General features: G+C 44.1%; 1 protein-coding gene and 1 pseudogene across 1 annotated transcript; both read left to right on the forward strand.

Annotated features, from left to right (window-relative positions):
* Window positions 1-9934: 9934 nt before the first annotated feature.
* On the forward strand, window positions 9935-155453 carry LOC135460386 (E3 ubiquitin-protein ligase KCMF1-like). The gene is made up of 7 exons (XM_064737200.1): window positions 9935-10101; window positions 111872-112039; window positions 137728-137867; window positions 143856-143957; window positions 146447-146621; window positions 153212-153491; window positions 154827-155453. Exons 1-7 carry the CDS (start codon window positions 10086-10088, stop codon window positions 155077-155079), a joined length of 1134 nt encoding a protein of 377 aa, XP_064593270.1. The 5' UTR covers window positions 9935-10085; the 3' UTR covers window positions 155080-155453.
* LOC135460387 (ras-related protein Rab-7a-like) lies at window positions 147312-151830 on the forward strand (annotated as a pseudogene).
* Window positions 155454-288358: the final 132905 nt, after the last annotated feature.

A 288358-nucleotide genomic window follows, 5' to 3' on the forward strand; every position in this document is an offset into this window, starting at 1 on the left:
AGTCAATAGGATAGCTTTTGCAATTAGTGTCTCAACATCTCCCATATACAAGCATTCAGAAGTTTGTGATAGCCTAAGTGAATCAGACTGTTGGAGTAATTTCACCTTGATACAGCCTGTAGAAGTGACCTGCCTTTAAGCTCAAGATGCTATCAAGCTCTCATTTAAATTTAAATTAGACACTGCACCTTTTAAAACAGCAAGACCTTATACAACCCACACTAGTAATCAAATAGTTCAGACCCAACCCAAAATGGAACCTGAAGTGTATGAAGTAAGCCCCTACATAGTGAGGAATGTGGGTGAACAACTGTTGGGAGTTTGGCTGGCTAAAGGCTGGAAAAGTACAAAACCGTGGCTAATTCCAAGTCCTGCACCTGCTAGATAGCGTGTCCTTGGGCCTAGCTGTAGCATAATAACAAACAGTGAAAGAGACATGAGAAAAGAGAGATGTAACCCCTAAGGAATGAGGAAGAGTTCACGGTATAGTTTAACCAATAGATTGCTTGGCTTACAGAATATTCGTAAGCTTATTATTTGCTGTATAAGTGTTTGATGTTTTCTTCAATAAACTGGACCGGACCTGTCAGACCTGTGATGAACCAGCTGGTGTCCTGGTCCCCTTCCTACGACAAACAACAACTGTTGTTCAATCCAAAATAGTCTCTCAAACGTGTTGAGGTACTAATGCAAATTAACATCTCAAAAATCCAACCAGCCTGCTCCTCTTTCCTAAGAACATCCGTTGAGAGCTAGACAATGTACTTACAAAGATATCTCAAGAGCAGAATAAGAAAATATCTAACTGAGATATTAAAGACAGAATTGAGAGTTTTGAATAGAATTGATTCAGAAATACTGATTAATAAGCTGGCCACTGCAGCAGGTAGCCTAGCAAAATTAAAGCAGCCTTTACAGTCATCTCTATTAGCATTAAGAACTAGCCAGTAACAGATTTCAAAAGTACTGCCAAAGTAAGAAAACGCCAGAGACCAAGACCACAAGTTAATAGAAGTGCTTAGTACAGTTCAAGATAATGTGTCTTTACCTTTCAGTTGTATACAAGCACAGTTATAAATGCAAGCAACAGCAGCTCTGATCATATGAGAAAAGAGTCAAAGTAATTTTCCAGTTAAAATTCAAAAAGTTGTCTAAGATAATGCAATTGATTTTGAAAAGAAGTTTCAATCCTAGTAGACTATAGTAAATTTCACCTATGATTCTGCTTCTAATGTAGCCACTGCCTTTGTGCTTACCATACATAATGCCACTGTTTATGTTATCTATCCCATTGTTGCACTATGATTAAACCATGAAAAAACAATACTGTACCCTTCAAAACATAGAGTGTAGGCACAAAAAGTAAATGAAAAGTGGCAGACAGTAAACTTAGAATCCTGCATTACTAGAGAACAGCTGAGATTCATTTGTGAAAGCAATACTATTTATGCCCAAGATGTGTGTCTAGATGCTAAACAGAGTATTTGCCACTTTGAAGTTCATCCAGTCACTGATCAGAAAACTGTGTTCATATATACTGATAAAAGTTGTGTGTGCCTGAGAACTGCCTGTGCTGCTGTAAAAATTGATAACAACAATGTTATTTTGTATAGCAGAAATAATTCTATTTTTTTATTTGCAATTTTGTTAAGATTATCAAATGTAATTTTTTGTACTTAGCCCCAGTGACATCCTACCAGTTAATTAAAACCAATTACACAATGTATCAGAAACTATCACCTACTCCTATTAGAATAGACCTTACTTTAGTAAAACAATTAATTAAGCACCAAAAGTTACTAAAGATCTTGAAGAAAAACCCAAGAAAGCAGACAGAAAACCCTAATTACTGTTCAACATGATACAAAAGATATAACCAGAATTCTGCAAAGAATAAAACAAAATCCAGATCATAACTAGTAAGATGTGATCTTCAAGTAGTCACCAACTGCAAATGAAATCTTTTACAAGTTGTGTCATCCCATTGTAGTTTTGTTAATATTAGTTAGAGTAAGTTTAAGATTATTCATTTTATTGCTAATTTAGAATTAGAGAATATTACAGCGAGTAGCTGTGTTAACCTCCTTATCAAACATACATAGTAAAGCACTAAAGTACACTTATTGTCATAAGAATTTGCATGAAGTAAAAGAATTTACTTTTTCTTTCAAGAAAAGAGGGAATGAAGCAGAGTGGAAATTTTCCAGGGTAGAAGTCTATTTTGATTTAGGTGAAAAGTACATTTTTGAGTTGAGTCTGTGGTCAGAAAACACAGCTGTTTAGCCTGACTGCAAAAGCCTAGGCTCAGAGAAACTGCTTCAGTGAAGGACAGAGATGAGGAAGAGACAGAGGGTGATAGAGACAGAGACTGCTCTGAGAGCAGGTCAACCTGACCTAGGAATTCTTTCTGATAAAGAAGAACTAGTGGCAAATGTCTTGCGAAATTTGTAAAAATGAATATGTATGAGCCTATTGTGAAATTGTATGCATATGTATTTCAGAAGAGGATAAAAAGGGACCTGAAGTTCCCGGAAGTACGCATGTCAATTTAGGAGAACGATTCCCACATGCGTCCAGCACTGTAATAAACATACCAGCTTTACAAATTCCACAAAAGTTGTAGAGTTTTGATTATCTCCGCAAAACACTGGGGAGGAGATCATAAGAAAATAACATCTTTAAAATATCAAAAAACTCCCGAGACAAAGGAATAATAGAAAAAAGGGTAAAAGAAAAAGGGCTGGGAATAAGAGATTACCTCCTCCATTCCTGCTTGCTCCCCCACCTGTTCGCAGCTGCACTCCCCCCCCCCCCAGCCCCTGTCCCCAGTCTCGCTGCTCGCGGCTACACCACTCAATCCAGCCCCTGTGCCGGCCCCGCTGGTGGGTTCCTCTGTCCCAGTCCCAGCCACCAGGCCCGTTGCCTCTGCAGCTGTTAGCACAGCTGGATAGAAGAAGAGGCTGCTGTGGAGAAAGCTTTTAGCTAAACCCAGAAAGTTTTGAAGAAAGCTAATGGTAAAAGTTAATGCTGTATTGTCTTTCTTTTATCACTGTGCTATTAAGAAGTCCTTTCCAGGTGCTACTGAAACAGCAATATGAACCACGGAAAGAGGGTGGATTCATGCCAGCAGAATCAAAGGACTTGTGAAGAAACCTGAAGAATGGACTACCACATTTAAACCGGGTGATACCAAATTACCTATCAAATGGGGACTGGGTGGTAATGGTTTGGGAAAACCCAAATGATCCAAGAAATGTACAAAGAATAACACCTAATTAAGAAATAAGGCAAAGCTTACATCACTGGCTTCAACCACTGCCTGAATAAAACATCTCCTTGGGGAGGTGTAAGAGCCGAAATGAGGGATGCGGGACTCAAGGTGGCTATTCAAAATGCAGTTTATTACATCCAAGATGTTACAGCAGTCCAGTGTCATGGGTGACAGAGCCTGTGGCTACAGCTGCCAGCTCCAGCTGTAGACAAGGATGAAGACCCTTTAATTTTGGTTACAATGTATTATATACTTTTCTTTGCTGAGCATCCTAATACAGTAGAACCAATCTATACCTTAACTTTTATCTATAGCCTATCATAACTACTATAATTACCATATTCATGTAAGTATTCTTCAATCACTAAAAGTTAGTACATTACAGTTTAAGCTAGAAGATGTTTTTCACTTTTCTTGCAGTGGAAAATCCTGAGACCTTTTTTCTACTTGCAACATCTGCTGACTTATCTGTGCTATCTTTCTTCTTGGTAAAAACATCTTGTTTGAGGTGGGTTTATCCTTTGCTCTAAGTCATAAAAACCCCCTTCTAACTAACATACCCTTTGCCTCCTTGGTTATCCAGTAAGACTGGCTCAGCAATTCTTTTCTTCTATATCAAAACTTGTTTCCATCTCTATTCCTTCTTCAGATTCTACATTCAAAAATCTTTCTGCCAAGCATACATATCTGTGAGACTTTCTTGTCAAACTTGCATCATTCCCAACAGGGAGGAATTCTTCAGACAGAAGGATCAGAACTGTTTTGGTCCAAGAGTTCTTATATTCGGACCTTAGCCTGTGAATTGTACAGGGGAGAGGGAGAATTACCATCTCCATCAGTACCATACTTTAAACTTTATTTGATTCACCCCGATACTGGACATGCTAGCTGGATGCCCTGGGTTGACTATATGATGCTTTTATCCCCAATCGTCTCATTCGGTTTATGTTGAATAATAAGTTTTGCATCTTTAAGAGTGTTCCAGAGAGTGAAGGGGGCGAGAGAAGAAGTGTGCAGTTTGTTTTCAGACACTGTACTCCACTCCTCCACATTCCTGCTCCTGACTGTGTTGTTTGTGGACAGACAGCAGGACAGAGAAGTTCCCTGGACTGTGTTTTTTTTTTCTTTTTCTTTGGACCTCTTGAAACCTGCTCTGTACTGAACACCCAGGAGAGCACCGTCAGCTCACATCTCTGGCCCACCGGGCCGGGCTTGGCCTGCGACAATTCCAGCATCAGAGAGACTGATCAGAGACAGAGTGAGCTGCAACCCGGGGACGAGGTTTTCTCAGTTTGTCATCTCTTTTGGAGTGGCAAGGGGTTTTATTGTTTAATATTGTTTTGGTTTTATTGTTTAATAAACAGGTTTTTTCCACCTTTCTCCAACGAGGTATTTTTTCCTCCCAGACCACTTGGGGGGATGGGCCAATTGGATGTGCTTTTCCCACCGGAGCTCCTTTGGGGGATTCTTCCCCAAATTTGCGCTAAACCTGGACAAATACATGAATAAGTAAATGCCTGAATTGTAGGAATAATTACTATCGTAGTTCACAAAATTTATACTCTTCTTGCAAGAAGTGTTAAAGTAATAACTTTGTTCTGCGGATGGGGATTATTAGTGCCTGTTAAATGGGAGATACCTGAGGGACGGTGGGAAACCACAGTTAAGGGCTGTAAAAAAAAAAAACCAAAAAAACCCCAAATCTGTCTAGAAATTAGCTAAGAGAAAGTGACAAGGAAATAGAGGGCAAGACCAGATTGGCCTCTGTATTTCGCCACCGAGAAGATCAAATACCCCTGCTGTGGGTTGCAACCTCACAGGCATGGGAGGTGGGAGTATAAGCCATACTGGTCCTCTGTTATTCCTGTTTCTGGCACTCATTTGATGTCTTTTCCCTTTCGGGATACCAGCAAGATCGTGTCACAAATGCTACAGAAAGTATTACATGGAAAGAAACCACAGTTCCTCTTTTATTACACACAGCCATGTCAACAGCCACTGTTATAACCGATCCAAATTAAGTACCTGTAGGCAAAACAGAAAAAATTATTGGATTGCAAGAAACTTAGGAAGAAGTGGTAATAGATTTGGAATTGAATGTCCAAAAGGAGAGAGATGGATTTGTTTTACATTTAATCTTAAAGATACAGTTCAGGATTCGGTAAGAAAACAACTAGTAAACAAAAAGGTAAAACCAGCACAGTAATCTAACTCTGTATTGACCCCAAATTATATGCTGAATTGTAGTATAAGACTTCAACCAGTTATAGAAATGATAACAAATAAAGCTGCTCATGCATTGGAATAATATCGAGTCAGCAAAGCCAAACAAAAACTGTAGTGTATCAGAATAGGTTGGCTTTGGACTATTTAATGGCTAAAGAAGGGGGTGTTTGTGTAAAGTTTAATATATCAGATTGTTGAAAATCGATGACCATGGAAAAGACATTATAGAAACAGTAAAAGATATCAGAAAAAAAATATATAATTATTTTAATATGAATCCCAATATTACCAGTTAGATTGTGCCTGGGCCAGTCTGACCCTAGCTGCTAGGCCAAAGGCGGCAACTGTGGTGTATCACCCCAGAGACACCTTTAGCTTGCTGGTGGTTGCAGCTGGGCACTAAACAAGTCCAGGCTCATTAGGAACTCCGTTTACCTCAGGAAGAAGACTTCAGGCGAAGGTGAAGAGAAAAAAAGGAGAGGATTCTGCTGGAGGGTTATATCCAGTGGTTTATTCCATGGTGACAGAGGTCTGAATCTTGGGAAGAGCTCCAATAGAAATGCCCGACCACATGGCCGGACTCACCTTTTAAGCTCAGGGGGAGGGGAGGGGACAGGTAAGCCACCAACCAGGTGGGAGGGGCGGGGTCTCAAGGGACGAGGGACACCTAGACAGGCCAATGACCTCTGGGCTTGAGGGGCATCCTTTGAACTTGACCAATCACACGACATCTTTGCTGGAATGTTAAGCCTGATTGACAGGACTCACTCAGCAAGGGATGAGGGGGGGGAGGGGAAGAGGGTATTGCCACACCTGGGTAAGGGACCCGGAAGTTTAAAACACACTGCATCATATAATAACCCGGGTACCAGTCCAAAAATTAGAAAACAGTGATAAAACCTAGCTGGTGGAGTAATGTATTATAGATAAGATGATAGAAGAAATTAAGATATTTCCTTTTATGTGTTACAACTGTTTTGATATTTCTTCCTTGTGTAATCCCATCTTATTTTGCCAGCATAGTCCAAAAAATGCAAGTAGACAAAAAGTATTCCTCAAGCCAAATGATTTACAAAGAATAAGAGGGGGGATTGTGAAAAATGCATATTTTATGATTGGCTTTTTGCAAATATTAAAATGAATATTATATATGTTAGAAGGTTATGCTGTATTAATTTTCTTAAGTAGTGTGTTAAATATAGTTTTAGGTTATAACATAGTGCTAAAATAGAAACTATGCTATGTAAGATACTTCTTTTTTAAGAGAGGACTCGCACGGAGATAGCAGCCACAGGACACCTGCATCTTTCAGAGAAAAAGAATTTATTGCTCTCTTATCAAGTTCTTCCTGCCTCGCTCAGCCCTGAAGACGCCGTTAGGATTCAGAGGAAGAAGTTAACACTGACCAGACAGAATCCTTTGCTTGAATGGAATTTATGCATCATGTATGAGGTGTATGAATATGCAATGGGCTATTGTTTTTAAGGGTTAATCCTCTGTTAACGTGTGTCCTTTTTCGGACTTATTTTGCCCAGAAAGAGGTACCCAGACTGTCCATAACTCTTTGTTTTTATTTTCTCGTATTGTCCTAAATCCTAATTGTCCAAATTTTTATTACTCTCATTTTTTTACTCTCATTATAACCATTTTTTTACTATTAAACTTTTAAAATTCTAAAAACAAGTGATTGGTGTTTTTCACAATAGAATAATTTAGGTTGGAAAAGACCTTTAAGAACATCAGGTCCAACTCTCAATCCAGCACCACCACCATGTTCACCACTAAATCCATGTCCTCCAATGACATATCCACATGTTTTCTAAACAGTTCCAGGGATGATAACTCCACCAGTTCCCTGGGCAGCCTGTTCCAATGCTTTATAAACCTCTCTGTGACTTTTTTTGCTTAATCTAAACCTCCCCTGGTGCAACTTGAGGCCATTTTCTCTCATTTTGTCACTTGTTACCTGGGAGAAGAGACCAACCCCCACCTGGCTACAACCTCCTTTCAGGTAGTTGAAGAGAGTGATTTCTATTGAGCCTCTTTTTCTCCAGGCTGAACAACTCCAGCTCCCTCAGCCAGTCCTCATAAGACTTGGGGTCCAGACCCTTCACCAGCTTCATTGCCCTTCTCTGGACACACTCCAATGATATAGGGAACTTCTAACTAAACTTATGCCACTATAAGTTGCTGTGTAATCAAGTGTGTTAAGAACAGATAATCCTTTGCTATGCAATGACATGATTTTGCCTATAGTTTAAGACTGATAGAGTAGGAACTAGTGCTCTAAAAACTGCTAAAAGCTGGATCTTTAGTTTGGACTGTGGCCAGAAGCCTTGACGGACGAACAGACACCAAGAGAGCCTGCGCAAGGACTAGGTTCATCCAGAGGGCATTGTGAGATGACTATTCACTTCATCCAGCAACCTCCCTGCCCGAAACCACCAGAAGACAGCAGAAGATAGTGTGCAAGCCCAGAATGATGAAAGGCTGTTTAAGATACAAAGCAAGAGTAGGCAGGATAGGTAATGAATACGTATAGGGGATGTTGAAACTTACATGAATATGTATGATCCTAAGTGTATATATACAGAGCATCTGCTCTGTTCTGGTGCACACGTTTTTGGTGGAACTATTCCCCCGTGTGCCCAGCACTGAATAAACATACCTACTTCACAAACCCGCTGGTTCTGGAGTCTCGATTTCCATGTGTCACCAAAACCTCAATGTCTTTTTGGTAGTGAGAGTCCCAATACAGAACACAATACTTGAGGTGTGGCCTCACCAGTGTGGAGTACAAATGCACAATCACATCCCTAGTCCTGCTGGCCACACTATTTCTGATACAAGCCAGCATGCCATTGGCCTTCTTGGCCACCTGGGCACATCCTGACTCATGTTCAGCTGGCTGTCAACCAGCACCCCTAGGTCCTTTGCAGCCAGAGAGTTTTCCAGCCACTCATCCCATTTTACCTTTACAATTTCTTTTTTAGACTAATGTCTTTTTGCAAAAGATAAAAAGATGTGGGGAAAGCCAATAGAATTCTGCAAGTCACATCTTTCTTCTTTTTCATCATTCTTTGTAAGGTTCTGCTTCTTCCCTTCCCAACTATCAGGCTCTCTCTTCACTGTCTCAGTAATCAGGCATGCTGCTGTTACCTTAAATCTCTTATGGGAAAGTTCCTGCAGCAGTCAGGAGCTGTGCAAGGTTTGGAGCTCCCCCTCCCCATTCTGAAATACATATCCCTCTCCTTTGTAGCCTAACACTCCTAAGAGGCAGAATGGGGAAAAATGCACAGAGAAGTATGGGAATATCCCACTAAAATGGCTTAGTTTGCCTATGACAAATCAGTATGTTACTGTGGCCACAAGGTCTCCCACTCTTCACCTCTCAGCACTTTGCACACTAAGCAGAAACACTGAAAATTATCAAGACTAGGTAAAACCCACACACGTGCAATACGGTAGCTGTTGCAGGCAGGCTGGCATTTACCTTTCTCAGCTGATTAAGAAGTTACCCAAGCACTCTGATTGTTTCAGGAGTCAGGCAGCCAGGACGGGGCAGGAAGCATCAGAATATGTGTCACTGCTCCCTACACCTCCCTAAATGACAGAGGGCTTTGCAAGCCACACTGGAAAGGAGAGGGAATGGGAAGTACCATGAACCACTTAGCTGAGCTTATCCTCTTCCTCAAGGCTGCTGTTGGGTTGCTGTCATTCCTTGCTCTCTGACGTCTTTACTAGGGGACGAGAGAGACCCGTGCACCCGCAGAGGCGCAGCCCCACCACTACAGCGGTGTGTTCGATAACAGGGACAAGCAGGGGGGCTCTTCTCTCTGCCTCCCGCGGCACATGGGCAATTGTCAGAGTCCAAAATGGTGAAGGAGGCCGTGTCTCTGGTGAATGCCAGGAGAAAGCACTCTCTCCTAATTTAGAGGAAGAAGGGGAGAAACCCATCCAGTTACACGTAATTTTGCGCGGGGTGGTGCCGATCCTCCTTTCTATTGGCTGCGTACTTACTCTTCCTTCCCGTTTGCAGTAGCAGTGGCTATCGGACAGAGAAGGAATGAAGAAAAAGGAGAGAAAGAACTAAAAAACCCAAACAAACAGGTAGAGAAGGAAAGAAACTGAGAGACCTTGATCTTAGGGCAGGAAAGAGCTGAGGTATGCGAGTAGTCAGTGTTTTTACAGTAACAACAGAAGAGGGAATAGAGGTGGGAACTCAGGAAACGGAGTGTGAATTAAAGCAGCGGAAGAGGAAGAGGGGCCTACGGATTCACTGTATCGTGGCGCCTGGGAAGTCACTGCTGGTGGATCCGCCCCCCCCCGGAAGGAGGGAGGAAGAGAGAGGGGGAGGTGGAGAGACACAGGCCGGCCGGCCGGCTGGCTGGCTGAGGCCCTTGAAACAAATACCTCTTTGCTTCACGCCCCCCCCCCCCCCCCCATCCATTTCTTTCCCTTTTTTGTTGCTTGTTCGTTTCGCGTTTGGGGGTCAGTGCGTAAGGCGGGAGGGACCTGGCCTAAAGCGACGCCTGAGCAGCTCAGCGGGAGCCTAGGGACAGGCCTGGGCAGCAGCCTCTACATTAGGATGTCCCGACATGAAGGTGAGAGACCCACGACCGCGGTGGGGGGTGGGGGTGGGGGGACGCCCTTGAGCTCTGTACGGCCTCGCTTGCCGCTGTGTGAGGCGAGTCAACATGGCGGCACCGTCGCTGAGAGCGGGGCCTGTGGAATTGGTCGCGAAAAGTGGCCATGGTGGGAGGAGGAAGGCGGCGGCCAAGCCTTGCTTTGTAGTGTTGCGGGAGGGGAGGCCATGGTTGTGTAGTTTATGTGTAGCCTCTGAGTCCTTTTTCTGTCGCCACTAAGCACGCACGCCAGGCCTGCGCTTGCTGAGGTTGAAGGGCCTACTGCAACTTGAAGTGAGCCTGGTCTCTGCCACTCCTCACTAGCCCTCGACTCGGGCCTTGCCTGGCCCCGGACAAGGAGTGTGTCCGAGGCAGATAATAGAGGGTAGGAGACAGAAGAGCTGTTTATTTTCACTTCTCTTACTTAAGTGTTTGAAAGATGAGCCTGAGAGGTGGGCCTGAAGGAATCTGTTTTGGGGGAAAGGAGGAAGGTGTGTGTGGGGGTGGGTATCAGAGTGGCTTGCTGATGTGCCCTGGGAGTTCTGAATAGCATGATGTGAAGGGAGGAGTGCAGAAGAAGAGGAGGTGGGCTTGGTATGATATGCTCCCTATGAGGGGAAGTACCCCCAGGTTTCTTAGGGTATGGAGGAGGAGAAAAAGGGATTGTAGGGTTTAAGGCTCGGGAGAGCAGTGCTTGGAGGGAGGTGATGCAAGAAGGGTGGCCTGGCATCCAGAAGTGGATTGGGGTGTGGTCTACTTGGGTATAATGAAGATGGGGGAGGGGATTACACGGTAGGTGTAGAAGGAATTTATGCAGCTAATTGGCTGTTGTGTTGGGAGAAAGTTTGCCTTGTTCAAGTGTAGTTTGTATTTTGGTAGCTTTGTCAGGTTGAGAAGTAATATATTCTTTTCAAGTTTTTTATTTAAAAAGAGGAAGCATGCCAATCTAGTAGCAGCTTTTGTAGAGGTCATCATCTAAGTGTTTTGTATGTTTGTTCTTGTTTTGGTGGATTTTTCATTGTTTTGTTTTGGTATTTTTGTTTGGGGTTTTTTTGGGGTTTTCTTTTGCTATGGGTATATAAAAGGGGATAGTTAAGGATTGATAAAAAAAGTGAGGTGAATGGAGAGAAAAATGAAAGAAAGGAATTTATGTAGAGCAGTTATGTATAAATAAATTTGCTTGGTTTTCTACCCCTTTTTACTGGTAATTGCACTAATAAAAATATTATGTAGAAGTTCTGCTTTATATTTTGAAAGGATAATTTTCCCCTCTGTTAGGAACTAAATTTAGCACCTGTCTCCATACATAATTTTGATTCTCCTAGAGCTGTAAGAATAATTTTTTAAAAGGAATTGAGCTATCTTTATTTAATCTTGATGTTTTAAAACCAATGTGCTGGAAGACTTCAATTTTTGGGAGTAATACTGGCTTCTAGATAGAGGATTGGTATGATGGCTATTTGGCGTATAGCTAGAGCATTTTGTTAGTGTGCGTGCTTGCCTAAGACCAGACTTGCCTAAATCTACTAACCCTTTTTTCTAGTAAAGGTACTAAATCCTCTTGTTTCTTTTCTGATGATGATGTGGTGTATTGTGTGTGTTCTTTGTTTTTGGTGGTGTGAGTGTGGTGTTGGTGGTTTTGTTTGGTTTTTTTTTTTTATGCTGTTGGTTTTTTTTTGTTTTTTTTTTTCCAAAGAGTGTATAATAATGCAGATAATGAGGCAAATGTGAACAACAAGAAGCAAAATAAGGTTTAATAAAAAGGTTTTGTGGCTTTGTTGGAACAAGTACTCTGTAAACTGCTGCTGTGATAGATATCCATGGTATGCGATTTAAAGCAGGGTAGTAGGATGCGGGCTTGTTAGATTACACTGGTTAAAGCCACAAAGACAGTATGATGTGTTGCGATGTTTTATTAAAAGACAATTTTTAAAAATGTGTTCATGATTGGTAGAGGTTATGTTTTGATTCTGTTTTTTCTGGTGTATGTTTTGTTTTCAGGTCAGAGAATAATTTTTTTCTTAGTCTTATCAGCAGAAATTTAAATATGGAAATAATGTTAAGCATGGTTTTGTAGAAAACTGAAAATGGATAAATTGGTGTCCTTTGAAGTTGCAGATTTTTAAAAATGAAAATAGTTATCTTCTAATAAACCGTTGATGGCAATGTTATATTGTTGACATAAATATCCTATATTAGGAAGGAAAAACCTCATCAAAGCTGAAAAGATAAAGCTGCAGCAACAGTTGTACTTTTGTGATAGATTTTATAGGAACCTGGTTGTCTTGAGTTTTCTTAATGTTTTTCTTTTATTCCTCATTTAACACATTCTTAATTCTATATTAGTTATAAGGTTAGGATAAGTTGCCTTGATATAGAGTCTATGGTTGGCTCAAAGTTCTCAATCTGCAAGGATAAGGTATAAGAGAAAAGTGAGCTTCAGATGTGTTAATAAATTTTATCACCGCTCTGTGTTTTTTTGTCAAAATGGCTTGGTTTTGCCAGAATCAGTTTTGTGATGGGGAAGGGTGTGTTTGAGAAAATAAATGCTGGAGAACTTGTAATTCCAATGTCTCAGGCCTCTTAAATAAGTATCTGATGGAGGTATAAGCTTACTTTTAATCAGGGTCTCTTGGTGCTTTCTTTACTTTGTGGAGAGAAATTAAGTCCTGTTGTGATAAGAAGTTGGTTGGGAGACAGGAAAAGAGAGAATAAATTTAACTGGTGACCTTTTGCCATTGACTGCTGCATACCTTCAAAAGTGGAATGGGTATAGAACTGGAGAAATTATCCAGAGAGTGGAGGATGTGAGGAAGTGAGATAGAAATGTTTGCAAATAGGAGTTATTTGAGCTGGAGTGATTAGAAGGTCTTCCAAGAAACCTTAGAAAGAGCTAATTCTCAATTATGAGTGACACAAGGTGAGCGAAATTAACTTGTGTTGAGAGGAAAAGCAATATGGAAAAACTAAGTTTTTGTGTACTTTAGTGTTCACTGGTATCAACTCGGGAAAGGTTGTGGGGTATCAGTCTAGAGAATCATGCTTGTTTTTACTGCTACTGTGTTTATTGGTGAGATAGGAAAAATGTTACTGCATTCAAGAAGCTGTTCAGAACAGCATGGTTGTCAAGTTGAGTACTTAGGATTTGGGATGTGCCAGAACTAGATTGTGCAGAGAAACCTTCTTCAGCCCTTTTTGAGCACATGCACTGTGAAATTAAATAGCCACATATTATCTTTGTTGTGCTCTGCCTTGTTAAGGGTGTAAAGGGAAGGAGAATCTTGTATGTAGGGGAGGACCAGATGAGACATTACAGAAAAAAAGTATTTCTGAGAGTTCAGAAGTGAGTACAAGCACTTGCTTGACTCGTACCTTTTACAGTCTTTGGCTCAAGGTTGGAGCCCTTTTTGAAGATGTCAAAGTACCTTGAGGGTTTTATTCAAGTGATTAGATTTGTTCTTTCTTTGTGGCTTGCTTGATTGCAGCACATTTCATATTCATGAATAATCTGTGTGATGGCCTCCATGGTCAGGTCCACCCCTTGATCACAAGCCCATCTGTATGTTGCATCCCTTCCTAGATGCCCTGATCTTTCATGGGTCCATTGGGCTATAAATAGCTCATACTTCCATTCCCAGTCCAAGTCTACCCGAGCTATTTCAATCTTGGCAGCCTAATCTACCTGTTCATTGTTTTGATGTTCTTCAGTGGCATGACTTTTGAGCATGTGAGCATCTACATGACATACCTTCAGAGTCATATTTTCTACCTGTGCAGTGATGTCCTGCTGCAATGCAGCAGCCCAGATGGGTTTGCCTCTCTGTTGCTAATTGCTGTTCTTCCATTTCTGTAGCGACCCCCATAGGGCATTAGCCACCATCCAGGAGTCAGTATAGAGTGCAGGCCACTTTTTCTCTCTCAGCAATCTCTAGGGCTAGTTGGATAGCTTTCACTTCTGCAAACTGACTTGACTTTATCATAGGTGCCTTATAAGTAAAGGCTGTTCTTAAAGTAGTTCTGTGACCCTCATGGGCCAAACTAGTATTGGTAGGTGTTGCTATAGATATTTCAGATAGCTGCCTGAAGGAATGGGATCTGCAGAGCACGAATTATTAGACTTAGTGCATGGCATCATATTGAAGAGATTGTATTTAAATGGTGTTTTCACATATATGGGTGGGTTTTTTACTATGTAATGGTGTGAGAGTTACTCTTTTTGTTTCTTGTATTCTGGAAGCAGGAATGATTTAAGCAGTGTGACAAGAAAGCTGAATAAGGAGCTAATCTCTGAGAAGATTGTTGAGAATCATATGTAAAAATATGACAGTCTATTCAGGAATTACAAATCCCCAACACAGCAGTTTGAAATAATAATTGGTTGGAGATACAGAACCCAGTACTTCATTGGGGGGTGCTATGATGGATGTTTTCTGAATAACTGTATCAGATCAGCAGCTAATGGCTTCTGCTTGTGATGCTTGTATTGAATTTCATGTTAACCTTGCTCCCAACACATTGTTCCCTTTCCTCAAATGCTCTTTGTTAGTAATGCTTTTGAAAAAATTGATTTTTTTTTTAACTGTGTAAAATAATGTGTTAAACCTCTATAAACTGCAAGAAGCTGCCTGCATTCTTTTTTTCTTGTGACAGTAAGGACCTGAGTCTTAGCTGTATCATGCAGTTATAGCAGTCTATGCTGCTTTAGTTTCTTTTGGCTCAAATGAGGCTTAATACCTTTGAATCATTAGATTTATATAGTTCAAAAAAAAAAGTTCAGGAGTTTAGAGAAGTTGTATATAGCAGTAGGGTTGGGAATCCTTTTGTTTTCTACCTGTGGTTGTTCTAACGCCTCTGCAAATGGTGCAGAAGAAAAGCAGATCTGTTTGTTAGCTCTAACTTGAAAAGATTTGAGCTATTTTTGTAAAATACCTTCTGTGGTCAATATTCCAACTGCTACACTAGGACCTTTGCTATACCATACTTTGCATCACTTCTGTGAATGCCTCCCATGCAAAATCAGGACATCATACCCCTCTTTAATAGGCTAATGCAGGATTTAAAAAGTTTTGAGCATTTGTTTGTGTTGTCAGGAGGCTGGTATGAGGTGCTGAGTGAAATAAACAGGGCCAGGAGACTTCTTCTCCTTCTTAATGCCTTTATTAAAAGTGATCAGCTCAGGATTGGGCGGCTCGGCAGGGCTGCAGTCCCCGTCATCTCTCCCAGGGCGACTCAGAGGAGGAGGATATGCGCAGCTCTGTCCATCAGGGGCAGAGCCGGGGGATCCGGTCCTCGTGGGAGCCTTTAGGGCGTGGTGTCCCCGTCAGATGTTGGTTTCCGTGGCTCTGTCCTGCCCGGTCCCGGCGTCGGGACGACTCTCTGCTCAGGGTGAGAGGGGCTCCGAAGGTGTTCAGCATCTCTGCAGGCTCAGCACTCGGCTCCTCATGTCCAGACATCACTTTAGTCTCTCAATTCTTATTTGGCTCGTTGTTTTTTGGGGTTTTCTCTGTGCCTTTGGAGTCGGGGTCCCAAAAAGCATGCTGGTCTTGGAGTCACTTTGCATAACCCCCCCCACCCTCTCAGGTGTCTTCCCTATGCTGGGAAGAGAACACCTTAGCCTCGGGGAAGGGCCATTACCTCACCCTAGCCAGGGCTTTTACTAATACAAAAGTGGCGATAAGCTACAATGACCCGTGATTACAATAACAAAGCACGCAGAACCCTGGCAGGGACAGAGATCTGCCTGCCTCCCTGTAACTCTTTCTCACAAAAAAATATTAACCGAATTTTTGTTCATAACACTGAGCTATTTCTGAATGAGTGTTCTGCAAAGCAACATTACTGATGCTGTAAGGTGGTTACTGCTATGGTGTGTGTGGCAGTACATAGGAGGAAAACAATTAATGCTTAGGATCTCCTGCAGGAGCCAGCATGGGCTAAGATGCTGAAAAGTTTCTTTAAAGTAGTACTAGGTATATGCAAGTTCTGTGTTACAGGTAGACTTACTCTATAGGCTAGAGTGCCTCCCCAAATGCTACCTTCTTAAAAATTGCTCTGAAATTAATTGATGGAATATCGAGCTTGTGTCTGTGTATGCATAATTTCTTAGGCTAGAGAACTGTGCTGTCTTGATGTGTTAAAACAGTAGGGTAATAGAGTTGTATGTTTCTGTTATGTATTCTTGAAACGTGAGAATACAGCGCATGGGTGAGACCATCTTATGTGCAGCATCAAACCACAGAATACTTTGGGTTGGAAAGGGTCTTTAAACTTAAAGATCACATAGTCCAACCCCCCTGCCATAGGCAGAGACATCTTTCACTAGATCAGGCTGCTCGAAGCTTCATCCAGTCTGACCCTGAACACTTCCAAGGATGGAGCAACCTTCCAACTTCACTGGGCAACCTGTTCCAGTGTCTCACCACCTGTTTCAGTTCAAACTTGCTCCTTTTTTGGTCACTACAGGCCTTGGTGAAAGTGTCTCTTACAAGTCCCCTTTAACTGTTGAAAGACCATGGTAAAGTCTCTCAACCTTTCTTCATAGGAGAGGTGTTTCAGCCCTCTGAACACTTTTGTGGCCCTCTTGGACCTCATCTAATAGGTGCATGTCTGTCGTTTACTGGGAACCCCAGAGCTGGACAAAGTACTCCAGGTGGGGTCTCACAGGAGAAGAGGGGGAGAATCATTTCCTTTAACCCACTGGCCAGGCTTCTTTTGATGCAGCCCAGGATACAGTTGGCTTTTTGAGCTGCAAGCACATGCTACTAGTTCATGTCCAATTTTTTATCCACTAGTACCCTCAACTCCTCTGCAGTACTGCTCTTGATCCATTTATTTCCCAGCCTGTATTGATCCTGGGAGTTGCCCTGACCCAGGTGCAGGACCTTGCATTTGGCCTTTTTGGACTTCATGAGGATTCCATAGGCGAACTCATCAAGCCTCTCAAGGTCCCTCTGGATGGCATCCCTTCCTGCTAGGGAATCAACTGCACCACAGCTTAGTGTCATCTGTAAACTTGCTGAGGGTGCACTCAGTCCCAGTGTCAATGTTATCAATGAAGATATTAAACAATATTGGTCCCAATAAAGATCCCCGAGGGACACCACTTGTTACTGGTTTCCATTTGGACTGTGAGTCACATTTTATGTGCATCTCATGTTTTTAAAGAAGGTGCTAACTACTGGAGGTCCATTTCTTGTGAGGGTGAGCATTTCCTCACAGGCATTTGACGATTTCAGATTGCTCATAAATCTACTGAGCAAAAAACGAGTCTTTTGAATGGCTGTCATGGTTTAGGAATGGTACTCCCACTAAAACCACTGCTTGATACTTCCTCCATTTTCCCCCTAACCCCTGAAGGTGGCTGGAGGGGAGAATTGGAAGTACAAAAGGTGAAGATCATGGGTTGAGATAAGAACAATTTACTGGGAACAGCAGAGATTAGAAAGGAACAGTAACAATCCTAATAACAAAAGTATGCAAAAGACAGAGTGATTCACATAAAAAAAAAAAAAGAGAGAGAGCTTACCAGGTGCTCAAAACAATAAACAATGCCTGACAGCTTTCCACCCCACCACAGTTTTTTTGACTGGAAGGAAGGAACCCTTTCTCCTTGGAAGCCTCAGAGTCCTGGCCACACCCCCTCCCGGCTACTGCAAAAAAAAAAAAATAACCCTGTCTTGGCCAAAACCTGGACAATGGCATTTGAATTAAGCTCAACAGAAAACAATATAAGAGCTTATAGACTAACTTTTCTAAATTTAAAGTTGGAACTGTTTGCTCTTCAGTGTTTCAGCCGTCATATCTCTTTTCTTGAGATACTTCTATACTGTTACCTCGTGGGTTTTTTCTATATTTTTAGCGTGTTACCCTCCTTTTATTATCTAGGTTTTCTTCCCAAGCCTCTGATTTCCTTTCTACTTCCTAGTGGTCAATACATGTACAAACATACTATGCTTGCAGCAAGAGAACACTGGACCTTTCTTTTGAACTAACTTAGAGCATTGTTTTTCTTCTTAGCTTTTATATGCAGATCAGAGACACATGCTTTTCCTGTTTTATGACATTATTGTGATCTCTGGAATGTTGTTTTCATATCCTAGCTTCTATAGGCAATTTTTACCATATTGCTCAGTTGCGAACCTCAATCATATCTATATTCTCTCCTGTTACTTATCAGAACTACTTGGTCTTATTTTGCTACCTAGCAGATTTTTAAGTCCAAACTGCTAACTTGTATCTCAGTTGTTAGCTAAATATTGGATTTTAAAAATCTTGCTTCTATGATAAGTGAATGAGACTAAAATATACTGACTTAAAGATCAAGGGGAATCTTAGATAATTGTGATTTTTAAAAATGTGACTGCATTATATAAAAAGCATAATTGACAGAGTAGCTGTTTCTTGATTTCTAGCTATATTTTAAATTTCCTAATTATCAATAATTTTGTAAGCTTTTCTAATAGACAGGTCACTGAAATCATAATTGTCTTGGTCTAGATTTGTCAAACTTGTATTACTATTGTTGACCCCTCAATCTGTTAAAATAATAATAAATAATATTATACTATTTTGTGCCTTTTCTTTTTGTAGTTGTACCTTGGAGTCTGAGTATACAATTAGGAATAATGAGACCTGGATTTTGATGTCCTCTTTGCTTGTGTCTCAATTTATGGAGTGGGATACATGTGTTTTGATGCAATTATTTATTAACTAAAATGTTCCATTGTATATTTCAATATAATGGTATAATAAAGTTTGTATTTTCAGAAAGCTAGTTCAGCAAATAAAGGAATATCTCTGTAGCATAGAATCACTTAAATTTAAGAAAAACGCCTTTTTTATTTCGAGTTTCATGTTTTAATTTTTAAAACTTGGTGTATATTTTTTGTTCAGTTAGTCAGTTACTAAATTTGGGATCCCATACTAAACCTTTTGAAAGGGATTTATGTTGAGAATAAAACCACAGTGACTATTTTAAGGAAACTACTTTGGAGTCATTATCCCCCAAATAAAAATGCTCTAAGTAGTGGTCTTAATGTGTTTTCAGTTTCTAGACATGCAGAAATAGATGTTTTTTGGTTTTTTATGTGATTGCTCTGTTTTTTAGAAATGAAAGTGAATCCTCTCTTCTTGTAATGAAACTTCCTAATATGATTTGGAGGTTAATGAAATTGTATTTCTATTTGTTCTTTGCAGTATGTTGATCTGCTGCTATCTGGTGTTGACAGGATTAGGAATTTGCTTTTTCCCAGCTGTAGGCAGTGATGTATCTTCTAGCTGCATTAGACTAAAAATGAAGCTGCATAATGTTTTTGTTGTGGATCAGATTTTTATTTTCAGAGGATGGGTTTTCACACGTACTCGAATTTTAAAAAGCATAATAGTTTCACTTAAATGTTAATTTTTAGTGAAAAAATGAATTATGAAAGATTCCTCATCAGAGTAAGTGGAGGATGATGGTGGTTGGAAACCTCTTGTGGGGGAGTGATGCACTTATCTGCTAGCCTGACTTGCAGTCTTGGGAGGCTTGTTGCCTATCAGGGACCTGGATTTTGACAGTGGCAGAAAGAGCAAAGAGTCATCTATCCCTTTTTGCTCATACCTGTGGATGCCAATGGTAATGCTAGGGTGATCTTGAGTATATCAAAAGTCTTTATAGAGATGTGGGGAGCCCAGAACACTCACTGAACATGCAGGGATGGATTTAGGAAAGCCTGAGATCAGCTGGAGTTGCAACTAGAGAGGGATGTGGAGGACAGCAGGAAGTGTTACATGGGCAGCAAAAGGCCCGGTTTTCTTCTCAATGAACATGTAAAAGGCTGAGGTAATTGGATACTAGATGCCACTTTGCTTTAGTGTCATGGTTTAATTATGGGCCATTCACTTGAGAGTTGGACTTGATAATCCTTATGGGTTCCTTCCAACTTAGAATATTGTGTGATTCTGTGAAGAATCATCAGTGTTCTATAAGATTAGCCTTAAATTAAGAGAAAGGGGAAACTCCAGCTGGCAACTCAGTACCACACAGCAGCTTGCTCATTCCCCCTGAAGTGGGATGGGGAGGAGAACTGGGGGTAAAAAAAGTTAAAACTTGTGGGTTGAGATTAGAACAGGTTAATAATTGAAATAAAATTTAATAATTAACTGTAATGAAAAGGAGAGGGGGGGAATAAACCCCAAGAAACTCAAGTGATGCACAATACCTTTGCTCACCCACCTGCTGACGGATGCCCAGCCAGTCCTCAAGCAGTGATTAGCCACTCCCAGCTCTATGTTATGGAATATCCCTTTGGCCAGTTCAGGTCATCTCTCTTGGCTGTGCTCCCTCCCAGCTTTTTGTGCACCTGCTCACTGGCAGAGCATGAGACACTGCAAAGTCCTTGACTCAGGGTGAGCACTGCTGGGCAACAGCCAAAATATCTGTGTGTTATCAACATTATTCTCATACTGAAACCAAAACCCAACACTGTACTACCTACTATGAAGAAAATGGACTCTTTTCCAGCTGAAACCAGGACTCTTAGTTTTCACTGGTAAGATCTGCCTTCTGGCCTCTCAGTTACCAGAGCCTAGTGACAGTCTGCAGGAGTGAAATATTGCCCACAGTAGACAAGGATTAAGTTAGGGACCACTTAAGCCAATTGCAGAGTTACAAGTCTGTGGGACCAGATGAGATGCCCCTCAGGATGCTGAGGAAATTGATTCATGTTATTGTGAGCCCACTCAGTCTTCTCTGAAAGGCCATGGTGATTGGTGGATGACTTGGGGAGGAAAAAACCAAACATTATTTCAATTTTCAAGAAGTAGGATCTGGGAAACTACAGGCTGGTTAGTGTTTTGCGGAGAAAAGAAGAAACCTCACAACTTGTAAAAGTTGTAAAGCCCGGTATGCTTTTATTACGACGCGCGCCGGACGCAAGACTCCCCAAAAGGGCATGCGTACCCCTGAAGATTTCAGACCTCCTTTTATCCCCCTTCCAAATGCATATGCATACAGTTTCACAATAAGTTCATACATATTCATCTTGCATGACACTTAGCACTAATTCTTCTTTATCGGAGGAATTCCTAGGTCGGAGGAATTCCTAGGTCGGGGGCAGATTGACCTCATGGTTTTTCTGTTTTTCTTTCTCTGTCTCCTCGCTGTCTCTGGAACGCGGTCTCTCCTTCAGCTTTAGCTCCACAGACCCTTCACCTCTCCCAGACACTTCACCTAGTTCAGGATGGATCCTTACTCTGTCTCAGTTAGCCTTGCTTCAGTCCTTGGAAAAGTTAAGGAACAAATCCTCCTGGAAGTCATGTCTAAGAATATAAAGTGCACGAAGATGATTGTGAGCAGCCAGCACAGGTTTATCAAGGATAAGTTGTGCCTGATCACCCTCCCTGCATGACTGGCTGTGTGAACAAGGGGAAAAATGGTATATGTTGACTTTAGAAACACTTGACATGGTCTGCATACCTCACAAATTTGGTGAGGTGGAAAACTAGCTGGACTGTGTAATGATATAAACAAAACCCCCAAAACCCAACAAACTGCTTGTCACCCTCCTTCCCTCCCCCATGACAGTGGAGGAAAAACAAAAGAAAACAAGACTGTGAGAAGTTTAAAACAGAAGTCACAATTTTACTTAGATGAAACTTGCAAACAACACATCAATACAGAAGAAAAAGGTTTACCTACAGAACCAGCAAAAGCAAAATGACACCTGCTGCCCCCTCCACCCCCCTCCCCCCGGGCAAAACCAAAAGTGCCATGTGGCTCTCTGGAGAACAAAGTACTGTGCCAAACAAATTTTCACAGTTAAACACCCTCTGCAGACAGACAAAACATTGGGGAATGGGGCAAAAAACCCCATGGAAGGTATCAAAGGATTTACTCCGCAAAGATGCTGATGTGGGTTCCTGTTGTATTGCACTAGTTCTTTAGTTGTTTTGCACTGGGTTCTGTATTATTGCACAGAATAGTATGTTTGTATCCTCATGGGATTCCCCTCTTATATCACGTGGTCTTTCCCTCCCCCAAAACCCCCCGTGGTGCTGGTTTGTCCCAGGTTTACTCCTCCCCTCGCCCCCTCACTTGTATCCCATTGGCTGTGGTCCTCTTCCTCTGCCCCCCATTCCCCTGGGTTTTAAAGTCTCAGCCATGAAGCATAGCTCTTTTTTTCCACCTGGGAGGTCCCCTGGATGATCTGGTGTCTCTTCTCAAGGAAATAAAATAGGTTCCCACATGGCAGGGACTGGCAAAAGCTGCAAGCAGCCCCCAATGGGAGCTGTGGCGGCCCTGGTAGTGGTGGTGTACAATGGGCTATTCCTCTCCTGGTGCCTATCAGCCATGTGGTCCTAACCCCCAGTCCCACATGCCCTCTCCTGCCTGTGCAGCAGCAAAAATGGCCAACCTTCTGTTTCTGTCTGTGGGTCTTAGAGATAGTCAATTAAGGTGATGTAAAGGGGTATAGAGTACACAATTTGGATTCTGCCTCCTGTCCCTGTAACTACAACATATTCCACCCCTTAGTCTATACCATCTATGTCATGCTCAAATTAATACCTTTTAAACTATATGCATATATATAAAATATACACAAGAACAGGTATTATTTCAGTAGTCACTGACTATCCCTCACGATTTGGGTAGAATTCATTTTGTCCTTGACTGGTGTTTATGGTATTTGGAGGAATTGTCCTGAAATTAACATCTCCTCTAAAGAAGGCAGGTTTCAGCACTCCCTCCCCCACTACTGATACAAAAAGAATTTCTTGGAGGAAAGTGAAAAAAACAGTTTATTTAACACACACACACACAGAGTGCATGCAGGCATGGGAAAAAAATAATGTTAAATATTAAAACCTTCTTGCTGCAGAGAAAACTGGTGGGTTCAGAGGTCTTTCTGTAGGTGTGTCTCGGCTCCTCCCGAGGTCCAGAGTCAGAATGCAGCGTCCCTGGGCCTCCCTGTCGGCTCCCCGCAATGGTCTGTTCTCAGATCAGAGCAAAGCTGAACAGTTCTAGAAGAAGCCAGAAGTCAATGGAGAAGCTGTATGCAGTCCTGGGAAAACTTCTTGCCTTAGCTAACAAAAAAGAAGCTAGCTAAAAGCAAAACAATTAACTCTCCCTCTCTCTGCTGAGAAAGAATGGGGGAGGATGTGTGTTTGAATACAAACCACAGAAAGAATTCCCCCAGCTTCTCCTCCTCTCCCAAACCTAGCTTGAAGTTACAGGACCCATGTCTGTGCATAAAGCAGACGATAGGGGATACAGTATCATAAAGTCACCCCAAGACACAGTATCGTTCAACAACCAGTATTATATAGGCAATTCAATATTACAGAGGGTTCTCACACAAAATCAAATCCCTTTGAGGCACACATTGTGTTTTCCCCTCCTCCTTTATTACCCACCAAGTGCAGCCTGGTCTTTAAGCAAAAAGAATCCCACAGACGGGTTTGCCTCTGCTTGAGGCAGGACTAATACAAACTCTTTCCTAACATATTTCTTATACCATGGGGACTTTATCTGCATTTGCTGTATGCAGGGGTTCTGATTGGGCAGAGCCAGCTCAACTGGTAGAGCCTCTAGTGTTAATTAACCTGGTGGCATTCACTAAATGCAGTTGGGGTGTAACAGGCCTTGGATCCTTTGTATCCCTGACTCCAGAACCCCAAGGGTTGTCCTTGATTCTCCTCTGATACTTTGTGCTAGAGGCTCCAGGAAGGACCATTCTCCCCAGCTGCAGTGCAGATCATGTTCTTCGTGTCCTGTCCTGACTGGTCCAAGGGCTATTGCATGAGCAATCTCCTGTTTAATTTGTTCAAAAGGCTATTGTTGTTCAGGGCCCCATTTGAAATAATTTTTCTTCAGTGTCACAAGATAGAGAGGGCTTACAGTCATACTTTTCTCCAAAACTTCCTCTACTGTGTTTCCCCATATGATGTCATCATCAATGTACTGCAAGTGTTCTGGAGCCTCACCCTTTTCCAGTGCAGCCTGGATTAGTTCATGGCAAATAGTGGGACTGTGTTTCTATACCTGGGTCAGTAGATTCCAGGTGTACTGCATGCCCTTCCAGATGAAAGCAAACTGTGGCCTGTACTCTGCTGCTAAAGGAATGGAGAAAAATGCATTAGCAATATCAATGGTTGTGGGAGAATGGATTGTAAAAGAATAGAGATAATGCTGAAGGCAATCTTGCCCCTGATGACTTGCAGCTGTACTAATTACCAAAGAGTGGGAGCACTCTTGCCCTTAAGAGGTCACAGCTATGTCCAATAAGGATGGGTGTTGTAAAAGAGTGGGTTAGCTAGTTGAGAGTGGAGTTGGAGTTTGCTGGTTGTGCTGTGAGGAGGAAGGGTCATGCTGAGGGACAGAAGGGGTTAGGTGGTTGTGCAGAAGGAAGAGAGAAGGAGTCAGTGTTGTGAGGTGCTGCCCGTGGGAACTCACAGAGAAAAGGTGTGGAAGTTTTATAGTAGGATAATAAACTGGCTGTAACAGTCAGTTTCCATCCACCGTCGATTAGTGCCAAGCACTGATGCCAACAATTGGTGTCCCATGTGAGGATGAGCGCTGATAGATGGTGGCACTACTTTGCTGCCTTGGACTCGAGCTCATACTGAAGTTTGAGCATGTCCAGCACAGCAGCACTTAGTGGTGGTGTGACTTTGTTCAGGCCACAGTAGTCTACTGTCAGTCTCCATTGGACTTAGGCACTGGACATATAGGACTATTAAAGGTCAAGTGAGTCTTGCTGACCACTTCCTGGCTCTCCAGTTCACAAATCATCTTATGGATAGGAATCACGGAATTTCAGTTGGTGCAGTATTGCTGATGATGCACTGTTGCAGTAGCAATTGGAACCTGTTGTTCTTCAATCCTCAGCAGTTCCACAGCAGAAAGGTCTTCTTAGAGACCAGGCAAGGTCTAGTTTCTTCTGTCTGCACAGCAGTTGTCCCAAAAGCCCAACAGTATCTTTTTGGGTCTTTGAAATACTTGATTGTGAAGTAATCTATGCTAAGGATGAATGGGGTCTCTGAACCAGTCACAATGGGGTGGTTTTGCCACTCCTTCCCAGTCAAGCTCACTTCAGCTTCCAGTACAGTCAGCTGTTGGAATCCCCTGTCACCCCAGAGATGGAGATAAATTCTGTCCCTACATATCTTGATGGCATCAGGGTACATTGTGTGCTGGTGTTAACTAGAGCCTTATACACTTGTGGGTCTGATGTGCCAGGCCATGGGATCCACACGGTCCAATATATCCAATTGTCACTTTCCTCTACCTGGCGAGAGGCAAGGCCTCTCTAGTTCTAGTTATGGTACTCATTGCTCCTTTCCTGTAAATACAACCTAGAGGTCCCTTCCAGAGGATCAGACATGACATCATCCCTTCTCTTCTGCCTAGGAGCATGTTCATGGGAGACTGGAGCACCATTTATCCTTGATGAGTTTCCTGTGGTAGTTGTTCCTCCTTTCAACTCATGTACCCTTGCTGCTAGGGCAGAGGTGGGTTTTCCATCCCATCTCCTTGTGTCTTCTCCATGTTTATGCAGATAAAACCACAGATTACCTCTCTCCCTGGCCTGAGGGTGCCTGCTCCTAATACCAGAGACTCTGGTCTGTATTGGTGAGACATGGAAAGTTTAAGAAATAAACTCCTCTCTGAGTTTTTGGTAGCCCTCTTAAATTTTCTATTCCCTGTTCTGGACATGCTTGGCCAGTTCTGTATCCACAGCTGAGACATGGGCCTGTGATGGGGTGGCAATAGTGTCTTCATATGTCCAGAGTTTGATAGCCAAAGCACTTAGTCTGTCTTCTCCCTCCTTCCATTGCAGCGATGCTAAGTAGTGGGATTATATCTTTGGCCTGAGCCGTACAAATTTCCACCACATTTGTGATGTACACTGGATGCAGTCCAGACTTTAGGGAATTGTGCATCATCTGAAAAAACTATCTCCATCACAGCTATTTCTCTTGGGCACCGGATACCTTGCCTCATAGTGCTTCACTGGCCTTGCTGCACATAGAGGTCTTCTCTGCAAAGGTATATTTCCCTCATTTGACAGGAGTTGTCTCCAGGGGCTATTTTCTTGCTTTTTTCCAATCCTCTAGTCAATAACCACATCCCAGGACAGGAATCCCAGTTGCCTGGCTTCACCACCATCTAAGTTTGTATCGTTGGCTGTGGAATCCCAGATTCGGAGCAGCCAGGCAATATGGATTCATCTGTCTGACGGGTGAACTCTTTATACAGCTCACGAAGGGACATGGATTGAATGATTGTCTCTTCCACTGGTTGTGAAGGTTCTTCCTCCCCTTTGTCACTCACTATGTGAACTGACTTGGTCTTGGATTTCCTCTTTGAATGGGGGCAACTGCTAGTGGCTTGGGCTGTCCTTCTGGTTCAGCTGCAGGTCTTAAAGAGACAGTCTACTAAAGATGATGTAGAGGCATAGAATACACAATTTGGACTCTGCCTCCTAGCCCTGTAACTAGGACAGACTGCTAGACTTGGAGAGTTGTGATCAGCAATGCAAAGCCCAACTGGTGGCCAATTACTAGTGGTATTTGTTAGAGATGGATACTGGGGCCAATTCTGTTTAATGTGTATGAACAACTGGATAACTCAACTTCGTCCCCTCTCTACAAGTTTGCAGGTAAGACCAAATAGTGGGAAGTAGTCAATATTTTGTAAAGCTGGGCTGTTATTCAGAAGGACCTCAGTAGGCTGGAGAAATGGTCTGGTAGGCACCTCATGCAGTTCAACAAGGACAAATGCCAAATCCTGCACTGTCACTCATACACCGAGGTCGGGGCGAGAACAGGAGAGAGGCAGGATCGTAGAAAAGGCAAAGAAGACTTTATTCAAAAGAACTGCGCGGTTTTTATAGAGTGGTACGATAGATTCTATTCTATTGGCTAACAAACAGAAACATTTTTCTCACGCACTGTCTTTGAGAGGAACAGAAAAATAAAGTAGAAAAACACCACGTGCAAATTGTTTATAGTCAACAAGTTATCACATCTTTCCAGCTCCCTAAAATTTCTCACAAGCCACTGTGAGAAACGCTTGCCGTTTCTCTCTCTTTGTCCCATGGCATCCACACTGCACCTGGGGAGGTGTCCTGGTTGTCCTGGTTTAGGGCAAATTTGTTAAAAGAATCTGCAAAGGAGGGCCTCTCCAGAAAGCGAAACCCACATGGCCCCTCCCCCCCAACCGGTTCGGGAAAAAATTCCTTGGAGAGAGGTGGAAAGAACCTGTTTATTTGACAGACACAGCACCCCCCAGCACACAAAATGAACAATACCAGATGACACCGCTTTGGGAAAGATGACAAAATCAGAAAGTCTCTTTCGGGGGTGGTTGCTGTGTTCTCAGTCCCTCCAGCGCTAGGGGCAACTGCTGCAGCCAAACCTTCGGTGTTCCCAGGTCCCAGTCCGGAGCAGGTTCGAGATGGTCACAGAAACAGGAGAGGAGAAACAGTCCAGGAAGGAATGTGGACTGTTTAACTAAACTAGCTAATAAGCAGAGGCAAAAGCAGAGCAGAAGCAGAAGCAAGAGCAGAAAAGCAAGCCAGCAAAGCAGCAAGCTAAGCAAGAAGAAAAAAACCAGCCCGATGTACGCTCTCTCTGTGTCCCTGAAAAGAGAAACCCAAACAAAACTTACACTCTTCAGAGCCGGTCTTAAAGGCACAGAAGAGAGGAATGGGGATACAAGTATCATAATGTCACCCCAGGACATTCCACCCTTTATCCCCATATCATTCTTACCCCACAATCAGATCTCCCTGAGGTACACATTGTGTTGTTCCATCTCTTTGCATTATCCACCACGTGCAACCTGGTCCCTGAGCAAAGACAATCCCACGAATGGGTTTGTCTGTGCTCGAGGCAGAATTGATCCACACAGTCTTCCCTAACAAACCTCTGATATGTACCACTGGCACTGTGTCTCCTTCTATTACATTCAGGGACTCAGACTGGTCAGGACCTGCTCGGTTGGTGGAACCTCGGGTGTTAACTAACCAGGTGGCTTTTGCCAGATGCTGCTCCCAATTCTTGAAAGATCCCCCACCCAAAGCTTTCAACTGGGTTTTTAGTAGTCCATTGTACCTCTCCACTTTTCCTGCAGCTGGTGCATGGTAGGGGATATGGTACACCCACTCAATGCCATGTTCCCTAGCCCAGGTGTTGATAAGGCTGTTCTTGAAATGAGTCCCATTGTCTGACTCAATCCTCTCAGGGGTGCCATGTCTCCACAGAACTTGCTTTTCCAGGCCCAGGATGGTGTTCTGGGCTGTAGCATGAGACACAGGGTAGGTTTCCAGCCATCCAGTGGTGGCCTCCACCATGGTCAGCACGTAGCGCTTGCCCTGGCGTGTCTGGGGTAGTGTGATGTAGTCAATCTGCCAGGCCTCCCCATACTTGTACTTGGACCACCGCCCACCGTACCAGAGGGGCTTCACTCGCTTGGCCTGCTTGATGGCAGCACACGTCTCACAGTCATGGATAACCTGAGAAATACTGTCCATGGTTAGATCCACCCCTCGGTCTCGTGCCCACTTGTAGGTGGCATCTCTGCCCTGGTGGCCTGAGGCATCATGGGCCCATCGAGCTAGGAATAACTCTCCCTTATGTTCCCAATCTAGGTCTATTTTGGACACCCCTATCTTTGCAGCTTGGTCTACCTGCTCATTGTTTTGGTGCTCCTCATTGGCCCTACTCTTGGGTACATGGGCATCTACATGGCGGACTTTCACAGGTAGCCTCCCTACCCTGGTAGCAATGTCTTTCCACTCATCAGCAGCCCAAATTGGTTTCCCTCTACATTGCCAGTTAGCCTTTTTCCACCTCTCCAGCCATCCCCACAGAGCATTGGCTACCATCCATGAATCAGTGTAGAGGTAGAGCTTTGGCCACTTCTCTCTCTCAGCAAAGTCCAGTTGAACAGCTTTGAGTTCAGCAAGTTGGCTTGATCCACCTTCTCCTTCGGTAGCTTGTGCAACCTGTCGTGTGGGGCTCCATACGGCTGCTTTCCACTTCCAGTTCATCCCTACGATGCGACAGGAACCGTCAGTGAAAAGAGCGTAGCGTGTTTCCTCTGGGGGCAGTTGGTTATAGGGAGGAGCCTCTTCAGCACGTGTCACTGGTTCTTGTTCCTCTTCATCCGTGACACCAAAATTCTCACCTTCAGGCCAATTCGTAATGACCTCCAAAATCCCAGGGCGATTCAGTTTACCTATACGGGTGCACTGAGTGATGAGAGCAATTGACTTGCTCCATGTAGCACTGGTGGCATGGTGAGTGGAAGGAACCTTGCCTTTGAACATCCACCCCAGCACTGGTAGTCGAGGTGCCAGGAGGAGTTTTGCTTCAGTGCCTATTACCTCCGAAGCAGCCTGGACTCCTTCATAGGCAGCCAGGATTTCCTTCTCTGTTGGAGTATAGTTGGCTTCAGACCCTCTGGAGCTTCGACTCCAAAATCCCAGTGGTCGACCCCGAGTCTCCTCAGGCACCTTCTGCCAAAGGCTCCAGGACAAGCCATGGTTCCTGGCTGCAGAGTAGAGCACATTCTTCACCTCTGGTCCTGTCCTGACTGGGCCGAGGGCTACTGCATGAGCAATCTCCTGCTTGATCTGGACAAAGGCTTGTTGCTGCTCAGGGCCCCACTGGAAATTGTTCTTCTTGCGGGTGACCAGGTAGAGAGGGCTCACGATCTGACTGTACTCAGGAATATGCATCCTCCAAAAACCTATTGCACCCAAGAAAGCTTGTGTCTCTTTCTTATTGGTGGGTGGAGACATTGCTGTGATCTTGTTGATGACATCTGTAGGAATCTGACACCGTCCATCTTGCCACTTCACTCCCAGGAATTGAATCTCACGAGCTGGTCCCTTTACTTTGCTCTTTTTAATGGCGAAACCGGCTCCCAGGAGGATCTGGATGATTTCCTTCCCTTTCTCGAACACTTCCGCAGCTGTGTTCCCCCACACAATGATGTCATCAATATACTGCAGATGTTCTGGAGCCTCACCCTTTTCCAGTGCAGCCTGGATCAGTCCATGGCAGATGGTAGGGCTGTGCTTCCACCCCTGGGGCAATCGGTTCCAGGTGTACTGCACTCCCCTCCATGTGAAGGCAAACTGAGGCCTGCATTCTGCTGCCAGAGGAATGGAGAAAAATGCATTGGCAATGTCTATAGTGGCGTACCACCTTGCTGCCTTGGACTCAAGCTCATACTGGAGCTCTAATATGTCCATCACGGCAGCACTCAGTGGTGGAGTCACTTCATTCAATGCACAATAGTCCACAGTCAATCTCCATTCTCCTTCAGATTTTCGCACAGGCCAGATGGGGCTGTTGAAGGGTGAGTGGGTCTTGCTGACCACCCCTTGGCTCTCCAGCTCTCGGATCATCTTATGGATGGGGATCACAGCACCTCGAGTGGTCCTATACTGCCGTCGATGCACTATGGAATTGGCAATTGGCACTCATTGCTCTTCTCCCGTCAGGCATCCTACTGCAGATGGATTCTAAGACAACCCAGGCAAGGTGTTCAATTGCTGCATGCCCTCTGTCTCTACAGCAGCTATTCCAAATGCCCATCTGAGTCCTTTTGGGTCTTTGAAGTACCCACTTCGAAGGTAGTCTATGCCCAAAATACATGGGGCCTCTGGGCCAGTCACAATAGGATGCTTCTTCCACTCATTTCCCGTTAGGCTCACATCAGCTTCCACCAAAGTGAAATCCTGTCATCCCCCTGTCACACCAGCAATAGAAACAGACTCTGTCCCCACATGTCTTGATGGGATTAATGTGCATTGCGCACCAGTATCGACCAAAGCTTTATACTCTTGTGGTTCCGATGTGCCAGGCCAACGAATCCACACAGACCAGAAGACACGATTTTCCCTGGCCTCTACCTAGCTAGAGGCAGGGCCCCTCTAAGCCTGGTTATCATTCTTTCCCTGGGTGTATGTTTTGGATGTTCCTTCGTGGGGATCAGACATGTCATCATCATCATACCTGGCCGTTCGGCTACGGGCAACTGGAGCTGCTTTCCTCCTGGTGGCTTCCTTCAGTTCACGCACCCGTCGTGCCAGAACAGCGGTAGGTTTCCTATCCCACCTTCTCATGTTTTCCCCACAATCACGCAGGTAAAACCACAGCTCAGCTCATGGGGTGTACCTTCTCTCACCATCTGGGAAACGTCTGCCTTGGATACCGGAACCTCAGATCTGTACTGCTGAAATTTGGAGAAGGTCTTCTTTAATCTCCTCTCTAAGCTTCTTATGGTTCTCCTCTATCTTATCCTCTAAATTCTGCAGACGTGTTTCTACCGCTGCGATTCTGGCATGTGTTGGGCTATGTACAGCATCTGCATATGCTCGGAGCTTCCTTGCCATGTCAAGGACAGTCTCACCCCTCTCATCCCTCTTCATGATGGCTAAGGCAGAAGCATATTCATGTGGCCCGAGTCGTACGAGTTTTCGCCACATCACAGACGTGCATGGTACTAAGTCTGGGTTCCTAGTTGTTACATCATCTGAGAAGATAATCTCGGCCACGGCCATTTCTCTCAGGCGTTGGATCCCTTGCTCTATTGTCTTCCACTGAGTTTGCTGCATATAGAGATCATCTGCACACAGGTATCTTTCTGCTACACTTCTTAGGACCCGTTCCCAGAGGCTGTGAGAGTTAGCCCCCCTCATCATTCCTTGGTCTATGACAGGATCCTGTGACAGGGATCCCAAATGCCTGGCTTCAGTGCCATCCAAAATTGTAGCCTCGCCTGCAGCATCCTAGAGACGGACCAGCCAACTAATTATGGATTAATCAGACCTTCGAGTGTAATCCTTCCGTAGGCCACGAAGGTCCTTCAGGGGTAAGGACTCAATATTGGCTTCTGATCTTGCACCTGCTGCTTTGACTCCTGACTTTACGTCTGGAGGCACTGAGGTTCCTTCTCCTTCATCATCATCATCATCGTCCACTGGTCGATTGGTCTTGTCTGTGCATTTCCCACTTCTAGTGCTGGTAGCAACAGCCATGGGTTTAGCTGCTGGCTTCGAGCCTGGAGTGTTAGCTGCAGCCTGAGTCACCGGGACAGTTGCTGATTTATCTCCCTGCCCCCCTGCCTCTGTCTGCTGCCCAACACTATCTAGCAGTGTGCGATAAGCATATGCCAGGGCCCAGCTCACTGCAATGACCTTCCTCTCCTTAGGCTCATCCTGGTACTTCTCTTTCCGATATTTGCCCACCTCAGCTGGGTTCTGAATTTGTTCATGGGGAAAATCCCAGACTATGGGGTCAGAGAATTCCTTCAGGATTTGGCCCATATCCTCCCATTTCCCACACCACTTAGGATTTTCCACACCGGGGTTTACTCCTGAGTCAGGGGTCTCATCAGCCCATCTAGAAATCTCAGCCCTCATTCTAGAGAAGCAGCAGACTCTATAGAGGAAGGTTACCAGATTGAATACCAGGAAGATGGTTTCTTTAACATTGAGGGGAAACTGAACATCTTTCACTAGTGATGCAACTGATTCATAGCAGAAAAAGGAAAGCAGAGGCTGAAAACCCTCATTCCCTCCTGCTCCTCCTGCAACAAACTGGATGCATAACCATAGCCATGAACCATTCATACCTGGAGCAGACCCTAGCGTGTCTATAACTTTCTTGCACACCATTGCCACCAAGCCCAGCAGGATAGCTACTCTGGTCACTGCCCCTCTGATGTGAAAACTACGTATTAGGGGCAGTACTAAAGCTATTTCTGGATAAGAAAATAAACCTAGGGACCAGAGAGGTATTAAAATCTCAAAAAACCCTAGGGACCAGAAATGCATGCAAACCTTCACCCCAATAGACATTATGAATCCAAAAAGCATGGCTATTAGCTGATTTAAACGAACACAGAGTAATAGCAGCCAAAATGCAGTCAAAACAGGGTTTTTCCACTCTCTCTCTCGCCTCACATTTGGGCGCCAAGGATTTGTCCTGGTTTAGGGCAAATTTGTTAAAGAATCTGCAAAGGAGGGCCCCTCCAGAAAGCAAAACCCACACGGCCCCTCCCCCCCAAGCGGTTCGGGAAAAAATTCCTTGGAGAGAGGTGGAAAGAACCTGTTTATTTGACAGACACAGTACCCCCCAGCACACAAAATGAACAATACCCGATGACACCGCTTTGAGAAAGATGACAAAATCAGAAAGTCTCTTTCGGGGGTGGTTGCTCTGTTCTCAGTCCCTCCGGCGCTGGGGTAACTGCTGCAGCCAAACCTTTGGTGTTCCCGGGTCCCAGTCCGGAGCAGGTTCGAGATGGTCACAGAAACAGGAGAGGAGAAACAGTCCAGGAAGGAATGTGGACTGTTTAACTAAACTAGCTAATAAGCAGAGGCAAAAGCAGAGCAGAAGCAGAAGCAAGAGCAGAAAAGCAAGCCAGCAAAGCAGCAAGCTAAGCAAGAAGAAAAAAACCAGCCCGATGTACGCTCTCTCTGTGTCCCTGAAAAGAGAAACCCAAACAAAACTTCCACTCTTCAGAGCCGGTCTTAAAGGCACAGAACAGAGGAATGGGGATACAAGCATCATAATGTCACCCCAGGACACTGGTTTAGGGCAAATTTGGAACGAAACCTCCAAATGGGGCCCCTCTAGAAAGCAAATTCAAATGGCCCCTCCCCCAACTGGTTCGGGAAAATATTTCCTTGGTTCCAAGTCTGGATTCCTAGTTGTTAGGTCATCCAAGGAGACAGTCTCTGCCACTGCCATTTCCTTCAAGCATTGAATCCCTTGTTCTATGGTCTTCCACTGAGTTTGCTGCATATAGAGATCGTCTGCACACAAATATCTTTGTGCTACACTTCTCAATATCCGTGCCCAGAGGCTGTGAGGGTTAGCCCCCCATATCGTTCCTTGGTGGATAATCGGATCATGTGACAAGGATCCCAAATGCCTCGCTTCAGTAACATCCAGAATTGTAGCCTCACCTGCAGCATCCCAAAGATGGAGTAATCAACTAATTATAGATTCATCAGGTCATCGAGTGTAATCTCTTGTACTGTGTTTTTATACTCTGTAATACTATGTAATAGTTTTGGTTTTGTATCCCAGTATTTTTCCCAAATGGTTTACCCCAGATTGTACCCCCTCTCTTTACCTGTGTAATCCCTTTCCTTTGCTGAGATCATCCCCAAATCCCCACCCTGTCTCTCTGTCAATCACTCAGCATCCCATCCCCTCCATCTAGAAGTTTCGGTCTCTCATCCTGGTCAGAAGGGGTGATGGTAACTTTCTTCGCACACACTTCTAGCATTGCTTGTAGTGTTGGTGTTGGATCGAGGGGCAGGCTCAGGATGGCAGCTTTACACTTTTCATTGGCATTTTGTTTAGCAATCTCGGTGAGGACTTCAATCCTGGCTCCTTCATTCTGAATTTGCAAGTCCACAGCTTTTCTCAACCTTTCCACAGAACTCAAAAAGGACTCAGAGGAAGATTGTGTTATTTTCAACTACTTCTCAAATGGAACGTAAGGACGCAACCTGAAGAAAGCTTTCTCAGCTGCTCTAGCACTTTCTTTGAGAGCCTTTCTAGGAATGCCCTCTGCCTGACTTGCTCAGTCCTCCCACTCCCCTTGTCCACAGAGATGGTCTAGTGATATCATGTTACCACAAACATCAGTGGCGGTGACCTCATCAGCCCACAGGGCTGGTAAAACTGTCATTGCTTTTTTCCATGCTGCTTCCCCCAAGAGGTATTCAGTTGGGGATAACAGGCAGGAAAAAAGCTGTTTGATGTCAGCGGGGGTTAAAACATTAGCAGAAAGCGTAGCTTTAAGAAGTCCCCTGAAATATTCACTGCCCCTATCAAATTCTTTCTGGGCTTTTATTAGTTCTTTGGTAGATTGAAAGGAAAAAGGAGTCCAACGCGGCTGAATCCCGCCACTTAGATCCGATAGGTATGATACAGGAGCTGCAGAGAGGACTGGTGTTGTTTCCGAGTTCCGGCTCCCAGGCTCAGCATCTCTGGTTTCTCTGACGTGAGATCTGGAGGGCGGGGTGTGGGAAGGGCGAAAGGAGGGGACACCTGATGGGCATGCCCCTGAGGGGGTGGAGCCAGAGAAAGGGGAAGGGTGCTGGGAGGGAGGGTTTCAGGGGAGGGGTTTTCCAACCAGAATGGGTTATTCGAAGAGCAAAAAGGATTGTGGGAAGAAGAAGGAGCAGGGATGACCATGTGGTGTCCACCATCATGGCATGGGGGAATCACCTGAGGTGATTCGTGGGTATCAAAACGAATGCAAGGTTTTCGGGACGGGGTTTTGCAAACTAGGGAAGTATGGGGAAGGGTAGAATCCCGGAAAGTTTGGTCAGAACTCTCCGGTATTGGGGGTAGCATTTGGGAGGAGTTAGGAAGGGTAACTTCCTCCAGAATGCTCCATCTGGGGAAAGAGGGTTAGGAGAAAGAGAAGATAACTTGAGGGAGGGGGAGTCAGTTTTCAGGGAAGTATTGGGGTTCAATTTGCTTCCAGGTGGTTGTTCCTGCACACCTGAATTGGATTTTACAACATTTCTTATCTGCATAGCTAGAAAAGCAAACTTTGACGGAGATTTATCACCTGACTTCCCTGCTCTCAATAACTTATTGCCAATTTTGTCCCAGAATGATAAAACATGAATCTTTTCAGCTGACACATCAGGGAAGTGAAGAAACAGCCTTCTAACAAATTTTTCACATCTCTTTTAGAAAATTGGATTTCTCTACTCTTAAGAAGATCTATAATTTGGTAAAAGACCCCTTTCTGGGATACAGAAAGATTGCCACCCATTGTGGTAGTGATCTAAAGCTTTATATCCCAAAATAAACTTTCACTGACCCAGGCAGAAGCGAGAAAAGAGAGAAGAAGAAACCAGACGCCTGCAGCTGGCAGCCTGCCAAAAGAAGCTACCTGCTAGCCTGCTAAAAGAAGCTCTCTTATCACAGTAAAAAATCGCTGGCTCTCGCTGCGGACAGCAGTAAAACAAAGGCAGGGAAACCCTCCCCTTCCCAAAGAGGGAAGAAAAACAAGAAAAGGTATACTTTCCAAAATCCAGCTGTAGGAAAGGGAAGGAAAAGTCCTGGGCCGTGTCTTCCACCTGGGAACTGACCCCTGGAATAAATCAGGGGCTGCCAGTCCTGTCCCCAGCAGGGCCACTCACTAAAACGGAGTCTGCTCCAACTGAGATAGCATGCCGGTCAAGAGACAGATCACTGAACAGTCCAAAGGAAGGTCCAAGCTGTCTCCTCCGTGAGTTCTGGAGGTGGTCTCAGCTTCTCATGATGAGCGCCAAACTGTTCTGGTCTCTCTGAGTGCCACTGAGGGAACCCTGGCCAGCCCCGAGATGGTGAACAGTGGGGGAGGGCACTCTTGTGCCCCCGAGGGTACAGAAGGCAGCTAGGCTGATCGCCTGCAGCAGAAGAGACCCTGGAACAACGGCGGAAAATGAACGGGTCGGCTCTCAGCAAGAGGCCCCTGAGGTGGTAGGGGCTCCCTGGAGCTCCTGAAATAAACCTTGGATTAACCTCTGCTAAGAGTCGACCCCTTCATCTTCTGCTGTTGTTCCAGTGTCTCTTCTGCTGCAGGCGATCAGCCTAGCTGCCTTCTTTACCCTCTGGGGCATGAGAGAGTGCCTTCGCCCCCCTCCCCCCCGCTGTTCACCGTCTCGGGGCTGGCCGGGGTTCGCTCAGTAGCACTCAGAGAGACCAGAACAGTAATCTTTTTTTTGGCCACAAAGGTCCTACAGGGAAAAAGACTCAATAGTGACTTCTGATTTTGTGTCAGGAGCTGGCTTTGAGGGTCCTTCCCCCGGATCATCATCATCATCCACTGGTCAGTCGGTTTTTGGTTGTGTGCTTCTTTCCTGCGGTAGCGACTGCCAGTGGCTTGGGCACGCTGTCTGGCTTAGCTGCTGGCTTAGGTTCGCTGTCTGGTGTGGAATCTTCTGGATCTTTCCCCCTCATGGAATTCCCCAGAGCCCTCCCCTGGAGAGACTTTAAACACAGAGTCTTTCCCCACCTAGCTGGATAGAAAAGACTTCCCCATGGAGTCTTGCACAATACTGATCCATTCCAATTCCTTTCCCCATATGTCCTAACTTCCCCTGGTTTCTCCTTTCCCTGTTTCCTCATTGATTGTGGTACCCCTGGCGGCCAGCCCCTTCTTCCCCGAAAGCCCTTTGCTCTGTCCCTTGGTACCGCCCCCGTACCTGCTCCTATTTAAACCTCGTGGAGAGCACACGTTTTGCCTTTTGTCCCTGGTTTCCCTTTGGCAGGGTGGATGCAATAAACCTTCACTGGAACTGATCATACAAAAGGCCCTTCTTACCTCTCTTCGCTGAGCTTGCCGGGGTGAGTGTGGTGTGTGTGGACTTGACAGCCTTGCCTGAATGTTTACCCAAGCAGCTTTTCCACAGGAGATGCTTATTGGGAAATAGGTAGCAGCAACCACTATCTAACCCCCATGCTGCTACAGTCTGGTGTAGCTACAACCTGAGTAACTGCAGTGTTGGCTGCAAGCCTGAGTGACTGGGGTAGCTGCTGATTTATTTCCCTGCCTCTGTCTGCTGCCCTACAGTATCTAGCAGCACGTGATAGATAAGCATATGCTAGGGCTCAGCTTATTTCAATGATTTTTTTCTCCTTAAGAGTCATCATGGCAGTTCTCTTCCAGGTATTTCCCCAACTCATGTGGGTTCTGAATTTGTTCACATAAAAATTCCCAAGCTGGAGGATCAGAAAATTCCTTCAGGGTTCAGCCCATTTGATGCTGTTGAGTCAGGGATGGAAAGACTCCAGTCTTCAGTTGGATCAGAAGGCTCAAGAATAATCTTTATTAGCAAGAAGTTGAAAGCTTTATAGTCTCACTCGCTAAGTGGGACCGGATTGGTCTCAAAGTAGAAACATCTCACATTATTGGTGACTATGAATAGCACGCTGTGGAGAACCATAACTATAAACAACGGTTACAGAAAGAGAGATAATAATTGTTTGAATTCTTTAGTCTAAGATTCCCAGGCTCAGCCCAGGAGAAATTGTCTCTCTTCTTTCTTTGACTGAACCGAGAATATCCACACCCATTCTCCATACTACTCAGGATTTTCCACACCTGGATCTATTCTTGGGTCAAGGATCTCATCAGCCCCTCTGGAAATCTCAACCCTCACTGCAAACCATGTAGAGGAAGCCTACCAGATTAAATACAATGAAGGTGGTCTCTAACGTTCAGGGGAAATGGAACATTCTCAAAAAGTGACATAACATTCAAAGAAGAAGGAAAGGAAAGACTGAAAAGCCTCATCCCCTGCTCCTACTCTTAACAAACTGGGTGCAGTTACTAATAAACCCCCAAAACATGCTACTAGAACTGGGACACAGGGTAGGACAAAGAAGCCATAAACCATACATATCTGAATGTCCTGGGTTGACTATATGATGCTTTTATCCCCAATTGTTTTGTTCTGTTTATGCTGAATAATAAGTTTTGCACCTTTAAGACTTGTTCCAGAGAGTAAAGGGGGGAGAGAAGAAGCGCGCAGTTTGTTTTCAGACGCTGCACTCACTCCTCCACATTCCTTCTCCTGGACTGTTGTTGTCTGCGGATGGACAGACAGCGGGACAGAGCTCTCCTTTGTTTTAGTTAGTTTTCGCTAGCTGAGGCAAAGAAGTTCCCTGGACTGTGGGTTTTTTTCCCTTTTCTTTGGACTTGTTTAAACCTGCTCTGGACTGAACACCCAGAAGAGCACTGGCAGCTTGCACCTGTGGCCCGCCGGGCCTGGGCCGCAACATTTCCAGTGCTGGAGGGACTGATAAGAGACTGAGTGAGGCAAGCTGCAACCTGGGGAGGGGACTTTTCTGAGTTTGTCATGTCTTTTGGAGCAGCAAGAGGTTTTATTGTTTAATATTGTTTTGATTTTATTGTTTAATAAACAGTTTTTTCCACTTTTCTCCAAGGAGGTATTTTCTCCCGAACCGGTTGGGGGCAGGGGCCAATTGAATCTGCTTTTCTAGAGGAACCCCTTTGAGGGTTCTCTCCCAAATTTGCCCTGAACCAGGACTCTGGAACAAACCCCAGTACCTTTTTAAACTCCCTGTAAATCATTATCACCAAGCCCAGCAAAATAGCTATTCTAATCCGTGCTTCTCTACTGTAAATGCAACGTGTTAGGGACAATACTGGAGCTAGCTCCGGATAAGAAAATAAGAACGGTACCAGAAAAGTATTAAAACCTCAAAAAGTCTAGCGACCAGAGACACATGAAAGCGTCCAGCCAGAGAGAGATGAGGAATTCAAGCAACATGGCTACTGACTGCTTTATCCCAATACAGAGTAAGTACAACCAAAATAAAATCAGTAGAGGTTTTTTCCACTTTCTCAAGCCACGTATTGGGCGCCAATAAATGTATTTGTCCTGGTTTAGGGCAAATTTGGAAGGAAATCTCCAAATGGGGTCCCTCTATAAAGCAAATTCAAGTGGCCCCTCCCCCAACTGGTTTGGGAAAAGAGTTCATTGGAGAAAAGTGGAAAAACCTGCTTATTTATCAAGCAAAGTATTCCCAAGCATAAAAAAATTAATAATATTAAACAATAAAACCTCTCGCTGTTCTGAAGAGATGGCAAATTCAGAAAGTCCTTTTCGTGAGGGGTTGCTTGGCTCGCTTAGTCTCTTATCAGTCCCTCCAGCTCTGCAATGCAGTGTCCCGGGCCTGGGTGGGCCACAGGTGTGAGCTCCCAGTGTTTTTCCGGGTTTTCAGTCCAGAGCAGGATTGAACAGTTCCAAGAAAAAGAAAAGCCACAGTTCGGGGAACTTCTCTGCCTCAGCTAGCTAAAAACTTAACTAAAAGCAAATGAGAGCTCTCTCCCGCTGTCTGTCTGTGCTGCAGACAACACAGTCCAGGAGAAGGAATGTGGAGGAGTGAGTGCAGTTTCTGAAAACAAACTCTGCACTTCTTTTCCTTCCTTTTGGTCTTGGAAACAGACTTAAAGGTGCAGAACTTAATATCCAGCATAAACAGAACAAAAAATTGGGGATATAAGCATCATAAAGTCACCCTAGGACAGGAGGTAAACACCCCACACCAGTTCAGGCTGAGCACCAACTAGCTAGAAAGCAGCTTTGCAGAAAAGGACATGAGGGTCCTGGAGGATAAACTGAATATGAGACAACAGTATGCCCTTCTAGTAAAGGTCTAGCAAATACTGGGCTTTTTCAGCAAAAGTGTAGTAGCTGCTTGAGGGAAGAGATGGTTTACTTCTATTAAGCTGTGATTGTTTGACCCTGGCTGAATGTCAGGCATCCACCAAAGCCACTCTATCACTCCCCTCAGTTGGGCAGGAGAAAGAAAATATAACAAAATGTTCATGAGTTGAGATAAGGACAGGGAGAGATCACTCACCAACTACCATCATGGGCAAAACAAACTTGACTTGGGGAAATGACTGAATTTATTATCAGTCAAAATCAGAGCAGGATAATGAGAAGTAAAACAAATCTTAAAAACACCTTCCCTCCACCTCTCTCTCCTTCTCAGGCTCTACCTCCTTCCTCCCCTACCCCAGTGGCACAGGGAGGCAGGGACTGAGGTTTACAGTCAGTTCATCACAGGTGGTTTCTGCTGCTGCTTCCTCTTCAGGGAAAGGAGCCCTTCCCCTTCTCCACCTTAGGGTCTTTTCCATGGGAGACAGTCTTCCACAAGCTTCTCCAACGTGAGTCTTTCCCATGGGCTACAGTTCTTCATGAACTACTCCAGCATGGGTTCCTTTTCATGGGAGGCAGTCCCTCAGGCACAGCCTGCTCCAATGCCCCGTGTGGTCCCAAGTCCTACCAGAAAACCTGCTCTAGTGTGGGCTCCTCTCTCCATGGGTCTGCAGGTCCCTGCCAGGACCCTGCTCCAGCACAGGCCTACCACAGGTTCATAGCCTCTTCTCAGGCATTCACCTGCTCCAGCATGGGTCTCCTCCAGGGGCAGCAGATGTAACTCTGCATCCCCATGGATCTCCATGGGCTGCAGGGGAAACAGGTCCGGTGCCTGGAGCACCTCCTCCCCCTCCTTTTCCACTGAGTTTGGGTGTTCCTCTCAAATATTCTCAATCCACTCTTCTCTGGCCGCAATCTTGTGCAATAACTTTTTTTCTTCTTAAATATGTTATCACAGAGGCATTACTACCATCTCCGATTGGCTTGGCCTTGGCCAGGTCCATCTTGGAGCTGGCTGGCATTGGCTCTGTTTAAAATAATGGAAGCTTCTGGCATCTTCACACAAGCCACCCCTGTAGCCCCCTGCTACCAAAACCTGGCCATGTAAACCCAATGCACCAGCATTTGGGACTCCAGGTGTGATCTCATGTCCAGTTCTGGGCTCCCTAATACAAGACGGACATGGACATGTGGTGTGGTTGACATGCCTGAGGGATTGGATTCCATCCAGAGGGACCTGGACAAGCTTGAGAAATGGTCGTATATGAGCCTCATGAGGTTCAACAAGGCCAAGTGCAAGGCCAAGGCCAGGCAACCCCTGGTATCAATCCAGGCTGGAGGATGAACAGATTGAGAGCAGCCCTGCTGAGAAGAACTTGGGGGTGCTGGTGGATGAGAGGTTGGACATGAGCTGACAGTGTGAACTTGCAGCCCAGAAACTAGCCATGTCCTGGGCTGCATCCAAAGCAGCGTGGCCAGCAGGTCAAGGGAGGTGATTCTGCCTCTCTACTCTGCTCTGCTCTGGTGAGGCCCCACTTGCAGTGCTGCATCCAGTTCTGGAGTCCTCAGTACAAGACATGGACCTCAGAGTGGGTCTGGAGGAGGGCCACAAAAGTGAACAGAGGGCTGGAGCACCTCTCCTATTAGGAAAGGCTGAAACAGTTGGGTTTGTTTAGGCTGGGCTCTGGGGAGACCTTATTGTGGTCTTTCAATGGGGGGGGGGCTTATAAGAAAGACTGAGAAAGCCTTTTTAGCTGGGCCTTTTTCAATAGGACAAGGGGTAATGGTTTTAAACTAAAAGAGGGTAGATTAAAATGTTTCCCCATCCCTGGAAACATTCAAGGTTTGATTGGCTGAGGCTCTGAGCAACCTGATCTAGTTAAGGATGTCCCTGTTCATTTCAGAGGGGGTTGGACTAGATGATCTTTAAAGGTCCCTTCCAATCCAAATGAGCAGTATCTCTGTATTCTTCCCATGTCACCTGACTTTGCTTCCACTGGCCATACATGTTCCTCTTTTGTCTTATTTCCAAGAGAAGATTCCTGTTCAACCAAGCTGGCCTTCTGCATCGCCTGCTTGACTTCCAGCATTTGGGAATCACCTGCTCCTTTGCCCTTAGGATATGATGTTTAAAAAGTGACCAGCACTGATGGACCCCAGCACCTGTAAAAACGTTTTCCCAGGGAACCATACTAGTTTTCTGAGCAGCCTGAGGTCTGCTCTCCTTGTGTCCTGGGCTGAGGTTTTGCAAGCACTTTTCCTCCTGTCACTAGAGATTTTAAACTCAATTGCTTTGTGATTACTGTGGCCAAGGTGACTGCCAATCACCACCACTTCACTCACAAGATCCACTCTGTTGACAAGGAGTAGGTCAAGGAGGGCATCTTTCCAAGGTAGCTTCCTTAGGACCTGTTCCATGAAGTTGTCATCCAGGTTTTTAAGAAATCTTCTGGCTTGGGTTGTGTGATATCCCAGTTAATTTCTGTCAAGTTGAGGTCCCCATAAGGACAAAGGCAGTTGACTTGGAAGTGTCCCTTAGTTGCTCAAAGAATAATTCATCTGCGTCATTGTCCTGGCTAGGAGGTCTAAAGTAGACTCCCACAATGACATCTGCTTTACTTTTTCATCCCTTGATTCTTACCCAAAGGCTCTCAACTGTGTCATTACCAACTGTGAGCTCCATACATTCTAATCCTCCTATTACATAGAGTGCCACCCCCTGCCTCACCTTCCCTACCTATTCCTCCTGAAGAACCTGGAACTGTCCAACAGGGCACACCAGTCACAGGACTCATCCCACCAGGTTTCACTTATGCCAATTATGTCAAATCTCTGGGACTGGGCCAAAGCTTTGAGCTCCTCTTGTTTGTTCCTCATGCTGTGTGCATTGGTATAGAAACATTTCAGGTGTGGTATATTGTAGCCAACACTTCGTGAAGTAGATTGAGGGATCCCATTAATGCTTTTTTCCTCAAGTTTTGGCACACCGTCCCATCACTCAGCACTGGCAAGCCTGGTTTTGTCCCTTTTCCCCTTCCAATCTAGTTTAAAGCTTTATCAATGAGCCCCGCTAGCTCCTGTGCTAGAGCTCTTTTTCCTCTCTGAGAAAGGTGTATCCCACCAGGTGTCAGTAGACCAGGTGTTGAGTAGATCATCCTGAGGAAGTAAAGGGAGTCGACCCATCCTAATTGATCAGCATCGAACTCCGATTTATTGATTCAACTTACACACTTTTATAGTAGTGGTAATTAAGCTTATACATATTACAAAACCCGAGCTCATAATTGGTTGCAGATTACACACCAACCCCTCTTTGTTGTCGATACCTATGGTTTTCTTGTTGAGACTAACACTTGTTTTTCTCATCCTGTTATTGACTTGTTATTAACTGTTCTCAAGGCCTCCATGTTTTCCACCATGTTTTTTCTCATCACTTCCTCAAGGACATGGTGTTTACTGTTGTTAAGGAAAAAGCCCGAGAACTTGCTGCTTACAGCTGCCTTTTACTTTTTAACCAGCTGTATATGTTCATGGCCTTTTTTTCTTCAAGCCATGTCTGAGCAAAATTCTCCAACATCATCCCATGGTCAAAAACCAAAAAATTTTTCTTCTGACACCAACCTCGGAGCTACACAGTGACCTGATGGATCTGCATATTCCTATCAATATTATTCCTTGTTACCAGAAGATTTGAGGAAATCATTGTCTGTGCTCCTGATCCTTCTACCAATAGCCACAGAGCCCTGAAGTCTCTTTTGGTTACCTTTAGACTTTCCTTTGTTATTTTGTCACTACTGGCTTGAACAACCAATATGAGATAGTAATCAGAGGGCTTACTAGACTGGAAAGTTTTCCCGTAATATCCCTTATCCAAGCCCCTAGGAGATTGCAGACTTCCCTGTGAGTTGGGTCCAGTTTGCATATCAGACCCTCCATTCCCCTTAGAAGGGAGTCTCTTATTACAACTACTCTTAACAGAGGAGGTTGTGATGTGCATACAGGTGGGGTTGCTTTAGGAGGCCCCTCTATCCCAGAAGGACCTTTGCCTATCTCATCAGTTGTTTGGCCTTCTAGTTCCAGGGCCTCATATACCTGTTGTAGAAACTGCCAGTCCTACTTGTCAAATTCTGAGAAGGAGGAGGAACCTTCCTCCTGGTACATGCAACCTGCTTCCAGCCTTCGTCTTTAACAGACCCTTGACTACCCTGCAGGGTTCTGAGTCCACCTGCTTCTCCACTACAATGGAGGCTTGAAACTCCTGAGTGTCTTGAGACTGTAGGATCTCTGAAAATAACCGTTCATCCTCTTGCTTGTTCACTTGAATACTATGTAGCCTGTTCACTTCCTCCTGTAGCTCCTTCACCTGGCAACACAGCTCCTCAACCACAGCACATCTTCTGCAAAAGAGCTGCTTGTCTGCCCCAGCCTCCCATAGAGGCATCAAGCACTCTCAGCAACCTGTGACCCGGAGAGCTGCATCTACCATCAGTAGGTCTGTCTGTCTGGAGGCCTCTTGGCATGGCTGGGTCAGTGATATCCACAGCTACAGGGGATTGAGCTCTATGGCATGTCAACACCATAACTGAGGAAGCTTATAGTACGCTAATGTTGGGGTTTAAGATTCTTTCGTTTCTTTCTCTCAAAGAATTTTCTCCCATATGTGTTGCTAGGAGACAATAACGACCGGGTACTTAAGAGAGACAAAAGAAGTGGCCTCAGCTCAAGGGGAGGGGTCCAGCTGGCTTACTCTCTTTTTACCTAGGAGTTAGTCTGGGAAGGGCAGAGATACCATGAGAATTGGGCTGGAAAAAGAAGGGGCTGGAGCAGCTGCTAGCTCTCTTGTGCTCGACTTGGGAGGAGGACGGTTGGAACTGCTGCTTGAGGGAGGGAATTCACTGCCGCCGTTGGAGCCCAGCCCGGTCCTGCTTCTTCTGACGTGGGGTGAGCCTCTGCTCGTGAGAGCAGCCACTCAACTGGGACCTTATTAACACCCTACCTCACTAAAAAGGACTTTCACCATCTGCTCTCGTGCCTCGGGGGAAAACCCCAGGATCCCAAGCCCTTTCCCCTCCCAGGGAACCTTTTCCCTGCCCTGCTCGGGAGCCAGGCTGCCGCTGCCCCACCCCTGCCTTTTTTTTTTTTGTTTTTTTTTGGTGGTTTTTTTTTTTTTTCTACTGCTCCAAGTTTTCGCTACGTTGTAGCTCTGCAGCCCCTGCCCTACCAGGATGCCCGGCAGTTCCAGCTACAGCTGCCAGGTTTCTGATGCATCTCATCTTCTCATCTACCACTCCAAGACTTTGCTCGACCCTGCCTTTCCACCTTGCAACTCCGAGGTCCCTGCTACAGCTCCTTTTGCTATCCAGTCAGGGCACCGGGATTGGCTGCCCCTGGGGATTTGTAAAGGAAGCCCCATTTCCATACCTTCTGCCGAGCCTGTCTGCCATGGTCCATGTGGAAAGAGACGGCTGGACTCGTGCCACAGCGCCCCCTGCAGCAGAGAGGGAGTCATCGCACCTGCCCTGCCTGGATGGGAGCCTGCCAGCACCCCTGCCTGCTGCGACCATTACACCAAAGGGGAAAGTGCTTAAACATCAGGAAGATACTGTTTATTGAGCTTTCTTCTCTTGTTTGTTGTTGTTGTTTGTTTGCCTTGTTATACATACACACACTAGTAAAGAACTGTTATTCCTTTTCTCATATCTTTGCCTGAAAGCCCCTTAATTTCAAAATTATAATAATTCAGAGGGAAGAGGGTAATATTTTCCATTCTAAGGGAGGCTCCTGCCTTCCTTAGCAGACACCTGTCTTTCAAACCAAGACAGCTAATAAGGCTGGGAATGAAAGGATCTCTTTGTTCTTGTCCAGGTTTAGAGCAAATTTGGGGAAGAATCCCCCAAAGGAGCTCCAGTGGGAAAAGCAGATCCAATCGGCCCCTCCCCCCAACTGGTCCGGGCGGAAAAAATACCTCCTTGGAGAAAGGTGGAAAAAACCCTGTTTATTAAACAATAAGACCAAAACAGTATCAAAACAATGAGACCCCTTGCCACTCTAAAAGAGATGACAAAGTGAGAAAACCCCGGGTTCAAGCAGCAGCTCACTCAGTCTCTGATCAGTCCCTCAGTGCTGGAATTGTTGCAGGCCAGGCCTGGCCTGGTGGGCCACAGCTGCAGCTGCCGGTGCTCTCCTGGGTGTTCAGTCCAGAGCAGTTCCAAGAGGTCCAAAGAAAAGGAAAAAAAAACAGTCCAGGGAACTTCTTTGCCTCAGCTAGCTAACACTAACTAAAACCAAAAGAAGAGCTCTCTGCCCTGCTGTCTGTCCACAGACAACACAGTCAGGAGCAGGAATGTAGAGGAGTGAGTGCAGTGTCTGAAAACAAACTGCGCGCTTCTTCTCTCTCCCCCTTCACCCTCTGTAACACTCTTAAAGGTACAAAACTTATTAATATTCAACATAAACAGAATGAGACGATTGGGGATAAAAGCATCATATAGTCAACCCACCAAATACCAAGACTGTTTGCTGCCTCTATTAGCTGCTCCCAGATGATCAGAGAGGAACCCTTCCTGTTCATCCTTCCTGTTAGAAGTGCCGTGCAAACTGCCATGCCTTCACTGCATGCCATGCCCCTGTTTGCCCACTCCTGTTCGCTGTGCTCTGGATTGCTCGCACTCCCTAGAGCCATTTAAATCTCCCATGGATGCTGTGTTGGTTCTGCATGGCCTAGTTTTTGGTAGTGGGGGGGCCACAGAGGTGTTTTCCGTGAGAAGCTGCTAGAAGTTTCCACCATGTCTGGCACAGCCAATCCCTCACGGATCTGAAGATGGATGCACCACTGGCCAAGCCTGGGCCAATTAGAGATGGTGCTAACGCCTATGTGATAACATATTTAAGAAGAAAATCAAAACAAAATTGGGCATGCAGTTGTAATTTTCCAGCCAGGGAAGAAGAGGAGGTGAAAACGTGTGAGGGAAACAACTATGTAGACACCAAGATCAGTGAAGGAGGAGGGGGAGGAGGTGTTCCAGGTGCCGGAGCTGAGATTCCTCTGCAGGCCATGGTGATGACCATGGTGAAGCAGGTTGTTCCCCTGCAGTCCATGGGGGTCCACGGGGGATGCAGAGATCCACCTGCAGCCTGTGGGGGAGGTGCCCACACGGGAGCAGGTGCATGCCTAGAGGAGGCTGTGATCCAGTGGGAGACCTGGTGGAGAGAGGGGGCCCTTGCTTCCAGGTTGGAGCAGCCTGTCCTTGGAGGACTGCACCCAGTGGAAGAGTGACCCATGCCACAGCAGTTTTGGGAGAACTGCTGCTCATGAGAGTGAATCCACATCATAGAGGTTTGCAGAGAGCTATCACCCATGGGAAGGGACCCCATGGTGCAGCAGGGGAAGGACTTCTCTCCCTGAACTGCAGAAGAAAACCTCAGGTGACAAACCGACCAAAATCCCCACTCCCTGTCTCCCTGCACTGTCAGTGGGAAGGAGGGAGGGGTTGGGGGAAGAAAAGGTGGTTTTAAGAGCTAATTTCTCATTACCCTCCTCTGGCTTTGTTAGTAATAAATTCACTTTGTACCTCTAAATTGAGCCTGTTTTGCCCTTGGAGTGTTTTCTCCTGTCACTGTTTAATAGGAAATGATCCAGAGTCAGTCAGAAGGCTAAGTGGCATAAGTGCACTATCCTTATTGCATCTGCTTCTTTTTATACATTGGTCGAATACTGGTGGACCTGATTGGTCATTTAATCAATACATTTCACCTGATTGGCTAATTAACAAGACACCCATTTGTAAACAATCTTATGAGAAAAACAGAAAAACAGATATTAGAAACCACCACCTTCAGGTTGTTTATAATAATTGGCTATCATTGTTTCTCTCCAGCTCACTAAAGTCTCCCAGGCTGATTCTGGGAAAACTTATCTAGCTTTCTTTCCCTCTGACCAGGCTGTTACATCCACATTCTCCTGGTCCTTAACTCATGAAGCCTTAATTCAATTTTTCTCTCCTCTGCCCAGCTGTGGTAGGGGAGGGTGAGCGAGCAGCTTTCATGGGTGCCTGGCATTTGGCCAGTGTCAAACTAAGACAGATGCTTCTGGCAGCACCTCCTCTTCATCTGACTGGCTGCCAGGGGCTTCCAGGTCCACATGAGGCTCAAGGTTGCTGCTCATTTGTTCCTGAGCTGGTGACCCTCTCTGTACAGCCTGATCTAACCCTCACCCCATACTTGCCTCAGTTGCTGCTGCTGCTGTTGTCACCTCACCAACTGTGGCATGTAAAAATTGTGCAAAACTGGAACAGGATAAGGATCATATATTTTGGATACTTTCTGTGTATGCCAACAGGAAAGAAATTAGAAACTTTCAATCATGAAACCATTGAGATGACCCTTGCTTATGAGACCAAGAGAAAGCAAGGTGGATGTGTGGTATGACAGGCAGATGTTTGGGTGGTGTATTTGGAGAAAGTACAAGCCGATAGCTAGGAAGCACGTGCACTAGTCAGTTAAAGAAAGAAATTGGGGAGAGGAGCGGAACAAGTTTAAAGTTTGACTGAAGTAGGCATTAAAGTTTTGAAGCTTTTTATTTTAAAGACTGCAATTCCCATATTAAAGACAGTAGTTCCTAGTATTGCTTTTCCTTGTAAACAATTGTAGTTTCTGTGGGTTTGATAACTGACTGAAAAGAGATTCTCTGTGATGATAAGTAGGAGTGGTTGTGAAGCCATTCTCTTTGTTATTTTTCCATTATAAGGAAATGTTTGAGAATTCCTCAAGGCAGAACATGGGTAATATTTTAATGATCTGGCATAAGGGTTTACATGTTCTACTATAAATTTTTACTTTTTTTCAATATACTTGTATTATTTTGGGTTCAGACAAACCCTTAATTTTGCAAGTCAGACTGTTGTCTGGGCATGAGACCTGCTGAGAGGAATCAACAGAAGAGGGTCCCCTTATATTAATGTGCAGACTAGGGAATGGGTGTGTGTGGGTGTGTGTGTGTGTGTGTTCTGCCTTCAGGGATATAGGACTTATAGGTTGCAGGGGAAGAGCATTTTGGGATTGTACAAGACTTAGTATATGGTACTTAAGGTAAGGTCCTAAGGCAATGGAAGGCTGGTATCAATATGGATTGGAGAGGAATAAGCATGGGAAAATAGAGGGATAAGGGGATAAAATGCCCAGTCATATTGTTGGTCAGTACACTTGTTTGGCCATGCCCCATGCCTGATCAACACAATGTCTTCTCTTATCAAATTCCTCAACTAGTCTTCTTAGATGAGGAGGTTTTTTATTTTGCATGTGTTCATGGTGGTCTAAATGCCAGCAGAAGGGATCATGGAATTATAGGGGCTCCTGAGCCTGAGGTCTCAGCAACTGGAGTGTCTTCCAGTTGTGTGGGTCTGTGTAATAGCTAGTAAAATTCAAGCTGGACTAGCCAGAAAGTAGAATGAGAGGCTTGGGAGCCAGATATTGGAGAGGTGGTAAGTGGGGCAGTTACTGGACAGACCAGAGGATCGCAGAGAGAGTTATTGGAAAGGCCATAAGTCCAGATGAGCCACTGGAGTGACTTATTTGTGTGTGCATGTGTCTGTGTGAGGCAACTGGAAGACCAAGGGATTCAGGTGCCAGCTACTGGATAGACTGAGTGTCTAAGGCCAGTTACTGGAGGAACCCAGTGTGTGTGTTTGCATGTGTGCATGCATGAGGTCTGAGTACCAACAGCTGGAGTGGGGTGGGGCTGCAGGCTTTGAGAGTTCTCATGCCCAGTTGCCAGAAATGGGGCTGTCTTGGTTTAGGACAAAATTTGGGAGGAAACCTTTGAAGGGGCCCTTCTAGAAAGTAAATTCAAGTGACCCTTTCCCTCACCTGTTTGGGAGACATAAATTTTTATTTTAGTAAAGTGGAAAAAACTGTTTATTTAGCAAGAAAAATATTCACAAATATGAGAAAATTAATAATATTAAACAATGGAACTTTTCCTTGTTCTGAAGAGATGATAGATTTAGAGAGAGTCCTTTTTGTGGGGTGTAGCTCTGCTTGCTCAGTCTCTTATCAGTTCTTCTTGTACTGGAAAATGCCATGTCCTGGGCCCCAGTGGGTCACAGGTGTAAGCTCTCAGTGTTTTTCTGGGTTTTCGGTCTAGAGCAAGGCTGATCAGTTCCAAGAAAAAGAAAAGCCACAGTCTGGGGAACTTCTTTGCTTCAGCTAGCTAAAAAAAAAATAACTAAAAGCAAAGGAGAGCTCTCTCCCGCTGTCCGTGCTGCAGACAACATGCACTGAGAGAGAGAGAGCGAGGGCTGAAGCATGTATTTCTATGATTTTGAATACAGCCAGGAAAAAATTCCATCACTTTACCTTCTCCCCGTCTTTGCTCTCGGTATTGTATTTGCTAGGAATGTCCCGACAAAGGCAGGAATGATGAATCTGACTCCATGTTCTCAGAAGGCTAATTTATTACTTTATGATACTATATTATATTAAAGAATACTATACTATACTATACTATACTATGCTATGCTATGCTATGCTAAAGAATACAGAAAGGATGCTTACTCAATGCTAAAAAGATAATAATGAAAAATCATGACTCTTTCCAGAGTCCTGACACAGCTTGGCATGAATTGGCCAATGAGACAAAACAACTCACACCAGAATCCAATGAAACAATCACCTGTGGGTAAACAATCTCCAAACACATTCCACATGTGAGCACAACACAGGAGAAGCAAATGAGATAAGAATTTTTTTCTTTTTCTCTGAGACTTCTCAGCTTCCCAGGAGAAAAATCATGGGCAAAGGGATTTTTTCACAGAATGTGAATGCTACACTCTCTAATCTAATTTTAAAGGCACAAAACTCATTTCTGGGCTTTACATTTGGTCCTGTCTTGATTGGACTAAGGGCTACCGCATGAGTGTTTTTTTGCTTAATTTGGGCCAAGGCTTGCTGTTGAGGGCCCCACTGGAAAGTGGTTTATTTGCAGGTAACTAGGTAAAGAGGACTCACAATTTGGCTGTACTCAGGAATATGCATTTTCTAAAAGCCTATGGCACTTAGGAAAGCTTGTGTTTCTTTTTTGTTGGTGGAGACGTGATTTTGTCGATGACATTAGTGGGAATTTGACATCATCTATCTTGCCACTTCACTCTTGGGAACTGGATCTTTTGAGCAAGTCCTTTAATCTTTTTGATGGCGAAACCAGCTTTTAGGAGAATTTAGTTGATTTTCTCTTTTTTTCCAAATATTTTTTGCTGCCGTGTTCCCTCACACAGTGAGGTTATCAATGTACTGCAAATGTTGTGGAGCTACAGTCCAAGGAACTTCTCTGCCTATTTCAGCTAGCTAAAAAAACTAGCTAAAAGCAATGGAGAGCTCTCTCCTGCTGTCCGTGCTGCAGACAACATGCACCGAGAGAGAGAGCTGAAGTTCTTATCTCCTTGTTTTTGAATACAGCCAGGAAAAATATTCCACCACTTTACCTTATCCCCCCCCCTTCACTCTCAGATCTGATATTAAAGGCACAAACCTTATTTCTGGGCTAAACATACAAATGGGGATACAATTCAGCATCATAAAGTCACCCCAGGACATTGGCTAGCTACTGGAGGGATTCTTATTGTTCATATGTATGTATTTTCCATCAATGAGCTTTCATCCTGATCAGCTAGAGAGAGGAACAGGCCATTAGTGCTGTTTGTGAGAGTGCTGCTGTATTTTTCTGTATTGTTCTGTGTGGCTGGCTTTGTATGCACACATTATGTGCAAGTGTGCTTATTTGAAATACACTCTCACTTAGTCTTGCTACTTTTTTGACCTGGCACTGTGGTAGCTTTGCCTGTACTGAGCTACCAGCTTCAGCCTCACCTAATAGAGTGTACCTTTTAAATAAAATAGCCTGTTTCCACCTAGCCTAGTGTAAAGGTAAGAATTTACGAAGAAAAATGAGTTATACTATTTGTTAACAAAGTGTTCAGACCCTGGGTTCTGAGGCAGAGTCAGTTTATTGTAGCTTGAGCTGGGTGCCTCCAGAGAGGGACTCCGAACAAAGAAATCCTTGGGCCTTTATACTCTTACAGTCTGTGCATCTGATCTTCACATGCACTGCATGCAACCCTTGGTCCAATGATGATTTATGGTCTGGGATCTTCTAGCACCTCATTGGATTCTTTCTCTATGTCCATGTGGGCAGGCCATTATCTTCTCTTATCTTCCAGTTTGGGCCAGCCTTTGCGCTCTCTTCTCAGTACTAGGGTCTCAACCCCTTAAATGAAGGTATCCAGTCTTTCTCTATTTCCTCCCCTGCTTAGCCATTCATGCTAAGGAATAGAGTTCATTTCAAGTTTACCTATGACAAGTTTTGAGCAGAGCCCACTCATGGTAAGCTGTGAGCAAGTTACAGTTAAACTTAAACCTACACAATAATTTCTAGTATTCTATAAGTAAACTTATTTTAATCCCCAACAATCCCCCCTTGGTTTTATTCAGCATGCCTGCTAGTATTTTAGACAAAGCTCCTAGAATTTCTCAAAGTACCTATTAATTTTCAGTATTTTCATATATAATACTAATGTACACGATAGACATAAAATCAAACCCAACAAGACTATCATGGGATGCAACATGAAGTTAGCAATTTCTGTGGCTGTCAGTGACCAGCCTTCTTACAAGTGAATGATGAATCCAGGAATCTTTTCATGCAACTTTATTGCATAATAAGTACACAGGAATACAGTCTAAGGACCTTCCCATTTCAGTTCAAATTTATTCTTTTTCTGATAATTTTTTGCCCATACTTGATCTCCAGGTTGAATACAATAAGCTTGTCACCTGTAAGTTTCAAAAATTTTTTCCACATACAATATCTATCACGTCACTCATTCATCTCCATCTAATAGGCTGATCCTTGCCAGGATATAAGTCCCAGGCACTGCCAAATGTCTTCCAAACAATATTTCTGACAGACATAGTCCTATGGGTTGCTCGAGTGCATTTCTTATGTTCCATAAAACTAGATTTAGAGCCTCTGGCCCTTTTAATCCTGTGTGCATGCATACTTTGGCTAAGTTTTCTTTGATTGTCCTATTCATCCTCTCTATTTTCCCTGATGATTTGGATTGTTATGGAGTATATAATTGTTGTAAAATTCCTAATGCTTTAAGTATTTGAATGTGTATAGCTGCTCCAAAATGTTAGACTCTATCTGAATCTGTTATTTCTGGTACTCCATATCTAGGAATTATTTCCTTCAGTAAAATTTTTACTATGGTTCCTGAATCTTCTTTTTGGGTAGGAAAAGCTTCCACCCACCCCAATAATTGCTCCACTATCACCAACAAATGCCTATATGCTAATGATGATGGCATGTCTGCATAATCATGTACTGTAAAGGAAAATATGCTGGGGATTGTACACCCTTATGTATGCTCAGGGATCTAGGTAACAATTGAATGCAGACAAGTTTTGCATCCTCCCACAATCCTTTTTGCAGTAGCATAAATTCCCAGTGCTGCCCACATTCATGGCACTTCGTTTGTGATGTTTTCAGCACTGCTGTGAGATTCATTGTGGAACCATCTAACAATGACCAATAAATACTTTTTTCAGTAAAACAGACTTTCCTCCTATTGTCCACAATCCATCTGTCTTGGACAGCTTCTCACTTTTCCCAGTTTCTTTTCTCCTCCAGTCATACCTCTTTAGATAATTTAGTTATACCTGGTTAGTTCAGTCCTTCCAGATTTGGAGTCACAAGCATAAAAAGCAGTACCTGCTGTCTGGCTGCTGCTTTTGCTGTGGCATTGACCAAGGCATTTCTTTGGGGTATGGGCTGCACAGTGTATCACTGATATTTGCTCTGGCAAATGTATAGCCTCTAGCAGTTTCCTTATCTCTTTTCCATTTGCTACTTCTTTTCCTGCTGTAGTTAGAAATTCTCTCTCCTGCCATAGCATCCCTACAGTATGACACACTCCAAAAGCATATAGTGCATCAGTATAAATATTCACTCACCAGTTTTTACCTTGTTTCGCTGTTTGTATAAGTGCTATCAGTTCTGCATCTTGTGCACTTATTTCTGCTAGCATGGCTTTGGAGACTCTTACACCTTCGTCATCCACAACTACATATCCCATCACGTGCTTTCCATCCTGGTAATATGAGGATCCATCCACATACAGGGTTAAATCAAGGTTTAACATAGGTTCATCTTTTAAATCCTTCCATGGTTTGCTAGGTGTCATAATGACTCTTCTACAATCATAGTGTGGAGTACCATCTTCTGGCAATGCCAAGAGCGTAGCAGGATTCAAGGGATTACAACACCTTAAAATTATATTGCCTGCCATCAGCAAAATAAGCTCACACATGTGAGTTCTTTGTGGTGATAGGGCCCGAGTTACATATTAATTCAACAATATTTCCACCTCATATGGCACGAGTATGTACAGCTGATGTCCTAAAATCCAAGAACGGCTCTTTTCTACCATCTCAGCTGCTGTGACTATAGCCCTAGTACACTGAGGAGTACCAGATACAACAGGATCTAACTTAGCTGAATAATATGCTACAGTCCTCTGATCTGGTCCGAGTTGCTGTGTATTTATTCCACTAGCTACTCCCTTTCTCTCATGCCTATGCAAATAAAAAGGCTTAATATAGTCTGGCAAATTTAATGCCAGTGCAGTTTAAAGCTTTCCTTACAGTTTCAAATGCTTGCTTTCTTTCTGGGCTCCATGTCAAAGGTTCCAATTCTTTCTAATTTGTGGCTTCAGTTAAGTGTTTAATTAACTCTCCCTGCCCCAGAAACCATGGTCTGCAGAATCCTACTTGTCCTAAATAAAATCCTTAACCGCTTTTTTGTCACTGGCTGGGGTAAATTTATGATCACTTTAATTCTTTCTGGATCTATTAACTTTTGCCCTTCTCTTAGGATGAATCCCAAATACTTCTGTTTGACACAGCTGTAATTTAGATAGAAATGCAGTGTCCTTTCTCAGACAATTCTGTACATAACTGGCATATAATGTACACTTATCTTTTGAATTACTATCAATAAATCATCCACATACTGTACTAACACTGAATCTCTGGGTAGTTTTACATCTTCCAAATCTGTTTTTGATATTTGTGAAAACATAGTTGGTGCTCCCTCAAAGCCTTGAGGCAACCTTGTCCAAGTTACCTGTTTCCCTTCCAAGTGAAAGCAACCAGTAGCTGGCTTTCTTCTTCCAATGGAATACTAAAAAATGCAGCAGTTAAATATATGACCACAAATACCCTTTCCCAGTGTGGAATTTGTAATAAAAGGGTTGATGGATCTGGTACCACTGGAAGTGGCACTAGCACATGCTCATGAATTTTTCTTAGGTCCTGTATAAGTCTATATCCTGGATGACCCTCTTTATCGATTCTGGTTGTGGTAACTGATAATGGGGTATTATAAGGGGATTCACATTCACTTAGAATACTGTTTCTTAAAACCACATCAATTAGGTTTTGAATACTTGGACATGCTTCCCTGGGGATAGGATACTGCTTTACTGCAGGTGGAACACCCCCCTTGGTTTTTATCTGCACTAGTTATGCTGACTACAATAGACCCAAATCTCTGCTTGTCTGTTGTAGTGTGTTGTTAAGTTTTTTGTATTACTCCCCCATTTTATGTATTGTTCCCCCCTGTTCTATGTAAAATGGTTCTGCCCTCCCCAGTTTTCCCGCCAGTAGCTCTATTGTCCATTACGTTGCTATGGTTACCCCTGCCCTTGGTTGTATCAGTCACTTAAGTTATATAATTTCCCCTCCTCCTTTTCCCCTTATAAGTAAACTTTTTCTCCTCCCTGGGCCCAGTCAATCACCCCCCACTCCTCCTAGCTTGCTAGAATCTTCTTCCCTCTGGGGGTTGTGGTTGGCTGTGGTCCCGGGGCCCCTCCTTTACTCTGTATCTATTGGTTTCCCCTTTAATGTCAGTTATGCTAAGTTCATCCCCTTACCCTTCCCCATTGGCTCTCTGTAATCCCCTCCTCTGCACACCCTCCCCCTTTATAACCCCTTTCCACCCTCTGTTCGAGGCCATTTTGCTGGTTGGTGCCATCCTCTGGTTGGTGCTCCAGTGCCATCAATAAACCGACCTTCACCCCCAGCAAGTGTGCCACTCCTTCTTCTCGTCCCTTACGCCGTGAGACCAGTCCGCAAGCGAGCTCGGCCCGAGGCCCATAGACGCCAAGGGGGGCTGGCTGTTTATGCAGCTGGGTGTCGGCCGCTGACCCTCTGCTAGCCGGACTTTGCCCTAGTGGCCGAATACACTCCGCCGCACTTGTCTAGCTCTACAGTAACTTTGGGTCTTTCTTCAATTTTGAAGGAATTCCAAAAGCATTTCTGGTTATAACTTCTTTCAGTTTTTCTTTTATCATATTAATTATCATAATGTCTAAATCTATTCCTTCTGATGCCAACCTTATTTCTGCATCCAAAGCCTGAAACAGATCGCTTCCCAAAAGGCACATGGCTGAGTCCTCAGCTATTAGAAATCTTCCCTGTGTGCTCTTACTTACAAATCCTCTGCTCTTATCCTGAAAAATTTTTGCCGACGCTGTTGCCAATAAACTCACTTTCTGTTTCTTTGTTTTCACCTTCCATTCTTCCACCTTTTCCCTTCCATCATATACAAATGTGGACACACTCAGTGTTGTTTAGCATTTATTCTTTTACTGTATTAGATTTCAGCTAGGTTCATTTTATGTGTAGATAACAGAATAAAGCATATGAGCCTCTATATATACATTGGTTTGAAAAGACAGGTGTCTGCTAAGGAAGGCAGGACCCTCCCCTGAAATGGAGAATGTAAACCCCCTCCCTCCGAATTGTTATAATTTTGAAATTAAGGGCCTCTCAGGCAAAGATGTGGGAGCAGGAATGACAGTTTTTTATTAGGGAAGAAAATTAAAAAAAACCCCAAACAAACAATGCAGTAATACAAAACAACACTGACAGAGTCAGAATACAACCTGACTGATATAATGATCTCCTTGAGCCAGGTCTTATAAGCTCTTGGAGATCTATATCACACCTGAGATAGCTCAGCCACCTCAGATGGCATAAAATCAGCAGGATGGCTTCTGTGGCAGTGTTGGAAACAGAAAAGTTTTAATAAAAGACAAAATAACAAAGCTCTTTACAGAGAAAACCCGAGCTAGGGGCAAGAGGCTCTTGCTTCTGGTAAAACACCTCACAAAAGCACATAGTTGCCTTTGTTGTCTTCTTTTTCTAGTAATTTGCTTAGGCAGGACTTTTTTTGCTTCTGTCCAATTTGCTATCCTTAAGTTTGAGGTGAAGTCCCCAAGGTCCTATGAGGTGTCTTTTTACCTAATTGAGGAGAGAAACTTCTGGGCTTTTTTTCTTTTTAAGGAGACAAAGGATAATTTTGTCACTCCATCATAGGGGGCACATTCCTACACCTTACACCCTGTTGGTCAGGGTGTTGATAGCAGTCCAATTGAAATGGTGGCTGCAGTCCTCCTGGAGTGACAGATGTGGTTCTGTTGGAGCAGGGATTCTCTAGAAGGGTGGAGTTTTCCTCTGAAGACCCAGTGGTGGTATAGATGGGCCTGGTCTTCCTCTGAGAATCCAGTGGGGAAAAGGCTGCTCCTCTGGGAGTCCAGTGGAAAGGCTGTTCTGGTGTCCCAAAATCTCAGATTATATCCAGGACGGAATGATTGCCTCCTCCCTCTGGGTGGAACATCTCACAATGGGATGATGTAATTTCTATCAGTCATGCAGTGAGACTCAATGGCCCATTAACAGAAGATATTTGCTGGAAAGAGGATTGGTTTGTGGAAGAGATAAAGAAAACCGCCCAATTAACAGAAGATAACTGCCACACCACTAACAGATGGCAAATAGAATACACACTTATCTTGCAATTCAGGACATTATCCACCCCTTATTCTATTTCTATCTGAATCACAATGAAACCTTACACACAATTCTCACTTAAGAATTATTGTAGCAGCAAGCCCCTGAATGGGGAATAATTAGAGTTGACTCCATGATTGCAGAAGACTGATCAATCACTTTATTACTATACTATACTATACTATACTATACTATACTATACTATACTATACTATACTATACTATACTATACTATACTACCCATTGCCCTTGCCAGACAGTCTGATACAGCTTTGACCTAATTGGTCAATCAATCAAAACACCATAACCAGAGTCCAATTAAGAACCCACCCTTTGGTAAACAATCTCCATAACACATTCCACATGTGCACATCAACAGGTGCAACAAATTGAGATACGAATTGTTTTCTTTGCGCTTTCTCAAAGCTTCTCAGCTTCCCAGGAAAATCCTGGGAGAGAATTATGTCTCTCTCTGTTCAGAGGATATGTGATTACTACATCTCACCCTGTTTACTGTACAAAAAGAAGAGGAGCTGTGTTTGTAATTCTTCTGCTGGGCCCTTTGCAGAAAAGAGAACACAGCTCGTTTATCTGTTGCTAATCAAAACCTTATTCAGAAGCTGATTTAGAATAGACAGGGAAATTGTTTACCTGTAGAATATCTACTTCTATCATATCTCTAAAACAAGATTTACAGTATGAGAAACCAAACAACAATGCAAAGAATGATCATTGTTTTAGTCCAAACAGCTGAGTTTCAGAAGAAGGTCCCATTGACTGGAGATGTTCATCTTTGACATCCCTGAATGTCCTTCTTGGTCCTGAAACAGAGAACAGCTGAAGAAAGTTATTAACAGCTATTAAGAATTAATCAGATGTGATATTATATAATTATCAGGCACTATAGCACTGACTGTCATCCCAGAGTCTGCAACAGCTGATAAACCTCAAATCAGCAGAATTGGAAATCATGTCTGGATCATGATTTTCCAAAGTCCCTTTGAGAGCAGGTTCGGCTGTCATGTATATGTGGTCAAATTACCAAGCCAAAATTACTTGAATCCTTTGGATGTAGAAAACATCTGGGTTGATTGTCAATCATCCCCATCCAGGTAGAGTAAGGACCTGGCCACAGCCCAAGCTCTAATTGGATGGTTTGCAGGATTACCTTTTCTGTGTATAACTGTTATCAAATTCAGAGGTACTGAGAAAATCTCGGGAATGCCATTGCCACAGCCCTTAATCCAAACACTTGGGCCAAGGCTGACTCGTGGCCTTCCAGCACATTGAGCCGTCAGTGAAGACGACAGCTTTTTCTACTTTTTTTAAATTTTTTTTCTCTTGCAGAAGGCCAGCAGTGGTGGCAGGCTTTAGGACCCAGCGGCAGTGGGCGCGGCGGGGGCCCTGGCCCCAGTGGGCGGGCCAAGGGGCTCAGACCTGGCGGTCAGGGCGGCAACACCTCTGCTGTCGAGCCCAGATTCATTCAGCTTGTTCCCTTCCCCCAGCTTTTTACTGGTATCATGTGGGACCCCTGGACCTGGGGTCCCTGGGACAGCTGACACCCATCCCCAGATGGGTGATACACTTCCGTCTTTTCCTTAATCGCCCGCCCTCACCACATTGCCAGTGTCTCGGCAATTCCTCCGTCATTCTGCCCTTCCCTCCCCCGGCCATGGCCCAAGCCACAGCCTCTCGGAACCCTGCTCCTCCTGCCCTGCAAGTGAGAGTGGAATCACGGGGTGCCCCAGGGCACGGCAGGGAAGGTGTTATCCCCGGAGGAACAGAGATCTTCAGATTTCACAGCATGACCGGGCCGACGCTCAGCTGAGGGCACGCCCCTGCTCGGAGACAGGCTGACGGTGCTCACTGCTGTCGATGTCTGTTCCCTGAAAAACCGTGTGAAGCAGCGGCCGGTGGGGCACCCGGGAGCGGCGAGGCGGGCTGGGGACTTTCCCCAGAGCCACAGCTCACGTCTCGAATTGGAGCCGGGCTAGGTAGAGGCAGCGGGGGCGGCTCCGCACCCTCCGGCACAGGAGGAGGAGAACCCAGCTACAGGGCTGATCCACAGGAGGAGGAGGGGGAGGCGATGGTCCCTCTTGCACTGGCGAAGGCAAAGGGGCAGGAGCAACCACGGCTCCAGCCGGAATAATCATTGATCGAGGAAGTGGAGCTGCTGAAGGCTTCGGTCCTTCCTGCGCATGTGCTGGGAAGCCCAGAGTAAGCTGCTCTGACTGCACTGTGGGCAATGCAATGCCACCCCCTCCCCTTGGTGGGGGGGGGAAGGAACCAGCAGTGGCTGCTGTCCTTGAATAGATCAGTCCCTGGCTGGCTGCGGCAGGGAGGCTGATGGCCAGGCGCCTGGGGTGAGATGCTCCTCCATGTCCAAGTCGGATGTGCCCACCAAAGTGGAATGGTCCTCCAGTGGGGTCTTGCCCCTCACAACTCTGGAAAGCGCTGACCAGATCAGTAGTTGTCGAGGTACACTTGTACCTCACCTGAGCTTTCCCAAAAGGTAGAGACCCAGTGGGTCCCAGGCCCGCGGATCTAGGGAGGGTTCCACATCCATGGGGAAGCCATGAGCTTTTGCCCAACTGAAAAACCTGCAGAGAGTCTCTTCTGACACAGGGATACTGTGATGACGAGCCAGAAATTTCCACACTACTCGGGTGACCTCCTTTAACAGAGAAAATCAGATGCCTAATTCTGCAGGCATCTCTTTCAAACTGCAAACACACCCCAGATCGGGGGCAGTGCTTTTGTCAGGAGATCTGTCCCCTGCCCCAGCCTCTAGGCTATGAGGCCAAAAAGCAGTCCCAAGGGAAAAATCTCCAGAAAAACTCGGGGAAAGGGTAATGTTACCTCTCCTGGGGAGGAGAAGGTGTCCGGTTACAAGCGGGCTGCCTGGGGCTTCGCAGGTCTCAGCAGGGTCCCAGAGGCGTCTCCCATCCCACGACTTCACAAAGGGCTGCTGGACATGAATTCCGTGAGAGTTCAGCAGACCATTCCCATGTTCAGCCCTGGCTGCAAACTCGGCTGGATCCATTCGGGTCCTGGTTCTTCAGCCTAGGCTGCACCCAACGTCGGGGTTCACCACTTATTGTAGCAGCAAGCCCGTAAACGGGGAATAATTAGCATTGACTTCTTGATTGCAGAAGGCTGATCCATCGCTTTATTACTATACTACACTATACTATGCTATTCTATGCTATACTATGAAATAAACAGGGCCAGGAGACTTCTCCTTTTTAATGTCTTTATTAAAAGTGATCAGCTCAGGATTGGGCGGCTCGGCAGGGCTGCAGTCCCCGTCGCGTCTCCCAGGGCGACGAGGAGGAGGATGATATGCGCAGCTCTGTCCACTAGGGGCAGAGCCGGGGGATCCAGTCCTCGTGGGAGCCTTTAGGGCGTGATGTCCCTGTCAGATCTTGGTCCTCTCAGCCTTGTCGGCCCAGTCTCGCCGCCAGGGACGACTCCCATTGTCAGGGCGAGAGGGACTCCGCATCTCTGCAGGCTCAGCAATCGGCTCCTCATGTCCAGACATCACTTTAGTCTCTCAACTCTTATTTGGCTCGTTGTTTTTGGGGTTTTCTCTGTGCCTTTGGAGCTGTAGTCCCCCACAGCATGCTGGTCCTGGAGACACTTTGCATAACCCCCCCCTCTAGGTCTCTTCTCCTCACTGTTTGGGAAGGTCCCCACCCGTTACTGTCTCAGAGAAGGGCCATTACCTCGCCGCAGCCAGGGCTTTTACTAAGACAAAAACAACTATTAACAACAACGACCTGTAATTACAATAATAAAGCACGAAGAACCCTGGCAGAGACAGAGATCTGGCTGCCTCCCTGTAACTCTTTCTCACAAAAAAAATATTAACCGAATTTTTGTTCATAACATACTATACTACCCATTGCCCTTGCCAGACAGTCTGATACAGCTTTGACCTAATTGGTCAATCAATCAAAACACCATAACCAGAGTCCAATTAAGAACCCACCCTTTGGTAAACAATCTCCATAACACATTCCACATGTGCACATCAACAGGTGCAACAAATTGAGATACGAATTGTTTTCTTTGCGCTTTCTCAAAGCTTCTCACAGCTTCCCAGGAAAATCCTGGGAGAGAATTATGTCTCTCTCTGTTCAGAGGATATGTGATTACCACAAAGACTAGGTTTCCCTGTGGTACACAACAGCTTTCTCCATCTTTCTGCATTACCCACCAAGTGTAACCAGGTCCTTGAGCAAAAACAATCCCACAGATGAGTTTGTCTTTGCCTGAGGTGAAGTTAATCCAAACAGTCTTTCCTAAAATACCTTTCATATGTACCACAGGAACTTTATCTCCATCCACTGTGTGCAAGGGTTCAGACTAGACAGGACCAGCTTGACAGATGGACCAGTTTGGGTGTTGACCATTCAGGTGGCTTTTGCTAAGTTCATTTCCCAATTTCTAAAGGTTTCCCTGCCAAGTGCCTTCAGGGTAGTCTTAAGTAGTCTGTTGCACTGTTCAACTTTCCCGGCAGCTGGTGCATGAGAGGGGATATGATAGATCCATTCAATACCATGTTCTCTGGCCCAGGTGTTGATAAGGCTGTTCTTGAAATGGGTTCTATTGTCCAACAATTCTCTCAGGGGTGCCATGTCTCCACAGGACTTGCTTTTCTACGCCCAAGATGGTGTTCCAGGCAGTCGAGTGAGGCACAGGGTAGGTCTCCAACTATCCAGTGGTGGCTTCCACCATGGTCAGCACATAGCGCTTGCCTTGGCGTGTCTGGGGCAGTGTGATGGAGTCAATCTGCCAGGCCTCCCCATATTTATATTTGGACCACCACCCACCATACCATAGGGGCTTCACTCGTTTGGCCTGCTTCATTGCAGCACACGTCTCACAGTCATGGATAACCTGCAAAATACTGTCCATGGTTAAATCCACCCCTTGGTTTCGTACCCACTTATAGGTGGCATCTCTGCCCTGATGGCCTGAGGCATCATGGGCCCATCGAGCTAGGAATAACTCCCTCTTATGTTGCCAATCTAAGTCTATCTTTGACACCTCCTTTTTTGCTGCCTGAACTTCCTGCTTGTTGTTTCAGTGTTCCTCATTAGCCCGACTCTTGGGGACATGGGCATCAACATGATGGACTCTCAAAGAGAGATTTTCTACCTGAGAGGCAATGTCTTTCTACTCTTCAACAGCCTAGACTGGCTTTCCTCTACGCTGCCAGTTGGCCTTTTTCCACCTTTCCAGCCAGCCCTACAGAGCATTGGCCACCATCCACAAATCAGTATAAAGGTAGCGCTTTGGCCAGTTCTCTCTTTCAGCAATGTCCAGGGCCAGCTGAAAGGCCTTGAGTTCTGCAAGTTGACTTGATCCACCTTCTCCTTCAGTAGCTTGTGCAACCTGTCATGTGAAGCTCCTTATGGCTGTTTTCCACTTCCAGTTCATCCCTACAATGCAGCAGGAACCGTCAGTGAAAAGAATGTAGCGTGTTTCCTCTGCTGGTAGTTGTTGTATAGTGGAGCTTCTTCAGCTCGTGTCACTTGCTCTTGTTCCTCTTCTTTAGTGAGACCAAAGTTTTCACCTTCCGACCAGTTTGTAATTATCTCCAAAATCCCAGGGCAATTCAGGTTTCCCAAATGGGCACGCTGTGTAATGAGGGCAATCCATTTGCCCCATGTGGTGTCAGTGGCGTGATGGGTGGTGGGAACCTTTTTTTTGAACACCCACCCCAGCACTGGTAGTCAGAGTGCCAGGAGGAGTTGTGCTTCCATGTCAATCACCTCTGAGGTGGCTTGAACTCCTTCATAGGTGGCCAAGATTTCCTTCTTTGTGGGAGTGTAGTTGGCTTCGGACCCTCTGTAACTTCGGTTCCAGAATCCCAGTGGTCGGCCTCAAGTCTCCCCAGGCACCTTCTGCCAAAGGCTCCATGACAAGCCATTGTAGAGCACATTCTTCACCTCTGGTCCTGTTGTGACTGGGCCAAGGGCAGCCGCATGAGCCATCTCCTGCTTGATCTGGGCAAAAGCTTGCTGTTGTTCAGGGCCCCAGGGGAAATTGTTCTTTTTGCGGGTGACCAGGTAGAAAGGGCTCACAATCTGGCAGTACTTGGGAATGTACATCCTCCAGAAACCTATCGCGCCTAGGAAAGCTAGTGTTTCATTCTTGCTGGTTGGTGGAGACATAGCGGTGATCTTGTTAATGACCTGAGTGGGAATCTGTCACTGTCTGTCTTGCCACTTTACTCCCAGGAACTGGATCTCTCAGGCAGGTCCCTTGACTTTGCTCTTCTTGATGGCAAAGCCAGCTTCTAGCAGAATCTGGATGATCCTCTCTCCTTTCTCAAATACTTCTGTTGCTGTGTTCCCCCGCACAATAATGTAATCAATGTACTGCAGGTGTTCTGGAGCTTCACCCCTTTCCAGTGCAGCCTGGATCAATCCATGGCAGAGAGGGGGGCTGTGCTTCCACCCCTGGGGTAGTCAGTTCCAGGTGTACTGCACACCCCTCGAGGAGAAAGCAAACTGAGGCCTGCATTCTGCTGCCAGAGGAATGGAGAAAAACGCGTTAGCAATGTCAATAGTGGCATACCACTTGGCTTCCTTGGACTCCAGCTCATACTGGAGTTCCAGCATGTCTGGCACAGCAGCACTCAGTGGTGGAGTCACTTCCTTCAAGGCATGATAGTCCACAGTCAATCTCCATTCTCTGTCAGTCTTGCACACAGGCCAAATGGGACTGTTAAAGGGTGAGTGGGTTTTGCTGACTACACCTTGGCTCTCCAGTTCATGGATCATTTTGTGGATGGGGATCACGGCATCTCGATTCGTTCAATACTGCTAGTGGTGCAACGTGGAGATGGCAATTGACACCCATTGCTCTTCCACCTTCAGGAGTCCTACTGCAGATGGATTTTCTGATAGTCCAGGCAAGGTGTTCAACTGCTTAATGTTCTCTGCCTCTACAGCAGCTATGCCAAGAGCCCATCTGAGTCCCTTTGGGTCTTTGTAATAGCCATTCTGGAGGAAGTCTGTGCCTAGAATACACAGGGCCCCTGGGCCAGTCACAATAGGATGTTTCTTCCACTCTTTTCCAGTCAGACTCACCTCAGCTTCCACCAGGGTCAATTGCTGCGATCGCCCTGTTACCCTGGCAATGGAAATAGGCTCTGCCCTCACATGTCCCGATGGTATCAGGGTACACTGCGCACCAGTATCAAGTAAGGCATCGCATTTTTGTGGTCTCTGATGTGTCTGGCCATGGGATCCACACTGTCCAGAAATCCCGTTTTCCCGTGCCTCTTTCTGGCTAGAGGCAGGGTCCCTCTCACCCTGCTGTCCTGGTTTAGGGCAAATTTGGGAGAAAGCCTCCAACGGGGGCCCCTCCAGAAAGTAAACCCACACTGCCTCTCCTCCCAACCGATTCGGGAAGGATTCCTTGGAGAGAAGTGGAAAGAACCTGTTTATTTAACAGGCAAAGCACCCTCCAGCACATGAAATGAACAATACCAGATGACAACACTCTTTCACCACTCTGAAAAAGATGACAAATTCAGAAAGTTCTCTTGGGAGGGGTCACTCTGTTATCAGTCCCTCTGGTGCTGGAGATAGCTGTTGCTGACCACAGGGTGCAAACTCTTGGTGTTTCCCAGGTCCCAGTCCAGAGCAGGTTCGAGTAGGTCCAAAAAAGGGAAAGGAAAAACAGTCCAGGGAAAATTGCACTGCTTAGCTCAACTAACTAATGAGCAGAAGCAAAAAGCAAGAGTAAAGCAGGTACAAAGCAGAAGCAAGAGCAAGAGCCAAGCAAAAAGCAAAGCAAAAAGCAAAAACCGCACTATGTACTGCCCCGTCTGTGTGTCCTGCCAGCTGTGGGGGAGCAGGCTGATAACAAAACAAAACATTTGCTCTTCAGAGCCAGTCTTGAAGGCAGACAACATAATATCCAGCATAAACAGAACACACAAATGGGGATATAAGCATCATAACATCACCCTAGGACACCTGGTTATTATTTCTTTCCTGGGCATACATACTTGAGATTCCTTCAAGGGGATCTGACAGATCATACCCAGCAGCTTGGTCATGGGAGGTTGAGGCTAACTTTACTTTAGTGGAACTCCCTCAGTTAGTGTTTTCCTCCTTGAGTTGACTCACCCATGCTGCCAGGACAGAAGTGGGTTTCCCATCCCACCTCCTCATGTCTTCCCCATGGTCACACAGAAAGAACCATAGGTCAGCCCGTGGGGTGTACCCTCTCTCTCTAGCTGGGGGACATTGTACTCTGACTTTGGGGCCTGTGACTTGCACTGGTGCGATATGGGAACTGTTCCTCCTCACCTCCACCCTCACCACCTCCCTCATCTCCTCTTTAAGGTCCTTAATCACAGCAGAGACATGAGCCTGCATCGGGCCATTGATCATACTTTCATAATTCCTAAGCTTGTTGGTTACAGAGCCCACTGTCTCTCAGCTGGTATCAGCATCAATCATTGCAATGAAGGTGGTGTATTGAGATGGCCCTAGATTTGCCAGGCTCCACAACATTTGTCCTGTGCACCTGACCTTGTCGGGGTCATTATCGTGCTGTCCATCCCTCCCAAAGAGTACCTCCAGTACTGCCACTTCTCTCAGCTGTCAGATCCCTTCCTCAAGGGTCTTCCAGTGCATTCTATGGTGCTGGTCCTGCATTCTCTCCCTGTGGACAAACCTCTGACACTCATTAAAAGCCACTCCCAGAAGGAAAGGGACCCTGACTCCCTTACAAATACATGACTCATACCTGAGTCCTGGGTCAAGGGTCCCAAATTCCTTGCCTCACCACCATCCAGTTGGATGCCTGTACCCACAAGGTCCCAGACCCAAAGTAACCAGGTTGAATAGCCTCACGTCCCCGTCGTACAATGTCTTTGGGCAGATTACGGAGACTTTTGTATGTCAGGGACTCGATGATGATCGCAACCTCTGGCTCCCCTGTGGGTTGTGAGGGTCCTCCATTCTTATCCTTGTCTGGGTGCTCTGATTTCATCTTAGACTTCCTTGTTTCTTCTGGGGAGACTGCTACTGGCTGTGACTACCTTTGCAGTTCAGCTGAAACCTGGATGGATGTAACATCTGTGGGTTCCCCTGCTGCACTATTAGACTCTTCCTCTTTGAGGCAGGGGGGAGGACTTCTTACCAGCTGGGGAAATATACTCCTTCGGCATCTGGCCTATCTCCTTCATCAAAAACCCCACCCAATCTGCGTGGTTCATTTCTGAGGTGGGCTGTGGGGCAGGGATGGGCTCTGGGGCAGCATCCGTAGTCTCTGGGGTAGGTGTCAGGGTGGTTATCCAGGTTAATCTTCCCTTATCTCTGAATGCTAAATAGAACAGGAGGATCAGCAACATCAGCCATTATATGATATCATTAGCATTTAGGGTGGATCTGAACCCGTCGAAAACTGGTGAGGCAGACCCAAAGAGATGGTTAAAGGGTTGGGAGAAAATTTCCCCCGGTGTCATTTCCTCACAGTAGGTACCATTATTAAAGTAACCCCAAAAACATTCAGTTAGTGTATGATAGCTCTGAATCCATGTGCCTGCTTTTCAAAGGACGTTAAAGACCCATTAATTCCTCACCTCATTAGCCATTAAAAAAAAATGGATAAAAGCCACAGTAGACTTAGTTATAGGACCCATGTTTCGATAAGGGCCTGAAAATGGGAGTAATATAGCCACGATCATGTGCCACTTAAACCAGGATAAGCTAGACCACATGGTGTCACTTAAGGACACTGGGGATGTACAAGTAGTTGGGAGGGGACACAGCTGAGACAGCTGATCCAAACTTACCAAAGGGATATTCCATACCATATGCCATCATGCTTAGCAAGAAAAAACACAGGGAAGAAAGGAGGATGGTTCAGAGTTACAGTGTTTGTCTTCCCAAGAAATCATTACATGTGATGGAGCCCTGCATTCTTGGAGATGGCTAAACATCTGCCTGCCAATGGGAAGGAATGAATTAATTCCTTATTTTGCTTTGCTTGCATAGGCAGATTTTGATTTCCCTATTATCTCAACCCACAGGTTTTTGCACTTTTACCCTCCTTATTCTCTCCCCCCTCTGCCATCCCATCCCCTAGGGGCAGGGAGAAGTGAGCAAGTAGCTGTGTATGCCGGTTGCCAGCTGGGATTAAACCATGACCAGTATTTTTGGCATGCAACCTAGGACTCAAAGGGTTTGAGATAATGACAGATTTGACCAGAGCATATTAGAGGAAACATAGAATTATTATAGCTGTTTAACCACTGCTGACCATAATATTAACTTATCTGTTCTCACTATTACTTTATCTGATCTGTGCCATGCTCCCTTTTTTACTGTACACATTGAAGACTTTTTGGCTTGAGAAGACAACAGGAGCTGTCCCCATGGCCAACAGAGCCAGTTCCAATCAGCTCAAAGGCAGACTTGTCCCTGGCTAAAGCTGAGCCAATCAGTGATGGTGGTAGCATCTCTGTAACAATATATTTAAGAAAGTAAAAAAAACCTGCACAGCAGCAGCTGTGAAAGAGGAGTGAGGAAATATGAGAAAAATAACCCTCCAGACACCAAGGTCAGTAGAGAAGGAGGGGGAAGAGGTGCTATAAGCAGTAGAGATTCCCCTGCAGCCAGTGGAGAAGACCATGGTGACACAGGTTGTCCCCTTCAGCCCTTGAAGGATCTCACATCAGATCAGGTGGATGTGCTCTGAAGAAAGCTGCAGGAAATGTTGAGGAGCTGAGTAATGCCCCTCTTTATCCTGACCAATTATCATTTTGCCATATTTTCTACCCATCCTGTTGCTGGGGAGGGAGGTGAGAGAGAAGAACTTGATGGGCATCTGGCAGCCAGCCAAGGTTGACCCACCCCACTTTGGACCTTTCACTTCAGTCTAGTTGCTGCCTTGCTAAATACAAAATGAATCTGCTAAATGTGACTGAGTAGCAGAAAAGTGATGTCTTCATTCTGAAACTTGATTCAAAGGTGATATCTGATTGCATTTCTTGCAATTTTCAGACCTGCAACCCTAAAAAAAACCCTCTGCCTGAATGCTGCTTTTGAAACCCAATATCAACAGTAACTATCATCCATCTGAATATGTCCTGTATTTCTGACCATTATCCTTAATCACTTGATGGAGAAATAATAATGACTCCAGTTTTAAATCTAAAAATGAAAAATATATAGACCAGTAATTCATATGTTTTTAGGGAAGACCAAGACACTTGAGTCTCAGAACAGGTTGACCAGTTGTGAGACTGGAGGACATTGCTGGCTCAAAACATTTTGGGTGCGTGTGTGAGGGGAAGGAACAGGTCGGGCCTTGCCTTTGGTGAGGCGATGCACTGTCCCGCACACCCCACTCTCCCTGGGCCTGTATCCAGCCCACAATGGCTGCCAATCACTAGCACACTGGAGGCAATGCTCCACATCTCCTCCCTGGAGCCTCAATCTAGCCCCAGAGTGGCCAGATGACCAGAAGTCCCACCTGAGGGAAGGGCCCAGGAAAGCCAAAGGGTACTTAAACCAAAGCATGAGGAGAGCACACATCTTGACCCTACCTCATCTTGGAATTTCTATCAGCTGAACACTGCTGGAACCAGGAGTGTCAGCTATGTTTGTTCTTTTCTATATTTATTCTCTTTCTCTTTCTTCTAATCCCCTCTTCTTGGAGTTTTGACTAACTTAAAATAAAATGGGCTTGGAGTTTGCTAAGTTGAATGGACTGAAGTTAATGCTTTGTGAAATGCTTTATGTTGATTGAGTGCTGCTCTAAACTTTTACCAAAGTTCCCCGATTTTGTGAAGTTGCCAGTAACGTTTTTTGTTGTTGTTGTTGTTGTTGTTTTGACCTCTTGAGAATATCTTGATGGTATTTCTCCTGTGCATCTAACTCAGAGTACACGAAAAACCGTAAGCCCTTTTAAGAGGCTTGTCAAGAGAGTTTTTGGGGGGGTCTTACACCAGTTTTAATTCTTCCACTACTCCTTGATATAAGGCCCTTAGCAGGTGCTAAGGGGAGAGATTGTCCTTCTCCCATATAAGTTCTCAAAAAAAATTTCTTCAAGCATGCACATATCTATAGGGATCTACAACAAAAATAACTAGACAACAGTTCCCTGAATGTCCTTCTGTAATCATACATTCCTCAGGCATAAACAGTATTCACACACAAATATGAATATATTCCCTACTGCTGGAAAAATGCCCAAATTTCTTGGTCAAGAATTTAACTTAGGATTGATAACACACATAACTGTTGAATTAGTGAAGTGGGTGTTAGAAATAAATACAAAACATACACCTGTACCATAAAGGGAAATCTAAAAACAAGGCTACGAACTTTCCTAAAAAGAAAATTGTCTGAACAAAAAGCAGTGCAAGCATGTAGTTTCTCAACACTGTAATGAGGGTTGAGAACAAACTATTTCTAAGAGTATCAAAATCCAAGTTATTTATTATTTTATTGTTTCAATAGCAAAGAAGTCACCTTGCATTTCAGAAAAATTTCAGACCTTCTGGCACAAGCAACAGTAACATCTAGATGTAGATTTGGGAAGACTTGAGGAGAATGCTTACTGACAAAAACAAAAGCAAAATACTGTTGCAGTAGGCTATTTATATGGTATGCAATTGCTCTGCATCCATGGCCACTGTTGAAATCATCAGAAAAAATCAAGTGGAAGGGTTGAGGGAAACAGCAGGAGCCACTTTATTAAAAACCCCCAATATACTGAAAATCAATATATCAATATTTTAAAAAGTTTTTATTTTTACAAAGATTTAACCTTTTCTGTAACATCGGGATTTAGTGGCCTGCACAACAAGGACCCAGGGACTCGGCTGCAAAACTGACAGACTGATGAGGGAGTGTTGTGAGAAATTCTAGAGAGAGGTAAAGGTGATGATGTAGGCACTGTTAATAGCTCAAGGAGTCTATAGGGAAAACACCAGCATAGCGTGTATGGATGCTACATACCTTCCTGGTCAGCATTCAAATTACCACATACTTCAAAAAAAAAAACCACCTTATTTTCTGGATGTTTTCATATACTTTCACTGTAATTTCAAAACAACGCTGAAGCGGCTTACCACCTCTGTTGATGTTTCTGCATGTTCAGAAGCAACATGTTCCTGAAGAGATGTTTCTGTATAACCCATCTTTCCACAATAAGGACAAGTAAAGGACTGTGGCTGCTCTACAGAGAAAGCTTCTCCACCATAATACAAATCTGGAAAAAGATGATATTTTAGGAATGGCTCTTTTCAAGCAGGATAGCTCATTATTTAAATAACTTCTGTATATATACACTTGCGTACATGTAATCACTGGCAATTTCATTAACTAATTAATCAAAATAAACATTTTCCTTCTGCACAAAGTGTAAATGCCAATACTATAAAGCTGTTCAATGACTCAACTTCCAAAAAAATAAACAGACTACATGATTTTTACACTAGCAAACAACATGGCTCTTCCTGAATGTTAGAAAACTAAGTCTGAACCATCATTTTTCTCCCCATCCTTGTTTTTACCATAGGTGAGCTTGCATTACAGGTAAAATCACTGTAGATGCATTGTGCTCTCACAGCAAATCTATGTTAAATACTGTAATTCAAAATGACTCGGTGACACCAGCACTTCATATGTTGATATTGGTGCCATAGCTGAACCAGTGTTTAACAATATGGGGAGCTAATCCCTGGCTAAATGAATCGTCTTCTAATAGTAAAGACTCAAGCTAAAATGTAGTCAATCTATCCAAACCTCAAACTTGGCATTTTAAAGCTTAACTTCATGTAAGCAGCTCACATTTTTGCAAAAGGTAGCTGGAGGGTTTTGATCTTGTACCCTTATAAGCACCCAAGATGAACTTACACCACGGGAACTTAAACAGAAGTAACATAAATTCTTAATATGATATTCCTGGGAAGTGGTACTACCTTATTTGTCTAGTTAACTCCTTGAAAATGGCAGGAACAGTGAGAAAACCATATGCTTCCACATAATACAAATCATAAAGCATCCTCAGCTTAGTATGCAGAGTCTGTGGCTCCTTGCCAGCAATTATTTTTCAGAAACACCAAAACTGGGAAATCTGCTCTGAATTTCTTTGCTGTTCTGTCAAAAAGTATAATTTCTATAGAGTACTAGATATGCATATCCCTGTTCTTTAATAGACTTATTGCAATGCTTTCTGCCCTTTGCCGGGATAGCATACCAATGTTTGTGCCCATTCAGCATTTTAAAGTTTATGTCTAGCAAGCATCTTTTCCCAGAATCACTCTAGGAACTGAAAAACAATACAACTGTTACCATTCAGAATTTCACCTTCCTCATTCAGAAATACTAGATTGTGCATTGACTTACAGAAGAAGCGAGACAACTAGGCTCATAAACACAAACACAGCCAAAGCTGAAAGTCACTAGTGCTTCTTATTAATTTCCTGCAGTCTCACACGAGTCCCTATACTGGTCCAAGTCTCAAAATTCAAGGCCATGACTAAAGCTCCTCCAGTAACCTCTAATTAGTATGTATTTCACATCATTTCAAGGCTGATAAGGACTAAAATAATTGATCAGGTGTGGCAGGTTGACCGTAGCTGGCCACCAAGTGCCCACCCAAGTGCTCTCACTCTCCCCCTCCTCAACAGAACACTGGGAGGAAATAAGATGGAAAAGCTCATGGGTCAAGATAAAGACACGGAGATTGCTTACCGGTTATTGTCAGGGGCAAAATAGACTCCTACATGGGCAAAATTAATTTATTGCAAATAAAAATCGTGTAAGATAGCAAAGAACAAAGACAAAACTAAAAACACATTCCCCCTCCACCCTTCCCAGGCTCAATTTCACTCATGATTCTTGTACCTCCTTCCCCCACAGGAAGTGCAGGCAGATGGGGAATAAGGGGTTGCAGTCAGTTCCATACACTTCATCTCTGCCACTAATTCTTCCTCACACTCTTCCCCTGCTCCAGAGTGAGGGGTGTGTGTGTGTGGGTGTTTGTGTGTGTGTCCCTCACACAGGATTCAGTCCTTCACAAAACTGCTCCAACATGGGTCCTTTTCCACAGAGTACAGTCTTTCAGGAACAGATAGCTCTAGCATGGGTCACCCATTGGCCAGAAAAACCCATCCTGCTAGAAAAACCTGGTCCTACTTAGGCTATTTCTCCACAGGCTGCAGGACTGCTCTGATGTGGTCCACTACAGGCTGCAGGGGAACATCTGCTCCAGAGCCTAGAGTAACTCATCCCCCTGCTTCTTCACTGACCTTGGTGTTTGCAGGGTTGTTCCTCTTGCATTTTTCTCACTCTTCCCTCACAGCTGCTGCACAGTGCTTTTTACCCTTTCTTAAATATTTTATCACAGAGTCACCACCAGCGCTGCTGAGTGGCTCAGCTTCGGCCAGCGTCAGGTCTGTCTTGGAGACAGCTGGAATTGGCTCTGTCTGACATGGGGGCGGCTTCTGGTGTCTTGTCACAGAAGCCACTTCTGCAGCCCCCCTGCCCACCTCCCCAAAGATCCTGGCAAGTATTCTGACAGAATTATACAATTGCACATTAATTTCACTAGATCTCCAAGCTATCCCTGACATCAGTCTATTTGGTTCATTGCCCCGTCACAACCCAGAATCGGAACAAGGTTTCAAGCACAGATTACCACAGAATCCCAGAATGTTTTGGGTTGGAAGGTGCAGCAGCGTGGGGTTTAGATGGTGGATACTGCTACCTATACTTATTCCCCAATAAGCATCTCCTGTGGAAAAGCCACTTGGATAGGCATTCAGGCAAAGCAGTCAAGTCCACACACCACACTCACCATGGTGTGGCGGTTTCAGTTCAAAACGAGGCAGAAACTCTTAATTTCATGTAGTGGTTTTGGTGTGTTAAAATCTGAGATTTCACTAATTTTGAGATTTCTCAACCAATTGCCTGATGAGTGTGATGGGTTTCAGTGTTGTTCAATCACCTATGTACTCACTTCTTGTTGTGAGATAGGAAGATAGGATTAGGAGAAAGGTAAAGTAGGCTCAAAACTTTAAAAGGGTATAAAGAAAATTTTATTAACAGTAACAAAAAGAAAAAAAGTAGTAAGAATTAAAACAAATCCTTCAGAACACTTCTCCTCTCCCCACAACCTTTTCTTTCTTACTGACAATGTAAAGAAACAAAACCTAAAATTTCTGGTCAGTTTACTACCTCTAAAATAGTCTTTCTTCAGTTCACTTAGGGAGAGAAGTCCCTCTTGTTAATGTTATGGAGACTTCTCCACAAGAGTGAAAAAACCAGTTCTCTCGTGGTTCACAATTTCCTTACCGATAACAGCTGCCCAGGGAACCCTGTTATCATGAAGTCCTTCCCATTTTCTACAAGCCTTCCCACAGCTTGTTGATGGGCCATGTCAACTTATGGGGTATTGTTTTAAAGATGAGTTGTTCAAAGCCAAAAGTTTTTATTATCTATCTCTAAAATCATCTTCATCCTTGGGAACAGAGATCTTCTTTTCCTGGGGGCACAGGACTACTCTCTTTCTCTGTTCAGACTTCTCATGGGATCACAGCTACTTTAACATCTGCTTACTTTAGCATGGAGGCCTTTGCGCAATATCAATTTGAACTCTTCATCTCTCCATAGTTTCATGCGTTATAGGGAAAAGGAGTCTTTTCTCCATAGCTTACAAGAGGATTTCAGCTCCAAAATCAAGGTATCTCCTCATCCCTCCCATCTGCAACTTAATTTCTTTCTCACTGACTATGATGTCCTTATGTTGTTCTTTCACATGTTTGCATATTGTTTCTTTCTCTCACTTGCGGGCAGATTGAAGCACTGAAAGAGTTAACATGTTGCTTGGGCCCTTCAAATGGTCACCTGACCCACCGGGTAACTTGTGGCGGGAGCTGTGGCTGTGTCAGGATCGGCTTCATGGTTGGTGTTTGGTTTTCTCTGCATTCAATTCCAGCCTCAGGGCCACTCTGCACGGCTGCAGGGCTGCCTCTCCGTCTCAGCCGCACTGGGGGGAGGGGACCTGACTGCAAGATCTTAACAGCCACGGCCAGCCGGACTGGGGCCCCGGCCCAGCCAGGACGGGGCTCGGGCTCGGAGCCCCCCTGACCCCCTGGCCTCCCGTGGCAGAGCCTACCTGGCCCGGCCCAGGATGGGGTCCAGCGGGCCCAGGGCATGTTACCTTCTTGCCGGCTGGGAAAGAAAAAGGAAGTTCACGGGTTTCTTTCGTCTTTTAACATGTGTTTTCACAGAGGTGCGTTCAGCTTCTCAGTGGTTCAACAGACTGTCAGTTGCACACAAAGCTTTTGCATCACTTCCCTAAATTCCTCCCGTGTCAAACTATGACACACGGCTAGCTCAGCAAAGAGAGGCAGAAGGGCCTTTTGTATGGTCAGTTCCAGCAAAGGTTTATTGCAGCACACCAAAGGGAAACCAGAGACAAAAGACAAGACCATGTTGTCTCCCCAAGGTTAAGTATGGGAGGGCACAGGGGCGGTACAAAGGGCAGGGCAAAGGCCATTGGCCTACAGGGAAGATGGGGCCAGCCACCAGGGATACCACAACCAATGAGGAAACAGGGAAAGGAGAAACTACTAGAATTTGGAACATATGGGAAAAGGAACTGGAGTGATTCATGGTGTTGTGCAAGACTCCATGGGGAAGTCTTTTCTGTCCGCCTAGGTGGGGAAAACTCTATAGTAAATTCTTCCAAGGCAAGGCTCTGGGGATTCCCTGAGGGGAAGGATTCAGAGGATTCCACAGGAAGGGACTTAAAGATCATCTAGTTCCAACCCCCCTGCCATGAACAGGGATGTCAGTCACTAGATCAGATTACTCAAGACCCCATCCAACCTGGCCTTGAACACTTCCAGGGATGGGGCATCCACAGCCTCTCTGGGCAACCTATTCCAGTGCCTCACCACCCTCTGAGTAAAGAATTTCTTCCTAACATCTAATCTAAACCTGCCTTCTGTCAGTTTAAAACTGTTCCCCCTTGTCCTATCACTATCTATCCATGTAAAAAGTTGCACTCTCTCTCTTTTTTAGAAGCCCCCTTCAAGTACTAGAAGGCCTCAATGAGGTCTCCCCTGAGCCTTCTCTTCTTCATACTGAACAATCCCAGCACTTTCAGCCTGTCTTCATAGGAGAGGTGCTCCAGCCTTCAGATCATCTTCGTGGCCTCCTCTGGACCCACTCTAAACAGGTCCACGTCTTTCTTGTCTTGAGGACCCCAGACCTGGACACAGTACTCCAGGTGGGGTCTCACAAGAGCAGAGTAGAGAGGGAGAATCCCCTCCCTCGACCTGCTGGCCACACCTCTCTTGATGCAGCACAGGATGTTGTTGGCCTTCTGGGCTATGAGTGCACACTGTTGGCTCATGTCCAGGTCTCCCTGGATGGCATCCCATCCTTCTGTTGTGTCAACTGCACCGCTCAGCTTTGTGTCATCTGCAAACTTGCTGAGGGTGCGCTCGATCTCACTGTCTGTGTCATTGATGAAGATATCACAGAGCCCTCGTCCCAAGACAGAGCCCTGAGGGACACTACTTGTCACCAGCCTCCACCTGGGCATAGAGCCATTGACCACAACTCTCTGGCTGCATCCAGCCAGCCAATTCCCTATCCACCAAGTAGTTCTCCCTTCAATTTCCTGTCTCTACAATTGGTAGATGAGGATGTCATGTAGGACCGTGTCAAAGGCCTTACAGAATTCTAGGTAGATGACATTGCTTGGTCTTCCCTTGTCAACCATTGCAGTCACTCCATCATAGAAGGTCACCAGATTGGTCAGGTACAGTTTGCCCTTAGTGAAGCCATGCTGACTGTCTTGGATCCCCTCCTTGCCTTGCATGTGCCTTAACATTACTTCCATGAGGACCTGTTCCATGATCTTTCCAGGCACACCCAGATGTGAGGCTCACAGGTCTGCAGTTCCCTGGATCTTCTTTTCTCCCCTCTTTAAAAATAGGAGTGATGGTTTCCTTTTTCCAGTCACCAGGGACTTTGCCTGACTGCCACGACTTTTCAAAAATGATGGAGAGTGGCTTGGCAAGAACATCCGCTAGTTCCCTCATGACCCTGCAATGCATCTCATCAGGCCCCATGAACTTGTGGCTATTTAGCTTCATCAAGTGGTCTCAAACCTGCTCTTTGGTTACAGTGGGAGGGCCTTCGCTACTCCAACCCCCACCTAGAGGTTCAGGGACTTGAGAGACAGGAGAAAACTGACTGCCAGTGAAGACTGAGGTGAAGAAGTATCAATTGCAACCAGTTCTCCCTTCTCATTTACTGGGGGTGGTGTGTACATTCTCCTTGGCCTTTTTTTTCTGACCTATGCACTTTTAGAATCCCTTCTTGTTACTCTTCTCCACTGTCCTGATTTGAAGGACAGGTGTCTGCCAAGGAAGGAGAGAACCTCCTTTGGAATGGAAAATGTGGCCCTCTTCTCTCCAAATTATTATAACTTTGAAATTATGGGGCTGTCATGGTTTTGGGCCTGGCACAATGCCAGGGCCCCCATGAGAATACCCTCTGCCTGGTGTCTGCTGTGAGATGTGACCAGGAATAAGCAAAGCAGGCTCCTGCTTTGAAATAAAGAAAACTTTATTAACTAAACTACAAGAAAAGAAGAAAAAAAACCATAAAGGAAAAAGTGAAATCCTTACAAAAGCATTTTCCTCCTCCCCACCACCAGAATTTCCCAATCCGATACATTCTCCCAAATCACCAACTGCCCAGCCTGGCACCACCCTTTAGTATACTCAAACTTCAGTTCATGAAGAGGAGAGGAGTCCTTCTTGCACCATAGGCTTCCCCTGGAAACACGTTGAAACCTCGTGTGCTTCCATGTCACTCAGCACCGCCCGGAAAGTCCTTTGCCATCGTGACACCTTCCCCTTCCAGGCCCACTGCTCTCACCACTGTGCATGGACCAGAGCTGCTTCTAGGGCTGTCTTTCAAGGATGCCTTGTCTCACTCCAGAAAAGGCACAGTCTCTGCTTTGGGACATCTGTCCCCCCCAACCCCCCCAATTTTTTTCACCCCCTTGGGCCGAGGGGTACCCACACTGAACCCTCCTGGTTCTGAGGCACTGCCTCCCCCTAAATGCAGTCTCTGTGTCACAGGGAAAAAAAAAATGGTTCAGTCTATGGCTACACAAGAAAAGTCCAGCCAAAAGGCCACTCCATCATCTCTCCCCCCACTCAAGAGTCTTCTCCACTTCCCTCGTGGCCTATTCCTTCTTATCTCATCTCTTATCTCCCTTCCCATTCAGCTTCAGGAGAATCAGCATTTGCAAGGTCTCAATCATGCAAGAAAAGGGTTAAAAATTTCAGTCTCTGCCTGTCCCAGAGCTCCAGAACTCCCACTCTGCCCTGCCGGGCACCTTGGCACCTTTTCGCCTCGCTTCCCCCCCCTTCTCCTCCTGGGCCAGCCGCTATCAAAATCAGACGCCATCAAAATCAGACGCCGGCTCTCCCTCTCTCTCTCTTCCCTGGGGGGGGAGGGTGGCTGCCCGATGTCTCTTGGTGCTCCTCCACCCTTCCATCCTCAAGGGCCTCCTCACCTCCCATCTCTGTCCAGGCCCAGGCCTACTGCAGGGCTGCCCCTCCGTCCGCCCAGCAGCAGCAGCTGAACGGGGGAGGGAGATCCGACATCTTTCCCTCGAAGTCCCAAGAGAGCTTGCCAGGGGCGCAGCTCTGGTTTTTAACCCCTGTGTTTTCTCAGAGGCAGATCTAATCCTCAGTGGTCGTACCAAATGCCAATCTTAAAATCTGAGCATCCATTGGTGGCCTGATGGTAGTGACCTGAGCATCCCAGAAATCCCAATTCCGGTCCAACCACCACAGGGGCTTTCAGGCAAAGATATGGGAAAAGGAATAACAGTTCTTTACCAGAATATACATATATATGACAAGGCAAACAAACAACAACAGCAGGAACAGCAAACAAAACCAGAAACTCAACAACAGCCTTCTCTCTGCTGTCAAGCACTTTCTCTTTCATTGCAGTTATGGTTATAGCTGGCAGGGGCACTGTTGGCTCCCAGCCAGGCAGGGCAGGTGTGATTATTCTCCCGCAGCTGCTGGAGGCACTGTGGCATAAGTTCAGCCAGCTCTCTGCATGTGGATAATGGTGGGCAAGCCAGTGGAAGAGATAGAAAAGAGGCTTTCTTTACAAACCTGAAGGGGCAGCTGTTCCCAGTGCCTCCCCCGAATGGCAGAATGGACTATTGTAGGAACTCCAGAGTGGTGGCTGGAATAGCAGAGGTGAGCAGACCCTGGGGTGGCAAACAAAACATAGTAGAGATTCCGCAGCTGTAGCAGGAACTGCAGGAGGGTTGGGCAGACATGGGGTATTGGGTTAAAGTGTAGCGAAAATCCCGAAGCAGCAGCAGAAGACAGTGGGGCTGGGCAGCAGCAGTTGGGCTCCTGCAAGCAGCCGGGAGAGGCTCCTTCAGACAAGGGAGGGTCTCGGGGACCCAGGTTTTCTCTGGGACACCCGAGTAGATGGTGAGGGCCATTTTCTAGTGAGATCAGGTGTTCGATAAGGTCCCAGTTCAACAGCTACTCTTACGAGGAAAGCCTCACTCATGGTAGAAAGCAATAAAAGATGGAACTCCATGGTGGCAGCGAATTCTTCTCACAGGAACCGCAGACCAGCCGTCTCCTTCTCCTATCCAAGAGCAAGAGAGAGAGAAGCTGAGTCCAGCCCCTCACTCCCTAGCCAGAATCTCATGATCTCTCTGCCCTTCTCAAGAGAAAGCCCCTCAGCTATGAGAGTGCAGCCAGGTGCACACCTCCCCCTCCTCCTTGGCTACATCTTTTGTATCTTTTAAGTACTGAGGCGGCTTGGACTCCATAGGCTGCCAGGATTCCCTTCTCTGTTAGGGTGTAGTTGGCTTCAGACTCTGTAACTTGGGCTCCAGAATCCAAGTGGTTGACCCCGAGTCTCACCAGGCACCTTCTGCCAAAGGCTCCAGGGAAGACCATTGCTCCCAGCTACAGAGTAGAGCACATTCTTCACCTGTGGTCCTGTCCTGACTGGGCCAAGGGCTATCATATGAGCAATCTCCTGTTTGATCTGGGCAAAGGCTTGCTGCTGTTTAGGACTCCAGTGGAAATCATTCTTGTGGGTAATCAGGTAGAGAGGGCTCACAATCTGGCTGTAATCAGTCAGGAATGTCCATCCTCCAGAAACCTATGGCGCCTAGGAAAGCTTGCATTTCCTTCTTGCCTGGTTGGTGGAAACATTGCTGTGATCTTACTGATGACCTCTGTGGGTATCTGACACCATCCGTCTTGCCACTTCATTCCTAGGAACTGGATCTCTCAGGCAGGTCCCTTGACTTGGCTCTTCTTGATGGCAAAACCGGCTTCCAGGAGAATCTGGATGATCCTCTCTCCTTTCTCAAATACTTCTGTTGCTGTGTTCCCCCACACAATGATGTAATCGATGTACTGCAGGTGTTCTGGAGCCTCACCCTTTTCCAGTGCAGCCTGGATCAGTCCATGGCAGATGGTGGGGCTGTGCTTCCACCCCTGGGGTAGTTGATTCCAGGTGTACTGCATGCCCCGCCAGGTGGAAGCAAACTGAGGCCTGCATTCTGCTGCCAGAGGAATGGAGAAAAATGCATTGGCAATGCCAATGGTGGCATACCATTTCACTGCCCTGGACTCCAGCTCGTAGTGGAGTTCCAGCATGTCTGGCACAGCAGCGCTCAGTGGTGGAGTCACTTCATTCAAGCCATGATAGTCCACAGTCAATCTCCATTCTCTGTGAGACTTGCACACAGGCCAGATGGGGCTGTTGAAGTGTGAGTGGGACGTGCTGACCACCCCTTGGCTCTCCAGCTCACGTATCATTTTGTGGATGGGAATCACAGCATCTCGATGTTTCCAATACTGCCAGCGGTGCACTGTTGAGGTGGCAATTGGTACTCCTTGTTCCTGCACCCTCAGGAGTCCTACTGCAGAAAGATATTCCGACAGTCCAGGCAGGGTGTTCAATTGCCTAATGCCCTCTGTCTCCACAGCAGCTATTCCAAAAGCCCACCTGAGTCCCTTTGGGTCTTTGAAATACCCACTCCGGAGGAAATCTATGCCCAGAATACATGGGACCTCTGGACCAGTCACAAGAGGGTGTTTCTTCCACTCTTTTCTAGTCAGGCTCACCTCAGCTTCCAGCAAGGTCAACTGCTGCAATTCCCCCTGTCACGCCAACAACAGAAACAGGTTTTGCTGCCACATCCTGATGGGATTAATGTGCACTATGCACCAGTGTCGTCTAAGGCCTTGTATTTTTGTGGTTCCAATGTGCCAGGCCATCGGATCCACACTGTCCAAAAGACACAATTCTCCTGTGCCTCTACCTTGCTAGAAGCAGAGCCCCTCTAGCCCTGGTTATCATTCCCTCCCTGGACATACATTCTAGAGGTTTCTTTAGGGGATTGGACATGTCATCCTCCCTTCCCTTATGTTTGGCATCTCTGCTATGGGAAAGTGGAGCTACTCTACTTCTGGTGGAACTCCCTCACTCAGTATTTTTCTCCTTTAGTTCACACACACATGCTGCCAGGGCAGAAGTGGGTTTTCTCTCCTACCTTTTCATATTTTCCCCAGAGTCAAACAGGAAGAACCACAGATCAGCTCATGGGGTGTACCCTCTCTCCCTAGCTGGGGGACATCTGCTTCTAATAACAGGGCCTTTGGTCTGTACTGACAAATTTTGGAGAAGGTAGTCTTTAATCTCCTTCCTGAGTTTCTGATGAGTCTCCTCAATCCTGTCTTCCAGTTTTTGTATGAGCTCTGACAGATGTGTTTCCACAGTTGAAATTCTTGCTTGAGTTGGGCTGTGCACAGTGTCTGCATATGCCCGGGGCCTCCTCACCATTGTATTCACTGTTTCGTCCCCCTCATTCTGCTTCATCATTGCTAAAGCAGGGCCATATTCTTGTTGCCTAAGTTGTGCAAGTTTTAGCCACATCACTGGCGTACATTTTACCACGTCTGGGCTCCTAATTGTTTAAATGTCTAAGAAAACGATCTCTATCACCACCAGTTCTCTCAAGCATTGAATCCCTTGTTCCATGGTCTTCCAAAAGCTTTGCTGTAGCTGGAGATCTTGGCACGAGATCTTGGCACAGGTATCTTTCCTTCACGCTTCTCAAAAACCATGTTCAAAGACTGAGGGCTTTGGGCCCCCTTGTCATCCCTTGGTCAATACCCACATTATGTGACAGAGATTCCAAATGCCTCGCTTCAGTGCCATCCTGAATTACACCACCACCTGTGGTTTCCCAGATTCTGACCAACCAACTTAAAATAGATTCATCAGGCCGTTGGGTGTAATCTTTTCTTAGGCTGCGAAGGCTTTCTATGGACAAAGACTCAATAATGATTTCTGTTTCGGATTCCTCTGCTGGCTGTGAGGATCCTGGCTCCTCATCATCGTCCACTGGGTGAATAGATTTGGTTTTTTGTTTCCTTCTATGGACAGGGGCAATTGCTATTGGCTTAGGTTCCCCACCTGGTTTAGCTGCAGCCTGAGTGACTGGGATGTCTGCTGATTCATCTTCCTGCCCCTCTGGCTGTATCTCCTGCCCTACATCTAGTATCTAGAAGTGCGTGGTAAGCATTAGTCAGGGCCCAGCACATTGCAATGAGCATCTTCTCATTAGAGTTGTCATTGCAATTTTCTTTCAGATATTTCCCCACCCCAGCTGGATTCTGAATTTGTTTAGGGGGGAAGTTCCAAGCTATCGGATCAGAGAATTCCTTCAGGGTTTGGCCTATTTCCTCCCATACCCCACGCCTCTCAGAATTTTCCATCACTGAGGCAGATGTCTGGACAGCCTCTCTGGAAATCTCAGCCCTGATTCTAGACAAGCTGCAGAACATATAGAGAAAACCCACCAGATAAAACACCAGAAAGGTGGTATGTTTACCATCCAGGGGAAACTGAACATTCTCAAAGGTGATGTGCCAGATCTGAATGGGAAGAAGGAGATGAAGGCCTGGGAAACATCATCCCCTACTTTTCCCCTAACAGACTGGGTGTAATTACTAATAAATCCCCAAAGAAGGCTACCGAGACCAGGACAGAAAAACAATAGAGCATACACATCCTCAATAGCTCCCAGTACCTCTGCTAAACTTCCATAAATTATTAGCACTGAGTACATCAATATGGAAATCATGATTCGTGTCCCTGATTTCTAAGAGACATAGGCCAGGGACAAAATTGCCCCTATATATAGATAGGTAAAGATGCCTAGGTGCCAGAGAGCCATTATTAAAGCAAGCAGCATGGTGACCACTGATTGCTTTACCCCAATACAATGTGTTTCAAACCAGAATGTAATTATGTTTTTTTCACTTTCGCTTGCCCTTCAAGTTGGACACCAAATTTTGTCTCTAAATAGAGACAAGTTTAGGAGTAAACAGTCTGGAATGAGTGTTTCCTCTAAAGAAAAGGGTTTCAGCAATCCTTTTCTGCCAATGAAAAAATGAATACTAGTAGATGAAAGTGGAAAAAACCACAACTGTTTATTGACAAAGTACCTGCACAGCACTGGAAAAAAAATGTATAAATGCTAGATATTGAATTGTCGGAACCTTACACACACACACACGCAACCCACCCCCCCACCCCACCCCCCTCTCACAGCAGAATAAAAAAAACCAAAATGCTGGGGGAAGAAATAAAACAGCTGGTCACATGGCAGGGAGGAAAAAAGGAAAAAAATGGTGCTCAGCTTCTGTCTCAGGGAAGAAAAAAACAAAGGGTCACGCAACAGCTTGAAACAAACAGATGGGAGCTTGGTGAATCTCTGCTGTTTGTCTCCTTTCACAGCAGATGAAGCTGGTGGATTTAGGGTCTTTCATTGTGTTGGCTTTTTCCAAGGTCTGGTTGAGATGGGGTGTCCCTGCAGCTCCTCCACCAGTCCTGGCCAATCGGCTTCCATCAATTGTCTGATCTAGAACCAAAACCAAGCTGAACAGTTATAGGAAAAAAAACCCAAAAGCCACCAAAGGGTTGCTGTTGCAGCCTTCAAGGCCAGTGAAAAGGAAAAAAAAACTTCTTGCCTGAGGTAACAAAAAACCAAGCTAGCTAAGCAACAAAGTAATGCTGGTCCTCACCGCACCCAGCATGCCCAGGAGTGAGGTTTCGAGAAAGCCCGCACCAGAGCCCCAAGGCTCCCCTGCCTCCCCTGGACCCACCTTAAAGCTACAGCAACTGTTTCTGTGCATAAAGCAGACAATTAGGGAATAGAGTATCATCATCAAATCACCCCAAGACACTTCTCTTTCCCTGAAACTGGAAAAATAGAGAACACTTCTTGTGCTCCTGATCCTTCAACCAGTTGTCCCAAGGCCGTGAAGTCTCTTTTGAATGTCCTTGAACTTCTTATTGCAACCTTATCTCTGCCTACATGAAAAAGCAATAATGGATAATAATCTGAGGGCTGTACCAGGGTAGGAAGTTTCCTTACCACGTCTTTGAGCTGGGCCCTGGGAAGGCAGCATATTTTCCTTAAGAAATTGGAATTTCTGTTCACCTCAGAAGAGAGTATCTTCTGACAAGAACTCATCTTTTTTTCTTTATGGAAATGGTTTTGACACAGTTCATAGGGTGACTTAATCTTGGTGACATCTGTAACCTAGATAAACTACTGTCCTCATCATTGTTTGGTTCCACCTTTCGGTCCTCCTATTGTTTGGTGAGGTAGTCATGGAGGAGACATGCCTGCTGTGCCAGGCAGGAACTTGTTGCAATTCCCCATATCCCTTAAAACACTGCATTCTGTGAGGTGGAGAGAGGATAGGGAATCCTCTGTATCATATGTCCTGTCTTTCTGATAGGCCCGTCCCAGGGAAGGTAGGGTGCAATTCCTGAAGTCTGTCTCTCCTACTCTTCAATCTACTCACCTCCTGTTGGAGCTCTGCTACTAAACTGAGGAGTTCCTCTGTCTTGGTGTATCTCCCACAGATGTTCGTTCTCACCACTGTTGTCTGACATAAGAATAGGGCACATCCTGCAGCCTGACACTTGGATAACAGTGTGTTCCCATTAGAGCTGTGTCAGTCAAGGCGCATGCAGTGTTTAGAGAGGCTGTGGCCTTCCAACAGGTAGATACCATTGCTCCCTAGTCAGGCCTGTGGTGTTACAGCACCATTCCATGCAAACTGCCATGCCATGTCCTGCTTGTCTGCCCTAATTACTAGGGCTCCCTAGAAGCTTTTTATAAGTGTGTGGGCTTGGCTGCTGTTTCCCCTAGTCCTGCTTGGGTTGGGTCTTGGCAGCAGCTCTCAGACAAGGTGTGACCTCCTTTCCTCTCCCCTGAGGTTTCCCCTCCCTGTTTCAGAACTGCCCTCCCTGCCCTCCATCCCCCCCCCCATGCTCCGTGCACGTGGGCAAGAGGACTCAGCTGCAGATTGTGCTGTTACTGCAGCTGCTCATCTTGGTGACCATAGATCATGTTTTTTAATTTGATTGTGAAAAGATGAGTTATTACTCTCTACTTTGCAGCTGTTACTTAGTCTAATTAAAATCTGTTATCTTTCTTGTGTATATGTTGAGTAGAAAGTAATTGTGGCTTAATGTCTTCAAGAGTGCTTTTTTATTTACAGTGGATATGTTCTCTTTAACTGTTTTATATTTACATTAAAATGTTGTTCCTGCTTTGTCTAGTAATTAAATGGAAGTCAATATTTCCATGCTTTTCCTGTGAAATACTGAAACAGGATAGAGCCAGTCTTGGATAAGACTGACAAAGGAAGCAAGTTTTTGAAAATTTTATCTCAGACTGATGTCCTTGAAATGCTGTTCCTGAGGTCTTTTCAAAACCCTGAAGTCTTGTGTATCCTGTGTAAACCAAATGTGAAATTTCCAGTGTTATTTTTCTCTGCTCCTAATATTATTGGAGAGTCAAATGGAAAAGTCTTCACTGTTAAAAGAGAAAGCAAGTTGTTGTTTCGGCTTATGTAAGGCTGCTTATTTTTTAATTTTGGGTATTCAGGTTATCTTATTGGATTTCACACCTTAGTTTTGTTTGTAATTTTAAAAATTAATCCCAGTGTGAGGTGATATTTGAACCCTAATATTATTTAGCATTAGTCTCCTTTTCTGGACATCAGATCACATGTTCATCTTAGTTTGACAAATAATTAGCTCCTCATTTCTGTTTATTTTTATTAGAGATCAACCAAATGTTCTAGCATAAGAATAAATTATATTTGACTGGGAAGATGAGAATAAATATTGGACTATATATATATTTAATATGTTACTATTAGGCATATTGCATATAAAATGCTTGTAGGGTAACTTCTCTGAAATTTTCAGCCATGGTAGAGGTGAAAAGTGTGTGATACACCAGAATAGTGAGTCCAATGTGTTGCAGCAAAACAACCTTTTCCTTTTCTAAGTCATGGGACTTCTAAGTATCTCTTGATTGATCCATAAATTCAAAATGCTTACCTGTAGAAATTGAGTAATATTACTGAGAAGAGAATACTGTTGAAAATGTCTTTAGGAGTGAGGTTTGATCATTTAAAATTGCAATGAGTCAAAAGTCTTTAGGCTTTTAGCTTAATCCTACCCTTTAGCAGAATACTCTTGCATTAAGTAGCAAGCATGTTTTATCCACAAGTGTCTTGGTTTAAAGACAATTTAATGGGGACACTCTAAAATGAGTTACCTCCCCTTAGTTTTAACCAATCCCTTTCCATCAATAAGGAGAAATGCATATGAGTAGATATAAGTGAAAAAACAACAGTTTAGTAACAAGTGAAACAGCAACAGGCAAAAAAAAAAAAAACAAAAAAAACCAAAACAACAAAAAACCAGTGAATAATCACTAGATACAAAATTGTTAAATCTCACAGACTCCCCAGGAACAAAGTGATAACCGCAAGATAGGCTGGAAATAAAACCCCATAGAATGGTGTCTATAACGCAGGTATTTGTTTATTGCAGCGCTGGAGGTGAGGGGGATTTCTCCTCCTAACTCACCCACCTTTGTCAACTGCTGTGGTATAGTTATTACAGTAAGTATTGCTTAGTGTTACTATGTCATTATAACATCATTGGATACGTGCCAGAACTAATTTACATAACATGATCTCATGGTTATTAGATAGTTTTTTTGCACTGCGCTTGCGCCTTCCCAATTCAGGGGTCTTTGATGAAGGTTTCCAAAATCATCTTCACATCTGAACCTTTAAATTTTATCTTCGGAGCATGTGCAGTTACAGTGTTCCTTGGTCTATCTGGTCCTAACCAGCCTAAATTCTTTATTTTGTGGCTAATTGACTTGTCATTTGCCAATTTCTCATTAGCACTATACTTATCTATCTCTGAAACTATCCACCTGGTGAGGTTTTTTTCTTCTTTTTTTTTGGTCTATTCAGCATTGAGCAACTAGTTAACCATATACTAGCCATTACATTGTATAGAAAGTTATTTATATCAGGTTCTATAGGTGTGAGAAACATGGTTTACTATTTAAAATTTTTATAAAAGTTTATTAAACAATAAAAGGGATAAAATCTAGTTCTGGGGTGCTTGGCTATTTGCCAAAAGCACACTGTTAACTTAAACTATGTTTTCTATATATTGTTATATGACAGGGGTACATGTATATTCATAAGAGTTTATACATATTCAAACATACTTTTGAGTTTAGATTTTCTTTTGCTTGGTTTTAACCTTTGACTTGTCTTCATGCTATCTTGTAGATAAAACTAATATATTTTATTTCTTCCTGTGGTTCCATCCTGTTGTATTTTCACTCCCTGATAACACGGGTCAATAAATTTTTTTTCTTTTTGGTGCTCTGGTTTCTGTTTCTGTTATCTTGTCTTTCAGATAAGATAGTCCTTGAATGTGGGAAATCACCTAATTATTTTACACTATTTTCTGAGCTAGTTACACAAAAAAACATTTCAACATTTTACAGTCTCTATTATGCGATGGTCTAAAATAGTATATATTACACTACTATTTATAAAAGCTACATGGTGCATACATAAACTGACAGATTATACTATATCAAAAGCAGTAATTACAAATTGTACTATATCAGGATTTTTGTGATCAATAATGTGAAAAACAAGGTTCACTCTCCTGGTAAAACTTAATAGTTTAATAAAGGACAATAGGAGACCAAGATAATAAAGCAAAGTTTAACAGTTGGGTGCTTGGCATTCAGCCAAGAGCACATCTGCTATATTGGAGACACCCATTACATACCTTTTCTATTGCATCAGCCTACTGCATATTCATAAAAAATTATGCATATTTAAACTTTCCCCCAAACTAGTTTGCATGTTCCAAGAACTGTTTAGCATGGCTCCTCCTAGGGTCCACCTTTTTAGAGCATGCGCATTTCTTAGCTGTGGTTTTAGTCCGTTCTTATTATCACCTTCAGCTTGGGCTTTGGTCCATACTTTGTACAGACAGTAGGTGCTGATAGTAGCAGGGGTCTTCATCATACGTTCATTGGATGTTATCCTAACTAAGCAGGCAGTTCAATTGCCACAAGCATAACTATATTAGCCATTTCCCTAGAATGTCTAAGTTTTGCTAATAGCAGAAATAAAAGCTATATCTATAGCAAAGTTACTTTAACATTATACATATAGAATCCATTTTTAATATTTGCAAAAAGCCAATATTATAATATGTATTTATAACAATAATAACTTGCAAAACAAAAGTAATACATAAATGCAAAAGCCAATAACTATATTTGTTATTTATAACAATTTCCCCCCTTTGTTTTTTCTTATTTTATTTGGCTTGAGCTTAAACTTTTTGTATTAAATACAGAGAAAGAACAAGAAAGGAAAACAAAAGGAGAATAAAATAGAAAAAGGAAGTATGTGTGGAGGTGAGGGACAGAGAGAGTGACAGGGGTTAGGTGGAAGCATATCACCCTTCTGAGCATTTTAAAGACGTCTTTTTGTTTTATTTTATTTGTTTCTTCTAAGTGGGAACGCTCGCACCTCTCTTCTGTACGGTGTCAGTCTGACATTGTCTGCTGTAATACCATGGATCTGTTGTACTATGCTGCAGTGCTCTGGTGTAGGGTCTGGGGACTCTTTTGGGGGAAGCTTTTGATGGATTATGACACCCCTTCTGCTGTGGATGAGTCTTTCTTTTTTTTCTGGGTGAAGGGATTTTTCAGCTGGGCTTTCTTGCACAGTGGAGGATAGGTGCTCATTGTGACTCTGATCAGAGGCTTTTTTTAAACATACACTCAAAGCTTCTTTCTCGCTTCCCCTACCTCTACCTCTTGGTATGAGGGTCTGTGAGAGCTTGGCAGCTGATAGCCTTGGGGCTTGTGGTATTGGCTTGTGTTTTGTGAATGTCTTTAGCTCTGAGTTGTTACTTTCTTATCTTCATCAGTGAATGAAGTTGGGCCTCTCAGAGCTTTACTCAGGGTGTGGTGGTCATCTCTGCAGCTTTTGTAACACAGTTCTATTATTAAAGGTAAAAGTCTTCATTAAAATGTTTAAGTAATAAACTATTATATTTCAGTCTTTGACAATTTACCCCATGACTTAAACATTGTAATGACTTTTCTTCTGATTTTTTTTCATTTTGTGGGTTGCCCACAGTGGGTGATAGGTGAGAGTGGTTAGTAAGAGAAAAGATAGAAGAAGAGGTAATAATGTAATATAATAGTTATGTTAATTATTAAAAATGTAAATTTAATTGTGATCATTAATCTAATACCTATTAAAGTGATCTTCAGCTCTTGCAATATAATTGTACCTTGGAACAAATGTGAATAAATCTGTTGAAGATGTTTGCTTATATATTTTAAAGGTTGTAAAATAGGTTGACTGTATTCACATATAATTGGAAAAATTTCATCAAACATATTTTTACATTAAGACTAGTTTTTAGGGAATAGACTGACACTGTAGTAATTTTAATTTTGACACAAACCAGAAACTGCAGCTTTGTGTGTGGAAAAAAAAAATCAATTCTTCTTCTTTAAATTCAGTTGTATTACTTTAAGAAGTTCTCCTTCTCTTTTGACTTCTTACACTCTGCAACTCTCATGGAGTAGAGAGTGCTAGGGTTACCACATTGATCAGTATAATTAAAAGAAGTGAGGTAAAATTAAAATGTCCCCCTAGAAAATAGGAAGTTTCACAGTATATTAAAGATGTTCAGGTGGTTTTGAGAGTTGGTAGAAGATGGTTTTGTATTTTATTTACACTATTAGGATTCTTTAGTTCATGTGAAAAATGCCGTTCAGTTGTGTTAAAATTTTAGAAGTTTAATAGTAATGAAAATAATAATAAAAATTAGGACAATAAGAATTTGGACAAATAAAGTTAGGACCATAAAAGACAATAGAAAAGCAAAGAATTACGGACTTCCGGGTGCTTTTGCATTCTGCCACAAAAGCACATCTTGCTAACAAAGGATTAACTCTTAAAAGCAATAGCCTATTGCATATTCACATATTTCATACATGATTCAAACATTCCTTGCAAACTAAGGGTGTTTCTGCCTAATTTCAACTCCCCCCCTCATCTTGTAAATCAGTTGTCTAGGTTCCTTGAAGTATGGGTTTTCCCGATAAGGAGGCAATAATTCATCTCTTGGAATTTTGGTGTCTTGTTGCTGTTATCTCTATGCAAAGAATTTCTTGATTATCTTATCCATTCCTTGAACTAGTTACAAAAAGTATCTTAGATCACATAGTTTCTATTTTAATATTATGCTATAGCCTAAAAACTATATTCACCACACTACTTTAAAAGAGATTAATACAGCACTAATTTAAAAAAAAAAGATTATTACAGCACAACTTTCCAACATAACACATATAGTATTCATTGTAATATTTGCGAAGAGCCAATCCTATAATATGCATTTTTCACAGTTCACTAATTAATAACTTTTTAAAGAAATTTAGCCATATTATAATACGTCACGGCGCAGGGAGGCTCGGGACCCTCAATATGAGAATCAGCAAGCTTCGTTTATTGATCAGAGCACCAGACATTTATCTACAACAAATAATAAACTCATACATATTCTGCAAGCTAAGCAATCTATTAGTTATATTCTAGCTATCAGCCTCCTCATTCTAAAGGAGTTACATCTGCTTTTTCTCATGTCTCTAGTCTCTCAACCACAGCACTTTGTTATGGTAACACAGCTATGCTCAAGGACAGTGTCATTGCAGGTGCAGGACTTAGATTAGCCACGGCCCTGTACTTTTCCAATTTTTTGGTCAGCTATTCTTCCAACAATTTCCCCTGTTGTCTTTTTGCACAAGCAATGTTTGATTAAATGCAGCAGATATCATCTTTTGCACTATATTTTGTAAGCACATGCAAAAGCAAGGCAAAACTAATGCTACTAACAAAGCTATAATGCTTACTATAATGCTAGCTTTATCGGTTAATTGCATTACACTCTTTTTAATACAAGAATAGGCAATTCTAATAACTACTATAATTGCAAGCAGTATTCTTAACTAGCAAAGTCTTTCTTTTATAAGGGATTTAAGCTAGGGAGATAAACAGAAGAGAGGCTGTCACTATCTATAGGATATGCTATAAGACAGATACAAAAAGAATTTTGTGCTGTTGCAAGGCTCAAACAAAACTCAGGTGTGCTAATACAATTTGCAAAAGTAAGCTAAAAGAATAAAATGTGTGCAGATTTCATTAGCATTGGTTGCCTGATAAGCTTGTTCTCTATTCTCAAACAATAGATATATTTTGAACAGGAATGGTTCTACTTATAAATGCTTCCAATTGTCTTCTCTAATTAGAGTTTCTCTGATGTTCATGATAACATTCTGCACATAAATCATAAAATAAACGTCTAGTATAAATCTATTTTTGTTTTTTACATTTACCACATTTAAGCAAGACTCAAGGGATACAAAAGGCACACTTATTACATCTTACTTATACAATCGTTTTAACACATCCTTAACATCTTTAAATTTTTAAAAATACAGTTTCAGAGTCTGATTAGTTTCCTCTACTATAAAACACTCATTATAGCAAAACAGCTGGTCAAATGATGAGTTACATGACAGGCTTTTTCTCAGTTTCTCAGTCTATTTGTGGCTTCTGATGTTCAAAGTCTATGCAGTGACTAAAAGGCAGCATAGTGGATGTGCTAAGCCAAATCGGCCGAAATTTGGCCCAATGCATTCACCACGCTGATTTCTCTTTCACAATCTCTGTCAGGAAGAACAAAAGGTCCTTTTTAATCCAGATGAGAAACGTCCTGATAATAATGCTCTTTGGTGTTGCTTATTTATCATCACTGGTCTTTTAACTGCTGCGTGCGCCGGGAGGGCCGGGCCCGCGCGGACTCTTGAGCTGTCCCCGCCGCCGAGCGTTGGCCGGCGGCACCGCGAGCTCAGCGCGCCGGGCTCACTGCCCGTGGCGGCTCCGGCTGAGCCGCGGGGCTGCGGCTTGCCATCTGTAGTCTATTGAGGTTGCTAGGTCCAAACCGAGGCCCCCGCCGGCTGCGGGGCGGAGGGGGAGAGGTACTTGGGCTGGAAAGGCGCTTGAGTCCCGGGCTGCTACTTGTGTCGCTTTGATGCGGTGGGTCAAAACTTAGCTGCTGCCGGACTCAGCGCAGCATCCCCGGCGGCACGAGTCGCGGCCCCCGCGGCGGGGCTCCCTCGCCCCGCCGCTGCCGCCGGGAGAGCTTTCCGCCCGCGCCCACCGCCGCTCAGAGCCGCCACTCGAAGCCGCCGCTGCCGCCCGGAGCCGCCTCAGGCGAGCCGCCCGCCGCGGCTGCTCCCCATGGCGCGGCGCCCACGCCGAGTCAGGAGCGGCACAGCCCCGCCGTGCCCTGAGCCGCAGCTGCCGCCGCCATCACAGCACGGCCGCTGACTCATTGTGCGTGTCAGATTTGCAGCGCCAGCACTGCAAAGCACTTTTTTGCAACTCCATATGCAAGCAGTCTCGGGAGTTCTTTTCCCAAATAGATAGTCTATAGTCTCCACTTTTCTAAAAAGCATTTAAAAAGTTTATACGCCGCTTGTCTCTGCATTACCTTCTAATCTGATCGTCAGCGCGCTGTTGCAGCTCTTTGCAAGACGTCCGGCGGCGTTTTTAGTCGGCCGAGCCCTTCTGTAAGGTCGCTCAGGGCGCGGAGCTCGCTCTTTCGCTTTCCGAGAATAATGAAACTTTTTATAAAGTAAAATGGGGAAAGTCAATATATATATGTATGATTTCTTCCATGTATGAACTTCTGCACCAACTTTCAAAATAAAATCAGCTAAAACAAATTGTACCTTCATAAGACATTTTGTCATATCGTATCTTCTTTTATAAAAAGATGAAACATGCTTGGCAAAAGAATTTTAAGCTAATTATATATGAAATGTTTTGAGCAATATTTGATTTTTTTAAAATGTAAACATAAGCAAATTACAAGCGTTAACAAATTTGACAATGTAAACAATTACGATGACAATCTAAAAGTTTCATTTGTTTTTACATAGTTCTATTTAATTTGTTGGTAGGGCGTTATATACACAAAAATTGAAATTCGACCCACTATAGACTAATATCAAAAGAAAACAAAAACTTCTCATGGTTTCCACAATGTGACAAAGCTTAAAGTGAAGAAATAGTTGTTACATTGTCTTGGTTTGAAAAGACAGGTGTCTGCTAAGGAAGGCAGGAGCCTACCCTGAAATGGAAAATGTAAACCCCCTCCCTCCGAATTGTTATAATTTTGAAATTAAGGGGCTCTCAGGCAAAGATATAGGAATAACAGTTCTTTATTAGGAAAATAAAAAAATTAAATCAACAATGCAGTAATACAAAACAACAGAGACAGAGTCAGAATATGACCTGACACCCTGTGGGTCAGGGTGTTGGTATCAGTCCAATTGAAATGGTGGCTGCAGTCCTTCTGGGGTGACAGATGTGGTTTTGTTGAAGCAGTGGTCCTGTAGAAGGGGGTAGTCTTCCTCTGAAGGTCCAGTGGTGGTGTAGATGGGCCTGGTCTTCTTCTGGGAATCCAGTGGAAAAGGCTGGCTGTGGTCTTCCAAATCTCAGATTATATCCAGGTAGAAATGCTTGGCTCTATCCTCTGGGTGGAACTTCTCACTATGGGATGATGTAATTTCTATCAGTCATGCAGTGAGACTCAATGGCCCATTAACAGAAGATATTTGCTGGAGGGAGGATTGGTTTGTGAAGAGATAAAGAAAACTGCCCAATTAACAGAAGATAACTGCCACACACCCCTAACAGATAGGAATAGAGTACACACCACCATTTCCAACCTAAGACATACATCTAGGTGTAAATCTGTTGCTTGCAGTCTTCCTGTACCTAAATTTGCTCTCCCTATCTTCAGTGCAGGGATGTTAGGAATTCCCAAAAAAAACCCTGGGCAAATGTGTGCTCAAGTGGGACAATTTTTACAGTTCCCCACAAAGTTTGGTGGTTTGGGTTTTTTTCTTTTGTTGTTTCTTTTTATTATTTGCATTTTAAAGCTTTCCTTGGACATGATATACAAGTTTGGCAGCAGACAATGACTTTCCACACTAGATTTTTTTTTTTAACTCTCTCCCCACAAGCAGGGCAGAGCAATAATCGCTTGAATGTTACACCAACTACCCTTGTGCCCAGATTCTCTTTGTAAAAGACGACCTGGCACTACATTTATTTAATAAAGAAAATAAAGTTTGTATATTATATTTTATATTATTTTAAAGCTTAGAGTGATCATCTCCAGGGGTTCTCTGTGTAAGTTGTGTGAAAAATGCCAATCACTTTTTTGGAATTTTAAAAGTTTAATAGTAATAAAATGGTTATAAAAATAGTAATATAATTAGAGTAATAAAAATTTGAACAATTGAGATTAGGACAATATAAGACAATAAAAACAAAGAGTTACGGACAGTCTGGGTATCTCTTTCTGGGCAAAATAAGCCCAAAAAAGGACACACGTTAACAGAGGATTAACCCTTAAAAACAATAGCCTGTTGCATATCCATACACCTCATACGTGATGCATATATTCCATTCAAGCAAAGGATTCTGTCTGGTCAGTGTTAACTTCTTCCTCTGAATCCTGACAGCATCTTCAGGGCTGAGCAAGGCAGGAAGAACTTGATAAGGGAGCAATAAATTCTTTTTCTCTGAAATTTTAGGTGTCCTGTGACCACTATCTCGGTGCGAATCCTCTCTTAAAAAAAAGTATCTTACATAGCATAGTTTCTATTTTAACATTATGTTATAACCTAAAACTATACTTAATACACTACTTAAGAAAATTAATGCAACATAACTTTGTAACGTAACACATTTAATATTCCTTTTTATATTTGCAAAAAGCCAATCATAAAATACACATTTTTCACAATCCTTCCTCTTATTCTTTGTAAATCATTTGGCTTGAGCAATATTTCTTGTCTACTTGCATCTTCTGGACTATGCTGGCAAAATAAAACAGGGGATTACACAAGGAAGAAATATCAAAACAGTTGTAACATGTAAAAGAAAAAAATCTTAATTTCTTCTGTCATCTTATCTATAATACATTACCCCACCAGCTAGGTTTTAACATTTTTTTCTAATTTTTGGAAAGGTACCTGGGGTTTTTTTGATTTTCTTTTCTCTGATATCTTTTGCTTTTTCTCGAATGTCTTTTCCATGGTCATCAATTTTCAACAATCTGATATAATAAACTTTCCACAAACACCCCCTTCTTTAGCCAATAAATAGTCCAAAGCCAATCTATTCTGATACACTAGTTTTTGTTTGGCTTTGCTGACTTGATATTAATTCCAATACATGAGCAGCTTTATTTGTTATCATTTCTATAACTGGTTGGAGTCTTATAATACGATTCAGCATATAATTAGGGGTTAATACAGAGTTAGATTGCTGTGCTGATTTTACTCTTTTGTTTACTAGTTGTTTTTTTACCGAATCCTGAACTGTATCTTTAAGATTAAATGTAAAACAAATCCATCTCTCTCCTTTTGGACATTCAATTCCAAATCTATTACCACTTCTTCCTAAGTTTCTTGCAATCCAATAATTTTTTCTGTTTTGCCTAAAGGTACTTAATTTGGATCGGTTATAACAGTGGCTGTTGACATGGCTGTGTGTAATAAAAGAGGAACTGTGGTTTCTTTCCATGTAATACTTTCTGTAGCATTTGTGACACGATCTTGCTGGTATCCTGAAAGGGAAAAGACATCAAATGAGTGCCAGAAACAGGAATAACAGAGGACCAGTATGGCTTATACTCTCACCTCCCATGCCTGTGAGGTTGCAACCCACAGCAGGGGTATTTGATCTTCTCGGTGGCGAAATACAGAGGCCCATCTGGTCTTGCCCTCTATTTCCTTGTCACTTTCTCTTAGCTAATTTCTAGGCAAATTTGGGGTTTTTTTGGTTTTTTTTTTACAGCCCTTAACTGTGGTTTCCCACCGTCCCTCAGGTATCTCCCATTTAACAGGCACTAATAATCCCCATCCGCAGAACAAAGTTATTACTTTAACACTTCTTGCAAGAAGAGTATAAATTTTGTGAACTACAATAGTAATTATTCCTACAATTCAGGCATGTACTTATAACCCAGCTAGCATGTCCAGTATCGGGGTGAATCAAATAAAGTTTACAGTATGGTACTGTTGGAGATGGTAATTCCCCCTCTTCCCTGTACAATTCACAGGCTAAGGTCGGAATATAAGAACTCTTGGACCAAAACAGTCCTGATCCTTCTGTCTGAAGTATTCCTCCCCAAGGAGATATTTTATTCAGGCAGTGCTTGGAACCAGTGATGTAAGCTTTGCCTTATTTCTTAATTAGGTGTTATTCTTTGTGCATTTATTGAATCATTTGGGATTTCCCAAACCATTACCACTCAGTCCCTGTTTGAAAGTTAATTTGGTATCACCCGGTTTAAATGTGATAGTCCATTCTTCAGGTTCCTTCACAAGTCCTTTGATTCTGATTGCATGAATCCACTCTCTTTCCGTGGTTCATATTGCTGTTTCAGTAGCACCTGGAAAGGACTTCTTAATAGCACAGTGATAAAAGAAAGACAATACAGCATTAACTTTTACCATTAGCTTTCCTCAAAACTTTCTGGGTTTAGCTAAAAGCTTTCTCCACAGCAGCCTCTTCTTCTTGTATCCAGCTGTGCTAATATCTGCAGAGGCAAATTTTTCTTTTTGTGAGCTACAATTAGTTAAACAAGCTTGGGCAGGCCGATTTTAATCTGAGATGAATCATATCTATTGCTTTTTACTTTTTGGGCACCATTTAACTGTTTTAACCTTACAGACCCATTCCTCAGAACAAAAGCTTCCTCTTTTTTTTCACCACGTTTCTTTCAATGCTGTTCTTCGCCCTTCCCCCACTGCTGCCACTTTACTGCAGGGTCCCAGCCAGGGCAGATCCTGCTCTAGTGGGAGTGGGGGAGAACTTACAGACAGGCACGGGCATGGGGACCCTGGGGGCATGCCTTGGGTCCCTTTTGCGCTCTCTCTCTCTCTCCATTTGCCAGGGCCGATGCTGCCATCCTGGACTCGGGACCCCACCACTCATATGGGAGCGATCAAACATCTCCCAAACTTGACAACCCCAAACTTGGCATACCCAGGTGCTTCTGACATTCTTTTTTTTTTTTTTTCCCCTTAGTCAACATATCCTCTTTTCCCTTCAAGGAGGGCCTGTTCTGCTAAAACTTTTCCAGACCCCAGTTCTGCATTGAATAACCCCTTAACAACCATGTGTTAAGACACTTCCCTGACCTTCATGCGGAAACTGCATTCAAACTCGTGTTCTCCTACAGCACCAAGACATCGTCATCGTCACTCCACATTCCAACATCCCAGAGTCTGCTAACCACCCCTCCCCTACTTCAACTTATCTCTTTCTTCTCTTCTTACTTTCTTTTCCCTATCTTTTTCTCTTTTCTTTTATTCAACACACCTCAGACTGTATGAGATGTACACACAACTAGTTTACTTCCAAAAGGAAGCTTACAACTTTCTTTTACTAGGATTGCAGTAGCCGTTACAGCTTGAATACATACTGGCCAGCTGTGGCTTACTGGGTCTAACATATTTGATAAATAAGCTACTAGTCTCTTCACTCCTCCTCACTCCTGAATTAAAATTTTATAAGCAACTCCATTTTCTACATTTATGTACAAATCAAAAGGGTTTTTTTTAACAAGGGTAAGCTTAAAGCTGGTACTTAGGCTAGTTTTAACTTCAACTCTTCTAATTTAACATTATTTTGTTTTGTTAATTTTCCATATAAAAATTTTATTGCTTGTGTGTACCCATCAATCTATAATCTGCAATATCCCAATAATCTGAGTAGTTTTCTGATTTCCCTCTTTGATGCTCTTAATCCTTTTTCTTTTCTCGAGAAAATTTAAAAGTTATATAGCAGCCTTTTTAACCTCAACTTCAGTTTTTCTGGATTATAAAAAATAGTTTCTATTGGCCTTCTTTAGTGCGACAATAAGGGTATTATGAGAAGACATACAAAATTCTAATGTCTCATCTTTTATTAGTCCTTTTATTATTGGCTTCAAATTTTCCTGTCCTTCTAAAGATATGGGGGGTAATGACATACATGTATGGGATTATCCTCTCTCAATTGTGACCCCTATGGGGTCAATATTTTATCCTCCCCTTTTTCCTTTCCTAGCCTAAACTTCCTTTTTAATTTTTTCATCATCTTCTTGGCTAAGTTTTAAAACTTTAGCTGTCATTTTCCCTTTTTCTGGTATAACTCCTATTCCTAGTTTTACTTGTAAGTCTTTACCTAATAAGTTGCTACTTGCCTCAGGGACTAATAATACATCCCCTATCTAAATTCTAGTTTCTCCCTCAATTACCACATCTTTAATGACAGGAACTGTGAAACTCTCATTTTGCTCCTGTTACCTTTTTAGTGTCTTTGCTTACACTATAACCTTTTGGAATATTTAACAGGCAGGTTCTTTCTGCCCCTTTGTCTACCACAAGTTCTTTTTTTTTTTTCTTCTTGGGGACTTGCTTTTTTAAGTTATCACAGACTCTAGATGGTATCTGTCTTCTAAAATATAGAGCTTATGACTTCTCTATTCCTCTTCTGTGCCCATCTCTCAGAAGATTTTTTAGATCTTTTATCTGATTAGTGCGATTTCTCTTTTAAAGTCCTATGTCTGTCTAACTAACTATTAAGTCGAAGTTTCTTCTTTCTCTCTTAAAAGCTATCCCTTAAAAGCCTTTTTTTAAAATTTCGCCTACGATATGCTGCCTCATTTATTCCCTTGATTATGAAATTACGATAATTATTCATGTGTTTCCTCCCCTCCTCACCATTTTGACCCCTATCAGTAGGTGCCATTGGCACTTTCTAATATCCTGGGGGGAGGATGGGGGGTTGAGGGGAGGGATCCATGCCGAGCCTTAGTCCTCCAAAGAGCAGGCGGGGTCCGCTGCTGGAACTGCCAAAGGGGGATCTTCTGGTGGAGACCAAGCCAGAGCATGGGTAGGCCCCACATGGCTTATGGCTGCTGATCCAGCAGAGACAAAGCAGGTAGGAGACCCCAGCAGCAGTGGCGGCGCCCAGCGCAGCCGGCACGGGCAGGGCAGCCGGGGATGGGACGGCCGAGACAGATGGGACCCCCGCCTCGGTGCTGTCGGCGCGGTGACCACGGACCACGTGGCAGGACAGACACCCCCCTCGGCATGGCCGGCGGAGCGGCCACAGGCCACGGGGCTGGGACCGGGGCAGACGAACTCACCGTCGGGGCCGGAGCTGTCACAGGGGCTGGATCGAGTGGTGTAGCCGCGAGCAGCGAGACCGGAGCCGGGGATGGGGGCTGGGGGGACTGCAGCAGCGAACGGGTGGGGGAACAAGCAGGAACGGAGGAGGCAATCTCTTGTTCCCAGCCCTTTTACTTTGACCCGTTTTTCTTTTATTGCTTTGTCTCAGGGGTTTTTGATATTTTAAAGGTGTTATTTTCTTATGATTTCCTCCCTAGCATGTGGCATATTCATTTTCTTCTGGATTAAACGGTTTTTTTACAAATAAATCCAGAGCCTAACAAATCCAAACTTCTGTTTGGATACTTTGAAATGGTTGACGAGCTAACTCACGACCTCCTAATGTTGTTTTTCTCATCACCTTTTTATTATCTTTTGGCAAATTATACATCTTTCAGTTACTTGCTTTGCTACTCCAAAAATCCCAATGCATCCATAGTTCCTTAAAAAAATGACCACACAAAGCCTGAGTACCCCAGTGGGTTTTCTGATGCATGTCTTCTAATATTTCCCTAGTAATCACTTTACTAAGTAATTGTCTTCCATCAGGAAGTTTCCATTTCCCTGATTCATCTTGTTCACCTCCTATCTTGTTTAATTCTTTTTTCTCTGCTTCCCTAAACTTTGGAATTTCCAATTTTTCCTCATTCGGAGTTAATATTAACTTAACTCTTTCAGCTCCATTTTCTGCTGCATCCTTAGCTTCCTGATCTGCCAAATGATTTCCTCTTATTTCTGGGGTATTTCCCTTTTGGTGTCCCTTAATATGTACTATAGTTATCTCTTTTAGGTAACTTTAATGTCTCTAAAACCTCTAACATAAGTTCCTCATGAACTAATCCTTTTCCTCTTGATGTAACTAATCTTCTTCCTTTACAAATTTTTTAAAGCTATGTACTACTCTAAAGGCATACTGCATACCTTGAATCAGTATATATAGTTCCTTTATTTTGTGTTAAATATTCTAGTGCTCTTTTTAAAGTATATAATTCACAAGTTTGAGCTTACTAGTTTAAGGCTAATTTCCCTTTTTCCATAGTTCGCATGTTTTCCCCATCAACTACTGCATGCCCTGTATTTTCTCCTTTTGCAAGGAGTTGTATTTCTGTTAGCTAACATAACTCCCAAAGGCTATTTTGGGATATCTTTGCTAGTATGCTTTTATTCCCCCCCCCACCCTTTTTTTTTTCCCCTGTGTCCAACTTACTGGTTTTCTGTCCCATTTTTCAAGATCTTATCTATTCATCCCTTGCCTCTGTTTCTCACTTTCACTAGCAACCTGAATACCACTTTCTTTCAACTACACACACACAAAAAAAACCCCAAACCTTTTTCTCACACTGCTTTTCAGTACAGTACACCTCCCTCTAAGGAGATATAATAAAGCTTAAAATAAACAATCTACATCACATATACTTTTATTCGTCTATATTCACTCTTATTTCTCAATCACTTTCACACCCTCAGGACCCGAAGCAGATCCCTGTTGCCATAGAATCACAGATCCCTGTGGCGCCCCGTCTCCTTGCGGTTGGCCTCTGGGTTCCAGTATCACCGGGCCTCCTGGAAGGGCCCTGACTCTGGTCGCCTCTGGTGCCCATTCACCTGTGAGGCTCTCTGCGTGTCACTCACACTCTTTAGCCACAGTTCTCTCCACACACCCAGGAGAACAATGGCCTGTTTGCAGATCACCTGTACCTTATGCCACAGCTCCCACCCACCCGGGGGACAATGGCTTGTTTGCGGGTCACATACACCTCTTTCCACAGTCCCCCCCTTCCCACCTGCCTGGGAAGTTGAGGCTGATTTTGTGTTTGACTCACTCTCACACACACAATGAGACAACAATAAGGTACCTTTTACTTTCAATTCACCTATTACAATTTTAGGTGTTACTGGCCAGACCTGGTCCTATTGGATATCCCTCAATCCAGCTGTGTTAGCCAAACCCAGATGCTCTTGGGCATACCCTGAATGCGGCAGAATTTTGCTCAACCCTGGATGTTCTTGGAATGGTAATCTCTCAACCCAGCAGGTTTTAAATGTGGATGCTCTTAGGCACTCTTATCCCTCAATCCAGCAGAATTTTTAGAGGCCCCTTCCACACTTTTTTTTAAATTTTTCCCAGTGGATTATGCCAGGAATGTCCTTGGCTTCCTCTCTCCAAGGGGTCCCACCCCTTCCCTGAGACTCAGTTCTAGTTTCCCCCAGGGGGGATTATCTCACTCTTTTTTTATTGCTCGCTTCGTCCCTTTACTGACCACTTTTCTCACAAAAAGATGGAAACGCAGCATGGGAGACACCACACTCACGTAGCAGGTCTGGGAAAAGCAGTCTGCCTCTCATCCAAACTTACCTATCCTTTGTGATTGGGTCTTTGTTCTTAGTGCACGCTTTAGTCTTAGGGGGCAATTACCATGGTTTTAGGGAATCCTTTCCCTTTTCTTTGTTTTATTGCCTCCTTTTGTCCATCGATCATAACCTGCGTCTGTCGGTCACACCAGGGGAAACAGAGTAAGGCTGCCTAATAGGGCAGGGGACGCCTTCCTCACCCTGACTCTACTAAAACATCTGCAGCGGGGTGTTAGTAACCATCCTCTGCTACCATAATTATGAAAAATGCCAATCACTTGGTTTTAGAATTTTAAAAGTTTAATAGTAATAAAATGGTTATAAAAATAGTAATAAAATTACAGTAATAAAAATTTGGACAAATGGGATTAAGACAATACGAGACAATAAAAACAAAGAGTTAGGGACAGTCCGGGTACCTCTTTCTGGGCAAAATAAGCCCAAAAAAGGACACACGTTAACAGAGGATTAACCCTTAAATGCAATAGTCTGTTCCATATTCATACACCTCATACATGATGCATAAATTCCATTCAAACAAAGGATTTTGTCAGGTCAGTGTCAACTTCTTCCTCTGAATCCTAATGGCATCTTCAGGGCTGAGGGAGGCGGGAAGAACTTGATAATGGAGCAATAAATTCCTTTTCTCTGAAAGATTCAGGTGTCCTGTGGCTGCTATCTCAGTGCGAGTCCTCTCTTAAAAAAAAGTATCTTACATAGCATAGTTTCTATTTTAACATTATGTTATAACCTAAAACTATATTTAACACACTGCTTAAGAAAAATAATACAGCATAACTTTCTAACATAACACATATAATATTCCTTTTAATATTTGCAAAAAGCCAATCATAAAATACGCATTTTTCACAGTTGATTCCTAAAAGTCTCACTCCCCTTTCTGGGAAGGTGTATTTTATACTGAATTAAACAAAATCAAAGTTATAAACACTGGAGTAGTCTCTCTCGAGGAGCACTCTTTATAAAATATTTTTCTAAGGTTTTACTCTTTACACCTTGAGAGCACTTAGTGTTTAACAATTTACAAATCGAAAACTTAGAAATTATAAAGTTTAAAAACTGATTCCTATAGTTTTGATTTATTTGGTTAATTTGGAACGAATGCACAGTAATATATTTCAAGGGGAAAAAAGACTATAGGAGAAAAAAACATTTTCAAAAATACAATAAATAGTTGTTTTCATCTAAAAGCAAAGTGCAGTGTAGAATTTTTCAGTTGAAAACAGCTTACAGCATAAGGCTTTAAATATTTTCTCATTGGCTATAGTGAAAGTATTACTTAAGTAATGTAATAAAATGATATTATGTATTAATAAAAGCTAAAAATAGAATTTTATGCTTATGACTATAGGTTCCTTTTTAATGCCCCATAATGGGCATCTAGGAAAGGAAATAACTAGTTTTTCAGGAAAAAAAAAGTGTTTTGTTATACTCATGATTATTTAAGTAACTTATTAAATGTTTTCAGGGTATTTTTTTTAATGTGTAAGAAGAAGAAGAAAGAAAAAAGTTAAAAAAAATAAACTGATGTTAGGCAAGATCATAAAAAACTTACTTCTTTGTACAGAATATTAAACACTAGCTAATGCTTAAGACAAATAAAATTGTATCACTTTTATATTTTTCACAAATGTATGGAATTCACATAGTTTTATTTTCTTTTTTTTTTAATAATGTTTAAATAAAGCATGAACTTTTTTCATTAAGAATGCTATTAGTTCTGAGGAGAAGAGATGGTAATAGAAAGAGTATAAACAGTCTATATCAATAAAAGGTAGCTTACCTCAGTGATTTGTATAAAAATAAGTAGTTTTTTTTTAACTTGATTAACAAGAGAATTTAGAAGAGAGGGCATTAAGGCTATTTGATAATAAGAGTTAGCTTGTCAAAGACTTTGAGTTTTAAGTTAATAAGAAATGAGATAAAATCTTTGAGCTTTATAGTGAGGTTTGACAACTGCTGTGATTGTTTTTGTAATGCTAATAAGATTAACAACAGTAAGCTAATTCTTTTAAAATATTAACAATGATAGGGCATGCTTTTTGGTTTTCACAGTAGTTTTATATAATATTACTATTATTTAAAATTATTTCTTTGCTTATGTTGAATTTTTGTGTAGTTGGCTTAAAAAGGTAGGTTAGGTCTTATATAAGCTTTTAACTAGTGTTTTAAAGGGGACTCAGTATCACAAACAAAAGTAAAGTAGTAATAAACATGGTTTAAAGGAACTGTTTTCAATGGAACTATAGTGTTTCTTAAAGCACTCTGCGAATGCAATATATAGTTTATTTTTAAAATTTTTAGTATGTTGTTAGAAGATAATAACTGAAACTATTCATGATTAGTATTGCTTTTAATAAGTTGTTTATCTTAAGTTATTGTATTTTTAAAAGGAATATAAGAGAACTTTAAAGGCAAAAGCTCAAGATGTTAGTGGGGGCTTTGAATTTGGAAAGAAAAACTGAAAACAGCTCCTGAAATCCTTATTTGTCAGTTTTTTAAGTGTCTTTTAAAACTTTTAGGTCACTCTGATGACAGTTTTGTTTTAAATGTCCTTTTTCTTTGCCATAAAGACAGATCGGGCTTTGGTGGTTGGATTTCCTTTTACTCTCTTTAAAGACTTTTTCCTTTTTTTTTTGCACTGACTGGTGTCTCACTTCTTTATGGGAGTGGGTTCTTACAAGTTGGTTTTCCCCCATAACAGCAGCTGCCATTATTTTAGTTACTGTCCTTACTCCCTTCTCATCTTTTTGCATATGTATACTTTTTGCACTTATTTTAATAGATCATTTAGCTTCTTGTTTTGTTAACTTGGCTTAGTATGAATGATGGAAGTTATCTTCAATAAGGCTTGTCTAGTCACTGTATTATGATTTGTATTTGAATTTATTTTTTTTTTTTAATTTCTCTAGCTCCTTGGCTGGGGCCTTCCCATTCTTCTGCTGTTCAGCAAATGTCTCGCGGGCACTCTGAGCCCATGGGATTGTTTCTTCAAACCCCCTAATAACCACTGTTCCACAGTTTTCCATGTTTTGCTTTCCCTTGGGGGTCCTCTTATGGCTTGGCCTGTGTCTCATTCTCTAATTTCTGAGGACTAACTGCTGTTTGTTGCACACTATTTTAATTATCTTTGCTTGTTGTGACTCAGTCACTGTCTCTCCCAAAGCAGTTTTTATCTTTGGATTGTTTACTTTTTACAGTTTTATAGAAATTAGGACATTTCAATGCCTGATTTCTGATTCTTAATTTACTCTTTTACACTCTCGGAATCAGGCCGTCTGTTGTGTGGATGTTTAGTACTATTTCTTATGATAGATTTTACACTCACACTATATTCAAAAGTTCACATTTGAGTCTACAACTTAAACAGAAAATTACAACCCAAAATCTTTACATTCATCAATTTCACAAGACGTAAAACATATATACTATCTTCATTTTCTATTCACACATTCACACAACACTAAGGTACCTCTGTTATTTAATATGGTGTTAATATATTTTTAATAGGTCCTATCTATTAAAATGCTTTAAATTTCTTCAGAAACCCCTCTTTTATAATGCTTCTTTAAGTGGAATAACTTCTACTAAACTCTTGATTTGAGTCTCCTTGGATAAGGATCAGAACCTCTTCATGTCCCACCTTTTGCAGCTTGCTGTTCTAACTACTGTTTCACACACAAACATCCTTAATTACTCCGGTGACTCACCCAGCCCTATACTTAAGCACGGACTTACAGTATCAGGTTTAAGCTCCAATGTACATCAAGTCTGGGCCCGGTGCAGTACTGACTAGAGCTGTTGTTCCTACACGCGGAATCGAGTTATAGTAATTTCTTACAATTTTTCCGGGATTCACTTGGTCCCCCTCCCTTTTGCTTTGTCCCTTTGCTGGCTGGCCCCCTCGTGGGGAGATGGAATTGCAGGTAGATGGGCTTCGCACTCTCTTCGCAGATCTGGATGGTCCAGTCCATGTCTCACACACACACCATTCATTCTCCCGGTTTTGCATTCCCTCCCCCACCACCCCCCCACATCCCGCACTATACTTACCTGTATAGGTCTTCCTGCACAGTTTAGGGGCTGACAATTGCCACAGTTTCTTGGGGAACCTTTTTTTCCCCTTTTCTTTTTATCCCTTTTATCTACTGAGTGTCAGACCTGCTATCACCAATAACATCAGGAGGAGCACAGTTGAGCTGCTGAACTAAGCAGGGCACCACTCACTTGGGATCTCCTGGAGATATGGAAATGAGGTGCTATCTCAGTGGAACCTCCAAATTGTGAGAAGCACGGTTTACTATTTAAAATTTTTATAAAAGTTTATTAAAGGATAAAAGGGATAAAATCTAGCACTGGGGTGCTTGACTATTTGCCAAAAGTACGCCGTTAACTTAAACTATGTTCTCTATATATTGTTATATTACAGGAGGTACATGTATATTCATAAGAGTTTAAACATATTCAAACATTCTTTTGAGTTTAGATGTTCTTTTGCTTGGTTTTTGTCGGTGCTTTTGCTTCTTTTCTGCCTCTGTCAGGGTCGGGATTTAAAGTGCTCAAGATGGTATTTCGTGTTCAGACTCAGATGTTTATTATTTCTTATCTATATCACAGTCTTACAAGCTGTGAGTTCTACAGTATTTTACTAACAAGCTACAAAAATGGTCCCATATCTATTTCTACAAGGTCTTTTAAAGAAAAACTATGCAATTAAGAAGTGAAACCTATATTTTTTTTACTTTTAACCTAATAACTAATCACTCGTGTCACACAATGTGGACTTTTCTGTCCAATTACAAAATACCACCCAAACCCATGAAGAAGAACAACCAGCCACCACCCTAAAACATCCATCTTAGCTTTATATATATTACTATATTCAAAAACCTTGTGAGAAATGGCTGATTACTTAAAGAATTTAAAAGGTTTATTAAACCTTAACAAAAATACAACAAAAGGACTAAATAAGGAAAAGCGGGCCTGAAAGCTGCCCTCGTGACTCCCTACCACGTGACTGGCTCATCTTCAAGATGGATGCTTCGCCTTTTATACTCCTGGGGGGGGGTTTGCATCAGCCAACCCTGGCCCCTCCCATATTCTGTCAGTCAACTCTTCTTTGATGTTTATTGGTGGAGACTGCTTTCTTGTAACTTGATTGGCAGGTCAGGTGTTGTCATGCTGTGCGGCCTCTCCCCTCACCCAGCAACAAGCTTTTCCATTCCCAACTGCCCCATGTAAGGGGCACACGTGCGCAACTTCTTTCTACCTGTCCTAGACAACCCAGGCTGTCTGATGGCAACAATACAGGGGGCGCGCGGGGGGGGGGGGGGGGGCGAGGGGTTGTGTGGAAGGCAACTATGGGGAGAAGAGAGGACATTTAAATTACAATAACATAACTATACATCAATAAAGCTTCTGTTAATATTCACACAATATTCATCCCTTAATTGCAAGAGCAAATCATCTCATTACCCATCTGTAAGAACCTTAAACTATAAGTTTTCCACCATGTGATATTATACACTTCTATTCAAACTACACACCCATAATCCCAGTTATATCATTCATTTTTGGAAGCCTTTTCCATGGCCTCAGGTCAAATGTAGTGTTCTCTTGAGGGTCTGTGCCTTTCAGCACAGAAAGTCTAAAATTCTCAGGGTTCCAACAGGTTTTAACTTTTGACTTGTCTTCATGCTATCTTATAGATTAAACTAATATATTTTATTTCTTCTTGTGGTTCCATCCTGTTGTATTTTCACTCCCTGATAACGTGAGTCAATAAATTATTCTTTTTTTTTTTTTTTTTTTTTTTTTTTGTGCTCTGGTTTCTGTTTCTGTTGTCTTTCAGATAAGATAGTCCCCGAATGTGGGAAATCACCTAATTATTTTACACTATTTTCTGAGTTAGTTACACGAAAAAGCATTTCAACATTTTACAGCCTCTATTATGCTATGGTCTAAAATAGTAAATATTACACTACTATTTATAAAAGCTAAATGGTACATACATAAACTGACAGATTATACTAAATCAAAAGCAGTAATTACAAATTGTACTATATCAGGATTTTTGTGATCAATAATGAAATAAACAGGGCCAGGAGACTTCTTCTCCTATTTAATGCCTTTATTAAAAGTGATCAGCTCAGGATTGGGCAGCTCAGCGGGGCTGCAGTCTCCCATCATCTCTCCCAGGACGACTTAGAGGAGGAGGATATGCGCAGCTTTGTCTACTAGGGGCAGAGGTGGGGATTAGGTCCTCGTGGGAGCCTTTAGGGCGTGGTGATCCCGTCCGTTGTTACTTTTCCCAGCCCCTTCCCGTCCGGTCCCGGCGTCGGGACGACTCCCATGGTCAGGGCGAGAGGGACTCCGAAGGTGTTCCGCATCTCTGCAGGCTCAGCACTCGGCTCCTCACGTCCAGACATCACTCCATTCTCTTAACTCTTAGGTGGCTCGTTGTTTTTGGGGTTTTCTCCGTGCATTTAGAATAGGGGTCCCACACAGCATGCTGGTCCTTGGAGTATTTTGCATATCCCTCCCCTCCAAAGTCTCTTCTGCTCACTGTTCGGGGAGGTCTCCACCCTTCACTGTCTCAGAGAAGGGCCATTACCTCGCCCCAGCCAGGGCTTTTACCGATACAAAACCAACTATTAACAACGACGACCCTTAATTACCATAACACAGGCAGCACCCCAGCAGTAGTGGTAACCTTTTTCTCACAGAAAAAAAATCAACAGAATTTTTGTTCCTAACAAATAATAACTTGCAAAACAAAAGTTAATAAATAAATGTGAAAGCCAATATTTATAATAATAGGTATAAAAAGTTGTGATTCAGGTTATATAAGTATAGAAAATAGTGATTCAGGTTATACTGATATCAGGTTATATTGATATCTTATAACTCGAGCAATATAAGCACCCTGTAACTTTGACCTAAGTTATATAGGCATCAAAAGAGAAACTTAAATTGCAGGAGTGACCACCTCCGCCCCCCCAAGATGTGGTGGCTTGCAGCCGAGCGCATGGCTCTAGAGACGAAGGGGAAAATGGCGCTAGCCCCCCTTCACCCCTTGCCATCCGGCAGAGGCAACTCCGTCAGCGAATGCCGTTGGCACACTCAGATGGCTGGCACTTAGTTAAGGGCTAGAACTCGTGGAGGGACTTTGCCCTGCTCTCATTAGGGCAGTTGGCTGGCAGGCTGGGGCGACTCAGACTGGAGCAGAGCCGCTCCGCTCCACTCGGCCCAGAGCTTCGAGTGCAGACCGGCACTCCCAGAATTTGCCCCTAGGCAGTCCAAGACCAAGAAACACATGTTCTCAAAAAAAAAAAAAAAATCCAAAAAACCCAAAGGAATGCCTCCGCGTTGAGCAAATGCCACGGGGGAAAAAAACCGCTCTGCTTGGGCAACCCTGCTTTAAAAAAGGGACCCCCCCCTGCCTGCCCCGCTATTCTCTTTCTGGCCACAGGGTCTTAAAGAGACAGTAACAATTTTTGGGCACAGATAGCTATGGAATATAATAGCATTTTGGGTTATCCAGGACAACAAGCAGCAAGTTTTATAACAAAACCTGGTAGCCATATTTATTCTGATAGTGAAGAGAGGGTGCATTGGTATAAATGTCACTATTTGGGTCTGTTCATCAGTCCGCATATGTACTTGTGTATTGGCAATTAACAGTAGAAAAACTGAAAAAGTCTCCTTGCTATTTCTAATGTAAAATGCATCAAAAACTTTATTTGAAAATAAGCCAGGTTGTTTTTCTTTTCTGATCATTTCCATGAGACCATTCTGAAGAAGGTGCAGGAAAACTGTTTCTGCTGAATAGGAAATAATTTTAAAAGCTTTTAAAAAGTCATTGTCACATCATGTAAATCAGAACTTCATGAAGAAGCTGAATTTTTTTCACAACTTGTTTATTGGTTTGCTCTTTTTGTTCCCTGCTTATAATTGAACCCCTCCAGAGTGTGTTTTTCCTCAACACCTGAGATTAATTAGGATGCATTCAATTCACTTTGGCATTCCGTTATCTTTCAGTGTTCTGGGGTTAGGAGGGTTTTTTTTGTTTTTAAGGTGTAGAGGGGCAAACTTCTAAAATTTTAATTAATTTTATATAATTTTAATTGATGCAGTATATGGATTTTAAAAAACAGAGCTGAGGCTTTTTTTTCTTGATGCTTTTCTCTCCTGTTACATAAAAGGGTATGAAAATAGTGTGTTATGCCACTTGCTGTCAGGTTATCAAAATGAAAACATGGTATTTTAGAATGATATGAAGAAATACTATCTTGGAGAGATGTGAGAATTCTCTCTATGTAATTTAACTTTGCTCCCTGGACCTGACATCAGAAGCAGTAGTGGTGAGTTGTGTTAATAGTAGCTTTTTATCTGATAATAGAGTTTATAATTAGGAAATGATCATTGGGATATTTGCAGTCTTGAGATTGTGATGATCTTCCTCTACTAATCCTCTTGGAGTCAATGTCAGTGCATTCTTTCAATAACATAGTTTCTATAAAATTTTCTGCATTTGCACTGAACTATGAAAAGCTTGTTTAAATTGATCCTAAAGGAGGACTTCAATGAAAATATTGCATGTGTTGTACACACTAGATATTATCATGAAGGCCTTTAATTTACTACTTTTACTACTGCAGTGATGGAAGTTTTTGTGGGCCTTGACAGATGAAAAGATGATGATGCCCTTATCTAAATTAACAGCAGAGTACCAAAATGACACAGAAAAAAATTGCAAAAACCTTTAGAAGATAATGAAGGTTTTTCCTGACCCAGGCGGTGTGACTGATTAATTTACCGTACAGAGTTTGAACTTCCAAAAGGAAGGAGCTGAAGAGATGATGCAACATAAAATTAAGATATAGTCAAAGTTATTCTGTACTTCAAAATAGAAGACCTAAATTTCTGCTCTTGGATATGTTTCTGTCGTGAAAAATGGTTCTGGTATTCTTCAGAATTTAATTATTAGACACTATAAAAATAAACACAAAAGCCAGGGAGGGGTGGTGTTATGTGGTGGTGGTGTGTGGTTTTGTGTGACTTGTGGGATGGTCTGCTGTGGACTTTGCTTTGTTGTTTTCACAAACTATACTATTTATATTTAACCTTGAGAATGTTTTGAACCAGGCTTTCGAACAGTGGAAAAAAGTGATTAAAAAGAATTTGTATCCTAACAAATTATCATTTTGCGTGCTTAACTGGATTTTATTTTACTTTAACTTTCACTTTGAATGATTACTGCCTTTGTAAAGATATAAATATGCTTAAAATTGAGTCTTATTGTACATCAGCTCCATAAAAGCTTCTTGGTTGAATTCTTTTCGTTGTTGGGGGCTATAGCAACAAATCTGTATCATTAAACCAATGTGAAATTATTGTTGTTTTCAAGCAATTTTCTTTGTTCACAGGTGTCAGCTGTGATGCATGTTTAAAAGGAAATTTTCGAGGTCGCAGATACAAGTGTTTAATTTGCTACGATTACGATTTGTGCGCAACTTGTTATGAGAGTGGTGCAACAACAACAAGGCATACAACTGACCATCCAATGCAGTGCATACTAACAAGAGTAGATTTTGGTAAGTAATAATTTATTTATATTAAAGCTGTTTGCAGTAGTTAAAAACTTGTATTTTATTTCACTACTTGGGAACTTTTTCCTCTCCAAATAGCATGCTGAAAATCATAGCAAATTCCTGTCTCCTGATAAAATGCTTGTTCTGTCTTTGGTTCTAGCATATGAAAGATGTTTTATTCTTTTGGGTTAAGTGTTTTGGCACACAGCACATTATCAGGCTATTAGATAGCTATCTGATAAAAAGGATTGCTCCTAAATTAACTTTCAATTCAAAAGGTGCAACAAAACTACATGCACCCACCCCTCCTTCCCTTAATATGTTCTACCAGAAAGTACCATAGTGAAAAAAAGAAATAATAGTGAGAGTTTAGGGAAAATGTTGTTTTGTAATTTCATCAGGGGTTTTTAATGCAGCAAGAGTGGTAGGCTGTGCTGAATGTGGAAGACTAGTGGCAAGGGCTAAGAAGTAATCCTCTAAATTACTGGTTTTCTTCCCTGAGTAATTTCTATCACATCATATTTATAACATGAATGTTACAATTCAGGATATACTTTCATAACAAATCTTTGCATTTAAAACATTGGATGCTTATTTCTTCATATACCTGTTTTAAGCCTAGAAGGCTGTCTTGGTTCAGGGCAAATTTGGGAGAGAACCCTCAAAGGGGTTTTTCTAGAAAAGCAGATTTACTTGGCCTTTCTTCTAACTGGTTCAGGAAAAAACACTTCTTTGGAGAAAAGTGGAAAAACCACGTTTTATCAAACAATAAAACTTAAACTATATTAAACAATAAAACCTTTTGCTGCTCTAGAAGAGATGATAAATTCAGAAAAGTTTCTTTTTTGGATTGCAGCTTGGCTTATTCAGTCTCTTATCAGTCCTTCTGGCGTTGGAAATGTTGCAGCCCAGGCTCGGCCTGGTGGGTTACAGGTGCGAGCTGCCGGTGCTCTTCTGGGTGTTCAGTTTAGAGCACGTTTAAACAGGTCTAAAGAAAAGGAAACAAAAACCATAGTCTAGGGAACTTCTTTGCCTTAGCCAGCTAAAACTAACTAAAATAAAGGAGAGTTCTGTCCTGCTGTCTGTTTGCTGTCTGTTTAAACATCTATCCCAGCACTGGTAGACAGGGTGTTAGGAGGAGTTGTGTTTTAGTGCTTATTGCTTTTGAGGTGGTTTGGACTTTTTTATAGGCTTTTAAAATTTTCTTTTCTGTTGGAGTATAGTTGGATTTAGACTTTCTATAGCTTCGACTTTAAAATTTTAGTGGTCGGCCTTGAGTCTTACTAGGTACTTTTTGCTAAAGGCTTTAGGACAAACTATGGGCTCTTGGTTGAAGAGTAGAGCACGTTTTTTGCATCTGGTCTTGTCTTGACTGGGCTAAGGGTTATTGTATGAGCAATCTCCTGCTTGATTTGGGCAAAGGTTTGTTGTTGTTTAGGGTTTCAGTGGAAAGTGTTTTTCTTGTGGGTGATTAGGTAGAGAGGGCTCACAATCTGGTTGTACTCAGGAATGTGTATTCTCTAAAAACTTATGGTGCTTAGGAAAGGTTGTGTTTCTTTTTTGTTGGATGGTGGAGACATTGCTGTGATCTTGTTGATGACGTTGGTGGGAATCTGACGTTGTCTATCTTGCTACTTTACTCTTAGAAACTGGATTTTTTGAGCAGGTCTCTTGACTTTGTTTTTCTTGATGGTGAAGCTGGTTTTTAGGAGAATTTGGATGATTTTTTTCTTTTTTTAAACACTTTTGCTGCTGTCTTTACACAATGATGTGATTAATATATTGTAGATGTTCTGGAGCTTCATTCTTTTTTAGTGTAGTCTGGATCATTTTATGGTAGATGGTGGGGTTGTGTTTCGACTCTTGAGGTAGTTGGTTTAAGGTGTATTGTATGCTTCTTTAGGTGAAGGCAAACTGAGGTTTGCATTCTGCTGCCAGAGGAATGGAGAAAAATGTATTTGTAATATCGATAGTGGTGTATTACTTTGTTGTTTTGGACTCTAGCTTGTATTGGAGTTTTAGCATGTCTGGCACAGCAGCATTTAGTGGTGGAGTCACTTCATTTAATGCACGGTAGTCTACAGTTAATCTCTATTCTCTTTTAGATTTATGTATAGGCTAAGTAGGGCTGTTGAAGGGTGAGTGGGTTTTGTTGACTACCTCTTGGCTTTCTAGCTTATGGATTATTTTGTGGATGGGGATTACAGCATCTTGATTTGTTTGGTACTGTTGGCGGTATACTGTTGAGGTGGTAATTGGTACTTGTTGCTCTTCTACTTTTATGAGTCTTATTGCAGATGGGTTTTCTGATAGTCTAGGTAAGGCATTTAATTGTTTGATGCCTTCTGTCTTTATAGCAGCTATTCTAAATGTTTATCTGAGTTTTTTGGGGTTTTTGAAATATCTACTTTGGAGGAAGTTTATGCTTAAAACGCATGGGGCTTTTGGGCTAGTTACAATAGGGTGTTTCTTTTACTCTTTTCTAGTCAGGCTTACCTCAGCTTTTACTAAAGTAAAATTTTGTGATCTCTTTGTCACACCAGTAATAGAAACAGATTCTGCCCTCACATCTTGATTGGATTAATGTGCACTGTGTACTAGTGTCAACTAAAGCTTTATATTTTTGTGGTTTAGATGTGTCAGGCTAATGAATTGATACAGTCTAAAAAACACGGTTTTCTCTAGCCTCTACTTGGCTAGAGGCAGGGCCCTTCTAAGCCTGGTTATGCTTCTTTCCCTGAGTATATGTCTTAGAGGTTTTTTTAAGGGGATAGAAAATATTGTCATCATCATCATATATGGCAGTTTGGTTATGGGTTACTGGTGCTGCTTCCCTTTTGGTGGAACTTCTCTGAGTCTTGCTTTTCTTTAATTCATGTACTTGTTGTGTTAGAGCAGTAGTAAATTTTCTATTTTATCTCTTCATGTTTTTTCTGCAATCACATAGGAAGAACTACAGCTCAGTTTGTGGGGTGTACTTTCTTTATCTGGAGAACTTCTGTATTGAATACTAAAACTTCTGATTTGTATTGCTGAGATTCGGAGAAAGCTTTTTTTAATCTCTTTTTTGAGTTTTTTGTGATTTTCTTCTATCTTATCTTCTAATTTTTGCAGACCTGTTTCTACTGCTGTGATTCTGGTATGTGTTGGGCTATGTATAGCATTTGTATACATTCAGAGCTTTTTCACTATATTAAGTACAGTCTCTTTACTGTCATCCTGCTTTATTATTCTTAAAGCAGAAGCGTATTTTTGTGGCTTAAGTCGTACAAGTTTCTCTACATTATGGATGTATATGGTATTAAGTCTGGATTTATAGTGTGTACATCATCTGGGAAGACAATCTCTGCTACTACTATTTCTCTTAAGTGTTGAATTTTTTGTTTTATGGTCCTCTACTGAGTTTGTTGCATATAGAGATTGTCTGCACACAGGTATCTTTGTGCTACACTTTCTAGGATCTGTGCCTAGAGGTTGTGAGGGTTAGCCCCCCTCATAATTTTTTGGTTGATGACGGGATCATGTGACAAGGATCTTAAATGCTTTGCTTTACTACTGTCTAAAATTGTAGTTTTGCCTGCAGTATCTTAAAGACAAACTAACTAACTAATTATAGATTCATTAGGTCTTTGAGTGTAATCCTTTCTTAGGTCATGAATGTTGTTATTATATTTCTAGAGTCCCATACTGTTGTTATCATATTTCTAGAGTCCCATACCTCCTCAGTGGTTTCTTATGGCTGCAGATCTTCACAGCACGCACTCCTTCTTCTGCATGTTGTTCCTTCTTAGTCAGGGCTCCTGCAAGGCTCTCCCTGACTGGCCAACCCACCCCCTTTTATCCCAGTTATCTTCACTAGCCACAGCTGCAGCCCAATGAAGGACAACTGGGACCTACCGGGGCAAGGCCTATATACAGATATTCAAGTACAATACATCTATTTTAGTAGGACTCAAAGGCCACCTCTACTATATTTCCCCCTTTTCTTTTACTTACAGGAACAGGTTTTATATAGACATATTTACATATCCTGCTTAGAGTTAACAAATATACAGAGATATTCAAGTACAATACATCTATTTTAGTAGGACTCAAAGGCCACCTCTACTATGCATGAAGGTCTTTCAGGGAATAGGATTTAATAGTGGTTTCTGTATCAGTTGCTTTCACTTTGGCTTTTGTATCAGTAATTGGTGTTGAGGGTCTTTCTCCTGGATTATTATTGTTGGTTATTGGCTGATTGGTTTTGTTTGTGTGCTTCTTTCCTGCGGTGACTGCTAGTGGTTTAGGGTTATTGTCTGGTTTAGTTACAACTTGAGTAGTTGAGGTGTTGGCTGTAGTTTGAGTGATTTGGGTAGCTGCTGATTTATCTCCTTGCCCTCTTGCTTCTATTTGCTGCTTTACAGTATTTAGCAGTGTGCGATAAGCATAGGCCAGGACTTAACTTATTGTAATGAGCTTTTTTTCTTTAGAGTTATTATGGCACTTCTCTTTCAGGTATTTCCCTACTTCAGCTGGGTTCTGAATTATGTTCACGTGGAAAATCCCAGTTTACAGGGTTAGAAAATTATTTTAGGGTTTGGTTCATATTTTCCCATTCTCCACACTACTCAGGATTTTCCACGCCTGGGTCTACTTCTGGGTTAGGAGTCTCATTAGCTCTTCTGGTTATTTCAGCTCTCATTCTAGAGAAGTTGTAGACTATATAAAGAAACCTTATTAGATTAAATACTAGAAAGATGGTTTCTTTAACATTTAGGGGAAACTGAACTTTCTTAAAAAGTGACATAATAGATTCAAAGAAGAAGAAGGAAAGGCTGGAAAGCCTCATCTTTTGCTCTTCTTCTAACAAACTGTATGCAATTACTAATGAATCCCCAAAACATACTATTGGAACTGGGACGCAGGGTAGGATGAAGAAACTATAAACTATACATATCTTGAACAGACTCTAGTATTTTTGTAAATGCCTTATAAATCGTTATCACTAAGCCCAGCACAACAGTTATTTTAATCCATGCCCCTTTACTGTAAAAACGTGTTAGGGACCATAATCTTAGTGGCTAGAAAGGTATTGAAACCTCAGAAAAGCCTAGAGACTAGAACGATATGAAGGCTTCTACCCCAAGAGACATTATGAATTTAAGCAACATGGCTACTGACTGCTTTAACCCTCTATAGAGCAAGCACAACTAGCATGTAATTAATAAAGGGTTTTTTTACTTTCTCAGCCCCACGTTAGATTAGCAGTCTGGAGCATCTCTCTTATGAGGAGATACTGCAGGAGCTGGGCCTGGTTAGTCTGGAGAAAACTGAGAGGGGATCTCATTAATGTATATAAATATCTCAAAGGCAGGTGCCAAGAGGATGGTGCCAGATTGTTCAGTGGTGTCCAGCTACAGGACAAGAAGCAATGGCCATAAACTAAAGCACAAGGAGTTCCACCTCAACATGAGGAAGAACCTCTTTTCATTGAGGGTGGCAGAGCACCAGAACAGGCTGCCCAGGGAGGGCATGGAGTTTCCCTCTCTGGAGACATTCAAAACCCGCCCGGATGTGTTCCTGTACAACCTGCTCTAGGTCACCCTGCCTTGGCAGGTTTGGACTAGATGACCTCCAGAGGTCCCTTCTAAACCTAACAATTCTGTGATTGTAGTATAAATATAGTTGTTGAAGTTTTTATTTTTTTAGTAATTTTTTTAGCTTTTTTTTAAAATAAAAGTATTAAATATACACATTATGCTATTTCCTATATCAATTAAAGCTCAAAACAGCTGAATATACCAATATATAGCTTCTTTCTCAGAGCTCTCTGAGCAGAGAAGTATCTCATTTATCTTTAATTGTCTAGTAGCTGCTTGCCCTAAGCCTGCCTTGTAATGACTTTGAAATCTGTGCTCTGAGAATCCAGAGTTTGGAAAGACACATTTAAATATACAAATCTAGTCTTGAAAATCCTATCATTGAAGTTTCTAGATATTTGGACCCTGGCCCCTCGCAGTCTTACAAGGACAAAAGTAAAAGACTAGAGGCGCTCTTTCCTCTCGGTAAGATCGTCCCACTTTGTTGTGGAACCACTCCAGGGAGGTCCAAGGGAGGCAAAAAGAGGTCAGAGGTCTCTTCCCCAGAGATTTTAAGCCCAGGGGAAGGGGGGCGGAGGAGAGGGGCCACAGCCAATGGGATACAAGTGAGGAGAGGACAAGGGGAGGAGTAGACCAGGGAGAAACCACCACCACTGGGGCTTAGGGGAGAGGGGAAGACCATGTGATACAAGATGGGAATCCCATGAGGATACAAACATACTATTCAGTGCAAAATACAAAACCTAGTGCAAAACAACTAAATGAACTATTTAGTGCAATACAACACCGATATTCCTTCTTAAACTTTACTTTTCTGTTTTTTCACAAGGTAAAAATATTTGTGTAACAGTATATATTAATTAAATGTTCTGGTCACTATTTGAGATATATGGTTTAAACTTATTTCTTCCCTGATGACAGTTATTCTTGTATATTACATATAGGGTTAAATTACAGCATCATCATAAACATTAAGGGTGCATGATTCATAGGGAAAAGAGGACTGATATATGCTTGCTTGTGGAGCTATAAATTAACATTCAATGTTAACTTTTAAAAAGTTCTTCCAACCATCTTGTGAATGTTCTGTGCATATAGAAACCATCTAGGAAACCACAATATTTTTCTTTGAAAGTCTCTAAGTAAACACACCTTTGGATTAGTGTGTTACTCATATAATTTTTAAAAATCCATGAGAGATACATGTGGACAAGTAGAAGCTTGTCTTGAACAGAGGGTGTTCCCAAGCAACTGACCCCAGACCCACTGAAAGAGACAGCAAGGGGCAGAGCCTGCACCAGGCAGCACAGGAGATTTAAGCAGGCAAAAATAATCAGTCCAGCTGACTGCAACAAACAAGCATATATATTTGTAGTAGGCAGGCACACAGCAGCAACAGCATGATAGCCACCTGGCAAAAAGCAGTGTCCTCTGATTTTCCTGAGCTTCTAGCATCTGGGAAAACCAATGGAGCCATACAGACAGAGCTCCTATTCAAGGATGCAACTACCCAGGTTTCTGGCTGTGGGATGTCTGAAGGGATATTCCTAGAGATGGAAAGTGATTGCAAGCAAGACTGTGGGAGCTGTGACCAGATTGATTAACTGCTCTGCTTGGTGGCTGAGCTTCAGGAGGAGGTCAGCAGCAGACTGAGGAGTATTTGAGAGTCTAAGAGGGAGATTGACACTCCATCAATGGAGTTGTACTCTGCCATCTATGATGTATAGAAGCCAACTCAACATGGCCACTATGGAGGTGGGTCCAGGATCTGCTTTCTGTCAGAGGGAAGGCAGTATCACAAGGGATAAGAAATGGTAGAAGAAAGTTGCAGCATGGAGCAGTAAGAGAAAGTAACCTCCTTACCCTCTAAGTTACTCTCTCACATACCCTTATAGAACAGGTACAAACCCATGGGTACAGTAAATGAAGCTCATAATGAGAAAGAGGAGGAACCTGTGACCTGTGCAAGCAGTTTTGTCAAGGTCAGAGAGCCCAAGCCCTCGCAACAAAACCTGCATTAAGACCGTGTCGTGGTTTGACAGGAAGTGAGTTTTTTGGGATGCTGTGGTCAAACCAATAGGTGCTCAGATTTGAATATTGGCACCTGGTGTGGCCACTGGGGACATGGATACGCCTCTGAGAACACGGGGGTTAAAAGCAGAGAACTCCCAGGAAAATCTCTCTTGGGTTCTGGTGAGTGAAGAGTTCAGACCTCTCCCCTGCCCAGCTGCTGTGGCTGGGCAGGGGAGGGGTAGCCATGCGGCCAGGTGAGGTAGGCCTGGGCCCTGTGGATGAAAGGGTGGAGGAGCACCAAGAGATATCGGGCAGCCTCCCCCTCCCCGCCCTCCAGGAGAGAGAGAGAGAGAGCGCTAGCCTGTGCCTGTGCCACCTTGAAATTTGATAGCACAACCTGTGAGAAGGAGAAGGGGGGGGTGCAGCAAGAAGGTGCCCGGCAGGGCAGCCGTGGGAGTTCTGGACAGGCAGAGCCTGAGATTTTTAACCCTTTTCTTGGATGATGGAAACCTTACAAATGCTGATCCTCCTGCAGTTGAATGAGAAGAAAGATAGGGATGAATAGCAGGAAATGGGCAAGTGTGATGAAAGTCCGTGCAAGTGAAAGATGTCCGAGAGAAGTTGAGAAGAATTCTAGGTGGCAGGACATGATGGAGTGGCCTTTGGCTGGACTTTTCTTGTATAGCCATGGACAGAACCATGTTTCCTGTGACACAGAGACTGCATCCAGGGGGAGGCAATGGCTCAGAGCCAACAGAGTTCAGTGTTGAGACCCCTCGGCCCCAGGGGGTGAAATTTGGGGGGGACAGGTGTCCCGAAAGTGAGAGACTGTGCTCTTTTTGGAACTGGACAAAGCACCCTTAAAAGGAAAACCCTAGAATCGTCTCTGGTCCATGTGCAGTGGTGAGAGCACTGGACATGGAAGGAAGAGGCCACAATGGCAAATGTTCTCTGGGTGGTGCCATGAGTGACATGGGAACACAAGAGGTTTCAGCTGTGTTTCCAGGGGAAGCCTATGGCACAAGAAGGACTCCTCTCCTCTTGATGAACTGAGAATTGATTATCTGAAGGGTGGTGATGGACTGAGAGTTGGTGATCTGAGGGGTGGCAACTGAATTGAGAGTCCAAGGTTTTGTCTTACTGTGATGCATTCGGAACTTGGTTGGGGGGAAGAGGAATGTTTGGAAGTTTTTCATCCTGAGTTTTGTGTGTTTCTTTTATATATTGTAGGTTAATAACGTTTTTTCCCTTCTATTCCTAAGCTGGAGCCTGCTTTGCTTATTCCTGGTCGCATCTCACAGTAGACACCAGGGAGAAGGTATTTTCATGGGGGCACTGGCATTGTGCCAGCGTCAAACCATGACAGACCAGCACTAAGAAGAAACAACATGGAGTTATGGTCATTGATTCCCTCCTGTGTGGAGCAGAAGCACCTGTTCTCAGACCAGACCCTCTTTCCAGAGAAGCTTGCTGCCTCTCCGGGCCTGAAATAGGAATGTTGCCACAAGATTGAAGAGACTAATTCAGCCTTTAGACTATTATCCATTCTTGCTTTTTCAACAATGTACAAAGTGTCAGCAAAAAAAAAAAAAAAAAAGTAAGGTCAATCAAAAGAGACTTTAGAGCCCAGGGAAGAATCCTAAAAATGTTCAGGAGCACAGGTAGTGTTTTCCTCAATCCTTCCAGTAATGGAAGGAGACTTTGGAAGAATCAGGCAAGCCCAGGATATCAATACCTGGCTCCAGGACTGGTGCCTGTACCAAACTTTGGGATTTTAAATCACTGAAGACAATGTATGCTGGGGCCTGATGGAATCCACCTGTCCTGGATGGGACAAATGGGTCTGTGGGCTTAAGCTGATGGGACTAATCAGGAGAACTTTAAACTAGAATCAATGTGGGAAGGTGTTGCCTTCTGATACAAGGCAAAGGCGACCTGGTTTCAAGAGACAGCATGGCGGCCCATTCTTCAGGGCTGCTCGGGCCTAAGAAACACGCTAACACCAACGTGGTAGACGATCAAAGGCCTTTATTATCTCTTCTCAAGGGGTTTTATAGTCTAAGGGGCTTCTATGTCAAAAGGGGGTCTGTCTTTACCATCTATGGTTAGTAAGGGATGGAAAGTTACTGGGCAAATGGAAAATTACTGGCATCTGGTTTAGGGGGCTGCATTCCTATGTTAATTTTCTTATCTAAGGGAACAGGGGCCCTGTCTTCCCGTAACATCACGAGATCTTCCAAACGCCTGGCCCTATCTGCTACATCTCCCCCCCCTTTTTCACAAATGAATGAGGTAGTCATATACTGAAATGAGGTATAAGGTTGTAGTTCGATAAGGAAAAGGGGGTTTGGTAAATCTGAGTAAGTTTTCGCCAGTCAAGTTTAGGACTTGTGGCTGGCAGTGTTCCCTGGTTGGAGTCGACGGCCGATGAACAGGATGTTGGCCCGTTCCAGGCGGGCCTGAACGAATGAGACCAGCTTGTTCAGCAGTCAAGGTCCGAAGGTAATCGCTAGAAGCAGCAATGCCAATGGACCTATTAGGGTAGAAATCAGAGTGGTTAGCCATGGTGATTGATTGAACCAGGATTCAAACCAGCCCTGTTGGGCTTCCCTGTCCTTCTGCCTCTGAGCCAGTCTGTTTCGGAGTTCTGCCATGGAGTCTCTTATGACTCCTGTTTGGTCCTGCATAGAAGCAGCACTCCTCTTTCAAGGCGGCACACAGGCCTCCTTGCTGCATGAACAGGAGGTCCAGACCTCGCCTGTTCTGCAAGACCACTTCCGAGAGAGAGGAGACTGACTTCTCCAGGAAAGAAATGGATTTCTCGATCCTTTGCAGGTCCTCATCGATGGTCATTTGCAGCTGGGACAGTCCTTGGTGCTGTGTCGCTAGGGCTGAGACACCCGTTGCCGTTCCTGCTCCTCCTAAACCGAGCAACATCGTGATAGTTACACCTGTTATTATTTCTCTTTTGTGGAGCCGGCTGGGTTCCTCAAAAAGGTGGTACACTTCTTCGTCTGAGTGGTACAGGACCCTAGGAACAATCAGAACTCGGACACAAAAGTCGTTAGAGTCATCAAATTTGGCAAGGGACACACAGGGGCTCACTCCAGATCGCTGGCAAACCCACATCCCAGGTGCGGATGGGACTACCCACTTATTGTTTTTCCTGTTAGGCTTGACAATTTTGGTGCAGATGTTGCCTCTCCGCCTAGCTAGGGTTGCATTGCCAAAGCATCTGCCCTGGCCTGTGACTTGACTCAGGGTGATTCCTTTGCGAGGGGTTTCCCATCTGCACTGGTGAGGGGCATCGGCTGTGGAGTAACTGAAGGGAGTGTTTAAAGCGATTCCTTCATAAAAGGGAGGTTTGACATCGTAGCAAAGCCAGCAGGATTCGGTTAGGTTAGGGTTGGATTCGTTCAGGGATATAAAGGTAGCTTCTAACATACGAAGGATTGGTTCTGAGTCCGACCTGGCCGCGCGGTCTGTCTGAAAGGCTTCCGCATGGCCGGTTGGGACTTTGCTGACTCTAGTGGGTAAGGTTTTAGGGTAGGTTGCGTTTTTCCCTTTCGGCACGCTTTTAATCACTTTGTTTGGTCCGACCGCTCGGGGCGCCGACGGTTGGAGCCTGATAATTCGCACATTCACTCTTTCTTTTGACCCTTGAAGGACAACTGTCCACGTTCGGCCTATGGCCCAACTGGGGTGATGTGGCTGCAAGACTGTCATGTTATAGCTAGTGCATTTCCGAATTTTTGGGATTTTATGGTGATTGCGATAAAAGCTTCCCTGGAGGAAGACGGGTGTTTTGCAGCCGCTGGGTGCCCAGGCGAACTGTAAGAATTTGTCGGGCTCTTGTGGATCCTACCCAGGCCCCGACGGTCTGGCATCTGTAACTATGGTTTCGCAGCCTCAGTGCTCACAATATCCCCACTCTGGGTGATTGCAGTAGCTTTTTCCTGGGTTTGAAGCTGGGCACCAGTAGGATAGGTACATGTGTGTGGCGTGTGGGGAATAGGGGTCTACCTTTGGTTGTCCTGGGAACAGGTTGGTAACGCGGAGCACGAAGGATGGGGCTTTCGGTGTGGTGATTTCTCTGAGCACCTTGTCGCTACTAAGGTGTCCCATGACCCACCTGAATGACCGATGGGGGTAGTGGTCTGGGCTGGTTTGCCCTCTGGCAACAAGCCCCAACAGCAAAATCACACAGAAACACTGTTGATGCTTGGGTCTCACTCGTGCGGGTCTCTCGGGCGCTGTCTGGCGGCTTGGTGGTCTGTCACTTTCCTCTGGGATGGGCATATACGCGTCACGAGGACGTCCTATGAGCATGTCCTGTAAACAGAAACTCACAATTCTCGTCAGTCTAAGTGGACACCATCTGACTTTGCCGTCCTTTTTGACAGCTGCATACCCTCTCCCCGTGAGCCTCAGCCTCCAGCCCCGTTCCCATTTGCCCAGCTCGTTTCTAGTTACCACCTGTGGGCCCTCCTCTAGCGTTTGGTTGGCCCAGTGTTTTTGGACAGGACTGTTTGTTTCGTCTCCCCTAGGGAACTGATTCAGTACTAGCAAAGCGGTTGCCAGCATACGAGCTTGATCTCCCGAGGGAATGGCATTGGCAAAGCCCTCTGCCTTTGCCAATACTTCTAACTTGGCTTTCAGGGTCTGGTTTGCTCTCTCTACTATGGCCTGCCCGGTACTGTTATACGGGATACCTTGCACTAATGTGATGCCCCATTTTGAGGCGAATTCCTGTACTGGTTTGGAGGTGAAATTGGACCCGTTGTCCGTTTTGATCTGCTTGGGGATACCAAGCCAAGCCATGGCTGTCAGCCAGTGCTAAATTGTGGCCTTGGAGTTTGTTTTGGGGTGCTGTGTGGCTATGATCGTTCCTCTATAAGTGTCCACTGTCACTGCAAGCCACGCTCGGGGCTTCAGTAGTTCACACCAGGTGAAGTCCGATTGCCAGATCTCTGAAGGCTTGAGACCTCTCGGGTTGACCCCACAGGTCCATAGGGGTGACTTCTGGCAATGAGGACAAGTGGCTACCACGTGTTTTGCGTCTGCGGTCGGGATACCGCATCCCTTCGCCAGTGCTTTGGCTCCGATGTGGAGCGACTCGTGCAGCTGATGAGCTTCCTGCAACGTCCATACGCCTTTTGCTGCGGCGTCCGCTTTGTCGTTGCCGATCTGGAAGTAACCTTTGACTGGGTCGTGGCTGTTGACGTAAATGACTGACACGGTGCCCTGTCGCGAGGAGAGTGCTTCTTCCAGCATTAGGGCTGCTGCTGATGTAGACACTCCTGGTCCTGCCATGGCTAGGCAAAGCCTTGCCGCGAATATAGAGTCCGTTACTATGTTGAGGTGTTCCTCTTGAAAGAGTCCGCACGCCAAGACGACTGCTGTCGCCTCCAGCTGTTGCACTGACAGTGTGGGGTCACATGCTTTGATGCAATGCCATTGCTCTCCTGCCTGCCACACTGCTGCTGCGGTTGAAGTCGTGGAGGAAGCGTCTGCGAAGACCGTTGGTCCTGGCTGCGGTCGGTCCTTGACCTTTGGCGGTATGTCCATGTCGACTACGGTCAGCAGCTTAGTCCAGGGTGGTTTGGAGCAGTAGGAGATTTCTCCTCCGAAGCCGGTGAGGGCAAGGGCTAGGTACTCCGATATTGTGGCTGACTCCGAGGTCGGTTGCTTGCAAAATGGAAGGTGGATGCTTGTCGGCTCAGTCCCTAGGTGTTTCAAAGCGAGTTTCCTGCCTTTCATGATGAGGTTAGAAATGCATTCGATTCCCGGGGAGAAAGCACGGGCAGGTCTTCCGAGAACCACCCATTGAATCGGTCGGGCCTTTTCAGAAGGTCCTTGAGCCAGTGCTCCCACTCCCCCCCCTCGGTGTAAAGTGAACGCATAAGTCCAGTGGCATGGCTGGGTTCCACCTGGCAAGTGTGCCTGTGGACATCTGGCTTTCGATGAAGTCGAGGGAGCTCGTTGCTTGCGGCGTCAGCTCCTTGGGTTCCCAGGGGTGCTTTCCTTTCAGGAGGTCATATAGAGGGTTTATGACCTCGGGAGGAATCAGGACGATGTTGCAAAGCCACTGCAGCGATCCCACCAGGTATTGTACGTCGTGTAGTGCTTTGACGTCTCGACTGACCTTCGCCTCGGGGGGTGTCACGTAGGAGCTTGTGATCCTCACTCCCAGGAAGGTCACACGGAGTTCTCTCTTGATCTTTGCGCTCGCAATCTTGAAACCATTGGCCTGAAGGTTTTCCGTGATTGTCGACACCAGGTGATCTACTTGGCTTGCCGATGGTGTTGCAACTAGGGTGTGGGGAAAAATCCTGCAGTGTGGTCCCGTGTCCGCCCAGAACTGAAACCCCATGGTGCGCGGATCCCGACTGCCGTAAAGGTGGCATGTCCCCCACACCTTTAGGGGTTCCTTCCCTATTCTCATGGCCAAGGCTACCCAGTGGTCCCGCTCTGGGGCGTCTCCCGCTGGTCCTGTGGCAACAGCGCAGCTTGTAGCGGTGGGGGGTGTGAGGGTGTTACTGGCAGTGCTGCCCCGCTCTGCCACTGCACCATAGGCAGGGATGCAAAATTGACCGCTCCCTGTGAGGGCACAGGGCACGAGGGTCTCCTGCCCCCCTGGGGGTCGCCGTGGCTGGGCCACTGCATCGGGGCGTCTTCCCGCAGCTCCCACAGATCCCTCTCGGGCGTGCTCGGAGGGAGGATGCCACCAGGGAAAGCTGTGCCGGCTGGGGACAGCTCGCTGAGTTGCTGCCCTTCCCCAGAAGCCTGGGCTGACGCGGTCGTCCTGCCACCCCTGCTCAAATGCAATCCGCCCCTCCCCATCAAAAAGCATGCGGCTCATTTGCATAATATCAAAAGTGAGCAGATCATTATTGCTAGAAAGGTCGTCCACGAGAGTGGGTACTACGGCTGGATTGACCCCTCTTTCTGAAATCACTTTGACTTCCCCTGGGTTAACTGGGGTATATGCCCCCCGTTGGTCTCCCTGCACTCCGGTGACCCTCACTGGGAAAGCGTTCATGGACGCTGCCGGTGCTTGGCCTCTACAGGTTGCCCCTACTTTTCCCCAATCGGTGAGCCCGTGTTGCGACCGTTTCCCGATATTGTTTAAAGCTTTATTCGGTTTCGCTCGAAACCGTATTAATTCTGCTCTCTCGGTTTCCGAGTCCCAGCCGGGCTCAGTCAGCTCTCCCGAGCTGTCTGAGCAGCTGTTACTTGACTCTGAAGCAGAAGCTGACTGCGAGTAAACTTCCAGCGCTCTGTGCTGTTTTGTGCGGTTCCGACCCCGCTCCTCCCTTCGGGGGTGGTGCCATTCCCTCCCCCTGGGCTCCCCCCGCCTCCTGCTGGGGGAGATCCTTGCCCTATAAGGACTTAATTTGAATAGAGCGCTCTGATTGGTCCCACGCTCCACCGCGGGGGCCGCCCCTTCTCCCCCCTCACCCGCGCATGCGTTGTCAAGCAGACTGACTGCATTTCCGCCCCCCGCCTCTTCCCTTCCGCCCTTGCCATGCGGTTGAGCGCCATTTTCAAACACACATGGCGGGGTCGAGTTTCTACCAATCCCGGCGGGGTCCGACAGTCTGGCCGCGCTCCGCGCCCCCTCCACCAGTCCCCGGCAGAAAAACCGCGCGTGCCGCTCTGCCTCCCGCGCTGGGCTGGCGACCAGCGGGGAAGGGACGCATAGAGAAACCACGCATTTTTCGGAAGGTTCCGCGGGGATGCTGGGACCCGGCGGGCTCCGCGAGAGGGTCGGGGGGTCCCCTGGGGGCTCTGGGGGGTCCCCTGGGGGCTCCGGGAGGGGTGGAACGCGCCCGGCCCCGGCATATTCCCGCATTCAATCCAATCGCTCTCAGACGCTGTGTGCGTCGCGGCCCCCGCCCCCCGCTTTACTGCAACAAATAAACATATATGCGCGACTTTCCACGTCTCCTGTTCTTCTAATGCCTTGCGTAGGGCCTCTTCTCCTTTCCCCCACGCTTTGAGGCTTTTACCACTGCCTGAGGACTTAGTGTCCTCTGCTAAGGCGGCAGTGCGCTTCTCCCACACTTCCGAATATAATATATTTACCGGACGTTCGATCGTCCCCAGCTCTAGGAGCCTTGCGATAGCAAGATTAGAATTCCTGAGCTCACATTTAATTCCCCATTGCTCATGAGCCTGACTTACCACCCTCGCTGCGGATCCCATGGTCCACGCTGGTCCGGAGGTAACCTCCCGCTGCACAAGGCCAGCTGTGCAGCCGCCGCTCTGTGTCCAGGCGAATTCCCGTTCCCCGGGCGCTTTCCCGGGTTTCGGCACCATAATGTTGCCTTCTGATACAAGGCAAAGGCAACCTGGTTTCAAGAGACAGCACGGCGGCCCATTCTCCAGGGCCGCTCAGGCCTAAGAAACACGCTAACACCAACGTGGTGGACGATCAAAGGCCTTTATTATCTCTTCTCGTGGGGTTTTATAGTCTAAGGGGCTTCTACATCAAAAGGGGGTCTGTCTTTACCATCTATGGTTAGTAAGGGATGGAAAGTTACTGGGCAAATGGAAAATTACTGGCATCTGGTTTAGGGGGCTGCATTCCTATGTTAATTTTCTTATCTAAGGGAACAGGGGCCCTGTCTTCCCGTAACATCACGAGATCTTCCGAACGCCTGGCCCTATCTGCTACAGGAAGGTGTTCTGGTTTGAAAGCAAAACCAGTTGATAGCATTCAGGAACACAATCACGGAATGATTATATGCAGGTGCTTTTATTGAAGAGCTCTGGGTGTCAGGGGTACAGACCCAAATCTGACTCCGACATGGGTTCAGGGTTAACATGTTTTTAGACCCTTATCATTATGTAACTACATATTAATTATTAAACCTATATTCTTCTATAGTATACACTGCTTTCATCCAAGCATGGATTTTTGTAATTTCCATCAAACCCCCAACATTGTTTCTCATTATTCTTGTTACCATTAAGCAATAATTATATCCAATTACCAAACAACCATTGCATCTAACAGTCATATCGTTTATCATAGTCATTAAATGATTATACAGGTGCAGCCTAACATTTTCCTGGGCCTACCAGGCCTATCCTTCCTTTCTAACTCCCCTGATCATTCCATGATTTTAGAAACATTTTATCCTTATACTATCATTTTCCCCCCTTTGAAAGGATTTTCACTTCACTTCACTTCACTTCACTTCACTTCACTTCACTTCACTTCACTATAATAAGTGTAAATGCTTTCACTTGATGCAGTCCTTTGGCTTCTGAGTTTATACTTGATGTTCATCTTCAAATCTGGGGTTGTTATAAATGTTGTCATGGATGTTGTCACGAACTGGAGGACCTGAATATGATGGATGTGGATTCTTGTCCTGTGTCAGTGCCTTCATTATTTTTCGGTTTCAGGATGTCTTTTTCTGTATTTCTCCTTTTAGATTGCTGTAAACTAACCAAATTACTAAGAACATGATCAGTAAGATTATCAAACTCTCAATGATGGACTTAATCCATGAACTCACATTCCATCCTAACCCTTTGAAGATTTTGTCTAACCAGCTTGTAGTCAAGTTCTTTTGTTCTTCTTGTGCCTCATGCTCTATTCGTTTCAACTGATTGATATCATATTCTACATCTGCAGTTACATTTGGGATGTGGCTGCAGTAATGATCAGTTTGTCCTTTTAAAAATCTACACACTCCATGCTCTTCCAGGAGTAACAAACATAAGGCCAATCAATTTTGTAAAGTAATTTTTGTGGTGGCTTGTAATTGCACATTTAGGTCTTTAAATCCTTCCCAGGTTACTCTTGCCAGTCTATCTACCTGACCCGTAAGTTTGTACAACATTTCTCTATTCTGGTAGTTTGCTATAGGACTGAACGAAGACTCTAGGGCCCACCCAGATTTCACTCCACTAGAGGGTTCTTGCCAAGTGTCATCTGAATTTTCATTTTCTAGAACTTCTCATATTGCTCTTATTTGCAGAAGTTCATGTTTTCCATTGAATGGGGACTTTTTCCAAATTGGACCTAAAGTAGGGAGGCCCAAAAAAATTTCTTTTACTTTCCCATCTACAGGCAGATGTGTTGTCCAGGTACCATCACTTGTTGCCCATACTAATTGTCCTGGACTTCGGATTGTACTTTTACTACATCCCACTAGTATTTTATAATTCACTTTCCCTTGTTTGTATTTGATCCCTCTGCAGGCACAACCAGTTTGCAAGGCTAGTGCCAGTGGCGACATTTGTTTTATCTCTATGTTATCAGAAGTGCAATCATAAGTTTTATTACATGCCCACAGTTGGTGGGGCCAACTTTGTCTGCCTTCATTCAACTACTAGTGGCAGTGTTCGTTACTGCTGGATCTGTTTGATTCTCAGAGCCTTCCCATTTAATACACCAAGGGGTGTTTGCCATGTATTGGAATCTTTGAAGTATACTCATGGACCACGCACTGTCCCAGGGCTCCATTTGACCTTTCCAATCTTTTTCCTCACACTTCCACACCAGAGTGGTCTCTGTGATATTTTCTCTAATCTTTTTATAGTGTGGCAAGAAACATTCCCAATTTGCAATGTCTTGATCTTTAACCCACCACTCTATGATTTTTCCTACCTTGCCATGACTTCAAATACAGTCCCATTTCCTCACAGGCCTCATCCACTCCCCTGTTACTTTCCAGGTTTCTCTGACTACTTGCCTTGACTCTGGTACCTGTTTACATGCAATTGTTTTGTTCTTTTGTATTTCAGGTAAATTAGACATTATGATTCCCCAACTTATTGGGTCTCCCACTGCCTTTGGTATTGGCAGACAGGCAGTTACTCTGCTGGTGTTTTGCATTTTGGCAAAGTCTTTGACTAATCCAGTCATTACATTCTCAGCCCGAATTGCATTAAAAACGTTTATCACCTGTGTTTCTGCCTGTACCTCTCTCTTCATTCTAGAATGAAGAGTGGTAAGTTGATAATTTTGCATTCCACATCCCAATGACATTAATAACCATAAAGTGAGCATTGACAAAGCTACTGATAACATTTGAAACAGGTAAACACATCATATCTGCAGCTTTGTTGGTCCTACAGTTTGTGCAGTCCACTGTCCAGGACAAACTTTCTTCACTCGGGTGTAGTGTTTCCAGGGATCCACTTCAGCCACTTTGACTGCTGTAAAAGTGGTCAACAGTACCTGATAGGGTCCACTTCACCTCTCTTTTAATGGTTCCAAGTCTTAATGTACACTTCATCTCCTGGGTATATGTTGTGAACTGGATTCTCGAGAGTCAGCGGCCTATTCCAGACAAGGACACTCTGAAGCTGAGCTGAAGTTTTCCCGAGAGACAGAACATAATTATATACTTCTTGCTTTCCCATGACATGTACATTTGGGTTAGGTTCAGGAGATTCATATGGTTTCCCATACAATATCTCATAAGGGCTTACTGTAATTCCATTCCTAGTTTTTATCGGGATACTCAACAGTGCTATTGGTAAAGCTTGGGGCCACTGCAGTTTGGCTTCTTGGCATATTTTACTGATTTACCTCTTTAATGTCTGATTCATCCTATCTACCAGTCTACTTGACTGGGGTCTCCATGGTGTGTGGAGGTCCCAAGTTATTCCTAGCAACCTACATACTTCTCTTACTACTGTGGCTATAAAATGAGGGCCCCTATCTGATGATATCTCTAGGGGAACCCTGAACCTGGGAATGATCTCTTGTAGTAACCACTTAACTGTTTCCTTTGCTTGGTTTGTGCGACAGGGAAGGGCTTCTGGCTATCCATAAAATGGGTCAACCCCCACTAACAGATATTTGTGTCCTCAAGTTCTTGGCAATTCTATAAAATCCACACATTTTCCATTCCAAAGGAGGTTCTCTCCTTCCTTGGCAGACACCTGTCCTTCAAATCAGGACAGTGGAGAAGAGTAACAAGAAGGGATTCTAAAAGTGCATAGGTCAGAAAAAAAAAGCCAAGGAGAATGTACACACCACCCCCCTACCCCCCACCCCCAGTAAATGAGAAGGGAGAACTGGTTGCAATTGATACTTCTTCACCTCAGTCTTCACTGGCAGTCAGTTTTCTCCTGTCTCTCAAGTCCCTGAACCTCTAGGTGGGGGTTGGAGTAGCGAAGGCCCTCCCACTGTAACCAAAGAGCAGGTTTGAGACCACTTGATGAAGCTAAATAGCCACAAGTTCATGGGGCCTGATGAGATGCATTGCAGGGTCATGAGGGAACTAGCGGATGTTCTTGCCAAGCCACTCTCCATCATTTTTGAAAAGTCGTGGCAGTCAGGCAAAGTCCCTGGTGACTGGAAAAAGGAAACCATCACTCCTATTTTTAAAGAGGGGAGAAAAGAAGATCCAGGGAACTGCAGACCTGTGAGCCTCACATCTGGGTGTGCCTGGAAAGATCATGGAACAGGTCCTCATGGAAGTAATGTTAAGGCACATGCAAGGCAAGGAGGGGATCCAAGACAGTCAGCATGGCTTCACTAAGGGCAAACTGTACCTGACCAATCTGGTGACCTTCTATGATGGAGTGACTGCAATGGTTGACAAGGGAAGACCAAGCAATGTCATCTACCTAGAATTCTGTAAGGCCTTTGACACGGTCCTACATGACATCCTCATCTACCAATTGTAGAGACAGGAAATTGAAGGGAGAACTACTTGGTGGATAGGGAATTGGCTGGCTGGATGCAGCCAGAGAGTTGTGGTCAATGGCTCTATGCCCAGGTGGAGGCTGGTGACAAGTAGTGTCCCTCAGGGCTCTGTCTTGGGACGAGGGCTCTGTGATATCTTCATCAATGACACAGACAGTGAGATCGAGCGCACCCTCAGCAAGTTTGCAGATGACACAAAGCTGAGCGGTGCAGTTGACACAACAGAAGGATGGGATGCCATCCAGGGAGACCTGGACATGAGCCAACAGTGTGCACTCATAGCCCAGAAGGCCAACAACATCCTGTGCTGCATCAAGAGAGGTGTGGCCAGCAGGTCGAGGGAGGGGATTCTCCCTCTCTACTCTGCTCTTGTGAGACCCCACCTGGAGTACTGTGTCCAGGTCTGGGGTCCTCAAGACAAGAAAGACGTGGACCTGTTTAGAGTGGGTCCAGAGGAGGCCACGAAGATGATCTGAAGGCTGGAGCACCTCTCCTATGAAGACAGGCTGAAAGTGCTGGGATTGTTCAGTATGAAGAAGAGAAGGCTCAGGGGAGACCTCATTGAGGCCTTCTAGTACTTGAAGGGGGCTTCTAAAAAAGAGAGAGAGTGCAACTTTTTACATGGATAGATAGTGATAGGACAAGGGGGAACAGTTTTAAACTGACAGAAGGCAGGTTTAGATTAGATGTTAGGAAGAAATTCTTTACTCAGAGGGTGGTGAGGCACTGGAATAGGTTGCCCAGAGAGGCTGTGGATGCCCCATCCCTGGAAGTGTTCAAGGCCAGGTTGGATGGGGTCTTGAGTAATCTGATCTAGTGACTGACATCCCTGTTCATGGCAGGGGGGTTGGAACTAGATGATCTTTAAGTCCCTTCCTGTGGAATCCTCTGAATCCTTCCCCCTCAGGGGAATCCCCAGAGCCTTGCCTTGGAAGAATTTACTATAGAGTTTTCCCCACCTAGGCGGACAGAAAAGACTTCCCCATGGAGTCTTGCACAACACCATGAATCACTCCAGTTCCTTTTCCCATATGTTCCAAATTCTAGTAGTTTCTCCTTTCCCTGTTTCCTCATTGGTTGTGGTATCCCTGGTGGCTGGCCCCATCTTCCCTGTAGGCCAATGGCCTTTGCCCTGCCCTTTGTACCGCCCCTGTGCCCTCCCATACTTAACCTTGGGGAGACAACATGGTCTTGTCTTTTGTCTCTGGTTTCCCTTTGGTGTGCTGCAATAAACCTTTGCTGGAACTGACCATACAAAAGGCCCTTCTGCCTCTCTTTGCTGAGCTAGCCGTGTGTCATAGTTTGACACGGGAGGAATTTAGGGAAGTGATGCAAAAGCTTTGTGTGCAACTGACAGTCTGTTGAACCACTGAGAAGCTGAACGCACCTCTGTGAAAAACACATGTTAAAAGACGAAAGAAACCCGTGAACTTCCTTTTTCTTTCCCAGCCGGCAAGAAGGTAACATGCCCTGGGCCCGCTGGACCCCATCCTGGGCCGGGCCAGGTAGGCTCTGCCACGGGAGGCCAGGGGGTCAGGGGGGCTCCGAGCCCGAGCCCCGTCCTGGCTGGGCCGGGGCCCCAGTCCGGCTGGCCGTGGCTGTTAAGATCTTGCAGTCAGGTCCCCTCCCCCCAGTGCGGCTGAGACGGAGAGGCAGCCCTGCAGCCGTGCAGAGTGGCCCTGAGGCTGGAATTGAATGCAGAGAAAACCAAACACCAACCATGAAGCCGATCCTGACACAGCCACAGCTCCCGCCACAAGTTACCCGGTGGGTCAGGTGACCATTTGAAGGGCCCAAGCAACATGTTAACTCTTTCAGTGCTTCAATCTGCCCGCAAGTGAGAGAAAGAAACAATATGCAAACATGTGAAAGAACAACATAAGGACATCATAGTCAGTGAGAAAGAAATTAAGTTGCAGATGGGAGGGATGAGGAGATACCTTGATTTTGGAGCTGAAATCCTCTTGTAAGCTATGGAGAAAAGACTCCTTTTCCCTATAACGCATGAAACTATGGAGAGATGAAGAGTTCAAATTGATATTGCGCAAAGGCCTCCATGCTAAAGTAAGCAGATGTTAAAGTAGCTGTGATCCCATGAGAAGTCTGAACAGAGAAAGAGAGTAGTCCTGTGCCCCCAGGAAAAGAAGATCTCTGTTCCCAAGGATGAAGATGATTTTAGAGATAGATAATAAAAACTTTTGGCTTTGAACAACTCATCTTTAAAACAATACCCCATAAGTTGACATGGCCCATCAACAAGCTGTGGGAAGGCTTGTAGAAAATGGGAAGGACTTCATGATAACAGGGTTCCCTGGGCAGCTGTTATCGGTAAGGAAATTGTGAACCACGAGAGAACTGGTTTTTTCACTCTTGTGGAGAAGTCTCCATAACATTAACAAGAGGGACTTCTCTCCCTAAGTGAACTGAAGAAAGACTATTTTAGAGGTAGTAAACTGACCAGAAATTTTAGGTTTTGTTTCTTTACATTGTCAGTAAGAAAGAAAAGGTTGTGGGGAGAGGAGAAGTGTTCTGAAGGATTTGTTTTAATTCTTACTACTTTTTTTCTTTTTGTTACTGTTAATAAAATTTTCTTTATACCCTTTTAAAGTTTTGAGCCTACTTTACCTTTCTCCTAATCCTATCTTCCTATCTCACAACAAGAAGTGAGTACATAGGTGATTGAACAACACTGAAACCCATCACACTCATCAGGCAATTGGTTGAGAAATCTCAAAATTAGTGAAATCTCAGATTTTAACACACCAAAACCACTACATGAAATTAAGAGTTTCTGCCTCGTTTTGAACTGAAACCGCCACACCATGGTGAGTGTGGTGTGTGGACTTGACTGCTTTGCCTGAATGCCTATCCAAGTGGCTTTTCCACAGGAGATGCTTATTGGGGAATAAGTATAGGTAGCAGTATCCACCATCTAAACCCCACGCTGCTGCACCTTCCAACCCAAAACATTCTGGGATTCTGTGGTAATCTGTGCTTGAAACCTTGTTCCGATTCTGGGTTGTGACGGGGCAATGAACCAAATAGACTGATGTCAGGGATAGCTTGGAGATCTAGTGAAATTAATGTGCAATTGTATAATTCTGTCAGAATACTTGCCAGGATCTTTGGGGAGGTGGGCAGGGGGGCTGCAGAAGTGGCTTCTGTGACAAGACACCAGAAGCCGCCCCCATGTCAGACAGAGCCAATTCCAGCTGTCTCCAAGACAGACCTGACGCTGGCCGAAGCTGAGCCACTCAGCAGCGCTGGTGGTGACTCTGTGATAAAATATTTAAGAAAGGGTAAAAAGCACTGTGCAGCAGCTGTGAGGGAAGAGTGAGAAAAATGCAAGAGGAACAACCCTGCAAACACCAAGGTCAGTGAAGAAGCAGGGGGATGAGTTACTCTAGGCTCTGGAGCAGATGTTCCCCTGCAGCCTGTAGTGGACCACATCAGAGCAGTCCTGCAGCCTGTGGAGAAATAGCCTAAGTAGGACCAGGTTTTTCTAGCAGGATGGGTTTTTCTGGCCAATGGGTGACCCATGCTAGAGCTATCTGTTCCTGAAAGACTGTACTCTGTGGAAAAGGACCCATGTTGGAGCAGTTTTGTGAAGGACTGAATCCTGTGTGAGGGACACACACACAAACACCCACACACACACACCCCTCACTCTGGAGCAGGGGAAGAGTGTGAGGAAGAATTAGTGGCAGAGATGAAGTGTATGGAACTGACTGCAACCCCTTATTCCCCATCTGCCTGCACTTCCTGTGGGGGAAGGAGGTACAAGAATCATGAGTGAAATTGAGCCTGGGAAGGGTGGAGGGGGAATGTGTTTTTAGTTTTGTCTTTGTTCTTTGCTATCTTACACGATTTTTATTTGCAATAAATTAATTTTGCCCATGTAGGAGTCTATTTTGCCCCTGACAATAACCGGTAAGCAATCTCCGTGTCTTTATCTTGACCCATGAGCTTTTCCATCTTATTTCCTCCCAGTGTTCTGTTGAGGAGGGGGAGAGTGAGAGCACTTGGGTGGGCACTTGGTGGCCAGCTACGGTCAACCTGCCACACCTGATCAATTATTTTAGTCCTTATCAGCCTTGAAATGATGTGAAATACATACTAATTAGAGGTTACTGGAGGAGCTTTAGTCATGGCCTTGAATTTTGAGACTTGGACCAGTATAGGGACTCGTGTGAGACTGCAGGAAATTAATAAGAAGCACTAGTGACTTTCAGCTTTGGCTGTGTTTGTGTTTATGAGCCTAGTTGTCTCGCTTCTTCTGTAAGTCAATGCACAATCTAGTATTTCTGAATGAGGAAGGTGAAATTCTGAATGGTAACAGTTGTATTGTTTTTCAGTTCCTAGAGTGATTCTGGGAAAAGATGCTTGCTAGACATAAACTTTAAAATGCTGAATGGGCACAAACATTGGTATGCTATCCCGGCAAAGGGCAGAAAGCATTGCAATAAGTCTATTAAAGAACAGGGATATGCATATCTAGTACTCTATAGAAATTATACTTTTTGACAGAACAGCAAAGAAATTCAGAGCAGATTTCCCAGTTTTGGTGTTTCTGAAAAATAATTGCTGGCAAGGAGCCACAGACTCTGCATACTAAGCTGAGGATGCTTTATGATTTGTATTATGTGGAAGCATATGGTTTTCTCACTGTTCCTGCCATTTTCAAGGAGTTAACTAGACAAATAAGGTAGTACCACTTCCCAGGAATATCATATTAAGAATTTATGTTACTTCTGTTTAAGTTCCCGTGGTGTAAGTTCATCTTGGGTGCTTATAAGGGTACAAGATCAAAACCCTCCAGCTACCTTTTGCAAAAATGTGAGCTGCTTACATGAAGTTAAGCTTTAAAATGCCAAGTTTGAGGTTTGGATAGATTGACTACATTTTAGCTTGAGTCTTTACTATTAGAAGACGATTCATTTAGCCAGGGATTAGCTCCCCATATTGTTAAACACTGGTTCAGCTATGGCACCAATATCAACATATGAAGTGCTGGTGTCACCGAGTCATTTTGAATTACAGTATTTAACATAGATTTGCTGTGAGAGCACAATGCATCTACAGTGATTTTACCTGTAATGCAAGCTCACCTATGGTAAAAACAAGGATGGGGAGAAAAATGATGGTTCAGACTTAGTTTTCTAACATTCAGGAAGAGCCATGTTGTTTGCTAGTGTAAAAATCATGTAGTCTGTTTATTTTTTTGGAAGTTGAGTCATTGAACAGCTTTATAGTATTGGCATTTACACTTTGTGCAGAAGGAAAATGTTTATTTTGATTAATTAGTTAATGAAATTGCCAGTGATTACATGTACGCAAGTGTATATATACAGAAGTTATTTAAATAATGAGCTATCCTGCTTGAAAAGAGCCATTCCTAAAATATCATCTTTTTCCAGATTTGTATTATGGTGGAGAAGCTTTCTCTGTAGAGCAGCCACAGTCCTTTACTTGTCCTTATTGTGGAAAGATGGGTTATACAGAAACATCTCTTCAGGAACATGTTGCTTCTGAACATGCAGAAACATCAACAGAGGTGGTAAGCCGCTTCAGCGTTGTTTTGAAATTACAGTGAAAGTATATGAAAACATCCAGAAAATAAGGTGGTTTTTTTTTTTGAAGTATGTGGTAATTTGAATGCTGACCAGGAAGGTATGTAGCATCCATACACGCTATGCTGGTGTTTTCCCTATAGACTCCTTGAGCTATTAACAGTGCCTACATCATCACCTTTACCTCTCTCTAGAATTTCTCACAACACTCCCTCATCAGTCTGTCAGTTTTGCAGCCGAGTCCCTGGGTCCTTGTTGTGCAGGCCACTAAATCCCGATGTTACAGAAAAGGTTAAATCTTTGTAAAAATAAAAACTTTTTAAAATATTGATATATTGATTTTCAGTATATTGGGGGTTTTTAATAAAGTGGCTCCTGCTGTTTCCCTCAACCCTTCCACTTGATTTTTTCTGATGATTTCAACAGTGGCCATGGATGCAGAGCAATTGCATACCATATAAATAGCCTACTGCAACAGTATTTTGCTTTTGTTTTTGTCAGTAAGCATTCTCCTCAAGTCTTCCCAAATCTACATCTAGATGTTACTGTTGCTTGTGCCAGAAGGTCTGAAATTTTTCTGAAATGCAAGGTGACTTCTTTGCTATTGAAACAATAAAATAATAAATAACTTGGATTTTGATACTCTTAGAAATAGTTTGTTCTCAACCCTCATTACAGTGTTGAGAAACTACATGCTTGCACTGCTTTTTGTTCAGACAATTTTCTTTTTAGGAAAGTTCGTAGCCTTGTTTTTAGATTTCCCTTTATGGTACAGGTGTATGTTTTGTATTTATTTCTAACACCCACTTCACTAATTCAACAGTTATGTGTGTTATCAATCCTAAGTTAAATTCTTGACCAAGAAATTTGGGCATTTTTCCAGCAGTAGGGAATATATTCATATTTGTGTGTGAATACTGTTTATGCCTGAGGAATGTATGATTACAGAAGGACATTCAGGGAACTGTTGTCTAGTTATTTTTGTTGTAGATCCCTATAGATATGTGCATGCTTGAAGAAATTTTTTTTGAGAACTTATATGGGAGAAGGACAATCTCTCCCCTTAGCACCTGCTAAGGGCCTTATATCAAGGAGTAGTGGAAGAATTAAAACTGGTGTAAGACCCCCCCCAAAAACTCTCTTGACAAGCCTCTTAAAAGGGCTTACGGTTTTTCGTGTACTCTGAGTTAGATGCACAGGAGAAATACCATCAAGATATTCTCAAGAGGTCAAAACAACAACAACAACAACAACAAAAAACGTTACTGGCAACTTCACAAAATCGGGGAACTTTGGTAAAAGTTTAGAGCAGCACTCAATCAACATAAAGCATTTCACAAAGCATTAACTTCAGTCCATTCAACTTAGCAAACTCCAAGCCCATTTTATTTTAAGTTAGTCAAAACTCCAAGAAGAGGGGATTAGAAGAAAGAGAAAGAGAATAAATATAGAAAAGAACAAACATAGCTGACACTCCTGGTTCCAGCAGTGTTCAGCTGATAGAAATTCCAAGATGAGGTAGGGTCAAGATGTGTGCTCTCCTCATGCTTTGGTTTAAGTACCCTTTGGCTTTCCTGGGCCCTTCCCTCAGGTGGGACTTCTGGTCATCTGGCCACTCTGGGGCTAGATTGAGGCTCCAGGGAGGAGATGTGGAGCATTGCCTCCAGTGTGCTAGTGATTGGCAGCCATTGTGGGGCTGGGATACAGGCCCAGGGAGAGTGGGGTGTGCGGGACAGTGCATCGCCTCACCAAAGGCAAGGCCCGACCTGTTCCTTCCCCTCACACACGCACCCAAAATGTTTTGAGCCAGCAATGTCCTCCAGTCTCACAACTGGTCAACCTGTTCTGAGACTCAAGTGTCTTGGTCTTCCCTAAAAACATATGAATTACTGGTCTATATATTTTTCATTTTTAGATTTAAAACTGGAGTCATTATTATTTCTCCATCAAGTGATTAAGGATAATGGTCAGAAATACAGGACATATTCAGATGGATGATAGTTACTGTTGATATTGGGTTTCAAAAGCAGCATTCAGGCAGAGGGTTTTTTTTAGGGTTGCAGGTCTGAAAATTGCAAGAAATGCAATCAGATATCACCTTTGAATCAAGTTTCAGAATGAAGACATCACTTTTCTGCTACTCAGTCACATTTAGCAGATTCATTTTGTATTTAGCAAGGCAGCAACTAGACTGAAGTGAAAGGTCCAAAGTGGGGTGGGTCAACCTTGGCTTGCTGCCAGATGCCCATCAAGTTCTTCTCTCTCACCTCCCTCCCCAGCAACAGGATGGGTAGAAAATATGGCAAAATGATAATTGGTCAGGATAAAGAGGGGCATTACTCAGCTCCTCAACATTTCCTGCAGCTTTCTTCAGAGCACATCCACCTGATCTGATGTGAGATCCTTCAAGGGCTGAAGGGGGACAACCTGTGTCACCATGGTCTTCTCCACTGGCTGCAGGGGAATCTCTACTGCTTATAGCACCTCTTCCCCCTCCTTCTCTACTGACCTTGGTGTCTGGAGGGTTATTTTTCTCATATTTCCTCACTCCTCTTTCACAGCTGCTGCTGTGCAGGTTTTTTTTACTTTCTTAAATATATTGTTACAGAGATGCTACCACCATCACTGATTGGCTCAGCTTTAGCCAGGGACAAGTCTGCCTTTGAGCTGATTGGAACTAGCTCTGTTGGCCATGGGGACAGCTCCTGTTGTCTTCTCAAGCCAAAAAGTCTTCAATGTGTACAGTAAAAAAGGGAGCATGGCACAGATCAGATAAAGTAATAGTGAGAACAGATAAGTTAATATTATGGTCAGCAGTGGTTAAACAGCTATAATAATTCTATGTTTCCTCTAATATGCTCTGGTCAAATCTGTCATTATCTCAAACCCTTTGAGTCCTAGGTTGCATGCCAAAAATACTGGTCATGGTTTAATCCCAGCTGGCAACCGGCATACACAGCTACTTGCTCACTTCTCCCCTGCCCCTAGGGGGATGGGATGGCAGAGGGGGGAGAGAATAAGGAGGGTAAAAGTGCAAAAACCTGTGGGTTGAGATAATAGGGAAATCAAAATCTGCCTATGCAAGCAAAGCAAAATAAGGAATTAATTCATTCCTTCCCATTGGCAGGCAGATGTTTAGCCATCTCCAAGAATGCAGGGCTCCATCACATGTAATGATTTCTTGGGAAGACAAACACTGTAACTCTGAACCATCCTCCTTTCTTCCCTGTGTTTTTTCTTGCTAAGCATGATGGCATATGGTATGGAATATCCCTTTGGTAAGTTTGGATCAGCTGTCTCAGCTGTGTCCCCTCCCAACTACTTGTACATCCCCAGTCTACCTGCTGTTGGAGCAGTGTGAGAGACAAAAGGTCTTGATGATGTTTTAGAACTGTTCAGCAATAGCTAAAACATTGATCTATTATCAACACTCCTTTGGTCACAAAGCCAAAGCATAGCAATATATGGGCTACTATGAAGAAATTTACCTCTATCCCATCCAAAACCAGTATACCTGCATACATAGGGAGGTGATGGTAATAAGGGAACATATCCAGAAACTGTCAAGTGTGATGTTTGGAGGCTAACTAGCTAAAGGCTTTTTAATAATATCCTGGATTTCATTCCAAGTAATATGATGATCTGTTAATTTTAAGGGATGTTAAGAGCATGGCTGCCTTATCCAGCTCAGGACTCCCTTCTGCTCAGCTGCTGAAGCCCAGCCTGGGGACATAGGGCCCATGTTCAGACTGAGGGATGCAGCTGCCACTTTCCTGTTTGCAGGTTCAGCCACTACTCAAGATGAGCACATATTTTGGAGACCTGTACACTCACAGAGGACACTGACACATGGCCCATCACACAGATGACCACAAACACAGTGCTGCCTTCAATAGCACCTACACGTAGGACTTGCATAAAACATAAGTATAGACTGCCAAGATCCCTCCTTCCTCTTCATCTGGTAGAGATAAAAGGTTGCTGCTAGTAAAGGTACATGATGCTCTCTAGATTCACAAGCACACATATGTTCACTGTGATCCCTTGAGTCCTGGCATGGCCCTCTTTGTCCAGTACCCCTGCCTGGATTCCAGGCACTCTTACCTGCTTCACAGGTCTCCTATTTGCCAGCTAGTCCAGCTTGATGCTCACTTGCAAACACTTATGCACTCATCTCACAAACGCTCCATATTGACAAGTCCCCCTGGGCATACTAGCACAGACTCTTGCCTGCTTAATACTCCTTCCTAGACTTGAGATTCTTCTCTACTCATTTGCTAGGTCCAGATTGAAGTTTCCTAGCCAATACACATGTACACCAGGTTTGGGGAAGATGCAGGCAACCACTCCCTTTTCCCCAGCAGCTGACACCAGGCACCACATGGGCTGTGACTGGTTGTCCTGCTTCAGCTACCAGTGCTGGACCCCTCACTCATGCTGATTTCTCCTGTTAGCTGTGTTTTGGGACACATACTGTTCCTGCCCCAGTGGCTGGAGGCAGAGACCATGACTCACTCTGGTAGCTGATCTTAAGACCCCACTCAGTCCAGTAGCCAACACCACAGGCCAGGGGTGCCTGCACCTCTGGTCTGACTGGAGTAGTTGGCACCAAATACACTTATGACAGCTCCCCCAGTTGCAGGCACTCCAAGTACAAAGTTTGTAGTACCCACCCTAGGTCTAAACAGGTATGGCCCCTCCAGCTACTGATACTTGTTCCAGTAGCTGACACCACAGGCCGCAGAGACACCTACAGCCCTAGTCTGACTCCAGTATCTGGCACCAATTCTTTCTTCATACATACACAAGTCTCACCAGTAGCTGGCACTTAGTCCTCGCAGCATATATACACATGGGATAGACCAGTGACATTATGCAGAGATTGTTAAAATTTAATAAGAAGACATAGGAAGACAGGGCAGACTATGGGGATCAGGCTCAATCAGATAAACATACTGACCACCTCTGTTTTACATGTGATCAATCCACTTTATACACATTTATGTCTACCCTCCCCTTTGTTCCTCCTGGCTCTCCCTTCCCCCTGCATTTCTCTTATAGGTTCGTATGGTTCTAATGATTCTCTCACCCCTCCCAGTCTGGAGTCTCCCCGCTAATTTACAGCCTTATCAGTTGCAAAGTCCAGGTTGATATCCTTGCAAGAGTAGTTCAAACCTAGCATATACTGTATCAAAGTTTCTCCTTTCTGGCTTATTAACATGTGATCTGTCAAGCTTGAAGGCTGGCCTGCAAAACTGTTGCAAAGGACTTTTAAGGAATGCTTCTCTCAGATGGTTGCAGTCATTAGGGGGAAAAATCAAAATAGTAAATGAAGATTGTTATGGTAGTAAGTGTCCCTAGACTTTTCTTAAATGTGAGTTTAAGTTTAAGAGAAAAACAAAACCATAATGCTATCTCTCAAAATACTTGGTAGGAATAAGGAGTTTCTCTGCCAAATTTCTACTTGTGTTATTGCGGTGGGTGGTCTCAGTTGGGATACTTTAATGAATATTCACATCTGGTTTCATTCTCCTTCCTACACTTCACTGATGAGATGAATGAGAAGTTTGTGAGGAGTCAAAGAGCAGTAAATGAACTTGATAATGTCATATGTAGGTACATTCAAGCAGTAATCCTGTGCAATTAGACCTACTGTCTGTTTTGGAATTGACACATAAAGACAATATTGAAAGCTGAAACATTGTAGATAGGATTTGAAAATTTTACTTTTTGGTTTTCATGGTATTATTAAAAGCATAATTACAAGGAAAAGTGAGACTTAAAAAGATTCTACAATTAACAGCTGTGTTTGAACACATTTACTGTTTTAAATTGTGGCTGTTTAGGTGTAGGATTAGAATGTGATATTTAAAGTATAAGAATCCATGTCAAGTGATCAACTCTAAATTGTGTTTTGTGATTTGTGTAAATTTGACTGTGTTTGGTTTTTTTTTTTTCTCACTTTGTTGTTTCAGATCTGTCCAATATGTGCAGCATTACCTGGAGGGGATCCTAATCATGTCACAGATGACTTTGCAGCTCATCTTACACTGGAACACAGAGCTCCTAGAGATTTAATATCCTTTCTTAAGTTGAGGGAAAAGGGATAGACTGTTCCTTATGATAGCTGTAACTACTTGTTCTGACTTATGTAGTCAAGTGGCTCCATCAGTGTAGCTTTTTTTTAGAATTGGTGTTTAGTTATAGGGGAACTATGCATCTGAATTTTTTATGTGTGTATATATATATATATAAAATCTCCATCAGACTGTGAATAGGCTTTAGGTGTTGCTTGACAATGTGGGTGTGTGTTTTTGTTTTATTTCTGATAGCGAAAGCTTTTAAAGATCTTTCTGATGCCCAGCTGCTTCTTTCTGCAATTTTTACCCTTCTTGGCCATTAGTTCTGATGCCATTTTGTGTCTGGGAAAGCAACAATCCAGATGCAGTAGTGTTTTTTAGATAATTACAAGACTGAAAGCAGATTTCACTAAAAGCATATGTGTTAGAGAATACATTGAACTTTGAAATTGAGGGATCTTAAATGTTTGATTAGTTTTATTATTATATTTCAATAGGGTAGTTGCAGCCTCTTATTTATTGACTTTTTAAAAAATAGAACTAGAAGACCTATCAGGAGACTTCCATGGGATGAGGGCTATCTTTGTTAACTGCAAATTGCAGTGCTATAACTACTGTCAATGACTGAAGAGCTCAAACTGTCAGTTTCTTCACACTCCTATTACTAGCTGCATAAGAGCTAAAGAAATCAGAATAATCTTTTCAGTTACTGAGTAAAGCCACAGTGTCAGTCATCACAAAACTGATAGGGAGAGTCTATATAAATAATTATAGGAAATGCATGTAAAAGTTTCCATATAACATTACTTTAGCAATCAGTGTTGCCAAGTTCACAAAAATTGAGAGTTTCTGGACTAGTTGTTCCATGTTGGGTGCTATTTCACATCTTCTGACAGCTAAGACTAAAAAAAAAGAAATAGGGGAGAGATTTCCCCCTGCCCAGTTGCTATCAGCTTAGGAAAGGATAGATATAGTCTTCTGTGTAGCAGTTAGGAGGGTATTTAAAGCTGTTTAAAATGGCTGCACGTATTTCTTGTGAAGAATTCTGTGCAGATGTTGCAAGATACTACCTTTATCCCTGGAGACTCTGGACAGCTCTTTAAATTCCAATTTCTTTCCTAAACAATTTTCAACTGTTTTACTGTTTAAAACATGGCTTTAGTCTTGACCTTGTAAATGGTTCTAGCTTGGTTGTTTTCAGTATATGTTTGCAATGAGTTAAGAGTTCCAAATGCTTTTTTTAACTCCAGCATAGTTGGGTGAGACATCAGTATACTCTTGACTAGTATATTCAAATAATGTTATTTTTCTTGAAAACACTTTGAAAGGTACAGTTAGCAAGCTACTATGATACTTTTTGAAATGAGGCCAAGGCTGGAATTTTTCAAAGTATTTATATTAAGGATGTTCTAATTATCTTATTTTCCAAGTTTACTTTTTAAAAAGACCAAAATTGGGGCATTTCTCTGTCAGATGTAGCTATGGAAAGCTTCCCAAACTGCCTGAGAGAAGCAGTCAATCAGTAAAATATTAGTGACTATGTTCTGTCACTACTAGTATCCAGTATCAACAGATTCAGAGGAGGAACAAACCAATCTGTGCTAGACAACTATATTTTGTCCCAAAGGACATTTTCTCCCCCTCCTAAATCCTGCAAGTGAAATGTTTTATGCTCTATAGTATAATAGATTTAAAAGAGTCAATTCTTCCTGAAAGTATTTATTATAATAATTGGATATTCTTACTTGCCAAAAGAAATCCTAATTTTTCAGTCTTAAATTTTTCAATTCAGTGATATTGTGAGGAAATGAATTCTACACCATAATTGTGCATTGTGGAATAAGACATTGGACACCAGTCTGCTGCAGATAATAGATTTTATACAAGTGATAAACATGCTATTTTTGAAAATAAGAAAATTGGAGATAAGGTGAGCTAAAGCTACTGTTTTTGAAATTTGAAAAATATTATATGTATAAGTACATTATTTCCTAGCTTAGTAGGTAATTGCACTACTGCTTCTTAAGGTAAAAGGAAGCTTTACCTAGACTGTCTTGGGAGAACACATTTGTGTGGTAAGAATAGCAATAAAATTTTGTAGATAATTTTCAGTACTTAAATACCTTTCCCAATTTTGATGTTAAAATCCTTGTCTATTGAGCAATATGTTCTGCTGAATATGCATCATCAGTTGTAGCATTGCCTAGTAAAAACTTTAATCCAAAAGGCATAAAATCCATCCTGAGATTTTTTTTAAACATGATAAAAAGCCTGGGAAAGATGAATTTGGCACAAGGACCCCTGGGTGCCTTGAGTTCACATCTATAGATCTGACTGGCACCATAGCTATAATTACTTATTATTCACTTATAAAGTTGAATCACTGTTTTATGAATGAGGAATGTGTTGCCCAATTATTCAGTCTAGTAAATGTTCTTGCTGTTTAATAGTTGATAGCAATAGACTTTTCTTAACCACTTGATTATGATGAATCTAGTGGCGTTCGGCACGTACGTAGAATGTTTCATCCAGGCCGAGGTTTGGGAGGCCCCCGTGCACGTAGATCAAACATGCACTTTACTAGCAGTTCCAGCAGTGGGCTTTCATCTTCTCAGAGTTCATATTCTCCAAGCAATAGAGAAACCATGGATCCTATAGCTGGTAAGAGCTGTAACCACTGATTTTAGATCAGAGTCTTTAAACAGACTTTGAAACAAAGTCCATGATGAAAATGGTTGTCTTATTTTTCTGTTGGTTTGGGGTTTTTTTTAAATGCTTCCCAATGTCACAATTGATGGGTATTTACTGATGACAAGTACCCTTAATTGGATTGTCTACAGGGATTGAACCTGGAACTTCTGAAATGAAAACCACTACCCCTTTATCTTGTGCTTTTAGAGACTTCCATGCTCATTCCCATGACTGACCTGTTCACAGGTGGCATGCAAGAATGGTTGACATTTGAAAGGACCTTTTAAGATCACCTACTACAACCCCATCCAACTTCCCTCCCTCCCTGCCCCCAAGCAAGGCCACCTAGAGCAGGTTGCTCAGGACCATGTCCAGTCAGGTTTTGAATATTCTTACCTATGAACTCCACAACCTCTCTGGACAGCCTGTTACAGAATTTGGTCACCCTCACAGTAAAAAGTGTTTTCTTGTGTTCAGATGGATTTAATTTTTTTTTTTTAATGTCTGCCCATTGCCTCTTGTCCTGTCAGTGGGCAATAGAGTGTCTGGCTTCCTTTTCTTCATTTCCTCCCATCAGGTATTTATATGCATTGTTAAGATTCCTCCCCCTTCAGCCTTTTCTTTTACAGGCTGAAGAGTCCTAGGTCTCTTAGCCTCTCCTCATATGACATGCATGAATGTATTTTTGAATTTTTGAGTGGATGGACAGCAGGATGGGGACTAGGGGAGCAAAGTCCCTCCCACTGTAAGTAAACATCAGGTTCATGACTACCTGAGGAACCTGAATGTACATAAGTGTATGGGACCTGATGAGATGCATCCTAGAGTCCTGAGCAAATTGGCTGATTTAGTTGCCATGCCACTCCCCATGATATCTGAAAAGTCATGGCAGTCAGGTGAATTCCCCAGTCATTGGAAAAAGGGAGACATCACACCCATTTTTTAGAAGAGTATGTCATGGTTTTGGGCCTGGCACAGAGCCAGTGCCCCCATGAGAACACCCTCTCCCTGGTGTCTGCTGTGAGATGTGACCAGGAATAAGCAAAACAGGCTCCAGCTTAAACATAAAGAAAACTTTATTACCTAAACTACAGGAAAAATAGGAAAAAAACTATAAGGAAAAAAAAAATTGAAAACCTTACAAAAAACACTCTCCTCCTCTCCACCACCAAAATTTCCCAATCCGATACATTCCCCCAAATCACCAACTGCCCAGCCTGGCACCACCCTTTAGAATACTCAAACTTCAGTCCATGAAGAGGAGAGGAGTCCTTCTTGTAACATAGTCTTTCCCTGGAAACACGCTGAAACCTCGTGTGCTTCCATGTCACTTCGGCACTGCCCGGAAAGTCCTTTTGCCGCTTGTGACATCTTCCCTCCATGCCCAGTGCTCTCACCACTGTGCATGGACCAGAGCTGCTTCTAGGGCTGTCTTTTAAGGATGCCTTGTCTCACTCCAAAAAAGGCACAGTCTCTGCTTTGGGACATCTGTCCCCCCCATATTTTTCCAACCCCCTGGGGCCGAGGGGTCCCCACGATGAACCCTCCTGGTTCTGAGGCACGGCTTCCCCCCAAGTGCAGTCTCTGTGTCACAGGAATAAAACTGAGTCTATGGCTACACAAGAAAAGTCCAGCCAAAAGGCCACTCCAATCATCTCTCCCCACTCACTCAGTCGTCTCCACAATACTTTGGGCCAGGTCCTTGTCTCATCTTATCTCTTATCTCCCTTCTTATTCAGCTCTGAGGAAGATCAGCATTTTTGCGAGGTCCCAATCATGAAAGAAAGGGGTTAAAACTTCAGTCTCTGTCTGTCCTGGAACCCCGGTACTCCCACAAGCGCTGCTGCTCCGGCCGGGCTGCACTCTCCCTCGCCTTCTCCTCCTGAGCCGGCCGCTATCAAATTCAGACGCTGGCTCTCCTCTCTCTCCCTCCTGGGGCAGGGATGGCTGCCCGATGGCTGTCTCTTGGGGCTCCTCCACCCTTCCATCCTCAAGGGCCTCCTCACCCCCCATCTGTGTCCAGGCCCCGGGCCTACCGCATGGCTGCCCCTCCCCCGCCCAGCAGCAGTAGCTGGACAGGGGAGGGAGATCTGACTTCTTCGCCTCGAAGTCCCAAGAGAGAGCCTCCCAGGGCCGAAGCTCTGCTTTTTAACCCCTGTGTATTCTCGGAGGTGTGTCCAAACCCCACTGGCCACACCAGGTGCCAATATCAAAATCCGAGCACCATTGGTTTGACCACAGCATCCCAGAATTCCCACTTCTTCCTGGTCAAACCACCACAGAGTAAAAGGGCAGCAAGTCTCAGGCCAGGTGCCACAGCACATGCACCAGTGTAAAAGATGACTTATAGGAAGAAAGTGTTACTAAAAGTCATCATTATTGGAGACTCTGGGATGGGAAAGACATCACACATGAACCAGTATGTAAACAAGAAATTCAGTAACCACTACAAAGCTACGATAGGTGCAGGCTTCCTGACAAAAGAGGTCATGGCGGATAACAGGCTAGTGACAATGCAGATGTAGGATATAGCACTCCAAGAACAATTTCAGTCTCTGTGAGCTGCCTTCTACAAGAGAGCAGACTGCTGCATCCTGGTGTTTGCTGTCATGGCCTCCAACACATTTAAAACTCTAGTCAGCTCAAGGGATTAATTCCTCATTCAGGCCAGTCCAAGAGATCCTGAGGACTCCTTTTTTTGTGCTGGGAAACAAGATTGACCTAGAAAACAGATAAGTCACCACAAAACAGGTACAAGCCTGGTGCTACAGTAAAAACAACATCCCCTACTTTGAAATCAGTGCCAAGGAGGCCGTTAATGTAGAAAAAACTTTCCAGATGATTGCGTGAAATGCACTTAAACAGGAAACCAAAGTGGAGCTTTACAATGAATTCCCCAAACCCATCAAAGTAGACAAGAATGATTGAATGAAGGCTTCTGTGGAGAGTTCTATCTGCTGAGGGGAAAGGGAGGAGTTGAGCACAGTCCTTCACAAATGAATATCACACTTAGGCCCTCAAACACACAGTCCCTCTTCTGTGTTTAAAATGAAATTTTAAAAATATTTCCATCTCTGGCTGCCAAAATCTACCCATCTCCCGTAAGTATCTGAATCCCACACTTCAGAGCTCGTGTCCCCACATCATCCACGTTGCACTTCATGGTAACGGACCTTTCTCTTAGTTTAGAATGGAAACTGTCATATATGTGTGGAACTGAATCTAATTCCAGGTGTCCAATGGAGAGAAACTGTTTACAGGTAATCTGTGTAACAAGTTATATACATTTTTAACTGTCTCATGTTTTCCACTGTGAAGGCTTCAACTGGAAAGGCTGATAGTTCATTGCAAGCTCAGCACTCAGACTGACTAGTTTGAGTTTTGTATCTCTGTTAATGCTTGTTACTTTTAACTAATCCAATCTTTTTACAGTAGCCATGTATTATGCAATGCTTCCTTAGGAAAAATCTTATAACACATGTTAATATATACAACCAATTAATTTTTTTTGAAAAGAGAGAATCCTGGATACTCCCGACCATTCAGCCTCATCTCTGTGCCTGGTAAGGTCATGGAACAGATCCTACTGGAAGCTATGTCAAGGCATATGGAAAGCAGGAATTAGACACAGCCAACGTGCCCTAGGCAAGGGCAAATCATGCCTAACTAATCTACTGACCTTCTGTCATGGAGGGACTGCATTAGTGGACAGGGAAAGAGCTATGGATGTCATCCATCTGGACTTCTGTAAGGCCTTTGACGCTGTCCCTCACAACATTCTTGCCACTAAATTGGAGACAGATAGGTTTGACTGGTGGATTGTTAGACAGATAAGGAACTGACTGGATGGCTGCATCCAAAGAATTTCAGTCAATGGCTCAATGTCCAAGTGGAAATCAGTAACAAGTGGTGTCCCTCAAGGGTCTGTATTGGGACTAGTACTATTTAATATCCATGATGCAGAGGGATTGAGTACATCCTCAGCAAGTTTACAAACGACACCAAGCTGAGTAGAACAGTTGATTTCCTAGAGGGAAGGAATGCCATCCAGAAGGACCTTGAGAGGCTTGAGTAGAGGGGCCATGGGAACCTCATGAAGTTCAACAAGGCCAAATGCAAGGTCCTGCATCCAGTGTGCATCCAGCTCTGGGGTCAGCAGTACAAAAAAGACATGGACCTGTTAGAGTGGATCCAGATGAGGGCCACAAAAATGATCAGAGGGCTGGAACACCTCTCCTATGAAGAAAGGCTGAGAGAGTTGGGTTGTTTATCCTGGAGAAGAGAAGGCTCCAGGGAGACCTTATTGCAACCTTTCAAGATATAAAGAGGGCTTATAAGAAAGACAGAGTTGTTGGGGTTTTTTTATGAAGGCCTGTAGTGACAGGAAAAGGGGGAATGGTTTTGAACTGAAAGAGGATAGGTTTAGATTGGACAGAATGAAGACTTTTTTTTACAAGGAGGGTAACTCATTGTAACTGGGACAGGTTGCCTAGGGAAGTTGTAGATGCCCCATCACTGGAAGTGTTCAAGGTCAAGTTGGATGGGGCTTTGAACAACCTGATCTAGTGAAAGATGTCCTTGCCCATGGCAGGGCGGTTGGACTTGATGAGCTAATGTAAAATCTTAAGAGATATCAATCTTACACTCATATAGTAAAAAATGATAAGTGTCTATCGTAGTTCTCTCTGTATCTTCCACTTGGGTAGATTCAGACAGCAGTAAGATATCTTACAAAGTATTCTTTTCCAGTCTGAACAAAAACAGTTCTCCCACTTTTTCATCCTGTAATATGTTCCAGTCTTCTGAACATCTGGGTGGCCCTCCACTGGATTTGCTCTGTTATATCCATGTCTCATGTCCAGGGAGCCTAAAACTGAACACAGAACTCTGGATGTGGCTTTGCCCCAGTGCCAAATAGAGGGGGAAAATCACTTCCTGAGACCTGCAGGATGCATTCCTGCTACTAAAAATATCCAAGCAAAAGAGGATGAAAAATTTTCTGTCATCTTAATGACTTAAGTTAGGTCATGGGTCTCTAAAGCACTAGAGTTGGTGCAAGAAGGGAGGATGTTTGTGTCTCCTGGAGTCTTGGAGTGCAACACTTCCTCTTATTGATGCAGTGGGTGTTAGTTTAGCTGAGTTAAACATGAAGTGGCTGCCTTGGTTTATTTGAGCATCACAAGACCATCTCATTTAGGAGCATGTGTAATAAAATGGTATTCCTTTGAGTCTTGTCTTTGTCCTTTTTTTTTTTTTTTTTTTGGTGTCAATGTTTTTTTGCATTCAGACAATGTAGTGCAGCCTGGCTTGGTGTCTGTGTCATGCCAAGCCTGTGTCTCAAATTCACAAATTCACATCTGCTACTAGGGTTCTGTTAAGCTGTATTCAAAGTGATCTTACAAACAGCAAGGAAAAATATGTCTTACCTGGCAGTGTTATAAGTCTTCCTTTGTATTGGGGTAATAATTAGTACATACTACCAGAAGTTAGAACTTGTGCTTGTAACAGACATGTACATTTTATTTATTTTTCTCCTTGTGGTTGTTATCAGTAATTAGTGAAATGAAATATTGGTAGCTGACAGTGATATCAGGTGCTCCAGATGCAAAGAACAGATGCATTGTGCTTTATTCCCCTAAGAAAAGCCTAGTTTCGAATGATTATATCATGAAAGTGAGATGGAAGGAAAATTTTCATGACTTATAATAATGACTTGCAGCTTTAATGGGGATTGGATGGATAGGGAAAAAAGGTAATCTACTACTTCTGCCCTCCTTGTATCATGCACAACAAAGTAGTACTCACAACTTTGTGTGCAATATAATATGTAGCAAATTGCTGGGCAATAGCTCATTATTAATGTTTATTTTGGGAAATGCTTAGCATGGACATAATTTGTCACAGTCTTGAACTCTGGAGGAAAGGAATCCAGGCTAGATTTAACTTTTTTATCATTAGAATTTCTCTTTTGAGCAGAGGTCAAAAAATGCACCAAAAATCCGCTTTTGTGGTCAAATATTTTTCATATAAGTCAGCATTTAAAAAACCTTTCTGAACTGAATATTTTCTAAAAGTGTCTGAAATTATGCTATAAATATTTGTCTTTTCTGCAGCACAGCTTCCCTCTGGAATATGCATCCCTCTGGAATATGCATTGAAGGTGCATAAAGCCACCAATTGAAGTCAGAATCGAAGGGGTTAATAACTATTTTGACTAACTTGAAAATAAAATTTTAGAGAATTCTTGCACAGGATGCTGCCTATATGGTATTCTCCATAGGTTGACCCTTATCAGTTTAAAAAGCTTTAAGCTTTGACACTTTTTTATACATAGTTCTTTAAATAATTCTTAATCTTCCTGTGGGTTTTGAAACATGGGGTGCTTGTAATGGATAGTCCATGAAGCTTTTCAAATCAATACAATTTGTTCATGAATTTCATTGATGAAAGTTTTTAGAAAGCAAAGAAATTGATATACTGGTATTCAGGACATAATTATGCTGTTGTGTGATATGAATTTAAGCAGATTTCACTGTAGAAACTTCTCTCTTTTCTGGCAGAGCTTTTATCTCAGTTATCAGGCGTGAGACGTTCTGCAGGGCAGCTCAATTCTTCTGGCCCTTCTGCTTCTCAGTTACAGCAGCTGCAGATGCAACTGCAGTTGGAAAGACAGCATGCACAAGCAGCAAGACAACAACTGGAAACTGCACGCAATGCCACTAGACGCACTAACACAAGCAGCATACCGACCACTCTTACACAATCTATAGCAGCAACCAATACATCTAACACAGAAAACAATCATCAGACTATACAGAATTCCCAGTTTCTTCTTATGAGGTAATTTGGTTTGGGCTTTTAACTTTTCTTCCATTTCTGTTTTCCTTGTCTTCTTGCGGACAGAGTTCAGTGAAACTACTGCCAGATCACTAATGAAGTTTGTAGTTGTGATACTATGCTTTTGTTTGCATTTGTAACATCACCTTTTCAACCCTGCTGCTTGTTCCTAGGCAATGAATAAATATTACTTGCTTTTCAATTTGAAGAGAAAAATGGGATATTGCCTTGTTAACCTTTGTTTGTTTACTACTTCTGATAAGACAAGAGCCTTTAAAATAATATGTTTCAAACTTTTATGCTGATAATGTGAGTGGAGAGAACTTTAGTTTCATTTAATAGGAAATGAATCTTTAATGAAGGCTGAAGGTTGAATAGACATTTATATATAAAATATTTTAGATTAAAAAACAAAGAAGGATTGTGCTATTAATAACCAGCATGCATATCTGTTTCAGAAAGTATCGTTAGATCCTATAGTTCTATAGAACAGAATAGTTCACTTGGAAGAGACCTACAACCATCATCTAGTCCATTCTACTACAGAAGAGTTGCCCACTCTCATTCCAGCTCTTTTCGGAGGTTTAGAATATTGATTTTCTGGATTCAAGGGGGAGGATATTTTTAAGTTGCATGTTGAGAAAGAACAAAAGCATTTAAATAGTTTCTGTGTCGAGAAACTGGGGTTGTGATAAGTTATTGCTGTCATGCTGATTTCTATCAAAACTTGTGATGATATCTCAATCCAAAGTTTTTTGAAAATCATAAGTTTAAGGAAAGTATCTGCAAATGTCAGTCACTGATCTTGTGAGCTAGGATAGAACTGAAGCAAGCAATTCTCTTGCTTCTATTAGGTGATGGTGCATGGACTGATAAGTAAATGGAATGATGTATTGTGCTTTGGGAATCTCTGGGCATTATGCATGTAGTAATGTATTTTGTGTCATCCTTGCATTTAGAAGTTGTCCTGAGGACAAAATGAACACAAGAGATGACTTAATTTTAACGTCCCTTAAAACAAAATCCCTCTAAGGGGAAACAAACTTCAGAAATAGATTTTATTTTCCCTTCAGCCTTAGAATCTACTTCTATGAAGGATTTTTTTGAAACATCTTGGAAGAAGTTTGTTAAATGTTTGTATTCTTGCATCAGGAGTGCCATATAGTGTCAGATCTGTACATGTCAAGAGAAGTGCAGCAGTACCTAGGTTGTTTCTCAAAGGAATGGCTTTCAGATGTTATTCAGCATGCATCAGTCCAACTGTTTAGGCAATTAGAGAAAGCCAATTTTGTTGATGATACTACTAAGCCTGTCTTATCTTTCTGTGTTGCTCTGCAGGCTGAATGATCCTAAGATGTCAGAAGCAGAGCGTCAATCAAAAGAAAGCGAACAGGCAGATCACAGCTTGTTTGTTCAAGAGCTTCTACTGTCCACTTTGATGCAGGAAGAAAGTTCCTCCTCAGATGAGGATGAACGGGGAGAGATTGCTGATTTTGGTGCTATGGGCTGTGTAGATATTATGCCTCTAGATGTTGCTTTAGAAAACCTAAATTTAAAAGAGAATAATAAAGGAAATGAGCCTCCTCTTTGATGGCATCCCACTTTGCAGACAATGTCCCCTGTGCTGTATTTGCCAATGAAAGTGGACAACAACTATCTTGGGTTTGTTTTGGTGATTGTAATTTCAGGTCTGTCACTCTTGTTACATTGTGTACATTCAAAGGAAAAGAGAAAAGATGTATATGATAATCATTTCCACTTAACCAATTTTTACTTTTAGCAGATAAATATAGGTTGCAGTGCAGAGAAAAAAAAGCTCTGTGTCCTGTAGCTTGACGTGCAAAAAGCTCTCCTAATACTCCACATTCAAACTGAAGAGGAAAAAATGAAAAAAATCTCTAATGAAGCTGCTGTGTGTATTTATGAATATTAATGAATAAAACTTGCTTGGATGGTTTACCTTAACTACTGCATGATTTTTATTTCAGTGTGCGTGAGTTTTAGTGACCTTGTAATTTAAAAAAATCTTAAGTACAAGGAGTAAAACTATAAAACACTGTAGTGGTTTCCCATTCCCAAAACACCAAAGCTTTCCCATTATTCAAAGGTAATGTGACAAAAAAAAAAAAATTAAACTCACTAGCAGTTTGCAGCCATGAAGTAGCCTTTGAGTAACACATGACCAATGACCTTTTTATGTGTTGTCTCTGCGTATTAATGAAAACTCTACAATGGGCTATATTTTTGCTTACATACTGTGACATTTTGCTCTATTGTGACCACTGTGTTGCCCTGTTAGACATCATATCCGAGTGGTATTGAACTTTGTAGTCATCTGTAGGAGACAAAAAACAAGGGCCACTACTGGAATCTACTACAAAGGGTTTCTGTGTGCCCTAACACCAAATTTTGTTCAACTTTCTTTAAGTTTTCCTTTTCGTGTTAAATATACCTTATTTAAGTATAAATTATTCATATATTCACTGGTGAGGAGTGTGTGTTAACCTGGATTATGTTGTTTTAGTTTTAAGACTTCATAGCTCTTATAATTTTGAGTTATGTATTTTCTTCATAGTTTACAGAGACTCCTTAGGAGAGACTGAGGATTTGACTTCCCAGATATCTCCATATATTACAATTTGGATTCTTAATGTTAACTTGCTATCAACCTTGGTGAAAGAAACATGACAACTGGTCTGGATGAGATTTAGGTCTTGAATAGAAACATGATAGGTTGCAAACTAAGCATGGGATGTGCTCAGCAGTCTGGCCTTAGCACACAAAGGTAATATTTTAATAATGATTCTACACAAAGTACCAGCATGATTGCTCATTTGACATACAATGAGACTGGAAGAACTGTGAGCTTTGACAATACCTCTAACTTGTCTATCTGTCTCTGTCTTTTAAAGAAATGAGAGCTTTTTTAACCTATCTTGGGCATATTATTTAAGGGTATGGACTGTTACAGATTACTTATGGGCACTATAGCTTGCCTCAAAAGCTAAGTGTCTACATGTGCATGCATTTCTGTCTTGGGGGCCCCTGTCTGTTCACAGAATTGTGGAATGGTTGAGGTTGGAAGGAACATCTGAAGGTCCCCTGGTCCAACTTCCCTTATCAAGCAGTACTTCCTAGAGCTGGTTACCCAGGATCATATCTGAGAAGCTTTAGAACATCTCCAAGGAGGTAGACTCCACAACCCCACTGGGCAGCCTGTTCCAGAGCTCAGTCGCCTTCACAGTGAAAAAGCATTTCCTGATTCTCAGACAGAACCTCCTATGTTACAACTTGTGCCCATTGTCTCTTGTCCAGTCACTGAGCACCACTGAAAAGAGTCTGGCTACATCTTGTTTTCATCCTCCCTTCAGGTATTTATATACATGGGTGAGATGCCCCCTGAGACTTATTCTAGAATGAATAGTCCCAGCTCTCTCAGCCTTTCCTCACAGGAGAGGAGCTCTAGTCCCTTGATCATCTTCATGGCTCTTGGTTGAACTGTCTCCAGCATGTCCACGTCTCTTGTAATGAAGCACCTAGGTGTAAGTCAGCACAGGAAGGCAGATGCAACAACCACAAACATATGACTAAAACACAAAGAGTAAAATTTTTCCCGTTACCTTGCTGACCCAGGGGATTCCTGAAGCAATACCCAGGCAGAAGCGCACAAGTGGAGAGACAGGCACCATTAAATTCGGTCCATGACAGAGGATCACTGGCTGCTGTTCATACTGGTTTTCAAGGGTTATTCCCAGGTGCAAGTTCACTTGAGCAATTTACAATCTTCCTTGCCAGTCTTCCACTTTTTAACCTATTCCTCCCAACATTACACCCCCTCACTCAAGAGACCACTGCTGCTGGGGCTGGAAATGTGGGATAGGGAATTTACAGAGGCACTTAAAGCATACGGAAAAAGGAATAATCCTCTAATGCTCTAAGTGTCCCACCCTTCTTGGCAGGGACTTAAACCACACAGCTAGCCAGGCACCACCAGTAGGTTGTGTGATTTGATGTATTAAGTCCTGAAGATGCCGAATATTATCCTCCATGCCAGCTGATTCAGCAGTCAGGTAGAAGCAGCCTTCAAACTCAACAGCGTTTATGATGTTGAAGAGGGCAGTAGTTTATCCGTAATCAGTGTTCCTTGGTGTACAGCAGTTATTCACGAAGTTAAGGAAACAATTGCCTTGGATGTCCAAATGAAACTTTGCATAAAGGCACATCAGGTGCTCTATAGTCACTACTCAGAAAGAATGATAAGTTACTTACAGTAAAAAACAACCACACACATCTATACACAGGTATTTACAAAATGACTTTGCAGAAAGGTATCCAAGGTATGTGCTCATAGTACAAGCCCATGAGTCAACCTGTGATAAGGGAGGAAAATAGGAATGTCATCTCCTTCCAGCAATACATATGCTGTTGGTCCAGCTCCTTCTGTTAAAATGATTCTAGACCTGGTAGCTTGAGATGGGGTGATAGCCTACACAGATAGAAGAGTTTTGGCTTATGTTTTTTTTCAGATCAAACATCAATTTTATGTTGGGTTTATGTCAAAGATACCTGAAATTTCAGAACTCAACAATATGATATTGACATAGTATATAGAATAAGGGGAAAAGACAGAGTACAGAACCACACTGCATTGTCAGGGGTTATTACATGAATGCTCACATCTAGATTAATAGGTTGCAGTCCCACTACAGAATCCATTGGTATAAACAAGTCCATTTCCCCTGTGTCTAATATTTTGTGAGAGACACCATAGGAAAGAACTTCAGTCCTCACTGTGTTTTGTACTGGCGGTTTACAGTCATGTTATTTTGGTCCATGATTCTTCCATTTTCTTGCAGTGCCCAAACTACAGCTTAAATTCATTTTTCCATCAGGGTATAATGTATAGCAGAGCCTTGTAATCCCTTGGACAAAAATACCACAGATTTTTTTCAACTTTTCATCCCAGTCACCTGCCACAATCCCCACAAGACTAGATCATCCAGAATTGTTACTTCTAATTCAAAAGAATATCCTTGCCTAGGAGTGTGTAATTGAGCATGCTCAATAAAAGCATTTTGGCAGGCATTGGAGGCCTCTTGTTGCTTGGTCCATTGCCAAACGACCTTCTTCCTAGTCCATTTCTGGTGGTTTGGCATTTGCCAGGCAGTGCCTCACTGTGATGTGGCAGGTGGGGTGGAAGGGGAAGATTTTTTTTTGCATAGGCACTAACTTCGCCAATGATGAAACACTTCTGATGCTGCGATCCCATTTCTTTCTAATGGTGGGACACCGGCGTGCACAAGACCATTCCACATTTATTTACTTGTCACCTGTGAGGTAATTCTTTGGTTTTGTCAACTTATTTTCATTCATTCCCCCACACAGCTGGTTCCAAAATTAGAGCCCAAATTTCCCTCAAGGTATTTTCTAGGGTACCTATATTACCAGTATCACTCAGGACTGCTGCTTAGAATCGAGGGTTTCAGTGAAACAGGAATCCCACTCAAAAGCTGCATTTTTATACTTTTCCTTAATGCTGCTCCATCCAGACTAGATCCTGTAATTAAAACATGATCCATCCCCATCTGCTACAAGAAACTAATACCTTCTTCCATTGTACACCAGTTTCTGAGGAACAGCACTAGATTGGCAGCATCTGCATATGCTATTAAAACTACTGTACCCAACCTTTTGTATAGCATAGGTGCAGCAGCATCCTGGCCATCAGGACCCCTGATATTTTGTAATTGAGTATATCCCCATTGTATTTGATCCTCACTGGCTGTAGGGCTTAATAGATCTTTTTCACACATTAATAAGTGGAAAGATGCTGTGCCACTATCTAAAGCTCACAAAATCCATGCCAGTATGCCTTCCCCACTCTGCTGGTAGACCTCTAGAAATTCAATCTTTGAGTGACTGTATGATACTGTATCCCCTATCATCTGCTTTGTGCTCAGACGTGAGTCCTGTAAGCTAGGTCCAGGAGAGGAGGGGAAGCCAGTGGAATTCTTTAGGTGTGACCTTCACTCATCCTACCCAGGGTTCTCTCTCGGCTATGTTGTCTAGCAAGGAGAGAAAGGACATATTTGCTTTTAGCTAGTTAATTATTTTTAGCTGAGGCTAGAAGTTATTTCCTGGGTCTGTGGCTTCTTCTTCTGGAACTGTTCAGCTCTGCTCCTGTCCAAAACACCATAACATGGCCTGGAGCCCCATGTCCCAGCCCAGAGGGGAGGCCCTGGGATGCTGCACCCCAGCTCCAGATCTCAGGAGAGCAAAAGCAGGACTCAAAATCCACCAGTTTTCTCCACAATGAGAAGGTTTATTATCTAACATTATTCATTCTTTTTCTTGTGCCTGCGTGCATCCTGCTTGTTAAATAAACAGGATTTTTTTTCACAGTCCTCCAAGAAATTATTTTCAAACATGTGGGGGAAGGGCTGCCAAAACCTACTGTTTTTTAGAGGACACACCGTTTTCAGGAAATTTCCTCCTAATTTGCCTCGAAACAAGACAAAGAATTTGGCACCCAATGCATGGCTAGGGAAAGTGGAAAAAAACTCTAATAATTACATTTTGGTTTTAATCATTTTGTAGTGGGGTAAAGCAGTCAGTAGTCACCATGTGGTTTGAGGTAATAATGTCTCTCTGGTCCCTAAGGCTGTTGACCTATCCACAGATAGCTCCAGTTTTTTCCCTGGCATGTAACTTTTATAGAGCAGGGGTACAAATCAGGCTTGCTATACTGATGTGCTTGGTGATAATGATTTACAGAAGCTTAACAGAGCTACTGGGAGTTGTTAAAAATGTATATGGTCTGTTGCTTCTCCATCCTAGTTTTGGTGGCCTGCTTTGGGGGTTTATTAGTAATTGGACACAGTTTGTTAGAGAAGAAGCAGGGGATGAAGTTTTCTAACTGTCCTGGGGTGACGTTATGATGCTTGTATCCCCATTCATCTGTTCTGTGCCTTTAAGACTGGCTCTGAAGAGTGAAAGTTTTGTTTGGGTTTCTCTTATCAGGGGCACAGAGACAGGCAGTCCATAGGGCTGCTTTTGCTTTTTGCTTTTGGCTTTCTGCTTTGCTCTCTCTGCTCTCTCTTCTGCTTGCTTTTGCTTCTGCTTATTAGCTAGTTCTAGCTAAACAGTCCAAATTCCTTCCTGGACTGTTTCTCCCCTCCTTTTTCTTTGACCATCCCGCACCTGCTCCGGACTGGGACCTGGGAACACCGTGGATTTGCACCGTTTGGCCTGCAGCAGCTGCCCCAGCGCCAGAGGGACTGTCCTGGGGTGACGTTATGATGCTTGTATCCCCATTCATCTGTTCTCTGCCTTTAAGACCGGATCTGAAGAGTGGAAGCTTTGTTTGGGTTTCTCTTATCAGGGACACAGAGACGGGCAGTACATAGGGCTGTTTTCGCTTCTTGCTTGCAGCTTGCTGCTTTGCTTGCTCTCTTTTCTGCTCTTGCTTCTGCTCTGCTTTGGCCTCTGCTTATTAGCTAGTTCTAGCTAAACAGTCCACATTCCTTCCTGGACTGTTTCTCCTCTCCTGTTTCTGTGACCTCCTCAAACCTGCTCCGGACTGGGACCTGGGAAACACTGAGGGTTTGCACCGTTTGGCTGCAGCAGCTGCCCAGCGCCGGAGGGACTGAGAACAGAGCAACCACCCCCGAAAGAGACTTTCTGATTTTGTCATCTTTCTCAGAGCGGTGTCATCGGGTATTGTTCCTTTTGTGTGCTGGGGGGTGCTGTGCCTGAAATAAACAGGTTCTTTCCACCTCTCTCCAAGGAATTTTTTCCCGAACCGGTTGGGGGGAGGGGCTGTGTGGGTTTTGCTTTCTGGAGGGGCCCTCCTTTGCAGATTCTTTTAACAAATTTGCCCTAAACCAGGACAAAATATTGGTGCCGAAACATGGGGCTCGAGAGAGAGTGAAAAACCCCTGTTTTGACTGCATTTTGGTTGCTATTAATCTGTGTTCGTTTAAATCAGCTAATAGCCATGCTTTTTGGATTCATAATGTCTATTGGGGTGAAGGCTTGCATGCATTTCTGGTCATGTTTTGTGGAGAAAAGACGAAACCTCACATCTTTATAAAAGTTGTAAAGCTCGGTATGTTTATTTACGGTGCCGGACGCATATGGAGAAAATTCTCCTCAAAAGGCATGCGTACCCCTGAAGATCTCAGGTCTCCTTTTATCCCCCTTCCAAATGCATATGCATACAGTTTCACAATAGGTTCATACATATTCATTCCACGTGGCATTTATCGCCAGTTTTTCTTTATCAAAGGAATTCCTAGGTCGGGGGCAAATTGACCTCATGGTCTTTTCTGTTTTTCTTTCTCTGTCTCCTTGCTGTCTCGTCATGCGAGTTTTTCCTTCAGCTTTTGCTTCACAGACTTTTCACCGCTGCTAGACACTTCACCTAATTCAGAATGGATCTCTACTCTGTCTCACTCCCTAGGGTTTTTTGAGATTTCAATACGTCTCTGGTCCCTAGGTTTATTTTCTTATCCAGAAATAGCTTTAGTATTGTCCCTAATACATAGTTTTTACATCAGAGGGGCAGTGACCGGAGTAGCTATCCTGCTGGGCTTGGTGGCAATGGTGTGCAAGAAGGTTATAGACACGCTAGGGTCTGCTCCAGGTATGAATGGTTCATGGCTATGGTTATGCATCCAGTTTGTTGCAGGAGGAGCAGGAGGGAATGAGGGTTTTCAGCCTCTGCTTTCCTTTTTCTGCTATGAATTAGTTGCATCACTAGTGAAAGATGTTCAGTTTCCCCTCAATGTTAAAGAAACCATCTTCCTGGTATTCAATCTGGTAACCTTCCTCTATTCAGCCTGCTGCTTCTCTAGAATGAGGGCTGAGATTTCTGGACGGGCTGATGAGACCCCTGACTCAGGAGTAAACCCTGGTGTGGAAAATCCTAAGTGGTGTGGGAAATGGGAGGATATGGGCCAAATCCTGAAGGAATTCTCTGACCCCATAGTCTGGGATTTTCCCCATGAACAAATTCAGAACCCAGCTGAGGTGGGGAAATATCTGAAAGAGAAGTACCAGGATGAGCCTAAGGAGAGGAAGGTCATTGCAGTGAGCTGGGCCCTGGCGTATGCTTATCGCACACTGCTAGATAGTGTTGGGCAGCAGACAGAGGCAGGGGGGTAGGGAGATAAATCAGCAACTGTCCCGGTGACTCAGGCTGCAGCTAACACTCCAGGCTCGAAGCCAGCAGCTAAACCCATGGCTATTGCTACCAGCACTAGAAGTGGGAAATGCACGGACAAGACCGATCGACCAGTGGATGATGATGATGATGAAGATGATGAAGGAGAAGGAACCTCAATGCCTCCTGACGTAAAGTCAGGAGTCAAAGCAGCAGGTGCAAGATCAGAAGCCAATATTGAGTCCTTCTCCCTGAAGGACCTTCGTGGCCTACGGAAGGATTACACTCGAAGGTCTGATGAATCCATAATTAGTTGGCTGGTCCGTCTCTGGGATGCTGCAGGCGAGGCTACAATTCTGGACGGCACTGAAGCCAGGCATTTGGGATCCCTCTCACAGGATCCTGTCATAGACCAAGGAATGATGAGGGGGGCTAACTCTCACAGCCTCTGAGAACGGGTCCTAAGAAGTGTAGCAGAAAGATACCTGTGTGCAGACGATCTCTATATGCAGCAAACTCAGTGGAAGACAATAGAGCAAGGGATCCAACGCCTGAGAGAAATGGCCGTGGCAGAGATTATCTTCTCAGATGATGTAACAACTAGGAACCCAGACTTAGTACCATGCACGTCTGTGATGTGGCGAAAACTCGTACAACTTGGGCCACATGAATATGCTTCTGCCTTAGCCATCATGAAGAGGGATGAGAGGGGTGAGACTGTGCTTGATATGGCAAGGAAGCTCCGAGCATATGCAGATGCTGTACATGGCCCGACACGTGCCAGAATTGCAGCGGTAGAAACACGTCTGCAGAATTTAGAGGATAAGATAGAGGAGAATCATAAGAAGCTTAGAGAGGAGATTAAAGAAGACCTTCTCTAAATTTCAGCAGTACAGATCCGAGGTTCCGGTATCCAAGGCAGAGGTTTCCCAGATGGTGACAGAAGGTACACCCCATGAGCTGAGCTGTGGTTTTACCTGTGTGATTGTGGGGAAAACATGAGAAGGTGGGATAGGAAACCTACCGCTGCTCTGGCACGACGGGTGCGTGAACTGAAGGAAGCCACCAGAAGAAAAGTAGCTCCAGTTGCCCGCCGCTGAACGGCCAGATATGATGATGATGACATGTCTGATCCCCTCGAAGGAACATCCAAAACATATGCCCAGACAAAGGAGGATAACCAGGCTTAGAGGGGCCCTGCCTCTAGCCAGGTAGAGGCCAGGGAAAATCATGTTTTCTGGTCGGTGTGGATTCGTTGGCCTGGCACATCGGAACCACAAGAGTACAAAGCTTTGGTTGATACTGGTGCGCAATGCACATTAATCCCATCAAGACATGTGGGGACAGAGTCTGTTTCTATTGCTGGTGTGACAGGGGGATCCCAGGATTTCACTTTGGTGGAGGCTGATGTGAGCCTAATGGGAAATGAGTGGAAGAAGCATTTTATTGTGACTGGCCCAGAGGCCCCATGTATTTTGGGCATAGACCACCTTCGAAGTGGGTACTTCAAAGACCCAAAAGGACTCAGATGGGCATTTGAAATAGCTGCTGTAGAGACAGAGAGCATCCAGCAATTGAACACCTTGCCGGGGTTGTCTGAGAATCCATCTGCCGTAGGATGCCTGATGGGAGAAGAGCAATGTTTTGTGGAGAAAAGAAGAAACCTCACAACTTTATAAAAGTTGTAAAGCTCGGTATGCTTTTATTACGATGCGCGCGGGACGCAAGCCTCCCCAAAAGGGCATGCGTACCCCTGAAGATTTCAGACCTCCTTTTATCTCCCTTCCAAATGCATATGCATGCAGTTGCACAATAAGTTCATACATATTCATCTTGCATGACACTTAGCACCAGTTCTTCTTTATCAAAGGAATTTCTAGGTGGGGGCAAATTGACCTCGTGATCTTTTCTGTTTTTCTTTCTCTGTCTCCTTGCTGTCTCGGCATGCGAGTTTTTCCTTCAGCTTTGGCCGTTTGACTTTTCGCCGTTGTCAGACACTTCACCTAATTCAGGATGGATCCCTACTCTGTCTCATTCCCCCCTTTCCTAGGAAATAAGTAAATTCTTTTACTTAATGAAAACTCTCATGACAATAAGTGTCTTTTAATGCTTCACTATGTACGTTTGATAAAGAGGTTAGTACAGCCATTCGTTGTAGTATTCTCCAGTTCCAAATTAACAATGTAATAGATAATCCTAAGCTTATCCCAACTAATATTAGTAAAACTAGAATAGGGTGGCACAACTTATTAAAGATTCTATTTGCAGTTGGTGACCACCCAAAGATCACATCTCACCAGTGATGATCTATATTTTATTTTATTCTTTGTAGAACTCTGGTTATCTCCTTTGTATCATGTTGGACAGTAATTAAGGTTTTCTTTCCACTTTCTTGGATTCCTTTCAAGACTTCTAATAGGTCTTGGTGTTTAATTAATTGTTTTACCAATGTAAGGTTTGCCCCAATAGGGGTAGGTGGTAGTCTGTAATACACTGTGTAATTGGCTGTAATCAGCTGGTGGGGTGTTTCTGGTACCAAATACGAAAAATCACACCCAATAATCTTAACAAAATTACAAATACAGAGATTAGAATGGTTTCTACTAGACAGAATAACATCATTGCTATCAATTTGTACAGCAGCACAAGCAGTTCTCAAACATACGCCCTTTTCCAGTATATACGAGCACAGTTTTCTGGTCAGTGACTGGATGAATTTCAAAGTGGCAAATACTCTGTTCAATGTCCAAACACATCTTGGGCATTAGCAGTATTGCTTTCACAAATGAATCTCATTTGTTCTCTAGTAATGCAGGATTCTAAGTTTACTGTCTGCTACTTTCCATTCATCTTTTCGTGCCCACACTCTATGTTCTGAAGGATAGAGTATTGTTTCTTCATGGTTTAATCTTAGGGCAATGATGGGATAGATAACATAAACAGTGGCATTACATATGGTAAGCACAAAGGCAGTGGCCACATTAGAAACAGGATCATAGGTGAAATTCACTATAGTCCACCAGGATTGAAACTTCTTTTCAAAATCAATTGCATTATCTCACTCAATTTTCTGAATTTCAGCTGGAAAATTACTTTCACCCCTTTCCTATATGATCAGAGCTGCTGTTGCTTGTATCTATAACTGTGCTTGTATACAACTGAAAGCTAAAGACACATTATCTTGAACTATACTAAGTGCTTCTACTATCAATTTGTGGTCTTGGTCTCCGGCCTCTTCATACTTCTTTACTTTGGCAGTACTTTTGAAATCTGTCACTGGCTAGTTTCTAATGCCAATAGAGATTACTATAGAGGCTGCTTCAATTTTGTTAGGCTACCTGCTGCAGCAGCCAGTTTATTCATCAGTATTTCTGAATCAATTCTATTTAAAACTCCTAATCTTGTCTCTAATATGCCAGTTAGATGTTTGTTATGGGGAACAGGAACTGCTTTCTGTCCATGATCATCCCTTCCTGCCAGAGGGATGTGCTGGGCTCGTACTACAAATTCAGACACACTTCACAAGTGTACCTGACAGAGGTTTAGGTCATACTTGAGGCAGATGTTTGTTCTGAAATGTAGAGACCTCAGGGAATCTAACTTCTCTCTCTTCTTCCAAAGCACCTGATTTCTCAGATGTGTGGCAAGCAGGAATGTCTCTCCTGGTCTACAAAACTTCACCCACTTTGCTTCTAGCTAAGATCAAGCTGTGGACTGTGTTTAGGGCAGAAGATAATGGAGGGGAAATCTTGAGAGAAAAGCTTAAATTCATTGCAGTGCCTCAGAAGAAACTGGGATCAGTTTTCTGCTACTGAAACACTCAGCACAAAAGTGATGCTCAAAATCTTACGGCCTGCTGCTGAGCTCTGAGGGGGTCTCTCTCTCTACTTCTTTTAAGCAGAATCTAACTGCCTCAGACTGGGACAATCACTGATCTAAATCTCACTAGGAAAAGGGACAGCTATCCTTGCTTGGGTTAATTTACTACCTGCAGTTCAGCACTCTTTACCAGCTATTCCCTGGGGATTCAGCTAACTAGCTTGGAAAATGACCTAAGGAAACTGATTTCTTGGTGTTCCTGGTTTTAGGCACCAGGAGAGCTGGCTCCTTCCTTTCTTGTTCTGCTCCTGAGATATGCCTGTTTTTGTGACCATGTTTCCAGCCCTCAAAGGAAGTTTTTAGGAAGGAGAAGCAGGCTGGTTGGATTTTTGAGATGTTAATTTGCATTATCAACTCCACACGTTTGAGAGACCATTCTGGATTGAATAATAGCTGTTGTTCAGTCACATTCTTTACTACGTTAGGTTCAAGTTTGGAGTTTGGGTAGAGTCTGAACTAGTATGGGGTGTATAAGGCCCCACTGTGGTAAAAAGTGCAGTGTCCACTTTGAATTCAAATGAAAGTCTGACAGTAACTCGAGCTCAAAGCAGGTCACTTCTACAGGCTGTATCAGGGTGAAATTACACCAACAGTCTGATTCACTTAGGTTATCACAGACTCCCTGGTGTTCATATACACCAGGGGAGGTTCAGACACTAATTACATCTGGTCGCTCATAAGCCATCCTATTGATGACCCAGCACTTTACTTTGATTTCTTCTCCTCAGATTCCTTGAAGTGTTCACAGTTCCCGTTCTTGGTATTCTTACTCCCCACATACCTGATTCTCATGGATTACTACAGTAGATATGTTTAAATCTTTTGTCTCAGAAGGTTTTCCCATGGATCCAGTATACTGATTAAATGCCAGGGACCAAGGCCATTCAGCATTGCTTTGGGTAGAGGTACTCTCTAGTTCTAAAACTTCAGTTATAATTCCATACAAAACAATTCTGTACACTAAAGTATGAGCTACTCCCGACCGCAATATACTCATTTTGCCCGAGTAAGTTTTAGTCTCAGTTCATTGTCTCCTGGTGTCACTCCTGAAGGGGCTTCTGGGCCTTCTTCACCTGAGAGTGATGGATCCAGGCATTCTGCTCCTTGATTTTGATTGCAGTGAGGGTGGTGAGAGGTACTTGCAGTGGTCTCTCCCACTATGGTTCCGAAGTCTTCTCTGTAAGAGACTTAACATATACATCATCCCCAGGCTATCTAACTCCCTGCTCTGAGTTCCAGCCACATGTTTCTCAATTTCTCTGAGCCGTTTGCTTAATGCCACCATGTAAGTGGACATTCTGGACATTACCCTTGTATTCTATATGGTCTTCTATAAGGCATTCCAAAAGGATTCAGCATTCCTTTAGCTCAAAAGGTTTAGTTTGAATTTGCAATAGTGCTAGTGGAAGAGCTTCTTGCCCCAGTCTTATGATTTGCTGCTTAATCAAATGATTCATTCTCTCCCCCTGGCCACTTGATTGGGGGCGGTATGGGGTGTGAAGTTCCTAATCTATGCCCAGATGGCTACTAATCTGTTGCACTATTTTGGAAATGAAAGGTGATTCTTTATCTGAGGATATTGTGGCTGGAACTCTGAAGCGTGGTATTATCTCTTGTAAAAATGATCTGGTCACCTCTTGAGCTTTGACAGTTCTGGTGGGGAATGTTTCTGGCCACCCTGAAAATGCATCTATTAATACCAGTAAATACTGATACCCCCCTTTCCTTTGGAGTTCTGAAAAGTTGATTTGCCACTGCTGTACAGGCCCATGGCCTCTCCCAGTCTGACCAAGTTTTGGCCGGGGGGTATTTTGGGGTTATTCTGGAGGCAAGGATCACATTATCGGCTCACCTGAGTGATAGTGTTATATAAATTCCTGACAACGATACAACGATTGTTTCAATCAGATGTGTGTTCTAGAAAGCCTGTGGGAATTACTACTTCAAAGTCAACACTTCATTTCAATGCACTCTGTATCACTCGCAGCCTTGGTCATTTCGAGAAAGGAGCCACACTCTATAAAAGGCTTTAGGTAGTTAGGCCCTAGTGTGTTTTCTAGTGCCCTTCCTTCACTAGTAACCACGAAAATGGGAAGGGATTACTAGCTCTCTTTCAATGGTAGCCCACCCCTTGCAGTTGTACGTCTCTTTTGATTAGTATTATTGTATTATGGCTTACCTTCGAGGAAAATCTGTACCTCACCCTTTGCTGCTTTCTTTGCCTCTCCATCCTCCAGCTCATTTCTTTCCTCCAATTTTAAGCTCACTCTCTGGTGTGCCTTAATATGCTTTTTCAGGTAGCTGAACTGCTTCCAGCATCTGGATTGTCTCTTCTTTCCCTGTGAGGTCAGCAGTCCCCTCTCCTTCCAGATGGCTCCATGTGCATGCACAACTCTGAATGCCTTTTGCTGTTTCTAAGGCATGGGTCCATGCATTTATCTCAGCATCTTGTGCAGAGGTACCTGTTGGTAAGGGTCCAGACTCTATTACCTCTCTGCAGGTAGTCACTGTGAATTTTGCAATGTCGCTTTCTTGTCAGTGAACCAGGTCTCTGCATCGTCCGGAGGAGTGTCCTTTAGGTCTGGGCGGCTGGAGTAGGTAGCTTCAATGGTCTCTAGGCAATCGTGGTGTACTGCTTCTCCTTGATTCCACTGAGAAAAGAAGCTGGGTTGACAATATTAGTCACCACTATCTCTACATCATCTTGCTCTACCATGATGGCCTGGTATTTCAGAAACCTCTCTGGTGAAAGCCAGTGGCCACCCTTTACTTCCAGTACTGCGGACACTGTGTGGGACACTAGCACAGTCATTTTTGTCCCAGGGTAAACTTGTGTGCCTCTTGAATGTTCAGCACAACTGCTGCTACAGCTCTGAGGCAACCTGGCCATCCTTCAGCTGTTGCATCTAGTTGCTTAGAGAAGTAAGCAACTGCCCTCCGGTATGGACCCACATCCTGAGCCAATATTCCCAGGGCAATTCCTTGCGTGGAAAAATAGAAAGAATGCTTTACTTTCATCTGGAAGTTTCAAAGCTGGAGCCGACATGAGGGGGACTCGCTAGGTGGTGAAAGGCCCGTGTGGCGTCTCTTGTCCACTGGAGATCTCAGTTCCCATTGGCAATAAGAGCATAGAGGTGTCTGGCGAACAGTCCATAATTATGAACCCACAGCTGGCACTACTCTGCCATGCCTAAGAAGGTTTGGAGTTCTTTCGTTGTCTGGGGTTCAGGGTTTGGCATAGGGCTTCCCTGCCTTAAAGTCTGCTGCTCAGCACTCACTTCTTACTCCAGGTAGATTACCTTCTGTTTCACTACCTGTGCCTTTTTCTTTGAGACTCTGCGTCCTTGGAGTCCTAGGAAATTCAAAAGGCTTACCGTCCAGGCTTCTCTCGCTTCCCTCGTCCGAGTGGCTACTAGAAGATCATCTATGTACTGCAACAGCCTCCTTTCCTCTTGTGGAGCTTCCTGGGACTCTGGGTCTTTGCAAGCTGTTCTCCACTCGGAGTGGAGAATTTTGAAGCCTTCAGGCACATGGACTATGTGAGCTTGTGTTTGAATGCAAAAATTTTCTGGCTGGCTTCGTGGATAGGGAGGCAAAAGAAGGCATCTCTTAGGCCTAAAACAGTGAACCAGGTTAGCTCACGTGTTAAACAAGGTTAGTAAGGTCTATGGATTTGCTACCACAGGGTACAAATTCTGTGTTATCTTATTGACAGCCCTTAATCCAGTACTATCAGTTATTGGACTGATTCCTTCCTTACCTTCCTTTTGAGGGTGCTACTCAGTTCTCACTGGTTGTGTTCTTTCATTAAGCTTGATGGGGGAGCATCCCATGGGGGAGCATCTTTCACTCTCCCTGGTGCAGCAGAGGCCCATACCCTTGAAAACACTTATTTACTTATTCTAATATCTCCTTACTAATGTCTTTCTTAATTTCAGTGTCTGTTAATATTAAGCCTAACATCTTTATATTATTTGCCTCCAGAGTAACGTTTCTCATTTGAGAATGTTTAGCAAATTGAGCGAATTGTACAAAAGCTTTTAGGTACACATAGTACACATGTTACTTTAAAGGTTTGCAAAAGTATGCCTTCTCAGACTGGCCAGTTGTTCATTCCCCACACTACAACATAAGCATTCTCCACAGGTACTAAAGCTTTATTTAAAACTGAACACATGACCCTTGTGCCGACAAAAATTCTTCCCTTTTGGGAAGGTCACCTTTACCCCTCCTCCCTTACCTTGGGAGGAAGCCTTTAACAAATCATATGTACTCATTTTGCGAACTGTGATTGCTTCGCATTTCAGCGTGATAATCCTTGCCTGATTTCATACATTGCTATCTTATGCTGCATGCTGAACAACATGTTTGATTTGCTTTCTCTTTGCCTTGTTTTCCTTTTCAAGGGACAAGACCAGAGAGCGGTCTGATCTCACAGTCTCTTTGTCATTCTGGGTGATTTCTTAAAACAAAAGACATTTCAGCATACAAAAACTATCCCATTTATCTTCCTATTATAAAACAGTACTAACAGCAATGAAGCACTATAAATCTTTTTATTTTCTGAGCTGCTCTTACTGGCAACCTCCTCCCAGTGAGCCCCTCCCAAAAGGGGCTAATTTAGGAACCTGTTTGCTCTGGTCAGTTCTCATTATTTATTTCTCCTTGCCCTATCTCGCTTCCATTAAAACCTTTTTACAGACCTTCACAGTAGTTTCTCAGTTTTCCTCCTATACACACAACTCCAGGTGGCAGGTATCAGATGTGATTCCCACACACAAGCTCTAAGACCTTAGGTTCTGAATCCGCTTGACCAGAAACCTCTAATTTACACTCGGGGCGTGTACCCTGACACTTATTGGAACAGCAGAACAACAATACCAGTGTTTCTCATAAACACCACATTGCAATAATACCTGCACATCCAGCTTTTGCCCACAGGCCATTCCAGTGTTCCCTGGGGAGACAGGTCAGCCAGAGCTGTCCTTGTGCCCAGGGCACAGCCACTGTCACCTCACACAGCATGCTAGCCTCCTGATGTACTAAAGGCTCCCCGAAATTGCTCACAAAGGCAGGCTATTCTGTTTGTTACAGAGAACTTTAAATCCTTTCAGCGGATTGTTTCCAGTAAAGACTTACTGCAGTACCAACTGAAGTCTCATAAATCTCATAAGTCTCATTAACTAATTCATCTCATTCATCCCTTCTATATAAACTCTGTTTTACAAAATATCAGTCTTTTCTAGTTCTCTTCTTGCACAATCTAATTAAGCACTGTGTCTACTTACACTTGTTTTGCTGCTTTGCAAAAAGGCTGTGCTAATCACAGCTGAAACTCTGATATGCCCACAGACACAGACACAAGCACTCCCCCCCCCCCCCCCCCCTTTATCTCAAATTCACTAGAGCCAAGGCTTGAATTACTATGAGGGGGAGAATTCTTGGAATTCCTGTAACTCACTTTATCGAAGTTAAACATAAATCACCGTACTATAGCTCTCCTATGTAAAATGCTACTCTTGTTGCAACAAAATCTTAAAATCTCCACAAACACCACTATACAATCTGAGAATCAAATTACCACAATGCAGCGGAAGAAAATCACCACACAAAATCACTGGGAAAGGGCATATTTCTCAAAGTGCTCACTTTTCTCGACACAACACAGCATACCATAATTCAGCATTTACTCATATCAATTTTCCTGGACACAATCAAAATAACAGCGCACAGTCTAGAGATCAAGTCCAAACATCCAAGGCAAAGGAACTCTCTGAGCTCATACTCACGGTTAAAATGTACCAAATCTACACAAATTACTACATTCAAACACGATAAATACCGTCACTGACATTCCTCCACTCGCTTCTCCGCGGGGCACTTCTCTCCCTGCCCCCGCAGCCTGCTGCAGCCGCCGCCTCTGGCCTCACTCGGCTGCTTCAAACACGGGGAGTATTGACCCCCCGCACTGTAGGGCACTGTAGATTTACTCTCTTTTATACACCGTACACTTATCACCTGCACAATCACAAACACAGTGCACTTGCCACACACATTAACCATACAGCAACACAGTGTCCGGACATCACACACACACACAAACAAAACACACGCGGGCTCACCAGTTCTGCTCTATCAGAACTATGAATCCCCAATACACACATACACGGGTTCACCCGGCTTACCCCCAAAGCCGCTAGCGGTCTGCTCTTTCAGAACGACGAATCCCGTCTCTAATACAGCTGCTCTATCAGCTGAACCCCATCTCTAATACAGCTGCTCTATCAGCTGAACGCATGAACCCAGACGTCTCTGGGTGATTTACTCCCTTTCTCTCCTTCCTCCCCCCTGGGGCCCCATAGTACATACCATATCTTCCTCCGCAGGCCAGCGGGTCGTTGTCTGTCCTCGCAGGAGGCAAGTCGAGATGAGGGGAGCCCCACCAGCAAAAAAAATCTTAGGGCACGCCTTGGAGGTCCGTCTATTCCCCCTGCCCCTGCGGGGACAGAGAACTCCTGGCTTGGCTCGCCAAAATGTTTTGCGGAGAAAAGAAGCAACCTCACAACTTTATAAAAGTTGTAAAGCTCGGTATGCTTTTATTACGACGCGTGCCGGACGCAAGCCTCCCCAAAAGGGCATGCGTACCCCTGAAGATTTCAGACCTCCTTTTATCTCCCTTCCAAATTCATATGCATACAGTTTCACAATAAGTTCATACATATTCATCTTGCATGACACTTAGCACCAGTTCTTCTTTATCAAAGGAATTTCTAGGTCGGGGCAAATTGACCTCGTGGTCTTTTCTGTTTTTCTTTCTCTGTCTCCTCGCTGTCTCGGCATGCGAGTTTTTCCTTCAGCTTTGGCGGTTTGAATTTTCGCCGTTGTCAGACACTTCACCTAATTCAGGATGGATCCCTACTCTGTCTCAGCAACGAGTGCCAATTGCCACTTCAATAGTGCATCGACAGCAGTATAGGACCACTCAAGATGCTGTGATCCCCATCCATAAGATGATCCGAGAGCTGGAGAGCCAAGGGGTGGTCAGCAAGACCCACTCACCCTTCAACAGCCCCATTTGGCCTGTGCGAAAATCTGACGGAGAATGAAGATTGACTGTGGACTACCGTGCATTGAATGAAGTGACTCCACCACTGAGTGCTGCCGTGCCAGACATATTAGAGCTCCAGTATGAGCTTGAGTCCAAGGCAGCAAAGTGGTATGCCACTATAGACATTGCCAATGCATTTTTTCCATTCCTCTGGCAGCAGAATGCAGGCCTCAGTTTGCCTTCACATGGAGGGGAGTGCAGTACACCTGGAACCGATTGCCCCAGGGGTGGAAGCCCAGCCCCACCATCTGCCATGGACTGATCCAGACTGCACTGGAAAAGGGTGAGGCTCCAGAACATCTGCAGTATATTGAATACATCATTGTGTGGGGGAACACAGCTGCGGAAGTGTTCGAGAAAGGGAAGGAAATCATCCAGATCCTCCTGGGAGCTTGTTTCGCCATTAAAAAGAGCAAAGTAAAGGGACCAGCTCGTGAGATTCAATTCCTGGGAGTGAAGTGGCAAGATGGACGGCGTCAGATTCCTACAGATGTCATCAACAAGATCACAGCAATGTCTCCACCCACCAATAAGAAAGAGACACAAGCTTTCTTGGGTGCAATAGGTTTTTGGAGGATGCATATTCCTGAGTACAGTCAGATCGTGAGCCCTCTCTACCTGGTCACCTGCAAGAAGAACAATTTCCAGTGGGGCTCTGAGCAGCAACAAGCCTTTGTCCAGATCAAGCAGGAGATTGCTCATGCAGTAGCCCTTGGCCCGGTCAGGACAGGACCAGAGGTAAAGAACATGCTCTGCTCTGCAGCCAGGAACCATGGCTTGTCCTGGAGTCTTTGGCAGAAGGTGCCTGAGGAGACTCGGGGTCGACCACTGGGATTTTGGAGTCGAAGCTACAGACGGTCTGAATTCAACTACACTCCCACAGAGAAAGAAACCTTGGCTTCCTATGAAGGAGTTCAGGCTGCCTCGGAGGTAATGGGCACTGAAGCACAACTCCTCCTGGCACCCCGACTACCAGTGCTGGGGTGGATGTTCAAAGGCAAGGTTCCTTCCACTCACCATGCCACCAGTGCTACATGGAGCAAGTGGATTGCTCTTATCACTCAGCGTGCCCGTATAGGTAAACTGAATCGCCCTGGGATTTTGGAGGTAATTACAAATTGGCCCGAAGGTGAGAATTTTGGTGTCACAGATGAAGAGGAACAAGAGCCAGTGACATGTGCTGAAGAGGCTCCTCCCTATAACCAACTGCCCCCAGAGGAAACACGCTACGCTCTTTTCACTGACGGTTCCTGTCGCATCGTAGGGATGAACCGGAAGTGGAAAGCAGCCGTATGGAGCCCCACACGACAGGTTGCACAAGCTACCGAAGGAGAAGGTGGATCAAGCCAATTTGCTGAACTCAAAGCTGTTCAACTGGCCCTAGACATTGCTGAGAGAGAGAAGTGGCCAAAGCTCTACCTCTACACTGATTCATGGATGGTAGCCAATGCTCTGTGGGGATGGCTGGAGAGGTGGAAAAAGGCTAACTGGCAACGTAGAGGGAAACCAATTTGGGCTGCTGGTGAGTGGAAAGACATTGCTACCAGGGTAGGGAGGCTGCCTGTTAAAGTTCGCCATGTAGATACCCATGTACCCAAGAGTAGGGCCAATGAGGAGCACCAAAACAATGAGCAGGTAGACCAAGCTGCAAAGATAGGGGTGTCCAAAATAGACCTAGATTGGGAACATAAGGGAGAGTTATTCCTAGCTCGATGGGCCCATGATGCCTCAGGCCACCAGGGCAGAGATGCCACCTATAAGTGGGCACGAGACCGAGGGGTGGATCTAACCATGGACAGTATTTCTCAGGTTATCCATGACTGTGAGACGTGTGCTGCCATCAAGCAGGCCAAACGAGTGAAGCCCCTCTGGTACGGTGGGCGGTGGTCCAAGTACAAGTATGGGGAGGCCTGGCAGATTGACTACATCACACTACCCCAGACACGCCAGGGCAAGCGCTACGTGCTGACCATGGTGGAAGCCACCACTGGATGGCTGGAAACCAGCCCTGTGTCTCATGCTACAGCCCGGAACACCATCCTGGGCCTGGAAAAGCAAGTTCTGTGGAGACATGGCACCCCTGAGAGGATCGAATCCGACAACGGGACTCATTTTAAGAACAGCCTTATCAACACCTGGGCTAGGGAACATGGCATTGAGTGGGTGTACCATATCCCCTACCATGCACCAGCTGCAGGAAAGGTGGAGAGGTACAATGGACTTCTAAAAACCCAGTTGAAAGCTTTGGGTGGGAGATCTTTCAAAAACTGGGAGCAGCATTTAGCAAAGGCCACCTGGTTAGTTAACACCTGAGGTTCCACCAACCGAGCAGGTCCTGCCCAGTCTGAGTCCCTGAATATAATAGAAGGAGACAAAGTCCCAGTGGTACATATCAGAGGTTTGTTAGGGAAGACTGTGTGGATCAATTCTGCCTCGAGTACAGACAAACCCATTCGTGGGGTTGTCTTTGCTCAGGGACCAGGTTGCACATGGTGGATAATGCAAAGAGATGGAACAACACGATGTGTACCTCAGGGAGATCTGATTGTGGGGTAAGAATGATGTGCAATATCACTGTTCATTGGATGTTACTTCCATTGTCTGTACATTAAAGCATATAGACATGAGATAGGAGGTAATGTGTAAATGTTGAATGTCCGGGCAAGTGGAAGATGGAGAAGGAAATGTGTAAGTGTCGAAGGTCTGAGCAAGTGATAGATGAAGCTTTAAGTGACTAAAGTGAAAAGGGGGAATCCTGCAACTCTATAATATAGGGCCTGGATTCAGTGGTGCAGTGTGGGGATGTGATGAAGGCATGATGGGTATTGCTTGTAATTTTGGGGGAACAGATGGGAATTTTGTATGAATAATGCATGATGTGTTGTAGTATGTTGATGATATGGGGATAAGGGGTGGAATGTCCTGGGATGACGTTATGATGCTTGTATCCCCATTCATCTGTTCTGTGCCTTTAAGACCGGCTCTGAAGAGTGGAAGCTTTGTTTGGGTTTCTCTTATCAGGAACACAGAGACGGGCAGTACATAGGGCTGTTTTTCACTTCTTGCTTTCAGCTTGCTGCTTTGCTTGCTCTCTTTTCTGCTCTCGCTTCTGCTCTGCTTTGGCCTCTGCTTATTAGCTAGTTCTAGCTAAACAGTCCACATTCCTTCCTGGACTGTTTCTCCTCTCCTGTTTCTGTGACCATCTCGAACCTGCTCCGGAGTGGGACCTGGGAAACACTGAGGGTTTGCACCGTTTGGCTGCAGCAGCTGCCCAGCGCCGGAGGGACTGAGAACAGAGCAACCACCCCCGAAAGAGACTTTCTGATTTTGTCATCTTTCTCAGAGCGGTGTCATCGGGTATTGTTCCTTTTGTGTGCTGGGGGGTGCTGTGCCTGAAATAAACAGGTTCTTTCCACCTCTCTCCAAGGAATTTTTTCCCGAACCGGTTGGGGGAGGGGCCGTGTGGGTTTTGCTTTCTGGAGGGGCCCTCCTTTGCAGATTCTTTTAACAAATTTGCCCTAAACCAGGACAGGGACTAGCAGAGCAACCACCTCCGAAAGAAGCTTTCTGATTTTGTCATCTTTTTCAGAGTGGTGTAATCCGGTATTGTTCATTTTGTGTGCTGGGAGGTGCTGTGCCTGTTAAATAAACAGGTTCTTTCCACTTGTCTCTGAGGAATTCTTCCCGAACTGGTTGGGGGGAGGGGCCATATGGGTTTGCTTTCTGGAGGGGCTCTCCTTTGGAGATTCTCTACCAAATTTGCCCTAAACCAGGACACCAACCTTTCATGTCCTTCATCTCCTATAAATTTGGTACATCACGTTTGAGAATGTTAAATTTCCCCTGGTTGTTAAAGACACCACCTTCCTGGTATTTTATCTGGTAGGTTTCTAAAAACGCGGGAGTTTGATGATGGGTGCTGCTGCCTATTTTCTGTTCCCAACAAACATCTCCTGTAGTAAAGCAGATTGGGTTAACATTCAGGCACTGCAGTCAGATCCACACACAACACTCACCACAGCTGTCTCTGTGAGAGAGGCAGAAGGCTCTTTGCGGGATTTTATTCCAGCAAGGGTAATTACATGTGGTGGCTGAAGGAAATCCAGGTGAAAAAGCAGTAGCACATGCTCTGGACAGCTTAAGAAGGAGAAGGGATGAGAGGGTGGAGCTTAGGGCAGGGCAAAGGGGATTGGTCTCCAGGGGAGAGGGGGAGCCACCAGGGGTATCTAACCAATGAGGGAACAGGGAAAGAAGAAACCAGGGTAGGTTGCAAAATATAGAGATCAGTGAGACAGAGGTCCATGGGGGAGATTTGTCTTTTCCCACAGGAGGAGTGACCTCTATGGTGCAATGCCCTTGGGATGTGGCTGGGGGGGAGAGAGTTCATGGGATACTACAGACTTCCTCTATATGGTCTGCAGCTTGTCTAGAATGAGGGCTGAGATGACCAGAGGGGCTGACCAGACTCCTGACCAAGGTGTGGAAAATTCTGAGTGGTGTAGGGAATGGGAGGACATGGTCCAAACCCTGAAGGAATTCTCTGCCCCGATAGTTTGGAACTTCCCCCTTGAACAAATTCAGAAGTCAGCTGAGGTGGGGAAACAGCTGAAAGAGAAGTGCAATGACAACTCTAATGAGACGAAACTCATTGCAATATGCTGGGCCCTGGCATATGCTTATCATATGCTGCTAGATGGTATAAGGTAGTAGATAAAGGCAGAGGGGCAGGAAGGTAAATCAGCAGACATCCCAGTCACTCAGGCTGCAGCTAAACCAGACAGGGAGCCTAAGCCAATGGCAGTTCCTCCTATTCAGAGAAGAAAACACAAAACCAAAACAAATTGCCAAGTGGATGATGATGACGATGCAGGGGAAGGACCCTCAAAGCCAGCAGAGGACTCAGAACCAAAAATCATTACTGAGTCCCTGTCCATGAAGGATCTTTGGGCCTAAGAAAGGATTACACCTGGTAGTCTGATGAATCTATATTAAGTTGGTTAGTCTGTATTTGGGACGCTGCATATGATAATACAATTTTGGACAGTACTGAAGCGAGGCATTTTGGATTCCTGTCACATGATTCAGGTATTGACCAAGGCATGGCAAGGAGGCCTGACTACCTCAGTGTCTGGACACAGCTCTTGAGAAGTGTAAAGTAAAGATACCTGCCAGTGATGAGGAGAGACAGGGAAGACTAATTCAGTGATCAGAATCTGAATTTGTTGTGGACTACCAATGCTTATATACTGTTTTAGGAAGACTAGTAATGTTTACTACAATTTTTAGGTTAAAAGCACATACACAAACTTAAGCATATTACAACATCTCTTGCTTGCGGAGTTTCATTAAATTTTCTTTTTCTGGTAAACCTGTCTGATTTAATCTGCTTACAATCTTGATTTAATTCTCAAAGTTCTGTTTGCTCTTGCCAAGGCATCCTGTTATCAAATCTCTTATGCTAAACAGGTCCAAAGTCCATCATCTGTCTTGTGTCTCAATATCCCAACAGATACCTGTGCCAAGAAGATCTCCAGCTACAGGAAACCCCATGGAAGACCATAGAACAAGGAATTCAATGCTTGAGAGAACTGGTAGTGGCAGAGATTGCTTTCTCAGCTGACCAAACAATTAAGAGTCCAGACATGGTAAAATGTACACCAGTGATGTGGCTAAAATTTGGGCCACAAGAATATGCTTCTCCTTTAGCATATGCAGATGCCATGCATGGCCCAACACATGCAAGAATCTCAACTGTGGAAACATGTCTGTCAGAGGGCATACAAGAAATGGAAGATAGGATGGAGGAGAATCACCAGAAAGTCAAGAAGGAGTTTAAAGAGGACCTTCTCCAAATTTCGCCAGTAGAGATCAAAGGTTCTGTTACCAGATGCAGATGTCCCTCAGCTAGGGAGAGAGGGTTCCTCCCACGAGCTGAGCTGTGGTTCTTCCTGTGTGACTGTGGGGAAAACATGAGGAGATGGGATGGAAAACCCACCACTGCTCTGGTGCAAAGGGTGCATGAATTGAAGGAGGGCAAGACTCAGAGAGGAAGTTCAACCAGAAGGGAAGTAGCTCCAGTTGACAATAGCTGAGTTGCCAGACATGATGGAAGAAAAGATGACATGTCTGATCCCCTTGAAGGAACCTCTAGAATGTATGCCCAGGGAGGGAAGGACTAATGGGTCCCTGCCTCTAGCCAGGTAGAGGCCAGGGAAAGCCATGTCTTTTGGACTGTGTGGATACGATGGCCTGGCACATCAAAACCACAAAAATATGAGGCCTTGGTTGACACTGGTGTGCTGTGCATGCTATTTCCATCATGACACATGGGGGCAGAACCTGTTTCTGTTGCTGGTGTGATGGGGGATCACAGGATTTGACCCTGGTGGAAGCTGATGTAAGCCTGGCTGGAAAAGAGTGGAAGAAGCATCTTATTGTGACTGGCCCAGAGTCCCCATGCATTTTGGGCATAGACTTCCTCCAAAGTGAGTATTTCAAAGACCCAAAGGGACTCAGGCAAGCGTGTGGGGTAACTGCTGTGGAGACAGAGAGCATTAAGCAGTTGAACACCTTGCCAGGACTATCAGAAAACCCATCTGCAGTAGGACTTCTGAAGGGGGAAGAGCAACAAGTACCAATTGCTACCTTGACAGCACACCACTGGCAGTATCAGACAAATCAAGATGCTGTGATTCCCATCCACAAGATGATACATGATCTGGAGAGCCAAGGGCTGGTCAGGAAAACCCACTCACCCTTCAATAGTCCCATCTGGCCTGTGTGCAAATCTGAAGGAGAATGGAGATTGACTGTGTGTAAGAGACAGTTTGAAGTTTCCATCATTTGCCTCACGATTGTCGCAAGGACAGAGACTAAGACCCTGAAGACCCTACTGGAGTTCTGGCCTGGTTGAGGTGGATGCTCGCAAAGTGATTGTATTCAGGTATGCTTGCTGTGCCGCCACAGTACACTGCTCTGAGCAGGGACTGGCAATTAGCAGCTTGCTCTGTCTGCTTACACCTGCTTCATGATCCCCACTCACCACAATAGCCCATGAATTTCCCTGCCTCTTGGCCAGATGCCACTCGCTTTAACTTTGGTGATTCCCCACAGAAGACCCCTCATCTGCCTCCCGACTGCTGTCAAGGATGGAGATTGAAGCTCCCTCCCAAGGACTGAGACTGACACCCTTAAAATTCTAACACAGGGGCGCTGACTTGACTAAAGCGGGATGTCTGCCAAATGTTGCCTGCAGGTATGTTCACTGGACCAAGACTGGTTTGCCATGGGAAACAGTCCTGAAATAATGGGCCCCGCTCACTGCTAGGACTGGTTTGTCCTGTTCAGAACTAGATTGTCTGTACTTGTTCTAAATGGACTTATTCTCCACTGTCCTGTACCTGTTACATTGACACAAGACTATAAAAAACTCCTGAGACTTTGAGATTCTTCCTGATGTGACAAGACAGATCTATTGGCCGGACCACAAGGATTTCGTCTTTCCGTTGGTAGCTATTCCCCCCGCTCTTTCTCTCTCTGTCTCTCTATCCTTTATTATTACAGCGGCCTGATGAGGTCTTCAGGGTGAGAGAAGTGGACGAGAATCTTGGTTCATGATCAGAAGGCTGGATTTATTGATATATGATATATAATACATTATTACTATACTAAAAGGAATAAAGAGAGAAGTTGCAGAGGCTGCTAAGCTAAGAATAGCATAGAAAAGAATGCATAACAAAGTTCTGTGTCCAGCAGAAAGCAAGGACAAACTCTCCTGTGAGTGGTCAGCAAATCCAAACACTCACAGAAGCCCAATCACCGCTGCACCTGTTGCATTCCACACCCGCCGATAACAATTGTTTACATTCTTCTTCTGGGGCCTCAGCTTCTCAGAAGATGAACAAATCCCAAAGAAAGGATTTCTATGAAAAAATGTCTGCGACACTTTATCTCCTTTCTAATCCTTCTATTGCATTTGCTGTGGACACTCAATAAAAGGTGCATTTGTTTTAAATAATGCTGAAAGTCCCCTGCTGTGTGTCTTTTGCACTCTGAGATCGGTAAAACAAACCATGACGATCCTCGCTTGTACTAGCGGATCATGACACTGTGGACTATTGTGCCCTGAATGAAGTGACTCCACCACTGAGCGCTGCCATGCCTGGCATGTTGGAGCTGCACTACGACCTGGAGTCCAAGGCAGCAAAGTGGTACGCCACTATTGACATTGCCAATGCATTTTTCTCCATTCCTCTGGCAGCAGAATGCATGCCTCAGTGTCTTGGTTTACAAGACAGGTGTCTGCTAGGGAAGGCAGAAAAAGCCTCCCTTGGAGTTGTTATAAATGATCAACAAGAAAGCCAAATTAATAAATGCAAAAGATTTTTATTTTCGTGACCAAAATACAGTCCTCAAAAACCACAGTCAAAGAGACCGCGTTGAGCCTGGGATTGGCGCTGGGTGAATCTATATCCGACCTCTATCGCATCGGATATCCCTCTGTTCACGAATGCTGTTTCAAGCAGGGCTGTTTTTTACAGTTTTTTATGCCTGAGGCAGAAGCATCCTGATTCCTTTAAACCCCACATATGTATGAAGGTTTCTTTCACTGTGCAGGGCTGGACAATTGCTGTTTCCTGAGTAGTGGCAGGTGCTGATCATGTCAGGGGAAGTCGTGTATTCAGATGTATGTTCCTTGTCAACTTTGGTTATATTGATTGATATCCATCAAGTGATGATTGTTCTTGGATGTTCCCTGATGGCTCTGGAGGAAGCCCATCTCTGCACCGGCCACATTCTTTTATTAGTAAACAAGGCATTTTTCTCCTGCTGTCACCAGGAGTTTTGTAATTCCAATGTGGTAATCTGTCTCCAGGTTGCTCCTGGTCAGAGGCTCGTTGGATGTTAGAGTCCTTTTACAATTTTTATTTTATACATTTTCCCCTTAAACATGAATTACTTTATTATATATTACAGAATGGAGAATGTAAACCCCCTCCCTCCGAATTAGTAGAATTTTGAAAATAAGGGGATCTCAGGCAAAGATATGGGAATAGGATTAACAGTTCTTTACTAGTGTGTATAATAAAGCAAACAAACAACAACTATGGCAGTAACAAAAAACAGAACCCAGAACCCAGTAACAGCCTTTCGACTGGTACTTTCCCCTTTGGTGTAGTTAGAGTCACAGCTGGCAGTGTTTTGCAGAGATAAACAAAACTCCACAACTTTCACAAAAGTTGTAAAGCTGGTATGTTTATTACAGCGCTGGACACATGTGGGAATCGTTCCCCTAAAATGACATGTGTACCTCTGGGAACTCCAGATCTCTTTTTATCTCCCTCTCAAATAGATATGCATGCAATTTCCCAATAGGTTCATACATATTCATTCTACTGATTTTGCATGACACTTGCTACTAATTCTTCAGAAGGAACTCCTGAGTCAGGTTGCCCTGCTCTGTCTGCCCCTCCCCCCCCCCCTTATCTCTTGTCCTTTGGTTGAAGCAGTCCCTCCAAGCACAGGCCCTTCATGAGCACAGGCAGTCAGACTAAACAGCAAGCGACATACTTAAAGATGTACATTCCACCTAAATCAAAATGGATTTCTACCCTGGAAAATTTCCACTCTGCCTCAGCAGGGGCACTGGCAGGCTCCCGGTGGACAGGGCAGAGCGATAATCTCTATGTGGTTGCAGGGGGCACTCTGGCACGGGCTCAGGGAGCATGTGGCAATGGCAGCTTGGCCGAGATGAGGAGGGATGGAGGAGAGGTCTCGCTTCACAAACCCCTGGGGCAGCCTATCCCGGTGCCCCCAGCAGGACTCTCAGGAGCAGCAGGCTGGAAGCGGCAGGAATGAGCAGAAATCCTGGGACAGTGAACGAGAATGTCCCAAAACTCCACAGCAAATTGCTGGAACCAGCGGGATTTCCTGGCAGGGCAGGGGAATGCAGAGGCCCAGCAGCAGAAGAAAAGTTCTCTGCTGGGTCACGGTGGTGGTAGGAGAAGGCAGCAGGGACGGAGCCTCACAGTGAGGGCGAATCCTCTCCACAGTGCCCACAGCCTGTCTCCCCTCTGGTGCCGAGTGAGCAAGAGCCAGCCAAGAACTGTCCCCCAGCCCCTTCCCCCAGCCTGAATCTCCGAGGAACTCTGCCCCCCCCAGAAACTCCAGAAAACCAAGTCTCAAGCCATCCGTTTCCATTAGCAACTCAATGGGAAGAAATTCCACAGGTGATAAGGAAAGAACAGGAAAAAAAACCCAAAACAAAACCCAAACCCCAACACTCAGTTTGCCTTCACCTGGAGGGGCATGCAATACACCTGGAACTGACTACACTAGAGGTGGAAGCACAGTCCTGCCATCTGCCATGGACTGATCCAGACTGCACTGGAAAAGAATGAGGTTCCAGAACACCAGCAGTACATCAACGACATCATTGTGTGGGGGAATATGGCAGCAGAAGTATTTGAGAAAGGAGATGTTATAGATGAGTAAATGGTTGGCTCTCACAATTAAAGGGTAAACATTATATGTATGTTTAAAAAAGTTTTATAAATGTATAGTTATGCTACTGCAATGTGCTCCCCCAAGTATGTGTTATCATGGGATGGCCTTGGTAATCAGGGGATTTGGGAAGGTTGGCTTGTTACTATTGTGTCGTTATAGAGCATGACACAGTACAAAGTACCATGACTCCATCAGAAGGGTGCAAGAGAGAGAGATTTATTATAGTAACATGTTGCTTTTATACTTTTCCCAGATATTTTCATTCACTTAACGTACACATTCACTGCCCATTGGTTATAGGAAAAAACCAAAGTTCTCAGTGGGTGACTAAGGAGCCACATCATTCTTTGAGCCAGCTAGAGTCTGTATCTCTTAACTTTCTCTCCTTCATCACATCTCCATGGTGACAACCTTGGTGTCTTCCTCAGGAGAGATATGGGGCTTTCCTTTATCTTCAGGAAGCCTTTGCTGGTTCACAAGAACAGTACAGAATGTCTTTCCCACTATTCCCCCTTTTTGTATTTGACCCGCAAATACAACTGCTAAGGACTTCTGCAGGGCCCTTGCAAAAATCCAAGCAGATGGAGGATCCATTCTTCATTCACTTACAGATAACCAACTTCTACCAACTCCACAACACACACCCTCACAATCTTAACGTTCATATACAAACAAAGCACATAAAGACAGATCTTCAAATATCCTTACAGACCTCGCAATTTCCCGATGACACGTTCGTAGCATAATGACACCTTCACTTCTAATCAAATAACTTTCTCCCACACAGAATCAGAGACCAAGTCACCTGCCTAGTCACCACTTAGAACCAAGTAGCATCCATTTAACCTTGGAACTGGTTGCTGCTATCATAACAGGCAACCAACCTAGTTGCTCAAAGTGTGGACTTCAGCTACTAATTCAACCCCTATGCAAAGGCAACACTTCTCCCTTAGGTGCATCAAATTCCCCTATTTTGGGGCCATCGGTGCTCTTCTAAAGTAAATGGTACAAGACACATTTCTCAGTACTACCAACCTCTCTATACGAGAATTCAAGGGAACGAAGCAAAAGTAACATCCACTAACAACTTTTAGAATTTCACTGTAAGCCTATAACTACCTTTACTCTGTCTTGAATTACCATCTTTACCACACATTCCTTGAAGGTCCATGCTTCCATCCACCTAATAACCAATGCAATTACCTACTCATTTTGCTCTCACTGTAGAACCACCCATTCTGTCCTTTTCTGTGTGCTCCAAATAAGGTTTAATGCAACGGGCAGAGACCCATCAAGGGCCATTTTCTGTTAAAACACATGCATATCCTCTTCCCCATGTTACTAATTCCAATGGGCCAGTCCACTTTCCTGTGATTAAATCTTTTACCCATACCTTAATACCTTTCTTAAAGTTTGGCTGTTTTGAATTCAAAGATGAAAAATGTTAGAATACAGGAGACACATGTAAGTCAGGTAAAGGACACAAAAAGTTTAAGACATAAATGGCTTTGTCTAATCTCACTTGCAGTGACTCCCTCTGCATTCCCCCTTTTTGTTTTTGTACCTGGTGCTTCAGCACACCATGAGCACGTTCAATAATTGCTTGGCCTGTTGAAGCATGAGGGATACCAGTAGAATGATCAACACCTCAGGCATGAAAAAACACTTGCAATTTCTTTGAAACATATGCCGGGCCGTTATCCATCTTTACATGTGATGGAATGCCTAAGATGGAAAAGGCGTGGCAAAAATGATGAATAACATCCCGGACTGTTTCACCTGCTAATGCTGAGGCAACCATGGCATGAAAAAAGGTGTCAGTTGTAACGTGAACATACTTTAGACAGCAAAATTCAGGCATTTTTGTAACATCTGTTTGCCCTTCTTGCAAAGGGAGTAAGCCTCTAGGATTAGTACCATAACATTGTGAAACATGAAACATATGACAATCAGGGCAAGAAGAAATAATTGACTTTGCTTCACTATGTGATAATTTAAATTGCTGCCATAGTGCCTGAGCACCCTGATGAAAAAACTTGGTGAGATAGAACAGCTTGCTGTAACACATTAGGCACCGTTTTTACAGCTGAGGCAGCCACAAGTGAATTCACATAGGTGTTACCTTCAACAAAGAATCCAGGTAGCGATGTATGGCTACGAATATGCATAAAAAAATAAGAATACATTCGATTATGAGTAATGGTCCATAATTTCAACAACATAACAAATAATGGCTTCTCCTTTACATGATACAACACATCTTGATCCAACTGCTTCACTAAATTAGTAACATAAACAGAGTCATTAATTATAGTTACGGAACTAGGAAATAAGGTAAAGGCCAAGAGTACGGCACAAAGTTCAAATAACTGAAGAGACCCTTGTTGAACCATTACTTCATATTCCCAGTGGTCATCTTTCTTCCAGGCTACAGAAGCGTTTCCAGTTCTTCCTGGTCTATCTGTAAAAACTGTTGCACCTTCCACTGGCACGGAAGAGCAAAGTTGTTTCCCCTGAAAAGGAATCCTCTTAGTGAAATTCAAAATAGGATGAGAAGGTAAATGATATGCTATTTGACCTGTAAAGGAAGATAAAGCAGATTGCAGCTCATGATTGTTTTGAAAACACCAGTCAAAATACCACTGTTGTACCAGTATGATAATAGTTACACGATCACGGCCTAAGATGTCATGACAGCCTGTGCGACCTTTGATAATGATGTCTGCAAAAAGCTCATACAGACCTGGAGCTGTTTTTTTGGGACCTGAAAGACAAAAATACCCACTCCAAAATATGCAATTTATATTCCCATTTATCATTCCATTGACACAACAATCCACATGGTATTTCATCATCTCTCAAAATAAATAATTGCGCACCAACAGAAACATCTGTCCTAGTAACAAATTTAGATGTCAAGGCCAATTCAATTTCTTCTACAGCCTTTTTGCTGCAGCAGTCAAATGTCTCTCATCGTTAGAGGAAGTTATCCCAGAAAGTAAGTCATACAAAGGTTGCAGTTGATGATTGGTTATCCCCAAGTATGGCCTAAGACAACCTATTGCACCAACAAATTTCTGCATGTCAACAGCAGTTTTAATGTCAATGTCCAGTGTTACAGGTTGAGGCACAATTTGTGTATTGGTGATTATCAACCCCAAATATCTCCAAGGCATCTGTCTTTGAACTTTCTCCGGGGCCATAACCAAACCAAAGGCTTCTAAATTTTTCACAGCACATTGTTCGAGAGCCAACAATTGTTGTTTATTTTCGGACGCCAACAAGATATCATCCATATAATGATAGCAATAACAATTGCTAAATTGGTCTCAGACCTTAGATAAAGCTGGTGCCACAAACCATTGACAAATACTGTGAGAATTTTTCATTCCTTAAGGCAAAACTGTCCACTGATATCTTTGGGCTGGTTCCTCATGATTTAAAGAAGGCAGAGTAAAGGGAAATTTTTCCTTATCCTGATCAGCCAATGGAATTGTAAAAAAGCAATCTTTCAGATCAATGATAATTATTTCCCATCCTTGTGGAATCATTGTAGGTGTTGGGAGACCTGATTGTACAGCACCCATTGCGGCCATCACAGCGTTTATCCACTGCAAATTGTGGAAAAGTCTCCATTTACCAGATTTCTTTTTTATTACAAACACAGGTGTATTCCATGGGCTAAATGAGTTTTCAATACGTCCAGCTAGTAATTGTTCTTTCACTAAGCTTCGCAGGTCAAGAAGATTTTCAGTAGGCAGGGGCCACTGATCAATCCAGACAGGCTTATCTGTCAGCCATGTCCAGGACACAACCTGACGTTTAAAGCTCTGCATCCCAGTGGCCCCCACTAAAAATCCCTTGTGATTTTAACACCCCATTGGGTTTAGCAATCACGTCCCCATAAATTAGGCTGAGCATTAGTAATATATGGTCTGATGTTAGCTTGTTGGCCTTCCGGATGTGTTACAGTGACTGCAATAGCAGATAAAGCACCAGCAGTTGACCCACCTAACCCAACAACTCCAAAGGTTGATTGAGTGAGGGGCCATGTTGGAGGCCAAACAAGCTGTGAAATAATAGTTAGATCTGCTCCTGTGTCAACTAAACCTGATATTGTTGTAGTTTCTGGATGACATCCCTTAGCAGTGACCAAACATTGTATTACCAAACGATCATCTGTCACCTTTTGAGTCCAGAGAACCTGAGGTGGTCCTGTAGGTGCAAAACCTCCAGTGCCATGACTCCGGTCCACTACAGTTGGAACACAACTCATAAAAGGAACAAGATGAGCAATACAAGTACCTTTTTGCATAACAACAGGAGGTTCACTAACAGACACCATAGCCTGAATTTGTCCCACATAATCAGAATCAATAAGACCCAAATGGACCTTGAATAGTGCAACTAGATCTTCCCATCCGAAAAGCACTCAAACCTTGGCCTATAGGACCATAAGCATCAAGAGGCACTTTACATATACCTCTTGTCAAAAGAGTCACTGTTTCAGCTACCAGTATATCAATCCCTGTCAAGCCTCTTGTGGCCCCTGTGTATTGGTCACAAATGGAGAGCTTTGCAGCGCTGGCAGGGCTCGTGATTGTCGTCGGGGTATTTGTGTCTCCACGCGCCCCTTCACGTTCCTCTTCTAGTTTCCCAGTGCTTGTCAACCACCTGAAAAAGATCTTAACTTAGAAAATTTAGCAATATGGTCAAAGTTACCACAACTATAACAAGGCACTTTACTGGTCCAAATTACCCTATAGTGTGCACATCGTCCAGCAGTTTGATGGCATTGGGTCTTCACATGTCCTGATTCTTCACAAGCAGAACATCTGGGTGAAGACTTCATGACTGTTGCTAAAGAAGCCATTTTATGTTCAACTGTGTGGTGGTTTGACCAGGAAGAAGTGGGAATTCTGGGATGCTGTGGTCAAACCAATGGGTGCTCGGATTTTTATATTGGCACCTGGTGTAGCCAGTGGGGTTTGGACACACCTCCGAGAATACACAGGGGTTAAAAGCAGAGCTTCGGCCCTTGGAGGCTCTCTTGGGACTTCGAGGGAAGGAGGTCGGATCGCCCTCCCTCGTCCAGCTGCTGCTGCTGGGCGGGGGAGGGGCAGCCATGCGGTAGGCCTGGGCCTGGACAGAGATGGAGGGTGAGGAGGCCCTTGAGGATGGAAGGGTGGAAGAGCCCCAGGAGGCATCGGGCAGCCATTCCCCCCCCCCGCCCCAGCCCTCCCAGGAGAGAGAGAGAGGGAGAGCCGGCGACGACGGAATGTGATAGCAGCCGGCCCAGGAGGAGAAGGAAGGGGGGGGAAGTGCAGCGAGGAGGTGCCCGGCCGGAGCAGCAGCGAGTGTGGGAGTGCCGGAGCTCTGGGACAGGCAGAGACTGAAATTTTTAACCCCTTTCTTTCATGATTGGCACCTCGCAAAAATGCTGATCCTCCTCGGAGCTGAATACGAAGAGAGATAAGAGATGAGATAACAAGGACCTGGCCCGGGGAAAGTGGAGAAGACTGGCTGAGTGGAGAGAGAGATGATTGGAGTGGCCTTTTGGCTGGACTTTTCTTGTGTGGCCATAGACTGAACCAGTTTTATTTCCTGTGACACAGAGACTGCACTTAGGGGGAGGCAGTGCCTCAGAACCAGGAGGGTTCATTGTGGGGACCCCTCGGCCCCAGGGGGTTGGAATAAATTGGGGGGGACAGATGTCCCAAAGCAGAGACTGTGCCTTTTTTGGAGTGAGACAAGGCATCCTTAAAAGACAACCCTAAAAGCAGCTCTGGTCCATTCACAGTGGTGAGAGCACTGGGCATGGAAGGAAGATGTCACAAGCGGCAAAAGGACTTTTCCGGGCGGTGCCGAGTGACATGGAAGCACACGAGGTTTCAGCGTGTTTCCAGGGGAAGCCTATGGTGCAAGAAGGACTCCTCTCCTCTTCATGGACTCAAGTTTGAGTATTCTAAAGGGTGGTGCCAGGCTGGGCAGTTGGTGATTTGGGGGAATGTATCGGATTGGGAAATTTTTGGTGGTGGGGAGGAGGAAAATGCTTTTTTTGTAAGGTTTTCAATTTTTTTTCCCCTTATAGGTTTTTCCTTCTTTTCTTGTAGTTTAGGTAATAAAGTGTTCTTTATGTTTAAGCTGGAGCCTGCTTTGCTTATTCCTGGTCACATCTCACAGCAGACACCAGGGAGAGAGTATTCTCATGGGGGCACTGGCTCTGTGCCAGGCCCAAACCATGACAAACTGAACCAACCTTTGAGCAAGCAATTACAAGATCAGACAGCAAGGGATGTCCTGGTAAAGAATCAATAATTCTCCTACAATCATCATTCACATTTTCCCATGCTAGCTGTCTGCATAAAATTTGCCTCAACTTATCATCTTCTACTTGCTTCTCAAGGGCTGCAGCAACCCTCTCCACAAACTGTGGAAAAGGTTCCTTCACCCCTCGCTGGATGGTAATATACCTTGGTTTAGGAGCTGCCATTTCCATTGTCTTAAGCAAGGCACTCATACCCAGCTGCTGGGCCTGTGCAAGAACCAGGGGGTCCCATCTTGCCTGCAAATCCGGTTTAGAGAATGATCCATTGCCCAGCAAGGCATCAACTCCCACAACGTGACATGGATCGTGCTGAGGCAACTGCATATTGTCCAATGCTACTCTTTCAACCATTTGTTTCCAGGTAGCTTGAAACACCATACTGCACTGGCTGAAACAGAATTGTAGCAAGGTGAACAATATCATAAGGTGCAAGTATATCAGCATTTAGAACACAAAGCACTTGCATCACCTGCGAAGAGTTAACACCATACTGGTCTACTTTTGACTGAAGGTCCTGTGGAACCCTCCATGCAAAAACCTGATGGATATCTTGTCGTCCTGAATTAGGAGCAGCTTTGAAAACAGGAAAAGCCACAGGCCCTCCAGAAGAATCAGCAGCAGCAGCCATCTCTGTCCTTTTAGGTGGACCTATTTTCTCTAACAGATTCCAATCTCCCACTTCAGCTGCTTTCATTCTCACATGCTCCCAAAATTGCAAAGGGTGTCGAGGAGTCACAGCCACCTGGCAGGGAGCCAGAGTCCAAGAAACAGCAAACCTGGATCTGCTACGAGGTCTAACAGAAAGAGATTCTTAATTGGATAGTTTAGTCTTAAAAGACATCGTAACAAAAGATAGTTAGCCATTTTGTGCCTTGTTAATGAAAAGCTGCCAAACTCATGGTTGTGAGACTGTTTTACTGATAAGAAATAATAAACACTTGAGTCCGAACATGAACTACTGTCTCAAGTGCCTTCAATCCAGACCCAGAGAAACCAATAACCCCCCCACCCCCCCCCACTGGGCATGTGCGCTATATACTTTTGGGCTATCTTTAAAAGTGAAGCAAGAGAAAGCAAGAGAATTTTACACCAATCAGTAACAAAGGATTGTGTTGTCAGATACTATCACTGACAACCTTCAAACCTTAACCTGTCACAATTTTATATTAATAAATACTTATTCCATAAACTGTTAGTGTCAGTCTTTCCTGGGTGCTGGCAGTTGCTGGCAGGAGGAAACATACTCAAATAAAGAGGAAGACCTGCTGAGGGGTCTCCCTTATGCTGCTGGTGTATTTCCCTAAGTCAGTCGAACCACCCTTCACTCCAGAAGGACTGCCCAGTAAAGGGTCCCCCTAACAGGACACTGACAGACTGGTCAGGCACAAGAGTCTCGGCTTTCCTGGGATGCTGACACACAAGTTAAATACTAAGGGTTGAGCAAATCTCCCCATGCTAAGGGTCGAGGAAGCTTCCCCTTTACACATGACAAGGTATATTTGATTAGACTGAGATTATTTACAATATGAGAATAACTTTGATACACATATTGCTTAAAAAGTAAATCAGAAAACAAAGCTTTGTCAACTGCTGAAAATAAAAAAACTCATGAGAAGAAACCTCCAAACCTGTCTTATCAATAAATGCTTTCTCTGCATTCCTAAACTGTAAAAATGAAGTTTTATTTTCTGGTACATTAATATAATAGTCTACATGTGTTTTAAGAAATATCATCAGAAGTTTTCAGGAGAATGTTAAATTTAGCAATATTGCAATCAAACTTGTCAAATGGAACTGCTAAAAACTCCTCTGTCTGTATTCACTAATCATTAACTTCAAGCATATTTAAATGCATTCATTGATAAGACGGTGAAATCCTGTCTCTACTGAAATAAACAGGTTTTCCTCCTGATTTTTTGTGCGACCGTGATTTGTCTTCATCTCCCACAACTCTTCTTGCCAGTCTGGAGCTGAGAGCAACAAAGATCCTTTTTCTGACAGACTAACAGCATGTTAGTAAAGTTGTGTTATTCTTCATGCCAATATCAAAATATCGGTGCTCTGATCTTACTGAGCTAACAAGGCAGGAATTTTTATGAAAGCACAAGAAAGGTGAAGACTTAGCTGACTGAATTACTAAGGCTGTTGCACTGCTGAGGAATTCCTAAGATTTCTGAGCCTTTCATACCCGCATAACAGAATCAATATCAATTGGGTTGGGCTTTTTGAGACTTGCTCTATCAAAATGATAGTGACAGTATTAGCAATAGGGGTTCCACTCAACTGGACACTATTAAATTGTGCTTCTGTTAAGGATGCCAAAGATCAACGATTTTGTTGAGTCTGTTTACCACAAAACATGCAAGGAGTATATCAGGATTTTAATCAGTCTGAAAGATTTGGTTTTGGCCTGTAACCAAGACAGTAAAGAATATAATGGAATAGCATAAGAATATAGATCCATTTTAAAATTGATTATTTCTTAAGAGCATTTTTATAATATGAAATCAGTACTTTCAGGACAGTTCAATAGCTTCTATTCTCAAATAAGGGAGGTGGGAAATAAAATTTTCAGTGAAAGATTAGAGTATGTGTTCCCACAATAACCGTGTGACAATGTCTTTATTTTAAATATTAAAATGTACAGTATATTGTAGTAATCCATGGGTCTCTGAGCTTTGTATGGGTCCAATCCAGCTAGCTTGAACCCTTAGCCCACACGGACTTGCATAGACGAAAGTAAGAGATGAGAAGCACTCTTCACCACGTGGGGAGGAGTGTCCAGTTTATTGGCTTGAGACGGGACACTGCTGGCACGGCAACCACTCAGGTAGTAAAGAGGCCGAATCTCACCTGCAGTGGGCTTTTATACCCAAGGGGATGGGGGCGGGGAAAGAGGACCGCGGCCAATGGGATAACATTGTGGAGGGGTGAGGGGAGGGGTTTCTATGGGACAGACCACCAGGTGTGTAGAAAGGGGTGCATGGGGGAGAGACGATGTGATGAGAAAGGGGGAATAATCTACATGACATACCATACTCACTACAAACTTCCCATCACGCAGTGCAAACAACAACTAAATAAACTATTTAGTGCAATACAACAGTATATAGTTACACAGAAATAGAAAATATTGCACTGTATCAAAGGACTGCTCATTTGGCATTTTTAGTTTTGGCTTTCATGACATCTTGCATTAGAGATACACATTTCTATCAACAATCACTAGTTTTCCACTGTCAAGAAAGATATTTGCTACCATGAAGAAAAGGTAAATAAAAATACCTTGAGATATTTTACTAAGAAATGGAAAATCAATGTATCTTTAATTTTGTATAAATGTCTTGTACTGGTTTAGGGCAAATTTGCTAAAGAATCTGCAAAGGAGGGCCCCTCCAGAAAGCAAAACCCACACGGCCCCTCCCCCCAACCGGTTCGGGAAAAAATTCCTCGGAGAGAGGTGGAAAGAACCTGTTTATTTGACTGGCCCCAGCACACAAAAGGAACAATACCCAATGACACCGCTCTGAGAAAGATGGCAAAATCAGAAAGTCTCTTTCGGGGGTGGTTGCTCTGTTCTCAGTCCCTCCGGCGCTGGGCCAGCCGCTGCAGCCGAACCCTTGGTGTTCCCGGGTCCCAGTCCGGAGCAGGTTCGAGATGGTCACAGGAACAGGAGAGGAGAAACAGTCCAGGAAGCAATGTGGACTGTTTAGCTAGAACTAGCTAATAAGCAGAGGCAGAAAGCAGAGCAGAAGCAAGAGCAGAAAAAGGGAGCAAGCAAAAGCAGCAAGCAAAAGCAGCAAGCCCAAAGCTGGAAGTAAAAAAAACAGCTCCGTGTACTGCTTGTCTCTGTGTCCTGATAAGAGAAACCCAAACAAAACTTCCACTCTTCAGTGCCGGTCTTAAAGGCACAGAACAGATGAATGGGGATATACAAGCATCATAACGTCACCCCAGGACATGTCTCTATTCCAATTATAGATTTTAAAATAATGCTGAATTTACTACTGGAATGGATACATTGAAGAAAAAAAAATTAATTACTTTTCTACAAAGAAAGGTTTTATTTATTCTAGACAAACGTTTCAGTTTACATTTCTCATCGAGAAAAATACCGTTTAGGCCACAACAGCACATATGAAAAGCTAACAGAAATCTCCATCTGCATTATTTCTGCATAATGTAACAAGCAGGACATACTATGTAAAGCTGAAAAGTAGGATAATAACAATTACTTGAACAGAAGTTTTACATACATTTCTGCTTACATTTTTAGATTTTGAACCTTGCTCCTGAAAAGACTTTTGTAGTTCTTCAACCTGGGACTATACTTTAAGCAGTCTTTGATTTACCAGCCTGGGAAATAGATAAAACTTTACTTTCAGAAATAATGAATTACAATGTGATGAAATCCAAGATGCTTAGTGTCCAGCATTATCAGGGCATCCATGCAAGAGATACAACATTGTTTCTTTATTCAAACTTGCAATAGGTTTATGTGACAAAGTGTAGGGAGTTAAAGAGCACATTTGCCTGTCTCAAACACTGTCAAGGTCACAGAAGGAACTTGCCATAAGATAAGCCACTACAGTAGGAACTTGAGATAAGCACAGAGGGAGGAATTTGCAACGAGGAAGGTGCTGATTCCAGGCCTGGCAGAGGCAAGATATGGTTAGTACATCCTGGTTAATGCATTCAGACAAAAATTCCCACTGTGGCAAACTGTGGGAAAGGAAGCAACTGTTCATACTCATATCACTGGTCATATGAAGATCACCTCAAGTTATGAGACCTACAGCCTCTGCAACCACCAACAACCACTGAAGTCCCCCAAAATCTTGCAGGAAGCATGTGCAGAATAATGACACACCCATCTTTGCTTCACTTGGAAAAAAAAGGCATGCCCATCCTTGCTTCACATGTAAATTTGGAATTTGCCTCTGTGGATACAGAGAACTTGGACTGTATAAAGGTGGTATGTTGTATATAGGTAAAACCTTACAAAATAAGGGCCTCATTACCCTTGTAAAATCATGGTTCAGGCATGCTACTTTGGTTAAGTAGAAAAGGACTATGGGAAAATGAATCAGCTGAATCAGAGTTAGAAAAACAAATTATATAATCATTACATGTTCACATCGTGATTTATGGTGGTTGGCTGAATTACATCTATTGTGCTTAAATGGAATGTAACTGATAACAGCCTAACTGCTTAAAAAGGACTGGTTTTTGCAATAAAGGGCTTTCTTGCACCTGCCTGGGGACTCTGCGTCGCTCTGCTTTGTAAGAGTAGTACCCCCAGAAAAATGACTCAGGGACCCCCACCAGTGACAAGTCCAGGGTGAAAAAAGACCAATGGACCACTGGATCCACAGATGATGACTATCTTCTGCTTTATGTCTCTCGTCTTTTTTATTTCTCTCTATCTATCTACCTCACATTCACTGTTAAATAAAATCCATATTGTTGACTTCAGCACATGGTCTTGTTTGCACCTTAATTTTGAGACATAGGGTTAGGAATTAGAGGGGTATTGATTAGAAATCAATATTTAGATGAAATATTGTTTAATATTTGCTGCATTTTACTGTGTTAACTGCCTGTAAAGGGAAGATGGTATACCTGGGGGGACAGGGTATATGTGCGAGAACAACATGAAAGAATGCAAAGATGTGTGATAAGGGAAGGATGATATTCATCAAAACAGGACAAAGTTACAAGGCTACCAAGATAACAAGGCTCCTTTGGACCCCTGAACCAGATCAAATAAACCTCATGGTTTGGACTGTGACCAAAGGATCAGTAAGCATGTGCAAGAAGATGGGGTGAGAAGGTCATCTCTGATGAGGACTACTTAGTTCATCCCCCTGCGACTCTCAAGGACCCCCCAAGACGACCACCAGAGACAAGTACGCAGGTGCAAGGGACTGATAAATTAATTAGCATACGAAACAGGAAAAGGTGGAACCAGGAAATTAATGTGCATTGATATAGTGCAAAGCCTAATGTAAATGTAACATTTTAGAGGATAAAAAAAGAACGCTGAGAGCAATTAGATGTGCATGCCTTTGCAGAGGTATCCCACATGCGTCTGGCCAAAAATACGTACCTACTTTATAACTCACTTTGTCTTTGAGTTTTAGAGTCTTTCTGCATATCAATTTAGGCAAAGGCATCTCTCACTAATTGAATCATAAAACAAGGTGTTGGTAGCAGGGGGAGGGGAGCAGCAGGGGTGGCATCTGTGAAAAGAAGCCAGGGACTGTCCTGTGCTGGTCACATCCAGTTCCAGCTGTTTCTGCAATGGACTCATCACTAGTCAAAGATGAGCCAATCAGAGAAGCTGGTGGCACCTGTGAGAAAAAATATTTAAGAAAGAGCAAAACACTGCCTGGGAGTGAGAAAAAAGTGTGACAAACAATCCTGCATACACCAAAGTCAGAGAAGAAGGAGGGAGAGCAGATGCTTTAATTGTCAGAGCAGAGATTCCCCTGCAGCTCGTGGAAACAGCTAGTGGAAAGGACCAGGTATTGCCGGTAGCCTGTGAAGAACACCATGCCAGAGCAGATATCCACACTGTAGCCCATGGAGGACTTCATGACTGTTGCCGGGCTTGCAAGGGTTGCAGGGTAAAGAGAGAGACGAGAATCTTGACTCCATGATCAGAAGGCTTGATTTATTATTTTATGCTATATATTACATTATGACTATGCTAATAGGAATAGAGAGAAAAGTTCAGAAGCTTGCTATGCTAAGAATAGAAAAAGAATGAATCAACAAAGGAGCTCTCTCTGATTCTGTCCCAGAGAAAGCTCAATCTTTGATTGGCTCTTAATTGTAAACATGGAACATGGGCTAATCACAGGTGCACCTATGGCATTCCACAGCAGCAGATAACCATTGTTTACATTCTTTTTCTGGGGCCTCAGCTTCCCAGAAGGAAAAATCCTAAAGAAAGGATTTTTCACAAAAGATGTCTGTGACACATGACAGAGTAGGTGGATATTCCTCAAAGCACCTGCAGCACAGGAGATGAGGGGAATACAGGGTTGCAGTCAGTCCATGATAGTTCCTGTCTGCTGCTCATTCCTCCTGATGCTTTTTCCCAGCTCCAGTGTGAATCCTTCCACAGGCTGCAGTCCTTCAGGAAAAATCTGCTCCAGTATGACTTCTTCACAGGCTGCAATTCCTTCAGAAAATATCCAACTGCTCCAGCATATCTTCCATGTGCTATAGGGGAATCTCTGCTTCAATGCCTGGAACACCTCCTCCTTCTCTGACCTTGGTGTTCACACTGCTGTTTCTCACTCCTTTTTTCTTTTCCCCTGCATGTCCAACATTTTTGCACTTTCCTAAATATTTTTTTCACAGAGGTAACACCAATTTTGCTTTTTGGCTCACCTTTGGCCTGTGGTGGGTCTGCTACAGAGCCAGCTGGAACTAACTGTGACTAGTCTAAGATTCTTTCTGCTGACTTCATCTGCACTGATCACAGTATTCTCTGTATGAAGGAAGACAGCTAAAACTGACTGCATACTACAGTAAGAGAAAATTCAGTACATAAAATAATGGAAAAGTTTTTATCACCCAAAACTTTCATAAAATACTCAGTTTTACAAAATCTAGATCACCTTGACAGCAGCTCTAACACCTGTGAACATACTTGTAATAACCAAAATAGAAGGGAAGATGGAAAATGTACAGGGAAAGAATGGGTAGTAAGGAAGAAAAGGGATTATTTTTGTCACACTTGCTTTACAGAAGGAGAAGCTGAAGTAGTAGAGAACTCATTTTATGAGCCTTTGCGTCATTCCGATTGTGATCTATTACGGAATACTCCAGCTCACACTGCAGGCTCCAGATGCTAGAACAGCATTGAATAACTGAGTATACTCACAGGATGGTTGAGATGCTTTATGATGGGACTAACCACATTTTTTTTCCATAAAGAAATTGGCCCTATGAGTTGGTTTTGCACAGCCTGTTTTTTTTGGTAGCGGGGGGGCCACAGAGGTGGTTTCTGTGAGAAGCTGATAGAAGCTTTCACCATGTCCAGAAGACCCAATCCCTGATGGCTCTGAAGACAGACATGCTGCTGGCCAAGGCTGAATAAATTAGAGATGGTGGTAATGCCTCTGTGATAACATATTTATGAAGAAATCAAAATAAATTTTGTGGGGCAGTTTTAATTCCAGAGTAGGAGTGAGAATATGTGAGAGGAGCACAACATGCAGCCACCAAGGTCAGTGAAGGAGGGGGAGGAAGTGCTCCAGGCACTGGAGCTGAGATTCCTCTGCAGCCTGTGGTGAGGACCATGGTGAAGCAGGCTGTCCCCTTGCAGCCCATGAAGGACCACGGGGGATGCAGAATGGGTAGATGCCTGGAGGAGGCTGTGATCCTGTGGGAGACCCATGGAAAGAGAGGCCTTGCTTCCAAGCTGGAGCAGCCTGTCCTTGGAGGACTGCACCCTGTGGAAGAGTGACCCATGCTGCAGCACTTTTGGAAGGACTGTTGCTAGTGAGACTGAGCCACATCGCAGAAGTTTGCAGAGAATTATCTTTTGTGAGAAGGGACCCCATGGTGCAGGTAGGGGAAGGACTCATCTTCCTGAGCAGCAAGAGAAACCACGGTTGATAAACTGATCAAAACCCCCATGCCCTGTCTCCCTGTGCTGTCGGTGGGAAGGAGGGAGGTGTTGGCAGGAGAAAAGGTATTTTTTAAGGTCTTATTTTACTTCTCATTATCCTACTCTGATTTTGTTAGCAATAAATTTACTTAATATCTCTAAGTCAAGCCTTGTTTGCCCTTGGAGTGTTTTCTCCCAGTCCTTATCTCAACTCATGAATCCTTCATTGAATTTTCTCTCCTCTGTTCAGCTGTAGCAGGCAAGGGTGAGTGAGTGAGTGAGTGAGTGAGTGAGTGAGTGAGTGAGTGAGTGAGTGAGTGACTTCCATGGGTGCCTGGCATCTGACCAGTGTCAAACCATGATGCCCTGACAATAGTTTACTAAGACAGAAGTGTACAGCATTGTTAGGAAAGCCACTGGAACAGCGAACAATACTTTCTTACTTATTCTCTGTCTCCAATTCATTCTTCTGTAAATTTTTACCCTGAACCAAGCTTTGTAACAAGGTGCTTTTCATTGTCGGAACCTTCTTGGTTCAGCTATAACATCTCATGTTGGAGAATGAGCTTCTCCCCAAACAAATAAGATGTACCAGAAGAAGCCTGCCACTGTCTATAAAGAATAAAACAGCTTAGCACAGGATGTATAAAGATAACATAAAGATATTTACCAGTTTTAGAAATACAAAAAACTACAATTGACTCTCCATCTCCCAATTTAAACTTGAGTAAAGAAGCTGCAATTGTACAAAAAATAGAAGAGGAACATTGTCTGATCACCTAGATTAGTTCAGAGAATGAGGTCTAACAGACTGATGGGTAGTAAGCAAAGCTGCGTGTTACATGGCTTTGCAAGGGTTCCTCAGGGTGAGAGAGATAGACAAGAATCTTGCTTCATGATCAGAAGGCTGGATTTATTATTTTATGATATAAGTTACATTATTACTATACTAAAAGGAATAGAGAGAAAAGTTCAGAAGCTGCTATGCTAAGAATAGAAAAAGGAATAGAATAAACAAGAGAGCTCTCTCTGATTCTGTCCCAGAGAAAGCTCAGTCTCTGATTGGCCCTTAATTGTAAACATGGAACATGGGCCAATCACAGGTGCACCTATTGCATTCCACAGCAGCAGATAACAATTGTTTGCATTCTTTTTCTGGGGCCTCAGCTTCCCAGAAGGGGAAAAATCCTAAAGAAAGGATTTTTCACAAAAGATGTCTGTGACAGCTGTGTATCAGGGTATCAACAGATACGGGTTGCAAACTTAACTATCAATAAATTGCTGCTTGAACTTGAGTAAGTCACTTCCTTTCTCTTGGTCTTTTTCCCCACAGCCCCTATGAATGGCACCATGTTGAGTCTGCCTGGGATGGAGTTAACTTTCTTCATATAAGCCCATAGGGTCTGTGTTTTTGATTTGCGGCTAAAAGAGTGTTGATAGCACAGTAATATTTGACTATTGCTGGACAGTACTTGCACAGAGTCAAAGTTTTCTTTTTTCCCCCCACTCTGCTCCAACCCAGAGTAAGCTGGGGTTAGACAAGAGCCTGGGAGAGGACACAGCTGAGACAGTTGCCCTGAAATGGATAAAGGGATATTCCACACCATATCATGATCATGATCATGATCAACAACAAAAATTGGAATAGAGGAAGAAGGGGGTGTAGTTTTGGGGGTTTTTTGAGACTGGCTGAGCATTCTTCTGATTGTGGGAGGTAGTGAATGATTGCTTTTGCGCCACTTGGGTTTTTTACCTCTTTCTTTCACCTATTAAACTGTATTTATCTTGAACCATGAGTTTTTTTGCTTTTGCTTTTCCTATACTCTCCCCTGTTCTTTTGGGACAGGGCAGGGGAGAGTGAGTGAGCATCTGTGAAGGTGTTCAGCTGCTGCTGCCTGAGGTCAACCCAAAACAGTCACTTAACTTGTTTATTTAGAACAAGTCCAACCAACAGCCCATAGACTGACTCCACCTTATTAAAGAAATACTTTCATCCAGTCTGCAATCTTTTCTTATGGGATGAGAAAATGTGGTTCAACAGAAAATCTTATCTGACTGACATATACTCTTTTGGCTAGCTTACAGTAGAGAGACAAACTCAGTTGACATGGAGAAGATAGATCAGCAGTAGCTGTTCCTATGTGTGGGAGCCCCCTTCCATTGTGATGGAAGGCTCTTGCAATCTTCACATTTCATTGAAAGCAGTGGCAGCATCCCTGATCTATAGATCAGAAGGAAGCAGTTTTCCCAACTTAACCACTGCTACTGTCCATCTTTCTGAAGTAAACAAGGAAATAAGGAACTACTCTTGTAGAAATGCACAGCAATGCAGCTGGAAAAGAAGCAACTTGTTTCTGTTATTACTTACCTAGCAAGATATACTTTCACTACTCTAAAAAGTTTCACAAACCCATATGCAGCTTTCCAAATGTTGAAATAGTTGTACCAACATTTGCAGAAGAAAAAATGAGCTCCTAAAGAGCTTGTGGACTTCTGAGATATGAGTGGCCCTTTAATGACTTAAGTTACAGTGATACCAGGCACTCTGGCAAGGCTTAACACACACTGTATTATCTTAAACCAGTGATTTTCAGTCTTGTCCTTTCTTTCTAATAGTGCATGGTTGTTCTAATGCCATGATACAAATACATTTTGAAATCTAGTCTTTATTTTGACAATTTTAATGCTTTTCCCATATGCAATAACAATGTCTCCCATTGTTACAAATATTTTTTCTATTAAAGCACATAAGAAGTTGCAATTGTATGAATTCTTTGCAGGAAGAGAAACAACTTGAGGATGAAGGGTTTCTTTGTTTCTCCTTTTGAAACAAGACAAATTTGAGAGAGGTCAAGTGAATCTTGTCTATAAGCATAAAGGGGTCTGTTGTACGGCAATCCAAAGTGCAGGAGAAGAACAAATACGAATCTTGGATTTTTTTCAAACACTGAAAAACAGATAGGAATGGTCATTTATGTGCACATTCTAAGGCTTAGGCAGAATAAAAATATGAGTTAACTTACTTGATTTCAGGAGTAACAATTTCCTCTGCTAGACTGTCTGAAGACTCATGGCTTCACAGGAGCATCAGTGCTGTATGAGGAAAAGAAAAAGTTTACCAGGAAGAACAGCAGCTTCCTTTTAAAAGACCAGGAATAAACTTTGTTCTACAAATTCATAGATTTAGAGTAGCACCCTTGAGTAACTGGGAAATAATACAAATGTCAGGCCTCTAACAAGAAGGAAAGATAAGCACAACACAATTTGGAGAACAATCACTGTTCTTATTTTCACTAATTTCAGAGTAGTGATTTTGTGGTGGATGATTTATTACAGTATATAAACTGAAATAAATTACAATATATGAACAATCCTGTAGGCATCAGGAAATAGTTACATATTCTTTGTAAATGGGAGAGATGTTGACCATGACTATTCAGAATTCAAATTCCTGGGGTAGCGAGAAACATTTTCTGAACCCAACATATTTGGGAAGACACTAAACATGAGGACTTTCAGTCAAACTGAAAGTTTCATGAGTTCATAAGCATTTGAAAGCAAATTAATACCAAAAGTGTTTTTTTAGTTTAGCTGAATTTTAGATTTATTATCTGCTAAAAAAAGACATATCCATTATTCTGCAGAAGACCTCTGTGCATATTAGAAAAGATACACTTTATTCCCTTTTTTGTCTCTTACCTGTAGTGGTGATTTTGCCCTCCTCTGCTTGTACACATCAGAGCTCTTCAATAGTTTTTTAAAAGAATCTTTCTGCTCTTAATTTTTGAAAAATAGGAACAACAATAATACGGTTAAGGCTGGAAGAGCCCTCTGAAGGTCATCTAGTCCAATGCCCCTGCTCAAGCAGAGCCACCTAGAGACAGTTGCCCAAGTTCATGTTCATGAGGCTTTTTCACATCTCCAAGTACGTAGATTACACAAGCTCTCTGGGCAACCTCAGTCACCCTCACAGTAAAAAAAGTGTTTCCTGATGTTCAGATGGAACCTTCTGTGCTTCAACTTGTGCCCATTGCCTCTTATCCTATCAATGGGCACTGCTGAAAAGAGCCTGGCTCCATAATTTTTTCACCCTCCCTCCAGGTATTTATATACATTGATGAGTTCCATCCTGAACCTTCTCTTCTCTAGGCTAAACAGTCCCAGCTGTCTCATCTTTTCCTTGTAGAATAAATATTCCAGTCCCTTAATCACCTTTGTGGCCCTTCATTGGACTATCCAGTAGCTCCATATCTCTTATATACTGAGGAGTGCATAACTGGACACAGGACTCCAGGTGTGGCCTCACCAGTGCTAAATAAAGAAGGATCACCTCCCTCAACCTGCTGGCAACATTCCTTGTAATGCAGCCCAGGACACCATTTACCCTTTTTGCTGCCACCAGGTGCTCACCAAGCCACTCTATCAGCAAGATCACCCTCCTCAGAGAGACTGGGTGAAGAAAATAAGATGAAAAACTCATGGGTTGAGATAAATTCAGTCTAATAAGAAAAGCAAATGCCACAAATGAAAACAAAGAAAACAAAGACAAAAGAAAATTTTCTCTTTTTCCCATCAGCAGGCGATGTCCATCTACTTCCTGGGAAGTAGGGCCTCAGTATGCATAGTGGTTGCTTCAGAAGACAAATGACTTAATAACAAATGTCCCTTCCTCCTCCTTTCTCTTATCTTTTATTGCTGAACACCACCTCATATGGTATGGAATATCTCTTTGGTCATTTGGAGTCAGCTGTCCTATGTCCCCTCACAACCTCTTGCCCACTCCCAGCCTACTGGCATTTGAGGGCAAGGGGTTTGGAGAGACAGCCTTGTTGCTGTGGGAGCACTGCTCAGCAGTAACCAAAACACTGGTGTATCAACACTTTTCTAGCAACAAATACAAAGCACAGCACTGTGAGGGCTGCTATGCGTAAAGTGAACTCCATCCCAGCCAGACCCAATACAGGTATGTTGCTGGCTCATGTTTAACCCGGTGTCCACCAGGACCCCCAGGCCCTTTCTGCCATGCTGCTTTCCAGTATGTTGGCTCCCAGCATGTACTGGTGCATGGGGTTGTTTCTTCCCAGGTGCAGGACTCTGCTCTTCCCTTGTTGAATTGCATGAGATTCCTGTCAGCCCATTCCTCCACCTTGTTGAAGTCCCTCTGGATGACAGCATGACCTCTGGTGTATTGGCCACTTCTGTGCCATCAGCAAACTTGCTGAGGTACACTCTGCCCCATCATCCAGATCATTAATGAAGATGTTGAACATGACTGGATCCAGTATTAACCCCTGGGGTACACAGCTAATCATTGGTGTCCAACTGCACTTTGTGCCAGTGATCACCACCCTCTGGGCCCAGTCATTCAGCCAGTTTTCAATCCACTTCACTGTCTGCTCATGCAGCCCATACCGTTTCTTTACAAGATCCATACAGGATCTTGTGGGAGACAGTGTCAAAGGCCTTACTCAAGGTAGTCAATATCCACTGTTCACCCTTCATCTACCAGGCCAGTCATTTCATCACAGAAATTTATGAAGTTGGTCAAGCATGACTTCCCCTTGGTGAAGCCATGCTGACAAATCCTGATGATCTTGTCCTTCACATGCCTGGAATTGGTTTCCAGGATTAGCTGCTCCATCACCTTCACAGGCATCAAGGTGAGGCTGAATGGTTGAGTATATAATAGATCGTTGAGCAGGTGAGCCGATTGCCATTGTGAGTCAGAGAGGAGCAGAGGGTGGAGCTTCCTGAGTTGCTGCTGAGTGGCTGATTATAAGAGGTGTCCGGGGAGCGCAGCAACCCAAAGCGCGGTGAGTCTCTGGGGTGTATACAAGGCAGTTTGCGAGCGGGCAAACAGGGGTGTGGTGAGTCTCTGGGGCGTATACAAGGCAGTTTGTACGGCAGTTCGCGCAGGCAGGGCAAGCAGGCAGGGTTGCCAGCTTTCTTGCTAGTAAGGAGTCCTCTGTGTTGTTTGAGGTCTTTCTGCTGCCTGGTTGTGTTTGAGATGTTTGTCAGTAATGGTTTCTACACGGTCTAAAACTGTGGCTGGTATAAGTGACCAAGTCGAGCCTTCCAAAAAGGATGTGTCTGTACAGACCCATCCATGCCCAGAGTGTTTGTGCTTATCGGTGACTTCAGGGAGTGTTGTGGAGGAGTCCTGCCTGTGCTGTGAACAAGTGAATGACCTCCTTTCACTGGTGGCTGAGCTTAGGGAGGAAGTTGAAAGGTTAAGGAGTATTAGGGAAAGTGAAAGGGAAATGGACTGGTGGAGTTCAGCCCTACCATCTTTAAGGGAGGCTTCTGACCAAGAGACTGAGAACTTATATGCCTCCCGCTCTCAGGCAATAGAAGGGCACCTGGTAGATGAAGAGGAGTGGAAATGGGTCCCCATTCGGGGAGGTAATAACAAAAACTCCCCATCCCCATCATCCAGCCAGGTATCACATCAGAATAGATATGAGGTCCTAGATCTAGAGACTCAACTAGATGATTTAGGAGAAAATTGTCTGCCCAGTGAACCCCCCAATTATGATTCATCTGTGAGACGGATCACTATCTCTAACATCAAGAAGAAAAGAAGGGTAATCATAATAGGTGATTCCCTTCTGAAGGGAACTGAGGGCCCCATATGTCGACCAGACCCATCCCACAGGGAGGTCTGTTGCCTCCCTGGGGCCAGGGTGCAAAATATCACTGAGAGACTTCCTGGGCTGATTCAGCCCTCTGATTATTACCCACTGCTGATACTCCAGGCTGGCAGTGATGAGACTGAAAACAGGAGTGTCAAGGCAATTAGAAAGGACTTCAGGGTACTGGGTCAGGTAGTTGATAGGGCAGGAGCACAGGTAGTGTTCTGCTCAGTCCCTTTGGTGGCGGAGGAAAATGATGAAAGAAACAGAAAAATCCGCATCATCAACAAGTGGCTTAAGGGTTGGTGTCGTCGGCAAAATTTTGGATTCTTTGATCATGGGGAAACTTTTACAGCATCTGCTCTGCTGGAACCAGATGGGGTACACCTCTCTGTTAAGGGCAAAAGGTTTTTAGCTCATGAACTGGCAGACCTCATTGAGAGGGCTTTAAACTAGGTTTGAAGGCGGAAGGGGAAGCAGCTGAGCTATCTGGAAGTAGGCCCAAGGGTTGCAAGGCTAAGTTAAGGGTGAAGTCAGTAGCCAAGCTGAGGTGTGTGTATACCAATGCACACAGCTTGGGCAACAAACAAGAAGAGCTGGAGGCCATGGTGCAACTGCAGAGCTATGATGTAGTTGCCATCACGGAAACATGGTGGGATGACTCACATAACTGGAGTACTGCACTGGATGGATACAAGCTCTTCAGGAGAGACAGGAAAGGAAGAAGAGGGGGAGGGGTGGCCCTTTATATTAAGCAGACTTTCGATGCCGTAGAAATTGAAACGAAGGAAGATGGCATTGAATGTCTATGGGTAAGAATTAGGGGAAGGCCAATAAGGCTGACACCCTACTGGGAGTCTGTTATCGTCCACCCAACCAGGAAGAAGAGGTAGATCACTTATTCTATAAGCAGCTAGGTAATGTTTCAAGATCATCAGCCCTTGTTCTTGTGGGTGACTTCAACCTAACAGACATCTGCTGGGAACTTAATACAGCAATAAAGAGGCAGTCCAGGAAATTCTTAGAATGTATGGAGGACAACTTTTTGTTGCAGCTGGTGGGTGAACCCACCAGGGGAGGAACTATGTTAGATCTGCTGTTTGCAAACAGAGATGGGCTGGTGGGAGATGTGGTGGTTGGAGGTCGCTTGGGGCAGAGTGATCATGAAATAATAGAGTTCTCAATATTTGGTGAAGTCAGGAAGAGCACCAGTAAAACTCTTGCATTGGACTTCCGGAGGGCAGACTTTGGCCTGTTTAGGAGACTTATTCAGAGTGTCCCTTGGGAAGCAGCCCTTAAAAACAAAGGAGTTCAGGAAGGGTGGGCATGCCTCAAAACAGAGATCTTGAGGGCACAGGAACAGACTATCCCTGTGTGCCGAAAGATCGGTCAACGGGGTAAACGTCCAGCCTGGCTGGGCAGGGAGGTTTTGGAGGAACTCAGGAATAAAAAGAGGATGTATCAGTGTTGGAAGGAGGGTCAGGTCTCTAAGGAAATATTCAAGAAGGCTGCTAAAGCATGCAGAAAAAAAATTAGGGAGGCCAAAGCTCAGTTTGAACTTAGAATGGCAACTTCTGTAAAGGATAATAAAAAATGTTTTATAAACACATTAATGCTAGAGGGAAGGGTAAGACCAGCCTTTGTTCTTTATTGGACAAGGGAGGGAACTTAGTATCTGCAGATGAGGAGAAGGCATAAGTGCTTAATGCCTACTTTGCCTCAGTTTTTAGTGGGAAGATGACTTGCTCTCGAGACACCTGCCCGCCTGGGCTGGTTGGTGGTGTCAGGGAGCAGAATGGTCCCCACATTATCCAAGAGGAGGCTGTCATAGAACTACTGAAATGCTTGGATGTTCATAAATCTATGGGACCAGACGGGCTCCATCCCAGGGTAATGAGAGAGCTGGCAAATGAGCTTGCAAAGCCACTCTCCATCATTTACCAACAGTCATGGCTCACTGGTGAGGTTCTGGATGACTGGAAGCTGGCCAATGTGATACCCATTCACAAAAAGGGTGCAAAGGAGGATCCTGGTAATTATAGACCAGTCAGCCTGACCTCAGTACCTGGCAAAATAATGGAAGAGTTTATATTAAGTGCCATCACACAGAATTTACAGGATGGCCAGGGTATCAGACCCAGTCAGCATGGGTTTAGGAGGGGTAGGTCATGTTTAACCAACCTGGTCACCTTTTATGACCAGGTAACCTGCCTAGTGGATGCAGGGAAGGCTGTAGATGTTGTTTATTTGGATTTCAGCAAGGCCTTTGACACTGTCTCCCACAGCATACTCCTAGACAAGCTGGCAGGCCATGGCTTGGACAGGAACACTCTTTGCTGGGTTAGGAACTGGCTGCATGGCTGGGCCCAGAGAGTGATGGTGAATAGTGCTGCATCCAGCTGGCGGCCAGTCACCACTGGTGTCCCTCAGGGGTCTGTGCTGGGGCCAGTTCTGTTTAATATTTCTATTGATGACATGGATGAGGGTTTAGAGTCTTTCATTAGTAAATTTGCAGATGACACTAAGCTGGGAACGTGTGTTGGTCTGTTAGAGGGACGGAGGGCTTTGCAGAGGGACTTGGAACGGTTGGATGGATGGGCAGAATCTAATGGGATGAAGTTCAATAAGTCCAAGTGCCGAGTCCTGCATTTTGGCCACAATAACCCCCTGCAACATTATAAGCTGGGGACGGTGTGGCTGGACAGTGCTCAGGTGGAAAGGGACCTGAGGGTGCTGGTTGACAGTCAGCTGAACATGAGCCAGCAGTGTGCCCAGGTGGCCAAGAAGGCCAATGGCATCCTGGCCAGTATCAGGAAGGGTGTGGCCAGCAGGACCAGGGAGGTCATTCTTCCCCTGTACTCGGCACTGGTGAGGCCACACCTTGAGTATTGCGTCCAGTTCTGGGCCCCTCAGTTTAGGAGGGACGTTGAGATGCTTGAGCGAGTCCAAAGGAGAGCAACGAGGCTGGTGAGGGGCCTGGAACACAAGCCATATGAAGAACGACTGAGGGAGCTGGGGTTGTTCGGCCTGGAGAAAAAGAGACTCAGAGGTGACCTTATCACTCTCTTCAACTTCCTGAAGGGTGGCTGTGGTGAGCTGGAGGTCGGTCTCTTTCTCTGGGCAACAACAGACAGAACAAGAGGACACAGTCTCAAGTTGCACCAAGGGAGATACAGGCTAGAATTAAGGAGGAAGTTTTTCACAGAAAGAGTGGTCAAATACTGGAATCATCTACCCAGGGAGGTGGTGGAGTCACCATCCCTCGATGTGTTTAAAAAAAGACTGGATGTGGCACTTGGTGCCATGATCTAGTTGAGGTATTAGAACATGGGTTGGACTCGATGATCTTAAAGGTCTCTTCCAACCTAGAAATTCTGTGATTCTGTGACCAATCCAAAGTTACCTGGGTCCTCCTTCCTGCCCTACTTGGAAGCAAGGGTGTGTACTGTTTTTAGCTAGGCTATTATAACAGCATACAGATGGATTGTATGCATCATAAAAGGAGGAGGGGTTTGGCTACAGAGAGCAGACACTAGCCAATCCCTAATGACGAACCAAAGCAAGCAGCTATTGGTCAGTGAACTGGGTGGTAACCAATCATAGCAAATCAGGTTTGAATGCGGAGTCTTTTGAATAGTCTGTATAAAGAGCTGTGCACACCAATAAACTCTGCTGCGTGAAATCCTGGTGTGTGTCGTCTCTCCATCTCCACCATCCGTGACAGGCTACAGTTAATTTTCTTTATGGTAGTTTGTATAGTGCTGGGTTTTGGATTTATGATCAAAACAATTTTGAGAAATCTCCCATGCTTTAGTTATTACTGAACAGTGCTTACACATCTCAGGACCTTTTGCTCCTCACACTGCCTTACCAGTGTGTAGACTGAGGGTGTGTCATGAATGAGTGAGTTGCTTCAAGAATCACTAGCAAAGGTATCAGCAGAAGCAGTTTTAATACAAATCTGTGAAAATGTGACAAAGTTCACTTTATTACTTACTACATGGATGATGCACACAAAGGAAAATCAGATTAGAATAAATCTAAAATTATTTATGAGGAGACCAGGGATGCAAAAGTGTAAGGATGAAAAAGGGTAAGGGCTCAAAAGGGTAAGAGAGACCCTCACATAGATTCACAAGGTTCAGAGTAGACCCCCTTGCCAAACTTAACCTTAGTCTTGATCAATGGTTTATGTCTAAAGTATTTAGCAGCACTTAATCACTGACTAATTTAACATTTACAAAATTATTCAATAGGATTTACACAGTAACAAGTTATACAGCAGTAACAATTATAGATCTAAGAGGGCAATATTTATATCCCATTTGCTATAGGGCATTTAAATAAATTTGCATATGCATGCACACAGATACAAATAAGTATGTACAAAGGTATACACCTGTTAAAAATTCCTCTCACCTTCGGTGAAATACTCACATCGAATGTCTTTGCATTTCTCAGCAGGCAAAGGGTTGAGCCTTGAGGAGCAGGGGGTATCAGCCCAAGCCTTATTGTCAGCTTTTGGAAGCAGTCCTTCAAGTATCATAAACTTGAGAGCTCACTAGCTCTGAGAGGGAGATACTGGTGCAGCCCACTGCAGCCCAGGAGAGCTCAGTCTCACTCAGGACCACTGTTTACAGGGTTATAAGATGATTTGGTTTAATCATCTGTCAATCTCCATCCTTTCCATAGTCCAAGATAGTAGTTGCTGGAATTTTCCTCAAAGTTTCAGTAACAATAATATTGTTCCACTCAGGCTAAGATTCAGGCACAAGAAGATGGGAGGGGACACATGCAAGACAGCTGACCCCAACTGTCCCAAGGAATATTCCAGACTATATGACATCATGCTCAGCAATAAAAACTGTGTGGAAGGAGGAGGAAGGGGAGATATTTGGAGGTATGTTGTTTGTCTTCCCAAGTAACCATTAGGCATGATGAAGCCCTGCTTTCCTGGAAACAGTTAAACATCTGCTTGCTGATGGGAATGAGTGAATGAATGAATTATTTTGCTTTGCTTGTGTGGGCAGCTTTTGCTTTCTCTGTGAAACTGTCTTTATCCTGATCCACGTGCTTTCTCACTTTTACCCTTCTGATTGTCTTTCCCATCCCACTGCAGGGGGAGTAAGCGAGCAGCTGTGTGGTGCTTACAAAGGTTAACTCACAACCAAGTGGCATTTGTTTTCCTTTAGTCCTCAGGCACCTCTCCCAATTGCCATGATCAAGCAAAGATTATTGTGAGTGGCCTCACAGTGTTATCTGCCAGCTCACTCAGCACTTATGGGTGCATCCTATCAGGGTATGTGGACTTATGTTTGTCCAGATTGCATAAGTATTCCCTGACCTGATCCTTTTCCACCAAGGGTGCATCTTCCTTGCTCCAGATTTTACCTCTGGTCTCTGGGAAATGGGATTCCTGAAGGCTGGTCTTGCCAGGAAAGACTGAGGCAAAGAAGGCATTCAGTACCTCAGCCTTTTCTGTCTTGTGTCATCAGGTCCCCTATCTCATTCAGCAGCAGGCCCGCATTTTCCCCAGTCTTCCTTTTGTCACCTATGTACTTATAGAAGCCCTTTTTGTTGCCTTTGACATCCATGGCCAGATTCAACTCCACCTGGGCTTTGGCTTTCCTAAACTCATCCCTGCATGCTCAGACAATGTCTGTATTCCTCCCAGGTTTCCCATGCTTGCTTCCACCCTCTGTACGCTTCCTTTTTGTGTTTGAGTTTGGCCAGCAGCTCCTTATTCAGCCACACAGGCCTCCTAGTATTTTTGCCTGAATTACTGCTCATTGGGATGAAATTATCTTGAGCTTGGAGGAAGTGATCTTTTAATATTAACTCTTCCCTCCAGGGTGTTATCCCATGGGACTTTTCCAAGCAGATCTTTGAAGAGGCCAAAGTCTTCTCTCCTGAAGTCCAGGGTTGTGATCTGGTTTTTTGTCCTGCTCCTTCCTCTCAGGATCCTGAACTCCACCTGACTCCATGGTCACCACAGCCAAGGCTACTTTGACTTTCATATCCCCAAGAAGTCCCTCCTTGTTGGTGAGTATACAGTCCAGAAGATCTCTCTCCTACTTGACTCTTCTACCACTTGGAGGAGGAAGTTGCTAATGATCTCCAGGAGCTGCCTGAATTGCTTATGCCCTGTTATCGTGTTGGAATGGCTGAAGTCCCCCATGAGTACCAGGGCCTCAAAACATGGAGCTACTTCAAGAAGTCTGTAGAAGGCCTCATCTGCTTGTTCTTTCTGGTCAGGTGATGTAGAACAGACACTACAGTGTCACCCTTAGGCACCTTCTCTATAATCCTCACTCATAAGCTCCCAGGGAGCTCCTCATCTGTCCTCAGGCACTGCTCCAAGCACTCAAACTGCTCTATCTTCCTAGCCTGTCCTTCCTGAAGAGGCTGTATCCCTCCATTGTAACTCCAGTATTGGGAGCAATCCCACCATGTCTTCATGATCCCAACAAGATTGTAGCCATGCAACTGCGCACAGGTCTCTAACTCCTTGTGTTCATTCTCCATGTTGCGTGCATTAGTGTACAGGCCCTTCTGAGAGGCATCCCATGATGTTGACATCCTAGAAAGTCTTTTGAGGGATTTCTCCACAATGGTGCCTTGTAGGCACTTCCTTGCTTATATACAGGTGCTGGAGGTGACCCCAATTAAGCGCCATTTTGTTGATTTTATGTTCTGTTCCTGTCAAAAATCAAGATATGCATGACAGGCTTCAGGTACTGATATAATGACCTCCTTGAGCCAGGTCTTATAAGCTCTTGGAGATCTATATCACACCCGAGATAGCTCAGCCACCTCAGATGGCATAAAATCAGCAGAATGGCTTCTGGGGCAGTGTTGGAAACAGAAAAGTTTTACTAAAAGGCAAAATAGCAAAGCTCTTTACAGAGAAAAGCTGAGCCAGGGCAAGAGGCTCTTGCTTCTGGTAAAACACTTCACAAAACAATTAGTTTCTTTGTTGTCTTCTTTTTCTAGTAAATTGCTTAGGCGGGACTTTTTGGCTTCTGTCCAATTGGCTATCCTTAAGTTTGAGGTGAAGTCCCCAAGGTGCTATGAGGTATCTTTTTACATAATTGAGGAGAGAAATTTCTGGGCTTTTTTCCTTTTTAAGGAGACAAAGGATAATTTTGTCACTCTGTCAACAGGGGGCACATTCCTACAAGGTACCAGATAGCAAACAGCATCAATTCAGACTCACCTCTTTTCCTTTTCCTCTCACACATAATTGGATCCAAGGGAAAAGCAGGTGAACTAAAATATGATAGGCTACTTTTCCTTACCAAGGAAAGCAAGATTCAGTAGATAAGAGGAGGGAAATGTAAGGTAGCTGGGGAATATAGAGTCAACAGAACAGACGAACTACAGTAACTTGACACTTACTTTTCCAACAGTAGAAGCTTAGACAGCAGTTCCACTTCCTCCTCCTGAATCTATGTCATTGGCTTTGCCATCATCTGAGCATTTCACACATGAAAGGAAACTAGTTGTTTCAGGCTCAGCCCAAAGACAACTGAAGAACAGTACTGGATGATTCTGGAGTGTAGATGCATTGACACTTTTGTAGTGTCAGGCTTTATGCCCCACATTTGTCATTAAGGCAAAGGAAACGAAACTACAGGGATTACCAGGTTAGTAACCCAAAAGGATCACATTACTCCAACATAAGAGAAGAGGGTGACAATTTATGTAAAAATCAAACCAGTAGTCTTCTCTAGAACTAGGATGTGTCCCATGTCACTAAGAGTTCTAGGACAACCCTTAGCTCTGTGTAGGTACAGAGTTATGTTGGCTGCTAGCTACTCACACAAGTCAACCCAAATGGATCCAGGACTTGTGATCCCTTTGGTGAGGTCCATCAGGGGCTTGTGTTGTGTGAACCTCACATGGTTAATTCTGATGTAACAGTTGGCTCCACCTGAATATAGTGGAGCATGCTGATTATATAAATAGCCATTTCACAAAACCCTTAGATTATAAAGCTTGGATTTGGTTTATCATTATAGTAAAAAGAGCCACTCAGCAGGGAACACTGCAGAATTTGATAATGGCAGTCAGAGAATACCTTGAAGTTGATTACTGGAGAACAAGAATATTTTAAACCTGAACGATCACAAGAGAAACAGGCAGCTGAGAACTTGAAATGTAAGGTAGCAGAAAGAGTTACAGATACAGAAAATAAATAGTCTGAGAAACAGAAAAAGCACTAGGACTGCAATCAGTGGTAGAAGTGATTGTAGCAGATACCAAAGAAAAAATTAACTCATCAAATTCATGGGTATCTATCAGCCAACACAACATATACAGAAAACTTCAAGACAGATTATTACTAAAGATATCAATCACATACTATCACACTCTGACAGACACAAAGACAAAAATTAGTTCAACAGCTAACTCTAAAGTATAATTGACAAGCTGTCACAATGGAACTTGTTATCTGTGAAGGGCAATTTTAGTAATAGAAGAATAGAATTGTTTGGATTAGAAAGGACCTTTAAAGATCATCTAGTCCAACCCCCCTGCTATGAGCAGGAATATCTTTCACCAGATCAGGTTGTTCCCTCCAACGTGACTGTATATGTTTCTAGGAATGGGGCATTTACCACCTCTCTGAGCAGTCTGTCCCAATGTCTCATCACCCTCATAAAAAAAATTTCTTCCTTATATCAAAGCTAAATCTACCCTCTTTCAGTTAAAAACCATTGCCCCTTGACCTGTCACTACAGGTCTTGGTAAAAAATCTATCTTTTTACTAGCGCCCTTTATATATGGAAAGGCTGCAATAAGATCGCACTGAATCCTTCTCTTCTCTAGGCTGTGAAGCAGAGTAGAAATTTTCCAGGGTAGAAATCCATTTGATTTAGGTGGAATGTACATTTTTGAGTTAAGTCTGTAGCTTGCTGTTTAGTCTGACTGCCTGTTTTCTTGAAGGGCCTGTGCTTAGAGAGACTGCTTCAGCCGAAAGACAAGAGATAAGGGGGGAGAAGAGAGCAGACAGAGCAAGGCAACCTGACCCAAGAGTTCCTTCTGAAGAATTAGTAGCAAGTGTCATGTGAAATCAGTAGAATAAATATATATGAACCTATTGTGAAATTGCATGCATATATATTTGAGAGAGTGATAAAAAGTAATCTAGAGTTCCCAGAAGTACACGTGTCATTTTAAAGAAATGATTCCCAGATGCGTCCAGCCCTGTAATAAACATACTGGCTTTATAACTTTCACAAAAGTTGTAGAGGTTTGTTTATCTCCACAAAACAGCTGAACAACCCAGATTCACTCAGCCCTTCTTCATAGGAGAGGTGCTGGAGCACTCTGATCATTTTTGTGGCCCTCCTCCAGACATGCTCTAACAGGTCTGTGTCTTTGCTGTGCTGAGGACCCCACAGCTGGAGGGGTTGAATCATCTCCCTCAGCCTGCTGCTCACACTTCTTTTGATGCAACCCAGGATTGGCTTTCTGGGCTGGAAGCGCACAGTGACAGCTCATGTCCAGTTCTTCATCTATCAGCATCTCCAAGTCCTTCTCTGCAGGGCTGCCCTTAATCTATTCATTTCCAGTTTGTATTGAAACCTGGGATTGACCTTACTCAGGTGCAGGAACTTGCACTTGGCCTTGTACTTCATGAGGTTCACATGGGCTCATTTCTCAAGCCTGTCAAGGGCCCTCTGAATGGTATCTCCTCTCTCTAGAGAATCAACTGCACCACTCAGCTTGATGTCATCTACAAACCTTCTGAGGATGCACTCAATCCCAGTATCTGTGTTACTGATGCCACATTACAAAATCACTGCATCACGGAATATGCTGAATTGGAAGGGACCCACAAGGATCACCGAAGTCCAACTCACCACTGCACAGGACCATCCCCAAGAGTCACACCATGTGCCTGAGAGCATTGTCAAAATTCTTCTTGAACCCTGTCAGGCTTGGTGGTGTGACCACCTCCCTGGGGAGCCTGTTCCAGTTCCCAACCACCCTCTGGGTGAAGAACCTTTTTCAAATATCCAACTTAAATCTCCTCTGTGTTGGTGATGGGTTTAAATTAAAAGAAAGACCTAAATACGGAAATAAATATACATTGGTGATGATAAGAAAACACACTGATACGGTGTTCTAGTGTTGAGCTCGGCAGGTGTTGCTTTTCCCCCTTCTCTCTCTCTCCTTCTTTCTCATGTGAGCTCTCTTTTATTTAATCTCCTTACAGATAAACAATCGCCTTCTCATTGGTCTCTAGGGCCTCTTGCGAATCTTGTAACACACAAAACACACCTCAAGCATTTAATGTATGTGATTGTTTTCAATCATGATAAGCCACAGGGTAACACTCATATGGCGGTGCTCCCACAAGAAATGAGATTCCATAGCATCCTTCAGCAAGAACACAATTTAGCAGGGCCCTTAGGGTTAACATTTTCTTTTTCTAATCTTGGTCAGGATGCCAGGTGTTTGGCACTGAAGTGACACTGATAGGCCTGTAGTTTACAGGGTCCTCCTTCTTTCCCTCCTTGAAAATTGGGCTGTTTTGGTTTGAAAGCAAAACTAGTGAGAGACTCTAAGTCAGAAATATAATTTATTAGGGAAAAGGAAAAAAATTAAAATAGATGAAATAATACAAAAGAAAAACTACTGATAGAGTCAGAATACAATGTGATATCCTGTTGTTCAGGGTGTTGGTAGCAGTCTAATTGGAATGGTAGCTGCAGTCCTCTTGGAGTGGCAGATGTGGTTCTGTTGGAGCAGTGATCCTGTATAAAGGTGTAGTCTTCCTCTGAAGATCTAGTGGAAAAGGCAGCTGTTCTTCTGGGAATCAAGTGGAAAGGCTGATCTGGTGTCCCAAAAATTCAGATTATATCCAGTTAGGAATGCTTGGCTCTTCCCTCGGGGCAGGGCATCTCACAATGGGATGCTGTTTTTTTATCAGTCATGTAGTGACGCTCAATAGCCCATTAACAGCAGATGTCTTCCCGGAGGGAGGACTGGTTTGTGGAAGAGATAAAGAAAACTGCTCAATTAACAGAAGATAACTGCCACACCTCTAACAGGTGGCAAACAGAATACACACATTGACTTGAAATCTAGGACAATACAGATCCTTTCTCATCAAACCAAGTCATATGGTAAGTATCTTTCAAGGCTATACCAGATGCTCTTGACAATGAAGTCAAGACAGCCATTTGCTGTAGCATCCTCCAATTCCAAATAAGTATTGCAATGGACAAAATTAAGCTTATGCCAACTAAAATTAGCAAAACAATAATTGGATGGATTAGGGCATTAAGTATACCAGTTGCTTTTGGTCACCATCCAAAAAGTACATCCCACCAATGATGACTTGCTCCTTGCTTTATTCTTTGCAAAATCCCGCTAATTTCATTTGCATCATGATGTGTTGCAGTATAAGCTGACTTGTGCTGAACATTAATCCAGTTATAAATAAGAAACCCAGCCTAGTTCCATAAACCAGCCTCTAGGCTGACTGACAGAGGTCTCAACCAATAACAACTCTCCCAAATTACAAGCATTTGACTGGTTCAGAGTCTGGGAGGCGTGGAGATTAGACCAATGACTGTTTAGAGCTGGGAGCTTTGAATTGCCTATAAAAGCAAGCCCTGAACAATAAAACAGGCTGTTTGACTGATGAAGCAACAGAGGTCTGTCACGTGTTACATCTCAGATGCACGAACATCAACGTGTCACATGGTGCCACCAGTGTGAGGACGAACAGTCCAAGGTTTAGCCTGCGGGGAGAGCAGAGAGAGACACAGGGCAGAGCCTGAAGAGCCTGTCCCCACAGCGAAAAGCTGGAAAGAAAGAGGCGGGAAGGGCCCAAAATTTGTAGCAAAGGCTGCAAGAATCAATGCTACAGCAAAGGCTGGTGAAAAATGCCAATCACTTGTTTTTTTTAAATTTTATAAGTTTAATGATAATAAAATGGTTATAAAAATAGGAATATAATTACAGTATTAATAATTTGGACAATTTGGATTAGGACAATATGAGACAATAGAAACAATGAGTTACAGATGTCCGGGTATCTCTTTCTGGGCAAAATAAGCCCAAAAAAGGACACACGTTAACAGAGGATTAACCCTTAAAAACAATAGCCTGTTGCATATTCATACATCTCATACACGGTGCATCAATTCCATTCAAACAAAGGATTCTGTCTGGTCAGTGTCAACTTCTTCCTCTTAATCCTAACGGCATCTTCAGTCCTGAGCGAGGCAGGAAGAAGTTCATTTCCTCTGATAAGAGAGCAATAAATTCTTTTTTTCTGAAAGATTTTGGTGTCCTGTGGCTGCTATCTTGCTGCAAGTCCTTTCTTTAAGAAAAGTATCTTACACAGCATAGTTTCTATTTAAACATTATGTTATAACCTAAAACTTTATTTAACACACTACTCAAGAAAATTAATACAGCATAACTTTCTAACATAATACATATAGTATTCATTTTAATATTTGCAAAAAGCCAGTCATAAAATACACATGTTTCACAGGCTGGAAGTGTCACTGCCAAAGGGCTGTGTGAAAAAAGAAACTGGAGAAGCTGAAAATAGAAGAAAAACTCCACCAGAGACATGGGAAACATTATTTCTATGCAGGACCACCCAGTACTAAAGGTATGGGAATGTCTTCTTGAGGAATGAGACATAGACGATGATGAAAAAGCATTATTAGCATTAATAAAGTGGGCTAAGAACTATGGGTTAGATACAACTAAAGAAGCTGCTTTTGACTTTAATACCTGGGCACGAACTGGTCAGTTCATAATCACCAAATGAGTTATTGGAGGGATGGGCACCTTTCCAAACCCGCAGAACATGTGATCGGACAAAATGGCCACCATGTCATTCCACATGGCCAAGATGCCTTAAATTCCCTCGCCTCGCCGGCACTCTTTCTGAGAGGACTGTCTCCCAAAGCCCTCCCACAAGGGAGGGTACTGCCCTGCAGCGAGACGGAAGGGGGCAGCACAGTCCTAGCAGTGCCAGAGTGTCCGGTGTCGGCACCGTACAAATCCTACCCTGTGCCTGTTCTCCCACCGAACAGACATGCTAGGCCAGCCCACACCGGGACGTGCTGCCAGCAGAGCATTCTCCCACAACTGTGGGGAGCGGTGCAGCCCCGGGGCGTGGGGAAATCTCAGCAAACAAAGACGATCGGGGGCCACCCGTACCCCCCATCTCCATAGAAACACTGAAACCATCTCCTGAATCCGGGTGGCCTGGCCCCAAAGAAACACCAACAACTCCGGGGAGCTTAACCACGCCTCCATTGGAGGAAGTACCTACACTCCCAATCCAGCCTATGTCAGGGGGCAGGGCCCCGCCCCCGAGCCAGCCTCTGGAGAATACAGCCACACCACCGGTGGGAGTGGCCCTGCCCCCAACCCTACCTCCAAGGACAGATCTGAGAAACACATCAGCAAGAGCTGCAGATGCCAAACCCAAAAGCAGAGCATGGGAAAATTCCCTGTGGGGGGCCCACCCAGCAAAAAACAGTGGAAGAAACGTTCAGGGGTGTGGTGCCGTGGGAGTATTAACAATCAAATTGTCTCGAAGAGATGGCACTGGCCACACAGCATAGCCATCTCACAGCATCTAAGAGCGGCCCACTCTCTCACCAAGTCCAGTGGAAAACCAACACCTCCCTGCATATGGACAGTGAAAAAGCCAACAAAGACCAAGTTCATACCCCTCAAACCTCAACAAAGCTTCATGACCACCCTACCTTGTTGTGACAGTGTTCACAGGGGTCTGAGGATGAGGGAAGAGACAAGGATCTGACTCCATGTTTCAGAAGGCTTGATTTATTATTTTATTATATATATTATATTAAAATTATACTAAAAGAATAGAAGAAAGGATTTCATTAGAAGGCTAGCTAAGAATAGAAAAAGAAGGAATGAATAACACAGGCTTGTGTCTCAGACAGAGAGTCCGAGCCAGCTGACTGTGATTGGCCATTAATTAGAAACAACCAACATGGGCCAATCAAAGATCCACCTGTTGCATTCCACAGCAGCAGGTAATCATTGTTTACTTTTTCTTCCTGAGGCCTCTCGGCTTCTCAGGAGAAAAAATCCTAAGGTAAGAATTTTTCAGAAAATATCATGGCTACACCTTGTGATATACAAAGATTGTCATATTCAACAAACTCTCTAATAAACTAATAATATGTGCTAAGGGTAAAAATATAGACGGGGTGTCACACAAGGGTTAAAAAATCACACAACTGTTTACTAAATATGTCCTAGATTTCATAGTACAATATTTATTATTGTTGTTTATGCTTGCTAAAACAAAAATTGATAAGCCTCTGATAACGGAGTCTGTGGCAGTTACCAATAAACAATTACACTTCTGTTCCAGGTATGGACTACTGTGTGTTAAAGAGATCTTACAATGTAGGTTAATAAGTTTTCTCACAGTATTTCTACTTGTAATATATCTAGATCGACCTGGAAGATTCAAAGAATATAATTGTCCTAACATTCTAGGTCCACTAAAGCATACATAGAACATTAATTTAGTAATAGCATAAGCAAATTTCAGCTGCAAAGTCTTTTAACTAAGAATTTGCCACCTGTCAGCAATTTAAAAACCTAAAAGTCACCTACTAAAATCAATAAAAAATTTCTAACTTCTAAGAAAAGTGTATTACTTGCCCTGTTACCATATTAACTAGAAAATTTAAACACCTATATTTCTTGAATAATTCATAAGTTGTTCATGTTAAAAAAAATTTTGCACTATACAGCAAACCTCTCTGAACAAATTTTATGGCCCTGATCAAGCCATGAACCTGGCTGGTAAAGAAAAATATTTAATATGCAAACTTTGCAAAAGTTAAACCCTTTTCCTTTGAGATAAATGAGAAAGTCTCATCCGGAAGAGGCTCTTTTGAGTCCTCATAGTGAAAAAGAGACCCTCAGCAACCCCCTACATAAAAGCACCTTATTAATACTGTTCAAAGTCCATGTTTTGTTTTTATTTTTAGTTATTAATACAAAGAAAAAGGGAAAAAGGTTGGGGTGAATGTACACCCCCCCCCTTTAAGTCTTAGGTAATATCATGTTCTAATGTCTTTCAATCAGTCATATAACAGTACAATAATCCTATGATAAATATGTTTCTATGGAGTCTGGGACATGCTGGACACCTACTAGATGTATCCAGCCTGCACTACGTCCAGCATGGAACCACAGCATCAGCACAATGTCCGTTCAAAAGATATCACAGAATTGTGTAACCAGAACAATAATAACTACCTCATAGAAATCTGGGATTATTGAAATGGTAGTTCATATAAAGACTCTATTTGTTTACAAATTGCTTTATCTGTTAAGTTTGTTTTTTCTTACAGTTCTAAATTTGAATGTTTCAAAGTTTGTCATGGTTTAGGGCAAATTTGGGAGAAAACCTCCAAAAGGGAGCCCCTCCAGAAAGCAAACCCACACGGCCCCTCCCCCCAACCAGTTCGGGAAGGATTCCTAGGAGAGAAGTATAAAGAACCTGCTTATTTAACAGGCAAAACACCCCCCAGCACACAAAATGAACAATACCAGATGACAACACTCTTTCACTGCTCTGAAAAAGGTTGACAAATTCAGAAAGTCTCCCTGGGGGTGGTCGCTCTGTTGTCAGTCACTCTGGCACTGGGGTAGCTGCTGCAGCCACAAGGTGCAAACTCTCAGTGTTTCCCAGGTCCCAGTCTGGAGCAGGTTTGAGTAGGTCCAAAAAAAGGGAAAGGAGAAACAGTCCAGGGAAAAATTTGGACTGCTTAGCTACTACCTAATGAGCAGAAGCAAAAAGCAAGAGCAAAGCAGGAGCAAAGCAGAAGCAAGAGCAAGAGCAAAGCAAAAAGCCAAGCAAAAAGCAAAAGCAGCACTATGTACTGCCCCGTCTCTGTGTCCCGCCAGCTGTGGGGGAGCAGCTGATAAGAAACCAAAACGAAACTTTCACTCTTCAGAGCCAGTCTTGAAGGCACAGAACATAATATCCAGCATAAACAGAACACACAAATGGGGATACAAGTAATGTCACCCTAGAACAAAAATTTTTAATTTCAGGTTAGAGTTAAGATATAACTTACAACTTTGTTTACAAATAATTTTTCACATTTACAAACTGTTTGTTTGCAAAATGATTTTTCTAGTTTTTTTTGTTTACAAATTGTTTTTCTAGTAGTTAAGACTTTTCTTTAACAGTTTTAAGAGTTAAGTGGTGTCGAAGGAAGGAGACCAGGACCCCAGATGGTTCATCACAGGTCCAATTTATTGAAGAAAGCATCAAACACTTATACAGCAAGTAATAAGCTTATGAATATTCTGTAAGCCAAGCGATCTATTGGTTAAACTATACCATCAACTCTTCCTCATTCCTTTGGGCCTACGTTCTCTACTTCTCGTGTCTCTCTGTCCACTTTGTTATGATACTCAGCTAGGCCCAAGGACACGCTATCTTGCAGGTGCAGGACTTGGAATTAGCCACGGCCTTGTACTTTTCCAGTCTCTTGTCAGCTAAATTCCCAACATTTCCCCTGTTTTTTTTTTTTTTTTTGGAAGAAGCAAAGTTCTATGGGCTAACTGTGTCACACTCTTTGCAACACAAAAATAGGCAATTCTAACAACTATTACATTACAAGCAGTATTCTCAGCTAGCAAGGTTTCTTTCTTACAAGGGATCTAAGCCAGCGAGACAAACCAAAAAGGCTATCACTATTTATAGGATATGCTATATGACAGATACAAAAAGGATTCTATGTGCTACAAGGCTAAAACAAAACTCAGGTGTGCTAATACAACCTACAAAAATAAGCTAAAGGAGCAACATGTGCGCAGGTTTCATCTGTGTCGATTGTCTGGTAAGTTTGCTTTCCATTCTCAAACAGCAGATATACTTCAAACAGGAATGGCTCTACTCACAAATGCTTCTGATTGTCCCTTTTAACTAGGGTTTTTCTGATGTTCACGACAACACTTTGCACACAAGTCATAAAATAAACGCCTAGCATAAAACCATAAATCTATCTAACATCACTTAAACTTAATAGCACTTCGACTTAAAATGCTTAAAATATTTAAACTTAACAGAACTTAACATCACTTAAACTTATTTTTACTTTAACTCAACAGAACTAAACCTTAACAGATTTTCAAATCAACAGAACTTACATGTAAAACCACTTAAATTTAACAGAACTTAACTTTAACAGAACTTAACTGACTTTAAATTCTACATAACTTAAACCTAATATAATTTAAACTTAACAGAATCTAACTTTACTTAAACTTAATAACACTTAAACTTAACAGAAATTAAACTGAACAGCACTTAAACCTAACAGGACATAAACTTAACAAAACTTAACCTTAACAGTATTTAACATTTAATGGCACTTAATAGACAATTTAACTTAAACTACTTAGCAACAGATAAAACTTACTATAGAAATAGAATATAGCATTTACTATAACTTACTTACAGGCCTGATTCTAAAATACTAAGCTAAAACAACTTCTTTCATGTATTTGCTACAGCATTTTTATACTTGAATGCACTTAAACATAAGGAGTTTGTTCAAGGTATAGCTGTGGAAAAATTCTTTTGAATTCAGTGCTTGCTTTTACCTCTACCACGTCCAAGCAAAGCTCAAAGAATACAAAAAGCACACTTATTACATCTTACTTATACAATCGCTTTAACATATCTTTAACATTTTTAAATTTTTCAAAATACAATTTCAGAGTTTGATGTTCCACCGACTGAGTTATCTGTGCTTCTGATGTTTAAAGTCTATGTTAATACAGGTGATTTTGACAGCATAAAGGATGCTAAGCCAAATCGGCCGAAATTTGACCCACGCATTCACTAGGCTGATTTCTCTTTCACAGTCTCTGCCAGGAAGAACAAAAAGTCTTTTTAACTTAAGTGAGGAACGTCTTGATAGTAATGCTCCTTGGTGTTGCTTGCTTATTATCACTGCTTTCTTAATTGCAGTAGGGATCTTTTCTTTTGTTGACAAGAGTCACATTTATTACGGCTGTTAGGTCTAAAACTGAAGCCTTTTGCCAGCCGCGGGGCGGCGGGAGAAGCGCTGGCGCTGGAAAAGCGCTCTGGTCCTGCGCCGCTTGTGTCAGAGCGGGCGACCCCCCCGCGCTGGGCTTCTTGTTTCGCGAGACTCACCGGCAGCGTGCGCTCACCCAGCGCTGCACCCATGGCGGCACGGGTCGCTCCCCCCGCGGCGGCTCGGCTCCCCCCGCGGCTGCCTCTGCTACTGCCGCTGCAGCGCAGCATCTCAGGGGGCCGCTCGCCGCGGCTGCTCCCCATGGCGCAGCGCCCATGCTGAGTTCGGAGTGGCACAGCCCCGCAGGCGCCCCGAGCCACGGCTGCTTCCTTGCACTCAGAGACATGCTGAAGCAGTGTATTGTGCACCACCTGCCATGGCTTGCCCAATTTCTTTGCTGTCTTATCATCTTCTAACACCGCTTCCCACAGTATATCCCCAAATTTTCTCCATTCCGCGAGTTCATGGACTGTATGTGGGTTAAGGAAAATCTCCTTAGTGTATCCGTAGGCTAATAACCCTGGTAGCTCCTTTTTTATATCTATCCCCTTTACCCCTCACCTTTCTAGATACGCGGCGAATAAATCATATGCTGCTTGCATATCCATACCTATTCGTGAGCGCGCTCTTGCAGCTTTCCAGGCTTCCGGCAGCACGTATGGCTCAGGTCACCGATGTGAACCCCGAGGGTGCTTCTCAAAATTCTGGCACCGTCCTGGCTGCTCAGGACCCAACTCCAACTTCCTCGACCGTGGCACGTCCACCCCCTTTTTCTTTTAGTTCGAGATGAGGGGGTCAACGTTCGGGGTCACCATTTGTCGAAGGAAGGAGACCAGGACCCCAGATGGTTCATCACAGGTCCAATTTATTGAAGAAAGCATCAAACACTTATACAGCAAGTAATAAGCTTATGAATATTCTGTAAGCCAAGCGATCTATTGGTTAAACTATACCATCAACTCTTCCTCATTCCTTTGGGCCTACGTTCTCTACTTCTCATGTCTCTCTGTCCACTTTGTTATGATACTCAGCTAGGCCCAAGGACACGCTATCTTGCAGGTGCAGGACTTGGAATTAGCCACGGCCTTGTACTTTTCCAGTCTCTAGTCAGCTAAATTCCCAACAAAATGGTTTGTTGTTTTTAAAGATGTTATGATTTGTAACCTAAACATGCTAACATGTTAACTTGATTCCTTGACTAAACAGACTCTGAATCTAAATGCTGCAGCTTCACTAATATATTTTGAGAGTTTTTTGCAGGACAATGGACATATGTGTTTTGCGGATATAATCAAAACTCTACAACTTTTGTGAAAGTTATAAAGCTGGTATGTTTATCACAGTGCTGTACGCATGTGGGAATCGTTCCCCTAAAATGACATGCGCCCCTCTGGAAGCTTCAGGTCCCTTTTTATCACCTTCTCAGATACATATGCATACAATTTCACAATAGGTTCATGCATATTCATCTTTATGAATTTCATGTGACATTTGCTGCTAGTTCTTCTTGATCAGAAAGAATTCCTAGGTCAGGTTGACCGGCTTTCACAGCAGTCTCTCTGTGTCTCTCTATCACCCTCTGTCTTCTTCCTCTTATCTCTGTCTTTCATTGAAGCAGTTTCTCTTGAGCCTAGGCCTTGCAGTCAGGCTACACAGACTCAAAGATGTACATTTCACCTAAATCAAAATGGATTTCTATTCTGGAGAATTTCTACTCTGTCTCATATGCAACATATGCACAATCCAACCTTCACAGAGACTAAGGTCACCATGTCCTTGAAGGACACAAAATGAGAGGAACATGCTCAAAAGCAGACAGTTCAGGATGCAAAGGCAGACCAGAAAACTGCAGTGAGATGCATGAAGAAGGAAGACTAACTAAAATTAACTGAAATATTAAAATGCGTGTGTAAAAACTATTTAACCAATCATGTATTAGCTTGAGGCGGGCACAATAGAGAATAGTATCAAAATGGCTTGTTTTTTGTAATAAATGGGCTTCACTTGATCCTATTGATCATGGTGTGATGTCCCGTTACTGATCCTCCACATATTTTGGCGCCCAAACAGGGACCCGAAGATGGCTATTTCACTGTGATGAGAGGTACAGCGACAGATTTCTGGAGGCAGAGAATCTGGTTGAAAGTATCCTCGCTGCCCCGGCGAGAAGAAAAGGTGAATAAAGGAGCTCCAAATTGAAGAAGAAGTGATCTCGCCCTGATTAGGTGAGCAGCTGGGGAGGAATGGGGTCGGACCATGAAAGAGATGGGGTCCAGAAACTCCTCCAACATATCCTCTCTAAGAGAGGGCAGAAATATGATGCTTCCACTCTGAAGGGACTTATTCACTGGGCATGGCAACGAAACCTCATACCAGGAGCGTAGGTCGCTTTTGAGGTATCGACATGGGAAGCCGTGGGCGGCGTGTTTTGGGACTGTATTGCTTCGGGAGGATGTGAGGCTAAAGAGGAATCTAAATATGCTACCCTGTGGAAAAACATCATTGTCCTGGTTTAGGGCAAATTTGTTAAAGAATCTGCAAAGGAGAGCCCCTCCAGAAAGCGAAATCCACACGGCCCCTCCCCCCAGCCGGTTCGGGAAAAAATTCCTCGGAGAGAGGTGGAAAGAACCTGTTTATTTGACAGACACAGCACCCCCCAGCACACAAAATGAAGAATACTCGATGACACCGCTTTGAGAAGGATGGCAAAATCAGAAAGTCTCTTTCGGGGGTGGTTGCTCTGTTCTCAGTCCCTCCGGCGCTGGGGCAGCTGCTGCAGCCGAACCTTTGGTGTTCCCGGGTCCCAGTCCAGAGCAGGTTCGAGGTGGTCTCAGAAACAGGAGAGGAGAAACAGTCCAGAAAGCAATGTGGACTGTTTAGCTAGAACTAGCTAATAAGCAGAGGCAGAAAGAGCAGAAGCAAGAGCAAAGAAAGAGAGCAAGCAAAAGCAGCAAGCTGAAGCTGGAAGTGAAAAAACAGCCTTATGTACCGCTTTCCTCTGTGTCCCTGATAAGAGAAACCCAAACAAAACTTCCACTCTTCAGAGACGGTCTTAAAGGCACAGAACAGATGAATGGGGATATGTTGCAGACATTTCTTCATAGAAATCCTTTCTTTGGGATTTGTCCCTCTTCTGGGAAGCAGAGCCCCAGAAAAAGAATGTAAACAAATTGTTATCGGCTGCTGTGAAAATGTGGCAGGGGTTCCTGTGATTGGCCCTCTTTCCATGTGTGCCATTAAGGGCCAATCACAGGAGCAGCTCAGGGGCGATTCCTTCAACACAGAACTTTGTTATTCATTCTTTCTATTCTATTCTTAGCTTAGCAGCCTCTGCAAGCTCTCTCTTTATTCTTTTTAGTATAGTTATAATGTATTAAACATCTTATATCAATAAATCAAGCCTTCTGATCAAGAAACAAGATTCTTGTCCTTCTCTTACCACAATGACCGTCTAAGGTCACTGCAATAGGGATATACAAGCATCATAACATCACCCCAGGACATTCCACCCCTTATCCCCATATCATTCTTACCCCACAATCAGATCTCCCTGAGGTACACATCGTATTGTTCCATCTCTTTGCATTATCCACCACGTGCAACTTGGTCCCTGAGCAAAGACAACCCCACGAATGGGTTTGTCTGTACTCGAGGCAGAATTGATCCACACAGTCTTCTCTAACAAACTTCTGATATGTACCACTGGGACTTTGTCTCCTTTTATTACATTCAAGGACTCAGACTGGGCAGGACCTGCTCGGTTGGTGGAACCTCGGGTGTTAACTAACCAGGTGGCCTTTGCCAGATGCTGCTCTCAATTCTTGAAAGATCTCCTACCCAAAGCTTTCAACTGGGTTTTTAGTAGTCTATTGTACCTCTCTACTTTTTCTGCAGCTGGTGCATGGTAGGGGATATGGTACACCCACTCAATGCCATGTTCCCTAGCCCAGGTGTTGATAAGGCTGTTCTTGAAATGAGTCCTATTGTTTGACTCGATCTTCTCAGGGGTGCCATGTCTCCACAGAACTTGCTTTTCCAGGCCCAGGATGGTGTTCCGGGATGTAGCATGAGACACAGGGTAGGTTTCTAACTATCTAGTGGTGGCCTCCACCATGGTCAGCACGTAGCGCTTGCCCTGGCGTGTCTGGGGCAGTGTGATGTAGTCAATCTGCCAGGCCTCCCCATACTTGTACTTGGAACACCGCCCACCGTACCAGAGGGGCTTCACTCGCTTGGCCTGCTTGATGGCAGCACACGTCTCACAGTCATGGATAACCTGAGAAATACTGTCCATGGTTAGATCCACCCCTCGGTCTCGTGCCCACTTATAGGTGGCATCTCTGCCCTGGTGGCCTGAGGCATCATGGGCCCATCGAGCTAGGAATAACTCTCCCTTATGTTCCCAATCTAGGTCTATTTTGGACACCCCTATCTTTGCAGCTTGGTCTACCTGCTCATTGTTTTGGTGCTCCTCATTGGCCCTACTCTTGGGTACATGGGCATCTACATGGCGAACTTTAACAGGCAGCCTCCCTACCCTGGTAGCAATGTCTTTCCACTCACCAGCAGCCCAAATTGGTTTCCCTCTACGTTGCCAGTTAGCCTTTTTCCACCTCTCCAGCCATCCCCACAGAGCATTGGCTACCATCCATGAATCAGTGTAGAGGTAGAGCCTTGGCAACTTCCCCCTCTCAGCAATGTCTAGGGCCAGTTGAACAGCTTTGAGTTCAGCAAATTGGCTTGATCCACCTTCTCCTTAGGTAGCTTGTGCAACCTGTCGTGTGGGGCTCCATACGGCTGCTTTCTACTTCCGGTTCATCCCTACAATGCAACAGGAACCGTCAGTGAAAAGAGCATAGCGTGTTTCCTCTGGGGGCAGTTGGTTATAGGGAGGAGCCTCTTCAGCACGTGTCACTGGTTCTTGTTCCTCTTCATCTGTGACACCAAAATTCTCACCTTCGGGCCAATTTGTAATGACCTCCAAAATCCCAGGGTGATTCAGTTTACCTATACGGGCACGCTGAGTGATAAGAGCAATCCACTTGCTCCATGTAGCACTGGTGGCATGGTGAGTGGAAGGAACCTTGCCTTTGAACATCCACTCCAGCACTGGTAGTCGGGGTGCCAGGAGGAGTTGTGCTTCAGTGCCCATTACCTCCGAAGCAGCCTGGACTCCTTCATAGGCAGCCAGGATTTCTTTCTCTGTTGGAGTATAGTTGGCTTCAGCCCCTCTGTAGCTTCGACTCCAAAATCCCAGTGGTCGACCCCGAGTCTCCTCAGGCACCTTCTGCCAAAGGCTCCAGGACAAGCCATGGTTCCTGGCTGCAGAGTAGAGCACATTCTTCACCTCTGGTCCTGTCCTGACTGGGCCAAGGGCTACTGCATGAGCAATCTCCTGCTTGATCTGGACAAAGGCTTGTTGCTGCTCAGGGCCCCAGTGGAAATTGTTCTTCTTGCGGGTGACCAGGAAGAGAGGGCTCACGATCTGACTGTACTCAGGAATATGCATCCTCCAAAAACCTATGGCGCCTAGGAAAGCTTGTGTCTCCTTCTTATTGGTGGGTGGAGACATTGCTGTGATCTTGTTGATGACATCTGTAGGAATCTGACACTGTCCATCTTGCCACTTCACTCCCAGGAATTGAATCTCACGAGCTGGTCCCTTTACTTTGCTCTTTTTAATGGCGAAACCAGCTCCCAGGAGGATCTGGATGATTTCCTTCCCTTTCTCGAACACTTCCGCAGCTGTGTTCCCCCACACAATGATGTATTCAATATACTGCAGATGTTCTGGAGACTCACCCTTTTCCAGTGCAGTCTGGATCAGTCCATGGCAGACGGTGGGACTGTGCTTCCACCCCTGGGGCAGTCGGTTCCTGGTGTACTGCACTCCCCTCCATGTGAAGGCAAACTGAGGCCTGCATTCTGCTGCCAGAGGAATGGAGAAAAATGCATTGGCTATGTCTATAGTGGCGTACCACCTTGCTGCCTTGGACTCAAGCTCATACTGGAGCTCTAATATGTCCGGCAGGGCAGCACTCAGTGGTGGAGTCACTTCATTCAATACACGATAGTCCACAGTCAATCTCCATTCTCCTTCAGATTTTCGCACAGGCCAAATGGGGCTGTTGAAGGGTGAGTGGGTCTTGCTGACCACCCCTTGGCTCTCCAGCTCTTGGATCATCTTATGGATGGGGATCACAGCATCTCGAGTGGTCCTATACTGCCGTCAATGCACTATGGAAGTGGCAATTGGCACTCGTTGCTCTTCTCCCGTCAGGCATCCTACTGCAGATGGATTCTCAGACAACCCAGGCAAGGTTTTCAATTGCTGGATGGCCTCTGTCTGTACAGCAGCTATTCCAAATACCCATCTGAGTCCTTTTGGGTCTTTGAAGTACCCACTTTGAAGGTAGTCTATGCCCAAAATACATGGGGCCTCTGGGCCAGTCACAATAGGATGCTTCTTCCACTCATTTCCCGTTAGGCTCACATCAGCTTCCACCAAAGTGAAATCCTGGGATCCCCCTGTCACACCAGCAATAGAAACGGACTCTGTCCCCACATGTCTTGATGGGATTCATGTGCACTGCGCACCAGTATCGACCAAAGCTTTGTACTCCTGTGGTTCTGATGTGCCAGGCCAACGAATCCACACAGACCAGAAGACACGATTTTCCCTGGCCTCTACCTGGCTAGAGGCAGGGCCCCTCTAAGCCTGGTTATCATTCTTTCCCTGGGTGTATGTTTTGGATGTTCCTTCAAGGGGATCAGACATGTCATCATCATCATATCTGGCCGTTCGGCTACGGGCAACTGGAGCTGCTTTCCTCCTTGTGGCTTCCTTCAGTTCACGCACCCGTCATGCCAGGAGAGCGGTAGGTTTCCTATCCCACCTTCTCATGTTTTCCCCACAATCACGCAGGTAAAACCACAGCTCAGCTCATGGGGTGTATCTTCTCTCACCATCTGGGAAACGTCTGCCTTGGATACCGGAACCTCGGATCTGTACTGCTGAAATTTGAAGAAGGTCTTCTTTAATCTCCTCTCTAAGCTTCTTATGGTTCTCCTCTATCTTATCCTCTAAATTCTGCAGACGTGTTTCTACCGCTGCAATTCTGGCACGTGTCGGGCCATGTACAGCATCTGCATATGCTCGGAGCTTCCTTGCCATGTCAAGCACAGTCTCACCCCTCTCATCCCTCTTCATGATGGCTAAGGCAGAAGCATATTCATGTGGCCCGAGTCGTACGAGTTTTCGCCACATCACAGACGTGCATGGTACTAAGTCTGGGTTCCTAGTTGTTACATCATCTGAGAAGATAATCTCGGCCACGGCCATTTCTCTCAGGCGTTGGATCCCTTGCTCTATTGTCTTCCACTGAGTTTGCTGCATATAGAGATCATCTGCACACAGGTATCTTTCTGCTACACTTCTTAGGACCCGTTCCCAGAGGCTGTGAGAGTTAGCCCCCCTCATCATTCCTTGGTCTATGACAGTATCCTGTGACAGGGATCCCAAATGCCTGGCTTCAGTGCTGTCCAGAATTGTAGCCTCGCCTGCAGCATCCCAGAGACGGACCAGCCAACTAATTATGGATTCATCAGACCTTCGAGTGTAATCCTTCCGTAGGCCACGAAGGTCCTTCAGGGAGAAGGACTCAATATTGGCATCTGATCTTGCACCTGCTGCTTTGACTCCTGACTTTACGTCAGGAGGCACTGAGGTTCCTTCTCCTTCATCATCATCATCATCATCCACTGGTCGATTGGTCTTGTCTGTGCATTTCCCACTTCTAGTGCTGGTAGCAACAGCCATGGGTTTAGATGCTGGCTTCGAGCCTGGAGTGTTAGCTGCAGCCTGAGTCACCGGGACAGTTGCTGATTTATCTCCCTGCCCCCCTGCCTCTGTCTGCTTCTCTAGAGTATCTAGCAGTGTGCGATAAGCATATGCCAGGGCCCAGCTCACTGCAATGACCTTCCTCTCCTTAGGCTCATCCTGGTACTTCTCTTTCAGATATTTCCCCACCTCAGCTGGGTTCTGAATTTGTTCATGGGGAAAATCCCACACTATAGGGTCAGAGAATTCCTTCAGGATTTGGCCCATATCCTCCCATTTCCCACACCACTTAGGATTTTCCACACCAGGGTTTACTCCTGAGTCAGGGGTCTCATCAGCCGGTCTAGAAATCTCAGCCCTCATTCTAGAGAAGCAGCAGGCTGTATAGAGGAAGGTTACCAGATTGAATACCAGAAAGATGGTTTCTTTAACATTGAGGGGAAACTGAACATCCTTCACTAGTGATGCAACTGATTCATAGGAGAAGGAGGAAAGCAGAGGCTGAAAAACCCCATTCCTTCCTGCTCCTCCTGCAACAAACTGGATGCATAACCATAGCCATGAAACATTCATACCTGGAGCAGACCCTAGCATGTTTATAAACTTCTTGCACATTATTGCCACCAAACCCAGCAGGATAACTATTCTGGTCACAGCCCCTCTGATGTAAAAACTACGTATTAGGGGCAATACTAAAGCTATTTCTGGACAAGAAAATAAACCTAGGGACCAGAGAGGTATTAAAATCTCAAAAAACCCTAGAGACCAGAAATGCATGCAAACCTTCACCCCAACAGACATTATGAATCCAAAAAGCATGGCTATTAGCTGATTTAAACGAACACAGAGTAATAGCAGCCAAAATGCCGTCAAAACAGGGTTTTTTCATTCTCTCTCTCGAGCCCCACTTTGGGCGCCAAAGATTTGTCCTGGTTTAGGGCAAATTTGTTAAAGAATCTGCAAAGGAGAGCCCCTCCAGAAAGCGAAATCCACACGGCCCCTCCCCCCAACCAGTTCGGGAAAAAATTCCTTGGAGAGAGGTGGAAAGAACCTGTTTTTTTGACTGGCCCCGCACCCCCCAGCACACAAAATGAACAATACCCGATGACACCGCTCTGAGAAAGATGACAAAATCAGAAAGTCTCTTTCGGGGGTGGTTGCTCTCTTCTCAGTCCCTCCGGCGCTGGGCCAGCTGCTGCAGCCGAACCTTCAGTGTTCCTGGGTCCCAGTCCAGAGCAGGTTCGAGGTGGTCTCAGAAACAGGAGAGGAGAAACAGTCCAGGAAGCAATGTGGACTGTTTAGCTAGAACTAGCTAATAAGCAGAGGCAGAAAGAGCAGAAGCAAGAGCAGAGAAAGAGAGCAAGCAAAAGCAGCAAGCTGAAGCTGGAAGTGAAAAAACAGCCTTATGTACTGCTTTCCTCTGTGTCCCTGATAAGAGAAACCCAAACAAAACTTCCACTCTTCAGAGACGGTCTTAAAGGCACAGAACAGATGAATGGGGATATACAAGCATTATAACGTCACCCCAGGACAATCGTAGAGGTATTACGGGCTATGAAGGCGGGAAAGAAATCTGCTGCAGCAGCTTGCATTGCTTTTTTCCCAAGCCTCGACCCTGAGTCACAGGCATTTCCTGCTAGCAAGCTATTTTTTTCAACTACATTAGACATTCCTTCACACTGCCTAGGACCCTCTGGCCCAGTTCCACTAACTAAATTGGAACTCAAAACCTCAGGACCCTCAGATGAGAAACAGAGTCAGGAAGCAGCCTCCCTCGGACGTTCCAGCTGCCAGCCTGAGAATAATAGTACTCAGGAAAAGGGGGCAGCTGATGGTGAAGTTTTAGAAATAATGTACTCATTATCTGAAGATGAGGCTGAAGAAGAAAAGACAGATTCAGGATCTGCCTCAGTAGAAGAGGAATTAAAAGCTTTGGTAGAAAATTTGCGGAAGTTAGTAATTCAACAAAGCGATCAAGTCGCTCCCCAAAAGGACTATTCTTTTGAAAGGAGGGAGCTGCCAGCTTCTGTGAGCTCTGAAAGGGCTCTTGAGGAGCAGAGGGGGAGGCGGATACCCCCGTCGACCGCGGAAGTTCGGGAGTTAGAGCTAGATCCCAAAATAGAAACAGCACAAAAAAGAAAGTGGAAAGGAGTTATTACTGAAGCAATAATTGAGGGAACATTCTGCCCTAGTACTATAGAAGCTTTCCCTGTGGTAACCCAAGCTGCAGGGTGAGGATGGGAGCCATTTGATTGGAAGATATTAGAAGGACTGAAAAGCGCCGTTACACAATATGGCTTGAAATCTCAATTAGCACAATCGTTGTTGCAATTCATTTTTACAGCAGATACCTTAATTCCAGCTGATGTTCAAACTTTGCTTAGATTAATTATGCACCCTCATCAGCAGATTCAGTTTTATAAGAATTGGGAAGGCGCATGTGAAAAAGAGGAAACAAGACCTCGGGCTCAGGGGGGCCCATTGTTTGGAATTACAGCACAACAGTTATTAGGAGAAGGTCCCTGGTCCACAGCAACTGCCCAAGCCCAAAGTATTGATGAAGTTTTGCATTTACGCCAGCAACTTGCATACAACTCAATCCTTGCATTGCCTGATGGGCTGCATACTCAGGCTTTTACACAGATATGTCAAGGGGTGTGACGGTGTTCACAGGGGTCTTATGTTGAAGGAAGAGACGAGGATTTGACTCCATATTTCAGAAGGCTTGATTTATTATTTTATGATATATATTACATTAAAATTATACTAAAAGAGTAGAAGAAAAGGTTTCATCTCAGAAGGCTAGCTAAGCTAAGAATAGAAAGGAATGAATAACAAAGGCAGCTGTCCCAGAGTCTCTGTCCGAGCCAGCTGTGCTGTGATTGGCCATTAATTACAAACAAGCACATGAGACCAATCACAGATGCACCTGTTGCATTCCACAGCAGCAGATAATAATTTTTTACATTTGTTCCTGAGGCCTTTCAGCTTCTCAGGAGGAAAAAAATCCTAAGGAAAGGATTTTCATAAAAAGATGTCTGCAACAAAGGGGGAAATGAGGACTTTGATAAATTTGTAGACCGCTTGCTTAGAGCTATTTATGATCACACTGATTTGGATCTGGAAACAAAGCAGAAGCTGTTTAAGATGCTTGCCTTTGATGATGCTAACGATAAGACTCAGCAGATTTTAGGCACATTGCAAAAGGGAGCAGAAGTTGTTGACATGCTAGAATTAATGACTAGAACCACAGAGAGACAAAAGGCTGCCTGTGTGGCCTCTGCAGTACAAGGCGCCATAAAGCCACTACTTTCAAAATTAGAAAAGAAGGCAGAAGGGAAAAATGTCAAATGTTTTGGATGTGGGAAGGTCGGACATGTATGGAGGCAATGTTGATCTGTGCCATTAAAGAAATTTTGCTCCATCTGCAAGAAGGATAATCACCACACAAGAGACTGTAGCTTTAGGGAAACAGTCCATGGAGCACGACCCCACACGCGAAGACACAAGCTCGGGGAGCTGCATGGGTGGCTCAACCCCCTCTGGAGGACTTTACTCACTCCAATCCGCAACTCCTGGAAGCTCCGGAATGGACGTGGAAACCATAGTAGACATTACCATCACTGACTGCAGTACATCTGGTAGAGACTAATGTAAAGGGACCTCTGGGGGGTGGGCTTAGTGCTTTCCTGTTAGGAAGATCATCTGCTAGCAAAAGGGGACTGGATGTAATTGCTGGGGTTATTGATGCAGACTATCAAGGGGTTATCAAAATTATGGTTAGGACATTTTTTTCTTCCTGCATCTATCCCTAAAGGATCACAAATTGCTCAACTTGTTCCTTTCAAATCTTGTGTTCACTGTACAGGATTGAAGGAGTGGGGAACAGGCGGTTTTGGTTCCACAGGTAACCCAGAAGTGTATTGGGCAATGAACATTACAAGAGGTAAACCGGATAAGCAGGTAACCCTGACACATCCCAATGGCAATTCTATTACCAAGAGACTCATAATTGATACTGGAGCAGATGTAACAATCATTTCAAGCACTATATGGCCCAAAAATTGGCCAGTAGTTAATCCTGTCTTGGGAATTGCAAGGATTGGTGGAACCCAAGCAACTCGATTAAGAAGGGAGGTAATTACCTTTACTTTCCCAGACAGAGTGAACGTAACAACAAGACCTTATGTCATGCAGACTCCCGGAAATTTGCTAGGTTTAATTGGCAGGGATTTGTTAAGTCAACTGAAGGCCACAATTGTCTCACAGCCTTTTCAATAGTGGCCACTGGGGGGCAGCCAATCCTCAAAATTAGCTGGACTACCCATACCCCTATATGGATTGATCAGTGGCCACTGCCAAAGGAAAAGCTGCTCAAGGTTCAAGAGTTGGTTCAAGAACAACTTGAGGCTGGTCATATAAGACCATCAACTAGGCCATGGAACACACCTATTATTACAATTCCAAAAAAGAGTGGGGAGTGGAGGTTGTTGCACGATCTTAGAGCAGTCAACACAGTAATGCAGAGTATGGGAGCATTACAACCTGAACTCCCATCCCCTGTTATGTTACCTGAGTCCTGGGATTTATTGATTATTGATCTCAAAGACTGTCTTTTCACTATTCCCCTACACCCTGGGGATATCAGTCATTTTACTTTCTCAGTCCCCTCCATCAACAAAGCAGAACCCTACAAGGGATATGAGTGGATTTTTTTGCCACAAGGGATGCATAACTCGCCCATTATCTGCCAGGTTTACGTAGCCTGGGCATTAGAGCCAGTCCGGCAGCAATTTCCTAACTGTATCATATATCATTACATGAATGATATCTTGGTGGCAGGACAGCAATTGGACTTTGAAAATGTTTTAGCAAGCATGACAACTATTCTAGAACAGAGAGGGTTGAAAATTGCCCTTAAAAAAGTACAGCATTCAGCTCCATGGAAGTATCTTGGGTGGCACATTGATCAATCTGTAGTGAAACCTCAGAAGATTACCACTACTACTGAGATAAAAACTGTACATGATGTTCAAAAATTAGTAGGAGATATACAATGGATTAGAACTATTTGTGGAATAACTAATGAAGAACTTGAACCATTAATACAGCTGCTAGATACCTCATCCCGAGCAGATGAGTGCTGATCACTGGACAGGATGCAACAACAGGCCTTGGAACACATAGCCTCAAAGGTTGCCACAGCACATGCCCATCATCTGATCAAAGGTGTCCCAGTTCAACTGATGATCATCAACCATAGCAAGGAGGGTGACCAGTATGCCAAACATCCTTTTGCACTAATTTGTCAATGTACAGAGACTCAGGCTAATCCTTTAAACATTCTGGAATGGGTATTTTTACCTGTGCGACAGCCTAGAACCATTACCACTCACCTAGAACTATTTGCCCAATTAATCATGAAAGGCAGAGGGATGATACTAGAAATTTGGGGACAGGAAGCATATGCAATTGCAGTACCTTTAGCCAATTGGTATTTAGAATGGGGAATTAGGCATTCTGTACCTTTACAAATAGCCCTTACTGATTATGGTGGAAGAGTTCACAATACCTATCCATGACATCGTGTGGTGTCCTTGTTAGAGCAGCAGCGGCTGGAGGACAGACCATGGCGATCTGAGAGTCCGGTACTAGGACTAACAATTTTTACAGACGTAGGCAAACAGTCTAAAAGGGCTGCTTGTATGTGGCAGCAAAAGGGTTCATGGAGTCAGCATATAATTCCTGGGGAGGTAGGAGATACATTGCAAACCTTGGAGTTGAAGGCAGTTATTTGGGCCTTTGAGAATTGGAACGATCAGACTATTAACATTGTTTCGGATTCACTTTATGTGGTTGGCTGTGTACAATATCTCGAAAGGGCAGTAGTTAAGGAAGTTAATAACAAACATTTGTATTCACTTTTAAGCCGACTACTGAGAAATTTGAACCAACGCTGGCAGGAGTATTTCATTACTCATGTTCGCAGTCATCAAAATCTCCCTGGTCTGTCTGAAGGTAACGCTCTCGAGCTGATCAGTTGGTAGCTGCTGTCTGGCCAATGCCAATCTCTGATAAATTTCAACAAGCAAAAAATTCTCATGCCTTTTTACATCAATCTGCAAAGATGTTGGTTAAACAATTTGGTATCCCTCTTACTGATGCCACTGGCATTCTTCCCAGATTGTCAAAGGGATGGCATTGGCTTAGGCACTGGTGTTAACCCAAGAGGTACCCAACCTTTGCAATTATGGCAAATGGATGTAACACATGTAGCAGAATTTGGCCAGAAGAAGTTTGTGCATGTTTGCTTTGATACTTACTCTTGTGTTATACGGGCTACCCCTTTAACGGGTGAGACAGCACATCATGTTGAAAAACATTTGTACAATTGCTTTGCAGTGTTGGGAGTCCTTTTAGCCATCAAGACAGATAGTGGCCCTGCTTATTGTTCTTTAAAGTTTCAATGTTTCTGCAACTTATGGGGTATTCCACATGATAACGGTATTCCACACAACACTACAGGTCAGGCAATTATTGAGCGCACCCATCAGACGTTCAAGGGCATGCTGCAAAAACAAAAAGGGGGAATGATAGGGTTATCCCCAGAAGAAAGGACAGCTAAGGCTATCTTTGTGCTTAATTATCTTAGAACAACAGCAGATCAGGATGAACCACCTATTCTTATGCATCATGCCCTCATACGTAGGCCAAGTGAGGAATTACCTGATGGTATTCAAGTCATGTTTAAAAGCCCAGAAACAGGGATGTGGGAAGGGCCAGCAACAGTGAAATTAATGGGAAGAGGTTACATGTGCTTACTTACAGACAAAAGAATTCGCTGGATTCCAGCTAAGTGGGTGAAACCTTACCTAAAGTCACACCTGCCAGCTAATGCTCTGTCCAGAAGCAGAACGTCGGCGACAGCACCGACTCCAGACGCAGCTGAACTTGATACTCCAGCACCTGACAGTTGAACAACCATTGAACTTTTTTCCACAGCTATTAACAGATGAGGACCAACTAGCTGGACCTGGGGTTATGGTAACCAGTAACAACAGCTTACCACCATTTCCAGTACTGGTCTTAAACCAAATTGAACGAGCTTGTTCTGTTCATGGCTATTTTTGCAAACCATGGATCAGGGTCCAGTGTGTTAAATGCAAACTGAAGTGGTGGCGCCAAGTCCCTCAGGAAAATAATCTTTTTTATAGCTCGCAGGAAAAAGCAAAAATTTAGCTCTATTAATTTAGCATGTAGTAGATGTTTTAGTATACTTAATACGCTTAATGTTGAGTGGGTGTTAGAAATATTTTTAGGGCCTAGTCATAGAAGACAACCTTCCCCTGAACTCCTTAGAGGGGTATTTTTACAACGTTGGAATTTTAACCAGGATTTAGCCCTCATTGAAACACAGGATCAGCGAAGTTTGCTTTGGATTCAATTTCAATTGGCAAAACAGGCAATAGCAAATCAAATTGTATTGCAAAGTCAGACTACAGCTGCAGAGTGTGGGAGAGGAATAGCAGTGCCACAACAGCATCACATTTTTGACAGTAAGTGGGACGAGGCCAAAGAATATTAGCTAAAGCGTAGATGTGATCAGCAAAGGTGGCGACAATGGCAATTGTCCTGCAAATAATATTGATGATAATCATTATGATAATAGAAAAAACGCAGGGATTGCATAACATTGATCAGCGAGCAAACATGTAGGTTACATGGGCTAGTCAAACAGGGCAAGAATCAATTTGTTTATCATTAGCTACACTTTCTGATCCTTTTCGTACTTGTTTAATTGGAGTTCCATTAGATTCTATGGAAGAATTTGGACCTTGGACTAAGGCCACAGTGCACAAAAATTTAAATGATGCTTGGTTAAGTTGGTGCACAGTCCAATGGCGGAGAATATCCAGGGTGGACCAACCTCTGCAAATTGGTGAGACACTTTTGGGATTTCAGTGAACCCCCTGGGAACACAAGCTTTTACAATTGCCCAGAGATTGAATATCACCGGCATGGAGCCACAGGAGCCAGACATCCTGGGTTCTATGCCAGGCAATTACTGTTTATTTTTTGAGTATTATTCTGTAGGCTCAGATTTGTTTAGCATGAGAGAGGGACGACCAAGAAATGATAGCACTTGGATATCCCCTGGCTCTTCATGGTGCTACAATACCACAGATATTTATAACAATTGGATAAGGCCTTTACCAACAGAGCAAGGTGCAGCTAAAATGCTACCTCCTTGGGTTTTCCTCATTTGCGGGGATAGAGCCTGGCCTGCAGTGCCCCAGAACAGTGTTGGGAGGACCATGTTATTTCGGCAAACTAACATTATTTGCTCCTAACATCCATCAGATGCTTAACATCAGTCACAAGTCCCAGCGCTCAAGACATAGTGTGCATCAATTAGGACCTGAATGTAGAGATGAGGTACAATTGTGGGACTCACCATCAGTTATATTGGCATCATTTTTCACACCAGGAGTAGCCTCGGCATAGGCCCTCACCCAATTAAGGCAGCTAGCGTGTTGGGCAGGGAAACAAATTAACATCACGTCCTCAGTGTTAGATGAACTCACCCCTGATGTTGATAGCATACGCCATGCTGTGTTACAAAAAGGGCTGCCATAGATTTTTTATTGCTAGCACAAGGGCACGGGTGTGAAGATTTTGAAGGGATCTGTTGCATGAACCTCTCTGATCACTCTGAATCAATTCACAAGAAACTTTTGCAACTTAAAGAAAACATGAAGAAACTTACAGTTGTTGATAACTCTTTTGATGAGTGGTTAAAATCTTGAGGCATTACTAATTGACTTAAAGACTTAGTTCGTGTTGGCATTATGGTTTTTTGCATTATTTTAATAATTTTGCTTATTGTACCCTGCTTATTACAGTGTGTGCAAAGAATAACTGAACGTGCTATTAATTCAGTCTGGCTTGTGCAAAAACAAGACGGGAATTGTTGAGAGCTTTTTGCAGGACAATGGACATATGCAACATATGCACAATCCAGCCTTCACAGAGACTGAGTAAGGTCACCATGTCCTTGAAGGACACAAAATGACAAGAACATGGTCAAAAGCAGACAGTTCAGGATGCAAAGGCAGACCAGAAAACTGCAGTGAAATGCATGAAGAAGGAAGATTAACTAAAATTAACTGAAATATTAAAATGCATGCGTAAAAAGGATTTAACCAATCATGTATTAGCTTGAGGTGGGAGCAATAGAGAATAGTATAAAAATGGCTTACTTTTTGTAATAAAGTGGCTTCACTTGATCATATTGATCATGGTGTGATGTCCCGTTACTGATTGTCCGCAAATATATAATCAATGCAAGTTAAAACCATGCTGTTTTCTGTCCCCCCCTTTGCAAGGGACCCTTGCACATAGATAACAGAGAGCAAGTTGCAATTTTGGTAAAGACAAAAAAGGGTGAGATGTTGCAATATAAGCTGACTTGTGCTGAACATTAATCCAGTTATAAATAAGAAACCCAGTCTAGTTCCATAAACCAGCCTCTAGGCTGACTGACAGAGGTCTCAACCAATAACAACTCTCCTAAATTACAAGCATTTAACTGGTTCAGAGTCTGGGAGGCATGGAGATTAGACCAATGACTGTTTAGAGCTGGGAGCTTTGAATTGCCTATAAAAGCAAGCCCCGAACAATAAAACAGGCTGTTTGACTGATGAAGCAACAGAGATCTGTCACGTGTTACATCTCAGATGCACGAACATCAACGTGTCAATGACAAACAGTTATTAAAACCTTTTCTCTGCTTTATTTTCTCTCAAGTTTGTAGGAATGTGCCCCCTGTTGACGGAGTGACGAAATTATCCTTTGTCTCCTTAAAAAGGAAAAAAGCCCAGAAGTTTCTCTCTTCAATTAGGTAAAAAGACACCTCATAGGACCTTGGGGACTTCACCTCAAACTTAAGGATAGCCAATTGGACAGAAGCTAAAAAGTCCCGCCTAAGCAATTTACTAGAAAAAGAAGACAACAAAGAAACTAATTGCTTTTGTGAAGTGTTTTACCAGAAGCAAGAGCCTCTTGCCCTGGATTGGTTTTTCTCTTTTGTTATCTTGCTTTTTATTAAAACTTTTCTGTTTCCAACACTGCCCCAGAAGCCATCCTGCTGATTTTATGCCATCTGAGGTGGCTGAGCTATTTTGGGTGTAATATAAATCTCCAAGAGCTTATAAGACCCAGCTTGAGGAGACCATTATATCACAAGTTCTCACTCAGATCTTGATGTTTCATTAACTGCTTTACCAAGGTAAGGTTCATGCCAATGGGTGCAGGTGATAAATGGTAATATGTTGTGTAGTTGGCCTTTATCAGTTGGTGGGAGACAACTGGGACTGAATATGCAAAATCACACCCTACAATATTAACAAAATTACAAATTCAAGAGTTAGAGTGGTTTCCAATGGGCAAATATTTATTTTCATTGTCTCTTTTCACTGAGGCACAGGCAGTTCTCAAGCATATGCAGCCCTGACCAATGTATATAAGCACTGTTTTCTGAATGGTGTCTGGGTGGATCTCAAAGTGGCATACACCCTGTTCAGTACCTAAACATATGTCTTGGGCATCAATAGTATTACTTTCACAAACAAATCCCTGCTGTTATCAAGTAACACAGGATTCTACATTTACAGTCTGCCATTTCTTATCTACCATTCTGGCCCATATCCGATGTTCAGAGGGGTAAAGTACTGCCTTTTCAAGATTTAATCCTAATGCAATGATAGGGTGCATAACATGAACTGTAGACCTACATATGGTAAGTACAAAGGCAGTGGCCACATTAGTAATGGGGTCATAAGTAAAATTTACCACAGTCCAACAAGACTGCAGTCTTCTTTCTAGACTCGTGGCATTATCCCAAACAGCCTTTCAAATTTCAACTGGGAAAATGCCTTCATTTCCTTCTCTTAAAACTAGAGCAACTGTTGACTGCATCCACAACTGTGCTTGTATACAACTAAAAGTTAAGACATTATCTTGAGCCATATTAAGTGCCTTTACTATTAATTTGTGGTCTTGGTCTCCAGCTTCCTCTAAATTTGGTAGGACTTTCAAAACTTGCCATTGGTCATCCCCTAATGCCAATAAAGATGACTGAAAAAGCTGCCTTTTTTTTGCCAAATCATTGGTTGCAGTGGCCAGTTTGTTCATTAATATTTCTGAATCAATTCCATTCAAAACCCCTAGTCCTGTACCTAGTATTACAGTCAAATCTCTTCTTATCCTGCCTTTAAAATGAGCTTGCTTCTGCAATCATATTGTCCAACCTTCAAAGGATGTTTTTAGAAAAGGAGAACAAGCTGGTTGAATCTTTGAAATGTTGATCTGCATAAACAGTTCAACATGCTTGAGGGACCATTCTGAGTTAAACAGCAGTTGTTGCTATTACATATGGTCCAATTTCATAAACTTTAGGTTCAAGCTTGGATGGCATGGTTGAGGTACGGGAGCTTGTGGCCAATTTGGTAGTTGTTGTTGTGATTGTGCTAAGTATGGCATATATTGTAAATTTGAATGAGAACCCCATAGTACTCTGGCCCCAAATGCACACTACTGTAGCAGTTTGTGTTAGTGCAAAATTAGGCCAACATTCCAATTCGTTTGGATGACTATTACATATTCCGTCTTCTGGAGCAGATGAAACAGATTTTTCTTGCTTTCTCAAGGGTAGTCCCATTGATCATCCAGCATCCTACTTTGATGACCTCTCCCATAACTCCTTGAAGTGTCCATTCTCATTCTACGTGCCACCTTGACTCTTCATGTTGCCATTCATGCTTTTTATACACCCAGTCCCCATGCATGACTACAGTTGATAGATTCAGATCTTTTATAACAGAATAGTCTCCCATATAGCCAGTGACCTGATTAAAAGCTTTGGACCAAGGGCATTCAAAATTGTTCTGAATAGAAGTACTTTACCGAATTATTGCTACAGCTATAAACAAAACTAATGTTTGTTGCAGTGTGTTTTTATTTGGCAGGTTTATTGTTTGATTTGTGGTTTGGTAGTCCTTTTGGGTTTTTTGTCCCCCTGTTTTAGTGTGACACGGACCTGCCTTTGTTATTCAATTGAGCCAAGTGTCAGTTTATCTGTTTGTTACTTAGCTACTTCCCTGCCAAGTTTCAAATCCCTTCCCCCCCACATCCAGTTGTTAACCCCTCCTGTCCCAAGCAGTTTTCCTCCCTTGTATTCCCTGCCTTGTGTTCCACTCCCAGTTCTCCTGATTAGTTGAACATTGTATCCTCCCTTGAGACCTGCCCCCCTTTATAAGCTGTTGTTTGCCCCCAGTTTGAGGCCTGGGACCCCGGGACTTGGGGAGTTTACCATCAAATAAAGTAACCCAGTGTCACCCCAGGCCCATGTTGTGGCCCTTTTGTTCTGCATTGTGCTTCCACTGGTAGCTGGGACTCTGCAGAGCCCTGAAAGAGGGGGACTGTTGCCCCCCCTCCCCGGTCACCATCTAGCCGGGACGTGCGACAAATGTTCCCAACCGCAATATACTCAGTGTAGTGATTTTGGTTCACCAATTTGAGATTACACCAATTTTGAGGTTTCTCAGCTAATGCACCAATGAGTGTGGCAGGTTCAGTGCTGGTCAATCACCAATGCATTCACTTCCTGCTGTGAGACAGGATTAGGAGAAAGGCAAAGCAGACTCAAAACCTTAAAAGGGTATAAAGAAAATTTTATTAACAGTAACTAGAAGGAAAAAAAGTAGTAAGAATCAAAACAAACCCTTCTCCTTCCCCCACTACCTTTCCTTTTCCACTGACAATGTAAAGAAAAAAACCCTAAAATTTCCAGTCAGTTAACCACCTCTAAAATAGTCTTTCTTCAGTTCACTTAGGGAGAGAAGTCCCTCTTGTTAAGGCTATGGAGACTTCGCCACAAGAGGAAAAAACTAGTTCTCTTGTGGCTCTCTCACAACTAGCAGCTGCCCGGGGTAAAATCTGCTGTCATGAAACCCTTCTCATTTTCCACAAGCCTTCCCACAGCTTGTTGATGGGCCATGTCAACTTATGTGGTACTGTTTTAAAGATGAGCTGTTCAAGGGCAAAAGTTCTCATTTTCTATCTCTAAAATCATCTTCATCCCTGGGAATAGAGATTTTCTTCATCTTCTCCCTGGGGGCACAGGGTCTCATCACTCTTCTCTCTTTCTCTGTTCAAACTTCTCATGAGATCACAGCTACTTTAACATCTGCTTACTTTAGCATGGAGGCCTTTGCTCGATATAAATTTGAACTTTTCATCTCCCCATAGTTTTATGCATTACAGAGGAAAAGAGTCTTTTCTCCATAGCCTACAAAAGTATTTCAGCTCCAAAATCAGGGCATCTCCTTCATCCCTCCCATCTGCAACTTAACTCCTCCTTCACTGACCATGATGTCTTCATGTTGTTCCTTTACATGCTTGCATCTTGTTCCTTTCTCTAAAGGAAGCATTGAAGCACTGAAAGGGTTAACATGTCACCTGGGCCCTCCAAATAGTCACCTGACTGATAGTGGAGCCCTGGAAAAAGTTAAAGATAGAATCTAAAAATGTTAAGCTTTGTGTGTTCCCAGATCAACTGCACCTGCGTAAGCAGTACAATAAATAATTCTTAGATGTGATGATTGTTTAGTAATTAAATATAATTATTATATAATCATAAGAAGAATCATGAGAATGTAATGGGTTAAAACTTTAAGTTTGTTCATCAAAGCTGACAAAGCTATTCCAGTAAGACTGTTGCACCACCTCCATTTGTTTACCTAATAAATTTCCAGACTCTAAAGGATAAGGAAGGCGAAACCAAAGATGACGGGTTTCACAAACATTTGTTTATCTGCTTAGTAAACTGTTAATATGGGTGATGGGCTTGCTATGATTAACAGCACAGTATTAGCTTATCCGCTCAGTAAACCTAAGATTCCAGGAATCCAGCAGATTGAGCCTAAAATTCCAGGAATCAGATAAACCTATCAAATAAGGAAAATACCGCCCTTCATCTTCAGACCTCCGGGAGGTGGACTATGACCACCTAGCAGCAGGAGACGCAGAGTACTACCCTGAAAGCAACCCGGAAGCAGGACTGTATAAAAACTCCACGAAATATCAGAAGAGGGCGGCAGTGGTGGAGCGGGGACTCCCCTGTCGCCCAGTGCGCCCGGGGCGCTGACTTTGCCTATTATCGCTTGCTCTATCAATTAATAAATTTCATTTTATTTGGACTTACTAGTCGGTGATTGATTCCCCACTGCAACTAACCTATAACAAGAAGCTATGTTGGGAATTTAAGGGGGGCTATGCTTAGCTGAAATCTATGTATACAATAGAACAATATAAGTTTAATAATTAACATGAAAGTTATAAAACAATAGAATATAAAAACATATTCATCTCGACTGTATGGTCGGAATCAGATTTGGGTTGTAATACCCCAATTTCCAGAGCTCTTAATAAAAGCACCGACATAATAATTCTCATGATTATGTGTTTCTGGACGCTAACATGACCATCCGGTAACTTGTGGCGGGAGCTGGGCTCTGCTGTGTCAGGATCAGCTTTATGGTTGGTCTTTGCAGAGAAAACTCTCTGCATTCACTTCTAGCCGCAGGGCCACTCTGCACGGCTGCAGGGCTACCTTTGAGCTCAGCCGCGCTGCGGGGAGGGAGCCTGATGGCAAGATCTTAACATCTGTGATCAGCCCTACTCTGGCCAGGGCTCTGCAGTCTCCCCCGCCTTCCTGCCTGGCAGTTGCTGGGGCCCGGCCTGGCCAGAACGGGACTCGGCATCCCCCCGGCCCCGCGGAGAGGAGCCCAGCCTCCCCCATGGAAGAGTCTGCCTGGCCCGGTCCGGGACGGGGCCTGGCGGGCTTCCCGGAAAAGGGCAGGCCTCGCAGCACTCCCTCTCTTGCCTGGCAGCCGATGAGCCGATGGAGGGGCCAGCAGGCTCCCCGGGGGGAGGGGAGTGAAAGGGGGGCCCGGCCCCCGCGGCAGAGCCACTCGGACCAGCCTGGCCGACACGGGGGGCATGAGATGTGTTACCTTCTTGCTGGCCGGGAAACCAAGAAGATCCCGGGTCTCTTTCATCTTTAACATGTGTGTTTCACAGAGGCGTGTCCAGCTTTTCAGTGGTTCAAAAGACAGTCAGTTACACAAAAAGCTTTTTCACCACTTCCCCAAATTCCTCCCATGTCAAATCATGACACTCATTTTGCCTGAGTAAATTTTAGTTTCAGTTCATTATCACTCGGTGTCACTTTCCAAGGCTCTTCAGGAGCCTTTTTCCTCATGTATGGTGAATCCAGGGATTTTGTTCTTTGATTTTGATTGCAGTAAAGGTGGTGAGGAGCACCTGGGATGGTCCTTCCCACTGTGGCTCCAAATTTTTTCTGCAAAAGACTTAATATACACATAATCTCCAGGTTGTATGTCATGTATTGGCCCATCAAATTCTCTGCTTCGAGCCCCAGCAACATATTTTTTTATTTCTCTGAGTTGTTTTTTTAGGGCCACCATGTATTTATGTAGGGTTTCTTCTCCTACTTGGGTTGGTGTTCCCCCTTGCACCCCATCTGGCCTTCCATACAGTATCTCAAAAGGACTTAATTTTTCTTTTGTCCTTGGTTTAGTCCGAATCTGCAGCAATGCTAAGGAAGAGGCTGGGGCCAAAGTAATTTTGCTTCTTGCCCTAATGTTATAATTTGTGGCTTGATCTTGTTTGGCAGGAGGGTCTGTGTGGGTTTGCTTTCTGGAGGGGCCGCCTTTTGGAGTTTTCCTACCAAATTTGCCCTAAACCAGGACAGACAGGAACTGTGAAACTCTTTCCTTTTGTTCCTGTTACTTTTACAGTGTCTTTGCTTATACTATAACTTTTTGGAATATTTAACAAGCATGTTCTTTCTGTCCCTGTCTACTACAAATTCTAATTTTTCTTCTTGGGGACTCTAAAGTTATCACAGGCTCCAAATAGTATTTGTCCAAAAAACCATAGAGCTTATAACTTCTCTATTTCCCCTCTGTGCCCATCTCTCAGAAGATTTTTAGATCTCTTACCTGATTAGTGCAATTTCTTTTATAATGTCCTAAGTTTGTCTAACTATTCAGTTGGAGTTTATTCTTTCTCTCTTAAAAGCTGTCCCTTAAAAAACTTATTATTTAATTTCACCTTGGATATGCTGCCTCATTTATTCCCTTGATTATGAAATTACGATAATTATTCATGTGTTTCCTCCCCTTCTCACCTTTTTGACCCCAATCAGTAGGTGCCATTGGCATTTTCTAAAGTCCGGGAGAGACGCTGGTTTTCCCTCAGTGTTGGAGGTACGGGGAGCGAAGGGACGGATCCGCGTCCAGCCTTAGTTCTCCGAGGCGCAGGCAGGGTCCGCTGCCGGAACCGCCAGAGGATGATCTTCCGGTGGAGACCGAGACGGAGCGTGGGTAGCCCCCACATGGCTTATGGCTGCTGATCAGGCAGCTCCCGGCAGAGACAAAGCAGGCGGGAGACCCCGGCAGCAGTGTCGGCGCCCAGCGCAGCCGGCACGGGCAGGGCAGCCGGGGATTGGACAGTGGGAGAAGAGGTCAGGGATGGGACGGCTGGGACCGACGGGACCCCTGGCGCGGTTGGGGCAGTGGTCATAGACCATGCAGCAGGAGGGACCCCAGATATGGTCGTTAGGGCGTCCGCGGACCAGGCGGCCGGGACCGGGGCAGACAAACTCACCAGCGGGGCCGGGGCTGGGGTGTGGGCAGGGGCAGGTGGAGCTGCCGCGGGCAGTGAACCCGCACTTGGGACGGGAAGCGGGGCAGGCGGAGGTGAAGCAGGCAGTGAGCCTGAACCCGGGACCCGGAACAGGCGCCAGGCGCCTCGGCCGTGAACGGAGGGGACAAGATCTGCAAAGGATCCCAAGCTTTTTTCTGTTTTTGTTTGTTTGTTTGTTTGTTTTTGTTTTTGTTTTTTTTTTTTTTTCTCTTTTTCCCCTCCCTTTCCTTTCCCCTTTTTCTTCTGCTTGGATACTTTGAAATGGTCGACGAGCTAACTCACAACCTCCTAATGCTGTTTTTCTCATCACATTTTTATTTATCCTTTGGCAAATTATACATCTTTCAGTTACCTGCTTTGCTACTCCAAAAATCCCAATGCACCCATAGTTCTTTAAAAAAATGATTACACAAAGCCTGAGTACCCCAGTGGGTTTTCTGATGCATGTCTTCTAATATTTTCCTAGTAAGCATTTTATTCAGTAATTGTCTTCCATCAGGAAGTTTCCATTTCCCTGATTCATCTTGTTCTCCTCCTATCTTGTTCAATTCTTTTTTCTCTGCTTCCCTAAACTTTGTAATTTCCAATTTTTCGTCATTTGGAATTAATATTAACATAACGCTTTCAGCTCCATTTTCTGCTGTATCCATAGCTTCCTGATCTGCCAAATTATTTCCTCTTATTTCTGGAGTCTTTCCCTTTTGTGTCCCTTTATATGGACTATAGCTATCTCTTTTAGGTAATTTTAATGCCTCTAAACCAAGTTCCTCATGTACTAATCCTTTTCTTCTTGATGTAACTAATCTTCTTCCTTTCCCAATTTTCAAAAGGTATGTACTACTCTAAAGGCATATGTCATGGTTTGACCAGGAAGAAGTGGGAATTCTGGGAAGCTGTGGTCAAACCAATGAAGGTTTTGGGTTTCATACTGACACCTGGTGTAGCCAGTGGGGTTTGGACACACCTCCGAGAATACACAGGGGTTAAAAGCAGGGCACTGCCCTGGCACTTCCTCTTTGGACCTCGTCGGGCGAGGAGTTCAGATCTCTCTCTCCCCCGCCCGGCCCGCTGCTGCTGGGCGGGGGAGGGGCCAGCCATGCGGTAAGGCCTGGGGCCTGGACAGAGGGGGCTTCGGGGGGGGCTCCAAGGATGGAAGGGTGGAGGAGCCCCAAGAGACATCGAGCCCTCGGGCAGCCAGGTCCCCCCCCCCCCCCCAGGAGAGCAGCCAGCCGGGAGGAGAAGGAGGGAGACTGCCCGGCCGCAGCAGCAGCAGGTGTGGGAGTATCATCGTTCTAAGATAGACAGAGACTGAAACTTTTAACCCTTTCCTTTCATGATTAGAGCCTTGCAAAAATGCTAATCCTCCTCGAAGCTGAATAAGAAGGGAGATAAGAGATGAGATGTGGAGATGATTGGATGGGGAGAGATGATTTGGAGTGGCCTTTTGGCTGGACTTTTCTCGTGGCTATGGACTCAGTTGTTCCTGTGACACAGACTGCATTTAGGGGGAGGCAGTGCCTCAAAACCAGGAAGGTTCTTCGTGAGGACCCCCCGGCCCCAGGGGGTTGGAAAAATATGGGGGGGACAGAGGTCCCAAAAGCAGAGACTGTGCCTTTTTGGAGTGAGACAAGGCATCCTTGAAAGACAACCCTAAAAGCAGCTCTGGTCCATGCCGTCAGTGGTGAGAGCACTGGGCATGGAAGGACGATGTTACAAGCGGCAGAAGGACTTTTTTTCTTCCGGGCGGTGCCGAAGTAACAGAGAAGCACCCGAGGTTCTCAGTGTGTTTCCAGGAGAAGCCTATGGAACGAGAAGGACTCCTTTCCTCTTCATGAACTGATGTTTGAGTATACTAAAGTGTCGTGCCGGGCTGGGCAGTTGTTTTGGGAGAATGTATTGGATTGGGAAAGTCAGGTGGTGGGAGAGGAGGAAAATGGTTTTTTTGTAAGGTTTTCAATTCTTTTCTTCTTTTTCCTTATGGTCTTTCCCTATTTTCCTGTAGTTTAAGTAATAAAGTGTCCTTTATGTTTAAGTTAGAGCCTGTTTTGCTTATTCCTGGTCACATCTCACAGCAGACACCAGGGTGAGGCATTTTCATGGGGGGCACTGGCTCTGTGCCAGGCTCAAACCATGACAGCATAGCTTGAATCAGTATATATATTTCCTTTTAATTTGCGTTAACTATTTGTGAAAAATGCCAATCACTTGTTTTTAAAATTTTTAAAAGTTTAATAGTAATTAAATGGTTAGGACAATATGAGACTAAAAACAAAGAGTTACGGACGTCCGGGTACATTTTTCTGGGCATCAGGAGCCCAAAAAAGGACCCCTGCTAACAAAGGATTAACCATTAAGAGCAATAGCCCGTTGCATATTCATACACTTCATACATGATGCATAAATTCCATTCAAATACAGGATTTTGTCTGGTCAGTGTCAACTTCTTCCTTCTAATCCTAACAGCACCTTCAAGGCGGGAAGAAGTTCGTTTCTTCTGATAAGAAGGCAATAAATTCTTTTCCTTGAAAGATTTAGGTGTCCTGTGGCTGCTATCTCGCTGCGAGTCCTTTCTTTAAAAAAAGTATCTTACATAGCATCGTTTCTATTTTAACAATTTTTATAACCTAAAACTATATTTAACACAGTACTTAAGAGAATTAATACAGCATAACTTTCTAACACAGCACATATAACATTCATTTTAATATTTGCGAAAAGCCAATCATAAAATACATGCATTTTTCACAATCCCCACTCTTATTCTTTGTGGATCATTTGGCTTGAGCAATATTTCTTATCTACTTGCATCTTCTGGGCTATGCTGGCAAAATAAAACAGGGGATTGCACAATGAAAAAATATATATAAACAGTTGTAACACATAAAATGAAAGATCTTAATTTCTTCTAATACATTACCCCACCAGCTAGATTTTAACATTGTTTTCTAATTTTTGGACTGGTACCTGGGTTATTATATGCATATATATTTTTTTCTTCTTTAATTTCTTTTGCTTTTGCAAGAATGACTTTTCTGTGGTCATCAATTTTCAACAATCTGATATATTGAACTTTCCACAAACACCCCCTTCTTTGGCCAATAAATAGTCTAAAGCCAACCTATTCTAATACCCTACAGTTTTTGTTTGGCTTAGCTGACTTAATATTAACTCTAATGCTTGGGCAGCCTTATTTACTATCATTTCTATAACTGCTTGGAGTCTTGTAATACAATTCAACAGATAATTTGGAGTCAATACAGAGTTAGATTGCTGTGCTGGTTTTACCTTTTCGTTTATTATTTGTTTTTTTACCAAATCTTGAACCGTATCTTCAAGATTAAATTTAAAACAAATCCATCTCTCTCCTTTTGGACATTCAATTCCCTGTCTATTATCGCTTTTTGCTAAGTTTCTTGCAATCCAATAATTTACTCCGTTTTGCCTATAGGTTCTTAATTTGGATGGGTTATAACAGTGGCTGTTGACATAGGTGTGTGTAATAAAGGAGGAACTTTGCTTTCTTTCCATATGATGCTTTTTGTAGCATTTGTGACACGATCTTGCTGGTATCCCGAAAGGGAAAAGACAACAAATGAGTGCCAGAAACAGGAATAACAGAGGTCCAGTATGGCTTATACTCCCACCTCCCATGCCTGTGAGGTTGCAACCCACAGCAGGTTTATTTGATCTTCTCGGTGGCGAAATACAGAGGCCAATCTGGTCTTGCCCTCTATTTTCTTGTCACTTTCTCTTAACTAATTTTTAGGCAAATTGTTTTTGACACTCTTTGACTGTGGTCTCTTACTGTTCCTCAGGTATCTCTCATTCAACAGGCACTAATAATTCTCATCCATAAACCCAAGTTATTACTTTAACACTTTTTTTGCAATAAGAGCATAAATTTTGCGAATCACAACACTAATTACTCTCACAATTTAAGTATTTACTTCTAACCCAGCTAGCATGTCCAGTATTGGAATGAATCAATAAAGTTTACTAATGGAAATGGCAATTCCCCTTCTCCCCTGTACAATTCTCAGGCTAAGGTCAGAATACAAAAACAGTCTTGATCCTTCTATCTGAGGTATTCCTTCCCAAGGAGATGTTTTATTCAGGCAGTGCTCAAAACTAGTGATATAAGTGTTATCTTATTTCTTAATTCAGTGTTATTCTTTGTACATTTCTTGGATCATTTGCGTTTTCCCAGACTATTACCACTCAGTCCCCATTGGAAAGTCAGTTCAGTATCACCCGGTTTAAATGTGATAGTCCATTTTTCAGGTTTCTTCACAAGTCCTTTGATTCTGCTGGCATGAAATTCACCTTCTTTCCGTGATTCTGATTGTTGCTTCAGTAGTACCTGGAAAGGACTTCTTAATAGCATAGTAATAAAAGAAAGATAATACTGCATTAGCTTTTACTATTTGCTTTCCTTCTAAACTTTCTGGGTTTAGCTAAAAGCTTTCTCCACAGCATCCTCTTCTCCTTCAGGAAAAAATCCTCTCATTAACGGCAAACAAAACACACAAAAGAAAAAACAAAAAAACTTCTTACTTAAGGAAAACAAACCGCTTTGTGAGGTTTGGAGAGTCATCAATCTTTGCTTTGTTCTTCACTCTTCCCCCGCTGCTGCCACTTGGCTGCAGGGCCGGAGCAGGGGAGAACAGTCACGGGCATGGGGACCCTGGGGATATGCCTTGGGTCTCTTTTGCCCCCTCTCTCTCTTCTCTCTCTTTGTCTTTCCTTCTCTCTCTCGGCTCACTTACCGGGGCCGACGCTGCCATCCTGGACTTGGGACCCCGACAATCTGGGAGCCCTCCCGGCAGCTCCGCCACGGAGCCAGCCCGCTCCTGGCCGGCAAACCTGTGTCCTCTGCTCCCAGCACTGCCGCGGGTCAATTCTATGGATTGGTCCCTGCCGCAGCCCCCGAGACCCCGCCGCTCATAGGGAGCGCTCAGACACCTCCCAACCTTGGCAATCTCAAACTTGGCGTCCCCAGGTGCTCCTGACATTCTTTTTCTTTCTCTAGTCAACTTATCTTCTTTTCTCTTCAAGGAGGGCCCGTTCTGCTAATGCCTTTCTGGACCCCAATGTGGCATTGAATAACCTAACAACCACGTGTTAAGACACTTCTCTGCCCTTCATGCAAAACCTTCATTCAGACTTCTGTTCTCTTCTAGCACCAAGATGTCATCACTTCACATTCTAACATCTTAGAGTTTCCTAACTACTTCCCTACTTCAACTTCTCTCTTTCTTTTCTCTCAATTGTAACCCTTATGGGGTCGATATTTAATCTTCCCCTATTTCTTTCTCCAGCCCAAACTTCTTTGATGATTTTTTTTTCTTCATCTTCTTGGCCTAATTTCAAAACTCTAGCTGTCATTTTTCCATTTTCTGATATAACTCCTGTTCTTAATTGCACTTGTAAGACTCTTCCCGATAAATTGCTACCTGCCCCTGGGACAAATAACACATCTTCCATCTAAATTTTAGTTTCTTCCCTCAATTACCACATCTTTAATGACTAGAAATGTAAAACTTTCTCTTTTTGCCCGTTACTTTCACTGTATGTTTGCTCACACTGTAACCTTTTGGAACATTTAACAGGCAGGTTCTCTCTGCCCCTGTGTCTATTACAAATTCCAATTCTTCTTCTTGGGGACTCACTTTTAAAGTTATCACAGGCTCCAGATGGTATTTCTCCCCCAAAAAATTAGAGCCTATGACTTTATTTTTTTTATGTGCCCATTTCTTTAAAGATTTTCAGATCTTCCTCTTACTTAGGACCCTTTCCCTTTTTCTCTCAAGTTTGTTTATTTATTTAGTTGGAGTTTCTTCCTTCCCCTCTGAAAGCTGTCCCTCAAAAGCTTTTTGTTTTCACATTTTGCCTTTGATATGCTGTCTCATTTATTCTCTTGGTTATGTAATTACGATAACTATTCATGTGTTTACTCACCTCCTCATTATTTTAACCCTACTCAGGAGGTACAGCTGGCATTTTGTCTTCTCTGGGGATCCCCACGGATTATCTTTTTCCTAAGTTTTTATTTCAATTGCTCTGATTTATTGCCTTTCTTCTTGAGAAAAATATTATTTTCATTACCGACCGCATCTCTTCTCAAGTATAAATGTTTGGACCTAAAAATTGGTCTAATTGTTCAGCTATGCCTATGGGATCCTCCAAATATCCCTTTTGTTTATTTAAAATTTCAGACCTCAGACGAAGTCAAAGGAGCATTTACAAACTCTGATCTGTCCCTTCCTATGAGAACTTCTCGTAATGGAAATAGACCAATCCCTTTATCCCATTCTTTTTGGATTTTTATATTCTATAGCCTTTCTCCCGTATTTTTAGGAAGAATCAGGAGAGGGCTTTCTTCTAACTGAACTTTTAGTGTTTCGATAAAGTGATTCCTCTAGAGAGTTTCCCTGAGCAGCCGGAGCTATGGATACCAAGAGAATGGAGCTCAGGGCAGGACGGGGAGACTCGGCATGGCTCTGAGTCTTGGTCCTTGGTCCTCCAAAGGCGAGGTCTGCAGGCGGGATCGCCCGATGGGGGTGTTCCGGTGCAGACCAAGCTGGAGCGTGGATAGCCCCCACATGGCTGATTGTGGCTGATCTGGCAGAGACAAAGCAGCCGACTGACCCCGGCTGCAGCTGCGGGAGCCGACAGAGTCAGGGCAGCTGGGGATGGGACAGACGGGACCCCCCCTCGGTGCGGTCAGCGCGATAACTACGGTCTACACGGCAGGACAGACCCCCACCCCCAGCACGAACTGCGGAGCGGCCGCGGGCCAGGCGGCTGGGACTGAGGCAGACGGACTGTCCCGGAGCCGGCACAGGGGCTGGGAGGGGTGGTGCGAACAAGTGGGGGAATGAACGGGAATGGACAAGGTAATTTGTTCTCAGCTTTATACTTTCCCCATTTTGCTTTTATTGCCTTCCAAAAATGTTATTTTCTTACAGCCTTCCCCCTCCCCAGCATGTGGTATACTCTGTTTCTTCTGGATTAAACGGTTTTCACAAATAAATCCAGAGCTTAACAAATCTAAACTTCTGCTTGGATACTTTGAAATGGTCGACGATCTAACTCACGACCTTCTCATATTGTTTTTCTCATCACCCTTTTATTTATCTTTTGGCAAATTATACATGTTTCAGGTACTTGTTTTCCTACCCTAAAAGTCTCAGTGCACCCATGGTGCCTTAAAAAAATGATCACACAAAGCCTGAGTATCCCAGCTGGCTTTTTGATACATGTCCTCTGCTATTCCCTAGTAAGCGTTTTATTATCTAATTGTCTTCCATCAAGATGTTTCTATTTCCCCGAGTTATCTTGTTCGCCACCTATCTTGTTTTAATTCCCCTTTTTTGCTTCTCTAAACTTTGGAATTTCCAATTTTTCTCCATTTGGAGTTAATATTAACTCTTTCAGCTCTATTTTCTGCTGCATCTTTAGCTTCCTGATCTGCCAAATTATTTCTTCTTATTTCTGGGTCTTTACCTTTTGGTGTCCTTTAATGAAAAAAACGGCCAGGAGACTTCTTCTCCTTTTTAATGCCTTTATTAAAAGTGATCAGCTCAGGATTGGGCAGCTCGGCAGGGCTGCAGTCGCCCGTCGTCTCTCCCAGGGCGACTCAGAGGAGGAGGATATGCGCAGCTTTGTCCACTAGGGGCAGAGCTGGGGATGCGATCCTCGTGGGAGCCTTTTAGGGTGTGGTGATCCCATCCGATGTTACTTTTCTCGGCCCCATCCCGCCGGCTCCCGGCGTCAGGACGACTCCCATGGTCAGGGCGAGAGGGACTCCGAAAGTGTTCCGCATCTCTGCAGGCTCAGCACTCGGCTCCTCACGTCCAGACATCACTCCAGTCTCTCAACTCTTAGGTGGCTCGTTGTTTTTGGGGTTTTCTCCGTGCATTTGGAAGAGGAGTCCCACACAGCATGCTGGTCCTTGGAGTATTTTGCATATCCCTCCCGTCCAAAGTCTTTTCTCCTCACTGTTCAGGAGGTACCGCATCCTTTACTGTCTGAGAGAAGAGCTATTAACTCGCCCCAGCCAGGGCTTTTACCGATACAAAAACAACTATTAACAACAAAGACCCGTAATTACCATAACACAGGCAGCAGCCCAGCAGTAGTGGTAACTTTTTTCTCACAGAAAAAATCAACTGAATTTTTGTTCATAACATTTAATATGTGCTATCGCCATCTCTCTTAGGTAATTTTAATGCCTCTAAAACCTCGAAAATAAGTTTCTCATGTACTAATCTTTTTCTTCTTTAATTAAGTAATCTCCCTTTTTAAATTTTTCTTCAGGTATGTGCTACTCTAAAGGCATACCTTGAATCAATATATAACTCCTTTCTTTTGTGTTAAATTTTCTAATGCTCTTTTAAAGTATATAATTCACAAGTTTGCATGTTTTTTCTCATCAACTTCTGCATACCCTGTATTTTGCAAGGAGTTGTATTTCTGTTTGTTAACATAACTCCCAAAGGGCTCTCTTGGGGTATTTCTGGTGGTGATTATTTTTCTCCCACTTTTCTTTTCCTGTATCCACCTTACTGGATTTCTGTCTCATTTTTCAATTTTCTATCTATTCGTCTTCTGCTTCCGTTTTTCACTTTTTACTAACAACTTAAATACCACTTTTCTTTAAACTACTTACACCCAAAAAAACCCATTTTTCTCACACTGCTTTTCAATACAATCCACTTCCCTCCAAGGAGATATGGTAAGGCTTAATGTAGCAGGTAGGGCCAGGCGTTCGGAAGATCTCGTGATGTTACGGGAAGACAGGGCCCCTGTTCCCTTAGATAAGAAAATTAACATAGGAATGCAGCCCCCTAAACCAGATGCCAGTAATTTTCCATTTCCCCAGTAACTTTCCATCCCTTACTAACCATAGATGGTAAAGACAGACCCCCTTTTTGACGTAGAAGCCCCTTAGACTATAAAACCCCATGAGAAGAGAGAATAAAGGCCTTTGATCGTCCACCACATTGGTGTTAGCGTGTTTCTTAGGCCCGAGCGACCCTGGGGAAGGGGGTCGCCGTGCTGTCTCTTGAAACCAGGCCGCCTGCCTTGTATCAGAAGGCAACATCTGGTGCCGAAAACCCGGGAAGCCGATCAGCGCCCGGGGAACGGGGACTCGCCTGGATGGGAGACAGCGGCTGTAGCGGCGGGCCCAACTACAGCGGGGGGGACGCCCCCGGACCAGCGTGGAACATGGAATCCATTGCGAAGGTCGTAACAGATATGCATGCACATTTTGGGATAGAATGTAAAATTAAGGATTTAACTCTCGCATTGCCGAGACTCATTAAGCTTGGGGCTATAGAAAGCCCCACGGATATCCTGCATCCAGGGGTGTGGGACGATTGCACTAAGGTCCTAGCCGAAGACACTATGTTTTCCGGCTCAGGGAAAGCCCTAAAATCCTGGGGCAAAGTTATCCAGGCTCTACAGAAAGCTCGACAAGAGAAGGAAACCTGGAAAGCCGCACAAACCTGCTTGCTGGCCCCCCCACAGCCCGGGGTAGGTGCGGCGACACAGACTGCGGAGATTCTTTACCCGGGCGGTCTCGCAGGGGAGGCGCGGTCGGCGGAAACCCCCCAGAGAGTGGAATCGCCATCGGGGGGGGGGAGGACATGCACGGGCGTTCTGGCGGGGGTTGGCGGAGGAGGCGCGGAATACGGCCGACCCCGCCGGGAGCGGCGGGGACTCACCGCCGCCGTATGGGTTTGAAAATGGCGCCAAAGCACATGGTGAGGGCGGAAGTAAGAAGGCGGGGGGGGAAAAGCAGTCAGCACTCTCCAGAACGCATGCGCGGGAGAGCGGGGGGAAGGGGCGGCCTCCGCGGTGCAGCGTAAGACCAATCAAAGCGCTCTATTCAAATTAAGTCCTTATAGGGCAAGAACCTCCCCCAGCAGGAGGTGGGGGGACCCCAGGGGGAGGAGGGGGCGGGGTCAGAGCCCGGGAAAAAGGCAGAGCAGCCCGGAAGTGCTAACTCACTCTGCTTCCGCCTCTGACTCTGACTGGGTCTGGGAGGAGAGGGAGTCAGGGAGTTCGGATTCGGATTCTAGCTTTAACAGAGGGAGATCAGCGGCATACAAGGTTTCTAGTCGCAGGGCTCCCGCGTGGATGAAGGGGTCATCAGAGAAAGACCGGGCTCCGCTTACGGATTGGCGGAAAATAAAGATGTTTTGCGTGGAGTGGAGCCCGTCTGCCAACCTAGTGCTCCCAGTCTGCGTGAGGGGAACAGGCGATAATCAACAGAGGACTTACTCCCCTGTAAACCCAAAGGAAATCCAGGCAATAATCAAAGCGATTGCAGACAAGGGAATTAATTCTGCCATGGCTACCACACTCATTGACGGCGTTTTCAGAGGGGATGATATGTTGCCTTTTGATATTAAACAGACGTGTAGAATGATTTTTGATGGCGCGGGGATGATAGTTTTTAAACAGGAGTGGGAAGATCAATGCACAAAGGAGCTAGCCCAGGTAACAGGACCTGACCATCCGCTCCACGGCTCCAGTGTACAAAGACTCATGGGAAGGGACCCTACTATGATCACCCCCCAGGCGCAGGCCGAGGGCTTGCGGGCCCATGAGGTTTATGACAACCACCCGTGCTGCCCTGGAAGCTATCCGTGCGGCTGCTAAAGTAGTAGCCAGTCCATCCCCATGGTCAACTATTAAACAGAGTGAGAGTGAGAGCTTCACTCAGTTTGTGGACAGACTTCAGGCAGCATTAGATTCCTCCTCGTTGCCGTCGGAGGCTAAGGGTCCTGTGCTGGCAGACTGCCTGCGCCAGCAGTGTAACTCAGCCACCAAGGACATTATAAGGTCACTGCCACCTGGGTCTAATACAGCAACCATGATTAGGCACGTTACAAATGAAGAACACCTGGCTCCCATCCAAGCAGCAGTTCACACTGCAATAACCAGTGTGATGGCATGCCTTAAGTGTGGCCAGGCAGGCCACCTGGCAGTAAACTGCCCCCAGCCAAGGCGCCTATCAGCAGCTGCTCCGCCACGCCAAGGGGGACTTAAGGGACCGTGCTGGGCATGTGGAAAGAAGGGGCACTTGGTTAAGGAATGCAGATCCAGGCTTCAGGGAAACGGGAGGGGGGGGGGGCAGCCGGGCCGTGTCCAGCCCCCTCCCACCTGGAATATGCAGCGGCCCAGCTACAGCAACCCCCACTGGGGCAGGGGACCCTCATATCCTATCCCCCCACAGGGAGTAGCCAATTTTGCATCCCTGCCTACGGTGCAATGGCGAAGCTATGCAGCACCTTCAGCACCCTCGCACCCCCCACTGCCACAACCTGCGCCGGTGGTACAGGGCCAGCAGGAGACGCCCCAGAACGGGATCCCTGGGTGACCCTGGCCATGAAAATAGGGAGGGAACCCTTGATGGTGTGGGGGACATGCCGGCTTTATGGCAATCAGGATTCCCATGTCATAGGGTTACAGTTCTGGGCGGACACGGGTTCAGACTGCACGATTATTCCCCAAGCACATTGGCCCGGACATTGGCAATTCAAAGAAGTCCCTCCAGTGAACGGAGTGGGAGGGCAGTCTCGGGCATGGAAAAGCACCCAGCTTGTGGCTATAACACTTCACACGAAAAAGGGACCAGAACAGACAGTCGCGATCCACCCATACATACTGCAAAACTCTCCACCCCTGTTAGGAAGGGACGTTCTTTCCATGCTAGGATTCCGGATTACAAATTTATCCTAAGGGCCACTGCCGTACACCCTCCGCTGTGTGGGATCTCAGCACCTCAGGACTGAGGTGCCAAGTCACCGAGACCACCCTTGGGGGGCTCGGGAGTCCTGGAATGTTGCCAGAAGTATCTGGTGGCTGGACTTTGATCCTACACAGGAGACGACACCTGTATGAGGATAGGAGGATTTCACCGGGGTGAATGGTGAAGGGATAAGTTAATTAGAGAGTGAAACACAGGGTTTAGGATTTCTGTACAGGGGGGTTTAGAGAAGTAAGATGGAGGAATTGGGGCGTGTCCTGTCCTTCTTCTTCTTCTTCTTCTCCTCCATCTTCTGTGGTGATGGTGGCACTTTAGGATTGGTTATTACTAAAAGTGCACTGGTTAATAAGGGTAAAAGGTATTGGGGAAAAATGATAAATATTGTATACGTAACTTTGAGTATAAAGATAGGTGACCGCCCCGGGGGGCTCGGAGTGTGCTCATGGCTGGCTGCTGAGCAGACCTCTGTCGGGCCGAGAGAAAATCTTTTAGATAAACAATTAATAAACACCGAGACCGAGAAAAGATTTGAAGCCTCTTCTCGTCCTTTGAAGCGTGGGCTGCCCCAAGGCCACCCCGGGCCTTTCCAGGCTTTCTAAACAGCCGAGATTCCGACACCACTGCCGATCAAATTGACCTGGAAATCATCAGACCCCGTATGGGTCGAGCAGTGGCCCCTGACAGAGCCTCGAGCGGCAGCCTTGCTGGAACTGGTCGACCGCGAACTGCAAAAGGGTCACATAGAACCCTCCATCAGCCTATGGAACACCCCTGTATTCGTGATCCCCAAAAGGTCCGGAGAAGGCTATCGTCTCATCCACGACCTGAGAGAGGTAAACAAGGCGATCCAACCCATGGGTCCAGTCCAGACACTGCTACCCACGAACTCAGCCATCCCTGCAGGGCAGCCGTGCGCAGTGCTGGACATCAAGGACTGCTTCTTCTCAATACCCCTGCACCCTGAGGACAGAGAACCATTTGCCTTTTCCGTGGCATTCCGAAATGGCGAACGGCCTAACCTCCGCTTCCAATGGCGGGTATTGCCACAGGGACTTGTCAATAGTCCTGTCATATGCCAAATCACCGTGGACAAAGCACTGATGCCAGTTCGACACTCCCATCCCACCGCAACCATAATTCAGTACATGGACGACATCCTGGTAGCAGCTCCATCGGCAAGCGAAGTAGATCACCTGGTATCCACAATCACGGAAACCCTTCAGGCCAACGGCTTCGAGATCGCAAGCGCAAAGATCAAGAGAGGACCCTGCGTGACCTTCCTGGGAGTGGGGATTACAAGCTCCTACGTGACACCCCCCGAGGCGAAAATCAGTCGAGACGTCAAAACACTACACGATGTGCAACGCCTGGTGGGATCACTGCAATGGCTTCGCAACATCGTCCTGATCCCTCCTGAGGTCATGGACCCCTTATATGACCTCCTGAAAGGAAAGCACCCCTGGGAACCCAAGGAGCTCACAACGCAAGCGACGAGCTCCCTCGACTTCATCGAAAGCCAGATGTCCACAGGCACACTTGCCAGGTGGAACCCAGCCATGCCACTGGACTTATACGTTCACTTTACACCGAGGGGGGGAGTGGGAGCACTGGCTCAAGGACCTTCTGAAAAGGCCCGACCGATTCAATGGGTGGTTCTCGGAAGACCTGCTCGTGCTTTCTCCCCGGGAATCGAATGCATCTCTAACCTCATCATGAAAGGCAGGAAACTCGCTTTGAAACACCTAGGGACTGAGCCGACAAGCATCCACCTTCCGTTTCGCAAGCAACCGACTACGGAGTCAGCCCCAATATCGGAGTGCCTAGCCCTTGCTCTCACCGGCTTCGGAGGAGAAATCTCCTACTCCTCCAAACCACCCTGGACTAAGCTGCTGACCATTGTCGACATGGACATACCGCCAAAGGTCATGGACCGACTGCAGCCAGGACCAACGGTCTTCACAGACGCTTCCTCCATGACTTCAACCGCAGCAGCAGTGTGGCAGGCAGGAGAGCAATGGCATTGCATCAAAGCATGTGACCCCACACTGTCAGTGCAACAGCTGGAGGCGACAGCAGTCGTCTTGACGTGCGGACTCTTTCAAGAGGAACACCTTAACATAGTAACGGACTCTATATTCGTGGCAAGGCTTTGCCTAGCCATGGCAGGACCAGGAGTGTCTACATCAGCAGCAGCCCTAATGCTGGAAGAAGCACTCTCCTCGCAACAGGGCACAGTGTCAGTCATTCACGTTAACAGCCACGACCCAGTCAAAGGTTACTTCCAGATCGGCAACGACAAAGCGGATGCCGCAGCAAAAGGCGTATGGACATTGCAGGAAGCTCGTCAGCTGCACGAGTCGCTCCACATCGGAGCCAAAGCACTGGCGAAGAGATGCGGGATCCCGACCGCAGACGCAAAACACGTGGTAGCCACTTGTCCTCATTGCCAGAAGTCACCCCTATGGACCTGTGGGGTCAACCCGAGAGGTCTCAAGCCTTCAGAGATCTGGCAATCGGACTTCACCTGGTGTGAACTACTGAAGCCCCGAGCGTGGCTTGCAGAGACAGTGGACACTTATAGCGGAACGATCATAGCCACACAGCACCCCAAAACAAACTCCAAGGCCACAATTTAGCACTGGTTGACAGCCATGGCTTGGCTTGGTATCCCCAAGCAGATCAAAAGAGACAACGGGTCCAATTTCACCTCCAAACCAGTACAGGAATTCGCCTCAAAATGGGGCATCACATTAGTGCAAGGTATCCCATATAACAGTACCGGGCAGGCCATAGTAGAGAGAGCAAACCAGACCCTAAAAACCAAGCTAGAAGTATTGGCAAAGGGAGAGGGCTTTGCCAATGCCATTCCCTCGGGAGATCAAGCGCGTATGCTGGCAACCGCTTTGCTAGCACTGAATCAATTCCCTAGGGGAGATGAAACAAACAGTCCCGTTCAAAAGCACTGGGCTACCCGAGCGCTAGAGGAGGGCCCACAGGTGGTAATTAGAAACGAGCTGGGCGAATGGGAACGGGGCTGGAGGCTGATGCTCACGGGGAGAGGGTACGCAGCTGTCAAAAAGGACGGCAAAGTCAGGTGGTGTCCATTTAAGTCAATTAAGCCCGACCTTCATAACAAGCAGGATGAGACTGACGAGAATTGTGAGTTTCTGTTTACAGGACATGCTCATAGGACGTCCTCGTGACGCGTACATGCCCATCCCAGAGGAAAGTGACAGATCACCAAGCCGCCAGGCAGCGCCCGAGAGACCCGCACGGGTGAGACCCAAGCATCAACGGTGTTTCTGTGTGATTTTGCTGTTGGGGCTTTTTGCCAGAGGACAAGCCAGCCCAGATCACTACCCCCATCGGCCTTTCAGGTGGGTCATACGTTACCTTAGTAGTGACAAGGTGCTCAGGGAAATCACCACACCAAACACTCCATCCTTCGTGCTCCGCATTACCGACCTGTTCCCAGGACAACCAAAGGTAGACCCCTATTCCCCACATGCCACACACATGTACCTATCCTACTGGTGCCCAGCCTCAAACCCAGGAAAAAGCTACTGCAATCACCCAGGGTGGGGATATTGTGGGCACTGGGGCTGCGAAACCATAGTTACAGATGCCAGACCATCAGGGCCTGGGTGGGATCCACAAGAGCCCGACAAATTCTTACAGTTCGCCTGGGCACCCAGCGGCTGCAAAACACCCGTCTTCCTCCAGGGAAGCTTTTATCGCAATCACCATAAAATCCCAAAAATTCGGAAATGCACTAGCTATAACATGACAGTCTTGCAGCCACATCACCCCAGTTGGGCCATAGGCCGAACGTGGACAGTAGTCCTTCAAGGGTCAAAAGAAAGAGTAAATGTATGAATTATCAGGCTCCAACCGTCGGCGCCCTGAGCGGCTGGACCAAACAAAGTGATTAAAAGCGTGCCGAAAGGGAAAAACGCAACCTACCCTAAAACCCTACCCACTAGGGTCAGCAAAGTCCCAACCGGCCATGCGGAAGTCTTTCAGACAGACCGCGCCGCCAGGTCGGACTCAGACCCAATCCTTCGTATGTTAGAAGCTACCTTTATATCCCTGAATGAATCCAACCCTAACCTAACTGAATCCTGCTGGCTTTGCTACGATGTCAAACCTCCCTTTTATGAAGGAATCGCTTTAAACACTACCTTCAGTTACTCCACAGCCGATGCCCCTCACCAGTGCAGATGGGAAACCCCTCGCAAAGGAATCACCCTAAGCCAAGTCACAGGCCAGGGCAGATGCTTTGGCAATGCAACCCTAGCTAGGCGGAGAGGCAACATCTGCACCAAAGTTGTCAAGCCTAACAGGAAAAACAATAAGTGGGTAGTCCCATCCGCACCTGGGATGTGGGTTTGCCAGCGATCTGGAGTGAGCCCCTGTGTGTCCCTTGCCAAATTTGATGACTCTAACGACTTTAGTGTCCAAGTTCTGATTGTTCCTAGGGTCCTGTACCACTCAGATGAAGAAGTGTACCACCTTTTTGAGGAACCCAGCCGGCTCCACAAAAGAGAAATAATAACAGGTGTAACTATCGCGATGTTGCTCGGTTTAGGAGGAGCAGGAACGGCAACGGGTGTCTCAGCCCTAGCAACCCAGCACCAAGGACTGTCCCAGCTGCAAATGACCATCGATGAGGACCTGCAAAGGATCAAGAAATCCATCTCCTTCCTGGAGAAGTCAGTGTCCTCTCTCTCAGAGGTGGTCTTGCAGAACAGGCGAGGTCTGGACCTCCTGTTCATGCAACAAGGAGGCCTGTGTGCTGCCTTGAGAGAGGAGTGCTGCTTCTATGCAGACCACACAGGAGTCGTAAGAGACTCCATGGCAGAACTCCGAAACAGACTGGCTCAGAGGCAGAAGGACAGGGAAGCCCAACAGGGCTGGTTCGAATCCTGGTTCAATCAATCACCATGGCTAACCACTCTGATTTCTACCCTAATAGGTCCATTGGCATTGCTGCTTCTAGCGGTTACCTTCGGACCTTGACTGCTGAACAAGCTGGTCTCATTCGTTCAGGCCCGCCTGGAACGGGCCAACATCCTGTTCATCGGCCGTCGAATCCAACCAGGGAACACTGCCAGCCACAAGTCCTAAACTTGACTGGCGAAAACTTACTCAGATTTACCAAACCCCCTTTTCCTTATCGAACTACAGCCTTATACCTCATTTCAGTATATGACTACCTCATTCATTTGTGAAAAAGGGGGGGGAGATGTAGCAGGTAGGGCCAGGCATTCGGAAGATCTCGTGATGTTACGGGAAGACAGGGCCCCTGTTCCCTTAGATAAGAAAATTAACATAGGAATGCAGCCCCCTAAACCAGATGCCAGTAATTTTCCATTTGCCCAGTAACTTTCCATCCCTTACTAACCATAGATGGTAAAGACAGACCCCCTTTTGACATAGAAGCCCCTTAGACTATAAAACCCCATGAGAAGAGAGAATAAAGGCCTTTGATCGTCCACCACATTGGTGTTAGCGTGTTTCTTAGGCCCGAGCGACCCTGGGGAAGGGGGTCACCATGCTGTCTCTTGAAACCAGGCCGCCTGCCTTGTATCAGGAGGCAACACTTAAAATGCACAATCTACATTACCTATACTTTCATTCATCTACATTCACTCACTTTTATTTCTTATTCACTTTCACTCATTACTTCACACTCTCAAGACACAAAGTGGATCCTTATTGCTAGAAAATCACAGGTCCTTGTGGCCTCCTCTTTCACTTCAGGGTTTACCTCCAGGTCTCAGTGTCACCAGGCCCCCCTAGAATGGCCCTGACTCTGGCTGCCTCTGGTGTCCGTTCACCTGTGAGGCTGTCTGCATGTCTTTCACACTCTTCAGCTAGGGCCCCTCACACACCCAGGGGACGCTAGCTTGGTTTGCATGTCACTCACTCTTCTTCGGCCCAGAAGCCCCCACCTACCTGGGAGCTACAGCGTGGTGTGCAGGTCACTCACTCCTCTTTCCTCTGCCTCCCCCTTCCCACCTGCCTGGGAAGTTGAGGCTGACTTTGTGTGTGTCTGTCCTGGTTTAGGGCAAATTGGTTAAAGAATCTGCAAAGGAGGGCCCCTCCAGAAAGCAAAACCCACACGGCCCCTCCCCCAACCGGTTCGGGAAAAAATTCCTTGGAGAGAGGTGGAAAGAACCTGTTTATTTCAGGCACAGCACCCCATCAGCACACAAAATGAACAACACCCGATGACACCGCTCTGAGAAAGATGACAAAATCAGAAAGTCTCTTTCGGGGGTGGTTGCTCTGTTCTCAGTCCCTCCGGCGCTGGGGCAGCTGCTGCAGCCAAACGGTGCAAACCCTCGCTGTTCCCGGGTCCCAGTCCGGAGCAGGTTCGAGATGGTCACAGAAACAGGAGAGGAGAAACAGTCCAGGAAGGAATGTGGACTGTTTAGCTAGAACTAGCTGATAAGCAGAGGCCAAAGCAGAGCAGAAGCAAGAGCAGAAAAGAGAGCAAGCAAAGCAGCAAGCTGAAGCAAGAAGTGAAAAACAGCCCTATGTACTGCTCGTCTCTGTGTCCCTGATAAGAGAAACCCAAACAAAACTTCCACTCTTCAGAGCCGGTCTTAAAGGCACAGAACAGATGAATGGGGATACAAGCATCATAACGTCACCCCAGGACATTGTCTCACTCTCACACACCACAAAACAACAATAAGGTACCTTTTACTTTCACATCACCTATTACAAGTTTAGGTGTTACTGGCCAGTCCCGGTGCTATTGGATATCCCTCAACCCATCTGTGTTATCCAACCCCTAATGCTCTTGGGCAATTTTTCCCTCAATCCTGCCGTGTTGTCCAACCTCAAATGCTCTCGGGTTATTTTCCCTCAGTTCTGCCGTGTTGTCCAACCCCAGATACTCTTGGATATTTTTCCCTCAATCCAGCTGTGTTGTTCAACCCCAGATGCTCTTGGGCATTTTCTGTCCATCAACCCAGCGGTGTGGTACAACTACAGATGCTCTTGGGCATTTAATTTATTTTGCTGTGTTGTCCAACCCTGGATGTTCTTGGGCATTTTTTCATCCCTCAGTCTGGCTGTGTTGTTCAACCCTGGATACTGTTAGGCAAAATTTTCATCCCTCAGTCTAGCTGTGTTGTCCAAACCCGGATGCTGTTGGGCAAAATTTTCATCCCTCAATCTAGCTGTGTTGTCCCACCCTGAGTGTTCTTGGGCATATCCTCACTCCAACAGAATTCTGCTCAACGCTGCTCTTGGATGCTCTAGGAATATAAATCCCTCAACCCAGCAGGTTTTAGGGGCCCCTCCTGTCCCATTTCCTAGTGAATTGGGCTAGGAAACCTTGCTCCCTACCTCCGAGGGGTCCAACCCCTCCCTGAGACCCAGTCCCAGTTACCCCGGGGTATTCTTTCACTTTCTTATCAATCGCTTCGTCTCTTTACTGGCTGCTTTTCTCGCGAAAAGACGAAAACGCAGCATGGGAGACGCCGCACTCACTTGGCAGGTCTGGGACAACCAGCCCGCCTCTCATTCACACACATTCATCCCGCTGTACCTGCCCCCCTGAGAAATACTTACCAATCCTTTTTCCTTCCCGGGTTCTTCGTGCACACTACTAGTCTTAGGGGGCCAATTACCACAGTTGTAGGGAGCCTTTTTCCCTTTTCTCGGTTTTATTGCCTCCTTTTGTCCATCAATCTTAACCTGAGTCTGTCGGTCACACAAGGGGAAACAGAGTAAGGCTGCCTAATCGGGCAGGGCACACCTTCCTCACCCTGACTCTCCTAAAGCACTGGCAGCGAGGTGTTAGTAACCATCCTCTGCTACCAAATTTTGAAAAACGCCTGTCATGGTTTAGCCCTGGCATAAAGCCAGTGCCCCCATGAGAATACCCTCTCCCTGGTGTCTGCTGTGAGATGTGACCAGGAATGAGCAAAGCAAGCTCCAGCTTAGAAATAAAAAAAACTTCATTAACTAAACTACAAGAAAAGAAGGAAAAAACCATAAGGGAAAAAATGAAAACCTTACAAAAGCACCTTCCTCCTCCCCCCCACCAAAATTTCCCAATGCAATACATTCCCCCAAATCACCAACTCTCAGTCCGGCACCACCCTTTAGAATACTCAATCTTCAGTTCATCAAGAGGAGAGGAGTCCTTCTTGCACCATAGGCTTCCCCTGGAAACACGTTGAAACCTCGTGTGCTTCCATGTCACTCAGCACCGCCTGGAAATGTCCTTTTGCCATTGTGACATCTTCTTCCATGCCCAGTGCTCTCACCACTGTGCATGGACCAGAGCTGCTTCAAGGGCTGTCTTTCAAGGATGCCTTGTCTCCTTCCAAAAAGGCACAGTCTCTCCTTCGGGACATCTGTCCCCCCAAAATTTTTGCACTCCCTGGGGCTGCGAGGTACCCACACTGAACCCTCCTGGTTCTGAGACACTGCCTCCCCCTAAATGCAGTCTCTGTGTCACAGGAAATAAAACTGGTTCAGTCTATGGCCACACAAGAAAAGTCCAGCCAGAAGGCCACTCCGTCATCTCTCCCCCCACTCAGCCAGTCTTCTCCACTTCCCCCGGGCCTATCCCTTGTTATCTCATTTCTTATGTCTCTTCTTATTCAGCTCCAGGAGGATCAGCATTTTTGCAAGGTATCAATCATGCAAGAAAAGGGTTAAAAATTTCAGTCTCTGCCTGTCCCAGAGCTCCGGAACTCCCACGCTGCCCTGCCGGGCACTCCCCCCCTTTTTCCTCCTGGGCCAGTGCTGACGACAGCTCTCCCTCTCTCTCTCCTGGGAGGGAAGGGGGGGTGGCTGCCCGATGTCTCTTGGTCTCTTCCACCCTTCCATCCTTGGGCTGGGCCTACCTCATGGCTGCGTGGCTTTTCCCCTCCCCCCACCCAGCCGGCAGCTGGGGGGGTGGGGGAGAGATCCAAAGTCTTTCCCAACAGAAGTCCAAAGAGAGCCTCCCAGGGATGAAGCTCTGGTTTTTAACCCCTGTGTGTTCTCAGAGGTGTGTCCAAACCCCACTGGCCACATCAGGTGCCAGTATCAAAATCTGAGCACCCACTGGTTTGACCACAGCATCCCGCATCCCAGAATTCCCACTTCCTGGTCAAACCAGCACAACGCAAATCACTTGTTTTTAAAATTTTTATAAGTTTAATAGTAATAAAATGGTTAGGACAATATGAGACAATAAAAACAAAGAGTTACGGACGTCCGGGTACATTTTTCTGGGCATCACGAGCCCGAAAAAAGGACCCCTGCTAACAAAGGATTAACCATTAAGAACAATAGCCCGTTGCATATTCATACACTTCATACATGATGCATAAATTCCATTCAAACACAGGATTCCGTCTGGTCAGTGTCAACTTCTTCCTTCTAATCCTAACAGCACCTTCAAGGCGGGAAGAAGTTCGTTTCTTCTGATAAGAAGGCAATAAATTCTTTTCCTTGAAAGATTTAGGTGTCCTGTGGCTGCTATCTCGCTGCGAGTCCTTTCTTTAAAAAAAGTATCTTACATAGCATCGTTTCTATTTTAACAATTTTTATAACCTAAAACTATATTTAACACAGTACTTAAGAGAATTAATACAGCATAACTTTCTAACACAACACATATAACATTCATTTTAATATTTGTGAAAAACCAATCATAAAATACATGCATTTTTCCCAATATTCTAATGCTCTTTTTAAAGTATATAACTCACAAGTTTGAGCTTACTAGTTTAAGGTTAATTTCCCTTTTCCCATAGTTTGCATGTTTTTCCCATTAACTACTGCATACCCTGTATTTTTCCTTTTGCAAGGAGTTGTGTTTCTGTTAGCTAACATAACTCCCAAAGGGCTATTTTGGGGTATCTCTGCTAGCACGCTTTTATTCCCCCATTTTTTTTCCCTGTATCCAACTTACTGGTTTTCTGTCCCATTTTTCAAGATCTTATCTTTTCATCCAGTCTCTGTTTCTCACTTTTACTAACAACCTAAATAACCACTTTTCTTTCAACTACACACACACAAAAATAAAAAAAACCCCTTTTTTTCACACTACTTTCCAAAACAATACACCTCCATCCAAGGAGATATAGTGAAGCTTAAAATGCACAATCTACATTACATATACTTTCATTCATCTACATTAACTCACTTTTATTTCTCATTCACTTTCATACATTTTTTCACACCCTCAGGACACAAAGCGGACCCCTGTTGCCAGAGAATCGTGAGTCCCTGGGGCCCCTCCTCACCTTGGGGTTGGCCTCCAGGTTTCAGTATCACTGGGCCTCCTGGAAGGGCCCTGACTCTGGTCGCCTCTGGTGCCCATTCACCTGTGAGGCTCTCTGCGTGTCACTCACACTCTTTAGCCACGGCTCTCTCCACACACCCAGGAGAACAATGGCCTGTTTGCAGGTCACCTATACCTTATGCCACAGCCCCCACCCACCTGGGGGACAATGGCTTGTTTGGGGGTCACATACACCCCTTTCCGCAGCCTTCCCCTTCCCACCTGCCTGGGAAGTTGAGGCTGGTTTTGTATTTGACTCACACACACAACAAGACAACAATAAGGTACCTTTTACTTTCACATCACCTATTACAATTTTAGGTGTTACTGGCCAGTCCCAGTGCTATTGGATATATCTCAACCCAGCTGTGTTGTCCAACCCCAGACGCTCTTGGGCATTTATTTATCCCTCAATCCAGCCATGTTGTCCTACCCCGGATGCTCTTGGGCATATCCTCAATCCGGCAGAATTTTGCTCAACCCTGGATGTTCTTGGAATGTTAATCCCTCAGCCCAGCAGGTTTTTAATTCTGGATGCTCTTGGGCACTCTTATCCCTCAATCCAGCAGAATTTTTAGAGGCCCCTTCCTTTTGTCCCGTTTCCTAGTGGATTGGGCTAGGAAACTCCTGTGCTCCCTTCCTCTGAGGGGTCCAACCCCTCCCTGAGACCCAGTCCCAGTTACCCCAGGGGATTCTCTCACTCCTTTTATCTCTCGCTTAGTCTCTTTACTGGCCGCTTTTCTCGCGAAAAGACGAAAACGCAGCATGGGAGACGCCGCACTCACTTGGCAGGTCTGGGATAACCAGCCTGCTTCTCATTCACACACATATTTATTCCCCCGTACTTTCCCCCCTGAAAAGTACTTAGATATCCTTTTTCCTTTCTGGGTTCTTTGTGCGCACGACTAGTCTTAGGGGGCCAATTACCGCAGTTTTAGGTAGCCTTTTTCCCTTTTCTCGGTTTTTATTGCCTCCTTTTGTCCATCGATCTTAACCTGAGTCTGTCGGTCACACAAGGGGAAACAGAGTAAGGCTGCCTAATCGGGCAGGGCACACCTTCCTCACCCTGACTCTCCTAAAGCACTGGCAGCGAGGTGTTAGTAACCATCCTCTGCTAGCATAATTGTGAAAAATGCCCATCCCTTGTTTTTAAAATTTTAAAAGTTTAATAGTAATAAAATGGTTATAAAAAAAGTAATAAAATTAGAGTAATAAAGATTTGGACAATTAGAATTAAGGACAATACGAGACAATAAGAACAAAGAGTTACGGACGGTCCAGGTACCTCTTTCTGGGCAAAATAAGCCCAAAAAAGGACACACGTTAACAGAGGATTAACCCTTAAAAACAATAGCCTGTTGCATATTCATACACCTCATACATGATGCATAAATTCCATTCAAACAAAGGATTCTGTCTGATCAGTGTCAACTTCTTCCTCTGAATCCTGATGGTGTCTTCAGGGCTGAGCGATGCGGGAAGGACTCGATAAGAGTGCAATAAATTCTTTTCTCTGAAAGAGTCAGGTGTCCTGTGGCTGCGATTTTGGTGCAAGTCCTCTCTTAAAAAAAAGTATCTTACATAGCATAGTTTCTATTTTAACATTATGTTATAACCTAAAACTATATTTAACACACTACTTAAGAAAATTAATACAGCATAACTTTCTAACATAACACATATAATATTCATTTTAATATTTACGAAAAGCCAATCATAAAATACGCATTTTTTGCACGTCCATTTGCTTCCCACAGGAGTTTACATACCGCCAGGACAGAATACGCAGGCTTTGATTATAGGCAGATCTTCCATCTGATAACAGGGTTGTTTGTTCTCCCTGGGGCTATAGACTCTGATTCCCTTGCGGAAATAAAGATCATGGCTTGGACCCCCCCCATCTGCCCTCTGTAGTCCCAGCCTGGATCAATATAGCTCAACTTATACCCTTTCCTGCAGCACCCCTGTCTGCACTCCTGATAGCTGAAAAGAGGGAGGGGGATGTCGGTTCTGCAGGGGTACCACAGATTTTATGGACAAAACAAAGTGACTCTAAAAGGTAAAAACATAGTCCTGATGGGACCTATTGATACAGGAGCCGATGTGACTGTTATCTCAAAAAGCCAACAGCCCAGTGAATGGCCACTAATGATTGTGCCTCAGGTACTCTCAGGCGTGGGCGGGAATACTGAAAGCCTGCAGAGCCAACACTTGATGCAAATAAGAGGGCCAGATGGGCGGATAGCCGCAGTAAAACCTTTTGTGCTTTCCGTTCCCCTGGTTTTGTGGGGGACGGATGTGTTAACACAGTGGGGGATTTTTATACATTCAAATTTTTATATAGGGGTAATTGGGATGCGCGACACCCCCAAATTGACTTGGAAAACCTCTGATCCTGTTTGGGTGAACCAGTGGCCCCTGCCATTAGACAAACTGCGCATATTACAAGAACTTGTACAGATACAGCTGGAAAAGGGACATATAGTCCTGTCTAATAGCCCTTGGAATTCCCCTGTGTTTGTGATCAGAAAGCAATCTGGGGGGTGGAGGCTATTGCATGATTTGCAGAAAATAAACGAAGTAATAGAAGAAATGGGAGCCCTCCAGCTGGGGCTCACTTCCCCTTCTATGATCCCCAGAAATTGGCATTTGACAGTGATTGATTTAAAAGACTGTTTCTTTGATATTCCACTGTGAAATAAACAGGGCCAGGAGAATTCTTCTCCTTCTTAATGCCTTTATTAAAAGTGATCAGCTCAGGATTGGGCGGCTCGGCAGGGCTGCAGACCCTGTCGCGTCTCCCAGGGCGACTCAGAGGAGGAGGATATGCGCAGCTCTGTCCACTAGGGGCAGAGCCGGAGGATCCGGTCCTCGTAGGAGCCTTTAGGGCGTGATGTCCCTGTCAGATGTTGCTTTCTTAGCACGGTCCCCCTCAGTCTCGGCGCTGGGGACGACTCCCATGGCCAGGGCGAGAGGGACTCCGCATATCTGCAGGCTCAGCACTTGGCTCCTCACATCCGGACATCACTTTAGTCTCTCAACTCTTAGGTGGCTCATTGTTTTTAGGGTTTTCTCGTTGCATTTTGGGCTCGGGGTCCCAAAAGCATGCTGGTCTTGGAGTCACTTTTCATAACCCCGCCCCACCCTCTCAGGTGTCTTCACTATCGTAGGAACTTTAGCCTCGGGGAAGGGCCATCACCCCACCCCAGCCAGAGCTTTTACTAATAAAAAAGGGGAGATAAGCTACAACGATCCGTGCTTACAATAACAAAGCACTCAGAACCCTGGCAGGGACAGAGATCTGGCTGCCTTTTTGTAACTTTTTCTCACAAAAAAATGTTAACCGAATTTTTGTGCATAACAGTCCCCCCTCTTTTTCTCTGGTTGAGCTTAAATTCTTAAGCTCGCATCAACTCACAATTTTTTGTTTTGAATCTACTATAAATCTCTTGTGCACTTTGGTAATCATGGTTACTTAACCTTGTTACTTTTCTTGGTTTCTTCAGGTTGGTTTGTACAGCCAATACTGTTTTACTAAAACAGATAAATAAGCATAGTAAAAAGAGCAATCCTCCAAGTACACACACAGCGAGAAAAACTACCTTTTCTCAGACAACTTTTCTGAAAATCTCCAAGTTCTCCCACCCACTGGGATCAAGTGTATGAGTTTGATCTTGATTATTTACACATGCTAATCTTTTTATTTCATTTGAAATGTCCCTAATAATTGAATTCTTTATTTTTAATACTGCCTGGAGCCTGATGATTTTGTTTAACACAGATATTGGGATCCGAACTTGGCTTTTACAATTTTGGATTTTCTCAATTTCTATTTCACTTTCCCGGTTTTGTTTAATTTCTCCCAAATCATTATATATAGGAACTCCCAAACTTGGTCCAGTTTCTTTGGGTAAGAAAATTGGTTTAATCACTCTAGCAATGCAGTTGCCAGATGAGATCAAACTTAGGGGTTTAGAGCTCCCCTGAAATGTGTTCCAAAAGGGCTTTATCTCTTTTCCAGTACACTCATATAAATACTTGTAACAAACAACTTTTCTTACCATTTTCACCATTTCTTTGCTTTTTACTAGATCTGCTGAGCTTGTTTCAGCAGCATCACATTCAAAGCGCAACCAGGCATCCCCCATAGGGCACTCTCCTAGGAGTGGCTGCCTAAAAGTGGCAGTATTCTGGGCTATCCAATACACTCTCTTATTTTTCTGATAAAGGACCAATTGGGAGGGGTTAACACAATCAGGGTTAGAACTGATGTGGACTCTTGACAAGGAGCTCACTTCCTCCTCATAGAGGGGTTGGTAGCATTCATTGCGCAGCTAAGCTGGGCTTCCCGTAGCACCACCAGCAATTAGAGCTATCAGTACTACCCTTCCCAAGAGTCCGGTATGGGTCATCTTGCACAGCCTGCCCACCCGGCCTTGCCTCTTGGGGAATTTTTTACTGAGGAGAAGCTTCCAAGCTCTTTAGAGTCCCTTCTACCCGCTTCTCTGGTTAAGCCTCTCTTGGTCTGTTCCCTACAAATTTTAGTTTCCCCCCCCAGGGGAGTGTTCTGTAGAGGATTAACCTGGAGTCTTTAGAAATATATATTGGGAAACTTAAACCAGAATTACTTATTTACAGCCTTAAACCTTTTACCAACATAGTTTACACAGAACAGTTTTGAAACATTTTAAGCAATATTAGAACTCTGATACCAATTTTTCCCATACAGTTCAGTCTTTTTGACTCTTCCTCCTGAGAGTCAACTTTAAATCACAGTATACTCAGGTGAATTAACTTGTGATGTGGATGAATCCGTATCTAGTGCCCGGAGGTGAGTGGTGTGGACTCTGGCCCAATGCCAGAGGGAAAAACTGGGAGTCTGGCCCAATGCCAGAAGGAGAAAAGGGTGGAGTCCTGTCCAATGCCAGAGGGAGAATGGGGTGCAGTCCGGTCCAATGCCAGAATGCCAGAGGGAAAAAACTTGATGTTGAATCCTGGTCCAATGCCAGGGGGTGAGAGTGATGTGAGTCCAACCGTCTTAGTAATGAGGAATACCTGAAACGGGCTTTCAAACACAGGCATTAATGGTCTGCTGTTTATGATTTTATCAAAACTCAGCTTCTCTGTTTAATGTTATTGGTAATTTCTCTTTTTCCATAGCTTGTATGTTTCTCTCATCAACTTCTGCATACTCTGTATTTTGCAAGGAGTTGTATTTCTCAGCTAACTTAACTCCCAAAGCACTTTTATTCTCCTGTTTTTCTGTGTATTTAATCCACTGGTTTGCAGTTCTATTTTTCAAGATCTTATTTATTTATCTCTTGCTTCTGTTTCTTACTTTCACTTACAGCTTAAATACTTCTTTCAACCCCTTACACATTATCTCTTTTTTGTTTTTTTTTTTTTCCTTGCACCATTCTTCTACACAATACACTTCCCTCTCAGGAGATGTGGTAAAACTTGTAATGCACAATCTACATTACCTCTATTCTAATTCGTTTATATTCACTCTCTCATTTCTCATTCACTTTCACACATTCCTCCACACCTTTAAGACACAAACTTATTGCTAGAAAATCACAGGTCCCTATAGCCCCCCCTCACCTTGGGTTTGGCTTACAGGTCTCTATCTCTGGGCCTCTTGGAAGGGCCCTAACTCTGGTTGCCTCTGGTGCACATTCACCTGTGAAGCTGCCTGCGTGTCACTCACGCTCTTACAGCTATGGCTCCCCCACTCATCTGGGGAGCATTAGTCTGGTTTGCAGGTCACACACACACACGCTTTGGTCACAGCCTCCACCCATCCGGGGGACACAAGCCTGGTTTGCAGGTCACACACACACTTCCACTGCCCCCTTCCCACCTGCCCAGGGAGTTGAGGCTGACTTTGCTTGTGACTCACTCTCACACACACAACAAGACAACAATAAGGTACCTTTTACTTTCACACTACTTATTATAAGTTAAGTATTACTGGCCAGTTTTGGTGCTATTGGATATCCTTTCTGCCTAGCTGTTTTTTTTTTTCTAACTTCAGATGTTACTTTGTTGAGACAGGACTTATCTGCTCCTGTATCAACCAAAAATTCAAATTCCTCATTTAGGGGTCCCACTTCAAAGTTAACCAAGGGCTCGTCTAGATGTTGCATCGGGTCCCCTAAAGTGTAAAGCCCCGGACCGTCTACTTGTCACCTCTAAGGATCTTTCCTAAATTATCTTGTTCCCTGGCTATTGCCGCATCGAGACTGAGCTTTCTACAAAACCTCCTGACATGTCCTGGCTCTTTACAGTAATAGCAATATGATTCTCTAAAAGGGACTTGAGGTGTCTCTATCCCTCTTGCACCTGACAGTAAAAGAGGCCTATGCTTGCCTCCTCCTGGTGGTGGACCCGCCCACCCTGCACTTTCTCGAGCTACAGCAACCATGATCTTAGCCTTGGCCTTTGCTTTTTCTTCCTCTCTCCTTAAATACACCTTCAATGCCTCTCTTAATAACTCATTTATGTCCTTAGCTTGCCCCTCTTCCATCTTTTCCAGTTTTCTCCTTATATCAGGCCAAGATTTGGTAACAAATTGGACTTTTAGTAGCATTTGACCTTCTGGGGTGTCTGGGTCTATTCTAGAGTACAGCTGGAAGTTCCGCCTTAGGCGATTAAGCCAGGCAGCAGGAGCTTCATCTTTCTCCTGTGTGCCCTCAAATGCCAATTGGGTGTTAGTTCCTTTGGGAACTGACTCTTTGATCCCCCGTATTATCAAAGACCTATATTCCATCATGGCCTTCCTCCCCTCCTCTTGGTTAGGGTTCCAGCTGGGATCCGTTAGTGGCAATTTCTGTTCACCTGATGGCACCTGGGGTCCTGGACGGTTATCTTTCTCCCAAATTCTTATGCTAGCCACCCTAATCATCTGGACCTCTTCTGGGGAAAACAATATACTCAGGATGGAATTCATCTCCCCCCAAGTGTAGATATTTGGACCTAGAAATTGATCCACTTGGTTAGCTATGCCCACTGGGTCCTCAACTAAATGCCCCAACTCTTTCTTGAATCCTCTCACCTCAGAAGCAGTTAGGGGAGCATTCACAAAGCCAACACTTCCCGCTACTCCTCCAATAGGAACCTCTCTGAGGGGAAAGAGTCTCTCTGCCTTGGAGGTCTTGGATCTGGTGCTACAGTACGGCCCATCTTCAGATGCCAAACTACTTTGAGGGATATCTGGGTTACCCTGAACTTTCTGCCCATCAGCAGGTGTATTTGCTGATAGCTGTTTATCGGGCGAGGAGACATTTGTGCCCCAACTAGGAGGAGGCAAAGGTACCGCAATAGGAGGGGGAGAAGAGCCTGAGTGGATATTAAGTGGAGCCGGAGAAGGGGTGGAGAATGCAGCAGGTGGAGTAGGCACTTGTGGTGGTGTAGAAGGAACTGGAGGAGATACTGGGTTTATCATAGCGGAAGCTGAAGAGGTAGAAGGAGGAGTTTGAACAGGTGGTAGTGAGACGGCAGCCGGGGTAATAACCGGACCTGCCATTTGAGGTGCTTGAAGAAGAGGATTATAAGGTGGAGGGGCAGAAGGAGGCAAATAATCCAGGGGATCCCATCTTTTACTAGTACTATCATCCCCTCCTTCATTCCCCTCTTTCTTCCTCTGTACCTTACAAATTCGCACCCCTTCATCCCCAACAGCGCTCTTTAACCAGCAGGCTACATACAATAATTGCTGAGGATCTGTATCTCCTCGAGCTGTCAGATAATTATTTAATAGTTGGCACATCCACTTATCCTTTGTCCCACACCAAGTCCATCCTCCTTGTAACTCTAATTCTGGCCACACTTCCATGCAATAATGGATCATTTTCACTTTATCTAATCCCTCCGTGGCCTCTATAGAATCCCATTTGACTAACAGTTCTCCTAAGGGACTATTGGGAGGTATGTCCCTCAGTCTCTTGCCGGTCTTTTTACAATTACACCCTCCCATTTTACAGGTCTTAACAGTAAAAAATCCCAAAGGTGCCTTTACTGACCGGTAATTTGAAAAAGAACCTTCTTTGAGGAGGTTCAGCCTTCTCCACTGAACTTCAGATTTCTGCCTGATGCTCAGGACTTTATACTGAAACAACTCCCCAATCTCTTAATTGCCCAACTTTCCCCACGTCAGGTCTTACATCTATCGGGACTTGAACACACGAAGCCTCGGCCTAAGAATCTGGGTCGTGCCTGACTCCCTCAGTCAGGAAAAACAACTGCCTGATTTTTAGTTTGCCTAACCCGCCAATTTTTAGGCTTCACCGTATCAGGACTTAAAAGCAAACCACAGCCTCCTTCGCTGGGGTTTTTGCCTGACTCCTGTGTCAGGACTTACTTTTGTCTGCAGGGCTTGTGAGCTACCCGAATCCTTCTCGGGACTGACAAATCCTTACGCGAATCCTTCTCGAGACTTACAAATGCTACCCAAATCCTTCTCGGGACTGACAAATCTGCCTGACTTCCCTCTGTCAGGGCCTATTTTGGGTGCGTGCCACTCATAAAAATATTCCCTCCACACACCCGGAGGGGGGGGGCCCTTTATTCCCCCTTGGGAGACATCTCATCACAGTAATTCCACTCGTTTCCCCCTGTTTCCGGCCGGCCCCTTCGCAGGAGTCCGGAACCGCAGTACTGAGAAGTCCGCTCTCACTTCGAAGGTCTGGCTACCGGCCTTCGTCTCATTCACACACACATGCGCACGTCTCCCAGTCCCACCACCGGCTTTCTCACCAATCCGGTGCTCCGGTGCTCCTCTGTGTCGCTGGTCCTGAGCCAATCCCTCTGGTCCTGGTAGCCAGCTGCTGTCCTGAAGTTCCAAGATGGTCAGTCTTGAGTCTTCTTGCGGTGTGGCTATCCCGGATGAGCGCCCCTGCTGAAATAAACAGGGCCAGGAGACTTCTTCTCCTTTTTTAATGCCTTTATTAAAAGTGATCAGCTCAGGATTGGGCGGCTCGGCAGGGCTGCAGTCCCCGTCGCGTCTCCCAGGGCGACTCAAAGGAGGACGATAAGCACAGCTCTGTCCACTAGGGGCAGAGCCGGGGGATCCGGTCCTCGTGGGAGCCTTTAGGGCATGGTGTCCCCGTCAGATCTTGCTTTCTTAGCACGGTCCCCCTCAGTCTCGGCACTGGGGACGACTCCCATGGCCAGGGCGAGAGGGACTCCGCATATCTGCAGGCTCAGCACTTGGCTCCTCACGTCCGGACATCACTTTAGTCTCTCAACTCTTAGGTGGCTCATTGTTTTTAGGGTTTTCTCGTTGCATTTTGGGGTCGGGGTCCCAAAAGCATGCTGGTCTTGGAGTCACTTTTCATAACCCCCCCTGTTGGAAAAGAAATGAAATTTAGAAAAATGTTTTATTATATTTTAGTTATGAGTTGTGTGTGTGAATTGGTTTGTTAAAAATAGTTTTGTAGCCGTTGATATTATGTGTTGGGTTCTGTGTAACCTAGTAAGTAGTCTTAGGAACTTAGATAAACATTAAACCAGGGTAGGAGAGTAAAGAAGACCAACTGGTTTGGGGGCAGCATACAATAGGACAAGCAGAAGATTTATGATTTTGCTTGTGAACTAGGGAATGTATTACAAGGGGTCTGTCGTTTGGCAAAGGGCCACTGTTTCTTGGAGACTTTGTTATGAATTGCATGTATATAAAAGGAAAACACCCTTGTGTGAATTTCGGGGCTCTGATTTGGAGACGCTAGTCCGCAGGCCCCCGGGCCCTTCAATAAAGCGCCGCACAAAACTTATCCGAGTTTTGTGTCCTTTATCAATCGGGCAACATCCCCACTCTCTCAGGTGTCTTCACTATGGTAGGAACCTTAGGCTCTGGGAAGGGCCATCACCCCACCCCAGCCAGGGCTTTTACTAATGCAAAAGAGGAGATAAGCTGCAACGACCCGTGATTACAATAACAAAGCACTCAGAACCCTGGCAGGGACAGAGATCTGGCTGCCTTTTTGTAACTTTTTCTCACAAAAAAATATTAACCGAATTTTTGTTCATAACACACTCCATTGAGACAATGCGCCAAAATTCAGCTTTTCTGTACCAAGCATTAATATGCACGAACCACTAATTCGATATCATTGGGTGGTATTGACGCAAGACATGCGCAACAGTCCAAGTATTTGTCAATGGTATGTTGCAAGGACCCTAAGTCCAATCCGGGAATGTAAGCCTGATATTCTGTTGTATCATTACATGGATGATATTCTGATCTCTGCAGAAACTGTGATTTGAATGGAAGAAGCAGTGCTGGCCGTCAGCCAGACTGTCACATCAGCAGGTCTGACCATTGCTTCTGAAAAGGTTCAAAAGATATCCTCATGGAAATATCTGGGCTGGCACATTGGAATGCATTCTATTTCAGCGCAACTGTTGCAAATTTTAGCTGAACTCAAAACTCTGCACGATGTACAAAAGCTACTAGGGGCTATAAACTGGGTTTGTCCCTTGCTTGGAATTTCAAATCCAGAATTGGAACTGTTATAAATGATCAAATAGTGAGCCAAAATTATCAAAAATTTAGCAAAGATTTATTAATTTGTCTGCGAGACCGAAGTTCAATCTTCAAAACCACCACAGCCAAAGATACAGCGTCGAGCCTGGGGTCAACGCCGGGTGAACTTGGATCTGACCTCCAGAATGTCAGAGTCTCCCCCTTGGTTCACGCTCGCGGCTTGACGTGGCCAGGTTTTATACACTTTATTCTGCCCGAGGCAAAGATGACTGAATTTTCTTTGTGTCTCTTCACATGCATCGCTGTTGCTTTCCATGTGCAGAGCTGGACAAAAGCCCAGTCCAGGTGTGCCACTGGTGTCAATTGGTTTCAGAGGAGCTGTGTATTCAGATGTATCAGGGTGGGTCGCTGACTATCTTGATAGATGCAATTGGCAAGGAGATAATCAGATAATCGCTCTCAGGTGGCTCCCGACAACTCCGGAAACCGAGGATCGACAACTCCGGAAACCGAGGATCGTCCTGGAAGCTTCTATTCTTACGTCGATTGTTATCTTAACTTGCATCCGGGAACTAGTTGAATCTAAATAGACAGCTGCTCCCGGCCGGGGTGGTCAAAAGACATGGTTTGCGTTTCACAATATTTTATACCATACATTAATAGCATGAATTATCCCTACCATATATTACAGAACCATTGTTTGCCCTGCTGAAGGGAGAGCCTGACCTCTTATCACCTAGACATTTGGACACAAATGCACAAGCTGTGCTTCAAAAAGTAGCTGATGCTCTCTCACAGAGACAGTCAGCTCGCTGGGCTTCAGAGTTATCACTTTGGTTAATAATTTTAAACCCTGACAGGCAACCACATGCCTTGATATTTCAGTGGGATTCAGAAAAAACAGACCCTCTGGTAATTATCGAATGGGTCTTTTTGCCTAACAACATGCCCAAGACTATTTCCATGCAAGATGAATTTATGGCCCTGTTAATTGTCAAAGCTTATCAACGACTAACCTCCTTGGCTGCAAGGGATTTTGCCCATATCTTTTTACCTCTTACAACGTTCTATTTGGATTGATTGCTACAGAAATCTGTGAAATTGCAAATTGCTTTAGCAGATTACCCAGGGCAGATATATATCTATGTGACTAAACACAAAATGCTAGGCTGTTCTTTTACTTTGCTCCCGAAGCCACGGAGAAGTGAGATTCCTTTGCAAGCTATGACAATATACATGGATGGTTCTGGGAAAACCCATAAATCAGTGATTGTATGGAGGGATTCTGATAACGGAACCTGGCAATCTGATATTGCTGTTGTTGAAGGGTCTCCACAAATTGTAGAATTAGCTGCTCTGGTCAGAGTGTTTCAGAAATTCAGTTCACCTTTTAATCTAATAACAGACTCTGCCTAGGTAGTTGGAATTGTGTCTAGAGCAGAAGCCTCTGTCTTAAGTTAGAAATAATGTTCTTTTTTATTGGTTGAAACTACTAGTTTTTCTCTTGAATCAAAGGACTGCTCCATATTTTGTTATGCATATAAAGTTGCATTCCAATTTGCCTGGGTTTCTTACAGAAGGCAATGCCCAGGCAGACTTGTTAACCCTACCGGTGCAACAAGTTTTACCAAAAAAAATAGAGCAGGCTCGGGTGAGTCACTCATTTTTTCACCAGAATGCTGGGGTTTTAGTAAGGCTTTTTGAGCTTACTCCAGCACAAGCATCTAGTATTATTGCTACATGTCCTGATTGTCTGTGTTGCTCTCTTCCTAATGTGAACACAGGGGTCCACCCGAGAGGTCTACAGAGCCTACAAATTTGGCAAATAGACGTGACACACTTTCCTGAATTTGGCCGTTTGAAATTTGTGCATGCTTCCATTGTTACCTTTTCAGGTGCTCTGTTTGCTTCAGCCCACACAGGAGAAACAGCAAAGGACGCTTGTTGTCATTTCACTGCTGCCTTTGCCACATTAGGAATTCCACAACAGATCTGTGACAAACAACAGCTCACTTTGAAAATTTAAAAGGTTTATTAAACCTTGACAAAAATACAACAAAAGGACTACATAAGGAAAAAGTTACAGCGCTGAGAACTGCCCATGTGCACACTACATGGCCAGTTCGACTTCAAGACTGATGTTCAGTATTTTATACTCCTGGGGGTTGCATCAGCCAACCCTGACCCTTCCCAAAGTCTGTCAGTCAGCTCTTCGCTGCTGTTTATTGGTGGAGACCGCTCTCCTGCAACTTGATTGGAGGTCAGGTGTTGTCATGCCATGCCCCTTTAGCAACAAGCTTTTCCATTCCCAACTGCCCCATGCAAGGGGCACATGTGCACACTTTCTTTCTACCTGTCCTAGACAATCCAGGCTGTCTGATGGTGACAAAATGGGAGGGGGAGGGGGAAGGGAACCATGGGGCGAACAGAGGACATCTAAACTATAATAACATAACTTTATATCATTGAAGCTTTTCTTAATATTCTCACAATAGTCATCCCTTAATTGTGAGAGCCAATAACCTCATTATCCATCTATAAAAGATTAAGACAGATAATGGCCCCGCATACATTTCCTATAAAGTCGCAAATTTTTTCTCCTTTTGGGGAATTACCCACAAGACAGCCATACCCCACACACTCACGGGGCAGTCCATTAGAGAGCAAGCCCATGGATCCCTCAAGCATCTCCTGGCCCAACAGAAGGGAGGAGCTGGAGATACACCTGCTGAAAGACTACAGAAAACCTAATATATTTTTAATTTTATGAACTGCTCCATGATGGATTTAAATTCCCCTACGACTAGGCCTTTTGGATCATCCACATCGCTTTCCTGCAAGGAGAAACCATTGGTACTGTTTTGAGGAGAAAAGAAGAAACCTCACAACTTGTAAAAGTTGTAAAGCCCGGTATGCTTTTATTACGACGCGCGCCGGACGCAAGCCTCCCCAAAAGGGCGCGCGTACCCCTGAAGATTTCAGACCTCCTCTTATCCCCCTTCCAAATGCATATGCATACAGTTTCACAATAAGTTCATACATATTCATCTTGCATGACACTTAGCACCAGTTCTTCTTTATCAAAGGAATTTCTAGGTCGGGGCAAATTGACCTCATGGTCTTTTCTGTTTTTCTTTCTCTGTCTCCTTGCTGTCTCGGCATGCGAGTTTTTCCTTCAGCTTTGGCCGTTTGACTTTTCACCGTTGTCAAACACTTCACCTAATTCAGGACGGATCTCTACTCTGTCACATTCCCCCCTTTCCTAGGAAATAAGTAAATTCTTTTACTTAATGAAAACTCTCATGACAATAAGTGTCTTTTAATGCTTCACTATGTACGTTTGATAAAGATGTTAGTACAGCTATTTGTTGTAGTATTCTCTAGTTCCAAATTAACAATGTAATAGATAATTTTAAGCTTATCCCAACTAATATTAGCAAAACTACAATAGGGTGGCACAACTCATTAAAGATTCCATTTTCAGTTGGTGACCACCCAAAGATCACATCTCACCAGTGATGATCTATATTTTATTTTATTCTTTGTAGAAGTCTGGGTTATCTCCTTTGTATCATGTTGGACAGTAATTAAGGTTTTCTTTCCACTTTCTTGGATTCCTTTCAAGACTTCTAATAGGTCTTGGTGCTTAATTAATTGCTTTACCAATGTAAGGTTCGCCCCAATAGGGGTAGGTGGTAGTCTGTGATACACTGTGTAATTGGCTGTAATCAGCTGGTGGGATGTTACTGGTACCAAATACGAAAAATCACACCCAATAATCTTAACAAAACTACAAATACAGAGATTAGAATGGTTTCTACTAAACAGAATAACATCATTGCTATCAATTTGTACAGCAGCACAAGCAGTTCTCAAACATACGCCCTTTTCCAGTATATACGAGCACAGTTTTCTGGTCAGTGACTGGATGAATTTCAAAGTGGCAAATACCCTGTTCAGTGTCCAAACACATCCTGGGCATTAGCAGTATTGCTTTCACAAATGAATCTCATTTGTTCTCTAGTGATGCAGGATTCTAAGTTTACTGTCTGCCACTTTTCATTCATCTTTTGGTGCCCACACTCTATGTTCTGAAGGACAGAGTATTGTTTCTTCATGGTTTAATCTTAGGGCAATGATGGGATGGATAACATAAACAGTGGCATTACGTATGGTAAGCACAAAGGCAGTGGCCACATTAGAAACAGGATCATAGGTGAAATTCACCATAGTCCACCAGGATTGAAACTTCCTTTCAAAATCAATTGCATTATCTCACTCAATTTTCCGAATTTCAGCTGGAAAATTACCTTCACTCCTTTCCTATATGATCAGAGCTGCTGTTGCTTGTATCCATAACTGTGCTTGTATACAACTGAAAGCTAAAGACACATTATCTTGAACTATACTAAGTGCTTCTACTATCAATTTGTGGTCTTGGTCCCCGGCCTGTTCATACTTCTTTACTTTGGCAGTACTTTTGAAATCTGTCACTGGCTAGTTCCTAATGCCAATAGAGATTACTATAAAGGCTGCTTCAATTTTGTTAGGCTACCTGCTGCAGCAGCCAGTTTATTCATCAGTATTTCTCAATCAATTCCATTTAAAACTCCTGATCTTGTCCCTAATATGCCAGTTAGATGTTTGTTATGGGGAACAGGAACTGCTTTCTGTCCATGACCATCCCTCCCTGCCAGAGGGATGTGCTGGGCTCACACTGCAAATTCAGACACACTTCACAAGTGTATCTGACAGAGGTTTAGGTCATACTTGAGGCAGATGTTTGTTCTGAAATGTAGAGACCTCAGGGAATCTAACTTCTCCCTCTCCCTCCAAAGCACCTGATTTCTCAGATGTGTGGCAAGCAGGAATGTCTCTCCTGGTCTACAAAACCTCACCCACCTTGCCCCTTAGCTAAGATCAAGCTGTGGACTGTGTTCAGGGCAGAAGATAATGGAGGGGAAATCTTGAGAGAAAAGCCTAAATTCATTGCAGTGCCTCAGAAGAAACTGGGATCAGGTTTCTGCTACTTGAAACACTCAGCACCAAAGTGATGCTCAAAATCCTACAGCCTGCTGCTGAGCTCTGAGAGGGTCTCTCTCTCTACTTCTTTTAAGCAGAATCCAACTGCCTCAGACTGGGACAATCACTGATCCAAATCTCAGTAGGAAAAGGGACAGCTATAAATAAGGAAAATCACCTTCCTTGCTTGGGTTAATTTACCACCTGCAGTTCAGCACCCTTTACCAGCCATTGCCTAGGGGTTCAGCCAACCAGCTTGGAAAATGACCTAAGGAAACTGAATTCTTGGTGTTCCTGGTTTCAGGCACCAGGAGAGCTGGCTCCTTCCTTTCTTGTTCTTCTCCTGAGATATGCCTGTTTTTGTGACCATGTTTCCAGCCCTCAAAGGAAGTTTTTAGGAAGGAGGAGCAGGCTGGTTGGATTTTTGAGATGTTAATTTGCATTATCAACTCCACACGTTTGAGAGACCATTCTGGATTGAATAATAGCTGTTGTTCAGTCACATTCTTTACTACGTTAGGTTCAAGTTTGGAGTTTGGGTAGAGTCTGAACTAGTATGGGGTGTATAAGGCCCCGCTGTGGTAAAAAGTGCAGTGTCCACTTTGAATTCAAATGAAAGTCTGACAGTAACTTGAGCTCAAAGGCAGGTCACTTCTACAGGCTGTATCAGGGTGAAATTACACCAACAGTCTGATTCACTTAGGTTATCACAGACTCCCTGGTGTTCATATACACCAGAGGAGGTTCAGACACTAATTACATCTGGTCTCTCATAAGCCATCCTATTGATGACCCAGCACTTTACATTGATTTCTTCTCCTCAGATTCCTTGAAGTGTTCACAGTTCCCGTTCTTGGTATTCTTACTCCCCACATACCTGATTCTCATGGATTACTACAGTAGATATGTTTAAATCTTTTGTCTCAGAAGGTTTTCCCGTGGATCCAGTATACTGATTAAATGCCAGGGACCAAGGCCATTCAGCATTGCTTTGGGTAGAGGTACTCTCTAGTTCTAAAACTTCAGTTATAATTCCATACAAAACAATTCTGTACACTAAAGTATGAGCTACTCCCGACCGCAATATACTCATTTTGCCCGAATAAGTTTTAGTCTCAGTTCATTGTCTCCTGGTGTCACTCCTGAAGGGGCTTCTGGGCCTTCTTCACCCGAGAGTGATGGATCCAGGCATTCTGCTCCTTGATTTTGATTGCAGTGAAGGTGGTGAGAGGTACTTGCAGTGGTCTCTCCCACTATGGTTCCGAAGTCTTCTCTGTAAGAGACTTAACATATACATCAACCCCAGGCTATCTAACTCCCTGCTCCGAGTTCCAGCCACATGTTTCTCAATTTCTCTGAGCCGTTTGCTTAATGCCACCATGTAAGTGGACATTCTGGACATTACCCTTGTATTCTATATGGTCTTCTATAAGGCATTCCAAAAGGATTCAGCATTCCTTTAGCTCAAAAGGTTTAGTTTGAATTTGCAATAGTGCTAGTGGAAGAGCTTCTTGCCCCAGTCTTATGATTTGCTGCTTAATCAAATGATTCATTCTCTCCCCCGGCCACTTGATTGGGGGCGGTATGGGGTGTGAAGTTCTTAATCTATGCCCAGATGGCTACTAATCTGTTGCACTATTTTGGAAATGAAAGGTGATTCTTTATCTGAGGATATTGTGGCTGGAACTCTGAAGCGTGGTATTATCTCTTGTAAAAATGATCTGGTCACCTCTTGAGCTTTGACAGTTCTGGTGGGGAATGTTTCTGGCCACCCTGAAAATGTATCTATTAATACCAGTAAATACTGATACCCCCCTTTCCTTGGGAGTTCTGAAAAGTTGATTTGCCGCTGCTGTACAGGCCCATGGCCTCTCCCAGTCTGATCGAGTTTTGGCCCGGGGGGGGGTATTTTGAGGTTAGTCTGGAGGCAAGGATCACATTATCGGCTCACCTGAGTGATAGTGTTATATAAATTCCTGACAACGATACAAGGATTGTTTCAATCAGATGTGTGTTCTAGAAAGCCTGTGGGAATTACTACTTCAAAGTCAACACTTCATTTCAATGCACTCTGTATCACTCGCAGCCTTGGTCATTTTGAGAAAGGAGCCACACTCTATAAAAGGCTTTAGGTAGTTAGGCCCTAGTGTGTTTTCTAGTGCCCTTCCTTCACTAGTAACCACGAAAATGGGAAGGGATTACTAGCTCTCTTTCAATGGTAGCCCACCCCTTGCAGTTGTATGTCTCTTTTGATTAGTATTATTGTGTTATGGCTTACCTTCGAGGAAAATCTGTACCTCACCCTTTGTTGCTTT

The sequence above is a fragment of the Zonotrichia leucophrys genome, unplaced genomic scaffold (assembly GCF_028769735.1).
Source record: "Zonotrichia leucophrys gambelii isolate GWCS_2022_RI unplaced genomic scaffold, RI_Zleu_2.0 Scaffold_37_701697, whole genome shotgun sequence".
In the NCBI taxonomy this organism is placed as follows: Eukaryota; Metazoa; Chordata; class Aves; order Passeriformes; family Passerellidae; genus Zonotrichia; species Zonotrichia leucophrys.

What these genes read in the sequence shown, in the direction of transcription:
- LOC135460386 (XM_064737200.1), top strand. An exon ending in ACAGAGCTCCTAGAGATTTA is followed by an intron (nt 143,958 to 146,446) that starts ATATCCTTTCTT and finishes CCACTTGATTAT; the next exon opens with GATGAATCTAGTGGCGTTCG. An exon ending in AACCATGGATCCTATAGCTG is followed by an intron (nt 146,622 to 153,211) that starts GTAAGAGCTGTA and finishes CTTTTCTGGCAG; the next exon opens with AGCTTTTATCTCAGTTATCA.